General features: G+C 38.9%; 1 long non-coding RNA gene and 1 pseudogene across 1 annotated transcript; one reads left to right on the plus strand and one right to left on the minus strand.

Moving 5' to 3' along the window:
- Positions 1-51,644: 51,644 nt before the first annotated feature.
- Positions 51,645-52,836, minus strand: LOC100606435 (annotated as a pseudogene).
- Positions 52,837-67,925: 15,089 nt separating this feature from the next.
- Positions 67,926-162,668, plus strand: LOC115835943. Its single transcript, XR_004030917.1, has 3 exons — positions 67,926-68,184; positions 161,504-161,648; positions 162,492-162,668. It is a non-coding gene; the product is annotated as an uncharacterized LOC115835943 (long non-coding RNA).
- Positions 162,669-286,843: the final 124,175 nt, after the last annotated feature.

Here is a 286,843-nt window from a genome sequence, read left to right on the forward strand (position 1 = left end):
GATTGTAAATACATATGTTTATAATAAAAACTTCAAACAGGACAGAAATGTATGAAATAGCAAGTAAAAGTTTCACATAATTTCAGCCTTCCAGAGAGAATCACTATTAACAGTCTCATTTCTACATTTCTCCCTGTGCATATACAAATCTCTTTTTTCTCAACAATATATGTATGGTATGATTCCACAGGTTTTGTTTGCTTAGTTATATGTCAATAGGCATCTTTTCACATCTGTACATCTAGATCTACTTTTTTTATATCTGCATGTATAGCTGTACTTAATTTTTAAAAATGAAATATTCTGTTGTGTATGATAATACTTATTATAATTTAACCCAAGGGTTGGCAAACTATAGCTTGCAGGCCAAATCCTCACTTGTTCATGTAGATAAAGTTTTATTGGAACACAACCACACTCATTTGTTTATTGTCTGTGGCTGCCTTAGCGCTACAGTGGGCAAGCTGAGAAGCTGCAATGCTGTATCACCTTCAAAGCTGAAAGCTGTACAGCTATGTTACTATATTGCCCATTTACAGAAAAAGTTTATCAGCTTCTGATTTAACCACTCATAAGTGTTGAGTGTGTAACTGGATTCTAATTTTGTATCTTAAAAATAATATGGCAATAAATATGTTTGTATATATAAATACTAAAACCCATGTTTGTGTATTTATTCACTATTTCCTTAGGATGGGTTCTGAGAGAACTGCTGAGTCTTGCCTTAACTTCTGTGGCCCATTAGTCTTCTTCCACTTGATAAATTCCTTTGCTAAATGATGTTTCATAACAACCAATTTTTCGTGACATAGATTTTAGAATCAGGAAGACCTGAACTTTCTGCTTCTATAGTTATTAGCTGTTTGATTGCACAGGTTTTTGGCTGCAAACAACAGAAATCAATTCTAGCTAATTAAAGCCAGGATATTCATTGGATGTTGTGCAGTCAAGGGTTAACCCAGCAGGTGCAGATTGTTCAAGCCCTGAACATTCCAAAGAAAGGCCTGTCTTTAGGAAGACTGGCCCTTGACAGGTTCCTGGGAGACAGCCTCTGAGCCCTTGGAACATCCTGCTTGAGACGAGTGTTTTTGTACTCCTGAGGCCTTGTGTCACGTTGTACTGGTGTGATCTCTGGGGGCTGGACACTGAGTAGCAAAGTAGTGGTCACACAGGTGCTGCCTAACTATCTGACCGGCTGGCAATAGACACACCCTAGACGCCAAAAATTGGGTGAGCTTCCATGGCTGGCAATGCTTCTCTTGTGTTGCCACACATCACTAACAGGAGAATTAAGTGCTGTCCATGCAACTCTGCTCAGAGAGGAAAACTAGAGACTTGCTCCTGGTTCCTCTTCGACTCCACCCTAGGAGTCTTTTACCTTTGCTGATTTTATTTTACTTTTAATTAATTTATTTATTTTTAAAGAAATGGTGTCTCACTCTGTTGCCCAGGGTGGAGTGCAATGGCACAATCACAGCCCACTGCAGCCTTGAACTCCTGGGCTCAGGCTATCCTCCTGCCATAGCCTCCCAAGTAACTGGGACTACAGGTGCCACCATGTCTGATTTAAAACTTTTTTTTTTTTTTTTTTTTGGTAGAGACAAAGTCTTGTTTTGTTGCCCAGGCTGGTCTTGAACTCCCGGCTTCAAGCATTTCTCCAATCTCAGCCTCCCAAAGTGCTGGAATTACAGGTGTGAGCCACCGCACCTGGCTTCTTTGCTAATTCTGATCTTTATCCTTTTGCTGTAATAAACCATAACCATCAGTATACATAACAGTTTTTCAGAGTTCTGTGAGTCCTTCTAGTAGTAAATCATCGAACCTGAGGGTGGGCTCGGGACCCCTGACATCTGCATATGTATGTGTATACATTGTAGTGAGTAGCTCATTCATGTAATGAGAAGGCTAGAGAGTGAGGCTTAGAATCAAGACAGAACCTATACAAAAGCATGGTCCATTATATTTCTTGTCAAGTCAAGACCGTTGAAATGATCAGGTGCTAACTTTTCTGTGTGGGACTCAAGAATCAAAGTTCTGGAGAGTGCTAGCTTAGGGCATGTGCTGCCCTCCCTCTCTCGCTGCATGGGTGATGGGAGGGAGCCTCTGAGGGAGAGAGCATGTGAGGCTGTAGGCCCCTTGCTGTGGTGGGAAAACAGTACACACACCTCAGTCAGCAAATACTTATGATCTACTATATACCTGTGTTATGAGCACTGAGGATATAGGTGAGAACAGGAAAACATCCTGCCCTTAGGGTGCTTATGTTCTGCTAAAGGTAATTCTTCAAAAGGGAATTGATGTGCTATTAGGAAGGAGTTGTGGATGCTGGATAGTCAAAAGATAGCAACCATCTAGTTCAGTAGACAAGTTACTCAACCTTTGTAAGTCTCAGTTTCCTCATCTGCAAAACGGGGATCAATGATGATGTAATTAGACTATTGCATGGGTTATCTTAAGATAATCTTTATGTTTGGCTTGATTCAAGAAATGATGTTTATTGTTTGAGGATAAGAGAGTTCTAAATTTTGAAATCAAACTTACAGGGTTCAAACTCCAGTTACTTTTTAGCTCTTGATCTTACAGAAGTTATTTAATGTCTGAGTTGGAGTGTCTTCATATGTGCGCTATCTGTGCAGTCACACAGGTCCCTGAGCTTAGTTTAAGACTCTGTTGCTGTCGCTTTGACATTCTTGGTAACTTTTGAACAAAAGGCCCTGCGTTTTCATTTTGTACTGGGCCCTGTAAATTATGTAGCTGTGGTCCCATCTCTGAGCTTTAGTGTCCTCATGTAAATGGAGAGAGTAATACATACTGCATTATTTTTCAATGGTCTCATTTTAAACTCTTGGTTTAAAAGTTTTACATGAAAAAGTTTATCCTTTTCCATTTGTCTCCCTTTCAGACATAATAGTATCACATGGTGCTCATATGGGTCCATTTCCTTTATTTTATGGAAAGAAAGCAAACCTCATTTCTTATGCGAAGATGAAATATTAATAAGCCCAAGGCATAGACAAGTTTCATGCTCTGCAATGAAGAATCATACGCTGAATGTTTCAACATCTTTCACAGACCACTCAGTGTTTTTACATGAGGAAATTGTTGAATTTAAAGCTGAAGATATAACAAAATGTAGAGCAATTCATAAACTTATATAACAGGAATATAGCTGGCCCTTGAAGGTTGGTGCTTTGATGTAGAGCGTGGTATAAAAGCAAACTTCAGTATTGTTAAATGCCCTCTTATAACTAATTCTTGCAATTTAGGTCCTTGCAGTCTAGGCAGAAATAAAGAACCATGTCCCCCTATACTGGAGAAAGTAAATTTGAATGAAAGGTTAAAGTAAAAGAAATAAACCATTTCAGAGTGCTTCAAGCATGATGGCATGGTTGTCTTTTAAAATATAGTACTTGTATTTAATCTGCACCCATCAGCAGGTAGAAAGAGAAATGGAAAAAAGAGAAAATAACTTTGCAGATCAACAGAGGTCTATTGAGGTAATGAGAGGTCTAAGGTAAGCATATGTTCAAATCCTGGCAATTAAAAAAATTCATATTTGGATTTCTATCTTCAACAATAGTAAATTATGTGTTGGTGTGAAATCTAGTACTATTTGGAGCCCTGACCAAATTTCTTTGAAAACTTTGAGGCATCCAAACATGCCAGTAAGATGCATGCATGTATATGCATGTGGGTACACCTGCATTTGTGTATAGTATGAAGGTAGGAAGTGTTTGAGACTGTCTCATGGTGAGGTGGAAGTACAATTTAGGTTTGCTTCTCTTGGTGGCTCTGTGAAGGCCTGTATGTAAACAAACTAGGATTTTACAATTTGGCAACCAGGGACTGTTTAAGAATTCAGAGAGAAGCTATATTGAAAACAGAAAAATTTTTAACTGATTTTTTAAAATACCAGTGGAAAAATAGTTTGTAAAAAGGAAATATACCTGAGTTGAGTTAAAAAATGAAATTATTGAAATTAGTTGAATTAAAAAGTATTCCTACAGAAGGAGCAAAAATTGGATTAAAAACAACAAAAGTATTCCTCCTGTGATGGGTATGCTAATTACCCTGATACGATCATTATACATTGTATATGTGTATCTATCACAATATCATTCTGTACCCTATAAACATGAACAATTATTATGTGGCAAAAATAATTTAAACAATAGGATTTACAAAAAAAGAAGGAAAAAAGTATTCCTCCTAACTTCATAACTCTATGATTAGCAGTGAAGAAAGACAAGGAAGTACATGTATAACCCTACAAGCAGGCTCTGCAGTGTGGGGAGTGAGGGCGGTGTCAGCCGTGAAAATGGTGGAACCCTTCCATGAAGAGCTTTTAATTTTGCAATTAATAGAATGTCTGTTTTATTTTGCACCAAATTTAAGCTTACAATGCTACCCCCACTTGAACTTTAACCAATAAGGGGAAAACGAGCATTGGCATGGGGTCCAGGGGATGGGAGAATGAGAAGAGCACGTGTTTTTAAAATTCATTGTTCATTAGTTCATGTTTGTAGGCTGAAAGCTTCTCTTCCAACCTCAAAGGTCAACAGTGTAATAATGCTCTTTATTACCATAATTATGATAAATAGTTACCTTTTGCCACTTTGACTGTGACACTTTGAAAAATTACTTTTGAAAATAGTTTTTCTTCAGTCCTCCCCTCTCCCCCACCCCATGTTGAATCATGCAGGGACTCGGAGGATACAGAAGTGGGTGGGCACAGGCCACACCCAGTGTGCATGTCTGGGAGAGGGGTTAGTGAAGAGCAAGACAATGTCAATGGTTTCCCTTCCTGCAGTGGGAAAGTGATTGGATTTCAATTTGGAGGCTTTGGGGTTGAGCCTGGAGTTCAGTAAAGCTGCTTGTAGAATGTGAGCGACAAATCCTTTTTGTGTGTTCATGTAAAGTATATATGTGCTGGGTTTTTTCAAGGACCCCAGAGAAAACATAACTTGAATCCATGACATGGAGTTGGTCGAAGTGTTAGGGAGAAGCTCAGCCGGGTTCTACAGCATAAATGGGGACTTAAGTTGGTAAAATAGTCTAGATTTTAGATTTATAGCAACTTGTGTATTTTTTATTAAGCTTGAGAGAGGAATGAAGGGACTGATGAGTCAAAGAGGTTTTGGGAAACAACTTCTTTAAGATGTTCCTCAAGAAGGATGTGTGAAACACCTTGTAATTGGTAGAGTTTGGGGAAAATCAGAAACATGAGGATAATACCTAAAAATGGAATGCCTCCTATGGGACCTGGACAATTTATAAGAAGAATATTATATTTTTAATGTTAATGAAACAATCTTGGATTAGAATGTAACTTCCTGTAATGTAATTAGGCAAATACGCTGCTGCCCTGCTAACAAGAAGGCATATTTCACTTTAGGCAGTTGTTAAGTTCTAGCCATGCTAGAATTTTTCTTACCTGATTTTGTCATTGAATGAGCAGAGAGATATCTTATACTCAGTGTTTCAACCTCGATAGTGTCATTCAAGTATGAACTATGATATACGATCATAGTTGGCTAATTTATAAGATGTTATATACCAGGGCAATTTCTCAGACATAGTTGAGATTTAGGTGTTTGAAAGACACTCTGTAATACTTACAATCACAATGAAAACGTCTCAACCACCTTTTACTTCTGTTACTCACTGATTGATTCTCACTAATACCCAGTGTTTTCTTCTTACCTTATCTCTATCCTTGATAGAATTGAGTAATATTTTGACTGTTGAAGAAGAAAGATGCTGGGCGTTCCAACCAGATAAAAAGCACCAGCAAAGGCACAGAGGGCTGGAGATTTAGGGGTGGTGGAAATTGCCCAGAAGTGTCTGGAGATGCAGTGTGATGTTTTAGCAGGGACTGTAGGGTGAGTGGAGAGGTTGAAAGAGAACACTGTAAGATGGAACCAAAAGATAGACTGGGGTGAAATTGTAAGGACCATTACAATCTGTGATCTGTGATTTCAAAAAGTGACTCTGGTGGCAGTGTGGAAACAGGATTAAAGTGGACTAAGTACAGTGAGGTCAGAAAACCAATGTTGTCGCCTGATGAGAGATGATGAGGCAGACTCTGTGCATGTCTGCAGGAAGGAAGGGAAAAAGACGGTTCCTTCCTGAGCAGAGTTGAAAGGATTTAGTGCAAGACAGATGAGATGGTGGAGGGAAAAGCGCAAGTCAAAGGTGCCCCAAGCTCAGGTGGCTGGGGAGATGACCTTGTGGTTCATAATGAAGTGGGGAACTTCAACTTCCAGAGCTGTGCAGTGCAGCTCAGGGTGGGTATGTTAGGCTGCCATAACGAAGTACCACAAATTGGCGTCAGGGGGTTCTGCAGCTATAAGTCCATGACAAAGGTGTCAACATAGTTAGCTCCTTCCAAGGGCACTAAGGAAGGTTCTGTTCTAGGCCTGACTCCTAGCCTCTGGAAGTTCCTTGGCTTGTGGTAGCATAACTCTAACCTTCACATGGTGTTCCCCTGCATGTGTGTCTGTGTACAAATCTTCCCTTTTTATGAGCACACCAGTCATGCTGGATTAGGGGTTCACTCTATCCTGTGTGATCTCATCTTAACTAGTTAGATTTGCAACAAGCTGTTTCAAAGTCAGGCCACATTCTGAGATGCTGGGGGTTAAAACTTCAGCATATGAAGTATTTGGGGGCACACATTTAAATTCAACAGGGGTATGTGAAGTGATAACAATTAATTGGATGTGCTAAGTTTTAGGTTCCTGTGGGTCCAGCATCAGCTGGCTGATACAAACGGGGATATGAACTGTGTGCATAGATTTGGTCATCATCTACATATAGGGAACACCCATCTACTGAAGAATTGTCCATGGATTATTTCATAGCTGTGGGAGAGGAAGCATTTGCCTGAGGAAGAAGAAAAAGAGGAGGAACATAAATTCATTGAATACGTAGATGGGGCTGAGGACCTGTGGTCCCCAAATGTGACACACTGGCATTTGAGAAGACAGCAGAAGCAGAAGGCCCCTTCTTGCCTTCTTTTCACTCTTCTTCCCGGGAGCAGGCCATGAGATCCTCATTTGAGAAGTGCCTGCCCTATACCTGGAGGAAGGGAGTGGAAAACACGGAGATGACAAGAAGAATCTAAACAAACAGGCCTTGCCAAGCTCCCCCTGAGTTTATTACTTTTAGCTCATGCATCCTTTGTCCAATCATACTTCTCCATGGCTGTCCACCGCTTCATCAAGCCCAACACAAAAAATACAAAAACACACTTTCTTTGGGGCTTTTTTATTTTTTTTTTGAGACAGAGTCCTGCTGTGTCGCCCAGGCTGGAGTGCAATGGTGCAGGCTAGGCTCACTGCAGCCTCTGCCTCCCAAGTTCAAGCAATTCTCCTGCCCCAGCCTCCTGAGTAGCTGGGATTACAGGCACGTGCCACCACGCCTGGCTAATTTTTATATTTTTAGTAGAGAGGGAGATTTCACCATGTTGGCCAGGGTGGTCTTGAACTCCTGTCCTCATGATCTGCCTGCCTCAGCCTCCCAAAGTGCTGGGATTAAAGGCGTGAGCCACTGCACCCAGCCCGGGACTACATTTCTGAAGGCTCCTGTGTTACGTAAAACTTACCTTAAATACATTTATTTGCTTTTCTCTTGTTAAATCTGTCTTTTGTCATAGGGGCCTCAGCCATGAACCTAAGATGGGAAGAAAGGATATTTCTCCGCCCCCCACAACCTCCCTATGATCGGGCTTTCTGCTCAGGGCTTAGATATCTGAACTCTCACCTGATCCTCATGGGGACCTCGTGAGGGAAGGTTTGAGTGGAAACTGAAGCCTGGGATTACATACCAGGTGGATGGTAAAACCGGGATTCGCATCCAGATGTTTTTGATTTTAGCGAAAGATGCCGCCTCTTCCTGTGGAGAGAGTATAGGATAAGAAAGAAAAGGGCTGGGTGGAAAACCCTGGAGGAACTTGTGTGCTTAAGGGGCAGGCAATGGGAGACAGTGAAGCAGAAGAGAGAAACGAGAACTAGGAAACATAGCCACTGGAAATCCAAAATAGAGTTTCAAGAGCAGGGGGAGAGCAACAGTATTAACCATTTTAGACAGGCTAAGGACCTAGAAGTATCTCTTTGCTTTAGTGCCCTCTCTGCTCTTTGAGCATCCATTTGATTAAGAAGTGAAATTATAACAAATTTTCGTCCACAGTGATTACAGGCAACAGATTCACTATAAAATAAAAAAGAGAATTACTGTCAATTTTATTCCAAGCTCACCACAGTCGATGTGCTCGTGGGGGAGAAACACCAATTCTGATAAATTGTTCTATCCGTGTATGTACATTGACCTAGTGATGGCTTTGGAGGCAGATTTTCTTCTTAAGTTCTGAGCATTGAGACCTGTTGCCAAGGTTGTGGGCACAGTGTGTGTGTGTGTGTGTGTGTGTGTGTGTGTGCACGCGGTATTGTTTGGCTGTTACGAAATGCTTTGCTTTGTATAAGCATGGCATACAAGCTAGCAGGGAAATCTAATGAGGATATTTTAAGGCTAGGTTAAGGCATTTGAGGACACGTGAGGCTATTCGGTGATAAATAAGCATTTCCTGGCTTGTTGCCCGTACCTGCTTTATATTCACTTCAAAGAAGTAAATTTTCATTAAAAACAAAGCAGTTAAAATGTCAAGGTGCCCATTCTCTTTTTTCAGATTCTCCTTTTTTACATTACAAAATAAGTGAATTGAGGGAAGCATAAACTGCAGCTAAATAAAGGCTTTTCTTGGCATTCCTTGGAGAAATCAAATCCAAGACCAGTGGTGAAAGGTGATTGTACTATATCCACTACACAGACTGTTTCTTCTAATTATCAGCATGAATGTAATTACTTACAAGCGTCTCAGGCTTCTATGATCATGTCCCTTAGAGCATTTCATCTTTAATGATTTTCCTTGATAGAAAGCCAGTTGGAAGCATTTGTTGCATAACATTGCTCAACCAGAAAGAAAAATACGTACTTCTCAAAAGACAGATCTGTATGCTTTCTTCTCAATGGTACTTATATTCTGCCAGAATTTGATTAGGAGCTATCTTGCCACAAAGATTGCTAATGACCGAGTCAAATAACATATAGATTAAACAATTTCTTGGAAAAAAAATACAATGTAGTATGACATCCCTTTTCCAAGAATATTGAATTTCAGAATTGTAACCACTTAAGGTGAACTGTTAAATTCTCTAACTTCTAGGGGTAGAGAGTATGGGAAGAACAGCTTCCTGAGGGAATTTGTAGATTCTCAGGTGAGATAGTTTCAAGGGAAGAAATTTCTGGGCCTGGGGTGAGACTAAAGTATAGACTTATATGATAGATTAAGAGTTTTAAAGCAATATGGGATGTGAGAGGTTACCTAGACTCCCTCCTTCAAGAAATGAACGATCTATCCAGAGAAATTACAGTCCAAGTGCTTAGTAATTTGCCCCTTGTCGCACAGTTTGTTGGTGTTAGAGTCACACTAGTTGCCAGACCTCAAATTCCTTCCCAATTATTTTCGTTGTCACTTTTTTCCCTAGGATTTAAAAAAAAAAATTACAAAAGACTGCGTTTATCTAGTATTGTTAAGAAACATGTTTTAAATGTTTTATATCAGCTTTCTGGATAGCTATAGTTTACCCCTTAAAGCGTCCCTTTGACGTTTTTAATGAAACTGGTCATCTTAAAAAGTATGCTGAACATAGCTTTTCTTTGAGGAAGTAGTGTCGTTAGTATGAGCATCAATTATTTTGCCATGATTGCATGGAATCCACAGTTGCCCTCTGGAGTAATTGAGGTGAAAGGAGGATTGCTATTCAGTGGCCATTCAGTTGCTCAGCTGTGTTTTATTTTGATGTCTCTTTTTGTGCGTGTACACGTTTAGTTTTATTGTAACAAAGCAACTTGTACACTTTTAAAGTTTAAAACTGAACATCATCTTTCCTTTCCAGTGAAACAAAAAGAAAATTTAAAAATAAACAGGAACAAAATTACAATAGATAATGTCAATTCCAAATAAGATCCTACAGGTTTTGGTGATTCTCCCATTGAGTGGCAGGGCTCAAGTCATCATTAGGAGGATTCTAGCCTTTTTCCTCCTTTCTCTGTATATTTTGATGTCTCTGATCACCATTTTGCCACCTAGCAGGCCCTTCTCCCTCCACTCTCCAGCATGCTGTCCTAGCTGCTGGTGCTGCCTCTTGCTGAAGGTGACTGGAAGACTCGCTTGCACGATCACTATGTGGTTAAGAATTTTTTTTTAATTTAATTTTTTTAAAGTTTTTATTTCCATAGGTTTTTGGGGAACAGGTAGTATTTGGTTATGCAAGTTCTTTAGTGGTAATTTGTGAGATTTTGGTGCACCCATCACCCAAGCAGTATACATTGAACCCCATTTGTAGTGTTTTATCCCTCACCCCCTTCCCACCCTTTCCCCACTGAGTTCCCAAAGTTCATCGAATCATTCTTACGCCTTTGCAACCCATAGCTTAGCTCCCACTTATGAGTGAGAACATGTGATATTTGGTTTTCCATTCCTGAGTTACTTTGCTTAGAATAATGGTCTCCAGGCCGGGCGCGGTGACTCACGCTTGTAATCCCAGCACTTTGGGAGGCCGAGGCGGGCGGATCACGAGGTCAGGAGATCGAGACCACGGTGAAACCCCATCTCTACTAAAAATACAAAAAATTAGCCGGGGGTGGTGGCGGGCGCCTGTAGTCCCAGCTACTCGGAGAGGCTGAGGCAGGAGAATGGCGTGAACCCGGGAGGAGGAGCTTGCAGTGAGCCGAGATCGCGCCACTGCACTCCAGCCTGGGCAACAGAGCAAGACTCTGTCTCAAAAAAAAAAAAAAAAAAAAAAGAATAATGGTCTCCAATCCCATCCAGGTTGCTGCAAATGCCATTAATTCATTCCTTTCTGTGCCTGAGCAGTATTCCATCATATATATATATGTTCCATCGTATATATATTCCATCACATATATATATTCCACCATATATATATTCCATCATGTATATATTCCATCATATATATTCCATCATATATATATATTCCATCACATATATATTCCATCACATATATATTCCATCATATATATATTCCATCATATATATATTCCATCATATATATATATATATTCCATCACATATATATATTCCATCAATATATATTCCATCATATATATATTCCATCATATATATATTCCATCATATATATATTCCATCATATATATATTCCATCATATATATATATTCCATCATATATATATATTCCATCATATATATATATTCCATCATATATATATATATATTCCATCATATATATATATATTCCATCATATATATATATTCCATCATATATATATATTCCATCATATATATATATATTCCATCATATATATATATATTCCATCATATATATATATATATATATATATATTCCATCATATATATATATATATATATCTCACAATTTCTTTATCTACTCATTGATTGATGGGCATTTGGGCTGGTTTCACATTCTCTCAATTGCGAATTGTGCTGCTATAAACGTGCATGTGCAAATATCCTTTTTGTATAATGACTTCTTTTCCTTGGGTAGATATCCAGTAGTGGGATTGCTGGATCAAACGGTAGTTCTACTTTTAGTTCTCTAAGGAATCTCCACACTGTTTTCCATAGTTATACTAGTTTACATTCCCACCAGCAGTGTAGAAGTGTTCTCTTTTCACCACATCCCTGATGATGTCTATTATTTTTCAATTTTTTTGATAATGGCCATTCTTGGGGGAGAAAGGTGGGCAGTTAATGATTTTATCTTTCTTTTTGCTTGAAAACTGAGTCTAATAAAATTAAATACCTTTTGTAATCTCTACAACCTTGATTTAATTGTTGAGAACAGTATGCTTACATAGGGGTTTCTTGTTTCCCTAAGTAACTCCTGATTGCTGACTCAGTAGCTCTCCTGCCTGTAGACTGTCTCTTGTTCCTGGGAGATGTTTTGGGGGTGATTCTTAAATTTCAGAAGGCATCAGATTCACCTGGAGGCTTGTTAAGTCGCAGATTGCGGGGCCTCACAGAGCTTCAGATTCAGTAGGTCTAGGATGGGCCTCAGGATTTGCATTCTTAACAAGTTGTCAGATCCCAGGGTCCGGGTCCAGCCCGTGCTGAAGTCCGAAGGAATGGGTGGATGGGCAGAAAGAACACTTGGGGGGCCGTAGGCAGGTGAAATGTAGTTTTATCCAGCAGCTTTCCCATCAATAGTTTTCTCACTGTCTGCCCTGTCTCGGCTGCTTGAACTGGTCACCCCCACACACAGGCTGGCTCTCCCTTGCCTTCAGGGTCAGCAGCTTAACCCTTTCTCTCTCTGGGCATGAGCAAGCTGAGCTGTATCCTGGCTCCCTCCTGTCTGCAAAGACGGACAGCTCTGGCTCTCTCTTTCTCTCTGGGTGCCAGCATGCCTGCCATGTTAAGCCACGTTGAGTCAAGTCGAGCCAAGCCACCAAGAGTCCCTGTACAGTGTCAGCAGGACAGTTATACCTTTTACAGATAATAGTTGCGTAGGGTCAAGTATGAACTTACACAAACAGGTTATATACCAAGTGGAGGTGTGTGCTTATGTGCCAAACTCACTGAATCATGCAGGCCTGGATATCCACCTCAGCCTATTCCTTGACCAGAGCACATCTGTGTACCTTATACTCTATACCCCGCCGGCCGAGGGAGAATAGGTTTTGGATACACAGGTTTGACACATAGGCTTTGGGCATGCAGGCCTGGTATACATAAGCCTTGATAAACTGCCCAGCTATGGGTGCAGATTACCACAGGTGTCACCCTTTTGGTGATTATTATTCACACTGCCCTGAGTTTAGCTCATTAGCTACTCTGTTTACACCTGGTTTCAAACCGTATGGCGTCAATACAAGGCTGGACTGTGACAACAGTCCAGGCAGCAGTAGCACCCCAGCTAGACCTATCTGTATATCATGCCCTATTAGGAATGGGGGCTGCCCTTCCTGACAGTGAAGGCTCAGGATCTAGGGGTGCCTCAGGCCCCATAGCCTTATCTTGCATTAGGACTGCAGGCCCCAAAACCTCTTGTAAATCTGCTCAGGGACTTGTACTCAGTGTACGTCACTGTTCTAAGTAGGTGCCCCACTTCTCTAAAGTGGATGTCTGCACTCTGGGGGTTGTTACCCACGAACACACCCATCCTGCTACCTGGTAAGTTGTCTGCACAATGACTGTAACCGTCCTGACATGCTTTTATGAGCCTGAAGGGCAGCATATGCAGTTACTAACTGCTTTCCCAGTCTGGGGGTGGTTATCCATGAATGCACCCATCCTGCTATTAACAACTGCTTCTCTATTAATGGACACTGGAGCTCAACTCCCTTCCATAGTTGGGACCAAAAGCCTACTAGCATACTCAGGCACTCCGTGCACTGCTATAGGCCCTAACTGTAATTATCTGTGGTCGTATGCACATCTAGCTTAAACGGGTACCTCTGATTGACTACCCATAGGATCTACACCTACTGAATAGCCTGCTTGGCTACCAGGGAGGCTGTCTCAGCTGCATCATCCCAGTCCCAGGCAAGAGGGGTGCTGCCTCTTCTAAACCTGCAAGCAAATCAGAGGTTAATATAACATCATCAGCAAAACCATGATATATGATGGGGCTATGCATATAGCTCTGCAGCAACACTGAGAAAGCCCGTTGTCATCTTCTCATGAAGGCAAACTGTTCCTGGCTCTCAGTGGACTGTCCCAGTTCCATTGTCCAGGGGTCCATGAAGTCTGTGACGGCACAGCTGCCAAGCCGTGCAAAACATCCACCCCCAGAATGTCCTTAGACATGGGAGAGACATACACAGTGCATAAGCAGAGAGCCAAGTGGCCAATTCCAAGATGCCAAGACGCAGGTTTCACTTTCACTGACCAGTCTTCATAGCCGTGAATAAATGCAGCTCTGCCCGGAAACTTATCCGGGTGCAGGGACTAGTGGATTGCCAAGTCCACAGGTGGCTCTGGTCGTCCAGTGCTCCCCACAAGCCGGGTATCTTGGCCAGTTTCTTATCAAACAGGAAAGGCTTTGCACTTCTGCCAACTGCAGCAGGTACTCTTTGAACTGGAACGGTCCAGCGGGACCAGGCAGCACAGCAATGTCCTCCTCCTGAATGACTTGCATTAAGTCTTTACATGACTGCAGACATTATTTGCTTAACGGGGGCACAGGCACCATAGGAAATGTATTCCACCATGACAGGGGCGGTCTCTGGGCCCACCCTTGGGGCCCAACAGCTGCTCATGCTCTATTTTCTGGTGGATCACTGGGCGAGCCTGCAATGAAGGTTCTTCCTCCTCCCTGTGCTGCATCCTGCAGGGACTCGGCATGCACTTCTCACAGCGCAGTCACAAATGCCCCCCTGACTCTGCTGGTAAAGGCATGCTGCTTCTCAGTGCTGTGCACTTCCAGGTGCTTCAGCGCCTTCTCCACACTTGCGGGGGATATGTCCACTGCCTCCCATGTTTCCACTAGGGCTCATCCAAGCAGCACGGCTGCCACTGGGTACCACAGCCCATGCTGCGGCCACATAGCTGACCCGGGAGCCCTGGAGGCTGAAGACCCACTCGCTTCATCCCATTCTCATTGCCAATTGTCAGATCCCAGGGTCTGGGTCCAGCCCATGCTGAAGTCTGAGGGAGTGGGTAGATGGGCAGCAAGAACACTTAGGGGGCTGTAGGGAGGTGAAATGTAGTTTTATCCAGAAGCTTTCTCATCAACAGTTTTCTCACTGTCTGCCCTGTCTCGGCTGCTTGAGCTGGCCCCCCCCATGCACAGCTGTGTGTCCAGCTCTCCTTTGCCTTCAGGGTCAGCAGCTTAACTCTTTCTCTTTCTGCACATGAGCAAGTTGAGCTGTGTCCTGGCTCCCTCCTGTCTGTCTGTAAAGATGGACAGCTCTGGCTCTCTCTCTCTCTTTGCATCAGCAGGCCTACCATGTTAAGCCATATTGAGCTGAGTCGAGCCAAGCCCCCAAGAACCGCTGTACAGCATCAGAAGGACAGTTATATCTTTTACAGACAATAGTGGCATAGAGCCAAGTATGAACTTACACAAACAGGTTTTATAACAAGTTGAGATGTGCGTTTACGTGCCAAACTCACTGAGTCATGCAGGCCGGATATCTGCCTTGGCCTATTCCTTGACTAAAGCACATCCATGTACCTTACACAAGTTATAGGACATGTTGCTGGGCTTGGGACCATAATTTTGAGAGTCGCTGAAAAGGTCATCATTCTCCATTACTCTCCAGAAAGAAAGTAACAATAAAGATGGACTGAGCTCTCTGGGCCTCCAGGCATCTACTGCCAGAGGACATTGTCCAGAGCCACCTGTGTGTTCGTGGGGGCTGCTGTGTGGGACTCTGGTCAGTGGCTTCTCATATTGGAGAATAAAGAGTCTGCTCTCGGGTTATTGTTAATAAGTTCCTACCCTTTGGCTTGAGAGTCATAAAAAGCTACACTTTTACTGGTGTCTTTGGTAGCAGATGGACTTTATTCTTGCTTTCCTATTCCAGAACATTTGTTATTTAATTGGATTTCTTACATACACATCTCTGGGGTTTCTTAATAACTTTCAAAATCAAAGCATGATAAACCCTTTAGCATTCACTTTAATATCCTCAGTCACAGAGAACTTGAGTATCTGGTTCACAGGCCTCTTTTCAACTCCCGCTATGTTGATCTTGGTCTTTGTTCTCCCTCACTTGCATGTACATGTAAATGTGTGCATACATACACATGTACACCTGCATGCATATTCCACATAGAAATTTAGGCTGAGGACATCATCCTCAGGAACTTTAATATCCATATCATTGACTCTGCCAACCTCTTGAAGCATTGCCCCAACCCTCTCTCTGCAGTAAGAGGTCATGACTACATAAACAGTGACATTTGTCTCTTGACCTCCCCACCCCTAACCTTCCTGCTTAACCCTGCCCCCTTTTAAACTTACTGAGCCTATGCTAGGAGACTGTGTGGCATAATAGAGAAAACAGGGGCTTTAGAGTTAAATGTGCACAGGTTTAAATCATTTTCAGCCATGTAACCTTGGGTTTTTATGTTCGCTGTGGAAGATAATACCTACATTAGAAGGTTGTTGAGAGAGTTAAATTAGACAATGCATGTAAAGCACTTAGCATGTAGCAGATAACGAACTAGTGATATTCATTACCCTCCCTACACTTCATCTGCTCACAGGGTTAATCACACCTTGGGCCTCACCTGTCACGCAGATTTGCTCTGCCTCCAAGACCTTGAATCTGGAGTTTCTCTCTAGATCCAGAACATATCATGGGGGAGCTGGATGGCATGGGATGCTAGAATCACAGCAACAGGAGGAGAGGAAAATGGCAGAGATGCTAAGCCACTGGGTAGCTAGCCCTTATATCTCACCTTATTGTAAAGTTAGGGGGTTGATTCAGAATCTCTAAGGCCCTCTGTAGCTCCAATATTATATTATTCTTCACCTCCAACTGAGTCTCCTCATTGCCATCACCATGACCTCCAGTTCTCTGTACTTTTGCAACTCATTAGTTCTCTTCTCAGCAAACTTGCCTTCCATCAACCTTTCATTTAAGTCTTCTCTCTTCTATTTTTCTACCATAAATCCTATGTTCTAGCCAAATGGAATTATCCTGGTTTATTTTTCTTCATGGTGTGCCTTTCTTTCTAATCTAATGTGTTATTTATTTTGCTTTCATATGTCTTCCTTACAAGGATGTAAGCTCATTGAAGGCAGAGACTTTTACTAATTGCTGTACCCCTGATCCTAGACTAATGCCTGGATGTAGAAGGTGTACAACAAATATTTGTTGAATGAATTCCCTGCCTTCCCATCATGCCTCCAAACGTGTATTCCTTAGGGTTACTCCAGTTTCTAATTAACGCCCCATAGGGGCAGGAAATACATTGGAAATGTAAGGATGATGGATCCTGATCCTCCTGACTTGGAATCTAACCTGACCCTGCCACTTCCTTGGCAGTGACTGCCTGCCAGACAGTACTTTCCTGCCAGTGGTAATGGTCCAAGTGTGTGCAGCCATGACAGTAGGTGTTGGACTGCTGGCCACCTTCCTGGGGCTTCTGTCCCACTAAGACACATTCTCTCTCTCTTCTCATTGGGCTTGTTGCTGAGGTACCTTAGGCCCTGGCATATTCCCATTATAATGACATTAAGTTTTGTCCAGGTCAAATCAGCTGGCCCCAGTGGTGGAAAGGTAGGCAGGTGAGAACCAGGAGGAAAGAATCCTGGTTCCAAGTGAATGTCTGATATTTGACTGTGGACAGAGATTTCCCAGTGTAAGCCTGAAGACAGGGTCTGCTCTCTGAGAGATTGCAATCTGGTTGGGAGACAAGATACACATACACAAAACCTTTTATTTTGTCTCCAAAATATTTATCGAATGTGTTTTCTTCTTCCCATCTCCATAATCTATACCCTAGTTTTCTCCATATCCAAACTCTGCACCCTGATTTGAGAGACCATCTCCTCTTGCCTGGACTACCGCAGCTTCCTACCTCATTCCAGCATGTCCAATCTTGCTGCTTTAATCTGTTCTCCCATAGAAGAATGATCTTTCAAAAATCTAAATCAGATCGTGGTGCTTTCTTACTTGAAGCTTCCTGCTGGACCTTGAATTTAATTGACTCCCTACCTTGACTTACTGGGGTCTGCTTTGTTCTTCTGTGCCCACCTCTCCTACTTCCTCTGGTGATCTCTCCACTTACCAACTTTGATGCAGTCACAAAGAACTTCGGGCACTTCCTTAAACACTTGATGTCTTTCCCACTTCAGGGCCTGCCTGTGCACATGCCATAGGTCTGCCTGAAATGCTCTGCTTCTCCACCATCCACCCTGGTCTTCACATGGCCAGCTCCTTCTTATCACTGAAGTCTCAGCTAAAAAGGAATCTTCTTGGAGGCCTTCTCTGAATCAAATATCCTGGTCATTCCACTGTGGGGCATTATACGTTTCCATCATAGACCTTATCACAGATTGCAATGATTTACCTGTTAATGTACTTGTCTGTCTGCATCACTAGACTGTAAGCTCCCTGAGGCCAGGGATGATGCCTTCTTTAGCGTTCTACTCTTCCAACCTCAGTATCTAGCACAGTACCTGATATGCAGTAAGCCCTCAATACATATTTTAAAACTAAACAAATAATGAGTAGCTGCCAAACACGATGCTCCATAGAATGGCACTGTGTCTTTGTGTAAGCTAGCAAATCAGTGAAAGATTTTGTTAATTGCATTTATGGTAACTATGCTCTGTGCCAGTTGTCCTCAGAATACCTTTACATAATTAAAAACATTTAAAAGCTATTTAATAGTTAAAATCATGCAAAAATACTGAAAATAATGTAAACTGTATATTCTGCCATAATGAATATTTTGGTATTTGTCGTGCAGGTAGTATATTTCAAGAACTTCTATTCATAATGTGTATCATGCTTGCTTCATTTAAAATCAATACTGAGATGTAGTTTCCTTATCCTGAAAAACATCTTTAATAAAGACGATTGCACTTTGAGGGAGATGGCCCTCCTTTCCTAAGGATTCCTTTCAGACTCTCCAGGAGTGGAGGGTAGCTCTCAGTTACAAATCCTTCTCTGTTAGGCCTTGGGTAGTAACAGTCTTGGAGGTTAGAAAAGACAACTTTTTCTGTTGTATCAACTTACAAAAGACAGTTATTCTAAAACAAGTACTGCAGATTGCTTAGTAAAATATCTGCCGGATGTGGTTGTAAGTCATCTTATGAACATGCTACATGTGGTACTGAGAACAGGGTATGTTTCTGAAAGAGCAGCTGCCTCTCATTTCATCTGACCCTATATTGATTCATCGTATTTACTGGATTCAATGGCTGGCTTAGTTGCATTGGAACATGGGCCTGATGCCTGTTGGCAGCTCTGGCTGTCTGGGTGCCTTTCAGTTTTATCCCTTTGATTATCAAGCAGTTTTGCGTTATTGATAAATTACAGGTATGGTACTCAGCGGGAGGATGGGGCCAGCTCGGAGTGAATGGCGATGCCCTTGGGTCTGATGCTCACTTGGACTCATCCATCTAGACAATTCTATGTAGTGGAAGGTGTGTTTATGGGATTAGTTATTAATCACGAAACAGGATAGGAGTTACTTGACTGCTAATTATAACATTGGATGAGCACATAAAAATCATCATAATAAATAATATCATCCCTGTAGAACCCTTCACATGAAATCAGTCCTGTCAGACAAATAGTTATTTACATAACACAGAATCTTAAAAAAAATCCTAAAAAAAAACCAACCAAACAAGCAAAATGTGTGTATAGAACCTAATAAAAATTAGTACCTTAAAAAAATCACTGCAAGCTATGTTTTCTGTAATTATATCAAACCCTAGAGTTTTAACCATGTAATAGTAATTTTTTAGTGTTTTTGCCGTTATTGTCCTTTTGATTTACTTAACTATGTCTAACTTGAACAAACAATGTTAAGTGGGGAAACAGATGCGATTAAATAGCCTGTAATTATGTTTTTAGTCAACTGCCACCATCACAGACTCCTCCTGCTACTCGGACCAGAAAAAAAAAGTGACCTAACTGATTTCACTAACTGCTTTGCCAGGCCCTGATGCCGAATAGATGGCCTTATTAAGCAATCAAAAAATCAGCCATTACAGAGGAATGGTAATCAACAGTGTTTATACAGCCCACACACTAGCCCCACAATACACAATCAGGACCGTGAATTCTGCTAATTGGGTACCTTCTGTGTCCAGAGGTGCCTGCAAAGGGAAACAAAAGGGACTTGAAAATTAGTGTTTGTAGCAATTAGTTTCTGTCTAAAGGCTTAACCCAGTTCAGGGAAACCACGATTCAAACGGATTATTTAGCAACTCTGGTATTTAAATGTCTTCTGCCATTATTTGAGGTAGGATTTAGCTTTGGCAAAAGTAATGTAGATTCATCTTCTTTTTAAAATTTACTGAAAATGATTTTTGTTTTGAACTTTTCGAAAATCAAAACCATTAAGCCATTTGCTGCTTTAAATTTTCTGGCATTGAGTATTGTGTGTGTATGTGTGTGTGTGTGTTTATACCTTAGGATCTTGTTCAAGACCAGTTGAAAAGACTGTTAAATACATGTATTGTTGGGAAGCTCTGCTCCGAGGAATAATATAGTCGAGTTTGTTGTGCCATTATTTGTCTCAGAATGATCTGTAGTTTAGTGGGAACCACAGGGTGTAATTCTTGGTGAGGGAAAAAGGGACAGCAAATGTTTTATTTAGAAATGTATGTACAAATTCACATTCTAAGTAATAGTGCTAAAATAGTCCAGGAGGAGAATGTAGAGTCTCTGTGTGTATTTCATCTGAGTAAACTAGCAGGGCATTTCCAAATGGGCCCCACTGAAAGCCCAATGGATTTTATAAAATTGATTACAAAAAGCCTTTTGCCCTTTTCTTCCCTTTTAGTCTTTAGCATTTCTGACGTAATAATCAGATAGACAAATCTCCATGCTTTGCTTCTGTCTTTATAGACTCCCTGCTGTAGATGCTCAAAGGGCAAATTAACAGTAGCACAATTCGAGGGACCTCTTCACCTCCCATAGAAAGCATCAGCTGCAGGTTCTTGCTGTTCTGAAGCTCTCCACATGGTGACAGAAGGATCATAACAATGAAGAAAAATAAAAGATTAGGGAGGGGAAGGGGAAAACCTAATGATTCAGAAGAAAACCAAAAAAAAATCGGCGCTTCACTTTCTGTGATTTAAAGGCTACATGAGCAAATGGCAGTTTGTCTTTTTAAATTTCTTAATTATTTGCTGTCTCTAATTACTTAAATGATGGTTCACCATTGTGTCAATAAGTATAGTAAAAATTGTATTAACACCAAATTTCACATTATTAAGACAGAAATTATTGAAAGAATATTGGTACTTTGAAAACAATCAGAATGATAACTACGATAGTTTTCGAGACACTGTAACAACATTTTACTCCTGACTGATTACATTGCATATTGATATTAGTGAGCATCAGTATGTAGTGCAATCAGTCAGGAGAAAATGAGTGAAATGTGAACTAATGAGAGCTAATTGTATCACATAATAGCAAGGACACAGAATTCTGCCAATTAAATTAGTTTGAGATGAAACAAATATGAATATAATAATGTTTATAATAATGAAGCAATTAGAGCTAATGAAATAAACGTTAATAAAGACTAGGATCCCTAGCCCATTTCTGCCCTTCTCCTTCTAATTCCTCCAAACTTTGAGTTGTGTTGTATTCACTGGAATCTTTTCAGCCACTGATGCTTGTTTCTTTGTATGTTGGAAGCTATGGGGATGAAGAATAGAAACCTTCGTTATCTGCATGTTTCTTGCAGTCAGCCCTGTAGAAGGCTCCTCATGGTCTGGTGTATTTCTTGGCAAGCTGTACCCCTTTCCCTCTGATGAATAAATCATGCCTTGTTCCAAAGAGCTTTTACTTTTACTTTCATATACTGTCTTTTCTTTACCTGGGTTAGAAAATTAGTACTTCTTAGTGTCAGCATTGATCTCTCTTGACATATTGGAGAGTTAACTGCTTGGGTCTAGTGCCTCTCCGTTGTGTAATTCAACTGGATTTTGCTTATTAGTCACTTATTTGGTGTCCTTAAATCTTTGATGATCATGCCACTTAGTACCCAGATACAGAGAGTCTCAACTGGGATGGCAAAGCCAGTTACTTAAATATCTGATTAGGAATGTACTCTCCAGGAGAAATTACACTCATGTCTCTCAGGAGATAGTTTTGGAGACCCAACTTCAATCTGGCAAACTATTGAAATCAGCGAAACAATCAGGAACCATATTCTGTATTACAATTTAGATTTCAGCCTAAATGTCTATGTTGCTGAGCATCTTATAGAACAGTGGGTATGGGTATTAGGGAAGATGATACAGCAGTATATTTCTAATCAGCTTCGAAACTCACCCATTTAGTGAAGACTACTACTTTCCAAGGAATGATGCATTAATACAAATTATGGATTAAGAAAAAAGTATTTTCTGTGGTGCATGCCTATTCTATTATGAACACTGCTTTGATAATGGCAATCTTGAAAGATTTTTGTAATTTGTTCTTGATTATCTATTCGGATGTTACTCTGGTTGGTGTATTTATATTTATTCTCAATCTAGGCTAGTTAGTAAATAACATTTGGCTATTAAATTAGGTGGTACTCTGTGCTGTGAAAGTTCCAAGAAACTTTCTCATTTGGCTACCGTGTTTCTATCATGTATATTATTGTGTTTTTGCTTTTGCTTTTGTATTACATTAAAAAGACATCAGGACGAGCTGTGAGTTAATATTTCACTTATAAAAGGTTATGGATTACTCTCAGCTGGTTTCTCAGGCTGACACAGGGTTCATGATTAGAAGAATGAAAACAAACATGAATTGAAAATGTCACTAACCTTTACTGGGCTCTGAGAATCCTGGAGTCTGCGTGACAGGAGGCTTTCCTGTTTTCAGCAGTATAAAGAAGATTGAAACAAAACAGCACAGATCTTGGCTATTTACATCTTTTAATGAATGCTCTTCACGTTTGGGTTCCTTTGTCTGTCTCCCAGTTTTCAAGGGTTTAGCTGTGAAAAGTGCGGATGGTATCACATACTCTTATAAACCATGGAGCAGACATCTGTCTAGGATGCTTTTTCCTCCAAATTATGCTCAGTGTAAAGGGCATATATACAGCTGTGCATGTATAAGGTAGCCAGTTATCCACTCTCAATGTTCACCAGCACTGAGATGGAAAGTATTTTCAAATACACTATTAGTAAAGCTGTGTGTTTATGTGGGTGTGTGGTGAAGGGATATTTAAGATGAAATCTATCTTACATACGATGGGCCCACTAGGTTTGAATCTGATAGTGCTGTCTTTAAAAACCTTTTATGAATGGTAAACCCTAAACCCCAGGACCCCATTAGACTAGAGAAAGTAAAATGAACCGAAACAGTCTGTTTACATGAACCATAGAGTATCCAGAGATTAAACTGTGATACAAGAGATAATAAACACATTTGACCAGCAATAATTTGTTTGAGCTTTAAGTTTCTATTAAGAATCCCTGTCTTTGTTTCTATACAGTGATTTGGGCTTGGTTGTTCTTGACCTATATATGAATAACCTTACAGCATCTAAAACATATGTATATTTTTCTTTTCCCCTTAATTTCTCTCCCTGCTACCTCTTGAGCTGGCACACCTTGTGACAAATTGTACTATATTTTTCACTGATTTCATATGTAATTTGAGAAAATATTCTATGATGATCACTAAGGAGATCTCAAAGCATATTCCTTTAAACTGCAAATATATAGTGGGTGAGGAATTTTAGACTTTTACAAAGGCATTTACTTGTTCCCAAATTAAAGTGAGTTCTCTAGCCCCATGCTTAGTCCAAAATGATTTCAAATAGTGGTATTTCATGGTGTAACTTTGGCCTATAATACAGATTTAATGACATTCGTTGGTGGAGTATAAGTGTTTTGGAAACAAATCTATTCCTTTGTATTCTCGGTTTATCTAATTACATATTATTCTTTTAACCCAGAATTTGTTTTTCATTTTAAAAGAAGATTGAAGTAATCCTTTGGCCAGAATAAAATTTCATTTAAAAATATGGAGCATTTTCTGTTTTTGTTTTATAATAGTCTTAGAAAAATTATATCTAATTAATAATAACATAATAGAGCAAAACTTATGCCCAAATATTGATTGTTAAGGTTAACAGTATTACTTTTTTTTCTAAAGAGTTCAGTGCTTTTTTTTTTTTTTTTTTTTTTTTTGAGACGGAGTCTTGCTCAGTCGCCCAGGCTGGAGTGCAGTGGCGCAATCTCAGCTCACTGCAAGCTCCGCCTCCCAGGTTCACGCCATTCTCCTGCCTCAGCCTCCCGAGTAGCTGGGACTACAGGCGCCCGCCACCACGCCCGGCTAATTTTTTTGTATTTTTAGTAGAGACGGGGTTTCACCGTGGTCTCGATCTCCTGACCTGGTGATCCGCCTGCCTCGGCCTCCCAAAGTACTGGGATTCAAGCGTGAGCCACCGCGCCTGGCCTAGAGTTCAGTGCTTTTTAGAAAGATCACTTCTAGATGATCACTTGGAAGATCTTCTATTGATTTATTTTTTATTTTTACAGGTACATAGTAGGCATATATATAGGGTACATTAGATACTTTGATATAAGCATACAATGTATAATAATCATATCAGGGTAAATGGGGTACCTATCATCTCAAGCATTTATCCTTACTTTGTATTAAAATCATTCCAAATACACTCTTTTAATTCTTTAAAAATGTACAATATTGTCAATTATAATCACTCTGTTGTGCTAGCAAATGTTAGATCTTATTCATTCTACCTAGCTATATTTTTGTAACCATTAGCCCTCCTCACTTCCCTGCCTCCTCCCTCCATTATCCTTCCAGCCTCTGGTTACCATCATTCTACTCTCTATCTCCATGAGTTCATTGTTTTTAATTTTTAGCTCCCACAAATAAGTGAGAACATGTGATGTTTGTTTCCTCATGCCTGGCTTATTTCACTTAACATAATGTCCTCCAGTTCCATCCATGTTGTTACAAATGTCAGGGTCTCATTCTTTTTTTATGACTGAATAATACTCCCTTATGTATATGTACTACATTTTCTTTATGTATTCATCTGTCGATGAACACTTAGGGTGCTTCCAAATCCTGGCTATTGTGAATAGTGCTGCTATAAACATGGGAGTGTAGATATCTCTGATATACTGATTTCCTTCCTTTTAGGTATATACCTAGCAGTGGGATTGCTGGATCACCTGGTAGATTATATTCTAGTTTTTGAGGAACCTCCAAACTGTTCTCCATAGTGGTTTTACCTAATTTACATTCCCATCAACATTATAAGAGGGTTCCCTTTTCTTCACACCATTGCCAGAGTTTGTTATTGCCTATTTGTGGATACAAACTTTTTTAATTGGGGTGAGATAATATCTCATTATAGTTTTGATTTGCATTTCTCTGATAATCAGTGATGTGGAGCAACTTTTTATATGCCTGTTTACCATTCGTTTGTCGTCTTTTGAGAAATGTCTATTCAGATTTTTAAAAATCCCATTATTAATCGGATTATTAAATTTTTTCCTATAGCATTGTTTGAGTTCCTTATATATTCTGGTTATTAATCCCTTGTCAGATGGGTCATTGGCAAACTACCCATTTTCTCCCATTCTGTGGTTTATCCCTTCACTTTGTCAATTATTTCCTTTGCTGCACAGAAGCTTTTTAACTTGATGTCCATTTTTTCTTGGCTTGCTTGTGCTTGTTAGGTATTACTCAAGAAATCTTTGCTATTGTAGACCAATGTACTGGATAGTTTCCCCAATGTTTTCTTTTAGTAGTTTCATAGTTTGATAGATATAAGTCTTTAATCCATTTTGATTTGATTTTTGTATATATAGAGAGATGGAGATCTAGTTTCATTCTTCTGCATGTGGATATCCAGTTATCCCAGCACCATTTATTTGAAGAGACTCTTTTCTACGATGTACGTCCTTGGTACCTTTGTTGAAATGAGTTCACTGTAGGTGTATGGATTAATTTCTAGGTTCTCTATTCTGTTCCATTAGTCTATAAGATGAACATTTTTTTTTTTTTTTTTTTTTTGAGACGGAGTCTCGCTCTGTCACCCAGGCTGGAGTGCAGTGGCGCAATCTTGGCTCACTGCAAGCTCCACCTCCTGGGTTCATGCCATTCTCTTACCTCACCCTCCCAAGTAGCTGGGACTACAGGCGCCCGCCACCACGCCTGGCTAATTTTTTGTATTTTTAGTAGAGACGGTGTTTCACTGTGTTAGCCAGTATGGTCTCGATCTCGTGATCCACCCGCCTCGGCCTCCCAAAGTGCTGGCATTACAGGCATGAGCCACTGCGCCCGGCCAAGATGAACGTTATTTTTAAGCATGAAGTTAGAAAACTTGGTGAAAAGAAAGTTACTCTTTTTGGTACTTGTTTGGCTCAAAAGTGACAATTTTATTATTGCTTCAATTTAAAAGATCTATGTATACATATAATATTCTTTTATTTCAGAACAATCAAATGGGCTTTTTCAATTTAAAATGTTTCCTATTTGGGAAAATGTACAGGTTTTTCAGAGAAAGCAAATCACTCAGGCCTAAATTGGAAGGATTGTGGGTCAGGAACCTGGTTCCAGTTTTGATCTTGCCACTTCTGATGATTTATGTAATGTTGAAAGTCACCTAAACTTGCTTTCTTCAAATTTCCTTTCCTTCTTTCTTTTCTTTTTTTCTTTTTTTTTTTGTTTTTGAAACAGAGTGTCACTTTCTTGCCCAGGCTGGAGTGCAGTGGCGTGATCTTGGCTCCTGCAACCTCCACCTCCCAAGTTCAAGCAATTCTCCTGCCTCAGCCTCCTAAGTAGCTGGGATTACAGGCACCTGCCACCACGCCCGGCTAATTTTTTGTATTTTTACTAGAGATGGGGTTTCACCAATTTGGCCAGGCTGGTCTTGAACTCCTGACCTCAAGTGATCCACCCACCTTGGCCTCCCAAAGTGCTGGGATTATAGGCGTGAGCCACCATGCCTGGCCCAGTGTTCACTTTGACAGAACGTAAAAATATCTGAAATTGAAGACATTACGAAATAAGCCAGTCACAAGACAACAAATATTGTATTAGTCCCCTTATATGAGGGACCTAGAGTAGTCAAATTTTATAAAGACAGAAAGTAGAATGGTGGTTGTCAGGGGGAGGGAATATGGAATTATTGTTTAATGGATACAGTGTTTTAGTTTGGGAAGATGAAGTTCTGGAGATAGAAGGTGGTAATTGTTGCACAACAATGTGAATGTATTTAATGCCGTTAAATTGTTCACTTAAAAATGGTTAAAACTGTAAATTTTATTATTTGTATATTTTACCACAGAATTCTTTTCATTGTCAAGGTTACCAATGACCTTGAAGGTGTCAAATCCAATGCTCAGTTCTTGGTTTTCACCACACTGAATCCCTCAGCATCATTTAACACGGAAAATCGTCCCCACTTCTCTTCTTTAAGTATTTTCTTCGTTTGGTTTCCAGAGAATCGTAGTGTTTTAGTTTTGTGGTTTCTTTCTTTCCCTGTCTCTTCCTTTCTTTCAGTGGCTGCTCCTTCCCAGTCCTCTTTGCCGTATCCTCCTCCTCTTAGTGATGCCAAATGCTTGGGAGGCCTCTTCTCTGCATGTCTAAACTTGCTCTTCATGTGATCTATCCAGTCTCATGACTTTAAATGTCTACATGCAGATGACCCACGTTTGTATCTTCAACCCCTGCTTTTCCCCTTATGTAGACACTATTTTAAACATCTTCATTTATATGTCTAATAGACATTGCATATTTAACATTTAAAACAAAGGTTGATTTATTTTTTTCTCCTAAACCTGGTTTTCACCTACTGTTTACCATCTCAGTAGTTGGCAAAACTCTTTACCTGGTTTCACATGACAAAAATAAATAAATAAATAGATAAATCTGAGCTCATTCTTGACTCTTCTCTTCTTTTACATCATGTATCTATTCCATTAAAAAAAATCCTGTTGGTAGTGCTACCTTCAAAAATAAATCCCAAATCTGATCACTTGTGACCATTTCTATTTCTGGTACACTGGTCTAAGCCACCCCTATCTTTTTCCTGGAACTTAGCGTTGGTTTCCTAACTAGTCTCCCTGCTGCTTCTACTCTTGCTACTTCTCCCTCCTTCAAGTCTCTTCTCTTCCTCTATAAAAATCTGAATCTGATCATGGCAAACACTCTAATTCTTCCAATCCTACTTAGAGGAAACTGTAGGAATAAATATTTTGATTCTTTTAGAAAAATACTGATATTCTTCTTATCAAGCAGAGTTTGGTTAATGCTGTGGCCTGAATGTGTCCCTGCCCCCACCCCCATATATTGAAGCCTAAATTCATAATCAGGGAGTATTAAGAGGTGGAGCCTTTGGGAGGTGATTAGGTTATGAGGGCTCCACCTTAATAAAAGAGGCTTGAGGGAGCCTGTTTGCCCCTTCTACCTTGTGAGGACAGATGGAATGCACCATCTAGGGGAGATGGGCTCTCACCAGACACTGGATTGGCTGGTGCCTTGATCTTGGACTTCCTAGCCTCCAGAACTGTGAGAAATAAATTTCTGTTGTTTATAAGCTGCTCAGTCTGACGTGTTTTGTTATAGCAGCCCAAATGGAGTAAGACAATCAAATTTGTTCTATGATTCTTTTAGCCCATGTATTCTTTATGTTGGGATATAATCCAGAATTTATAGAGAAGGAGTGTTTTGTTGATAAACAGTTTCTTACTATCTTTTTCTCAGATCACCCATTTCTCTTAAGTGGCCTGGTCATGTAGTGATGATACTAAATTTGGTTAAAAAAAAAATCATGCCCACCTCTCTTATCTTTCACTATTTTCAACACACTTGCAAGATTAGAATGGAAATAAGGTGACATTTATATTAACTTTTTGCTTAGTGGTGCCAAATTAAAGAGTAGATTAATATGCTTACCTTGCTTTTTTGCCAATGATTTTTTAAGCTTTTTTTGTTCTCCTAGTAGGTTCTTTTGACTCTTCAGTATTTTGGTTAGGCCTCTTTTTTTTGTGTTTTTTCAAATTTTCATCATGTACCATTATTTATTTTCTTTTTCCATCCAGGTTACTAACAGTGAATCTGAGTGATCGTGTTCTTCAACCTCTCTTAGATTCTGGGGCCTTGCACATCCACAACAGCCACACAGGTCTTAATGATGGGGTAGCAACATCTAAAGTCTGGTCATTGCAAAGGACACTTATCTATCATGTTCTTTCCTGGGTTGTCATTTAAGGCTGCTTTCTGCAGCATACTTTCTGGTATTTGATTCCAATTTGTTTTAAGGATCCCATATAATTGGATCTCCATCCTTTGGGTAAAGAAAACAGCTCTTTCAGGGAGAAGTCAATTAACCACCCTCAGCCATGCATGGTGCCTTAATAGTGTGGGCAGGGAATTGAGTTACTTTCAACTACTCGCAGGAATATGCCCAACTTAGCCTAATAGTTGCTTGGTTAGTGCATAGTTTGTTAAATCTCCTATGGGAGGCAAAGGCTTTATAATTTTTCTGATACTTAATAGAGTAGCTTCAGAGTAAATCTAGTGGTATTTTTCTGAAGTTGTACTCATATTTGAGCTGTTTAACAAGAGAGTAACGTCTCCTAATTTGTCCAGGTCATGCTCTAGAGAGAAGCTCTTTTTCTTTACAGGATGCAAACTGGATTTCTTAAATCACAAAAAGCACTGACCTAATTTTTTTGTCTTTGTTTTTTTTTTTCTTTTGAGCTCTTGTGACCTTGGGGTGATGAATTTTAGTGAGGTGGGAGCAAGGTGTGACAGCATTTGTGGAGGAAAAGGTAGAGCTAGCAGGTCTCAAATTGGCTTCTAAGAGTGTCCCAGTGTCCCAGCCTGACTCACAAGGTGCCTGCTGCAGTTCTGAAACTTTCAGCACCGTGAAATGGTGTTAATTATTTGGATATTGCTTGACTCCTTCCAACCCCTTTAGGTCTTAGAAAAAAGAAAAGATATGATTTTATTGGTGGTGAGGGTGGCTAAATATACACCACTAGAAAATGACATTTTCTATTTTCTCAGCCCAGGCAAGCAATTAATGAGCCAACTTTCCTGTATCCTTTTCCCTATATTGGACCTGGTGACACCATGTCTGGCCTCAACTAAATAGCTTGTGATATGCCTGATTGATACTCTTGGAAAAGGGAAAAGTATTCCAGCAAGGAATCCAAATATAGCACACAGTTATTTAGACTAGCCTACGGGTATGCTAACTGTAACTCTAAATTTAGACATATTCTGGAACCACATGATGCTTTTGTTGGTGATTTTGGGGTGAGTGTTGTGCATTTTTATGTCTCTTCAGGTGGAGGCGCCTAGGCAAATATGTACTAGACTAAGGCTAGTTTTCTGTGCTCTCAGTATATATGTGATAATTGACTCATTTGTTTACTTTTAATCTTACGAGGAATGCCCTCTGCTAATGTTTCATGAAAAGCTATGGCTGGCCGGGCATGGTGGCTCACGCCTGTAATGCCAGCACTTTGGGAGGCCGAGGCGGGCGGATCACCTGTGCTCAAGAGTCCGAGATCAGCCTGGGCAACGTGGTGAAATCCGGCCTCTACTAAAAATGCAAAATAATTAGCTGGACGTGGTGGCATACACTTGTAATCCTAGCTACTCAGGAGGCTGAGACGCAAGAATTGCTTGAACCTGGGAGTGGAGGTTGCAATGAGCCGAGATCATGACACTGCACTCCATCCAGTCTTGGCGACAGAGCAAGACTGCGTCAAAAAGAAAAAAAAAAAAAAGAAAAAGAAAAGCCATGGCTGAAATATAGAACTCACAGAGGTTTACTCTGTTGTTACTAAAGTGCTGAGCGCTCATCTGCAAGCCTATGCAAAGACACTGTAGGATGGGCAGCTTCTCCCTTTGAACTAATTGCTGTAAATTGAACTTGAAAGGAGAGTGGCACTTTCCTTTCATTGTCTGTTGGGATGCAAGGGTCTCTGGGTTTCTTTACTGTTGGTGCTATTCCTAACCTCCAAGTTCATTTTTTAATTTTAATTGACAGTTAAATCCAGGTAACTAGAAGAATGAACTAGCAAGAGAACTGTTGGGCGTAGCTTCTTTTAGCTCTGAGACTCTTACAAAACTCTGAAAAACTAGAGATTAAAAATACTTGGGTCCAATCTCTGAATTCTAGTAACTGAAAATGAAAATTGGAATAGTATAAAGAGCTTTGGTCTTGGCATCATAAAGAAGAGGTTTGACTTCTGAGCAATAGAACACAGCCTCTTTATTATTTCTCTACAAAGTCATTAATCTACAAAGTTTATCCCTTTAAAATGTATCTATCTTTGTCATCAATAGGAATTTTATATTTAATGTTGTTTCCTTTCATTCATTCACAAATTTTACTGAACCCCCTGTATGTACTAGCCACCAAACTAATTCTTGGTTATTGTTGCTGCAAATATCTCTGCTCTCATGGAGCTTATAATCTGGTGGGAAAATATACAACAAACAAACAATTGTATACATAGTTGATTCCCATTGTAATAAGTCTTTCTTCATATGGTGGTTTAGACTTTAAAAAATATTTTTCTCTCCAGATTTTCCAATTTCTTAATAAGACACAATTTTTTGAATTATAAAAAGAAATTCAATTCTTTTTTTTTGAGACACAGTCTCACTCTGTTGCCCAGGATGGAGGTTAGTGGTGTGATCTCAGCTCACTGCAATCTCTGCCTCCTGGGTTCAAGAGATTATCCTGCCTCAGACTCCCAAGTAGCTGGGATTACAGGTGTGCACCACCACGCCCAGCTAATTTTTGTATGTTTTAGTAGAGATGGGGTTTCACCATGTTGGCCAGGCTGGTCTCAAACTCCTGACCTCGTGATCTGCCCACCTTGGCCTCCCAAAGTGCTGAGATTACAGGTGTGAGCCACCACGCCCAGCAGAAATTCTATTCTTTTCAATGAGTGTTTTCTATATCCAAATTTGGCTTTTGATAAAATGAAACTAGGTGCTGACTCTGTACTTGTCTGCTGTTGGAAATAAATATCAGAGATTTAGTGATATAATACAACTTGAGAATTATTTGGTACTCCTTTGTATAAACTGAAAATACTCTAAATCATTTAATAAATATTTATTGAGGGGTTTATTTATGCATGTCACTGTGCCAGGCCCTTTAGGGGATGCATAATGTATCTGCAAAGTGCTTCATATATAATAAGTGATATAAGACTTGTAAAAAACATAGTATAATGCAGTCTGTGACAAATGTCTTCAGAATGAAAAAAAGAATAATAAGAAATCAGATGAAAGAGATGTTTCCATTTGATTACATGAGTGATGAAGGAGGCTTTATGAATGGAATCATGTTTCAATTGGCCTTGAATGTTGGATAGATTTAATTTAAAAATCCAATAGTAACAGCTCATTTAAAAACTTGGAACATATATAAAACCATAAAGAAGAAAACAGAATTATCCATAATGACACAACTCAGACACAGACACTGTTCTTAGGTGTATCTTTTTCTAGTTTTTGTAGTACACAGACATACATAATTAGGAGTATATTATTCATATAGTTAGGTGACTTATTTTTTTATTTCAATTATATCTGAATCATTTCTTTATTATTAAACAGTTTTAGAAAATGTCATTTTAAACTTATACATAGTTTTCCATCCTATGCATTTCTGATGGATAGACTGAGTGGATGGATAAAGATATAGAAAATGTCATGCAGACTAAAGGAATGGTACTAGGGAGTTTAATGAAAGGATTTTGAGCAATAGAGTGACAGTCAACATGTGGAGAAGATGGTCCAGCAGCCACATTAGGATGGTTTGGAATGAACTGAGCCGGCAGCAGGGAGATGATGCTAGGGCTCAATTACTTTAGCCTGAGTGTCAATTTATGTGAGACTAAATGGCAGAACTAGAATGGTGATGTAAGAGAAGAGGAAGAAAGCATGGGAGATGCTGTGGCGGAAGATCTGAGAAGACCCAGTGAGTTATGAAAGTAGAGGGAAAGGGGAAAGAAACAGTCCCAGAGAATCTCAAGATTTCTAGCATAGGGGGTTGGGAGAGGGACTGTACTATTATCAGAAATGTAGACTTCAGAAGGTGAGCTGCAGTGGAGAAATTGAGAAATGCCATTTGCTGGAAATTTTCCTTTTATGCCTCTGGAATTTGATATGCCAAACAAAGAGATAAGAATATTTAGCTGGCAACTAAAATACAAGATGAAATCTTATGAGAGAAATGGGGATGAAAATAATTGGTAGTCATTCATTCATTTTTTTCGTGTATGCATAAATGTTTTAATGAATGTTTATTGAGCATTGAGCATTACTTATTTCTCCCAGATTTTCTTTTTTTCTTTATTTTTTTCTTTTTCTTTTTTTTTTGAGACAGAGTCTCGCTCTGTCACCCAGGCTGGAGTGCAGTGGCTCACTGCCAGCTCCACCTCCCAGGTTCACACCATTCTCCTGCCTCAGCCTCCCGAGTAGCTGGGACTATAGGCACCCGCCACCATGCCTGCCTAATTATTTTGTATTTTTTTTTAGTAGACATGGAGTTTCACCATGTTAGCCAGGATGGTCTCGATCTCCTGACCTTGTGATCTGCCCACCTTGGCCTCCCAAAGTGCTGTATTTCTCCCAGATTTTCAAATCTGCTAAGTTTTAAACATTGCAACTACTGTATATTTTTTATTTTCAAGAGTTGTTTAATTTCTGATTGTTCATTGTTCTTGCTTCATGGATACGTATATTTTCTTAACTCTGTGAGGTGTTATAATTTATTTGAAGTTACTTTCAGCTCTATATTTTGTCTATTTTTTTGGCTTCTTTCTTTTTTACCTGTTTGTTTTGGTCTCTGAGCCTGTCTATTGTTAAGAGTTAGTTAGACACCAGAAGGCTGATTGGAAGGGGTGTTTGTGTGTGTGTGTGTGTGTGTGTGTGTGTGTGTTGGTGGTGGTAAGGCTTGTTGGCTAGTGAGCTTCCCTGTGAGGCTATTTGGTGATCTGAAGGTCTGGGTTTAGTTTTTTCCAGAGACAGGTGCTCCATGTCCTGCCCTGGGTGTGTGTTAGTTGGGACGGTAGATTTGGGCGTGGGGATAAGAGGTAGAACTCTGGCTGTTGCTTTTCTGAGGTTCTGTGGGAGAAGGGGACTTGGGCAGGGGGTACCACCATTTTGTATGGAACCTTCCTTAATTCTTTCGTTTTCAGTTCTGGCTCTGTGTCTGGTGTCTCTCAGTCTGGAGCCTGAAGATAGTTTTTGATTTCCCTTTTGATTTCTTCTTTGACGCATGGGTTGTTCAGGGGTGTGCAGTTTTATTTTAATGCATTTGTGAATTTTCCTCTTGTTACTGATTTCTGGTAGACATTTTGTTCAGAAAAGATACTCAGAATGATTTTAATATTCTTGAATTTGGTAAGCTTGTTTTTTGGCGAAACATATTGTCTGTCCTGAAGAATGTCGCATGCGTGCTTGAGAGGAGTGTGTATTTTGCTGCTATAGGATGGAATGTTCTGTATATGTCTGTTAGGTCCATTTAGTCTAATGTGTAGACCAAGTCCAACATTTCCTTATTATCTGTCTGGATGATCTGTCCACTGCTGGAAGTAGGATGTTGAAATCCCCTACTATTATTGTATTGCTTCTATCTCTCCCTTCAGATCTATTAATATTTGCTTTATACATTTATGTGTTCCAATGTTGAGTGTATATATATTATATATACAAAATATATTATATATATGTATTTTGCTTTTTGAGACGGAGTCTCAGTCTGTTGCCCAGGCTGGAGTGCAGTGGTGCAGTCTTGACTCAGTGCAACCTCTGCCGCCCGGGTTCAAGCAATTCTTCTGCCTCAGTCTCCTGAGTAGCTGGGATTGCAGGCACCTGCCACCGCACCCGGCTAATTTTGTATTTTTGGTAGAGATGGGGTTTCACCATCTTGGCCAGGCTGGTCTTGAACTCCTGATCTTGTGATCCACCTGCCTTGGCCTCCCAAAGTGCTGGGATTACAGGTGTGAGCCACTGTGCCAGGCCCAAATGTATATATATGTATAAAATTATTATAGCCTCTGGTGAATTGGTCCCTTCATCATTATATGATGATCTTCTTTGTCTCTTGTGCCAGTTTTTGACCGAAAGTCTATTTTGTCTGGTGTAAGCACAGCTATCCTTGCTTTCTTTTGGTTTTATTTGCATAAAATATCTTTTTCCATTCCTTCAATTTCAGTCCCTGTGTATCTTTAAAGCTGAAATGAGTCTCTTCCTTGTAGGCAGCATATAGTTTGGCCTATTTTAAAAAATCCATTCAGCTCTTCTATGTCTTTTGATTGAAGAGGTTAATTCATTTACATCAAGGTAATTACTGACCGGTGAGGACTAACTACTGCCATTTTGTTAATTGTTTTCTGGCTGTTTTGTACTTCTTTTGTTTCTCTCTTTCTTGCTGTCTTCAGATCAGAGCATACATATTAAATATATATATATTATATATATTTTGATATATATCAAAATATATAATCAAATATATATATTTGATTCCCTTCTCTTTATTTTTTGTATATCTGTTATAGATCTTTGCTCACGTTTATCATGAGGCTTACATAAAATATCTTGTAGTTATAACAGTCTATGTTAAGCTGATAACTTTGATCACATGCAAAAATTGTACTTTTACTTCTTCCCTCAACATTTATGTTTTTGAGATCACAATTTACATCTTTTTTATTGTATATCCCTTAACAAATTATTGTAGCTATAGTTTTTTTAACGGTTTTGTAATTTAACCTTTATATAGACACATCTTATTTTATTGTGCTTCGTTTTATTGTGCTTCACAGACATTGTGTTTTTTTGCAAATGGGAGGTTTGTGGTAGCCCTTTGTCAAGCAAGTCTGTTGGTGCCATTTTTCCAACAGCATGTGCTCACTTTGTGTCTCTGTGTCACATTTCAGTAATTCTTGTAATATTTCAAAATTTTCATTATTATATCTATTATGGTGGTCTATGATCAGTGACTTTTGATATCACTGTTATAATTATTTTGTGGTACCACAAACTGCATCATATAAGATAGTGAATATAATAAATGCTGCATGTGTTCTGACTGCTTCACTCACTGGCCATTCCCTTTTCTCTCTCCTTCTCCTTGGGCCTCAATGTTCCCTGAGACACAATAATATTGAAATTAGGCCAATTAATAACCCTACAATGGCCTCTAAGTGCTCAAGTGAAAGGAAGAGTCACAAGCCTTTCACTTTAAGTCAAAAGCTAGAAATGGTTAAGCTTAGTGAGGAAGGCATGTTGAAAGCTGAGACAGGCTGAAAGCTGGGCCTCTTGTACCAAATGGCCAAGTTGTGAATGCAAAGAAAGTGTTCTTGAAGGAAATTAAAAGTGCTACTCCAGTGAGTACACAAATGATACGAAAGTGAAACAGCCTATTGCCGATACGGAGAAAGCTTTAGTAGTCTCAATAGAAGATCAAATCAATCACAACATTCCCTTAAACTAAATCCTAATGGAGAGCAAGGCCTTAACTCTCTTCAATTCTATGAAGGCTGACAGAGGTGAGGAAGCTACAGAAGAAAAATTGGAAGCTGGCCAGAGGTTGGTTCATGAGGTTTAAGGAAAAAGCCATTTCCATAACATAAAAGTACAAGGTGAAGCAGCAAGTGCTGATAGAGAAGGTGCGGCAAGTTGTCCAGAAGATCTAGCTGAGATCATTGATGAAGGCAGCTACAATAAACAACAGATTCTCCATGCAAATGAAACAGTTTTATATTGGGAGAAGTTGGCATCTAAGACTTTCATAGCTGGAGAGGAGAAGTCAATGCCTGGCTTCAAAGCTTAAGGGACAGGCTGACTCTCATCTGCTAATACAGATAGTGATTTTAAGTTGAAGCTAATGCTCATTTAACATCCTGAAAATCCTAGAGCCTTTAAGAATTATGCTGAATCCACTCTGCCTGTGTTCTCTAAATGGAACAACAAGGCCTAGATGACAGTACATCTGTTTAGACATGGTTCACTGAATATTTTAAGCCCACTGTTGAGACCTTCTGTTCAGCAAAACGATTTGATTCAAAGTAATACTGCTCATTGATAATGCACCTGGTCACCCAAGATCTCTGATGGAAATGTACAGGGAATCAATGTTATTTTCATGCCTGTTAACACGATATCCATTCTGCAGCCCATGGAACCAGGAGTAATTTCAACTTTCAAATCATATTATTTAAGAAATATATTTCATAAGGCTGCCATAGATAGTGATTCCCTTGATGGATCCGGGCAAAGTAAATTAAAAGCCTTCTGGAAAGGATTCATCCCTGTAGATGTCATTAACATTTGTGATTCATGGGAGGAGGTCAAAATATCACCTTTAACAGGAGTTTGGAAGAAATCGATTCAAACTCTCATGGATGACTTTGAGGGGTTCAAGGCTTCAGTGGAAGAAGTCACTACAGATACGGTAGAAATAGCAAGAGAACTCAAATGAGAAGTGGAGCCTATAGATCTGACTGAGTTGTTAACAACCTCATGATAAAACTTGAACAGATGAGGAGTTATTACTTATGGATGAGCAAAGAAGGTAGTTTCTTGAAATGAAAAGTACTCCTGATGAAGATGCTGTGAACATTGTTGAAATGACAGCAAAGAATTTAGAATTATACATACACTTAGTTGATAATGCAGTGGCAAGGTTTGAGAGAATTGACTCCAATTTTGAAAGAAGTTTTACTGTGTGTAAAATGCATCGAACAGCATCACATGCTACAGAGAAGTCTTTTGTGAAGAGTCAGTCAATGTGGCAAGTTTTATTGTCTTATTTTAAGAAATTGCCAGAACCACCCCAACTTTCAGTTAACTACTTTTCCGATCAGTCAGCAGCCATCAGCATTGAGGCAAGACCATCCCTCCACCAGCAAAAAGAGGACAACTTGCTTAAGGCTCAGGTGATTGTTAGCATTTTTTAGCAATAAAGTATTTTCAAGGTCTGTGCATTGTTTTTTTTTAGACATAGTGCTATTGCACATTTAATAAACACTACAACCTAATATAAATAATACTTTTATATGTACTGGGAAACCAAAAAATTCTTGTGACATGCTTTATTGAGATATCTGCTTTATTGTGGTGGTGTGGAACTAAACCTGCACTATCTCGAGGTATGACTGTTCTAGGGATAAGTAATTTACACACCACCATTACAGAATTAGAGTATTTTGAATTTGACTATGTACTTATTTTGGCCAGTGAGTTTTATATTTTCATACATTTTTATGTTAGTAATTAGTGTTCTTTCATTTCAGTTTGGAGAACTCCCTGTAACATTTATCGTAAAGCAGGTCCAGTGGTGATGAACTCCCTCAGCTTTTGTTTGTCTGGGAAAGTCTTTAGATATTTAATTTATTTGTTAGCTTCTTATTTTATTCATATATTGTTTTCCTAATTTTGTTTTGGCATCTGTGTTTTCTGTTAGTTCATTGAACTTTTAAAAGGATTATTCTGAATTCTTTGCTTGTCAATGTATAGATCTCTGTTTCTTTAGGGTTAACTTTTGGAACTTTGTTAGCTTCCTTTGGTGGTGTCACACTCCCCTGATTCTTCATGATCTTTTTATCCTTGCATTGGTGTCTGTGCATTTGAAGAAGCAGTCCCCTCTTTCAGCCTTTACAGGTTTGCTTTGGCAGGGAAATACCTTCACCAGTTAGCCCAGCCTGGGGTTGTGGAACAGCCAGCTGATAGTGTCTGTGGGCCAGTGGGGCTTGCTCCTTGGGTCTCTGTTGGGTGTGGCTGCTGCCCAAGCCCAAGGTAGGGTAAGGCTGCCGACTGGGCTCCCTGGTTGTATGGAGCTGCTGGCTGTGCTCCGTACTCAGTCAGGGTTGCTACTAGGCTCCTAGATTGACATGGCTGCAGTCTGGGCCTTCCAGCACTGTTGGCAGCACGTATCAGTATATAGGTATACCCTAGTGGTTTGCTGTGTCTTGGACTCAAATACTTGGCCTTATATATCTTTTTGTAAAACTCATTTTGGAATATTTTTGCCATTCTGACTATAGCCAGCTCTTAGTTACTTGTAAGAATGGAAGTGTAGAAGTGAGGTTTTTTGGGGGTTTTTTTGTTTGTTTGTTTGTTTGTTTTGAGACAGGGTCTTGCTCTGTCGCCCAGGCTGGGGTGCAGTGGCACGATCACATCTTGCTGCAGCCTTGACCTCTCGGGCTCAAGTGATCCACTTCAGCATCCCTAGTAGCTGGGAATACAAGTGTGTGCCACCAAGCTCAGTTAATTTTTGTGTTTTTTGTAGAGACAGGGTTTTGCCATGTTGCCCAGTCTGGTCTCAAACTCCTGGACTCAAGCAATTCACCTGCCTTGGCCTCCAAAGTGCTGGAATTATAGGCATGAGCCACTGCGTGCCCAGCTTTTTTTTTTTGTTTATATGGTTACATCTAATATTTTCTTCAAGCCATTCTAAGGAGACCTGATTCAGAAGGCTCTGAAAGTTCTCCTTTTGCATTTTTTTCACACTGCTTGCTTCTTTGTTACATTTTGCTGTCTCTGTCCTGAAGTGGCTCTGCACTCTGAAGCAAGGATGATTATTCTGTTTTTGTTTCCATTAAGGGTCATAGAAGTCTAAAACTTCAACCAAGCGAATAATTAGGTGCAAAGTATAGGTAAAGTAAATGAAATTTCTTTTAGACCCTGGCTTTACAGGGGGCTAACTGGGTTCTTTATAAAATTGCTGAAGTCTATCATGATAGACCTTTTAAAATATTTAAATCAGTCTCCTACAAAAAATTAAATACTGTGCAGATATGCATATGTATAAGTGATTTATTCCCAGTATTATGTCAGTATACTAATAGTGGTTCACTTTCTCGAGGAAAAAGTCATATTAACCAAACTGTTGATGGTTGTATAGATAGAATATTTAATAATCTGCATTAAGAAACATAAGAGATGGGGAACACTCTTCGTGTACCTTGAAAGGTTTAAAGTCAGAATGTTGGAATTCGGTCAAGGAGGGTTCATAATCCTGTATAAGAGTGCCAGGGAGTCTGAAGAATGTGCAACCGTAATAAAGAAATTTTTCTCCTAGGACTGGTCAAGTCCCTGAGTGGGCCATCCTTTTCCTTGGTCAAATATGTGGATAAGCATTCATTTTTCTATGTTCCAGCCTAACCATTCTTCCTTCTGACCAACAGTTTCTTTCTTTAGGGATGTTATACCATTGATTTGCTCATAGTTATATTCCTACTTCTTCCTATTTCTGGCCCAGACATTCTTTTTTTTTTTTTTTGAAGGTCTCACTGTGTCCTCCAGGCTGGAGTGCAGTGGCATGATGACAGCTCACTGCAGCCTCAACCTCCCAGGCTTAAGTGATCCTCCTACCTCAGCCTCCTGAGTAGCTGGGACTGCAGGCATGCACTACCACACCCTGCTAATTTTTTAAAAAAATTTTTGGCCAGGTGCAGTGGCTCACGCCTGTAATCCCAGCACTTTGGGAGTTCAAGGTGGGCGGATCATGAGGTCAGGAGTTCGAGACCAGCCTGACCAACATGGTGAAACCCCATCTCTAGTAAAAATACAAAAATTAGCCAGGTGTGGTGGTGCGCACCTGTAATCTCAGCTACTCAGGAGGCAGAGGCAGGAGAATCACTTGAACCCGGGAGGCAGAGGTTGCAGTGAGCTGAGATTGCTCCACTGCACTCCAGCTTGGGCGAAGGAGTGAGATTCCATCTCAAAAAAACAAAAAATTCTTTTGTAGAGATGGGGTTTTTCTATGTTGCACAGGATGGTGTTGAACTCCTGGAGATCAAGGCTGCAGCAAGATGTGATCGTGCCACTGCACCCCAGCCTGGGCGACCCTCTCTCAAAAAAAAAAAAAAAAAAAAAACTGAAAAAACCTTACTTCTACACTTCTACTCTTACAAGTAACTAAGAGCTGGCTGTAGTCAGAATGGCAAAAATATTCCAAAATGAGTTTTACAAAAAGAGATATGAGGCCAAGTATTTGAGTCCAAGACAAGGCAAACCACTAGTGTATACCTGTATACTGATATGCGCTGCCAATGGTGTGTGGTAGAACTGCATATTTTAGAAACAGGAAGAGACCAGTTGTGTGATATAAGAAATAACAATGTTTAGCAAATCAAATGTGCTATCTGTACAATAAGATTGGCCTACACGTCTTGATCTCTCAAAGTGCTGGGATTATAAGCATGAGCCACCATGCCTGGCCCCAGGAAATGTTTTGTCTCAGTGATACTTATTGCATATACCTGATTCTTAGGTACTGATTTTTAGCTAATTCTCAAGAATCTTAACTATCACTTTAAGCATTGCCTACAATGAAACAAGTACCATACTATGCTTTGCAACAATACATAAAGTAACATATTTTATTTGATGCTAATAAATATGCTAAATAGAAAACTATGTAAAATTACATACATATGAAATTATATATATAAACATTTCTTTGCTCAATGAGATAAATACTTTTGAACTTTCTTGATTTGGATGTCTTGCAGTCTGTTTTTGACAAATTCATTTAAGAAAAAGATCCTGGAAACCACTTGTTGAGAGCATTAACAAATGGTTGTACACTTGGCTAATGTTCAAATAAGACTCGATGTATAGGTTGTAACACTCCGCATTGTGATTTAGGCTCCAGCACAGTTATGAAATCATTTAATAACCACTGATTATTTCACCACTTAAAACACCAAGGTAACTCACAAACAATTAATGAGTGGATGTTTTCTAATTATATAATAAGAAAAAAGTACCGTTTGTATTTTAGAAATTGATAGGAAGTTTAAGATGATAAAAATTGTATTAAATTACAACTGGGATCACAACTCTGCTAAGCATAGACTTACCGCATGTGACAAAAGATACTGGGGCCCTCTCCATAGAGTGTCGTACACCTCAGCTAAGCAGACATTATTTGCAACTGAATTATAATCAGGTCTGAAGTATAGTATCTTAAAATTTAAATGCCCTGCTATCTACACTTATTTTAATTAGTGAAAAAATTATTGCAAAGCTCAGATTAAAGCCTGTACGTCTGAGATGGTCAATGAAGATTTATTGATGGATTAGACAGATCATTGCACTTCATTTGTTCAATCTCAAGCATTAAAGAGGGCTCACATCCTTAGACACTAGCACATCTTGCTAAAAAGTCTGATGTTTGCTCCTGTTTCCAACACTTGAAAACTTTAGGGTTCTTCTCATTCTTTTTTGTTTGTTTGTTGGTTTGTTTTGAGACTGAGTTTCGCTCTTGTTGCCCAGGCTGGAGTGCAATGGCGCAATCTTGGCTCACTGCAACCTCCGCCTCCCGGGGTTCAAGCGATTCTCCTGCCTCAACCTCCTAAGTAGCTGGGATTACAGGCATGTGCCACCACACCTGGCTAATTTTGTATTTTTCGTAGAGACGGGGTTTCTCCATGTTGGTCAGGCTGGTCTCGAATTCCTGACCTCAGGTGTTCCACCCGCCTCGGCCTCCCAAAGTGCTGGGATTATAGGTGTGAGTCACCACACCCAGCCTCTTCTCATTCTTGTACCCACAGTAGAACTTGCTTTCTCTCATCTTACCACCAGTTGCTTGGTTCTTCAATATTTTCTCTCTTTCCAGCTGGAATCCCCCAACAGGAGCCCCACTCTCCCATGCCTAGGAATACGTACTCCAAAAATATTGAAACCTGTGCCCAAAGATGTGTCTGCTAGGATATTTAACAACCTAAATATTCATCAAAAGGAAAATCATTAAATGAATGTATAACCAGGTACCTCCATATAGGTATTATTTGCATGATTATATTTATAAACCTTATATATATACATATCAATTGTGTATCCGGTACTAGAATGTTTTGAAAACATTTATACACTAAATTCTGAGCAATGGCTGTCGAAGGAAGAGGAGGAGGAGTTAGTTGAAGGATTGTGAGAGAATAGGCAACCTTTTACTTTTTATACTGTGTATTTCTGTATTTTTTGAAAAATGGTCAAACGAGCATCAAAAGATTCAGTGATATACATAGGTTTGCTCTAGCTAATATTTTATCTAGATTTCATTTTTCTATGAATCAGAGATCTTTCCCATTTCTCTTTGGCTATTCTGATGATAGATGATTCCATCTTGTGATTTCTCTGTCAGTTTGAAAATTAATATGACTTTCTGAGTAAATAGTTTGGGTGACATTTCTTTCTTGATATCAGTGTTTCTGAAAGAGTGTAGACCACTAAAAACATAGTGTGAGTTATTTGTTCTGCATTCCCTTGAGACATAATGTTGAGCTTGAAAGTAGGTTTAGTTTTTTGAATACACAGTTTTTGGTGTAATAGTTAAGTGTCAGGCCAGGTACGGTGGCTCACGCCTGTAATCCCAGCATTTTGGGAGGCAGAGGCAGGTAGATCACCTGAGGTCAGGAGTTCGAGACCACCCTGGCTAATATGGTGAAACCCCATCTCTACTAAACATACAAAAAAAAAAATTACCCAGGTGTGGTGGTACGCACCTGTAGTCCCAGCTACTCAGGAGGCTGAGGCAGAAGAATTGCTTGAACCTGGGAGATGGAGTTGTAGTGAGCCGAGATTGTACAACTATACTCCAGCCTGGGCGACAGAGCGAGACTCCGTCTCAAAAAAAAAAAAAAAAGTTAAATGTCTGCAGAATGCTAGATACACAATCATATGTAGAATAGGCATGTTGTACATTCATTATTTCTACAGTATTAACCAAAAAATGCAAAAACGCATACAGAATGAGGAACGAAAGAACAAGCAAGTGTATTTTATTTATTATGATAATCCTCCTCAAGTCCCCTCTTCGCGCCTTTGATCTAGGTGAAAGCAAGCTGGGAACCTAATTAAACCAGTGCTAGAGAGGCCAGGAGATACAATGCACAAAAAAACCCGATTCTGATCAACTAGATTTTGAAGCTGAAGCTAATTAAGGCAATATACAAATAATCCCTGCAAGCAGTGACATTTAAAAATGCATGTTCAGTATTCTGAAGCAGTTATGTAAATTATCAAGAATAAGACTCCAGAGGAAACGTAAAAATGCAGGCTGAACTTTTAATACCTTTTGGTTAATGTTTTTATTAGACTTAATGTTTGCTGGGGGACCGTGTGTTTGGAGGTAATCTGACAACAAAAATGTAGCCCCATGACATGAGGAGCCATGGAGGAGGGAACCCACCAGGAGGGAGACCTGTAGTTGAGGGTCGATAATAACCATAAAAGTAAAAGAACTAATCGCATTCTCTCTGGTTCTGTGGCAGTTTTGAGCCTGCCTGCAAGGTAAGAAGCAGAACCAAGATGCTGAGGTGTGGCCTTACTGCTTATGAGGTTTACACCTTGGATAGGTTCTTAGAATGGGGATGACAAAAATTTTAACTGTGAAATTGTATCATATAAGTTACAAGTTGCATAGACTTTCAAAGAATTCTTGTTCAGAGATTTCTATAGGACGAGTGCGTAACATGGTAATTGTTGTTTTTACATATCTGGGAAAACAAATGCAGAATATTTAATATTTCTAAGATCATGCAGCTGGCCAGTGGCAAAATGGGGAACTGACCCCTGGGGTTCTCATTCTCCCTTCTGTAAGATATCTGCAAATTCTGGGGGCAGTAAATTATGGCACAGTTCCCTCTAGAAGCAATTCTGTTAACACAGGATGTAATATCATCATGAATTTCTCCCTGCTCCCCTCCCAATTATGCTTGTTCTCTGTCCTTCCCCATTCCTTCCTTCTTTTTCTCCTATGCCATTGGCATTGGCCAACCCTTTCTTAAGACCTTCCAACTTTGCTCCCCTCCATGGCATTTCATCTTTGTATATATGTTCAGAGATCATCCTAGAAATTGTGAATTCTCTTGTATATTGTCAGTTCTATTCTGGTTGGGTGCTTCTTTTTCTCTTGGTAGGAGAGAAGAGGGGAAATCGTGCTGATCTATTTTATGTAGCTCAGAATTGAATTTCTAGAGCCTCAGAGACTTATTAGAACTGGAAATGTGCTCCACATTTTGCCTATCAACAAAGCCTAATCAAGAATACATTCTTTGCCAGCAACATTCAAAACGGAGATGATTCCAAGCTGTGGCTTGGAAATAAACTCCTTTTATTGCATTTCAATTTATAGTGTTCTTTGCTTTCATTTTGTATAAACAGGGAATTTTCCCATGTCGAAGAACCTGATGCACAAATTAAGATATTTCAAGTAATGTCATTTATGATCTGTGGAGAGATCATTTTGGGTTGATATGCCATACTATTCTGAGTTTCAGACAACAATCTATGTACTTAGAATGTGCTCCCACATACACTTCTCACAGGAAGACTAATTGTCTTGGGATTAACAACATAATTTAATGGGACTAGTATATATTATTCAGACCTCAATTTGCAAACCTGTGGGTGTTCTTTTGTTTTTGTTCTCCTTTTTTTTTTTCTTTTCTTAGCTTTTGATTTTCCTCCCCACAAGCTCTCTCACGGCACACAGCTCGCAGAGCTGCTCCAAATTGATTTAAGACCCCAAGACAAATCACCAGTTCTTTGACTGATTTGTAGTAGCAGAATCAGGTAACATTTAAGAGCAGGATAAACAATACGTGAAGTATTCATGGGGACAGAGCTGTTGCTCAGGTTGAACAATTCAAAAGTTTGGAAACTGCTATTTGCAAATTCATCTTGTGGATCTGCTTGTTGGAACGCTGCTTCTAACTAAAAACAAGGGAGAAAAAAAATCAAGTGGAAGAAATGTTTAAGTTCCCAGAACCAGAAAAAATAGAATAAATCTCAAATACTCACATTAAATTAACCCTGGATTTATCTTGCTAACATGGCAAGTCATTATATACTTAACACAATTGAGATACACAATTTTGATGAGCAGACCATTTCTTGAAACAATATTTTCACAGTACGTGAAACATAAGAGCTTGGGAAACACTAAATTAACCCTGAGGGAGACAGTCATTGACATGCTCATGATTTTATATGGGAAGCTGAGGAGAGTAAAGCTGAAGAATCCGATAGATAGACAGACATGTCTCAAGCTGTGAACACGTGTGTTTTCAAAGTCCATTTAATATTGGTAGTCTCTAACTTTTCAGCACATTTTCCTACAATGATAACAGTGAATTCTCAATAATGTTAGCTATGGGCTAGGCCCTTTGTAAGTGCTTATGTGAATTGTCTCATTTAATTCTTTCAAAAATCCTGTGACTTAGATTATAGTTAACCTAATTTTTCAGAAGAATCTGAGGCTCAGAGAGATTAAATTGTTCAAGGTGACACAGCTGGATCCCAGGCAGTTTGACGCTAGAACCTGTATTATTACCCACTTTGCACATAGAGTTGGTGGTATTAATCATAATTAGATTCTGTTCTGATTATCTGTTATTGTATAACAATATACCCTCTTTCCCCCGCCAAATTTTTTTTTACTCACAATTTTGTGGGTCAGGAATTTAGAAAGGGCACATCTGGGCAGTTTACATTTGTCCTACCTGGTTTCAGCTGAGGTAGCTAGACTGAGGCTGGGGGATTCACTTCCAACAGGGCTCACATGGCTGGCAACTTGGTGTTGGCTGTCAGCTGGGAACCGGATGGAGACTGTTGGCCATAGTCCTTGGTTCTTCTCAACAAGGGCCTTTCTGTGGGCCTGCTTAGGCTTCCTCACAGGATGGTGACTGTATTCCATGAGTGAGTGTTCCAAGAGATATAAAGTCGAAGCTGCCAGTTTCTTATGGTCTAGGCCTGGAAAACTAGTACAGTGTTATTTCTGTTTGTCAAAATTGTGATAGAGGCCATTTAGATTCAAGGAGAGGTGGTCTACTTCTCAGTGGAAAGAGTGGCAAAGAATTTGCAGTCATCCTTAATCTACCACGGGTACCCCAAATAGACCATAAAAGCCCACTTATTTACCATGTGACCTAGATTAATGTTCCTCAAAACTTATGTTTAACCTCTTCCTCTATCAGGTTAGCTTTAATTTAAATCTTACTTTTTATTTTTAGAGATAGGGTGTTGCTCTGTTGCCCAAGCTGGAGCACAGGGGCATGATCATAGCTCCTGGCAGGCTTGACCTCCTGGGTTCAAGCGATTCTTGTGCCTCAGCCTCCTGAGTAGCTGGGACTATAGGTGCTCACCACCATACTGGCTAATTTTTTTTGGTAGAGATGGAATTTCACTATGTTGCCTAGGCTGGTCTTGAACTCCTGGCCTCAAGGAATCTGCCAGCCTCAGCCTCCTAAAGTGTTGGGATTACAGGTGTGAGCCACCGCACCTGGCCAAAATCTTAACTTTTAAAAAACGTTTTCTTTCAACTCTTATGGTTTATGATTCTTTGAGACAAGGGTGCATTATTTTAAAATACAAAATCCCTAGAACAGAGTTGGGATTCTATATATGTTTATCATTTTTCCTTTTGCTCTAAGCAGCCGTAAGATTTAATAAACAAAGAATTAGGGCCAGGTGTGGTGGCTCAAGCCTATAATCCTAGCATTTTAGGAGGCTGAGGCAGGAGGATCACTTAAGTATAACCCGTCTCTACAATAAATATAAATATTAACCGGGCATGGTGGTGTGTGCCCGTAGTCCCAGCTAGTAGGGAGGCTAAGGTGGGAGGATTGACTGAGCCTGGGAAGCTGAGGCTGCAGTGAGCCATGATTATGCCACTATACTCGAGTCTGGGTGCCTTAGTGAGATCCCTTCTCAAAAAAAACAAAACAAAAAACAAAACAAAAAAAAGAACAAAGAATTTAGCCCGGGGCAGTGGTTCATGCCTGTAACCTCAGTGCTTTGGAAGGCTGAGGTGGAAGGGTCCCTGGATCCCAGGAGCTCCAGGCTGCGGTGAGCTATGATTGGCCATAGCACTCCAGCCTGGGCAACAATGTAAGACCCTGTCTCTAAATAAATAAACAAATAAAACCCAGAAGAACAAAATGGATTGTTTCTAAGTGCAAATATTCTACTTTATCGGTTGGGCATGGTGGCTCATGGCTGTAATCCCAGCACTTTGGGAGGCCGAGGCAGGTGAATCATTTGAGGTCAAGAGTTCAAGACCAGCCTGGCCAACATGGCAAAACTCCATCTCTACTAAAAATACAAAAATTAGCCAGGTGTGGTGGTATGTGCCTGTAATCTCAGCTACTTGGGAGGCTGATGCAGGAGAATTGCTTGAACCCAGGAGGTGGAGGTTGCAGTGAGCCGAGGTCGTGCCCCAGCATTCCAGCCTGGGCTATGGAGTGAGACTCCATCTCAAAAACAAAAACAAAAAACAGAAAGACAATAAAACCCAAATAGTCTACTTTATCTTTTACAACATAAACATTTCATTTTCCAAGTTGCATAGTAACATTTCCTTGTCTGTCATCAAACTCCGTATCTGTGGTCTTTTTAGTAGGGGCAGGGCCTGTGTCTAATTCATCCCTTATACTGAATTCCCAGAGTAAATACAGTAACCTGGGAAATAGTAGGCACTCAAAAATATTTCAGGAATGAAATTTAACAGGCAAGAAAACAACTTGAAAATCTAACGTGTTGATTCCTAACAAAGGAAAAAATGCATCAGGTGGTGTGACAGTTTAATACATGTGTTTTTCATTTTAAATGTTTTAACACAATTGTAAACCACACATCATCCTATTCTGATAAATTTAAAATATACAAAGTTAATATTAATGCACAATTATGAGGATGTATATCTACCAAGGGCTATTTTTTGCCACCTCAAAAGGTAAGACCTCTTTGTCTTTCTAGTGAAAATGTATTTTAATCTAATTGTATGCCATCAGGCATTTTCCATTTAGCTAAAGTTAGCCAAAGTTAACATGAATGTCAAATACTTGGCCTGAAGTACCATCTACTTACTTTGATTTAGAGCAGCCGCGTCCAACTTGCGGCCCACGGGCCACATGCAGTCCAACATGACTTTGAATATGGCCCAACACAAATTAGTAAACTTTCTTGTAACCTCATGAATTTTTTTGTGATTTTTATTTTTTAGCTCATCATCTGTTGTTGGTGCTAGTGTATTTTATGTATGGCGTAAGACAATTCTTCTTCTTCCAATGTGGCCCAGGGAAGCCAAAAGATTGGACACCCCTGATTTAGAGTTTCTCTTTTCTTTTGGTCTTTTATTTCTTTCTCAGAAATAAAGAATAAATAAGACTGAACATGCAGAGCACTAGTTAGCTTGAACATTGGCCTTTTAGGTACCAAGCATGCATTTGGACTTCCTTCTGCCACCCAAGGCCTGTGAAATCATATTGTTAAGCTGCCTCATAACACATCTAGGGGCCTCTGAAATTCTGGTCTGAGAGTTCTGGGATTATTAAATCTTGCCTAAGTTCAGAAATGCCACTCACTGTTCACATGTGGAGAAAAGAGTTTATAGAAATTATTTTATTCAGCAGTAGATTAAAATATTTATTTTAAAAAAAGCAAAATCAAGGAAAAGAGGAGTAGACCACACTAATAATCCACTATATAAAGATATGTTCTTAATCTTCAATTGAAACATTCATATGTGAATAGCTAATCTTCAGGACATTGGCTCTCACAATTTTTGTTGATGAATAATCCAAATTCATTGCTTCTCTTCCTATTAAAATTTGTCCTGTTTAAATATGTGCTCTAATTCCTGTTTTGCCCCAGGTAGCAATTTAGCAAACCAGTGAGTAGAAAGGAAGTTCCAAAGAATAATCTTAAATAATGCATTTGGCTACTTATTTTGTACTTTAGTAACAGCTCACAGACTGAAAAATTAGAATTATTGGGTAAAAGTAAGTTTGAATGTTTATTCTTTATAGATTTTATTAATGCTTGTGGTCTTTTCAATGACTGCTGTGAGTAATAAAGATTAGCCTTTTACAAGGTTGAAGATCTATACATAAGAAGGACTAACATTGAGAGCACAAGATGGTGAGATTAAAAGATAAAAAATATACATAGAAATTCTTACCCTTAAACATTTAAGGAAGATAGTCTGCAAATAAGTAAAAATCAGGTCTTTTAAATGATGATGAGGATGATGATATGGTGATAATGATGATATGGTGATGATGATGATACATAAAGGTAATGATAATAAAAACGAAAATCCATGCTCTGCACATACAATTTGGAAAAGATAATAAAATAAAGTGGAAGAATTCAGAAAGGTGACTAGTCTGAGCCAGCTTCTCACCCCCTTTACATACTTCCCCAACTCCAATCAGAACACTCCAGTACTGAAATGGGAAATGATGAACCAGGGCATTTGAAAAACCTCACCTCTAATTTCATTAAGGCCAATTGCAAATGACTTATCTCAGAGAAATGAAGCAACTTCATCCCAGCCATTTCAATGGGGGGTTGCGTTTCAGAAGCACACACAAAAAATTATGAAAATGAGTATGCATGAAGGTTTAATAGCTAATTTTCCAAGTTGATTATCTTGGCCAGTTCATTGGGATGCTCTTGCTTCTTTGCTAATTTAATTTGTTTCATCCTTTTTATTGTTTCCTTTAAATAGCAATTAGGGAAGATAGCACTCCATTTTGCCTCCTACTTGCCCTTTTGCTAAATCATGATTTCACCCTGTGCCAGATAGTTACGGGTGTATGAAGAGATGGCACTGGTGAAAGGCAGAGCGGGTGAACACACTTGACTCAAGCCTGAGGAATCCAGGAAAAAGTTGCCAATGATGAAAATGTGTGTGTGTGCGTGTGTGTGTGTGTGTGCGCGCGCGCGTGCATGCACGTGTGTGTGGTGAATACCTTAGAACAATTCCTTTATTCGCATATTCAGAAGTGTAAAACATGCCTATCTGGAAGTACAGATTCACTTACATAATGTCTACCAGCGTGCTGCAGTTATTTAAAAGCTAGCTATCAACTTGGTAAGATATGGGAACCTTTCTATTTTGTACCTACTGTTTTAAAACTACTGTATATATTTGTACATGTGACAAGCAGCTATTAAATGTTATAATGATTTTTTTAGTATACTGTCATTAAAAGGCATTTATCAAGTGCTTGTTTTAATGTAGCCCTATCTTAGGTGAGAGAAAAGAGGGCCTCCTTGATATGTAACATTCCACTGATAAAATTTGCAGTCTGTTCTTAAAACACTGTATATTCTGATGAGGAAAGTACAAAAGGTCTCAACATGTATTAATTTTATGCCTTTTTTGTAGACAAAAGTAGGAGGAACAGTTTCTGTTCTCAGGCAGGTCTATTTGGGGATAAAAATAGAATATGAAATAGAATGCAATAAACAAATTACCTAGCTATACTTTTTGAAGTCCAGGTCGGGCAGTGAGGTTAGGCTGGAAGACCTCTTATGTTGTGAAAGCTTGGTTAAAGATAGGAGTTGACACGGCCTGAGTGTCAGCCAGTGGGGTTCTCTGTCACCAGTCACTGCTCTCTTTCTCTACCGAGTCCGTTAGTCTTCAGGCTTATATCATCCAAATTAACAAAAGGAAAATCTATAAACAACAGCTTCATTGGGAGTTACATCTCTAAGGAAAAAGCAGAAATTTGTAGATCTTCAAAGGAGTGTTTGCTCTCAGGTATCTCCTTTTATATTTATTTATTTATTTACGCCCTATTAGGAAGTATTTTCATTGTTTTTCTTAGAAAAAGTTTTCCAGACACTAACAGCTTACAACATTTCAACAGCAACGTTGTTAGTTGAGAGAGGGGTTTTCAGGAGTTGGGGATTCTAGAGTATGAGGAAGAAATGTTGCTATCCTGCTTCATTATAGATGGATGGCATAGGTCATAAATGGGAGACTCTGGCTGCTAAGCCAATATCAAAACCCACTGGACTGACACTTCCTTCTACATAGTTTATTTTCCTTCCTATTGTCTTCCTGTCCCATGGAAACGCCTGCCACCCTGTAAAGCCCACTGGCAGATAGCTTAGGCTCTAGTCTTCCCCCTTGGGTAGGAAAGGGAGTGAAGGGAAGGCCACTCCTGAGTTTCCATGCTTTCCTCTTTCTCTCCTTGGGGTGGTTCTTCTGTCTTCTCCTTTTCTTCCTCTCCTTCCTGTTTCTCTGGCAGCTTCTCTTAAGCCTTTTCCAAAGCTGTTACTATCACTCCATCCCAGGTAGATATTTCAGAAGCAAGATGGCTGGCATCATCCTCCTGGCCAAGGATCTTCCTAAAGCCACCAGAGGATTCAGACCAGAGTCGGAGCTGTGTGGCAGACCATGTCCTGCAGTTGCATGATGATGACTGTGTATACTCTCACAGGGGTCAGTGACACCCAGTGACCCTAGCAGGAACTGTCCTGCAGCCAGAATCTGCAAGCAATGCTCTTATGCAACATTTAGGGCCAAAGACTGTCTGGTGAGGTTGTTCATCGCAGCAGAATGACCCAGTAGGTCAAGGATCCAGAATGTGAGTGGCTCAAAGCCAGGAAAACAAACCCTCAAGTCCTTGAGTAGTCTGATGAGAACTTTATGGACTGAGAGGCACTTCTCTCAATCCAGCAGGCAGGTCAGATGACTGCCAAGGCATTCTGCAATACCTTGCTATCCAAATAGACTTTGGGGTCCAGTTTTCCAAGATCGAGTGACACTGTTGTAATGAGAATCTTCACTGGAGCATTAGAAGAACTGATTTCAAGCCAGTTTTGTTGGTCAGCACGGTCAAAACTTCAGAAGGATCCTGTGCTGTGAGGCTTTCCACAGCTTTGTTCCCCAGGGCAGTAACAGCTTCCAGTGTTGGCAGAGTGTTTAGTATTACCACCAGGGCAGCTGCACTGTGGCCTGTAGCCATCTTTCTCTTTTTGTACAATCCCACCTGTCAGACTTCTTGAATTTGCACTTCAAATTGGAGCCACAATCAAATTATCAGTCACGTTGTTTATTTTTGTTCCCAGAGAAAGGACAGAGTCCTGTTCAGCAGAGCTGGGAGCCAGGTACTGATCGCTCTTCAGCAAGGCCTCACTGAAGGCCATTTCCTCAGGTGCTGGCTTGACCCCGGGGAAGGGCATTTCACACAGATAGAAATCAAATGGGATATGTGGCACAAAGAGCCCGAACCCTCCTCCTGGGCCTCTTCTGGAACCAAAGCACCCACCACGACCGTGACCTCTGTCATCTCTCATGGCACCTTAAATCCCCGACACTGGAGGCTGCACTAACTACCCCTTTCCTCTCAGATACCTCGTTTTAAATCATGGTAGGCTTAAACTTTATAAGCCTTTAGCATTACACATTCCATTGTTTATCTTTCATTCTCTAGCATTTATGAAGGTAGAATTTTCCTCTCCAAATTGTAATGTGATGATGAAATAGCAGAAAAGATCTCACTTTTCTCCCCTTGGAAGAAATATGGAATTCAGAAATACAATCTAAAATCTGTCCTCAGCTCAGCCATTCCTGATGCAGTGTTACAGTTGTCCAGAGAGGGCAAATTGCCTTTAGAGTTGAGAGGGACTGTCACAAGATTCTCTAGTTATTCCTGTAACTAGAATGCATTAGCCTTAGAAGAGGTGTTTGTCTACTGGGTGAGGGATCCTAGTTTGAATGAGTGAATGAATAAGTGAGGAATCTAAAAGGCCATTGGGAGGCTTAAAGAATGGCAGCTCCTTCTTCTCTGGCTCTGTGGTGAGTCATCATTGGGAAAATAAGCAGCCTTCACTTTAGTAGAGGGGAAGGCAGCATCCTCAGTGGAAATCCTGCCATGCAGTTGGAATTAGTGTTCTGGGAAAAGGCTGAGAGTTCAGCAGAGTTTATTAACTTGGGAGCTGGAATTCTAGAAGAGCAGCTATGGGAAGATGATTTGCTAAGGAAGAACGTAGAACCAAATTGGAGTGACTGTGTGGGAGGGGCGGGATGACTAGAGAGGCTTATACTTTGGCAGCTTAGAAAGACCTGGATGAAATGGAAGGTCAGTTGAAATGATCTCAAGCTTCCATTGTGAAATTGTTTCCATTCTGCAGCTTCAGGAGTATGTGAGATCTTGTCATCTTTCCTCTGTCCTATAATCTCTCCACAAGGCATGTGCTCCATACAGCCCAGCACATAATAGGTGTTCAACACAAATTTATGGATAGCATGAATTCATTAAGAAGCATACAGACAGGAAATGCAGAATACAAGCTTAGGTCTTCATTGCGGCTAACTGCTAGACCTTCTGTGTCTCCAAATTATTTTTGTTAAGTTAGTTCAAATACTTGCAGTGCTTTCCTGTGGAAGATGGATTCAGCCAGTTCAAAACTACCTCTAAGGGAAGAACTGAGGACACTGGTAGAAGTTAGTGGGAAGTAGATTTTGGCTTAGAATTTTCTAATAACTAAAGTTCAGAATTAAAAGGGTGCTGTTTTTTAAAAAGTAGTGAGCCTCCTAACACAGGAAGCATGCAAGTAAAGAAAACTGAACGTCTGTGTCTTAGGGATGTTTTAGAGAGGATCCCTTCCACCACCAAGAGTTTCGTATTATTTCTGTTGTTGCGTTAAGTGATGGTCTAATATGATAAAATACAAGTAATCTATTTTGGAAAGGAGACATAGATACAATTATTGAAAAGCACAATAGAGAAAAAGATTGCATCTATATTATTGTTATATAACCACATGCCAATATGTCTAGTACATAGCATTAGAAAATGTGTCAGGGTGTAATAAGTAACTTTTTAGAATGCCCTATGCAGAATGTAGGAGCAAATCTGAATTAAAAAGGCAGAAACTGAAGAGGACTGGAGTCATTAGGGAAGGCTTCGTGGGCCAGCTGGTTCTTTAACAGGGCCTTGGAAAAGGTTAGAATGAGGACAGGCAAAGGGGAAGTCCCTGCAGGGAGGACTGTGCAGGAGTATTAGTGGGAGGAGGTGTTGGGAGGAGGCAGGATGATTGGGCTCACTCAGGCTCTCTGTACGTATGTGCTTTGCACAGAGAAGAGGGGAGCAATCAATGGTCATTTGAGGGAATGACACACACTTAAATCCCTCTTGTCTGAAATCCTGCAGTATCCTGAGTTCCATTGGCTTGCGGGCTGAGGGACCTGGGAGTCCCAGCTGGGTTCCTAACTAGCTGTTTGGTCAGACACATCACTTAACCACCCTGAGCCTTGTTTTTCTCAATTATAAGCCAAGACAGTTGGTTAAATCAGTGCTTCTTAAACTTTAATGTGCAAATGGAGATATTGTTAAAATGTAGCTCTGATTTCAGGGTCGGGGCAGGACTTGAGATTCTGCATTGCTAACAGGCTCCCAGGCGATGGCGATGGTATGGTCAGCAGACCACCCTTTGAGCAGTAAGGGGTTGTATGACTTAGGTACCTCCGTGATATGAGCACTCTACAAACTAGTTTCAATTATGGTCTCATACTTTTTTTTTTCCGTAGTTGTTTTCTTATTAGGTAGTACAATTGAGAAGTATCTAGCACAGAGCTGAGTCCACAGTGGCTACTCAGTAACATTTGTTTATTCACGTAAAGTTTATCCGTTGGATACAGTGCTTACCTTAGAAGTGCAGTCGTTTTTGTTCAGTCCTGCATTTCAAACATGTAGTGCAGGTTCAGCAAATCTAATAAAACTCAAAGAAAAATCTCAGTGCTTTTTAGATCTCTTCTCTTGTCTCATGACTCCTGTTTCTTCCAGTAGGAAAGGAAGTAATGCGCTGTCTAAATATCTGATTGTTGTGTTGCTTTAGGGAAAAACAATTAGATTGCCTTGCTATTTGCCAAATAGATGGAATGAAGGTTTCACTCCGTTAACACTCATTCCATGAGTCATTCTAGATTCTTGACAGTATGCCAATAAACCCCAGTTAATTCACCAAAATTGCCCCTGGTAGCATTTTGTCTCTGCAGGTAACCAGCAGCACTGTAATCACTTACTCCACAAAGATAATGAGGTTGTATGGTTTCTATTTATGCTACCAATTTGTTTTAATATTGTTATTGTTCCTTTTACAGTAAGGCAGATTGGTCTCTGTCTTAAAGGACTGAGAAAGAAGGGTATTAAAGTTCCCAAACTGAATGTAAGTATTAATATTGAAAATAGTATTATTGTTTTTTGGACTGACAGTAGTAATTTAGAAGTGTTCTAAAGAGGTTTTATTGATTGAATATATACTTATTTGACCTTCAAGATTTCTACCAGACTCCAGTTGGCTTCTAACAAAAGGTTTATACAGATAATGAGATTCCTTCCAGTTCTAAAACACTGTAACCTCATGAAATATGACCAAGAGTAATGTACACACAGGACAATTTACACTTGGGAAATGAAGTTGACCAAGTTGTTCCTGAGGTTTTTTGCTTGCCACCTAATATAAGACAATATCATTGAAAAGAAAGAAGAGAAAATACAGATACAAGCATTTGTCCTTCAAGATAATCTAATAACTCAGTAATAAAAATCTGTCACACAGATTTGGTATGAAATCTCTGCAAATCAGGGAAATCCATTACAACAACCAATCTAATAGAACATCAACATACCACTGAATTTGTTTTTTAAAGAAATATGCTGTCTGTACCCAAGCCATACTGAAGGATTATTCCATAGTTTATTTTGGTTGAGAAAAACTAATTTGAGTCACTAGATTTTAGATAAATGTCAGAAGTCCATATTTAACTTGTTTAGGCAAAAGGCATATTTAATGGAAGGATCTTGGGGTAGCCGACATGACTGAAAGAAGAGTAGGACAACCAAGTCACCAGCCGGGCAGGAAGGAATGCAGCGGGGCCTCTGGAACCCTCAAACCAGGAACCAGCTTGTCAGGACTTCGTCTGTCTTTTTGGTTTTTACTTCTCTTCGTGCCAGCTCTATTTTCTTCCACTGCAGACCAGCTTTCTCCACGTGGCAGTTAATGGGGCTGTGGACACCTTGCATGGGAGTTCTTTTACAACTTCTGTCAGAGAGACAGACTGACTCTCCCAGATTAATTTTTTTAATAGGCTAGGGGAGAACTCTGGTTGGCCGGGTCAGGTGGCTGCTCAGCCTCGGATGCCAGCTCTGACTAGGAGGGCAGCATCATATAAGAACATGCCACATTTTCTTGTAACCACATGGTTGGAGTTGGGAAGGGGGAAATTAATTCCAATATGAGGGAGGAATACATTTGCTAAAAGGTGGAGACCAGTGGCTGGGCAAGGACTCCCAATGTGTTGGTCCATAAAATAGTTTGGAGTAGCGCCCTATCCTTGCTTTAATCCTCCTTGCCCCTCTACTGCTTACAGCAGGTTGGGAATTCTATGCTAGGTGTTCTATAGTCCTATCATATAAGCTGCAGGGGTCTTGCACCGTCTACTCCTTAGAAAACAAAACTGCCAGTCTTTCCTGGGCCCCACACTTGTCTATGTGGTGGGTCTATTACTGCTTTTGTAATCGATTAGCCTGAGTTACAGAAGAGGGAAAGGATAGGCTGACAGATGGTATTTGCAGTAGGTGCAGAAGAAGATTTGAGCGTCTCCTAATACAAGTCCCCTTCCTACTCCTCCCTCCTGTCTGCCCCCACCAGCCAAGGAACATGTGTGGTCCTCACAAGTAGACTGCAAGCCACCCAGGAGGCAAGAACAATAGCATGCATGCTTTAAATCCTGGGAATCCCTGAATACGGTTCTTACACAGCATGAAAGTGTAACACATATTTATAGATTTGATGTTAAACCAAATTTAACCTGTATAAAAATATAAGAGATGTAGCCGAGTTACATTGTGATTTTTAAAGTTCCTCAAATGTGAGCATTTTGCATGCAGTGTGCACATTGCTATTGTTTCCAAGTGTAAATAAGAGGGCAGAGTCCTATTTATTGGTAATTCTATTATAGATCTATAATAGATGTATGATACTCTTCTTAAAGACACAGCTACAGCAGTTTTAATTATTCACCCATAATGAATGAACCTGGTCCCTGCTTAAGAAATGCAAGATTTGTATGATTCAAGCATATTCTCTCTTACAGGCAGACACTAATGAATCCTATGAAGGTAATAGACTCTTATCATTGAACCAGAGCCTGAACAAATGTGTTCATTAGTCTTACTTGTCTTCTGATGATAGATAAGTTGAATCTTGAGCTGGACACATGTCCAGATTTAAACTTCTTTAAGACATAGGGGTTATATTTTAACAGAAAACTTTATAATCAGTGGATTGTTATCATTTGTTGTAGAAAAGAATTTGCCTCTGATGCTTATCATGAAGATTCTTATGGATACTTTGCATTTTTTCCTAAATGGAACTCTTTTTATTATTTTTTCCTGACTTTGTAAGTAACACATTCTCTTTGTAGGAAATTTAAACACTTCAGAGGTGAATATTAAATTTAAACAATTCAAAACTCCCATAATTATATTCGTCAAAAAAACACTGTTAACATTTTGATGCATACTTATTTATATTATTTAACAAGCTCTTGTACAGCAATTTGTATACACTAAGCTCTTGTCCATCCACTTTACAATTGTGCTTCATTTATTTCTCTTGACAACCCTATGAGGTATTATCGTTTCCCTATTTACAGAGAAGGAAATGGAGTCTCAATGGCTTTAATAACTTGCACAAAAGTACATGGTTATAAGTGGCAAAGTTGGGATTCCAACACAGACCCTCTGACTCCAGAGTCCCTGCTCTTAGTTATATACCAGGCCTCTGTGTATCCTTCTATATCTCCATGCCTAAAATTTAAAAAAATCTAGCCCATGTTTCCAAGTTGACCTGCCTCCTGCAGTCAATTTTTCCTTTAATAGCCTCTTAAAATGGGTCGAGACCCCATCCACGGAAAGTGGGAAGTCCACTGTGCCTTTTCCCCAGTATTTCTGTGAATTCCCGGCTGTGTTGTGTTCTGGGACATTCTTCTGAATCCTACTCCCTCACAGCATCTTGTCCATACGTTTGCTATCTTGTCTCTTTGTCTCTGGACACCTCCTCAATGTACCACTAACATAGATAAAGTGGTTATATGTAGGGAACTTTTCCTGAAGATCTGAGGATAAGGAAGATAATTAAAATTAGGAAAAAAATTAACACGATGTTTGAAATGATCGTTCTTAGATCCTGAGGGAAAATTAAAATGTCAAAAATTTAAAAATAGTTCCTCTTTGGACACATTCCAACTCCCAATATTACTTTCCTATCTTGTGAGCTGCTTTCTCTCTGACTCCTCTCAGTTACTTTTTTCCTTGTTTAATATTCTTAACCCCCACCCCTCCACTTTTTTTGAGACAGAGTCTCCCTCTGTTGCCCAGGCTGGAGTCCAGTGGTACAATCTCAGCTCACTGCAACCTCCACCTCCTGGGCTCAAGTGATTCTACTGCCTTAGCCTCCCAAGTAGCTGGAATTACAGGTGCCCGCCACTACTCTCAGCTTACTTTTGTATTTTTAGTAGAGGGGTTTTGCCATGTTGTCCAGGCCCGCCTCGAACTCTTGACCTCAGTGATCCGCCCTCCTTGGCCTCCCAAAGTGCTGGGATTACAAGAGGTGAGCCACCATGCTCAGTCCCCTTTTTACCTAGGTTATCACCCCTAAACCCAAGTCCTTTCTTCCTTTATTATGCAAAATGACTTAGCTCTACTTCTAAATTTTAAAATCTGTTGTTTTTCCAGTGGTTCTCAATTGGTGGGTGGTGGCGTAAATATGAGTTTGCCTTTCAGAAGCTATTTTTGTTGTGATAACAAAGAATTATTCAGCTCTAAATGTCAGTAGCGCTGAGGCTGAAAAACCCCAATCTGTAAAAACTGTTTATTTTGCTTTTGGGAACTGTTTTCCTTCACTTGAATGGTGTAATTTTGGGGCAGCCCAAATTACCTAGCAGTCATAGTATATGCTATGTAAGTCATAGTGCCTACATAATACGTACAGAGTAAACCACAGTGCCTGCTCTCTGATTCTTGCAGTGAGCACCCACAAGGCTGGGTCCAATTTTGGGGGACTGGCTATGGACATTTGGATCAAGTTGGACCAATCCTCACCTGGATTGTATTCTACAGATGCCTTCCTGCTTTTATGGAGGGAGAGAATTGACAGGGATATTCATTGCAACACCATTTGTGATAGCAAAAGCTCAGTAACAACCCAAGTGCTCATCAATAGGTGACCGATTAAATTACGGTAAAGCCGTACAAAGAAATACTATCAGGTCGTTTGTACCAGTACCAGGTTAACTGGGTAAACTTAGAATTATATTTCCCAGAATGCCTTTCCTGTAGGATTCTACATGAGAACTGGCCAGAAGAGGAATTACTGGGACATTTGGAAGGTGGAAGTGAACAGTACCTGTTACTCTCTTAAAGTCATGGAGATTGGATGGGAGGCAGACTCAGAGAGGCTGGTGGTTGCCGGCAAGCCCTCACTCTTCTTTGCCCCATGTTCAACTTCTCCTCCTGACTGGCACCTTGCTAGAGACCCACAGAGGAAACAGCTTCCCATAGATTCCTCCCCAGCTTCCCCTTTGTTGACTCGCTTTGTGGCCTGAAGTACTGTAGGGCTTCTCATATTGACTAGCAACTCTTCAGAAACATCAGACTCTCCCTCCCAGATCTCTACTTCCCCAGCTCCCCCAACACTTGTACAAGGTCTAATTTGTATACTATCTCTCTCAACCCATAACTTTAAGTGGTTTTGCCTCCCTGATAAACTTTGGCTGATACAACTACATGACCTTAAAAAATAATGCAGCTGCTCCATATACCAATATAAATTCATCTCCTAGATAAAAGGGAAAAGAGCAAGGTGCTAAACTGATGAAAAATGTTACAGATAATGCTAGAGTCCCCTTTGACCAATACCTCTAAGCCTGGTCCCCATTTCTTTCCCCCAGAGATTAATACTATTATTAGTTCTAAGTCAATTCTTATGGTCTGAGGAAGAGTCCTTAGCAAATTGTAACTCCTGTAGGAGATATTTTGCTAAGATTCTTTTATTAACATATATATAAGTAACATACATTAAAACGCACAGATTTTAAGTGCTCACATGATGAGTTTTGATAATCATATATACCTGTGTGACATCACCCCTTAAAAAGATATGGAACATTTCCACCCTCCACCATTTTCCTTGTGCAGTTTTCTAGAAAATTACCCTACTTCTGCAGCCATGATCTCATTCCTAGCTCCATAAATTTGTTTACCTGTATTTGGCTTTCGTAGGAATGGAATTATATAATGAGTACTCTTATGAGTCTGGCTTCTTTCATTCAACATAATGTTTTTGAGATTTGTCCATGTTGTTTTATGTATTAGTAGTTCATACTTTTTATGCTTGAATATTCCATTGTAGGAATCTACCTTCCTGTTGATGGACATTTAAGTTGTTTCCAGTTTGGGGCTATTCTAAATTCCTGTAAGTTTTTTAATATAGCAAAGAGATTGTTGAGATTATGGTTATTAATATTTTAAAGATTGTATAATCTCTACTTTAATTTTCCCAGAGAACTTCACCTCCTTCCACAAGGAATCACAAATTAGGTACAAAGTTATGATTTCTGTTTTTTTTTCAGAGCTTTTCCATAGTTGTGGGAAAGAAGATGGATAAAGTTATTGTTAATCTACAGAGGAAGGAATGATGCCAAGTTTTTCAAGGCTTCCAGAGTCACAGGAGGAGTCACTTGGTAAATCCAGGAGCAGAAACCAGGTACCAGTTGGAAGACCACAATGTGTTTGTTCAGACCTGTTGGCCCCCTGGATCCTTAGCAAAAGACCACAAAGACAAGTGTTGAATGCAGCTTTTAAAAGTATGGAAGGGACGGTAAGACAATTCTAAGCGTGGACTAGAATATAATTTAAGGTTTCTGTGACACGGTGTTAGAACTCTTTCCTAGAATTATGAGAGCTGAACTAACAGCTCCCGGATAATTGAAGCATAATAATTAATCTGGAAAAGTGGCCTCTTCTTTTCTGTGGTTGAACCTAAGTGTAGTTTTTGCTTTTAGCTAAAACCAGGTCAATTAAGACCACTGGAACTCTGTGACTGAGGATGTGTGGTATTTATTGGGAATTTACAATGAGATTTTTGTTCTTTTATACATTTTAATATAGATTGTTTTCCCTATAGTATTTAGTGTTAATTAATGGGGCTGACACAATTAATGGCATCGAGAACATATAATTATATTTATTATACTAAGAAATTATGCAATTACATAATTGTTTTAATAGGTTAAGTGATCTTATAGATATTTTTATCTGTTTTTGCCACAGCGTTATCCTGATTTCTCTGTGAGAAAACTTTTAATGTTTCAAAAATTTTGAGATAGACTTTTGTTAAATTGATCTCATGAAAATTAGTATATCTTTTTCAGTAACTGGGGATTTTCCTAAAAGCCATCGAAGATATAATATTAAAAGATCTGCTGTTAAGATAGCTGTTGTCATAAAAAACTGTTGATGAATTTTGAATTTTGACTATTAACTGTCCATGCTAATCAGATATTCAGAGAACAATAAGCAGCATTTGCTGAATTCATTTTTAAGGAAGTCTCAGTTAATATAACTGATTCTTTTAAATCTCCTCCTAAAAGAAGGTATTTATTTGAAATATGCTCTTGCTCAAAGTTTAAGATCTGCAACAATTCATCATGCTCTTAGAGTCTAGTCTTAAGCAATTTAATATCATTGTGACAGGTATTTATTTACCATTGAAGTAAGAATCATTATTTGCTGACACTTCATGATTTATCTTCAAGTAGTCCTATTAGATGTGATAGGAATGAATTAACTTAATTTTATCATGATGCTCATAACTTTATTTCCCCCATAGAGGCAGCAAAGCAGTCTTCTTGCATGCTACACATCCGATTTTTCTCTTCCCAATGCTGTTTTTTTCAGTTCGTGCTTCATTAGTAAAAATATGGGTCCTAATTTAAAACACACTCAATTCTGAACCCAGAATATTCCTTTGAGTAGATATATTTGAGTAGGTCTGTTCTCTTGAAGGATAGCTTTCACCCAAATGCAGTGTCTGTTTAGCATTTTTGTGCCATAGAATAATATGTTTTGAATGTTGTTATTTACCTGTAAGTTCTTTACCCTTAGTTTTTTGCTCTGTCTGCAGGTTAAGTGACTAGCCTAAGGTAAGAGCCAGATTTGGAGCTTGGAATCTGATAGCCCTTAGGGTGCTTTTTTCCCTGAGCCAATCCACACTTCTACCTCAGTAAAGGAATCATCTGAGGGCTCAGCTTTTCCTCTGCAAGAAACCTGCTCTCTGGGACAGTAAGTCACGCCCCCTGTGAAAACATCTAAAAAACGTATTCATCTTTGTTATTGCTTCACGGCATCCTAAGAGTACAGAGTGCTAGCCTCTTTGTGAGGGAAGTCTACTGAAGGCAGGCCGCTGTGTAAAGCCATGGATCTGATTTTCAGTGGACCACTCTCTCTGTATCAATCATGTCGTTATAAAGAGACCATAATGCGTGAATGACATTGCATGTCTGAGAAAAAAATATGAGTTTTGTGATTTGGCTGAATGAAAAAGTGCTGTGTCCAGTATCACAATACCTTTTCTGACCTCAGCTGAATATTGCAGTCTAAACACCAAACAGTTCAGGTCTTATTTCCATATGGTGGCATCTGATACTGTTCATTTACTGTTTGGGTGTCAGTCTTGCCTCTCTCAGAACATACTGAACTGTTCGTGTTAGGGGAGCAAGTCATATCATTAGTATCCTTTAGTACATCTGCTATGGTCTGAATGTTTGTGTCTCCTCCCCTACAAATTTATATCCGGAAATTCTATCCCTCAAAGTGATAATATTAGGAGGTGGGGCTTTTTGGGAGGTGATTGGGTCATGAGGGTAGAACCCTTGTGAATGGGATTAGCAATCTTATACAATAGGCCCAAGGGAACTCATTCATCCCTTCCACCATGTGAGGACAAGGTGAGAATGTGCTATCTATGAACCAGGACGCAGACCCTCAGCAGACAATGAATCTCCCAGTCCCTTGACCTTGGACATCTTAACCTCCAGAACTGTGAGAAATTCCTGTTGTTATCAGCCAGCCCTTTTGTAGTATTTTGTGATAGCAGCCTGAATGGACTAAAACAATGTCTAAGACATTTGGCTGATTTAATTGTTCGCTGAAAGAACTTTTTTCAAGGATATGGTACATAATTATATGAATGTCCTTTATTGTCAGCAATACTGACTGTACAACTTATGAAGTATAATAGCACGATGATTAAGAGCTTGGGTTCTGGAATCTGACTATAACATTTCTTCTACTTGCTATCTTTGGAATCTGAGACACATTCCTTAACCTCTTTGGGTCTTAGTTTCCTCATCTGTAAAGAAGAATAATAAGGGTTACTACCCATAGCGTCGTTATGAGTTTTAGATGAGTTACTATCGGTAAAGCAGAGAGCAGTGTCTGGCACGTAAGAAGGGCTTGCTATTGCTATTTTAAGAAATAGTTAAGCCTATAGGGTCTTGACATCCAGGTTGGCTATAGTTTGTGGGTTCAGGAAACCTGAAGATTCTATTCACACCTGGCCTAGGACCTCTGTGAAAAGTTTTGAGTTATGACTCCAGAGCTGGCTCTGGAAAGTTCCCAATTGGTCAGATGAGTACATGTGAGAAATGGAATTGAGTGTGAACATAGCCATTTGCAAGAATTTTGGCCTGAGGCTAAGATGAGTTAAATTGATTGACTCAGAAGTTGTGGCAATAGGCTAGCCCTGTGTACTAGAAGTTGTTATTTCAGCAAGAAATAGTTAAAGAAAATTCATCAAAGGATCCTAAGGCTCAATGAAATTCTGAATTCAAAATCTCTTTCAGCAAAGTCACTTACTGTTATAGTAGGTTCCAGTTAGTTGAAGTGTAGTCAACCCCAGCTTTGGTTAAATAATCATGTGGTTCTGAACCACATGGAGCAAATGGTAATGGAGAAGCAAATGGTCACTCATCTCCAAAGCTGGTCCACAGGGAAGTCTCCTTTCCAGCACGCACACTTGTTCGGTCTTCTCCCCATGAATCCAGGATGGTCCTCCAACTTGCTTTTGCCCCCACAGAGTGCAGGGGATGCAATGCTCTGTGGCTTCTGAGGCTAGGTCATAAGAAGGCTCACAGATTTTGCCTTTCTTCCTGGAAGGCTCCGGGGGAGGCTAGTCATGAGGCAAAAAGTCCAACTGTCTGGAAACAGCCATGCTGTGAGACAGTGGTGTACTAAGGCTGGGGGCAGTGGGAATGGTCCACTTAAAAGTACAGAGATTAAAGGGATGCATTGTCTATAAAGAATTTAAAAAGTTTACTAAAACCAACTAAAAGTTGGTCTTCCTTTTCTTATCAGCATGCACAAGCAATTCTAAACAAGGCTCAGTGGTAACATATCCCTTCCCATGAGTGGATCACTCCCACTGCCTCTTTCACCCACCCTGCCCCCTGCAAGCCAATGCTGTGAAGCTCAAGCTAGCCATGTGGCAAGGGAGATATCTGCCCAGTCTCCAGCTGCTCCAGCCATCCCAGCCCAGGCACCAGTCACGTGAGGGAAGAAGCCATCTTGGATGTCCAGCCTAGTCTGGCTTTGAGAAGACTCTAGCTCCTGCTGCCATCTTACTGCAGTTTCATGAAGGATCAAATGTCATAGCCATCCAGCCGAGCCTTGGCAAACTACAGACTATATAAGGAGTTTTTTTAGGGCACTGTGTTTTGGGGGTAGTTTGTTATGCAGCAGTTGATAAACAGAAAAGAGAAGAGGCATGCAAGAAGAAGAGAGCCTCTTCTATCTCTTAAAATAGCAACAAGTGTCCTTGGCCGTGTGGGGTCTCTAGAGATCAGCTAATCTTGATGTTGACAGAGGCCAAAAGTACTTGATTTCACTACCGGACGGAAATTATATCTGTGTAGATGTTGCTAAGCAACAAGAGATCAGAAACCTATAAGGAGTGACCATATAATGCAAAGCATTGAGTCAGCCAACTGAGTTCCTCCTGCACTTATTTTTTAGAACCTGCTTATAAAAGAAGCAATGTCCACAATGTGTGGGGGGAGGAAAGTCTCCTGGGACCTTCAAAGGAAAGCGTGCACTTCATCATAATTTGTCTGCAATGATCAGCAAACTAAAAAGTCAATACGTAACCTGAAAAATGGTCATTGTGATTTAAAAGAAGAGTAAGCTTTAGGAATAAATACTAACAGCACTGGGAACTCTGTCTCATCCTCCTCACATCCTTTGAAAAGGCATTTGTAAGTGTTCAAATCCTTTCCCCTTGAAATACCGCAAAGCTGTAAATATTTATTAAAACATCCAAATCAGTAATGTCTTTCTGAGCTTTACAAGGATATTATTAGGTGGTCAGTGAACTTGAGGGTTTTTTTGGAAATCAGTGGGACCTAAAAACTTTTCCTTTGGCTGGTCAGAGAAGCAGGCTGAGAAATGGGGAATCTTACTCAGGGTTTTGTGAATAGCCTAGTAGCAGGTGCACGTTGAAAACACTAATGGTCAGAATGAAGTCTACACCCCTTAACTGTTCCTCACCAGCAATCCTTTTCATTATTTCTGCTCAGTGACCTTTCATTCCCTCCATTTTTCTCTGACAATTAGATTTCTTAAATTAAAAAAGGTAGGGGGAGAAATGGTAAGTTCAATAGAAGACAAACAGGAATTGAATGGATGTATGCATTTATTTTTAATATGTTTTAGCAAAACCTATATGTACCCGCCCCCCCCCCCACAACACATACACATCATTGGGCTTTAGAGTCCTTGCTGAGATGTGGGTTTGAGGGAGATAACCACGCGTGGTGAGCTGCAGAGCCTGCCCTCCGCCTGCCAGCGTTGCTGTGGGGAGCACACTCTCTGTCGAGTGCTGTTCTAGCAGACCCACCAAATCCCGTGTAAGTGGTCAGAGCACAAATGAGGCTGTCGGTGGGTAGTCCTACCCTATTCATGAGCTCTTTCAGAACAATTTTCATTACTTTTTTTAAATACTGTTTTTGGCAAACACTTGATACTTGAAATAAAAAATGCATGAGTCACCTACTGGGATAGGCACAGTGTGTGGTTCATTGAATTTAGCTAAATTGTGAGTCATCCATCAATAGTCCTCTTGGTGAACATACTTGTAATAATTTCACATATTACAAACAAAAATAGGTATGATTTTCAAGATTCTTGAAGCTGTTTCCCTTGGGGATTCTTTGGATTGTGTTTAGAGTTTTTTGTGTTGCTAGGTGGTGAGAAACTTGTCAGCCTTATTTTCAGATGGATCCAAGGCTTGTGTCTCTGTCACGTGGTAAAAGGTGGTTTGGGAGGCTCAGGGGCAGAGGATGCAGTTGAGTGTCATGAAGTGGGGGAAGCAGGAATTAGCGATTAATATTTGTCCTTGTCAGATCATTGACTTTTAAGATTGATTTTGGCATCTGAAAAATGTTTGGCTCCACTCTCAGGACAGAGAGCAGTAAGAATATGCACCTGTGCCCCCCACCCCCCTTTTTTGTGATAGGAGAGAGCTGAGCAGGGTGGTTATGTGTCTGTGCACTACTGCCCTCTGTTGGATGGTACTAGAGTTTCTCTATACCCACACCCCAGCTGAATGAGCACTCCTGGTTGGCTGGCAGGTGACCCAGGCAAATATGTCAGTATTGGACTAAGACCAATTAAAAAAAAAAATAGTTGGCCTGTATAAGCTAAGAGAGACCTCTCTCTGATGGATAAATAAGAGTGTAGAATTTCTAACCTGTAGGGTTCTTGCTTCTATTCTGGTGGCTGCCAGGCAAGAGGCTGGCATCTGCTGCTGAATGACAGGACAGACTTTGTGATTAAACTGCTAGATCTTTGGCTTTTTTCGGGAAGTGAAAATAATCACAAGATAAAGTATCCTTACTTGCATTTTTCCCCTTTCATAAGTGCAATAGGGCACAAAAGGGCTTTGGCTTTTGGCTACAACCAGAGGTGAAAGTTTTTATATGGGTATAAGAAGAGAAGTTAAAGCTCTTTGCAAACTATGGCTGAAGTGCCCATGTCAGTAAGATGTATAAAGTGACCCAGGACACTGGCCGGGAAGTTTTCTTTGTTTTGGCAGATTCCTCTGCCCTCCTTCACCTTCTCCAAGGTAGCGAGAGTAAGTGTCCAGGCAGGAGCCTTGGGGATCCTGTCCTGCCACTACTGGCTGAGTAACTTGGGAAAGTTGTCTGACTCTTGGACCACATTTTTTCTCACGTGTAGAATGAGGCATTTGAAATAGATGCTATCTCAGAGTCGTTTCATTTCTGAGAAGCAATAAGTTATCTTTTCTTCCTAGATGATAATGTAAGCACAAAGAACAAAACTATTTAAAGACCACACACATACCCTCTCAAACAAATCACCTCTCTTTGGGAAAGCAACATGTTCACTGTGATAATTCAGCACGAGGACCTGAGGTGGTGGGAACAGCTTTGGCTGGTTTGCTGCTCTCCAAGGAACTCCCGTGCCGGCCGCGTTGGACAAGCATCCCTGCCCTGCGGCGCAGAGTCTCCAGGACCAGCAGATGGCGCACTTGCACAGTGCACACATTTTCCAGGTTCTCAAGGTAAATGGTACTGATTAACATCCAGAAATAACACCCACTGATGTTTGAACAAATTGCAGCGTTTTCCAGGCCACTAAAACCATGGCACTTTGTGAGCTGGAACATTTGCTAATATTTAAAATGGTTAGAAAGATTGTCAATCTATAATACTTTCGAGTGTTAACAGCCTCTTTCACCCACGCATCAGAAACCCTTAATAAATTGGCCTTTTGTTTTTTCAGGTGGGGAAATTAGGGCAGAGGGTCAATTGGCTAAGATCACAGCAGAACTAGTCCAAATAATTCAGGCTATACACCTTGGTGATCTTTTAGAATTGTCGTTCCTCTTGCCCTTCCTTTCTTTAATGCCCACTTCTCTTGGTTGTGGAGGGGAATGTGCGTGCTGAGTGGGGATATGGAAGAGGAATTGACATCTTCTGCACTTTGGGGCATTGCCACCTGCCATGGTCATCATAACTCCTGATCGCCACAACCTATATTTGGAATACCTGTGATAATAAGTACTGGCATTTATTGATTACTTACTTTGAGTCAGCCATCGTTCTAAGCATTTCTCACACATTAATCATTTACTCTTTCCAGCAGCCCATAAAGGAGGCAGAGAGAGTAAGTAACTTACCTAGAATAACAGATGTTTGTATTTTTCTAGGCTCTAAAAGCAGCAATGACTTCAATCTATGTTTTAGTGGTAATCACTCTTTCACCCCAGATATTTTCCAGCTAACAGATCATTGACTGACTTTTAATATTTAAATTGTGAAATTTATTGGAGCTTTGGTGATATCATGTAAACAAGCCTTGGTTATAGTAGCTTGTAATGCTATTATTAGTGTAGAAGATTTCCTTTCACAACCTTGTGCTTAGAAGGAATGATTCACTAGAAATGGAAATAAGATGTAAATGAAATGGGGAAGCTTGGCAATTTAATCACTCAAGTAATACATATTTTCAAAGTGCTCACTTAATCCGTTAGTCACAAGGCAGCATTAGAGATGTGTTGGGGGGTTTCACTCCAACAACATTTATTTATTTCAAAAACATACATAGTGGTTACTGCATACCAGGCACAAATATTAGTTCACTTAATTCTCCTCACAACTATGATGAGCCCCTTTTACAGATGAGGAAATCAAGGTTCAGGGAGGTAAGAAACATAGCTAGTAAGTGGCAGATCAAGATTTAAACCAGCCCCTAGCTTCTGATCCATGCTCATAACTACTAGGCTCTGCTACCCCTATCAGTAGGAAGCAGGTATGCTGGTGGGATGTAGAGTGATTTAACCAGAGTCAAAAGACAGAAACAAACAGTTATAGTGTTGATTTCTTCCTAACAACAATCCTTCTATAGCAAATAATTTCCTTCTTTCTCTCTCTCTCTCTTTTTTATTTTTTGAGACAGAGTCTCACTCCATCACCCAGGCTGGAGTACAGTGGCCCAATCTCGGCTCACTGCAGCCTCCACCTCCCGGGTTCAAGCGACTCTCATGCCTCAGCCTCCTGAGTACCTGGGACCACAGGTGCACGCCACCACACCTGGCTAATTTTTGTATTTTTAGTAGAGACGGGGTTTCGCTATGTTGGCCAGGCTGGTCTCGAACTCCTGGCCTCAAGTGACCCACCTGCCTTGGCCTCCCAAAGTGCTGGGATTACAGGTGTCAGCCACTGTGCCTGGCCATTATATAGCAAATAATTTCTAAAATAAAAAGTGAGACTAAAAATAGCTAAGTTAGCTAGTAGCCTTGATAAAGGAGCATAGGAATTATAAAGAACAAGAAACTGCAGGGAGACCTACAGATGTTTTGTTTGTTTGTTTTTGAGACAGAGTCTCACTCTGTCTCCCAGGCTGGAGTGCAGTGGCATGATCTCAGCTCACTGCAACATCCCACTCCCAGGTTCCAGTGATTCTCATGTCTCAGCTTCCTGAGTAGCTGGGACTATAGGCGTGTGTCACCATGCCCAGCTAATTTTTGTATTTTTAGTAGAGATGGGTTTTCATCATGTTGGCTAGGCTGGTCTCAAACTCCTGGCCTCAAGTTATCTGCCTGCCTCAGCCTCCCAAAGTGCTGGGATTACAGGGGTGAGCCACCGCACCTGGCCTGCTTTTTAAAATGAGTAGTGATGTTTGTGATACTTAGAACAATAATTAGTTCATCGTTTTTACTGAAGACTAAACAAAAGGAAGTTGCATGACATCACAGTTGTGTGCGAGTGAACATCTGTTGTTTTTCTCCTTCCCCTTTCTGTGACGATGTCATCCTTCACGGCATGTTTCCTAGGAGAAAAACCTTCTCTATTTATAAGGTGCGTGGAATCAGCTGGGGATCTTGTTGAACTCTGGATTCTGATTTGGTGGGTCTGGGATGCAGCTCCAAATTCTGCATTTCTAACCAGCTACTAATGCCGCTGGTGTGCAGCCTGCTGGGAGTGGCAGGACTCCTTCCCTTCCTCATCCTGCTTGCGTGTAGGGTTGCCAAAGATGGTACCTTCCACATCACATTCCTTCTACCTTCTGCATAGGAGTGGTTGTCATGTGATCCAGATTTGACTAGATATGATTCTTATCTGGAATTTGGTTCTCCTACTCCCAACTCATATGCCTAGGAGAAGCCTGGCTTCAGGAGGAGGCAAGGAAGCCAATTCACTGAGAGCTGCAGAAAGAGGAAAGGAGAAGGGGGAGAGAGAACAAGATGACTGGATGATGTACTTTGAATTCTGGAGGCCAGCTCTATCCAGGAACACAAGCCAATAAAGTCTCTTTATGCTTAAGCTAATTTGTATAGTTGCTGTTACTTGCAATTAAAAGGATTCTGCCTAATACAGAAGTAATTTAGATTTGATATAAAGGAGAATTCTTTACTGTAACAGGGGGGTGCTTTGCAACTCTTGCTAAAGACCACTGGGAACAGAACAGATACTGAAGTTATTTTAGGGAGACTTGCAAGAATAATATTAAAATATTTAATAATTAGCATGGCATGGATGCCGACCAGTCAAAGCAGACAGCAGCCACAGTGACATTCTGGGAACGCCAGCCTTGGTCACTTGGATGCCGTTTGTAGTAGGTATAGGATCTACAGTATTTTTGTGTTGTGAATGATATGCCTGCATTCTTTAGGCATATAATTTTGCTAAGGAGGCTTTCATTAATGCTTTAAAAGATACAATGTTCTCTTACCTTTTTTTTAAAATAAATTATAAACTTCCATTTCCCCCCAATATTTTTACACGGGGCTAATTCATTGTGATGTCAGGTGATCATCTTCATGTTTTTTAGAATAATCTTCAGAAAGTTCTCCTATAAAATTAATTTTAATATCGCTAGCCTTTACTTAAATAGAACTATCTTATTCTAAATGTATTAAGTAGATAACTGATTAATATTGCAAAAATGGATACCTTTAATCTTTAGGAATTCTAGAATGTTAGATGAAGTCGAGAGTGATATTACAATTTGGTTTTATTTAAACATGCTAAAAATATACCAGAAGAAGCCAGAGTCAGTTCCAGGAGTTACAACTATGGTGTATTCTATCTTTAAAATATGCTGTTATGAAGAGAAGCGGGCTAAAAGGCACAAACATACAGTAAGATAGAAGGAATAAATTCAATGTTTGATAGCAGAGTATGATGATTATACTTAACAAACATGTATAGTACTCAGGTGACGGACACCCTAAATACCCTGACTCACTCACTACCCATTAGGTGTAACAAAATATCTGATGTACCCCACAAATTTGCGCGAATAAAAAAATAAAATATTCTATTAATCTCACCAGAAGTAGAATAAATTTTTGTGGTTGTGGATTGGTGGACAAGGGGAATAATGGTGATGGAAACATCCTGGAGACGCTTAGGCCCAGTCACTCTTTTAATGCTTTCTTTGCTTACTTAGTTTAAAGGTGGGAGCATTGCATTAGAAGCCCAGAGATCTGGCTTTTAGTCTGACACCTGCCTGAATTCCACTCTGCACCCCCCACCTCGCCTTCTCAGTTTCTGCTTCCCCAACCCGCCCTGAAGCCCCAGTCTTTTGTTGTAGAAGAGCATTAGTAGAGCCTATTAGAGGGAAGAAGCTCTTTCTAGGAATAAGATGCTATACGTTATTCTTAAAGGGAACGTGCAAGCTCAGAGGCTAAGATTCTCCAAGAAAGAGTCAAAAGGCCTTGATACAACAAAGCAGGATTCCGGAGTGGCCTGGCATTGTTCCAGTCTGAAGTATGGGGTGGTTCCAAAACTGGGGACCGTGGAAATAGGTTCCAGGGATCTGTGGCTCTAGAACACACATCAGACCCTGTGAATGCACTGAAGAAATACCTCGCACGTATTGTGCTACTGTTTTCTCATCTATGGAAATGCTGTTTAAATGAGTAAATTACAGTTATTAAAAGTATGAATAAAAGGAATGAATTCATGGTAGCTTTCTCTGATATTTTTTTCTTAAAGACCTAATATCTAAAATATGAAATGCCAAGTCTAATCATATGGCAGTCTCCTTTAAAAATTTAAGCCTGTTAAAAAAAAAAAGTCCGTGAAATTTTATAGGTAACTTGGATTTTTTAAAAAAAATGAAAACTGAAATTCTTTCAGCAGTGAATGTGTGTGTTTTTTTAATTCCCTGGATTGATCAGAGGGTGCTCTCTCTCTATCCTTAGGGCTGTGAAGAATTACCTAGAGGCGAGACAAGAGCTCATTAATTAAATATTTCCGCGCTGGACACTCATCTGCCTGACAGTTCTCTCATTATGTGCCCCTGAGAGGGGGACTAGTTGTCAGCAGCTGATGTAAAATAATTTTCTCACTGTTATAACTGCATGAGCAAAGGCTTGATAGCAGTTCTTCATGTCTATTAGGTAAATCATTTGAGGGAAAAATGGTTTTGCACTGAAGGGAAAGTCAAAACATCTCATGCAAAATCTTAAATAACTTGTTTTTTAAAGTAAGAAAAAAAAAAGAACTTTCTCTAACTATAAGTATCTTTTGTTTGTGCCCCAGGGATCCCTCTACCTTTGCTGTCTCTTTCCTCAGGTATATTTCTCTATTTATTCATGCAGAGAATATGTTATATGCCCTGATGTGCTATATAGAAATACCAAGCGTGACTAATTCAGTTATCCTTAGTGAATATGATAAACTGAGAAAGTTGGTATTCTTTATGGCCTTTTTGATGGTCAGGATCTCTGGGTACTCTTTCCATATTCTTTTGCTTGAGAGAGATGAGCACATTTAAAAGCCAAATCTATGTCTATGATCTGTGTCTGCCTGCAGCTAACCCCAGTTGAAATTCTTTTTATTAGGTTGATGCAAAAATAATTGCAGTTTTTACAGCCTCTGGTTATGTGGTCAATTATTCTGGTTCCAACTAATCACATCCTGTTTCTGTAATTGATTTAAATGCAGTAAAAGGAGGCACATCTTGAAATGTAAAAAGTCATCAAAGATCTACCTCCAGAAAAGCACCGGATTCGTAGTTTTACAAGCCAATTCCTTAAAACTTCAATGAAGGAGATACTATTTTAAATATTTCAAAGCTTCACAATGCATTTTATAATCACTCTGATGCTCAAGGGAAACAACATATAAAACTTCCATACAAAGATGCCTCAGTGCCCTGCCCACATCCCATGGGGCAAGAGTGAGTTCTGACTTCACCACAGCCAGTCTGTCATTTCTTCTGCCTCAGACTTCCCCAATTCCTGGAAGCTTGGTCAGCCTGCGTGCAGGAGTGTGGGCGAGTTAGTGTCCCCAAAGAGAACTATCAGTCACTGGGGTTAAAACTCAATAAGGAGGCATTCCGGTGTGCATTGTACACAATACCTCTGAGGGTCCCCAAGGGGAATGGAGCCCCAGTTGCCCTCAGTAGTAATCAGCTCATCTATGTACCGTTTATTGTCTTTTCCTCTGTCTCTGTCTCATCTCTCCACTCCCTCACTTTAGTTTCCTGGGATTACCTTTCAAGTAGATTACTGTACTAATGACCCTATATCAGGCTCTGCTTTTTGGGGGATCCTAAACTAGGACTGGAGGAAGACAAGTTTACTGAAAAAAGTTACTGCTGTAAACAACTAGTATTCAAGGGACAGGTTTCCAGCAGTCAGGGGCATCATGCTGCAGAGGCTCCTGCTTTGAGAGTCACCCTAAAACTTAAAGTATAATAATAAAATAAAAAAAAGGGTCTACTGTCCAGATTCTGCTGGACAGAATCCAGGAACCTCAGCTGCCATCCCACCGTTGCTGCTGCTCTTGGCTACCGCTGCATTTGGTATTACTGTTGCCGCTGCATCAAGTTTAGACTGTCCTTGCGGCTGCTGCCGCTATCAGATATACCATTAGAAACCAGAAACAGGAAGAGGATGGCTTCTTCCATCCTCCAGTCTTCCATTCTTCTCCCATTGCCTTCCATTGGCAGATCATACTGGAAGCCAGCCAGAAGAGTGGCTGGAAGATGCAGTTTTTAGTGTTCCTGTCTCCTTAAATATCAAAGCACAAAATGTTGTGAATGAGGCCTTAGAGCAAAATGATTGGCTATATAAAACCTATAACCAAAATCGCACATAACTGAAATTCTAGCCTTTTAAAAGTCAGGGACAAGCCAAAGATTCAGGTTATCACAACTCTTTTTTTTAACTTTTTTAAGTTCAGGGGTACATGTGTAAGTTTGTTATATAGGTAAACTCATGTCATGGAGGTTTGTTGTACAGATTATTTCATCACTCAGGTATTAAGCCTAGTACCCATTAGTTATTTTTCCTGATCCTCTCCCTCCTCCCACCCTCCACCCTCCAGTAGGCCCCATCTATATGTCCCTGTGTTCTCATTATTTAGCTCTTATAAGTGAGAACATGCAGTATTTGGTTTTCTGTTCCTGCATTATTTTGCTAAGGATAATGCCCTCCAGCTCCATCCATGTTCTTGTGAAGGACATGATCTCATTCTTTTTTATGGCTGCACAGTATTCTTGCAGCCACATTTTCTTTATCCAGTATGTGTACCACATTTTCTTTATCCAGTCTACCATTGATGGGCACTTAGGTTGATTCTATGTCTTTGCTATTGTGAATAGTGCTGCAACGAACGTACATGTGCATGTGTCTTTATGATACAACGATTTATATTCCTTTGGGTATATACCCGGTAATGGGATTGTTGGGTCAAATGGTAGTTCTGTTTTTAGGTCTTTAAGGAGTAGCTACACTGTCTCCACGATGGTTGAACTAATTTACACTCCCATCAACAGTGTATAAATGTTCCCTTTTCTCTGCAACCTCGCCAGTACCTGTTATTTTTTGACTTTTTAATAATAGCCATCTGGACTGTTGTGAAATACTATCTCATTGTGGTTTTGATTTGCGTTTCTCTGATGATCAGTGATGTTGAGCTTTTTTTCATATGCTTGTTGGCTACATGTATATCTTCTTTTGAAAAGTGTCTGCTCATGTCCGTTGCCCACTTTTTAATGGGGTTTTTTTTCTTGTAAATTTGTTTAAGGTCCTTATAGATGCTGGATAGTAGGCTTTTGTCAGATGCATAGTTTGCAAAAATTTTCTCTCATTCTGTAGACAGCTCTTATTTTTTTGAGCTGTATTGATATCTAGTTCACATACCGTACGTTCATGGATAATGTGCAACCATAATCAATTTTAGACAGTTACATCACCTCAAAAAGAAGCTTTGTACCTTCCATTCCACATCCCTTCCCCACCACATTCCTCCCTCTACCTCACCCTTAAGCAACCATTAATCTATTTTCTGTCTCCATAGATTTCTTTATTCTGGACTTAAGTATAAATGTAATCATACAATATTTGTTTTTTTGTGACTGGCTTCCTTCACTTAATGTTTGCAAGTTTCATCCATGATTGTAGTATGTATCAATACTTCATTATTTTTTATGGCTGAATAATATTACATTGTAGGATTATACCATATTTCACAATGTTTATTTAAAATTTTCCTTTAAGTTGTGAGTAGTTTAGTTTAAAAAGAAGCACGAATCTTGGGAAATTAAAGGTAAAATTGTCCTTATTTTCTGATTATAGAATTGTGTGTCTTGAAAAGCCAAAAGGATTACGGAAAAATGATTATAACTAGAGAGTTCTGCATGGTGACTTTCCTGTATGCCAACCAGTTAGCAAACATTTTGAAAACTACTTCACTTATATCTACAAAAGCTTCTGTACTTATAAACAAAAATAAGATGCAATGTACAGGCTATACACACACACACACACACACACACACACACACACATACACACACACACGTCTTCTCAGAGACATGCGACTTCTATAATTTAGAAGCCAACATGTTCCTGGAGTAAAGACATAGTGTAAATTGAGTGTAAATTAATTTATAAATATGTTACTTTTGTATCAAAATCCTAATAACATTTAGATAGAAACTTTGTAGAACAATTCTTAAGATTACCTGAAAGAAAAAATGGATGGGAATATATAAGTAAAATTTTGAAAAAGAAAAGCAGTGAAGTGAGAGTATATTATTAGATATTTAATGTATTATAAATTAAAAATAAATAACAACTTGTGTCCAGAGCAAGAATAATAAGTAAAATGTAATACGAAACCCAGAAGCAGAGTTTAGTACGTATAAGACATTTGTATGTGATAAAAGTGTAATTACAACTCATAATTATTATTATTAACTCATCAATTATTATTGAATGGGACACCTGACTAGTGATTTTCAACCCTATAGTCATCAAAGTTCCTAGCTGCAGACAACAAAACACATTTTAATAAATTTCCTTCTGCGTCAAATTAGCTAAAGTTTTAGGTAGCCTTCAGAATCTCCAGGAGAACTGGAAGAAAGTAACTGCCAACCTAGAATTCTTCACTCAGCAAAAGTATCCTTCAAAGAGAAGGTGGAATGAAGATATTTCCAGACAAAAACCTGGGAGAATTGTTCACAAACAGGCTTTACTAAAAATAAAGTACCAGAAGGAGGTCTTTAGGTAAAAGCAAAATGATTCCAGACAGAAACACAGAAGCATAGGAATAAATGAAGAGTGATTGAAGAGGCAAATAGAACAAATATAAATGAATGTTTGCTATATAAACAAAAAAAGGGCTCATAAGGTTTAAAATGTATGTACAATGAAAATAATAATTAAGAAGGTGGTGGTGGGTTAAATGGAGTTGAATTATGCTAAAGACAACATTGTCTGGGGAGTAATAAAAGAATTAGTTTGTACTCTAAAAACAATCAAGAATGCATGCTGTCAAGGAGGGTAACAACTAAAAGAATAGTAAAATAATATATAATTAACAAGTTAATAGAGGGGAAAATGGAACAACAATATATGTAATTCATTAAAGACAAGAAGAAGAGAAAAAGTAACATAAAACAAGTTGAAGAAATGGTAAGTAAAACAGGAAAACAAACAAGTTGGTAAATATAAAGCCAAATTTATCTGCAAGTACATTCAACATTAATAGACTAAATTCTCCAATTTAAAAAGAAAAGTTACCGAACCATATTAAAAATGAACTCTGCCCAATTATATTATACTTAGAAGAGATACATCTTGAATGTAAATACAAAGGAGGATTGAAAGTTAAAAGAAGGCTGGGTGTGGTGGCTCACGCCTGTAATCCTAGCACTTTGGGAGGCCGAGGCAGGCAGATCACGAGGTCAAGAGATCAAGACCATCCTGGCCAACATGGTGAAACCCTGTCTCTACTAAAAATACAAAAATTAGACAGGCATAGTGGCACACGCCTGTAGTCCCAGCTACTTGGGAGGCTGAGGCAGGAGAATTGCTTGAACCCGGGAGGTGGAGGTTGCAGTGAGCCGAGATCACGCCATTACACTCCAGCCTGGGCAACAGAGGAAGACTCCATCTCAAAAAAAAAAAAAAAAGTTAAAAGAAATACCACAGAAAACCTAAGCAGAAGGAGTTATTCTGATATCAACCGAAACCAAACATTACTATAAATGAAAAAAAGACATTTTAAAGTGATAAAGGGTCAAAGAACCCCAAAATAAAGCAATTATAAAATTGTGTGCATCTAATAACCTAGGTTCCAAATATGGAAAGCAAATTTTTTAGAACTAAATGAGAAATGGAACTCAACTAAATGAGAAACTCCACAATTATAGTGAGAAACTCCAAAACATGTCCATCAATAATTGACAGAACTAACAGACAAACCCCACAAAACTCTTAAGTATATAGAAGATTTATTAATATGATTAATGAAACTAACAAAATCAATGTTATCCACAGATAGAATACTGCAACCAGCAACTGCAGAGCATGGAACGTCATCAATATTGCACATATACAGAGCCATATAGCATTTCTTGACACATTTTACAGACAAAAACTGTACAGATATGTTCTTAGGCCTCAGTGCAGGTTAGGCTAAATAACAACAGGGCGATAACAATAAAATGCCCTTAATGTTTGGAAATACACTACTTAATTACACAAAGATCAAAGAAGACAGTACAATGAAAAGTAGAAAATATTTTCAACTGAATGATAATGAAAATATGATATAGCACAACTTACTGTAGAATATAACTAAAACCATGCAGAATGGAAAATGTTTAGCCTTAAAATGCTTATATTATTTCACTGAAAAAGTCATGATCAAAGTATCCATTTTAAAGAAATTAGAAATGCTACAGAAAATTGGACCCAGAGAATGTTAAAAAAAAAGGAAAAAATGAAGATGAAAACAGAAATTAAAGGAGTAAAAAACAAACATACGATAGAATAAAAAATGCCAAATTTGGTTATTTGAAAAGATTAACAAATGGATAAGCTTCTAGCAAGACTGATCGGGGAAAGAAAAAGAGTGAAGGCACAAAATTACTAATATCAGAAATGAAAAAGGGGACATCACCGCAGATTCTACAAAATTAATGAGAAAATAGGATATTACAAAGAACTTTATGTGAATATTTTTGAAGATGTAGATAAAATGGGCAAAGTGCTGGAAAATAACAGCTTAGCAAAAATAATACAACAAGATATGGAAAATCTGAGTAGTCTTATAGCCATTAAAATAAGTTGAATATCTTCCCAAATGGAAATCTCTAAGCCTAGATGCTCAAACCTTCATTTAAAATAAGCATCATTCTTAAATTATCCCAGAGAGTAGAAAAAGAGTAATTCTACTTAACGTGTTTTGCAAGGCCAATATAACCTTCATACCCAAACGTAACAAAGACATTGTAAGAAAGTACACTCAATCTTTCTGTGAACTAAGATGCAAAAATTCTAAATAAAACATTTGAAAATTAAATCTATTGATTTATAAAACAATATATATATCTCAAGTTACTTTCACACCAAAGTTGGTTTAATATTAAAAATATTAAGGTAACTTATAACATGAAAGAATAAAGAAAAAAATTATCTTAGAAGATACAGAACAGACATTTGACAAGATTCAGTGATTATTAAGAAAACTTAGGAATAGAGGTAACTTCTTTAATCTGAAAATATATGTCTTCAGAAAACAAAAAATTAGCTGGGCGTGGTGATGCATGCCTATGCTCCCAGCTATTCGTGAGGCTGAGGCAGGAGAATCACTTGAACTTGGGAGGTGGGGGTTGCAGCAAGCTGAGATTGGGCCACTGCACTCCAGCCTGGGTGATAGAGCAAGACTCCATCTCAAAAAAAAACCAAACCAAACCAAACAAAACCCTATAGCAGCTTCATATTGGTGAAATATTGAATGCTTTCTCTTCGATATCAGGAATGAGACAGCCTGCTTTTCATCACTGCTATTCAAGACTTTCTGGGAATCCTGGACAGAGAAAAAGGCAAATAAAAGTTATAAAAATTAAAAATAAACATAAATCTTTCATTATTTGCAAGTGGCATGATTATGTGTGTAGAAAATCCAAACAAATCTGCAGGAAAACTATTAGAATTAATGAGTGAATCTAGAAAGGATCTTATATATTATGTCAATATAAAACAGCAGTAAACAATTCAAAAATAAAATTTTAAAAATATCACAATATCATCAAAAACAGTAAATAACTAGGAGAAAAATCTAGCAAAAGATGTGTAAGACTTCTCTATAAAACATTATAAAAACTATAAAACTAAATAAGTGAAGAGACATGTCATTTTTACGTATTGGAAAACTAATTTTATTTTATTTTTTTGGTGAGTCAGGGTCTTGCTCTGTCACCTAGGCTGGAGTGCAGTGGCTCAATCTCGGCTCACTGCAACCTCTGCCCCCCAGGTTCAAGGGATTCTCCAGCCTCAGCCTCCCAAGTAGCTAGGATTACAGAGGCACCCACTACGACGCCCAGCAAAATTTTGTATTTTTAGTAGAGATGGGGTTTCACCATATTAGTCAGGCTGGTCTCGAACTCCGGATCTCAAGTGATCCACACACCTTGGCCTCCCAAAGTGCTAAGATTATAGGCATGAGCCACTGCGCCTGGCCTGGAAAACTAAATATCGTAAAGATATAAATTCTTCCAAATTTATCTATGTAGATTCAGTGTGATTTCAAATAAAGTTGCAGTAGACAGTATTGATAACAAAACTAGGTGACATGGTGTGTGAGGGATGGAGATAGCCACCCGGGGAAGACTTGCTGCCTAGCTGCAAGGACCTGTTAGCTACTTCAGGAGCTGTCTCAGCTGCAGAGAGCTGCCTTATCTGGGATTATACCTTCCCAGGGCAGCCCACATGCAATGACGGAATGAGGTGAGATGGAAACTCCTGGCCATTTTGGCACAATATGGGAGAATTCTGACAGCATTCCACAGTCAGGTTCTGGGAGAGGATTGAAATTGGGAAGGGGCACATGGAGGAGCTCCAGTACTGGCAGGCAAAGTTCTATTTCTTTTTTTTTTTTCCCACTTTTCATAAACATAATTTTAATTGCAACATAACAATCTCTCCTAAAAATTCCCCCCCTCCCTCCCTCCGTCCCTCCCTTCCTTCCTTCCTTCCTTCCTTCCTTCCTTCCTTCCTTCCTTCCTTCCTTCCTTCCTTCCAATAATTTCAATCTTTATTTTAGATTCAGGGGATGCATGTGCAGGTTTGTTAACTGGGTACATTGCATTATGCTGAGGTTTGGGGTACAGTTGATCCTGTCACCCAGATAGTGAGCACACTGCCCCACAGTTAGTTTTCAACACTTGTCCCCTTTCTTCCCTCCCCACCCAATAGTTCCAGTATGTACTGTTGCCATCTTTCTGTAAGTGAGAACATGTGGTATTTGGTCTTCTGTTCCTCTGTTAATTTGCTTGGGATAATGGCCTCCAGCTGCATCCATGTTGCTACAAAGGACATGATTTCATTCCTTTCGTGGTTGCAGAGTATTCCATGATGTATAGGTACCACGTGTTCTTTATCCATTCCACCGTTGATGGACAGCTAGGTTGAGTCCATGTCTTTGCTATTGGGAATAGTGCTGCAATGAACATATGAGTGCATGTGTTGTTAAGTTCCATTTCTTGACGTAGGTGGTGTTTGGCTCATAATAATTCATTAAGCTATACATTTGCCTTGTGATATTTTCTGCATCTATGTTTTACTTTATAATAAGTACCTCATATCATATGGAAATGTCAATTCCGGCTTGATTATAGATATAATTGTGAAAATTAAATGTCTGCAAGAAGTAAAAAATAAAGCTTCTAGAAGAAAACAAAGAAGAATATCTTCATGACCTTGAGAGTGCAAGGATTTAAAAAACAGGACTTAAAAAGCACTAACTCTAAAGAAAAAGATAGATAAATATGACCAAGTTAAAATTAAGAACTTTTGTTCAGCAAAAGGCAACACAAAGAGGCTGAAAAAGCAAGCCAGAGTGGGAGAAGATATTTGCAAAATATTAATACATACCCTCCAAAAAACTCAAATCCAAAATATATAAAGAACTCATCCAAACTGACGAAAAAGTAACCCAATAGAAAAATGGGCAAAAGACTTGAGCAGGCACTTCATAACATAGGATATCTAAATGGCTAATAAACACGTGCAGTCTCCAGCCTGCTGGCCGACCCTGTAGAATTTGGATTTGCCAGCCTCCACTATCATGCAAGCCAATTCCTCAAATCTCTCTCTATATACACATCCTATTGGTTCTGTTTTTGTGGAAAACCCTAATACAACATACAATGTGTAATTATTTAGTTCATCATTAAGAACAAAAGCCTTTAGAGGTGGCAACTGTATACTGTATACTGTTTCTTGAATGTGTTAGCCTCCCCCTCCTACCTAGCATATGCTAGGTTTTCACTAACTACTTATAAAATTGATGATTAGGCCAAGTGCAGTGGCTCACGCCTGTAATCCCAGCACTTTGGGAGGCCGAGGCAGGCGGAACACTTGAGGTCAGGAGTTTGAGACCAGCCTGGCCAACATGGTGAAACCCTGTCTCTACTAAAAATACAAAAATTAGCTGGCGTGGTGGTGCACGCCTGTAATCCCAGCTACTTGGAGGCTGATGCAGGAGAATTGCTTGAACCCAGGAGGCAGAGTTTGCAGTGAGCTGAGATAGCGCCATTGCACTCCAGCCTGGGTGACAGAGTGAGACTCCATCTAAAAAATATAAATAAATAAAATTCACAAATGAATGCTACAGAGGGGGGTCTTAAAGGAAAAGGCTTTCATGTAATTTAGGAAGTGTTACGTATATAAAGTTGACTCAAAACTTGGGAATGGTTTTTATTTTTGTTTTTGATTTGTTACTAAACACATAAACAGAAGGCCTGTGGCTTTATAGAGATTATAACAATTGGAAGCAGAGGAAACTTCGTTCATTAGTTGGGATACGGGCAGAGAATGTGTGCTTTCCAGATTTGGCACTGGAAAAATAACACTTAGAAAATAGGAAAGTGGTTCTGTATGGTCACCAGCCATGAGGGCCTTGAAAGGTGCTCTCAAACAACAACACAAATAATATGTGGATATCTTTCTGTCTGTCTCAATCAATCAATCTATTTAATCTATCATAGTTTTAAGTGACCAGGAGCAAAAGATGGGAAACCCAGAGGGACAGGAGAAAAAACTGACACCAAAACCAAAACACCATGTTTGCTCTACATTTCCAATTTGAATTAAAATAAATGGAGTTTAAAGTATTTTACAAAGGATCAAAGTGATCAGATCATGAATTAGAAGAAATAAAAATGAGGGTTAGAAGTGACAGATGGGAACCTGGCCTGGAAAGCAAGCTGAAGCTTTCCGTCACTGAAGAGGTTCAGAGGAGACGATCAAAACATTGTGAATACTGAAAGCTTTTGCCACAGTGAGAAGAGAGAATGCCCCAGAAACTCGAGGCCATCCAAAAAAACGACTTATTGTCTATAAAATAATATCTGAAATGTCCTTTTTCCCTCCTCTGGCCAAGAGCTACCCCCCTTTCTCTTATTCATCTCATCTAACAAGTCAAATTGCTCTTACCTGTGATTGGCCGAGGGAGGTGATGATGCCTTCAAATTGAATACATTTGGTGCATTCTCTAGTGATGGCTTCTATGACTCCAGCAAAGGCTGCTCTGATGCTAGAGGCTGGGAACTTTTGTTGGGAGAAACAGCTGAGAAGGAAGAGAACCAACTATCCTAAAAAATAGACAGTGAGCTGACACTATTTAGTGGCATCACTTATAGGTTCCAGGGATGAATCAATGACCCAAAGTTTCTGTATTCATAAAGCCTGAATTATATTGGGAAGAAACAGACAATAAATGCATATAAAAATATAAAATAATTTCAGGTAGTGACAAATGCTAAGATACAGAGGAACTGAGGGGTGCTCTTTATCAGGATTAGGTGGGGAAGCCCTGACGTTAAAGTTGAGACTGAATGATTGAATGATTGAAGGAGGCAGCACGTCAAGCTCTCCCTGAGTAGAATTCCAGGCAGAGGGGATAACGTCAGGAACAAATACATGTGTTTAAGGGACAAAAAGAAAGGCAGGTGTCAGGAGCATGGTGAGTGACGGGAGATGGCAAGAGATGAAGTTGGAGAGGGATGCAGAGGTCAAATCACGTGGGGCTTTAGGGACCAAGATAAAGAGTTCAGATTTTTTTTCAATTGCGATGGAAAGCCACTGGCAGATTTTTCAGCAGGAGAGTGATATGATCTGATTTATGCATTCCATCCATTTTTGACCCTTTCACTTGAACTTTGGCTAGCAATTTTTTAGCCTGGCAGTGCCATTAGAGAGCCTCAAATTACTAGCTCTAAATCAAATTGATGAGAAGTGCTGTCATTCTTAGAAAAACGTTGAAGTCAACATAGCAAGAATCAACTCAATTTAAAAAATAAGAGATTTTAACAGACTCTTCAGAAAAAGAAGATATATGCATGGCCAATAAGCATATAAAAAGATGCTCAACATTATTCACCAGGAAAATGCAAATTAAACCAATGAGATACTACCATACATACACTATAATGGCTAAAATTAAAGGCAGACAATATTGAGTGCTGACGAGGATATGAAGTGAGGGAACTCTCACACATCACTGGTGGGAATGTAAAATGATTCAGCCACTTTGGAAATGGCTTGGCAATTTCTTATGAAGTTAAAATATTTACTTTGTTTGCTATATGATTCAGCAATCCACTGCTAGGCAAGTGAAATAAAAACGTATGTCCCTGTGTGTACAAATATTCATAGTAACTATTCGTAATAGCCAAAATCTGGAAGCAAAATCTGGAAACAATTGAAGTGTCCATCAGCAGGTAAATGGATAAATAAATTATAGTGTATTCATGCAGTGAAATACTATGAAGCGATACAGAGGAGTGAACTACTGCTATAAACAGTACAAATGAATATAAAAATTTTTCTTAACAAAAGAAGATAGACACAAAAAGAGCATATAAAGCAGAACTCCACTTATATGGAAATCAATAAGAGGCAATGATTGATGGTAACAGAAGGCAGATGAGTGGTTGCCTAGGGGTTGGGGGTGGGACTGTAGAGGACTTGAGGAAACCTTTTGGAATGATGGGAATGTTATATATCTTGACTGTGGTGATGATTATATGGATGTATACATTTATCTAAACATCAAACTGTGTGCTCAAAATAAGTGTATTCTATTGTTTGCGAATCTGAAAACAGCAGGAAATACTTTCTGTATATTCTCATTAGGGAGCTGTTACCTCTTAAAAAAAAAAATCGTGTAACCTGGCTCTGTCAGCCTTGACCCAGTGAGGAGGTGAAGACCCTGGCTTAGTCAATACAGAGACACGACTTTCCTCCTTCCTTCCTCCCCTTTCCTACTTCCAACTCATTCCCTAGGGCCTCCTCCGTCCTCTGCTCTGACCCCTGAATCTTAGGTCACAGAATTTCCTGCCTTGGTTGTATAATTCACATCTTTAGACTTTATTAGGGTGGCCTATCATCTTCCAGGAGCTGTGGATCCAGTTGGTGTAATCAGCATTTCTTTCGGGAAAATTGGTTAATTCATCCTCTTACACCCTTTCGATTGGACCACTTTGTATCAGGTTATTTTTGAAGACTTTCAGTACTAATCTTTTCTCATTTTTGATCTAGTTCTTGCATTTTCCTGGAACTATTCAGCTTATTATAATTCTCTGTATTCCTCATTCCTTCCTTACGCTGATAAAATGTGTGAGTATACTTTACAGACAGATATATCCTTCATAGAGGCAACAGAACACCCATCGATGCCAACAGTTACATGTGCTACTGCAGAATAATGAAGAGAAGACTTTTCTTTATGAGCACCCTAACTGTGGGGTGCCTAAAATTGGGTCTACCACTTGAGTAAGTGGCTGAGTTAAATATTTTGACTTGAATTTCATAACTTGTCACAGTGATCCCATTGGCAGTAGAGTGGTAGGTTGCCAAGAAGGCAATTAATTATCTCTCTGTCGCCCTGTGTATTAAATTTTGTTCCCTCTCCCTAAAGAGAGGTGATGCTATGGCTTACAACTACTGTGCTCTTGCAGAGCTCTCCACACCAATTAGAAGGGTTCTGTGTTATGACAGTCTTTTATAAGATGTTATGACACTCTTTGATAGAAAGCCGTTGTCCCATTGAAGCAGAAACTTCGTCAGAAGCACTAGGAATCAAGGGTGTGCTCTAGATACCCCGAATGGGAGGGGACTCTGTGCTCACTGGGTCCATCAAACAGTGCCTCCCACATAGGTCTTTCCATGTGATCCAGCTATTTCCCTACATTTATCTCCTAGCCCCACCCTTATTTAAGTACACAGTTGGAGGAAGGTCTGTAATATCGCATTTAACTCACTACTGGGAATGCTTTATTGTGTTTATTTAAAACTCTTAAAGCTCTCTTCTGTGAAAGGCAAACTTGCCCTTAGCACGTGAGTGGGTAAAGGGTATGGGATTACCTCTTGATTAGAGTCATGCTTTTTGTTAGGAAAGGGGGAAAGTCACTGCTATAAGCCATGTCATGACACTACTGGGAATCGTGGATTTTAACATCTCCAACTCTAATTTCCTTTAGGAAGCCTTGCCTATGGTCTCACATCAAATTTTCCTATCTGGACAGTGAGAAGTCTAATGTCAGAGATGTGAGACCAAGTTGCTAATTACTTAGCACCTGAAATTCTTAGATACTGTTATGTTTCCATTATCAGGGCCAAGAACTGCATAAATAACTCATTGCATTGGTTGCTCAGTCTCATTTCTCCCTAACTTTCTTTAGCTTTAAGTACAGCCAATTTAAGTGACAAATAATAAGCAAACAAAACAACATCAAACTGGAGATTCAAAACTTGCTAACTTTCTTACCCCTGGACCTTTTCAGATCAAGAGGTCTTAAACTGAGCACATGGAATCTCTCCTTAAGAAAGTGTAAAGTTTTACGGGAAGATGTGCAATTAATTCAACCACTTGCAGTCCTAAATATATAGCTGGATACTTCTTAACCTTGGCATATCAATTCTTATCATATTTGTTGGTATCTTTAAATCCAAACAGGTTCTGGTTAGACCAATAGTGAAGAATTGTGTTGAATTAAGTAATAGTTTTCAAAAGTGGATAAGATGTTAATGTTAACGGTGCTATCCAGTTGCTCATTTTCATCTTGGAAAGTTTTCCTATTTTTATTCAGAGGAATTACTCTGATGTGTTTACCTGTAGTCCTTCCTGATCCTGATGTACTGTATAAGACAGTATATATGTCTGTGTTTTCCTGTTCAACAGTACATAGCAGTCATTACTATGCTGGGCAGGTGTTTTGTTTGTGTGTGTGTTGTTGTTGTTTGGTCTAATATTTGATATGTAGAAATGTATCATTAAAGGATGAGGCAATGGAATAGACCTCTCAGAAACAGACCTAAACTGGCCAGGCATGGTGGCTCACACCTGTAATCCCACGGAGGCCAAGGCGGGCGAATCACAAGGTCAGGAGATCGAGACCATCCTGGCTAACACGGTGAAACCCCGTCTCTACTAAAAACCCAAAAAATTAGCCGGGCGTGGTGGCGGGTGCCTGTAGTCCCAGCTACTCCGGAGGCTGAGGCAGGAGAATGGCGTGAACCCGGGAGGCGGAGCTTACAGCGAGCCGAGATCGCGCCACTGCACTCCAGCCTGGGTGACAGAGCGAGACTCCGTCTCAAAGAAAAAAAAAAAAAAAAAAAAAAAAAAAGAAACAGAACTAAACTGTAACTCAGGAAGCCTGAATTCTAGTCCAAGCTTTGCTGTGTACTAGCTGTATAATTTTGGGCAGATCACTTTAATCTGTATCTTCGTTTCTTCATTTAAAAAAATGGTGGTGATGATGTTAACTTTAAGTATTATATGGAAGCAAACACAGAGCCAGGCATAAACTAGATGTTGAATAAATGTTTGTTAATTCTACATCTAAAAATATTAATGTTCTGTAGCTCTAAGTTTTTATAGATTCTACAATAGCTCTAAATATTAAAAAATATGCTTGTGTTTCTCAAAACCAGAAAGTGGCAGAAGTTGAGGATTATTGTGATGAAGGTAACAGCAATGAATTCTGAAGAGCATGCATTTGTTTTTAATCCTTACATTATTCTAAGATGTTGGTGCTTACCAACATACTAGGGTCGAGGTAGGAAGAAGGGAGAAGATACAAAAATGAACAAGATATTATTCCTGCCTTCTGGGAGCTTACAGGCTCAGGCCTGCCATCAACATGATAGAAATCTTGGACACTGGTGCATTTGTTTTACGCTCTATGAGCGTCTCAACTTCAGTAGAGAATTGTTAATTTATTTGAAGTTGTTTTACATTTGTAATGGTATAAAATATATTTTATGGGACTTTCTACTTGTATTTAGTTAGAAGTTTGTTCTTACTTTAATCTAGAATAATTTCTGTCATGTTTCCAGCTACTTTCCTTTAAAATTCCCCTTAATCATTATCTACCCTTGTTATCAAGAGCTAGTCAAACCAATCTCATAGCGTATGTGTTTGTGCGTGTGTTTATATATTTTTTCCCCTCTTCATTTGTTTACTCCATTAGTTGTGATACAGGCTAAATTGCTGTAACAGAGACCCAGAAATGCAGTAGCTCTGTCCTATGAGGTAATTTGAGGACCTGGGCTGGTGAGTCAGCTCTGCTCTGTTGAACATGTGGCTTCCACTTTAGACATCCAGGGTAACTGTGTTAATTATTGACATTTCTCAGCGAAAGGGAAGAGGGCAGAGGAGGTCCATGGCAAGGAGCTTTATCATTAAGTAGGTGACTCAGCAGCTACACACAGCACTTCTATTCACATTACGTTGGCCTGAACTTCATGTTACTACTTCTAGCTGGAAGGCAGGCTGGGAAATGTACTGTCTAGATGGGTAGTGGGGGATTCTATTACTTAAAGGAAAAAAAGAGAAAGGGCACTGGCTGATAACTAGCAGTGTCTGCCACAGTCACTTACTCCTCAATCAATATTAATTCACATGTGAATACCAGTCTCTCATTCGTTCATGTTCTCATTGGCAACATAGGGGTGTGACTGATAATTCCAGCAAGACAAGAATACAAGAATGTTACTGACCCTTGGAATTAGTTGCTTATGTCTGTCTGTCTGTCTGTCTGTCTGTCTGTCTACCTACCTACCTATCTATCTAAGTTATTTGTCCTGTGGGTACACAATTATCTGTAATTCTGATGTATGAACCTCTTGGTTATGGGTAGGTTCATTTTTGCCAAAAAATCTATATTTCACTGGGAAAGTTAACTGCATGCAAATGAATAACTAGGAGTTAACTAAGAGTAGAAATAATTATAAAACACTTGTCAAAAGTGAAGTGCCATAGCAATGCTAAAAAATGACACTAAGAAAAAAACTGATTGTCGTGACTTCAAAGGAAGTGTGAGGTTGGAGTGTTTTGACGTGTGTAGCATTTAAACGATCTAAATAGGTGTTTAGGTGCTCACATGAGAGACTGTTCTAGCTACTTAGGGGGAAATAAGAGTCTGTTCTATCCACTCAATGCTTAGACATTTCCGTGAGAATTTTATCGTCTTTAAATATTATTTAAAAAGTAAAGATTGTGTTGTTCTTGGTTAAATTTATCTAAAGGAAAAACATTGCCTAACAAAAATATGACATTCTTCTTAGATTGCTTTGTTTCTAGAGCCTCGGCCTCTGATATAATCTGTTGCCTCTAGATCCATGTGTTGACCGGACATACAGGAGTTCGTTAGTGCTGTAAACCAGCAGTGAACTCTCGTCAGAGATGGCACTTTGGGCTAGGCAACTTTCTTGTTTTAAAAACATGTCTTTATATGTTTATTAGATATAGGAGGCCTCTCCAAAGGCAATAATCTGGTTATATGAATGTTAAATGAAAGAGAAAGGAAGAGATTATATTGCTTGTAAGTATCAGTAGTTTTAAAATAAGAAAACGTAAATAGTTTGTATAGGAAACCTTGGAGTGTTTGAGATATCCCAAAACTCAACACCGTCTACGCCCATGAATGCTTTGGTTTAAAATATTTATTCTGGTGTGTTATTTAGCACAGTGGTAAAACCTCTGGCTCTGGGCTCAGTTAGAGTTGAGTTCAAATCTATCCTGTGATCTTGAGCCACCAAGATCTTCTTTCTCCATACCTGAGTTTCTTTACGGGTAAAATGGGTAATGGAATAATAATAGTACATAATAGGGTTTTCTTTCTTTCTTCTTCTTCTTCTTTTTTTTTTTTTTGAGACATAGTCTTGCTCTGTCACCCAGGCTGGAGTGCAGTGGCGCGATCTTGGCTTGCTGTAACCTCCACCTCCCGGGTTCAAGTGATTCTCCTGCCTCAGCCTCCTGAGTAGCTGGGATTACAGGCACCCGCCACCACGGTCAGCTAATTTTTTGTATTTTTAGTGGAGATGGGGTTTCACCATGTTGGCCATGCTGGTCTTGAACTCTTGACCTCAGGTGATTCGCCCGCCTCAGCCTCCCAATGTGCTGGGATTACAGGCCTGAGCCACCGTGCCTGGCCTCTAATAGGGTTTTGAGAAGTGAGATGAAGCATGTGAAGCACTTACCATAGAATATGGTAAATGCTTAACAAATGTCAGGGATGATTTTCTGCTTTTCTTTGCTCAGATATTCTGTGAAGGGCAGCATTCACAGTATTTTTCTGTGGATGATTTCAAATCTCAGACTCACTGGGGTTCCATAGAAATATTCTTTTATGATGTGGCAGTATACCTTAGTGGTTGGGCCCAAACATCTTCCACTAATCTCTACCTGTGTACCTTGGGGCAAGTTAGTTAACCTTTCTGTGCCTTGATTTTCTCATTTGTAAAATGGAGTTCATAATAGTACCTACCTCATAGGGTTCTTACAGAGACTGACTGAGATATGTGAAAGTTCTTGTGACAATTAAAAGGTAGGTAAAGTGCTTAGTCTGACACACAATAAATGTTCAACAAATGTGACATATTAATTTTGAGGCTTAAAATTGTTAGTTTTTTTTTTAGTGAATTGGTAAATTTAGTGAATTTGGGTGTCTAGTACCACATTTTGAATATAGTTCAATTCCTCATTTTAAGAACAGTTCTTTCAGTGCCCTGTGGTCTTCAAAGCAGTTTCTCAACTACAGGGTGCGCTGTCACAAATAAATGACAGAACGAAGCACCACGCCGATAATCTAACATTCTAAATTACTGTTAAGTACTTAGTTCTAACACCCACCCTCAGGTTTGTTATAGTAGAAGCTAATTAAATAAATGTGGGTGTTTTTATTTTCCCTTTTCTCATTTTTAACTTCCTAATGAAGTAAACAGATGGCAGACAACTGGCGCCACAGGTGAAGAGAACTGGCAGTGCAGTGGTTAACTTCCTTTCCTAAAGGACATGTGGGCTTTATCCTAGTGTCCCAACTCGTTACTTATAGTGTTGATGGAGATGCCTGAAGAAAAAGATCCCAGGGAGAGAGCAGGTGTGTCGGGCTGCTGGGGTTCTCCCTTAAAACTAACTGTAGACACAATACAGGTGACCTGGCAACACTCAGAAGCACCAGCCTTTGAACCACGTCTAGCGGCCTGTGATGCTGGGAATCCACATAACCTTGTGAATGCTTTGAAGGCAGGAGGGTATCTTACTAGATTTGGTTTCTCTGGCATCTAAGTAACACTGGCATATAGTAGGTGCTTAATAGCTTTTTGCTCATCAGATACCTGGAAGTAAAACATACTTCTTTATAATTTTGTATTAGATTTGATTTTATTTAGACGTTGCCAGTGCTGGGAGATTATACTCTGCTACTTGATACTAAACAATTTTGTAAAGGTTTATATTTACTAAAGAAACTTTCTATTTAAAGAAATCTGTGAAAATCCTTTTGTAAAAATTGATTAATTTTTAATACTGTATGCTTTGTAAATTTCTGTCTCTGTAAATAAAGAATCAGGAATCTAAAATAAACTGTTACCGAACAGGCATAATAGCCAGGGGAATCTGAAGTAGCCCCTTCTTCCATTTAAAATGTAGATCTCTCTTACTCCTTGCTTTCTTCTTTCGGGGCTGCCTGCCACTAAATGTTAAATGGAAACATCTCTACTGGCAATTGAAGAAAATAGACATGAAGGCACTATAGACTCTTCACAATGAAAGTGTTATATTTCACCATTCTCTTGTTATTTAAAGGTGTAAGGCTTAATTCCCTTAGAGCCTATTCCTAAGTAAGATTTTAAGGCATCCCCTTGGGGCAGAGGTGAAAGGAGTGGGGGAGATAGGGGAGATAGGGTGAAATTTGGGGGTTTCTTTCAGAAGTTGTGCATAGGGGGCCTAGAGCAGCTGTCCCCTGGCTCTGCTCCCGTTGGCTGTGGAAAGTGGGGTGGGCTTAGCCATTTCTGCAGTTGCTGCTGGGGCAAGGCATGGACCTCTGAAAGAACCAGACACAACCTGCCTGATGTGGATCGCTCTGTGTGTTCTCCAAGAGAGCACTCTGGCCCACGGCTTGACCTGCCTTTATTTTTCAACAAAAGGAGGAAAGTGAATTCCTTCTAGAGCTTGTTTAGGTGCTCCTTGGCTCGTTGGTGCTGGGCTCTGGCAGGGTACAGCCGCTGAAGTGCAGTGCATTTTAAAAGACTCTTTCTGGGAAATGAAAACATGATTTTGAAGTAGTCTGTAGTATTGAAATGCAGCACTCTGCTTCTTTGCGAAGCAAGACTTACTGGAGGCTCACTGGTACAGAAGGGCCCTCAAGGCAAAGAGGCTCAGAAACAGCAGGAATGGGATCTTGAGAAAGGTACCGCTCATCCTATGAAACAAAGTGCTCTAATTAAAAAAAAAAATGTGTCATGTTAGCAAGAGGAACTCAGCGGGCAATGTGACGGTGGAAGTAAGTTGTAAAAAGCCTCCATAGTAATATCTACTCTACCGACTTCATAATCTCTGCTACTCTTTGAGGTGTGATGAAAGGGATCGGAAATTGTTGGCCGGTGGCCTCCAACACTTCTGGCCATTCCCTTCTCCCCTCACCCTCTTCTCCCAGGAAAAAGAATCTCTCCTTGAAAACATTTCCCTTTTATTTTCCTTTTCATCCTCCTGTCTGAGTACATGGCTTCAATAGAGAAAGATGCTTTAAGACATGAACATTTTATCAACTTAAGGCTCTTTCAGCCATCGCCCACAAATCCCTATGGAATTTTGAACACTTAAGGTTAATTAGTTGTGCAATTGTTAAAAAGTCTGTGCCCTTAATAATAAAATAGGACCATCAAAGGGAAAAAATAACATTTATTAAAATATATACAGTATTTGAGATCACAAATTTCTATGTCTACCTGGAAGCACTATCCTGTATTTTCATTAGTGTTTATATTCTTGCTTTTATTTGATTCTATTTGCATGAATTAAAATATTTTGTATTATTTTGCCATTTGCTTTTAGAAATGCTAAAATTTAGCCAGCTTCAATTGAATCATATTGTCTATTGGCATAGGAGATTCTCATTCTATTTCATAATAGAAGAGAAACACCAAAAGCAAAATGCTATATTGAAGCAAAATACAGTCTACCTGTTTGGGGATTATAAATCTCTGTAGGTTCTTAGAAGAATTATCCAAAATTCCCATAGAGACATAGTTTTTTTATGCCAGTGGTTCTCAAAGTTTAATGTACCTATGAATCACCAAAGGGATTTTTGTTAAAATGCAATTCTGATTCAGTAAGTCCTGGGCAGGGTCCAAGATGATACAGTTGTGACAGGCTCCCACATGCTGCTGATGCTTCTGGAATAGAGACACACTTTGTGGAGCTAGCACCTACAAACATTTGCATTTTAGTTTCTTTGGTTTCAGCTGTATGCTTTCACTGGTTGGTGGAACTCAAAGTTTACTTAGAAGAATTTAATAAAACTTACATTTTTGGTACTGACTTAGCAATGATAAGCTTTCTTTTCTTACAGGAAGAGAAGCTGAGATTCACAGACGAGTTCTCAGCTGGCCCTGGGCCCTCACGCCCCTTCTATAGCTGTCTAATGGGACTCTGGAGCTTCTCCTTTGTTCTTCTAGTCATGTAGAATTGAACTTTGCATTCTAGATATCAATTAGAGATGGGTGGTTTTTTTAAAAAAAGTGTACTCCTATTTGAAAATATTTCCTTATCATCAAGCTTTTACCAAGAGCCCTGAAGAATATTCAATAAATCGAAGGCCTTAGAGATAAGAACTCTGTATATTTTTGGCTGATTATAATATAGAATAAATATTTCAGCTAAATAATGATAAAATAATCTTTTTTAAACAGTTGTTTAAATGTTGTCTCTCCGATTAGACTATTAATTCCTTGAGGGCAGGGTCTATGCATTAGGTTGTTCTTGCATTGTTGTAAAGAACTACCTGACACTGGATAATTTATAAAGAAAAGAGGTTTAATTGGCTTACAGTTTTGCGGGCTGTACAAGCATGGCGCCAACATTGCTTGGCTTCTCAGGAGGCCTTGGGGAGCTTTTACTCATGGTGGAAGGCAAAGTGGGAGCAAGAACTTCACATGGTGAAAATAGGAGCAAGTGACAGAGAGAAAGAGAGCAAAAGGCGATGGGGTGTGGGGAGGAACCACACACTTTTAAATGATCAGATCTCACAAGAACTCACTATCATGAAGACGGCACCAATCCATGAGGGATACATCCCTGTGATCTGAACAGCTCCCACCAGGCCCCACCTCCAGAATCGGGGATTACAATCTAACATGAGATTTGGGCAGGGACAAATATCTAAACTATATCAGTCTATGTATGTTTCACCTATGTACAGTTGTATAACTGTAGTTGTCAACAGGTTTTATAGATAGAGCTGGCAAACCATACATACTGGAAAAATGGAATCAAGTATCAAGTTGACATCAAGTTTGTCACACAAAAAGATCTCTGAAAATGACAATGGCCATTTATGGAGAAGGCTAAGGTTCTTTTTCTTCTTAGGACTTGCGGTTCCTCAGACATGTGCAGGCCTGCCATTGACTCTGTGTTTCTCTCTGAATCTTACTCTTCCCACTTTTAAAATGGAGATGAAACATCTGTCATGAGTAAGGAATGGTAAGAGTGAGCTACAGGTGTGGCTGTTTAGTGACTCTCCCAGTGTGCTTTGCTGGAAATAAAGAGACAAATGGCATATACAAAACATCCTCAGTAAGAGCCAGCCTTCCCCCCCACCAGGCAGAGACAATGCTCAGTGTTCGTTACACTTTCTCACCATGCAGAAAGATAAATTTTTAAAAATTTTTTATTTTTTTGAGACAGAGTCTTGCTCTGGCACCCAGAATGGAGCGCAGTGGCTCGCTCTCGGCTCACTGCAACCTCTGCCTCCTGGGTTCAAGCGATTCTCCTGCCTTAGCCTCTCCAGTAGCTGGGATTACAGGCATGTGCCAGCACACCCCTAATTTTTATATTTTTAGTAGAGATGGGGTTTCATCACGTTGGCCAGGCTGGTCTTGAACTCCTGACCTCAAGTGATCCACCCACCTTGGCTTCCCAAAGTGCTGGGATTACACGTGTGAGCCACCATACCTGGCCCAAAAGATTACATTTTGTAACCTTCCTTGTAGGTAGGTAGGTCTGGAATGATACGATTTGGAAAATGAAATGTAGGTAAAAATGATGATATAATTTCCAGACTTGATCCTTAAACACGTCTTGCATTGGCCGGGTGTAGTGGCTCATGTCTGTAATCCCAGCACTTTAGGAGGCCAAGGTGGGTGGATCACCTGAGGTCAGGAGTTTGAGACCAGCCTGGCCAACATGGTGAAATCTCTTCTGTACTAAAAATGCAAAAATTAGCAGGCATGCTGGCACATGCCTGTAATCACAGCTACTCGGGAGGCTGAGGCAGGAGAATTGCTTGAACCCGGGAGGCGGAGGTTGCAGTAAGCAGAGATCGTGCCACTGCACTCTAGCCTGGAAGACAGAGCAAGACTCCATCTCAAAAACAAACAAACAAACAAACAAACAAACACCATCCTGCATCAACTGCCAGCCTTCTCTTCCCATTTGCTGGTAACACTGGAAGCCACATGCTCCAGATGGGGTAGCCACAAGATGAAAGCTGTTTAGGTCCCTGAACTTGGAGGACAGTCACCCAAGAGAGACACATAACCCATATGGGACTGTGCTGTGAAAGAGGAAAAAAAACAAAAAATCTTGATATGTGAAGCCACTGAGATTTTTGTGGTTACAATGGCTAGCATTAATAATCATTAATAATTCTAATTAATATGCCTCTTGGTACTTGTAAGAGATTTTCTAGTCTAGGGGAGGGAGGAGAAGCAATAGAGGGAATAAAATGAGATAGAAGGGTTGTGGTGCTTGAGAGAAGGGGATAGGGGGTGAGCATATCATGTTCAGAGTCAGTCTACTTCTAAGAGAACTTCGCCTTACCGTTCAACAAGAGCTGTGTTTATTGTCGGTCCTATTGGCATATTGTGAACACTTTCTTTTCACAGTAGTCAGTAGGTCCCCCCAGATGACTGGCTGTGACACTTACCTGTATTTCAAAACTGTCTGGGGCCTGGCGTGGTGGCTCACATCTGTAATCTGAGCACGTTGGGAAGCTGAGGCAGGAGGATCACTTGAGCTCAGGAGTTTGGGATCAGCCTGGGCAACATAGTGAGACCTCATTTCTCTCTCTGTATAAAAACTTTGGCTGGTTACTGTCCAACATAAATAAGTTGGACTCCTCTCTCTCTTACTTCCTCCCTCCCCAAATACAGGAGGTTCCTGGTCTTTTGTGAATCAAAGAACATGAAGGTGGATCCCTGAATATTCAATACAGCAGGATGGAAGGAAAACATCTCATTGGTGTCCTTGGAAAAAGGTATACAAAACTAGCTCATAAGCAAGGAGAGTGAAAAGGCATAGCCCTGTTATAAAAATAGCTAACATGGCCAAGCACAGTGGCTCACACCTGTTAATCCCAGCACTTTGGGAGGCTGACGTGGGTGGATCACTTGAAGTCAGGAGTTCGAGACCAGCCTGGTCAACATGGTGAAACCCCGTTTCTACTAAAAATACAAAAATTAGCTGGGTGTGGTAGCATGCACCTGTAGTCCCAGCTACTTGGGAGGCCAAGCAGGAGAACTGCTTGAACCTGGAAGGTGGAGGTTGCAGTGACCCAAGATTGCACCACTGCACTCCAGCCTAGACAACAGAGCAAGACTCCTCAAAAAAAAAAAAAAAAAAAAAGCTAACATTTAATGGTGTTTATTATGTAACTGGCACTGTGTCAAAAGCTAGACACATATCATCTCATTTAATCATCACTACAGCTATCTAAGTTATTTATTGTTTTATTTAATAAAAGAAGAAACCTTTTTTTTTTTAAATAAAAGAAGTCACAGAAAGGGTAAATTGCCCCGATCCCATGGTTAGTAAATGCAAGACTCAATGATTTCTCATTGCTTTTGAGACGGATAACAAATACCTTAATGTGCCTTACAAAATCCCATATGATCTGGTTCTTGTCTATGAACCCATCTTACTACCAAAGCCAGACATACTGACCTTCTTTTAATTTCTCAATCATGTAATGCTTTTTCCCAGTCTAGTAACTCTTTCCCCCTCCTTCCTTTTTTTTTTTTTTCCTTTTTTACTTAGGGAATTCTTCCTTGACTAATTCTTTCCCGACCTGAAATTCTGTCAAGTCGTCTTTCTCTACACACTCATAGTACCTTGCACTTTGGTTCCTGGCATTATCAGAAACATTTATTTGTATTATGTTTGGACTATTGTCTGTCTCTTCTTGAATGTGATCTCTGTGAGGCATTAGCTCATGTGAGGCATTAGCTCATTATCTCTATTTGGCCCATATTAAGCTCACAGTAAATGTTCAGAGAATGAATAAAATGAATGATCCCTAGATTTTTTAATTGGTCCCTAGAATAAATATTGATGGAAGATGGGGTGAGGGTGGGAGAATAAGTGAAGAATATTGCTATTTGAAAAGTACTCTGAGAACATATCACTTGCTAGTATTCTTAATAGTTTCATTGTGTTGGAAAGAGATTTCTGTTTGCTTTTTAAATATTTTTCACAGTTCTGCAATGATAGGTACTCTTGATATTTTTTGAAGACAGTATTATTCTATAAAAGTGGAGGATGGTGGTTCATGCATGTAGTCCCAGCTATTTGAGAGGCTAAGGCTGGGGAATTGCTTGAGCCCAGGATTTCATGGCCAGCCTGGGCAACATAGTGATACACTGTCTCTAAAAAACAAAAGTAAACAAAACCCCCACCAATTTAAAATAACAAACAAACAAAAACTTGGAGTTTCAAGCTCCTGGTGGTCTTGAATTTATCACAAAGGTTTCTTGAATTTATAAAAATATTGGCCAGGCGCGGTGGCTCACGCCTGTAATCCCAGCATTTTGGAAGGTCGAGGTGGGCAGATCACGAGGTCAGGAGTTCAAGACCAGCCTGGCCAACACAGTGAAACCCCGTCTCTACTAAAAACACAAAAAATTAGCTGGGCGTGGTGGCAGGTGCCTGTAATCCCAGCTACTCAGGAGACTGAGGCAGAAGAATCGCTTGAACCCGGGAGGTGGAGGTTGCAGTGAGTAGAGAGCGCACCACTGCACTCCAGACTGGGGGATAGTGCAAGTCTCAAAAAAAAAAAAAAAAAAATTGGCGTTTTGTGTAGATTGAGTAAATGACATGCCTTTACATATGTGTACCTATCTACACTGTTCAAAAAATATATGTAGATGCTACTGTAAATAATACAATGCCAATTTATTTAATAGCATGAATACATTTCACAGTAATTTTATATAATTATGCTTTCCCTCTATCAGCAGATACCTTCACTCTAATTGTTTCACATATTCTTAATATGAAAAATGGTTCTCATACTTAAATGGCGAAAAGAACTAAATCTTCTATCACAAAATTAATTTTAGAAATGTTATTAAAATAGAAGTGATCTTTAGGTATCAGTGTTCTAGTTTTATATTGTATTTTTACATTCCTCATGGAAACTGGCGTCTTAAATCAAGGCCATCTCCAAAATTACGTTTGGTTCTTCTTTTTATGAGGTATCTCTGTGTTTGTTTGTTCTCTCCTTAGCTTTTTTGTGGTATAGAGAATACTCATGGGCTAACTACTAAAGGCAAAAATTGACATTTAAGGGAGGTTATCAATTAATTTTGACTTGTTACAATATTAGGAACATACTTTCATGTTACAAAAAATTTTCATTTGCTCATAATTATCAATTTGACTATATTAGTAGGAATTAAGAAAAGTGGAAAAGTATCTTTCCAATAAATCAAAGTTCTTACGGTATCTCTTCAATCCATCCTATGCGTGTCTCCAAAGTAATTTTTCTAGATTTCCTGTTTAACATTTTAGTTTCTGCTCAAACATCTGCAATGGCTCTAATTGCCTACGGATTAAAACCCAAATATTTTAGCTTAGTGTGCCATGTTCTCCTCAATTTGTCTCCAACTTATTTTTCTATTTTTATTTCTCAATATGTCCCTGCAATCTGCTAGAGTGTGGAGGTTAAGCATTTGGTTGAAAGCAAGAGAAACTTGGATCAAGCCCTAGTTGTACCAGTTGCCATCAGGCATTGAGCTGAGTGCCTAACAATCAATATCACATTTAAACCCCACAGCAGACATAGGAGAAGCGTTATTATTGTGATCTTTACTTTGCAGGTCAGAACACTGAGACTTGAGGGAGTTGGGCAACTGGCCCGATGCCATATGCCAGTTAAGTATACGGCCTGGAGAATGAGGCAGGTTTTCAGTTTCTGCAAATGGTTGAAAGATGGTCAGTTTTTTAATTGAAAACTTGAGGCATACATGGTAACTTTGAACATATTTGATTTAAAAAAACAAATCCAAATCTAAAAGAGAGAATGTGAATACTGCCATAGAGTTTATCAAGTGGAAATTAACTTATTTCCACACTTTTATCCTAGGATTTGCTTAGAAATAAAGCCTGACATTTAAGGTAGAAGGATGATTGGATGGGAGCAGAGTGCGGGGGGAGCCAGCAGCGAGTGGAATGTGGAGCCACCTCAGGCCCTCTGTGACTTGACATGCCACTTGGTCTTCCTGAGCCTTACTTAATTTACCATATTCTAGAATGTGTGCCCCAAGGGTCTTCTTTCTGACCTCACACCATTATTATCAGGATATGTAAAAGTACTAGAAAATGTATCAACATTGGCCGGGCGCGGTGGCTCAAGCCTGTAATCCCAGCACTTTGGGAGGCCGAGGCGGGCGGATCACGAGGTCAGGAGATCGAGACCATCCTGGCTAACACGGTGAAACCCCGTCTCTGCTAAAAAATACAAAAAATTAGCCGGGCGTGTTGGCGGGCGCCTGTAGTCCCAGCTACTCGGGAGGCTGAGGCAGGAGAATGGCGTGAACCCGGGAGGCGGAGCTTGCAGTGAGCCGAGATCGTGCCACTGCACTCCAGCCTGGGGGCTGGGGGACAGAGAAAGACTCCGTCTCCAAAAAAAAAAAAAGAAAATGTATCAAATGCTGGGCAAATAAAAAGTACTATTACTATTTTCTGTCCAAGATGTGACTATTTTTCCCATAGCAATAGAGGATGGAATCATACTAATTTCTACTATGGAATCATACTAATTTGTAGCATGGAATCATACTATTTTCCACCTTGGTGATAGGAATACTTTCTTAGGACATAACATTTTTTTTCCTATTTTCTCCTACATGATTGTGTACATACTTGAATTTAGTTCAATTTTCCACTGACACAACTCCATTTTGACTGCTGAGTAGATTAATCAGCTGATTCAGAAAATCACTAGAAGCTTGGTTGGCTGATGAATAAGACAGAGATTAATAAGCAACTTATTTGTAAGTTTTAAAAATATAACCAGGAAAACGTTAGCCAGTTGCAAAAACGTTGTCCTATTTTCTCTTTATCCATACCCTACCTCACTGTTCACAAGCTCTAAAGCTAAGGGAATATGTGCAGACTAATCAACATTCCCACCTGTGTAGCAAAACAATTGGTCAGTGGATGGGAGAGTCAGTAAAGTTCACAGGATCTGCTTGATCTGGTTTCTCTTTTTATCTTAAGTATTTGTGACAGCCTGATTGTAGCATGTGAAGTAAAACTGTACTCATGTGGTTAAAAAAATACAAAACTTAAGTTTCTAGTGTTTTTGCATAAGAGGCAGTATAAGACAATATAAAAAGTACCATATCCATAATTGCTACACATTGTTTTGCTTTTGTATTTGGAATAGATTTTGTGAAACCAAGTCAGTCTTTTCCTAATGTTTAGTCCTCACATGATATAATACATAGTAAATAGTGCCAAGTACCAAGATGTGAAATGCAAGCGAAGCGATTCACAGAATACAAAGCATTCATTCCAAATACTCATAAAAATAAATGAAGAGTAATAAATGAAAATAGATAATACACCTATTTTACTTAATTCTCATGCATAGCATAATTTCACATTTAGAAAAGAAAAAAATACAACATGTAAATACTCTCCATAAAGCTGAACCGAAGCTTTGAAGAACTTTTTACTATAAAATTATTTATAAGCAGAAATGTTTGTCCTGAATATCAAGACGAACACTTGAATGTTTGTTTCAAAGAATTACATTATTTCAGTGCTGTCCTAAAGCTAGTTTCAAAATTATGGAAGGTTTTTGAAACCGAATGCACTTCTTCTTTTGAGGCTATAGATACACTCACGTACACGCACACACACACACTCAAAAGAACTGCGCTCATTTTTCAAAATGCAGAATCCATTTTTCCAACTCCATTATTCCTCTCCCTCTGGCTTGTTGAGATGAACACTGTACTAGGATAAAGGATTTCTTCTGTAAGGAAGTCTTATTTCAGATTAATTGGAACCAATGGAGAATGCAAACACCATTCACTTTATAGCACGATATGCTGGTGGGTTGGAACCCATCTGCTGCTGTTGCAGAAAGTACTTGGCCAAAGTTGCAGTTTGGAAAGAGATGGAGGAAAATGGACAAGGGAGCACTTCTCAGAGTGCAAGTTCAGGCTCCATACAAGGAGCTTTCCCTTCCTACAGGATGGGTAGTGGAATAACCTCACAATTTTTACCAATATATTTTTTTAGAATTGCTGTGGACCAGAAAATGCTGTATATCTCCTATTATTTCCCATTACATTTTTTTTTTCTTTTTTGAGAGGGAGTTTCGCTTCTGTCATCAGGCTGGAGTGCAATGGCGCAATCTCGGCTCACTGCAACCTCTGCCTCCTGGGTTCAAGCCATTCTCCTGCCTCAGTCTCCTGAGCAGCTGGGATTACAGGTGCGCACCACCAAGCCCAGCTAATTTTTGTATTTTCAGTAGCGATGGGGTTTCACCATGTTGGCCAGGCTGGGCTCGAACTCCTGGCTTCAAGTGATCTGCCTGCCTCGGCCTCCCAAAATGCTGGCATCACAGGCATGCGTCATTGCCACCAGCCTATTTCCCATTTTAAATAGTAACATTATCGTGAGTATCCTGTCCTTGTTTCTCTGTTGTATAGTAAGTGTGGTGAAAACAGGGAACTTGTCTTTTTTAATTCATAGGTTATCAGAGCAAAGGGAGCACCCAGGGAAAGACTGAACACCAACTGGAGAACCTAGATTTTAAGCTGGTTGCAATAATTGGCTGAGACTGTAGGTTTTTTCTTTGGGTTGGAGTGTTTTAAGCGTAGAAAGAAGAATGAAATATTTTAGTGACCAGAAGGGCAGAGAAAAATCCTACCCATTCACCACACTGTTTTTTCTCTCTAGACAGGAAGTTATGTAGATCACTTTCGGTCTGACATTTTAATAAAAGAGGCTGAAACTGGAGTTATGGTTGTGGATGAGATGGAGTAAACATGTTTCACCCTTTCTCTCCCATAGAATATAACTATAAAACCCAAACAGAATGCATGATGGCAATTATTGGAAGATTCTGGAAAGTAAATAGGAGCAGGCAGATTGGAAGAAAACAGAATTTGAAGTATAATCCAATTCGTGGTGAATTTACTATTTTCCCTCTTTGATGTACCCCAACTTGAACTCAATGTGCCTGTTAACCTGGAAGTGAGCACTGTAGTTCAGATGGAAAGGGCTCCAGGAGAAGCCTCTGTCCTTGGTTTGAAGCCTGGGAAAGGAAGCCCCTCATGCTCAGGGAGAATGTGAAAATGCCCTCATTCCTGTTTTCCGATCTTTTCTTTTCTTCATTCTTTTATTTCCTGGCCCACTCAAGCAATTCTGAATGGTAACAGTGGCAGCAGCTATGAAAACCCCAAAAGCCAAAACTCTGAGGAAGAGGACCACTCCTCTCCATTTGGTGGAGCTGTTGTTCCAAGACAGTGGGACAAACCCCTGTTGATTCCCTGCCACTATTCTCTGTCTGCTTTGGCCAGGACACAGGTTTACTCATGAAAGTGTGTGACACAAAGTGTGACACAGCAGGGTAACTAGAATTCCAAGTGTTTGTCTAGTGGACCATGTAGGGGAGGCCCAGGGAATGGGAAAGTATTGGAGAGATCTTGGGAAGGGAGGGGCTTGTGAAGTCAACCCTATAAAGTTGTTTGTGAGCACCAAGCTCACCTTTAAGCTGCACAAATATAGGTCTGATCCTCATTTGCATACCAAAGACTTTGAGAACTGAACTAATAGACTGTGCGGGTCTCAGACTGACCATTTGGCAGTACACACTTAGGAAAGATCCAAAAGCATGACAGAAGCTTTGAAAATTGAACTGACTTTGGAATCACAGTCTATAGAGAGTGTACTGAAACCTGTAGCTTGTACATACTCAGTCCATTGCCTGCTAAAACCAAGTATCAGTGTTCTCCACAGAACTTAAACAAAACCCAGAGTGCCAGGATATAATATTCAAAGTGTCTAGAATATAATCCAAAATTACTTAGTGTACAAAGAACCACAAAAATCTTGACTCACATGGAAAAAGTCAACCAATATATGTTAGTACCAAAAGTATACAGACATTAGAGTTGTCTGACAGAGACTCTAAAGCAGTTATTTCAAAAAATTTTGAAGGAACAGTCATGCTCTTGCAACACCAGTTAAATTAGAAAGCCTCAGCAAAGAAATGGATAATATAAACAAAAACAAAATGGAAATTTTAGAATTAAAAAATACAATTACCAAAAAAGTTAAAAGGCTTTCTGGATGGACTTAATAGCAGAATGGAGATGAAAGAAGAATCAGTGAACTTGAAGATAGATCAATAGAGATTACTCAATCTGAAAAAGATTTTTGAACAACTGGAGAAGAATTAGTAGAGCTTCAGGGACCTGTGGAGCAATAAAAATATCGAATTTTCTTATCTTCAAAGTCTCATAAAGGGAAAAATGCAATGCTGAAAAACGTTTGTAAAAATAATGCCCCAAATCTTGCAAGTTTGTTGAAAGACAAAAACTCACTTAAGTTTATACTTATTAAGAAGTTGGTCAAACCTCATATAGTATAAACTCAAAGAAATCCATGTGTAGAGACATTGAAATCAGACTGCTAAAGCCTTAAAACAGCCAGATTAAAATAATTCATTAACATGTGGGGAATGATGATTTGAATGACTGGATTTGTCATCAGAAAGCAAGGAGGCAGGGAGGAGGAGGCACAGCATTTTTAAAGTACTAAAAGAAAAGAAGCGTCAACCTAGAATTTTGTTTCTAGCTAAAATATTCTTCAGGATTAATGGTGAAATGAAAATTTCTCAAATGAAGAAAAAGAGAGTTTATAGGCAGAAGACCTATTCTAAAAGGATTGCTGAAGGAAGCTTTTCAAACAGAAGTGAAAGGATACTGAAAGGAAAGGTAGAACATCAGGAATTAAAGAGACATGGAAAACATCTCGGTAAATATAATAATAGAATATTCTTATCCTCTTGAGTTCTTAAAAACATGTTCGGCTGTTAAAAGCAAAAATTGGAATTTGTGTGATGAGGTTCTCAATGAATGTAGTTGTAATTCAAGACAACTGTAGCGTAAGTGGACAGGCTAAAGAAATATACAAAGCGGTAGGGCTTCTATGTTCCACCTGAAGTGGTGATACATGGATTCTAAAAAAACTGCAAAAAATTAAATGTGTATCTCAAGTGAAATGACTAAAAATACCATACAAAGTAAGAATAGATACACTAAAATGAAATATTTTAAAAAGGCTTAAATAACCAAAAGAAGGCAGAAAAAACACAGGAATCAAAAAAAAAAAAAAAAAGACAAAATAAATTGAAGAATGGGAACCTAAACCCAAACGTATAGTTACATTAAATGTAAATGATCTAATTGCACCAATTAAAAGACAGATATAATCAGAATAGATTTAAAAAGATGACCTAACTTATGTATTGTGTACAAGAAACTCACTTCAGTTTGATATATAAGTAGGTTAAAAGTAAAAGAATGGAAAAATATGCACCATACAAACACTACTATAAAGAAAGCCAGAGTAGCTAGGTTAATATCAAATAAAGAAGACTTTAGAGCAAAGAAAATTACTAGAAATAAAAAGTGCCATTACATACCGTTAAAAGGATTAACTCAAGAAGAATATACAAATACTAGATATATATGCCACTAATAATAGAGCTTTAAGATATATAAAGTAAAAACTAACAGGGATGAAAGGAGAAGTAGACACATCTATAATTATAATTAGAAGCTTCAACATTCCTCTCAGCAATAGATACAATGAGTAGACGGGAAATGAGCAAGAATATAGAAGAACTGCAGAATGCTTCAACCAACTGGATCTGTCACAAAACACTCTATCCAAGAGCAGCAGAATAGACACTCTTTTCAAGTGTATGGAACATTCACCAAGATAGACCATCTCATAGATAATAAAATAAGCCTTAAAAATTGAACCTCATTGAAATAGTACAAAGTATCTTCCGAGGCTACAAGCAAATTAAACCAGAAGTAACAGCAGAAAGATAGTATCTCTAAATACTTGGCAATTAATCATCAAATGTTAAAATAATGGGCAAAAGAGAAAGTCTCAAAGGAATTAGAAAATAGTTTGAAGTAGATGAAAATCAAAATACAAATTGTAGGATGAAGTTAAGTGTTTAGAGGGACATTTATAGCACTAAATATGCATATTTTAAAGAGAAAAATGGTCTTAAAGAACTTAAGCTTCTACCGTGATACACTTGAGAAAGAACAAATTAAACTCAAATCAATAAGAATGAAGGAAATTATAAAGACAAAAGCAGAAATCAATGAACTTGAAAACAAAAAATAGAGAAAAATCAAAGAAACTAAAAATTGGTTCTTTGAAAAGATCAATGCAATTTGTGAAGCTCTAGCAAGAAAACAGAGAATGCAAATGATATCAGGAATGAAAGAAGGGACATTACTATTAACTCTAACATTAGAAGGAAATAAGAAATATGACAAACAGTTCTACTCACAAAAACGCAACAAATTAGATGAAATGAATTAGTCCTTTAAAAACCACAAACTCCCAGAACTCACCTCAGATGAATAGGTAGCCTCAATAGTTCTATAACCATTGAAGTAATTGAATTTGTAGTTAAAAACGTTCTGAAAGAGAAATCTCTAAGCCCTGTTGGTTTCACTGGCAGTAAGAGGATTTTGAATGTTCATAACACAAAGAAATTATGTGTTTGAGGTGATAGATATGCTAATTACCTGATTTTATCATTACATGTTGTATACATGTATTGAAATATCACTCTTTTTCCCATAAATATGCACAATTATTACATCAACTAAAAGGGAGAATATCTTTACGTGAATCCCAGGTGCTCTTAAAAATACTTATTTGAGCATTAGGAGATATACCTAATGTAAATGACGAGTTAATGGGTGCAGCACACCAACATGGCACATGTATACATACGTAACAAACCTGCATGTTGTGCACAAGTACCCTAGAACTTAAAGTATAATTAAAAAAAAGAAAACTTAAAAAAAATCTTATTTGATAAACCATAAAATGTTCAAACATTACAATGGGCTTTAAAATAAATTCAAAGGAAAATGCAAAAAGAAAATCGGTGGTGATAAAAGCAGGTGAATATAATTATTTTGAGAACTTTTTTTTTTTTTGAGACAGGGTCTCAATGTGTTGCCCAAGCTGGAGTGCGGTGATGTGATCATGGCTCGCCACAGCCTTGATCAACCTGAGCTCAAGCAGTCCTCCCACCTCAGCCTCTTGAGTAGCCCTGACTACAGGTGTGTGTCACCACGCCTGGCTAATTATTTGTATTTCTTGTAGAGAAGGGGGTTTTGCCATGTTGCCCAGGTTGATCTCTAACTGCTGGTCTCAAAGTGATCCGCCCATCTCGACCTCCCAAAGTGCTGGGATTACAGATGTGAGCCATCGTGCCCGGCCAAGAACACTTCAAAAACTATAATCATTGGAACAAACAGAACTCAACATATGGGATACATTTTTTACTAAACCCAAAGAAAGTAAATTGAAAAGTGATGTTGAGAAACTAATCCCAAACATAAGACAGATAAGAGGATAAAAAATATGAAATAAAAATGAAGAAACGTAGTATATAGGTTGAGGGACTCCAATACATGTCTAGTGAGAAGCCCAGACATAAAGAATGGAGTGAAAGGTGGAGAGGCCATAGCCAAAGAGATAATAGCTGATAATTTTCAGAATTGAAGAAGGACATTAGTATTCACAATGAAAGTACACATTGAGTGCTGAGCAAAGTAAATATATGTTGAAGGGTGACAACAAGAAAAATTACCTCATAATTAGATACAAATGTACATGAGGATTTATACCAACCAATCTCTGACACTTGCACATATTACATTTTATTAGAGTAAGTTTTGTAAATAGAATTGTTATTATTTTCATTTATGTAGCCTCCAAAGCCCCTAGAAAAGGACTTTGCTTATTGTAGATACGCAGTATATTTGTTGAATAAATGAAAGAAAACTTAAGGAAGAAAAACAACTTCCCTCTATCTTGCTTTCCCGTATCTGTGGTAATTAATCAGGGTATAACTGCCTCATGCTGACTTTTTCAAGTGTGAATGGGAAAGAGTGGTTGTCTGAACTTGTATCTTTCTAAATCATTTTTCATGGCTTTTGTACTCCTAAGGGAGGAATTTTTTTAGGGATCTGAGGTTAGGATGCTTGCTCTGGCTTTGTTTTGAATTCAGATCATAGCAGGTAAGAGTCTGTAACTTAGTCTCACCTTCCTGAAATGACAGGCTTGGCTTTAGTGCAACTTTGTTTTTAACTGCCTGTGTCCATCCATCCAACTACTGAAGTCAAGGCACTAGGGTAGTTTGGTCTGAGGAAGATCTGAATGGATAAACCATTTGCATTCTAAGCTTTCATCAATGAAAAGCAATGTGGTTTCCTCATGTGTTGCGAAATAAAAATATGCTTTGAAGAGGACAGTTTGTCTACCATGACTGATTTCCTGGACCTGCCACCCTCATGCTATTTCAAGGCCTCTCCAATGCTGCCTTCTGTCTTGGGCAGCAGCAGCCCTCAGCTCCCAGTGAAAACCTTTTCCATATTCTTTTTTATGCTGCATTTTTGCTTAAAACGCAATATTCACGTAATTTAGGTGATAATGTAGGCATAGTTTTCCCAATATTTCCCTCATCTTTCTTCCTGATAATGAATATTTAGACAAAATCCTAATCATCTACTTTTAAAAAATCCACTGGAATCACGATTAAAAAACTAAATTGCAGATTTCCGTGAATTTCCATCTCCCACTCCCTTCCTGTGAATTTCCCTCCTGTGGATTCCAAGGTCATTGACAGAATATTGAGCTAATCAAAGCAAAATGTTTCGGTAGTTTTCAAACACTGATTTCAAGGGGTTGTTTGGATTTTCTCTATATTGGTACTATGATATTTCAGGATTTCCAGTTAGATGTATGGGAAAAAATAATTTTAAATTAGTGTCTAATTAGAAACAATTAGAAACTCATTCCAATCTGTAAAACTCAACAGGGATTATTATTCAAAAAGCCATTAAAATCAATGTGTTATTGACAAAAAGACTTTGTATTTCTTATCACTTACACAAAACTTTGGAATTTTCTTTCATTGATCTTGACAATCAGTAGCTTTATCCTGTTAATCACAAAACATTTTCTTAATAGAAAGATTTATCTAAATTATGGGAAAGTCAATAGTTACCTGAGTATGAATCTTTTTTTTCTCTTACTGAGGAAAAAATATGAGAAATAGAAGTGTTAGTGGCATGTAGTTTACATATTTTTCTTAATAACTTGCAAATAAATGTCACATTATTTTTGTCTATGTAGAATGCTAAATACTGTGATGTCATGGAGTGTTTTGTAGGCGTAGCCCCTGATGAACAAGGTAATTTGTATGTTTGTGTGCGAGTTATACCCAGATATGATATTACACCCTAGTCCCCGTCTTTGTGGTTGCTAAAGTTATGCGTTCAAATTAGAAAAAGATGGTGGTTGGGAAGAGAGGTCTTTAAAGATTCCTCACTCCTGTAATGTGTAGATAAAAACTAAATATTTTAAATCATAATCCAAATTACAAGTATCATTAATAACATGTAACCCTCAATCAACGATATCATATTTTATTATAGCATTGAAATAAAAAAGAAACACAGGGAAGTTGTAGCATTTCCCACTGTTAGTTTATAAATAACAATATTTAAGCATAAAATACTAAACCAACATAATTAAGGCTCTTATACCTCAAGAGTCAGTTAGCAATAATATTGAAAGTATCTAAATTACTAAATGGTAGAGGAACAGACTCCCATGTAGTCTGGCTGCACTAAAATAGAAATGTCTCAGTTAAAATCAGTGCCATGTTTTCTAAGGAACCAATCAGGCTTATGCAGTTAGTTAGAATAAGATGCCTGAAGTGTGAATGTATAAAGTTGACTGTCATACACCGTGACCTCTGCACCTCTCCAGTGCTCAGTTCATGCTTCTCTTATAAGTGTAGCTTCTTGAAGGCTTGTGTGAGAGCTGTTGAGAGTGAGGGTAAATTTCCTAATATTTCTCCTGCTTCAGGTAGAGAGTAAAAAAAAAAAGGGGGGGGTGATGGGGAGGGGCTTAAAACATTCCTTGTTTTGCAGATATTTTTGGAAGGTTCAGAAGTGGAGAGGTGAAAGTCAAATATGTCATGTTTCATAGTACTCGAGCAGCTGCAAATTTCCTTCTATAGAAAAAAATGATGGTCTTGTGGATGGTTCAGATGTACACCTCAAGATAATTGAAACTTTCACCAGGGATTTTGGACTTTCTATAAGAAAAAAAAACAATAATTGGAAATTGTTCATTGTGAATACATTAGATTTCTACAGACAAAACATTCATGAAGTGCAATTATAGCCAGTATTGCTATATTAGTATGAATGTTAATAGCATGTTTGTTTTTGAAATGGGTTATGCATTCTGATAAATGTCTGCTTTAATCTAGTCATCTGTGTATCACTTGTCTAAGTACTCTCATTTAAGATGCCATATCCCTTCTTGTAGCAATAAAGGGGTAAAGCAACATTAATATTAAATAATTAGAAAAACAAAAGGGGAATGATTAAACATATTTACATAATTGAAATAACACTGTGTCGCAGTGGGAAATCGGGACAATGTTGTCTCCTTTCAAAGTAATTCATAATTCAGATTTTTAATTATGGCATATTCATTCATTTAAAGATGATTCTGGATGAGAGGGCCACTAATGAAATACAATCATTAGCATCTAAACAAAGTAATTTACAAAGTCTCCTTTAGGGGAAAAGATTTCTAGAACATCATCAATCACACAAGATATGCAAAAACAAGCAATTAAACCACACACAAGAACTACAACAGCCTTATATATCAGTAATGTACACATGAAAACATAACTGATTACAATGATTAGACTAGGGTAGTGTGGTTAATTTGTACTTTATGTAGTGATTCCATGGAAGAATGCACCCGGACAGACACATTACACACAAGAGGAACTTCGTTTCATTCGTACATACTTAAAACACATTACCAAAACTCCCCCAAAAATCCCATCATGAAATTTGAGTCATTTCCTGGACATCCATGTGGGACCAAAATTCTGCCCAGTTTAATAAAACATCTTCCTTTCTCTTGCCCCTCTTTTTGCCTGCTGCCTGCTTTTATAAACTGGCAAAATGTGGAATTAGGAGAGTATTTTGTGAGAGGCAGGTGCTACACTGGTTTCTCACTATTTGCTCAAATCCTGCTTTAGGCTTCCAGTGACAAAGTGCTTCCTGCCCTCATGGGGTCAGTGATTTACTGGCTCTTCCTCCACATACAGGATCATTATGTTATGGATCATTAAGCATGCAGCAGGCCTAACTGGATAGTACGATTCTCTGACTTTTAATGCCTGTATACAGTATCTTGCTAACTGTACCCACAAAGGGGCTGGTTTCAAACACTGCTCCTATGGGCCGAATTCTAATCTTGTTGAAAACCTACACTACTTCCTTCTGCCAGCTGGTTTTTCTTTGTGAAGGTAGAAGGAAGGCTTTGGTGTCAAAGGAGAAGAAATTAGAAGATTGCTGTTGTGTGGGGAGGGGGTACTCTACTGAGGAGCTGGCACCCCGGTGTAGGCTGAGCTGCCTTTGATAACCACCAGCTACAGAAGCCAAAATATGCTCTATTTAGTACTCGAAGGATAAAAATACTGGTTAATTTTCAACAGTGCTCCTTCATTTGACTTTACAATTCACAACAGTGAACATTAATGCAGGAATGGCTTGGTTGAGGAGGAGTTTAAAATTAGAGCCCCTCTTCTCATTAGCCCCAACAGCCTGACCCAGGGTGACTGAGAAGCAATTTGTCGCCAGATTCTCATTTTTCTCCTGTTATGGCTCCTTGTAAATGAAGCGCGGCAATTTATTGTAGCACCTCTAGGAGTCAAGAACATAATGTGTAAAACACATACAAAAAAATCTTTCTTCACATTCATTAACACCCAGCACATAGAGGCTGTTCACTTTTCCCTCTAATGAAGGAGGGGGATCTTAAATCTGAAGCTTTCCATCAAGTGAAGAAGTCCTCTTCAGGCCATTAGACAGAGGCTGAGTTGGATTGAAGAAAGGTCATTGACAAAAACCGAGAATGGCAATACGAGGAAAAATAGAAAATGGATAAAAGGAGAGACTTTACAAGCCTCGAAGAATGGAGAGTACATTTTTGGCATCAATCATCAACCCTTCTCGTCTCCCAGTGTGTTTTCTGTTGTCAGTGAAAAAAAGAATATCTGGCTTTTTATTTAGCTGGAAATTGCTCTAGTGTTTGGTCAATTCTCATTTCTTCACCCTTGATCTGACCTTGCAAGAGGCATTAAGTTCAGTTCATTTGAAGAGTGTATTGTCTATGATCTTTAAAACATGTCTGCTTCTTGCCCCTACCCCCGAGCTTAAAAAAAAAATTGTAGTGTCCGTGGTTTTAATGCATTCTGATTGTGTAATAGGCTGCTCTCGCCCACGGCTGGCCGTGTGCTTTTATCTTACTTGCGTGATTGATTCTGATTAATGATTTTGTTGTGTGGGGGTCCTACAAATGGTGCCTCCAGATGAACCTAATAACAAATTACTATACGGAGAAAATTGCAAGAGAGTCAGGGAGTCCTCATCTGGATTAGATGCTGAATGTTGCTGTCTAGTGTACTCAGATGCTCTTCCCTACTTTATAATGTACTGATAGGCACTCAATATTTCTGGTAATAATGGTGGTCTTTTAAAATTCATTTCGGAAAAGTAAAACTTTGAGTTTGTAGAACCAGGTGAAAATGTCAGTAAAATCTGACAGATTTTCTTTTGAGAGTTTCTTGAGTGTCTATATTAAGTGCCAGCCATGTACCGTGCCAGGCAGATAGCATGAACTAAGTTGCTCCTCGCAACACCATATGAGCATATGAAAATAGAAAGAGGAGATTACATATAGTATTATGGAGTCCAGATATTATTATCTTCCTTCCTCCTCACTATGCAGATGAGGAAATTGAGGCACAGAGAGGCTAAATTACATGCTGAAACTTAGAAAGGGGCTGAGCCAGGATTCCCGCCCAGGTTGTGTTTTGCCAAAGCCTGCGCACATCCTCTTGACCATACGAGCTACCACTGAGGGTACTTTTTGTTCTAAACTCCAATAACACCTGCCTCTTCTTGTTTCAGTTAAACTTAACAAACATCTTTTTTTTTATGCTATACATTAAAATTTTCTCTTTAAACTTTTGAGGTTTACAATACTAAGGTTCTTAAAATTGTATTTTAGTGAATATATCAAATTTATTGTAGGGAATTTAATAATACCGTCTCTTTTCTGCTTAACCCAAATAGTCAACTTTCATTTTTTTAATTTATTTATTTTTTGTTTTTGTTTTTTTTTTGGCTATTTTTTATTTTAATTATTATTATACTTTAGGTTTTAGGGTACATGTGCACAATGTACAGGTTTGTTACATATGTATACATGTGCCATGTTGGTGAGCTGCACCCATTAACTCGTCATTTAGCATTAGGCATATCTCCTAATGCTGTCCCTCTCCCCTCTCCCCCACCCCACAACAGTCCCCGGAGTGTGATGTTCCCCTTCCTGTGTCCATGAGTTCTCATTGTTCAATTCCCACCTATGAGTGAGAACATGCGGTGTTTGGTGTTTTGTCCTTGCGATAGTTTACTGAGAATGATGATGTCCAGTTTCATCCATGTCCCTACAAAGGACGTGAACTCATCATTTTTTATGGCTGCATAGTATTCCATGGTGTATATGTGCCACATTTTCTTAATCCAGTCTATTGTTGTTGGACATTTGGGTTGGTTCCAACTCTTTGCTATTGTGAATAGTGCCGCAATAAACATACGTGTGCATGTGTCTTTATAGCAGCATGATTTATAGTCCTTTGGGTATACACCCAGTAATGGGATGGCTGGGTCAAATGGTATTTCTAGTTCTAGATCCCTGAGGAATCGCTGCTTTGAATGTGTCCCAGAGATTCTGGTATGTTGTGTCTTTGTTCTCGTTGGTTTCAAAGAACATCTTTATTTCTGCCTTCATTTCATTATGTACCCAGTAGTCATTCAGGAGCAGGTTGTTCAATTTCCATGTAGTTGAGGGTTTTCAGTGAGTTTCTTAATCCTGAGTTCTAGTTTGATTGCACTGTGGTCTGAGGGACAGTTTGTTATAATTTCTGTTCTTTTACATTTGCTGAGGAGAGCTATACTTCCAGCTATGTGGTCAATTTTGGAATAGGTGTGGTGTGGTACTGAAAAAAACGTATATTCTGTTGATTTGGGGTGGAGAGTTCTGGAGATGTCTATTAGGTCCGCTTGGTGCAGAGCTGAGTTCAATTCTTGGGTATCCTTGTTAACTTTCTGTCTCGTTGATCTGTCTAATGTTGACAGTGGGGTGTTAAAGACTCCCATTATTATTGTGTGGGAGTCTAAGCCTCTTTGTAGGTCACTCAGGACTTGCTTTATGAATCTGGGTGCTCCTGTATTGGGTGCATATATATTTAGGATAGTTAGCTCTTCTTGTTGAATTGATCCTTTTACCATTATGTAATGGCCTTCTTTGTCTCTTTTGATCTTTGTTGGTTTAAAGTCTGTTGTATCAGAGACTAGGATTGCAACCCATGCCTTTTTTGGTTTTCCATTTGCTTGGTAGATCTTCCTCCATCCTTTCATTTTGAGCCTATATATGTCTCTGCACGTGAGATGGGTTTCCTGAATACAGCACACTGATGGGTCTTGACTCTTATCCAGTTTGCCAGTCCGTGTCTTTTAATTGGAGCATTTAGTCCATTTACATTTAAAGTTAATATTGTTATGTGTGAATTTGATCCTGTCATTATGATGTTAGCTGGTTATTTTGCTCGTTAGTTGATGCAGTTTCTTCCTAGCCTCGATGATCTTTACAATTTGGCATGTTTTTGCAGTGGCTGGTACCGGTTGTTCCTTTCCATGTTTAGTGCTTCCTTCAGGAGCTCTTTTAGGGCAGGCCTGGTGGTGACAAAATCTCTCAGCATTTGCTTGTCTGTAAAGTATTTTATTTCTCCTTCACTTATGAAGCTTAGTTTGGCTGGATATGAAATTCTGCGTTGAAAATTCTTTTCTTTAAGAATGTTGAATATCGGCCCCCACTCTCTTCTGGCTTGTAGAGTTTCTGCCGAGAGATCAGCTGTTAGTCTGATGGGCTTCCCTTTGTGGGTAACCCGAACTTTCTCTCTGGCTGCTCTTAACATTTTTTCCTTCATTTCAACTTTGGTGAATCTGACAATTGTGTCTTGGAGTTGCTCTTCTTGAGGAGTATCTTTGTGGTGTTCTCTGTATTTCCTGAATCTGAATGTTGGCCTGCCTTGCTAGACTGGGGAAGTTCTCCTGGATAATATCTTGCAGAGTGTTTTCCAACTTGGTTCCATTCTCCCCGTCACTTTCAGGTATACCAATCAGACGTAGATTTGGTCTTTTCACATAGTCCCATATTTCTTGGAGGCTTTATTCGTTTCTTTTTTCTCTAAACTTCCCTTCTCACTTCGTTTCATTCATTTCATCTTCCGTCACGATACCCTTTCTTCCAGTTGATCGCATCGGCTCCTGAGGCTTCTGCATTCTTCACGTAGTTCTCGAGCCTTGGCTTTCAGCTCCATCAGCTCCTTTAAGCACTTCTCTGTATTGGTTATTCTAGTTATGCATTCGTCTAAATTTTTTTCAAAGTTTTTAACTTCTTTGCCTTTGGTTTGAGTTTCCTCCCGTAGCTCAGAGTAGTTTGATCGTCTGAAGCCTTCTTCTCTCAACTCGTCAAAGTCATTCTCCATCCAGCTTTGTTCCATTGCTGGTGAGGAACTACATTCCTTTGGAGGAAGAGAGGCGCTCTGCTTTTTAGAATTTCCAGTTTTTCTGCTCTGTTTTTTCCCCATCTTTGTGGTTTTATCTACTTTTGGTCTTTGATGATGGTGATGTACAGATGGGTTTTTGGTGTGGATGTCCTTTCTATTTGTTAGTTTTCCTTCTAACAGACAGCACCCTCAGCTGCAGGTCTGTTGGAGTTTGCTAGAGGTCCACTGCAGACCCTGTTTGCCTGGGTATCAGCAGCGGAGGCTGTAGAACAGCAGATTTTCGTGAACGGCGAATGCTGCTGCCTGATCATTCCTCTGCAAGTTTTGTCTCAGAGGAGTACCTGGCTGTGTGAGGTGTCAGTCTGTCCCTACTTCGGGATGCCTCCCAGTTAGGCTGCTCGGGGGTCAGGGACCCATTTGAGGAGGCAGTCTGCCCGTTCTCAGATCTGCAGCTGCGTGCTGGGAGAACCACTACTCTCTTCAAAGCTGTCAGACAGGGACATTTAAATCTGCAGAGGTTACTGCTGTCTTTTTGTTTGTCTGTGCCCTGCCCCCAGAGGCAGAGCCTACAGAGGCAGGCAGGCCTCCTTGAGCTGTGGTGGGCTCCACCCAGTTCGAGCTTCCCAGCTGCTTTGTTTACCTAAGCAAGCCTGGGCAATGGTGGGCGCCCCTCCCCCAGCCTCGCTGCCGCCTTGCAGTTTGATCTCAGACTGCTGTGCTAGCAATCAGTGAGGCTCCGTGGGCGTAGGACCCTCTGAGCCAGGTGCGGGATATAATCTGGTGTGCCCTTTTTTAAGCCCATCAGAAAAGCGCAGCATTAGGGTGGGAGTGACCTGAATTTCCTGGTGCCGTCTGTCACCCTTTTCTTTGACTAGGAAAGGGAACTCCCTGACCCCTTGCGCTTTCCGAGTGAGGCAATGCCTCGCCCTGCTTTGGGTTGCGCACGGTGCACTGCGCCACTGTCTGGCACTGCCTAGTGAGATGAACCGGGTACCTCAGATGGAAATGCAGAAATCACCCCTCTTCTGCATCACTCACGGTGGGAGCTGTAGACTGGAGCTGTTCCTGTTCGGCCATCTTGGCTCCCTCCAACTTTCATTTTTATGTTGCTTTATTCTTCTATATTTTATCCTTCTGAATCTTATTCTTAGTATATCTGATACTTGGTTTGGACTTGCTATATAGTCAGTTGATCTTTGGTTTTTAGTAGTTTATTTGTCCTTATTTATAAAAGTAATGTCTACTGACCAAATATGGTTAATATTTGCAGGACAAAATTTGACAGTTAAAAAAGGTGAAATTAAAGAAAATTTGAGAAGAATTCAACCTTATTGTTCTGCCTTTTGGGTCTTCAGTCAGCACCCAAGTAGAACAGGCTTGTGGCGCTGTCTGGTATTCATAGCTCATTCCTAGATGGGATCTCAGATTTTACCTGGGCATCTGCTGCCACCTGAAAACTCCATGAGATACAGACCTCAGCAACTTAACGGTGGAAGAACATTATATGGTTCAAATGGCACAGCTGAATATCAGTGCCACCTTGTGATTATGATTGCATACATCTTTCAAAGTTCAGCTGGACTGTAAGTTCCACATGGAAGGGAGGGTGTCAGTCTTACTGTGTTCCTAAGGGCAGAGCATAGTACCTGCTAACCAGTAGACACACAAGTTATTATCGATGGCAGAATTCTTCTTTAACTAAAGGAGGCCTGGAGTGTCTGCTCTCTATGGGCTTTAGATAAACTTGAGCAAATGTGCTTTAGCCAGAAACTGATGGTCAGCATTTTCTGATTGTTTATTATTTTACTTAGAACCATTCAATTACTTTTGAATTGCTGTCACATCCTCCCATAATTCTTATTTTCTTCAATGGAATGTGATTCCTTGGGGGACAAGAAGTTTTTCCATGTAATGCTTTGTGTATAGTAAGCACTAAATAAAAATTGTGGATTGATACTCTAAACATTTATTCATCCTTTGATTGACTCAGAAAACATATATTTGGAACTGCTGTATGCTGCCAGGCTCTGAGCTAGGTGTTGGAGATAAAAAGGTGAACAATTCATGTTCTTAATAAGCTCAAGAATAGTGAGGAGAGACAAATACATAAACAGATGCAAAAATGGAGTTTCTTCACTGATGGTATTCCATGCTGAGGAACCACAAGCTCTGTTTACACATCCAGTATCCAGGACTGTGGAGTTGCTATAGTCAATTGAGGTTTGGTTTTTGGATAATTGACTGGATTTATTTCTCACCTTGCAAAAATCTGCTTTAGTGTGAAGACTCCAGGATACAGATTATGAAGTCAATCATGCTCCGAGTTTGAAACAAATACATTCAATATCTTCAGAATTGTCCCACTCAGTTAAATCTTTATCCAATTTCTATATGATGTCACTTGGGTATTTGAAGGCTGTTTTCAGGTCCCCATAAGGTCTTCTCTCTTCTCGTTCATTCTGCTTTATTTCATATTTCCCACTTCTGTAAAACATGAAGACCATAAGAGACAAATTTATAGTGAAGCTAAATTTTAAAGTACCTCACTCACATAGGACCCTAGAGATGTGCTCACATGGGCATATATCTTTGTAAAACTGCTTCCCCTTTCCACTTGGAGTTCCCATTCGTCACAGTTCCCCTCAGGTAGAGTATTGTCATAATGGCCTTGAACATTTCTGGGGTGCTACTAAGGGAAAATGGACTTGGACATGCATATTGTCTGGATTCAGTGGGATCCGTTTACGTGGCTTGAAGTCACTTCTGCATATGCTTAAGTTATTCCAGCTACTGTAATCCTGATTTGAAATTTGAAATGAAACATGAAATTCCAAGGAATCCTGAACAGCCAAAACAGTCTTGATAAAGAAGAAAGTTGGAAGACTCACATTTCTTGATTAAACTTATTACAAAGCTACAGTAGTCAAACAATGTAGTAATGGTGTAAGGAGAGACATAAACCAATGAAATAGAATTGAGAACTTAGAAACAAACCCTCACATATGTGGCAATTGGTTTCCAACAGGAGCAACAAGACCTTTCAATGATTTCTTCAACAGATAGTTCTAGGAAAACTGAACACCCATATGCCAAAGTATCACTAAAGTATTCTTCAGGCAGTAAATCAGTGGAAAAGTATTGTAGAGGTGTGTTGAGCCCTTATGTAATATAAATATTATATTATTATAATGGATTTTGTGGTATCTTGGTAACTTTTCCAAATTTAATATTTCTTATTCTAAATAAATATCTACTTTCATATCTAATTTTCTCCTTATGATTATTTTTCTTAAAGAAATCCCTTTTTTCTACACCAACTGTATAAGCTTTAGGCTCCCTAAAATCTGTATTTGCATCTAGAGATCAGGCAGGATCTCCACTAATCCACATAGCACATGGCATGACACATAAACTAGTTGAATTTCAGCTGTGCTCCCTCCCTGGGCTGGGTGACCTCACACAAAGTCCATATTATAAATTCTACACAGCAACCCTGTCACCTGCTATATATGATGTTTTGAGCGGGTTTGATCTCAGTAAAAAGTAAAACTATCTTCTAGACACCACAGTCCTAATATGAATCTTCAAAAGAGTTAATGACTGTAGTTTGGGCATTGAGGCAATTAAGCACTCTGTGATTTCATAAATTTAAAAAATATTTACTGAGTACCTACTCTGTTCAAGGTCCTGTGAGAACCAAAAAGATGAGTGAGACCAAATTTTTCCCTCAAGTCATAGGTTAGCAGGGCTGCTAAGACATATTCATAACTTAGTACTATATCATAAACAGTGACACATCCCAGAGCGGCTCCGAGCAAGCATGATGGGTAGAGTCATACTATCAAGTATTGTCTAAACTGGCACACTTTGAGAGTGAAAGAAGATGCTTCTAATAATTATGCTAAGACCACAGACATAAACTGGGGCAGCCCCGGGCACACCAGGACCAAGCAGTCTGCTGGTTATGGAGAGTTGTAGTTGAGGAAAAATCACAGTGGAAAGAGGAATCCATGTTAGATATAGAAACTGAGGCCAGAGAACCAGCAAGTTACAGACATGGGAAGTACAGATCATAGACTTGTGATCACGACTTGTCTCAAGGTTGACGAGACCATGGTGCTCCCGATGCCTCAGAGAAATGTTCACTGTACGTTATGACAGTGAAAAAACTCAGACACTAATAAGATTACACATCTCTGAGTAGTCTCTATTCTGAAGTCACATGTCAAAAAGTATTTTTCAGCAGTGGTCAAAAGCATTTTCTTAAGACAGAATGTTTTCTGATCAAATTCTGTTTTAAAATTGTAACATTATACTGTCTGTCCTACCTTTATCAGGTTGTCTGCAACCTGATTAGTTGCTTAACAGATTATTATTTCCCTGTGTTCAACCCACATGTCTCAAAGGACAGGGCTGAGAGCAACCAATCAAAACCCAGGGTTTGGAAATGGCCAAGTATCATGAGGCATACTCCATGGACTATTTCAGATACGAAAATTCTGACAGCTTGTTCTTGTGACAAAGATGTTAACAAGGAAAGAAAATGGCACTAATTTGATCTATTCTTATACTTCATTCTAAAATGAGACTAGCATGACACCAAGTTATAATAATAAATACTATAGTAATTTCACAATTCTTCCTACATGCTGTTCACAGTCCTTTCACATGCAAATATGCCATCCATTGCCTCATGACAGTAATTTTAAGTGCATTAAAGAGTTCTGAATCTTCTTGTTTTTCTTCTTTTTTTACACTTTAAGTTCTAGGGTACAGGTGCACAACGTGCAGGTTTGTTACATATGTATACATGTGCCATGTTGGTGTGCTGCACCCATTAACTCATCATTTACATTAGGTATATCTCCTAATGCTATCCCTCCCCACTCCCCCGACCCCATGACAGGCCCCTGTGTGTGATGTTCCCCTTCCTGTGTCCATGTGTTCTCATTGTTCAATTCCCACCTATGAATGAGAACACGCGGTATTTGGTTTTCTGTCCTTGCGATAGTTTGCTCAGAATGATGGTTTCCAGCTTCATCCATGTCCCTACAAAGGACATGAACTCATCCTTTTTATGGCTGCATAGTATTCCATGGTGTGTGTGTGCCACATTTTCTTAATCCAGTCTATCATTGATGGACATTTGGGTTGGTTCCAAGTCGTTGCTATTGTGAATAGTGCTGCAATAAACATACGTGTGCATGTGTCTTTATAGCAGCATGATTTATAATCCTTTGGGTATATACCCAGGAATGAGATGGCTGGGTCACATGATATTTCTAGTTCTAGGTCCTTGAGGAATCGCCACACTGTCTTCCACAATGTTTGAACTAGTTTACAGTCCCACCAACAGTGTAAAAGGGTTCCTATTTCTCCACATCTTCTCCTGCACCTGTTGTTTCGTGACTTTTGAATGATTGCCATTCTAACTGGTGTGAGATGGTATCTCACTGTGGTTTTGATTTGCATTTCTCTGATGGCCAGTGATGATGAGCATTTTTTCATGTGTTTTTTGGCTGCATAAATGTCTTCTTTTGAGAAGTGTCTGTTCATATCCTTTGCCCACTTTTTGATGGGTTTGTTTGTTTTTTTCTTGTAGATTTGTTTGAGTTCTTTGTAGATTCTGGATATTAGCCCTTTGTCAGATGAGTAGATTGCAAAAGTTTTCTCCCATTCTGTAGGTTGCCTGTTCACTCTGATGGTAGTTTCTTTTGCTGTGCAGAAGCTCTTTAGTTTAATGAGATCCCATTTGTCAATTTTGGCTTTTGTTGCCATTGCTTTTGGTGTTTTAGACATGAAGTCCTTGCCCATGCCTATGTCCTGAATGGTAATGCCTAGGTTTTCTTCTAGGGTTTTTATGGTTTTAGGTCTAACATGTAAGTCTTTAATCCATCGTGAATTAATTTTTGTATAAGGTGTAAGGAAGGGATCCAGTTTCAGCTTTCTACATATGGCTAGCCAGTTTTCCCAGCACCATTTATTAAATAGGGAATCCTTTCCCCATTGCTTGTTTTTGTCAGGTTTGTTAAAGATCAGATAGTTGTAGATATGCGGCGTTATTTCTGAGGGCTCTGTTCTGTTCCATTGGTCTATATCTCTGTTTTGGTACCAGTACCATGCTGTTTTGGTTACTGTAGCCTTGTAGTATAGTTTGAAGTCAGGTAGCGTGATGCCTCCAGCATTGTTCTTTTGGCTTAGGATTGTATTTGCAATGTGGGCTCTTTTTTGGTTCCATATGAACTTTAAAGTAGTTTTTTCCAATTCTGTGAAGAAAGTCATTGGTAGCTTGATGGAGATGGCATTGAGTCTATAAATTACCTTGGGCAGTATGGCCATTTTCACGATATTGATTCTTCCTCTCCATGAGCATGGAATGTTCTTCCATTTGTTTGTGTCCTCTTTTATTTTGTTGAGCAGTGGTTTGTAGTTCTCCTTGAAGAGGTCCTTCAGATCCCTTGTAAGTTGGATTCCTAGGTATTTTATTGTCTTTGAAGCAATTGTGAATGGAAGTTTACTCATGATTTGGCTCTCTGTTTGTCTGTTATTGGTGTATAAGAATGCTTGTGATTTTTGCACATTGATTTCGTATCCTGAGACTTTGCTGAAGTTGCTTATCAGCTTAAGGAGATTTTGGGCTGCAACGATGGGGTTTTCTAGATATACAATCATGTCATCTGCAAACAGGGACAATTTGACTTCCTCTTTTCCTAATTGAATACCCTTTATTTCTTTCTCCTGCCTGATTGCCCTAGCCACAACTTCCAACACTATGTTGAATAGGAGTGGTGAGAGAGGGCATCCCTGTCTTGTGCCAGTTTTCAAAGGAAATGCTTTCAGTTTTTGCCCATTCAGTATGATATTAGCTGTGGGTTTGTCATAGATAGGTCTTATTATTTTGAGATACGTCCCATCAATACCTAATTTATTGAGAGTTTTTAGCATGAAGAGCTGTTGAATTCTGTCAAAGGCCTTTTCTGCATCTATTGAGACAATCATGTGGTTTTTGTCATTGGTCCTGTTTATGTGATGGATTACGTTTATTGATTTGTGTATGTTGAACCAGCCTTGCATCGCAGGGATGAAGCCAACTTGATCGTGGTGGAAAAGCTTTTTGATGTGCTGCTGGATTCGGTTTGCCAGTGTTTTATTGAAGATTTTCACGTTGATGTTCATCAGGGATGTTGGTCGAAAATTCTCTTTTTTGGTTGTGTCTCTGCCAGGCTTTGGTATCAGGATGATGTTGGCCTCATAAAATGAGTTAGGGAGGATTCCCTCTTTTTTTACTGATTGGAATAGTTTCAGAAGGAATGGTACCAGCTCCTCCTTGTACCTCTGGTAGAATTCGGCTGTGAATCCATCTGATCTTGGACTTTTTTTGTTTGGTAAGCTATTAATTATTGCCTCAATTTCAGAGCCTGTTATTGGTCTATTCAGTTCTTCCTGAGTCAAGTTCTTCCTGGTTTAGTCTTGGGAGGGTGTATGTGTTGAGGAATTTATCCATTTCTTCTAGATTTTCTAGTTTATTTGTGTAGAGGTGTTCATAGTATTCTCTGATGGTAGTTTGTATTTCCGTGGGATCGGTGGTGATATCCCCTTTTTCATTTTTTATTGCATCTGTTTGATTCTTCTCTCTTTTCTTCTTTATTAGTCTTGCTAGTGATCTACCAATTTTGTTGATCGTTTCAAAAAACCAGCTCCTGGATTCATTGATTTTTTGAAGGGTTTTTTGTGTTTCTATCTCCTTCAGTTCTGCTCTGATCTTAGTTATTTCTTGCCTTCTGCTAGCTTTTTAATGTGTTTGCTCTTGCTTCTCTAGTTCTTTTAATTGCTATGTTAGGGTGTCAATTTTAGATCTTTCCTCCTTTCTCTTGTGGGCATTTAGTGCTAAAAATTTCCCCTACACACTGCTTTAAATGTGTCCCAGAGATTCTGGTATGTTGTGTCTTTGTTCTCATTGGTTTCGAAGAACATCTTTCTTTCTGCCTTCATTTCGTTATGTACCCAGTAGTCATTCAGGAGCAGGTTGTTCAGTTTCCATGTAGTTAAGCGGTTTTGAGTGAGTTTCTTAATCCTGAGCTCTAGTTTGATTGCATTGTGGTCTGAGGGACAGTTTGTTATAATTTCTGTTCTTTTACATTTTCTGAGGAGTGCTTTACTTCCAACTATGTGGTCAATTTTGGAATAAGTGTGACATGGTGCTGAGAAGAATGTATATTCTGTTGATTTGGGGTGGAGAGTTCTGTAGATGTCTATTGGGTCCACTGGGTGGAGAGCTGAGTTCAATTCTTGGATATCCTTGTTAATTTTCTGTCTCGTTGATCTGTCTAATGTTGACAGTGGGGTGTTAAAGTCTCCCATTATTATTGTGTGGGAGTCTAAGTCTCTTTGTAGGTCTCTAAGGACTTGCTTTATGAATCTGGGTGCTGCTGTAGTGGGTGCATATATATTTAGGATAGTTAGCTCTTCTTGTCGAATTGATCCCTTTACCATTATGTAATGGCCTTCTTTGTCTCTTTTGATCTTTGTTGGTTTAAAATCTGTTTTATCAGAGATTAGGATTGCAACCCATGCCTTTTTTTGTTTTCCATTTGCTTGGTAGATCTTCCTCCATCCCTTTATTTTGAGCTTATGTGTTTCTCTGCATGTGAGATGGGTCTCCTGAATACAGAACACTGATGGGTCTTGATTCTTTATCCAATTTGCCAGTCTGTGTCTTTTAATTGGAGCATTTAGCCCATTTACATTTAAGGTTAATGTTGTTATGTGTGAATTTGATCCTGTCATTATGATGTTAGCTGGTTACTTTGCTTGTTAGTCGACGCAGTTTCTTCCTAGCATCAATGGTCTTCACGTTTTGGCATGTTTTTGCAGTGGCTGGTACCGGTTGTTCCTTTGCATGTTTAGTGCTTCCTTCAGGACCTCTGTAGGGCAGTCCTGGTGGTGAGAAAGTCTGTCAGCATTTCCTTGTCTGTAAAGGATTTTATTTCTCCTTCACTTATGAAGCTTAGTTTGGCTGGATATGAAATTCTGGGTTGAAAATTCTTTTCTTTAAGAATGTTGAATATCGTCCCCCACTCTCTTCTGGGTTGTAGAGTTTCTGCTGAGAGATCTGCTGTTAGTCTGATGAGCTTCCCTTTGTGCATAACCCGATCTTTCTCTCTGGCTGCCCTTAACATTTTTTCATTCATTTCAACTTTGGTGAATCTGACAATTATGTGTCTTGGAACTGCTCTTCTCGAGGAGTATCTTTGTGGCATTCTCTGTATTTCCTGAATTTGAATGTTGGCCTGCCTTGCTAGATTGGGGAAGTTCTCCTGGATCATATCCTGCAGAGTGTTTTCCAACTTGGTTCCATTCTCCCTGTCACTTTCAGGTACACCAATCAGACGTAGATTTGGTCTTTTCACATAGTGCCATATTTCTTGTTCATTTCTTTTTACTCTTTTTTCTCTAAACTTCTCTTCTCACTTCATTTCATTCATTTGATCTTCAATCACTGATACCCTTTCTTCCAGTTGATCGAATCAGTTACTGAAGCTTGTGCATTCATCACGTAGTTCTCATGCCATGGTTTTCAGCTCCATCAGGTCATTTAAGGACTTCTCTACACTGGTTATTCTAGTTAGCCATTTGTCTAATCTTTTTTCAAGGTTTTTAGCTTCTTTGTGATGGGTTCGAACTTCCTCCTTTAGCTCGGAGAAGTTTGATCATCTGAAGACTTCTCTCAACTCATCAAAGTCATTCTCCGTCCAGTTTTGTTCAGTTGCTGGTGAGGAGCTGCATTCCTTTGGAGGGGGAGAGGCACTCTGATTTTTAGAATTTTCAGCTTTTCTGCTCTGTTTTTTCCCCATCTTTGTGGTTTTGTCTACCTTCGGTCTTTGATGATGGTGATGTACAGATGGTTTTTTGGTGTGGATGTCCTTTCTGTTTGTTAGTTTTCCTTATAACAGTCAGAGCCCTCAGCTGCAGGTCTGTTGGAGTTTGCTGGAGGTCCACTCCAGACCCTGTTTGCCTGGGTATCAGCAGTGGAGGCTGCAGAACAGCGAATATTGCTGAATAGCAGATGTTGCTGCCTGATTGTTCCTCTGGGAGCTTCATCTCAGAGGGGTACCCAGCCGTGTGAGGTGTCAGTCTGCCCCTACTGGGGGGTACCTCCCAGTTAGGCTACTCAGGGTTCAGGGACCCACTTGAGGCGGGCTGTCCATTCCCAGATCTCAAATTCCGCGCTGAGAGAACCACTATTCTCTTCAACACTGTCAGACAGGGACATTTAAATCTGCAGAGGTTTCTGCTGCCTTTTGTTTGGCTGTGCCCTGCCCCCAGAGGTGGAGTCTACAGAGGTAGGCAGGCCTCCTTGAGCTGAGGTGGGCTCCACCCAGTTTGAGCTTCCCTGCTGCTTTGTTAACCTACTCAAGCCTCAGCAATGGCAGGCGCCCCTCCCCCAGCCTCGCTGCCGCCCTGCAGTTTGATCTCAGACTGCTGTGCTAGCAATGAGCAATACTCCGTGGGTGTGGGACCCTCCGAGCCAGGCACGGGATATAATCTGCTGATGTGCTGTTTGCTAAGACCATTGAAAAGCACAGTATTAGGGTGGGAGTGACCCGATTTTCCAGGTGCTGTCTGTCATGGCCTCCCTTGGCTAGGAGAGGGAATTCCCTGATCCCTTGAGCTTCCAGGGTGAGGCAATGCCTTGCCGTGCTTCGGCTCTTGCTCAGTGGGCTGCACCCACTGTCCTGCACCCACTGTCTGACACGCCCCAGTGAGGTGAACCCATTACCTCAGTTGGAAATGCAGAAATCACCCATCTTCTGTGTCGCTCATGCTGGGAGCTGTAGACTGGAGCTGTTCCTATTCGGCCATCTTGGAACCACCCTCAGGGTTCTGAATCTTCTTATACTTAGCTCCTAATTACGTTGCAGGAACATACACAGACTAGTACTGTATACTGGCACTTGGTTGATAGCATCTCTCTCTACAGTGGGTTCCTCTCTTCTCTTGACAGAGCATCTGTGTTCAGGAACATAGGTTGCACCAGTAAGATAATCACTAGGAGTAGTGAAAGAGGGAAGTAAAATTTGCCAGAAATGAAGTCATTGTGAAATACTCAATATACCTTTGTTTTGCAGTAGAAATTCGCATTTATATAAAGTTTCTTTTAACATGGAGAATTTTAAAAGGTATGTTTAAAGATTTTTTAAAAAGTTTTTGAGCACATGCTTGAAAAAGACCACATTATAACTATGAAGAAAAGATATTCAATATCAGTGCTCTTGGGTATCCCTTCCTTGCCTTTGGGGCAGTCAACCGGCCACAGGTGCATTGGGTGCAAAGCACAGTATTGGTATTGGGTGAAATTCCAAAGAAAGTAGAAGTGTTATGATTTTTTTTAGGACCTTAAAACCCACACCAATTGGGATTTTCTCTTATGTGTTAGTGGTTGCTAGTGGCTGACCCACAGAATGCTTAGATCTAGTGGGCTGGATGAATGTGGTGTTTTTTGGTGTCTTCAAGGAGAATGAAAAGTCTGGAGAAAGCATCTTTCCCGGATTTAATCTAGTTTATGACCCATGGTACTATCTAAAGCAAGCTTGTTTAACCCATGGCCTGTGGACTATATGCTACCCAGGCAGCTTTGAATGTGGCTCAACACAAATCTGTAAACTTTCTTAAAACATTAGGATTTTTTTTTAAGCTCATCAGCTATCATTAGTATTAGTGTTTTATGTGTGGCCCTAGACAATTCTTCTTCAAATGTGACCCAGGGAAGCCAAAAGATTGGACACCCCTGGTGTAAAGGTAGCCCAAAGTAAGTATATTGGAAAATCCTTCACTTCAATGAAACTATTGAGATGTTGTTGTCAATTTCATTACCTGCTTTTGTTTTTAAATACTTTCTCATGTTTGGTGGTTTAATGGCAAGTGGTTGTGAAGGACTGAATGAAAATGTCTACTTCCTGGGAAATGGCTTTGGATTGGGTCCCTCCCATCCCCTCTATTCAAATTTCTATGAATCCAAAATTGTTAATGAAGGAACATTCCAGGTGACAATGCTTCTCACCCATTTCTTTAGCATCTTTCCCACCAGGAGCATGAAGACCAGGCTCTGACCCTGTCAGTAACTTCTCTGTGTGCTTGTTTAATTAATTAAGGACTGTAGGTATATCACAGCCTCTGAATTCAGCTTAATAGCCTTAATTATGCAGGAAAACAATACACTGTGTAAATTAGTACACAGCAGACATGACATAATTACCAGGGCAGGGTGGACAGCATTTTGTTGAAGTGCTGCTTTAAATGACTCATTTCAATGCTGAAAATGTATTTTTTTTGTATTTGAGAGCTAATGTACTGAATTGTTCTTTCAGAAATCTGGCTCCAATTGCTTTAAAAAGCCAGGTAGGAGGAAAATAATAAATTCTGTGTCTTCTGGGATAGAAACCACATTTTGTATTATACTGCTGGGCAGCACAATCACTGTAATTCTGGAAGGTTGCTATTACTGTATGAGCAAACTTTTTTTTTTTATTACTACTGTTTATTTTAATGCAGGGGCATGTTCTCTAGTAGACACATAATGAAAATGGCCTTGTATTAAAATTGTTTACCTGCTGTTTGCTGAGAGGAGTTGTAAAATTGGAAATAGAAAAGACTTCCTATGTCACCTAGCCCATCCCAGGAAGGGCAAAGAAGAAGATTATATCCTAATGCAGCTTTTCTTGGGGAGTCCAAAATAGACCACAGTCTTCACACATCTCATGGATTAATTTCTTGGAGGCAGGATAAGATTGTTTTTGTCAATTCAGGAGGAAAAACAGTATTTCTACAGATGTTGAAAAAGAGGGGTAGCAATTTATTGACAAATTTATTGACTGAGGTCCCGTGTTTGAGGACTTTAAGATCAAAAGAAATTTGTAACATTCCCTAAATTGATTGTGCTGAATTATGCAATCAAATCAAGTAGGGTTTTCCTACTAATGTATCCAGTTATGTGGGTCAGTACATAAGCATTGAGAGGAAAATGATATTCTCTCTGGAGATAAAATGTAATATAACAATGGCTTGTTGAATTTTACTTGAATTTTACTACTTCTCCTTTCCTTCCTAAATTGTCCAGAGGCCATGAGAAGAAGCAAGAAATAGCAAAAATGTACATAAAATCGGGAAGAAGCTGATGAGACAGAGGCCTAGATAATTTACATCAGAAATGAACCCCTTATCCCTCAAAGGTTGAAGTGACATTGTAGTAATAAAGCTGAATTCGCCCTTAGCAAAATTGTGGAGCAGTCCTTGTTGTCACTTCTCCTGGTTTTGAAGACATTTCCATCCTTTTCTCCACCCTTTCTCTCTCCTGTTAGTCCCCACCTACCCCCTGCTTTTCCACCCTGGGACCCAAGAACCCAGAACCCCACCTAGTTAGCCAGAATATTCACCAAACTAAATTGGAAAGAAACTGATGTTGGCTATTTACCCATTTATTTTATAATTTCAGCTTCTCATTTTGGCACACCCCTTCTGTCAGACAGTCCTCCACTGTGATTAGAGAAGCTCTTACTTAGCAAGTCTTTGTCACTTGAGAAGTTCAAGGGCCTTCATACTGTGACTGTGGTCGGCAGCTGCTAATATGGCCCCTAGTAATCCCTACTTCTTGGTGTTTGTCCCTGTGTGTCATTCCTTCTGCTTGATTGTGGCTGGAGCTAGTGGCTTGCTTCTAACAAATAGAATATGAGAAATATGATGAGATACAACTTCTGAGATTAGGTTGCAAAAAGACTATGGTTCCTTTTTTAGACTCTTTCTCACTCTCTCACTGGCTTGCTCTGTCTGAGGGAGGCTGGCTGTCATTTTGAGCTGTCCTATGGAAGGGAACAGAAGGAAGCTTTTCACCAACAGCCAGTGAGGAGCCAAAGCATGCTAATGACATGACTAAGCTTAGAAGCTGATCCTCCTCTGTTAAACCTTCAGATGATAACACAGACCTAGATGACTGCTTCCATGGAATTTCATGAGAGACCTTGAGCCAGAGACATCCAGCTAAGCTATGCCCAGGTTCCTGACCCACAGAAAATATGAGATAATAAATTTTCATTGTTTTCAGCTTCTAAATGTGGAGTTATCTGTAACACAATGAATGATAAACAATGAACTACCTCATTTATAACAAACATAAATTTAAGTTAAAACTATAATTAAACTGAACTCAGACTAATGAGTCCTGGTGGTTGGAACACAGGGGCTAATGAGGCTAAGTTTATAATTTTTGACCCACTTATGAACCGATGTAGTTGCTTAGTTTTTGTCCTGATCACAGGTTACACCATGTTAGGCTGCATTATAAATTTTGCCTTTCATTCCAAGGGTATTTCCACATTTAGTTGACTGTGGAACACTTTTTCAAGCAGAATTTCATGAAACTAGTGCTCTAAGGAACACAGTTGGGGAAACATTGGTAAGCTATTGTCTATTGTTGGACATATAAATTGTTTGCAGTTTTTAGCCTTTATAAATAATTCTCATCTTGGAGAACATCTTGAACCATTTCCTAGAATACATCCCTAAAAGTAAAATGGCTGGATAAAATAGTGTAAATTTTTTATATAAATTCTCGACTTACTCTTCAGAAACATTACACCAATTTTATGTTTCAATCTTAGTGTGTTTTCCTCAAACCCTAACATTGGAAATTATTTTAAAATATTTGTCAATTTGATGGGTCAAAACCATATCATGTATTTTATAATACATTTTATGTTTTTGACTACAAATGTAATTAAACATTATACTTTTCTTTGGCAAATTGCTTATTTTTGTTCATCTTTGCTCATGTTTCTATTCATGTGCTTGGCTTTCTTCATTATTGTGTGGAATTTTTTTACATCATTTCATGTGAATATAGTGCTTTGAAGCCAAATAGCAGGGTAAGAGTTTAGAGAATCAACAAAGGACAGAGGTTGGGGGCACATTATTTTAGACAGCATGGTTGGTAAGACTGCTCAGAGGAGGTGACATTTGTTTGTCAGAAACACCTTTTATTTGCCTTCATGCAGGAGATTGTGCATTTGCCCCTCTAGGTTCACTCTCTGCCCTTCCCACAGAGATCCTCTCTGGGAGGCTGGCCTGTAGACACTGCGACAAACACTTCCTCTGACTTCTCATTGGGCTTAGCAAATGAGGAGCCCAGCCGGAGATCAGAGGGTGGAAGAAGAGTGAGACTGGGATATTTCTTTCTCTGCTCCACTCTGCTCAGTGGTCACTTTGGCTGATTGTAGTCCTTGACTGAAGGTCATTGCTTCTCCCAAGGTAGCTCTTTCTACATGACCCTGTCATTCTTCGTTCCAGCAGCCACACTATCCCTTCATCCCCCAGCTCTAGAAATAGTAACAGTTCCATCTCTTGTAGTTTACCTAACACCAAGCACGCCTTTATCACTAGTCCTTTGCAAATATACTGTCTTTAAATTATCCTAATTTGAGTGTGCCATCTGTTTTCCTTTTGGATCCTGTACTGGAAGCTGTTGGCGCCCCACCGAGATCCCTTCTACCAGGCCAGTGTACCTGTGTTCCTGCTACTGTGACTGTTGGCTGCTTATGGCTTACAGTTGCACTCTTGTCCAGAGAATTGCCTTTGGCCCCTGGGAGCCACCTTGCTCAGAAATGCCTGGGAAGTTAGGCCCTCCTACCCTGGGGGCAGCCTGCAGTCAATGCTGACTGATTGGAGGGACAGGGATACAAAAGCCTAAGCCCTTAGTCAAGGTAACTTGAGAAAAGAACAAAATGTGATGAATCATTTTACCAGATTCTCGGCAGTAATATGAAACCGCATTTAAAACTGTGAGATACTTTCCCAGCTAGACAAACTGACTGATAAAGAAGAGAGAGAAGACAGACCAATGTATACTTGGGAGTTTTTTATATGAGAAAGGGGATAAAATCATCAATAAATGACGCCTGAGGAACTTGGCCATTATACAATACAAGATAAAATTAGATTGCTATATCACATCATTCACAAAAATACATTCCAGATAGCTTAAAGATCTAAATGTGATCAGCAAAGCTCTAAAACTTTCAACCAAAAAATGGGAGAATATTTTTATGCCTTTAGTAAAATATATTTTTAATTGACCAATAGAAATTCTATATATATTTATTGTATACAACATTGTTTTGAAATATGTATACATTGTGGAATGGCTCAATTGAGTTAATTAACACATGCATCATGTACTTATCTTTTTTTGTAGTAAAAACAATCTAGTCAATGATTTTCAAAATGTTATTAACTATACTGTACAATAGCTCTCTTGAAGTTATTCCTAAGATATACTTCTTAGAGAAAGCACAAAAGGAAAAATTAATACATTCTGATACACTGAAACATAAAACTTCTGTATAAAAGGTGACAGATGAAAATAAAAGTCATAGACTGAGAAAAGACATTTGCAACTCATATTACCAATGAAATACTAATATGCAGAATATATAAAATGCTCTTAGAAATCAATAATATCAGATATAAATATTGTTAAAATATATAATGGTAAACTGACAGGAAGATAGATGGCTGGTATGGTTTGGCTCTGTGTCCCCACCCAAATCTCACCTTGAATTCTAATAATCCCCATGTGTCATCGGAGGGACCCTGTGGGAGGTAATTGAATCCTGGGGTGGGTTTTTCCCATGCTGTTCCCGTGATAGTGAATAAGTCTCATGAAATCTGATGATTTTATAAACAGCAATTCCCCTCACATGCTTTCTCTTGCCTGCTGCCATGTAAGACATGCCTTTCTCCTCCTTCACCTTCTGCCATGATTGTGAAGCCTCCCCATTCATGTGGAACTATGAGTCCATTAAACTTCTTTTTCTTTATAAATTACTCAGGCTCAGGCATGTCTTTATTAGCAGTGTGAAAATGAACTAATACAATGGCCAATAAATACATGTAAAGATGTCCAACTTCTTTAGTACTTAGGAAATGTAAATTAAAACAAGGACAAAACAATTTACATTTACAAATTGATTAAGTTTGATAATATTCACTGTTGGTGATAATGCGAACAAAACAAGAACTCCAAGGCATGGCTGGAGGGACGGAAAATAAGTATAACCACTTTGGAAAGCTATGTTGGAACTACCAAGAAAGGTTGACAATGCATATTCTCCATAGCCCAACAGTTCTACTTCTGGGAGCTTCTCAGGGAGAAACTCTTGTTCAAGTAGACCACATACAAAGATGTGTATTTCTGAGTTTTTAACTGTTACAAGGCTAAGAAAATCTTATTGTCAAACAGCAGGGGGATGAAAAAAATATGCTGTTGTTTGTTGGTCCAGTAGAATGCGTAAGAATGAAAATGAATGAATTGGATTTGAATGTATCAGCATAGCAAGTCTCAGATACATAATGTTGTGGCTTAAAAAAAAAAGTTGAATATAGAGTATCGAACATTTAGGAAGTTTATCCAAAGGAAAGAAATAAGCATATATGAGTATGATAATACTTATTTCAGAAAAAGGGTTACTTCTGAGTAGACAAGAATGAGGAAGAGATGGAAGGTGGGACTGTAACTGTATTTGTAATGTGTTGTTTCTTTGAAAATAATGACACTCTAAAGGGAATGTAGCAAAATATTAGCACAGACAATCTCAGTGGTGAATATATTAATATCATGTGCCTTGCTTGAGTGTAAATATAACATAACTTTAAAAAGACTACATATTAAGGCCATGATATATAAAAAATTTAAATGAACAATGAAAATAGTAAAGCTTATAAATAATGCCTAAGTTATTTGTCTTAACACGGCTCTAAAACACCAGTTAAAGTCTTGATGGAGAAGATACTTGATTTAAGGAATTAATAAACACGACCTGGGTCTTTGAAAGACACCTAAGCCTTTTGCCTCAAGGTGGGACAACCACGTGGTGATAATCATACTCCAGAACTCCCTTGGGGTCAGGCTGGGGATAGACTATAGCTGAAACCACATCTTGAGTTTCTTCCCCTGCCTTATCCTGTTCCCCTTACATCATTATAATTTATTCAGGAGATAAGTCTGTCAGTTAATCACTTGTATAGAGACTCCTGTTTCAAGCTGTATTTCTAGAGACCCTGATCTAAGATAGAGTTTGATTGACACAGCCTTGATTCTTGAAACAACATTTTCACTTGGTATATAATTCTAGGTCATAACTATCTAATCTTGAAGTTGTTATTCCATTTACTTCTAGCGTCACTGTTGCTTTTGAGAAGTCAGGCATCAGTCTAATTGACATTACTTTGTTGCTGGTTTGCCTTTTTACTGTCTACTTTAAAAATATTTTTATCTTTGGTATTCTGCAGGTTCATTACAATATCTCTACATGTGTGTTTCTTTTTATGTACCCTTCTAGCATTTGTTTGGCTTCTGGAACCTGCGAATTTATGACTTTCATAATTTGGGAAAATCCTTAGCCATTTACTCTTCAAATATTGTCTATTTCTATTCCTTATTCCAAACTTCAATTAGATTTATTACTGTAGCCTCCTATCAATCACTTTGTTATCTTAGGCTATAATCTGTGTAATTTCTTCAGAGTTATTTTCCAATTATTAACTTTCTCTTCAATCATTTCAAATCTGTTCAAAAATATTATTTACTATATTTTAAATTTCTAGACTTTTTTAAAAAAAACCTAATCATTTTTGTAGTGTCTTATTTGTATTTTTATTGATATAGTTGTACATGTTTTTTCGAATACATGTGATAATTTGACAGATGCATACAGTATATAATCAAATCAGAGTAACTGGGATATCCATCACCTCAAACATTTTTTTTTATGTTGGGAACATTATAATTCTTCTGTTTTAGCTATTTTGAAATAATGTTATTGTTAACTATAATTTCCATACTATACCATCAAATACTAGAACTTATTCCTTCTAACAATATTTTTGTACCCTTTAACCAACTTTTCTTCATTCCCCCTCCCCACTTCCTTTCCCAGCTTCTTGTAACCATCATTCTGTTCACTACCTCCATGAGATTCAGTTTTTTAGCTTCCACATATAAGTGAGAACATGTGACGTTTGTCTTTCTGTGACTGGCTCATTTCATTAACATAATGACCTCCCATTCCATCCATGATGCTGCAAATAACAGAATTTCATTCGTTTTTATGGCTGAATACTACTTCATTGTTATATATACCACATTAAAAAAAATGTACTCATCTATTGATGGACACTCAGGTTGATTCCATGTTTTGGCTATTGTGAATAGTGCTACAATAACCATGGTAGTACAGATATCTCATCGACATACTGATTTCCTTTCTTTTGGACATATGCCCAGCAGTGGGATTGCTGGGTCATATGGTAGTTCTGTTTTTAGTTTTTTGAGGAAGCTCTGTATTGTTTTCCATAATGGCTGTATGTAGTGAATCATTTATTAATTGTAGTATTGACACTTATTTTAAGGGTATTTATTACATAACCATTATATTCTATATACAATAATTCTAATATCTACAGTATTTGAGAGTTTTACTCTTCTTTCAGTGGTTTCTGCTCACTCTTCATATCTTATTTACTCTTGTATTTTATCTTTGTGAGCATATATATTTTTATACATTTTGCAGGGATTTTGTTGAAGGCTGGGATTTAGGGTAGGTTCCTTAATAGATGGTTTACATTTACTTCTGTTGGGAACACGGTGACACTCCCATTCCAGCATTAAAGAAATTTCTCAGCTTCAAATTAATTGGATCATAGAGGTAGAGAAAATTCTGGCTCCAAACATACGTGAAGAACAGATTGTTATGTATTCTAGAAGAACATTTTTTTCTTCAATTTGGCGTCAAGTCTTAGATGTGCATTGTTTTTCCTGTTTTACTTTGGGAGGAAAGATTTTCTTTCTAGCTCGGATGTTCCCTGTAGGTGTAGTGTTTTTTTCTTTAGGGGGGATCTGTGTATCTGAAATAGGAGGAGGTCTCCAATCTAACTTTCTCTTTCAGTGGGCTCTAGGTTTTGTTTAAAAATTGAGATCAGAGCATCCAACTCAACTTTCTATAATGATGGAAACGTTCTGTATTTGTGTTGTCCAACATGGTATCCATCAGCCACTGTGATTATTGAACACTTGAAATGTGGCTTATGTAACTGAGAAATTAAATTTACAATTATTTTTAAAAATTTAAATAGTCACAGGTGGCAAATGGCTACTGTATCAAACAGTGCAGCTCTGGACTATCAGGGATCAGCCATTGTCCCAGGACAGGCATTGTTTTCAGTATTCTCTTACCTTTGGAGATTAATGTTTTTGCTTTAACTTTTTGGTTTCTATGATTTTTTTTAAAAACTTCTCAAACTATTAAAATATCTAAAAATGTATTTTTAAAGCAATTTTAGCTGTTCTCTGCTGGGAAAGTTTTTTTTTCAAGGTATGTAGTTTGCTGTGTTGCTGGGAATAGAAGTTGTAGATGATATATAAGCAGATTCTTGAACGTGATGAGGAAGCAATTCATGCAAAAGTGAGATATAGTGGAGAAAAAAAAAGCAAGGTCCCTGGGGGAAGGAATATCTTTGAATATTTAAGAACTATCAATACCGCAAGTGTAACTAGTGTGGAGTAGCAAGGGGGAAAGAATAGAAGAAGATAATGTCAGAGAGGCAGGCTAGAGATAGGTCTTTTTAGAGTCTTATAGAGCATGGAAAGCATTTTTGATTTTTATTTCAACTATGGTGGGAAACCATTAGTAGTTTGAATGGGGGTGGGTGGTGTGATGTAATTTGTTTTCCAAAGATTACTAGGATAGTTCCATGGAATATAGGTGGCAAGATCAGTTGGGTTTTGGAGTAGTTTAAGTGGGAGATGATGAACGCTATATGGATTCTCTCTGTTCTTAAAACACACAAAGAGCACCACATACCATGGCACATTGATATCAATAGCATGCCTTTTATTACCAACATTGTTCATGCCACAATGCCCTCATCTCTACACCTGCTCCAAGGCAGGCCACTTGGAAGATGAATTCATGCAATGAGGGATTTTAATGCCATAATTTTACTAATGCAAACTCTGCTTCCATTAATTATTTTCAACAAGATATATTTTAGTAAATTCCAAAGTCTTCTCGTTTAAGGTAATTTCTCATTCAGTTCCACAAATTACCTGGAATATATCATTGAATTAAATAGAATATCTGAAAGGAAAGGCTGTTTATGGTCAGGGCATCGTTTATTGAACGCAAGTGCCATTATTCATCATTATGCTCATTACAGTACAAAGGATTTATCTGCTTTTGACATCTGGCCTTTTAAAGTAACCCAATTTTGGCTGCATGTGAAAGGTTAAGAAGAAGTACAGTCCATTTCTCTAATGATAGAGCTGTAGAAGCTAATGGCAGCATAAGCCATTCTAGACAACTAGGAAGAACTTGAGTAGTACTTTTAATTAGTTAGAGGAAAACCTGAAAACCTATCAAGAAAGAAAAATGGAAGTTTACTTTATAATGGAAAAGCTTTTACTTCTTGTTATTACTACCATGGATAGGGGAGAGAAAAAAGGAAGCATATCTTAATATGAATGGAATTTAGTTCGTGTGTGTGTGTTTTCATGGGTAATTTACCCTAAAGAGCCCCTGAGTAGTAGAAAACTTGTAGGAGTAAGAACATGAGGAATAAAAAGTTGGAGTCAAGTATGAGTTCCCATTCTGGTTGAATAATTTGTTGAGTGGCCGTAGGCAAGTCAGTTTTCCTCTTTGGCTTCATGTTCTAATATTCCACAGTTTTGCAACCTCTTTTCCTTTAAAGAAGGTAGTCAATTACTACTGCAGAAGTGTCTCACTTGTAAATAACTGCTTGACAGCTGTGATGTCTGCCTCTGCACCTGTGAACCACAGAGGCACTGACTTCAAAATTTTCTGTCTGCTGCTCATGCTGTATGTGTCATAAGCTTTAGTAATAATTTTGGATAATGAAGGTGGTGCTGATAATGATATTGAAAATGCACAAACTTGATATTTGTTGTATTTTAAATCTCTTTTATTAGGAAGTCTTCTAAAAAGCCTCAAGAGATATTGCTACTGTGAGCATAACCTACTTACAATACCCAATCAATGTCTTTTGCCCCTAATTTTTATTAGTAGTTGTATTAGTCAGGGTTCTCTAGAGGCACAGATTTTATATATATATATATAATATATATATAATTAACTCACATGATCATAAGGTCCCACAATAGGCTGTCTGCAAGCTGAGGAGCAAGGAGAGTGAGTCCCAGTCCCAAAACTGAAGAACTTCGAGTTCAAGGGCAGGAAGCATCCAGCATGGGAGAAAGATGTAGGCTCAGAGCCTAGGCCAGTCTAATGTTTTCATGTTTTTCTGCCTGCTTTATCTTCTAGGTGTGCTGGCAGCTGATTAGATGGTGCCCACCTAGATTATGGCTGGGTCTACCTTTCCAAGCCCACTGACTCAAATGTTAATCTCCTTTGGCAACATCCTCACAGACACACCCAGGAACAATACTTTGCATCCTTCAATCCAATCAAGTTGACACACAGTATTAACCATCACAGTGGTAGACTCCCTGCAGGGCACTGTCTCTGTAAAGAAAGGACAGGATGAGGATTAATCATTAGACATTTAATTTTGGTGGTGTTTTAAATTTTCTATTTATACTTTAGAAGTTTCTAAGATTGCTTATCTAGGATTAATAAGAGGCAAGCGTAAGAAGATATGATTATGAGGAGGCATGGCTAAGAGAGAGGGTAGCCAGTTTCAGGGTTCAGGTGGGGATGGTTGGAAGAAGAATAAGAGTAAGAATGGAAGTATGAGGAAGGGAGATAGGGCAGGATTTATTCTATTTACCCAGTAATTATGCTTATAATACAGGCCCCTTATCAACTCATTCGTTTATTTATTCAACAAATACTTGTTAATTGATGTTATGCTAGGTGCCAGGGAATAGAATGCAAATAAGATATCATCAAATAGTGAAGAGAGACCTTCATAGGCTTACAGAAGAGATACAAAACAAAATTATTTGGGAGTCTAGAGAGAAAAGAAAGTTCTTTGTTATTCTTAAGTAGGTCAGGAAAGAGATATTGAATGGGTAGGAGTTTTTTCATTTGACAGCAAATACTTAATGAGCACCTATTATGTGGCAGGCTTTATTCTTGCTATTGAGAATATAGCATTAAACAACACAAAGTCCTTATTCTTGAGGAGCTTTCATTCTGGAAGGGGAAGACAAGAAAGTTACATGCAGTGTTTCTTTTTTTCTTTGTAAGTGTTATAGAAAAAAAAAAGCAGAATAACAAGGTAGAAAATGGATGGTGCTATTTTATTGGGGTGGATGAGGATGGCTTCACAAAGAAGATAACATTTGAGCAGAAACACAAAGGGAGGAAGGAGTAGGCCATGCAGGTATCTAGGGTGTGAGCGCTGCAGGCAGAGGCGACAACAAGCACAAAGAACCTGAAATGGGAGCAGCTTGACATGTTTTAGATACGGCAAGGAGGCTAGTGTGGCTGGAGCACAGCATGCAAGGGAAGAACAATAGAATATGAGATCATAGAGATATCAAGGGGACCATATTCTGGAGGGTCTTGCAGCTTATGTAAGAACTTGAGATTATACTCTGAATGAGATGGGCAATACTGGAAGGTTTTGAGTAGATGATGATTATGGTGCTGGGTACAATTAACAGATTATATGTGCATTGGAGCGGGGGACAAATAAGGAAGGAAGCTGGGATGCTCTCACAACAATCCAGTTGCAGGGTGGGGATGGTTCATATCTGAGTGGTAGGAGCAGCATAATGAGAAATGGTTGGATTCTGTGTGTATTTTAAACGTGGAGCCCAGGAGATTTGCTATTGGATTGGATATATTCTGTGAGAAAGAGAGAGGAGTCAAGGATAACTCCAAGGTTTCTGACATGGAGATGGAGCAACTATAAGATAGATATGTGATCTTATATAACATGGAGCAACTAACACGGTGAAGCCTGCAAAAGGAGCAGGTATGGTAGGGGAGGTATGGGGAATTAATACTTATATCTTAATATGTGAAATTTTAGATGTTAGACATGCAAGTGGAGATGATGAGTAGATTATTGGCCATATGAACCTGGAGTTCAGGGGAAGAATCAGAAATGCATTTGAAAATTATCTACATATTGATAGCAATAAAGTCCTGGGACTGGATGAGATTTCCTAAGGAGTAAGTGAAGTAGAGAAGAGGCTTAAGTGTGAACCCTGGATCACTCTGACATTTAACATCTGGGGTGATGAGGAAGAAATGGTAAAGGAGAGAACAGGAAGAAGTGGCTGCTAAATTAGAAAAACCAAGGTAATTCAAATGGAGAAAAGGACAGTTTTTCTAATAAATGGTGCTAGACAAACTGAATATCCATGTGAGGGAAAAAATGAATCTTAGCCCTTAACTCACTCTATATACAAAATTAACTCAAAATAGACCTAAGCATCAGATCTGAAATGAGATAAAGCTTCTAGAAGAAAACAGAAGAATATGTCCTTGGTATAGGCAAAGATTTCTTAGAGCACAAAGTTGTAAGAGAAAATAAATTGGATTTCAAAATTTCAAAACTTCTACTCTTCAAATACACTGTTAAGAAAATGAAAAGGCAAACTACAAACTGTCAGAAATTATTTGCTGTACATATAAAGTTTCTTTATGTATTTTGGATATAAAACCTTTGTCAGTTATAACTCAATAAGAGACAGACAACTCACTAAAAAATTTGGCAAAATTTTAGACAGTTCACAAAAGAAGATATGTGAATGACCAAGAAACATATGAAAAGATGTTCAACATCATTAATCATTAAGGATATGCAAATTAAACTACCACTACATACCCACTAGAATGGCTAAAATTTAAAAGAGTGACATAACCAAGTATTGGTGAGAATATGGAACCCTTATACATTACTTATGGGAATGTAAAATTATACAACTACTATGAAAAACAATTTGGCAGTTTAGTATAAACATCCCCTTTCTGTACAGTCTAGCAAGTCCACTTGTAGATATTTGCTCAAAAGAAATGCATATATGTGGGCAGGCACAGTGGCTGATGCCTGTAATCCTAGCGCTTTGGGAGGCTGAGGCGGGCGGATTATGAGGTCAGGAGTTCAAGACCATCCTGGCTAACATGGTGAAACCTCGTCTCTACTAAAAATACAAAAAATTAGCCAGGCATGGTGGCAGGCCCCTGTAGTCCCAGCTACTTGGGAGGCTGACGCAGGAGAATGGCGTGAACACGGGAGGCGGAGCTTGCAGTGAGCCAAGATGGCACCACTGCACTCCAGCCTGGGTGACAGAGAAAGACTCTGTCTCCAAAAAAAAAAAAAGAAAAGAAAAGAAATGCATATATGTCCATACAAAGACCGCACATGGATGAACATAGAAGCTTTATTAATAATAGCCTTGAACTGAAAACAATTAAAGGCAATTGTGGACTATCCATGCAATGTAATACTGACCAAACTGCTGATATATGAAAGAATATGGATGAGCTCCAAAAACATGTTGAAAGAACAAACCCAGATATAAAACAGTATATAGTGCACAACTGCATTTCTGGAAAATTGTAATACAGACTAAAATAATCTATAATAACAGAAAATAATAACTGGGCTCCAGTTTTAGAATACATACAGAATCCGTGTGTGTCTCACTATACTGCTTTTACCACCCAGATCTGAGCCACCATCGCCCTGCAAATGGATGATTATGAGAGCCTCCCAGCTTCCTCCATTATTTGCTACTCCCCAATACACACACACAACATGTGTATATGTGAATATAGATTCTACATGCAATTATGGTCCTTAGTTTAGAACATACACAAAAATCAATTTTATGTGGGTTAAAAATTAATAGGCTATATTTTAGAGCTAAAACTTAAAACTATAGAAAATCTGAATGGATCATGAAGTGTTCCTATATGTCCCCCCTTCCCCACAGTTTCCCCTTGTTTCAGCATCTTGCATTAGTGTGGTATATTTGTTATAATTAATAAACCAATATTGATAGATTATTATTAACTAAAGTCCATAGTTTACATTAGGGTTCTCTTTGTGCCGTATAGTTCTGTGGGTTTTGACAAATGCATAATATCACGTATCCACCATTACAATACCACACAGAATAGTTTCACTGTCCTAAAAGTTCCCTGTGCTTCACCTATCCATCCCTTCCATCACCCTCCAAGAATCCATGCAACCATGGACCTTTTTATTGCCTCTATTGTTTTACGTTTTCTAAGATGTCATGTAGCTGGAATGACAGAGTATGTAAACTTTTCAGACTGGAATCTTTCACTTTGCAATATGCATTTTTTCCCTCTGTATCTTTTAATGGCTTGGTAGCACACTTCTTTTTAGTGCTAAATAATGTTCCATTGTATGGATGTATCACAGTTTAAATTATTCATTTATCTATTGAGGGACATCTTAGTTGCTTTCCATTTGGGGCAATTATGAATAAAGCTGTTATCAACCTTGTGTGCAGGTTTTTGTGTGGCCATAATACCAAAACACATTCTAATTCATTTGGGTTAAATACTTAGGAGCATATTGGTATTTGTATTAAGTCCATGGTTACCTTCGTCAGAAACTGCCAGATTGTGTTCTAAAGCAGCTGTGCCATTTTGCACTTTCCACCCATAATAGATGAGAGGTCCTGTTGGTCCACATTCTTGCCAGCCTTTGATATTGTCAAGTTTTTTATTTTAGTCATTCTAATCCATGTGCGGTAGTATCTCAATCTTCAATTCCCTAATGACATGTGGTGCTGAACATATTTTCATATGATCATTTACCACCTGTATATCTTCTTTGATGAAGTGTCTGTTCAGATAGTTCTTCCATTTTTTAATTGGGTTATCTTTTTGTGGCTTGTCTTTTCATTCTCTCTCTTAAGAGTTTTTCAGAGCAGAAAATTTTAATTTTAATGAAGTCCAACTTGATTTCTTTTATGGATTGTACCTTTGATGTTCTAAAAACTCATTATCAAACCTTGGATCATTAAAGATTTTCTTCCTGTGTTATCTTCTAGAAGTTAACATTTTGAATTTTAAATTTAGGTCTATGATTCATTTCGAGTTGATTTTCGTGAAAGGTGTAAGGTCTGTGTCTCGATTTTTTGGGGGGGAATGAAAATGTCCAGTTTTTTCTAGTACCATTTGTTGAAAAGACTATCTTTTCTCCACTGGGTTGCTTCTACTCCTCTGTCAGAGGTCAGTTGACTGTATTTGTGTGAGTCTATTTCTAGACTCTTTATTTTGTTCATAAGTGTAAATCAATTTGTCTATTTTTAAAATTAATACATCATCTTGATAATTGTTTTAAAATAAGTCTTGAAATAAGGTGGTGTCAGTTTTCAGATTGTTTTTATTCTTTGATATTGTATTGGCTCTTCTGAGTGTTTTGTTTTTCCATATAAACTTTAGAATCGATTTGTTGATATTCACAAAACAGCTTGCTAGGAATTTGATTTGTATTGCATTGAATCTATAGATCAAGTTGGGAATAACTGACATCTTGATAATATTGATTTTTTTTAATGCCTGAACATGAAATATCTTTCCCTTTATTTAGATCTTCTTTGGTATTTTTCAGTCTTATAGTTTTCCTCATATTTTGTCAGATATATCTATCTATCTATAAATATCCCAAGTAGCTGGGATTACAGGCACGTGCCACCACGCCCAGCTAATTTTTGTATTTTTAGTAGAGACTGAGTTTCACCATGTTGGCCAGGCTGGTCTCGAACTCCTAACATCAGGTGGTCTGCCTGCCTCGGCCTCCCAAAGTGCTGGGATTACAGGCGTGAGCCACTGCACCTGGCCAGATTTATGTATTTTATCTATATATGTATATAGTTTATCTAAAAATATTTTTCTCATATATATGTATATATTTTATCTAAGCCAGATTTATATTTATATATTTTATCAGATTTACACCTAGTTATTTTGGGTGCTTTTGGTGCTAATGTAAAAGATATGCTTTGAATTTCAAATTCTAATTGTTCATTGATGGTATGTAGGAAAGTTATTGACTTTAATATATTAACATTCTGTCATGCAATCTTGCTATTTGTCATAATTGCTTATTAATTCCAGGAATTTTTTTTTCCACATAGACAATCATGTCATATGTGAACAAAGACAGTTTTATTTGTTTCTTCCCAACCTGTATGCCTTTTGTCTTCTTTTCTGGTCTTACTGCATTGGCTAGGACTTCAGTGTAATGTTGAATAGGTGTGGTGAGAGGGACATCCTGGTTTCATTCCTTATCTTAGGCAGAAAGCAACTAGTTTCCCACCATTAAGTATGATGTTAGCTGGAAGTTTTTGGTAGATATTCTTTATCAAGCTGAAAAAGTTTTCTTAAATTTTTAATTTGCTGAGAGTTTTGATCATGAATAAATGGATTTTTCAAATGCTTTTGCTGCATTTATTGATATGATTTTTCTTCTTTAACCTGATTTTATGGATTATATTAATAAATTTTTGAACACTGAATCAGCCTTGCATACCTGCCGTCTGGTTGTGATGGACTGATTTGCTCGTATTTTGTTGGAGATTTTAACACCTGTATTCATGAGATACGTTGGTACATGATTTTTCTTTCTTGCAATATCTTCATCTGGTTGTGGTATTAAGGTGATACTGGCCTATCAGAATAAATTAGGAAGTGTTCCCTCTGCTTCTGTTTTCTGGAAGAGATTGTGAAGAATTGTTATCATTTCTTTCTTAAATGTTTGGTAGAATTCACCAGTGAGACTATCTGGGCCTGGTGCTTTTTGTTTTGGAAGGTTATTAATTGCTCATTCAATTTCTTAAATAGATTCAGGCCTATTCAGATGGTCTATTTCTCCTTGTATGAGTTTTTATAGATCTTTTGAGGAATTAGTCCATTTTATCTAAATATTATCACGTTGTGGGCATAGAGTTGTTCAAAATAGTCTTTATTATCCTTTTATTGGCCATCGGGGGTCAGTAGTAATGTCTCCTCTTTCATTTCTGATATTAATAATTTATTTTTACATTGTTAGCCTGGCTAAGGGTTTATCAGTTAGATTGCTCTATTTTTGGTTTTGTTGATTTTCTTATTTCTTCCCCATTTTCATTTTTGTTAATTTCCACTCTAATTTTTATTAGTTCTTTTCTTCTGCTTGCTTTAGGGTTATATCACTCTTTCTCTCGTTATCTAATGTGTAGGCTTAGGTTACTGATTTTAGGTCTTTCTTCTTTTCTAATATGTAAATTCAGTATTACAAATTTCTCTCTAGACATTGTTCTTGCTGCATTCTGCACATTTTGATAAATTGTATTTTTTATTTTTATTTTTTAATTTTCTTGAAACTTCTTCTTTGACCCATGTGTTATTTAAAAGTGTGTTGTTTAATCTCCAAATATTTGAGATCCATCTAGATTTTATTGATTTCTATTTTAATTCAATTGTGGTCTAAGAGCATACTTTGTATGATTTTTATTCTTTAAATTAGTACAGATGTTTTTATGGCCCAGAATGTGATCTACCTTGGTGAATGTTCCCTGTGAGTTTGATAAGAATGTTTATTCTGCTGTGGTTGGGGAAGTGTTCTAAAAATGTCAATTAAATCCATTTGACTGACAGTGCTGTTCAGTTCAACTATATTCTTACACTGATTTTCTGCTTGCTGCATCTGTCCATTACAGATAAAATCTCCAACTATAATTGTGGATTCATCTACTTTGCCTTATACTTCTATAAGTTTTGCATAATGTATTCTGGTTCTCTGAATACACATTAATGATTATTATGTCGTTTTGGAGAACTGACACTTTTATTAATATGTAACACTCTTCTTTATCCCCTCTTCTTTATCCCCGATAAATTTCCTTGCCTTGATTCTGCTTTATCTGAAATCAACATAGCTTCTTTAGCTTTCTTTTGACTGGTGTTAACATGGTACATCTTTCTCCATCCTTTTACTTTTAATCTGCATTTCTACACAAGCTGTGTATCCCTTATCCAAAATGCTTAGGACCAAAAGTTTTTCAGATTTCAGACTTTTTTGGACTTCGGAATATTTGTATTATATTTACAGGTTGAACATCCCTAATCTGAAAATCTGAAATGCTCCAGTGAGCATTTCTTTTGATCAACATCTCAGTGCTCAGAAGACGTTGGATTTTGGCACACTTTTGATTTTGGATTTTCAAATTAGGGATGCTCAACCTGTGTCTAAAGTGGGATTATTGTTGGGTCTTGTTTTTGATCCACTCTGATAGTCTTTGTCTTTTAGTTGTTATATTTAGGTCATTTAGATCTACTATGGTCTGCATGTTTATGTCCCCTCAAAATTCACCTTTTGAAATGCTACCCTCCAAGATGATGGTATTAGGAGTTGGGACTTTTGGAAGGTTGTTGAGTTATGAGGGTAGAGCCCTCATGAATGGTATTAGTGCCTTTATAAAGAGGCTCAAGGAAGTTTGTTCACAACTTTCACCACATGAGGACCCTGAAAGAAGGTACCACCTATAAACCAAAAAGTGTGCTCTCACCAGATATTGAATCTGCTGGTGACTTGATTGTGGACTTCCCAGACTCCAGAACAGTAAGAAATAAACTTCTGTTTTATGAACTACTCAGTTTATAGTATTTTGTTATAGCAGCCTGAAGGGACTGATATCTACAGTGATTATTGATACAGTTGAATATCTGCCACATTTTAAATTGTTTTCTATTTGTTTCACTTTTGAAAAATCTTCCCTTTTTCTAACTTCTTTGATTTTAATTGAGCATTTTATATGATTCCATTTTCCCTCCTTTCTTAGAAATCAATTAAAAAATTTTTAGGCCTTGACCTAGAGTTTTCAATATATATTTACAAATAATCTAAGTTCACTATCAAATAATAGTATGTAGCATCATGGGAAGTACAAATACCTTATAACAGAATCTTCCCAATGTCTTCTCATTCCTTTTAACATTGGTGCATTTATTCTATTTATTCGGAAGCTATATATGTTGTTGTTATTATTTTGAACAATTATATATTACATAAGATATGAATAAGAAAGGTTTTATTATTTTGAACAATTATATATTGCATAAGATATGAATAAGAAAGGTTTAAAAAAAAAAACCTTCCTTTATGTAAAACCAAGTTTCTCACCTATATCATTTTTCTTCTCCCTGAAGAAATTTTCACATTTCTTGCAAGGCAAATAAATCTATTGCTGAGAAATTTCCTCAGTTTTTGTTTGTATGAAAAAGCCTTTATTATTTTTTCACTTTTGAAGGATATTTTCACTGGACATGGTTGGTGGTCTTTTTCTTTCAACACTTTAAATACTTCATTCCACTCTTCTCTTGCTTGCGTGGTTTCTGAAGAGCATTCCAATATAACTCTATCCTTGTTCCTCTGTAGATAAGGTATTACCTCCCTGCCCCCACCCCCGCCCTCTGGCTTTTTTCAAGATGTTTTGTTTTTGGTTTCCTACAGTTGGGATATCATATGCCTAAATTTTGGGTATTCGTTCCCTTGGTATTCTCTGAGTTTTCTCGATCTTTGGCTTGGTGTTTCTTATTAATTGTGGAAAATTATGATACATTATTACTTCTAATGTTTCTTTTGCCTCTTTCTCTCATTCTTCTCCTGGTATTCCCATTATATGTATGTTGTACCTTTTGTCTTGTCCCACAGTTCTTTGATGTTCTGGCCTATTATCTTATGATAATCTTATATTATTTTTGTGATTAAAATATCTCATCATTCAGCACACCAACATGGCACATGTATACATATGTAACAAACCTGCACGTTTTGCACATGTACCCTAAAACTTAAAGTACAATAATAAAATTAAAAAATAAATAAATATCTCTCCCCTTTCTCTTCTCTTTGGTGGGCTATATTCCCTGGGTTGTGACTTTTAGAAGAGTTTCTTAGCCTTTTTCTCCCCTATGCTTATGTGAGACTGAAATCGAGGCTGGAGTTAGCTAATTGACCTTCCCTCAGGTCAGATAAGGCTGTGGTAGTTTCCCTGAGAGCCAGCCTTTGTTACAGAGGACAGAATGAAGACCAGAATGCTCTGGGCATATTTCAAAATGGGTACTTTTCCCTTGAGTACATTTCAAAATTATTACTTTTTACCTGTCTTTGCTGGAAGCAAGAGGGAATTTTTCTCAGATGGTCACCGTGATAAACTGGTGAGTCTCTTGGAGGGAAAACTCATGAAGATGATTTTTCATTTCATTGGGATTTGTAACTGCAATGCTCTGATGGATCTAAGAAGAATTGTTGAGTTTCAAATTTTCAGCCCTCTTGTGAGGACAAGAATGATGACTTGCAAACTCTTTACATATCAGAGTGGAAATCATAAGTCTTCTATGTGGATTTTAGATATAAAAGGTAAAATAATAGAATTTCTACAATATTACATACAAATATATCTCCATGATTTGAGATAGACAAGTTTTTTGAAGGTAAAAAATATGCTAAAGAAAAAAATGAATAAATTGGACTTTATTAAAATAAAAAAAACCTTTTATTCATCAAAAGACATCAAGAAAAGCCAGGAATGATGGCACACACCTGTGGTCCTAGCTACTCAGGAGGCTGAGGTGGGAGGATTGCTTGAGCCCAGGAATTTGAGTCTATAGTGTGCTACAATTGCACTTGTGAATAGCCACTGCACTCTAGCCTGGGCAACATAATGAGATCCCATAAAAAAAAAAAAGGCATCAAAATAGTGAAAATACAACCACAGAGTAGGTAAAGATATTCACAATACAAATAAGAACTTAATATTCAGTATTTTAAAAGATCTATGTCAAAGGGCTTGTATTCAGAATATGAGAACTACGAGAACAACAACAAAAGTGAGGCGAGTGGCTCACACTTGTAATCTCAGCACTTTGGGAGGTTGAGGCAGGCAGATCACTTGAGGTTCAGGAGTTTGAGACCAGCCTGGCCAACATGGTGAAACTCTTTCTCTACTAAAAATACAAAAATTAGCTAGGCTTGGTGGCGGGTACCTGTAATCCCAGCTACTTGGGAGGCTGAGGCAGGAGAATTGCTTGAACCCAGGACGTGGAGGTTGCAGTGAGCTGAGATGGCACCACTGCTGTCCAGCCTGGGCAGCAGAGCGAGACACCATCTCAAAAGAAGAAAAAGAAAAAGAAAAAAGACTACCCAAGGTTTTAGCAGGCACTTCCAAAAGAGGACAGCTGTTTCAGTCAGCTTGCACTACTATAGCAGAATACCATAGACTAGTTGGTCAAACAACACACATTTACTTCTCACAGCTCTGTAGGCTGGAAGTCTGAGATTAGGATTCCAGCATGATTGTATTCTTGGTGATGGTCCTCTTTGATCTGCAGATGGCTGTCTCCTCATTGTATCCTCACATGACAGAGAGAGAAATAATCTCTCTCTCGTCTCTTCTTATAATAAAGGCACTAACCCCATTCGTGATGGTTCCACTCTCCTGACCTAATTACTCCTAAAAGTTCTATCTCCTAATACCATCATATTGGGGATTAGGATTTCAACATATAAATTTTGGCAGGGGCACAAATATTTAGTTTATAACAATATCCAAAATAGCCATTGAGCCTATGAAAACATTAGCCGTGAGGGAATCACAAATTCAAATCGTAACTCTACGCTTCCATCAGAATGGCAAATTTTGAAATCAAAACAATAAAAACCCATAGTGTTGAAACCCACAGTGTTAAGCAATGGAAACTCTCACATACTACTAATAGGAGATTATTTGTACAACCACTTTGGAACATTCTTTGGCAATATCTATTAAAGCTAAAACATGTATTCTTTGACCCCCAAAATTCACTCCTAGGTTTACACCCAACAGAAACGCATCTATATGTGCACCAGAAGACACATTTGAGAATGTCCATAGCAGTATAATTTATAATAGTAGAAACATTCAGATTCTAATAAGAGTGGAATGGATAAATAAATCTTGTTATATTTGTACATGGAATACTACATAATAAAAATAAATAAGCCAGGCTTGGTGCCTCACCTGTAATTCCAGTGCCTTGGGAGGCCAAGGTGGGAAGATTGTTCGAGCCCTGGAGTTTGAGAACAGCTTGGGCAACATGTCGAGACTCCATCTCTACAAAAAAATACAAAAATTAGCCAGTTGTGATGGTGTATGCCTGTGGTCCCAGCTACTTGGGAAGCTGAGGTGGGATGGTCACCTCAGCCTGGGAGGTCGAGCCTGCAGTGAGTTGAGTTGGTGCCACTGCACTCCAGCCTGGGTGACACAGTGGGACCCTGTCTCGGAAAAAAGAACTAAACTACTGCTACAATATTAAGTGAAAGGAAACAGAATCTAAAGAAAACATGTTGTATGTTTCTGTTTATGTAAAATTAAAACACAGGCACAAATAGTCAATGCCATTAGAATAGTGGTTACCTTCAAGGAGATAACGAGTGGGAGGGGACACAATGAAGGCTTCTGGTGAGTGATCTGGGTGGTAGTTACATAGAGGAGTTTACTTCGTAAAAATTAATGAAGCTGTTAACTTATGTACATTATTACTTCAATATGAAACTTACTTTAAAAAACAGGTTATATAATATGTACCCTCCAAAATTATGCACACTATCACAAACATGCTGAAAAGATACCAAAATGTTAACAGTGAATATCAATGAATAGTGAGATTTTCATTTTTGTGATTTTGTTGTATTTTTCAAATTTACTTCAACGAACCAAATTACTGTTGTGATTAGAAAACATCATTAAATATTACTTACAGTAAAGATCACTCCAGGAACTGTGTGAAAGATGGGTTGGGGAGAGGTAAGACAGGAATGTCAGGAGGCATTGGTAAGAGCCACGTGAGAGGTGATGAGGGTCTGACTGGGGTTGTGTGGTTAGGGAGGTGGTGCATTATGTTGAAATCAGGAGCACAAGAGGAGTAGAGGCCTCTCTCTCTTTCCTCTTTCTCTCTCTGGGGGAAGGGCAAGGAGCTGGGGAAGTTCAGTTTTAAACATGCTAGGATTGGGTTCCCTTTGGGATATCCAAGTAGAGATGTCTGTAAATAGTTTTAATTGTTATGTAAAATGTCTAATTTCAACATTACCATTTGATATGACCCAATGTGAAAACATTGAGTCACCAAATGAATTTTTTCTGTGTCATCTTCTCTTCTTGGCTCCATGTATTCACAAATTAGTTTTTTATATCATATAAATGAGAAAACAGTGCCCTGATGAGTATTATATTCTCTGCTGGAGCTTTTTCTCCTTTAAGGTGAGTTTTCATGGCACAAATTACACCTCAGGAAAAAGGCACAGCTTCTTGCGAGACAATGACTAAATTTTAGAAGATGAAGATTAAATGGCCAAAGAGCTATAATTATCTCATTATTAAAGATTCTAACATTCAAAAACCAAAGAATTCACTATTGAAACTCCAAGGTAGTTAAGTGACTGAGAATTATTTTTCTTCCTTATCTGTATTCCTAATGTAAATCAAGGAAAAGAAATTGAGATAGAAAAAAGCCTTAATAACAATTTTGAGGTTCCACAGTAAAAACTTTATCAAGAAAACCTAGTTAGATGATGATATACGTACTACTATAGGTGTATAAGTAGCTGGTTGCTACCCCCACCCTCCAAGAGTTCACAAGCGGTTCTTTAATGCATACACTCTTTATTTTGTATTTATTAGAATATATTTTATATATACATATATAATAGCTTATTTTATACACTCATGGTCTTTAAATTATAATCATTTGCAGCATAAGAAAGTCTTAATAAGAAGGTTGTCCTTAGATGATGCAAGAGTAAATGATACAGTAATAATGGAAGACCAAATTTCAACCCATCTGCACAACTGAGTCTGCCAAATCTTGCTAAATTTGCTTGATTGAAAATTTCTTCCTCTCTTTCTCTGTGTCCTATACAATTTCACAAAATAATCCTAAGATTTGGATGCCCATGTGCTGGCAGTATCTTTTAGTGGTTGGTTGTTAAGTTTGATCATATAACCAAATTGGTGAAAGGGATTTATTTATTTATATATATATATATATATATATATATATTTAATATTCATATTGAGAAAAGCACAAAGCCATTTCCATTTTCTTAACCTAATAAAATGTGGCTCTCCTTTGGATTATTGTTCATTCAATAATATAGACTGGACTTTCACATTAGCAGAAATGTTACTGCATCCAATAGATTGTATCTTACTATTCTCTGTCCTCTCTAAAATCATGCTCTGCATGAAACTTTTGGTTTATGGGCATTTACCCTCATGACAGTACCAACTTGAATGTGTTCTGTAAAACGTCACGTTGTCCAAAACAAGTTTTTCTAGCTTTTGTGAAGATTATATGGTCTATGCGTTCTGCCTGGTAAGTTTTTGTACATCACTGTATGTCTCTGCTCATGGTGAGCATTGCAGACTGAGAACAGCTCTACTTTTGATGGATGTTTGCATGTGTCCTCAGTGACTGATTTTTATTAGTTTCAGAAAATAACAACATATGTATGCGCACATGCTGATGTTTCTGAAGGGCATTGTGATGAAAGATTAGAATGCTTATTGCCTTCCTCCTGATCAAACAGTGTGTCTTAGAGAGCACGGGTACATTTACTTTGTCACCAAAAAGAATAAAATCTGTTGACATTGTTACTTGTCATTCATCTTCATTCTTTTTTCTTTTTCTAATTATACTTTAAGTTCTGGGATACATGTGCAGAACGTGCAGGTTTGTTGCACCTATCCACCCATCGTCTACATTAGGTATTTCTCCTAATGATATCTCTTCCCTAGCCCCCCACCCCTTGATGTTCCCCTCCCTGTGTCCATGTGTTCTCATTGGTCAACTCCCACTTATGAGTGGGAACATGCGGTGTTTGGTTTTCTGTTCCTGTGTTAGTTTGCTGAGAACGGTGGTTTCCAGCTTCATCCATGTCCCTGCAAAGGACACAACTCATCCTTTTTTATGGCTGCACAGTATTCCATGGTGTATATGAGCCACATTTTATTTATCCAGTCTATCATTGATGGGCATTTGGGTTGGTTCCAAGTCTTTGCTATTGTGAACAGTGCTGCAATAAACATACATGTACATGTGTCTTTATAGTAGAATGATTTATAATCCTTTGGGTATATACCCAGTAATAGGATTGCTGGGTCAAATGGTATTTCTGGTTCTAGCTCCTTGAGAAATTGCCACACATTTTCCTTGAGAAATTGTGGAAATTGTCTTCCACAATTGTTGAACTAATTTATCGTCCCACCAACAGTGTGGTGGGAGCATTCCTATTTCTCCACGTCCTCTCCAGTATCTGTTGTTTCCTGACTTTTTAATGATTGCCATTTTAACTGGCGTGAGATAGTATCACATTGTGGTTTTGATTTGCATTTCTCTAATGACCAGTGATGATGAGCTCTTTTTCATGTTTATTGGCTGCATAAATGTCTTCTTTTGAGAAGTTTTATATCCTTAACCCACTTTTTGATAGGGTTGTTTTTTTCTTACAAATGTAAGTTCTTTGTAGATTCTGAATATTAACCCTATGTCAGATGGATAGATTGAAAAAATTTTCTCCCATTCTGTAGGTTGCCTGTTCACTCTGTTGGTAGTTTCTTTCGCTGTGCAGAAGCTCTTTAGTTTAATTAGATCCCATTTGTCAATTTTGGCTTTTGTTGCCATTGCTTTTGGTGTTTTAGTCATGAAGTCTTTGCCCATGCCTATGTCCTGAATGGTATTGCCTAGGTTTTCTTCTAGCATTTTTATGGTTTTCAGTCCTACGTTTACATCTTGAATTGATCTTTTTTTGTATAAGGTGTAAGGAAGGGGTTCAGTTTCAGTTTTCTGCATATGGCTAGCCAGTTTTCCCAGCACCATTTATTAAACAGGGAATCCTTTCTCCATTGCTTGTTTTTGTCAGGTTTGTCGAAGATCAGATGGTTGTAGATGTGTGGTATTTTTTCTGAGGCCTCTGCTCTGTTCCGTTGGTCTATATATCTGTTTTAGTACCAGTACCATGTTGTTTTGGTTACTGTAGCCTTGTAGTATAGTTTGAAGTCAGGTAGCGTGATGCTTCCAGCTTTGATCTTTTTGCTTAGGATTGTCTTGGCCATATGGGCTCTTTTTTTGGTTCCGTATGAAATTTAAAGTAGTATTTTCTAATTCTGTGAAGAATATCAATGGTAGCTTGATGGGGATAGCATTCAATCTATAAATTAGTTTGGGCAGTATGGCCATTTTCATGATATTGATTCTTCCTATCCATGAGCATGGAATGTTCTTCCATTTGTTTGTGTCCTCTTTGATTTCCTTGAGCAGTGGTTTGTAGTTCTTCTTGAAGAGGTCCTTCACATCCCTTGTAAGTTGGATTCCTAGGTGTTTTATTCTCTTTGTAGCAATTGTGAATTGGAGTTCACTCATGATTTGGCTGTTTTTCTATTATTGGTGTATAGAAATGCTTGTAATTTTTGCACATTGATTTTGTATCCTGAGAGTTTGCTGAAGTTGCTTATCAGCTTAAGGCGATTTTGGGCTGAGATGATGGGGTTTTCTAAATATATAATCATGTCATCTGCAAACAGAGACAGTTTGACTTCTTCTTTTCTTAATTGAATACCCCTTATTTCTTTTTCTTGCCTGGTTGCCCTGGCCAGAACTTCCAATACTATGTTGAATAGGAGTGGTGAGAGAGGGCGTCCTTGTCTTGTGCCAGTTTTCAAAGGGAATGCTATCGGGGAAACTGCCCTGATAGTCACGTAGGTTCTTTTCTATTTTCCCTAAGCGTCAGCTGGTTTGAGAAATAAAGGGACAGAGTACAAAAGAGAGAAATTTTAAACCTGGGCGTCCAGGGGAGACATCACATGTCGGTAGGTTCTGTGATGCCCCACAAGCCGCAAAACCAGCAAGTTTTTATTAGGGATTTTCAAAACGTGGGGGAGGGTGCGAATAGGTGTGGGTCACAGAGATCACGTACTTCACAAGGTAATAGAATATCACAAGGCAAATGGAGGCAGGGCAAGATCACAGGACTACAGGACCAGGGTGAAATTAAAATTGCTAATGAAATTTCGGGCACCATTGTCATTAATAACATCATATCAGGAGACAGGGTTTTGAGAGGAACCAGTCTGACCAAAATTTATTAGGCAGGAATTTCCTCTTCCTAATAAGCCTGGGAGCACTATGGGAGACTGGGGTCTATTTCACCCCTATAGCCTCGACCATAGAAGATGGCCACATCTGGGGGGCCATCTATAGACCCACCCCCAGGCACATATTCTCTTTCTCAGGGATGTTCCTTGCTGAGAAAAAGAATTCAGCCATATTTTTCCCATTTGCTTTTGAAAGAAGAGAAATATGACTGTTCCACCCAGCTCACCAGTGGTCAGAGTTTAAGGTTATCTCTCGTTTCCTAAACATTGCTGTTATCCTGTCCTTTTTTCAAAGTGCCCAGATTTCATATTGTTCAAACACCCATATTCTACAATTTGTGCAGTTAACGCAATTATCACAGGGTCCTGAGGCGACATACATCCTCCTCGGCTTATGAGATGACAGGATTAAGAGATTAAAGATAGGCATAGGAAATCACAAGGGTATTGATTGGGGAAGTGATAAGTGTCCATGAAATCTTCACAATTTGTGTTTAGAGACTGCAGTAAAGACAGGCATAAGAAACTATAAAAGTATTAATTGTGGGAACTAATAAATGTCCATGAAATCTTCACAATCCATGTTCTTCTGCCATGGCTTCAGTTGGTCCCTCCGTTTGGGGTCCCTGACTTCCCACAACAGAATGCATCCAGTTTTTGCCCATTCAGTATGATATTGGCTGTGGGTTTGTCATAAATAGCTCTTATTATTTTGAGATACGTTCCATCAATACCTGGTTCATTGAGAGTTTTTAGCATGAAGGGGTGTTGAATTCTATCAAAGATCTTTTCTGCATCTATTGAGATAATCATGTGGTTTTGTCATTGGTTCTGTTTATGTGATGGATTACGTTTATTGATTTGTATATGTTGAACCAGCCTTGCATCCCTGGGATGAAGCCAACTTGATCATGGTGGAAAAGCTTTTTGATGTGCTGCTGGATTCGGTTTGCCAGTGTTTTATTGAGTATTTTCACATCAATGTTCATCAGAGATACCGGGCTGAAATTTTTCGTTTGTGGTTGTGTCTCTGCCAGGTTTTGGTGTCAGGATGATGCTGGCCTCATAAAATGAGTTAGGGAGCAGTCCCTCTTTTTCTTTTGTTTGGAATAGTTTCAGAAGCAATGGTACAAGCACCTCCTTGTTCCTCTGGTAGAATTTGGCTGTGAATCCCTCTAGTCCTCAAATGTTTTTGGTTGGTAGGCTATTAATTACTGCTTCAATTTCAGAACTTGTTATTGGTCTATTCAGGGATTCAACTTCTTCCTGGTGTACACTCGGGAGGGTGTATTTGTCCAGGAATTTATCCATTTCTTCTAGATTTTTCTAGTTTATTTGCATAGAGGTGTTTATAGTATTCTCTGATGGTAGTTTGTATTTCTGTGGGATCAGTGGTGATATCCCCTTTATCATTTTTTATTGCATCTATTTTGATTCTTCTTTTATTAGTCTGGCTAATGGTCTATTTTGTTGATCTTTCAAAAAACCAGCTCCTGGATTCTTTGATTTTTTGAAGGGTTTTTTGTGTCTCTATCTCCTTCCGTTCTGCTCTGATCTTAGTTATTTCTTGTTTTCTGCTAGCTTGTGAATTTGTTTGCTTTTGCTTCTCTAGTTCTTTTAATTGTGATGTTAGGGTGTTGATTTTAGATCTTTCGTGCCTTCTCTTGTGGGCAGTTAGTGCTATAAATTTCCCTCTAAACATTGTTTTAGCTGTGTCCTAGAGATTCTGATATGTTGTGTCTTTGTTCTCATTGGTTTCAAAGAACATCTTTATTTCTGCCTTTATCTCGTTATTTACCCAGTAGTCATTCAGGAGCAGGTTGTTGAGCTTCCATGTAGTTGTGCAGTTTTGAGTTTCTTAATCCTGAGTTCTAATTTGATTGCACTGTGGTCTGACACTGTTTGCTACGATTTCCATTCTTTTGCATTTGCTGAGGAGTGTTTTACTTCCAGTTATGTGGTCACTTTTAGAATAAGTGCTATGTGGTGCCAAGAAGAATGTATATTCTGTTGATTTGGGGTGGAGAGTTCTGTAGATGTCTATTAGTTCTGCTTGGTCTAGAGCTGAGTTAAAGTCCTGAATATCTTTGTTAATATTCCCATCTAATATTGACAGTGTTAGTCTCCCACTATTATTGTGTGGGAATCTAAGTCTCTTTGTAGGTCTCTAAGGACTTGCTTTATGAATCTGGGTGCTCCTGTATTGGGTGCATATATATTTAGGATAGTTAGCTCTTCTTGTTGAGTTGATTCCTTTACCATTATGTAATGGCCTTGTCTCTTTTGATCTTTGTTGGTTTAAAGTCTGTTTTATCAGAGACTAGGATTGCAAGCCCTACTTTTGTTTTTGCTTTCCATTTGCTTGGTAAATATTTCTCCAACTCTTTATTTTGAGCCTATGTGTGTCTTTGCACATGTGATGGGTCTCCTGAATACAGCACACTGATGGGTCTTGACTCTATCCAATTTGCCAGTCTGTGTCTTTTAATTGGGGCATTTGGCCCATTTACATTTAAGGTTAATATTTTATGTGTGAATTTGATCCTGTCATTATGATGCTATCTGGTTATTTTGCCCATTATTTGATGCGGTTTCTTCATAGTGTCGATGGTCTTTACAATTTGGTATGTTTTTGCAGTGGTTGGTATCTGTTGTTCCTTATCATGTTTTGTGCTTCCTTCAGGAGCTCTTGTAAGGCAGACCTGGTGGTGACAAAATCTCTCAGCATTTGCTTGTCTGTAAAGGATTTTATGTCTCCTTCATTTATGAAGCTTAGTTTGGCTGGATATGAAATTCTGGGTTGAAAATTATTTTAAGAATGTTGAATATTGGCCCCCACTCTCTTCTGGTTTGTAGGGTTTCTGCCAAGAGATCCACTTTTAGTCTGATGGGCTTCCCTTTGTGGATAACCTGACCTTTCTCTCTGGCTGCCCTTAAGATTTTTTCCTTCATTTCAACCTTGGTGAATCTGACAGTTATGTGTCTTGGGGGTTGCTCTTCTTGAAGAGTATCTTTGTGATGTTCTCTGTATTTCCTGAATTTGAATGTTGGCCTGTCTTCCTAGGTTGGGGATGTTCTCCTGGATAATATCCTGCAGAGTGTTTTCCAACTTGGTTTCATTCTCCCCATCACTTTCTGGTACACCAATCAGACGTAGATTTGGTCTTTTCACATAGTCCCATATTTCTTGGAGGCTTTGTTCATTTCTTTTTATTCTTTTTTCTCTAATTTTGTCTTCATGCTTTATTTCATTAAGTTGATCTTCGATCTCTGATAGCTTTCTTCCACGTGATTGATTCAGCTATTGATACTTGTATATGCTTCATGAAGTTCTCGTGCTGTGTTTTTCAGCTCCATCAGGTCATTTATGTTCTTCTCTAAACTGGTTATTCTAGTTAGCAATTAGTCTAGTCTTTTTTCAAGATTCTTAGCTTCCTTGCATTGGGTTAGAACGTGGTCCTTTAGCTTCGAGAAGTTCATTACCCACCTTCTGAAGCCTATTTCTGTCAATCTGTCAAATTCATTCTCTATCTGCTTTTGTTCTCTTGCTGGTGAGGAGTTGTGATCCTTTGGAGGAGATGAGGCATTCTGGTGTTGGAAATTTTCAGCCTTTTGTGCTGGTTTTTCCTCATCTTTGTGGATTTGTCTACCTTTGGTCTTTGATGCTGGTGACTTTTGGATGGGGTTTTCTGTCTGGATGTCCTTTTTGTTGATGTTGATGCTATTTCTTTCTGTTAGTTTTCCTTCTAACAGGTCCCTCTGCTGCAGTTCTGCTGGAGTTTGCTGGAGGTCCACTCCAGGCCCAGTTTGCCTGGGTATCTCCAGTAGAGGCTGCAGAACAGTAAAGATTGCTGCCTGTTCCTTCCTCTGGAAGCTTTGTCCCAGAGGGCGCCCACCAGATGCCAGCTGGAACTTTCCTGTATGAGGTGTCTGTTGGTCCCTGCTGGGACGTATCTCCCAGTCAGGACACATGGAGGTCAGGGACCCATTTGAGGAGGCAGTCTGATCCTTCGCAGAGCTTGAACGCTGTGCTGGAAGATCCACTGCTCTCTTCATAGCCATCAGGTAGGCACATTTAAGTCCGCTGAAGTTGCACCCGCAGCTGCCCCTTCCCCCAGGTGCTCTGTCCCAGGGTTATGAGCCCCTGATTTGGGCTGCTGCCTTTCTTTCAGGGATGCCCTGCCCAGAGATGAGAAATCTAGAGAGGGAGTCTGGCTACAGCAGCTTTGCGGAGCTGCGGTGGGCCTCTCCAAATTCAAACTTGCTGGCAGCTTTGTTTCCACTGTGAGGGTAAAACCGCCTATTCACACCTCAGTAATGGCGGATGCCCCTCCCCTCACCAAGCTCGAGTGTCCCAGGTCAACTTCAGACTGCTGTGCTGGCAGTGAGAATTTCAAGCCAGTGGATCTTAGCCTGCTGGACTCTGTGGGGGTGGGATCCGCTGAGCAAGACCACTTGGCTCCCTGCCTTCAGCTCCCTTTCCAGGGGAGTGAACAGTTCTGTCTCACGTTCCAGGTGCCACTGGGGTATGAAAAAAAAAAAAAAAACTCCTGCAGCTAGCTCAGTGTCTGCCCAAATGGCTGCCTGGTTTTGTGCTTGAAACCCGGGTCCCTTGTGGCAGACCAGAGGCAATCTCCTGGTCTGCGGGTTGGAAAGACTGTGGAAAAGCATAGTATCTGGGCCAAAGTGCACCATTCCTCATGGCACAGTCCCTCAGGGCTTCCCTTGGCTAGGGGAGGGAGTTCCCCAACCCAATGTGCTTCCTGGGTGAGGTGATGCCCCACCCTGCTTCGGCTCACCCACCATGGGCTGCACCCACTGTCTAACCAGTCCCAATGAGATTAACTGGGTACCTCAGTTGGAAATGCAGAAATCACCTACCTTTTGCATTAATCTCGCTGGGAGCTGTAGACTGGAGCTGTTCCTATTCAGCCATCTTGCCTGCAATCTGGGATTTATATTTTTAGACAGTCAATCCATGATACATTACCTTGTACTTTTGTGGAAAGGATGTTATCATTGTCCCTGATTTAGGGGAAAATGCTAAGAAAATGTGATTTTCAAAACCTTGCCATGATTCCATCAGTAATGGAGTTTGGACTGGTACTGGGAACATCCAGGTATTGACTTGAGACCACATGCTTGTATGATGTCAGTTCTCTTCAACAGAAGTGTTTTTAAGCTTTCCAAAATTTCCATAAAAACAAAAATGGATGGTAGGTTTTTTTGTTTTTGAAGAAAATTTTAGCTGTCTTTACATAATAGCTAAGAGCTGAAAAATAAAGCAAGGTTAAAATCTGAAGCAAGAGTACTTGTCTTAGGTTTTGTTGTATAAATTGAGTGAAATAGAAAACAAAAATAGTCATGCTAGGTGGTGCACACCTACATAGAAGGCTGAGGCAGGAGGATTACTTGAGCCTAGGAGTCTGAAGCCAGCTGGGGCAGTATAGCAAGAGTCCATCTCTAAAAATAACTTTAAAATTTTTGGAAAGAATAAAATAAGCATAAATGGGGAGAAATTAATTAAAAGGAGACACTAAAAAATATGTCACTGCTCCCACATCTTCTCTGCACTCCCCCAAGGCGCATTTTTTTTGCTTCTTTTCACATTTCCTATGGAATCCAGCCTTAACAATGGAAACTGGAAAAAGCAGCTAGACACCATGGAGGAAAAAAAAGAACAAAGAAATACATTAAGGAACTAAAGAAAGGAAGGAGTGGGGGGAAGGAGGGGTGGGGGGAAGGAGGGGGGGAAGGAGAGGGGAAGGGGGGAGGGAGTGGGGGGGGAGGAAAGGGGGAAGGAAGAAAGGAAAATATAGAAGAAAATCTGGATGTAGAATATAAGTGGACTAACTTCCAGAGGTCAGGGCCACATGGGCTGAAAACATTTTTAGAACCTGATTTTACAGGAATTCTGCACATATCTAGAAGGGCTTTTGCCAGAAAACTGTTAAGCTTAACTAACATTCTATTGTGAATGTTTTGTGATATAAGGTAATTTTAGTCCTATATTCAAGGTCAAGAAATGTTTCTTTTTAAAATATAACGGCATGAATCCTCCTTTGTCAAGCTCATTAACAGAAAATGATGTCTTTATAATTTGTCAGTGGATTTCCAATCAATTATCATCTAATACAAAAATAATCCCAGGAGGTAAGATTAAGTATTGTTTAAATCATGGAACCAAGACCTATAGTCAGACGTGACCTCAATAATGCAAATGCGTTTGTGAATAGCTGGGAAGACAAATTCATTTATAACAACAGACGGTGTCAGGAGAAGATTAAAATATATATGCACCACATAGATGAAATAATTGTAATCAGGACAGCAGAATTACCACAATTGGAGAATTTCACTGAATAGCTGAATTTCATATATAACACAATCAAATTTTATGCCTCATTCCCTCTCACCAGTGTTCATTTCCTGGATGTTCTGGAATTTAAACTATGGTTAATTGAAGACTAAAATATTCGGAAAACTATGACAGGAACAATTTGCTATGGACAGTTTCCACCTGTACTCTCAAGACTTAGAAGCCATATAGATAGAATGCAATAGGTGAGATGAATCATATTTCACTAAATGTTTGCCACAAAATTAGAGTTTTTACTTAGGAGCATATAAAGGAAGGAGCTATAAAATACTAAGGTTAAAGCATTTGTTGAAAGAAGGTGATATAAATAGATACAAATTTCAGTGTTCGCTGGTAGAAAAGATTTCAAGCAATTTCAAAGTTGTAATCCTTGCATGTGTTATTTTCTTATAAAGGGAATTTGCCTGTTCAACTGCACTTTAAAAACCAGTCATTCTTTTCATCATGCTATATTAGAAAATTTTCCAGGAAAATGTCTTAAATGTATTAAAGTTAGAACTACTTTTTTTTTTATTAAACAACTATCCATACCTGGACATTTACAGATTGATTCTCAATTTTCATATATAGACAAGTAATTTGAAAACACTGGATACCACAACCTGTACATTTCCCCACTGACCTCTGTGTCCCCATCCCTTTACACTGTAGTTCTGCATTGCTGCCAGGAGACATCATAACCATTTTTACAATATAAATACATTGGAAGGAAGAGATTCCTGTAGAACATTAACAGAAAATGATATCTTTATTAATATGTCTTTGCTATATATATCTTTGTAACAATGTAATATATCTTTGTAACAGTGATACCTTTGTTAATTCCTACTACTTAATATTAAGTTAATGTCATAGGACACTTAATTTCCCCAGGCAGTGTCATATGTTTGACCAAAAGGGATGAAAATATCAAATGTCAGACCTGGAAGTAACCTTGGGCTATCCAGGGGAATAACCTCATCATGCAAATAAAGAGCCACAGTGGTCCACTGACTACTTCTCACAGCTGACGAGTGAATATTCTCCAGGATCCCATCATTCTCGGCCCATCTCGCCCATCTCAAGTCATTTTTGCCTTCTCTCAACGTGCAGTCAGAAGACTAGAAGTGGAGGGGTGAGCAGTAGATAGAGCAGTTTATAAGACGATGTTAAGAGCATGATGAAAAGACATTAGAGGAAGCAGTAAAAAAGAATATGCGACACTTACAGCAGGTAAGTGTGCTTGCCCCATCAAGCCACGCACAGCTGTCCCTCCTCTAAGGTTAGGACCTGGCTATGTTTGTCTTATGTTCTTTCTACCTCCGTGGCCTCTCTGGTGATTTAAAGGCACATTCTCTCTCCATCTCTGTCTGTTTCTCTATGAGATTATTTTCACTTTGACTATTGCCCTCATTTATTTACCCCCAGCATAATGACAACAATTGAGAGCTAAAAATCCCTTGTTTTCAATCTATAAAAAAAAAAAAAAAGCAGTTAAATTTAAGGATGGGTCAAGAAGAGAGATGATATCACAGGTATTTTTTAAATTAGCATTTTAGGTATTTTAACCAATCACCTTTCCTTTAACTGTAGTTTCAGCTAAGGAAGTTAATGAAACAGTTAGATGGGTATTTCCTGATTTATTTATTTTTCCTTTTTGTTGTTTTTTTTTTTTTTTTTTTTTTTTTTTTTAGGAATTGATGGTGTCTTGGAATATCTGCTTCAGGACGATAATGAAACTAATGATTTAGCACAGTAGAAGAAGCCATGGAAGGAACTTTCACATTTGGCGAGGCAAGTACAATTTAGGGCTTTTTGAAACTGCATTTGAAAACTCTTGAAAACTTGCTTAGTGGTTTTGTGATTCATGATATATATCAAATATTGAAAAGCTGTCAGTGAACAGGATGAGAAGTTCTCTTTTAAATACAGCCAGAGGCACTATAAAAACTAGCAATTCTAAACTTACTGCAAAATAGAAATTACCCAAAAGAACTGTCATTCTAGAGTGCTTACATGCTTCTCTTATCAGTCAGCCAGGATTAATGGTAAGCTCAAAAGTCTTCATATTGTTTTGCCCATCCGTCCACCTGTCTGTCTGTCCATCTACCCAATGGCTATTGTGTGCAGGATTTCATGCTAAGGAATATGTGAAAAGTATTCTAGGCACCCTACAGCAACAGCTTGCTCACACGCTTCCTCTGTCTTCAGATAAGTCCTAAGTCCTTGATGGCTTTTTAATAAAATACGCTACAGAGAACATAAGGACGAAACATGTTCCTGGCAAAGCAGAGTGAAATATGTGTAAGTTATTAAATTAAGGCTCAACTACGTCTGAATTTTTAGTGCTATATGTTTTAAATTGTTTTAAGTGAAAACGCACTAATAGATTTCCTTTATAAAAAGTTCAAATATTCCAGACAAAGTAAAAATATCCTTTCTAAGCAGGGTGTCTGACATGTGTCCTTCCAGACTGAAACATATACATATTCTTGGTTTTTTAATCAATAGACTCACATCATATGTGTTGTGCTACATCCAGCTTTTTGCACTTAATATGTCTGGGAGATATTTCCTTTATTGTTACAGTTGTCCCCAAAATCTGTCTGTGGTTGCTAGGGAATGTACCTTTATCTTTGGTTTTAACAGTCGTATTCATGTGTCAGGCAGAAATAGAAGGTATGATAATATAGATCTTGCCTAATAGTGAACATCGTAAAACAACTGTGCAGGGATTGCCAGTGTTTGGTGGTTTTCTTTCTAAATTTTTGCTCACTTCTATTAAAGGCTTGAAGCGTTAACAGACAAAACTCTGAATATAGTTGGCCTGCACTGGAAGGTTAAAAGTGCAGTTCTCCTAATAGAGTTCTTATGATCACTAAGGAAAACACCATCTGAACTTTACAGCGACCAACAAATCAGGTTAGGACAGGCAATTCAGACACTCTAGCCATGAATTCTAAGGTGGATGATAGAGGCTATACCATAATCTTTCTCTCTCTGGGATAGAATGACTTTCATGGCTAATTAGTTCTGTGGCCGAGAAGGTCAATTTCCTGGATGTTAGAGCAAGCACATTTGTAAAAGAGAAACCATTTTAAACCCAGCAATAGTGAGTGCAAAGTTATTTCAATACCTTTTCTCCTCTTTGCAGATGATTAATCCTATTTCTGTTTCACCAACTTATTTTATGTTGAAATCTTAATTATTTTCTAATAAGTGACTGGGAATGGAGGAAGCTAGCTGGCCCATTTCCTCTGTTAGGTTTTTTTTTCCCTTCTTTGCACACTGGTGAAAAGACGTTGATGCATAACTTCTAGAGATGCCATGCTTACTTATGTCATTATAAACAGCTTATTCTAACTGGGACCCCACAACCACAAGGAAAAACATACAATTTTAGTTACAAAGAAGACTGAACCCATTTTAACTTCTGTATCAAATGCTCTGAGTAGGTTGGCTTTGATAGTCGTGTTCAGTCCTGGGTAGAATGTGGTCTCATTATACAACTTCACCACCAAATCCTAGTTCTCGATGTTATCCAAAGCTGCCTTCTTCCTCAAAGACCTCAGTCCGCTCCCAGAGCCCGGGGGAGCGTAAACAAATCCCTGTCTCTCAGGGTTACATGAAAAGCCGAGTCATCATCCAACACAATAAAATAAGCTGGTGAAGGAAAGAACCAATCAAATCTCTTTGATTCTGAGACTTAGGGAAAGCACTTAGGAAACCTCATAGTCTGCCCATCAGAGGGGAAAAAATGCTCCAATTAAATAAATGGGAAGAGTACTCATTTTAAGCACTCTAAAATGTTAAGATTTAAAAAATACAGTGCTTAACATTCTGTAGAGCTACAACAAAGAATATGCTAACCTTGGTATTTACACACCAAGCTTCTGCCAAGCCATTTTATAATGTACCTTAGAAAATGTTCATGCCTTCTCACAAAAAGACACCCCCTCCCTCCCCTGCTGTTGGCCTGCATGTTCCCAGGCATGTGAATTGCATCCTATTGAAGTCCAGTGATGCTGGTAGCTTGAAGGGAAAGCTCTTGCCAATAATATTGTTGCTCCCGATGCTCAGAACTGTTGCTGCTGAATGGCTTATTTTCTATCTTGATATTTTCTCTATGTGACACTGGCTGAATAGGCCACTTTTTCGTCAAGCTAGTTTCATGTGTGTTGTCTGTGTTCTGGAAAATGGAATTAACTACCACTTTCTAGTTCCATTTCCACGATCTTTACCTAAACAAAAGAACACCCTCTCGTTAATAAAACATTATGCCTTTGCATTCCATTAAAACCTATTATTGGGAGTTTAAACTATCGATTCTGAATATATATATATATATATATATATATATATATATATATATATTCTACTTTTTGTGTGGCTGCAGAAATACTTTGCTATTACTCTAATTATATGCAGGAGTTAGAATCCTTCCAGCTAGTTAAGTTTGGAAGGATTCTAGTTATGCTGTCTACTGTATTCTTCTTTGTAGCATAACTAGAGTACTGTCCACTGGAATGAAATAATAGAAGCAGAAACTCAGATTTAAAAAGAAAGGAAAGAAAGGTTTTTAATAAAAGTTTACTTACTTAGAGATGGGGTCTTGCTCTGTCACCCAGGCTGTAGTGCAGTGGCAGGATCATAGCTCACTGCAGCCTCAAACTCCTGGGCTTAAGTAATCCTCCCACCTCAGCCTCCCAAGTAGTTAGGACTGCAAGTACATGACACTATGTCTGGATAACTTAAAAAATTTTTTTGTTTAGAGATGGGGGATCTTGCTGTGTTGCCCAAGTTGGTCTCAAACTCCTGGCCTCAAGCCATCCTTCCTCCTTGGCCTCCTGAGTAGTTAGGATTACAGGGATGAACCACTGTGCCTGGCTGGAAAGATTTTAAGAGTAGCTTAGAACAGCACTAAAAAATGCAATTATTAGAATTTAAAACTTCAGAGTTAAAACAGAGATCTAAGAGACTGTCTAGGTGACCCCTTTATTTTACACATTAAGAGAAATTATAGAGACATTTAAAAAAAACTCTCTTAAATCCCATAACTGGGTTAGTACTAGCGGGGACCAAACCTGCTACTTGATTCAGTCAGACATCTTCCAAATTTACATGTTCAATATGGGAGGCAAAATTTTAAAACTCAGCTGTGGGACAAATAATACTGCCTTCAATTTTTAATTTTTAAATCTATGGAAAATGTGTCCTAAATATATAATTGTAATATTAAGAATAGCTCTCAAAGTTCTATTTATGTCGATTACATAAATGATACACTCTAAAAACCATTTATGAATATGCATTACCATTATTCGTGGTGTCTCAGATCTCTGATGAGTATGGTTGTGTGGATATCTGTGTAAGTACACAAATACCTTTGAGAGAGAATGGAGAAAATGGATTCAGGTACAATCAGAATCTCCCAAACTATCTATTTCTGGCATCCACTTTGTCAAGAATAGCTTTTTGAAGTTTAGTGGTGTTTGCTGTCTTTCTCTAGTTGGTTATTATATATTCAACGGCAATTTAAATGGGAAGTAGGGATGTAGGGCAGGTTAATTTATGTGTTGCAATTCATCTTCCTACCTATCAATCTGGTTGTGTTTAGGGGAACAATAAACAGTACCTCTTTGTCCTCCCAGTTTCTGTACAAAATGAGAAATGAAATAGAAGAGCTAGGAAAGGAAAAGCAGCTGGTACAGCTCTATGTCCATGGAAGGAAACAAGGAGTTGGGGAAGAACATTGCCACTTTTCTTACACATATCGACCTCCTGCTGTGGTCCAGGCACTATGCAAGGGACAGAAGATACAACAATCCTTGCCTTTTAAGAGCTCAAAGGAAAGCGGATGAATTAGATTTACAATAAATACTTATAGTACTATGCATTAAGTGCTGTAATAGAGATATGCAAAAAATCTAGGACCATAAGCTCTAGAACGTTGAACTGTGTCTGGCAATCACAATGTGTGCCCTGGGAAATGGGCAGTGTTCTTTGAGATGTTCAGCTTTATGTTTGTTTTCAAAAGGCTAGACATTTTCTGATGCTGGGAGAGGGTATCATCTATGTTTGTTTCATTTTGGAAATGTGTATCTATGTTCTTGCTTGCAAAGAAAGTATTTTTATAAGTAAAAATATTTATAAATGTTAATAAATATCTTCTATAGGTTAAGAATTTCCCATGTTTGCATTTTTATTATTTTTTACCTTCTTTCTTATGAAAGAGAATGAATGAGTTCAAACCGATTTCTCAGTAGCAATAAGGAAAGAATAACCTCAATTCAGTATTCTGAACAAGAATTCCAATTAGTTTAACAATTGAATCAACCAATTCCTTTAAGATTTTCATTTGCTCATTGGCATTGAAACTAAACATTAGTTTTGACATTCCTTAAATATACCCTACTCCTACTATACTATATACCATATTTTTTCACATGTTCTTTATATTACTATAAGCATGCCAGAGCTCAAAATTAATATTTTTAGTATTCTATTCAGCATTGTGGTGCCTGGCATGTTGTATGTGCCCAGCATATTTTGAAAATAACCTAGAGTTTAATTCACCAGAAAGCGCCATTTGAATCAGCAACCTGTACCATACTTGAAGTGAGAAGGAGAACTTCCTCTGGGATCCTGGACTCAAAAATTTTTTTAACACCAAGTTGCCCTTTCCCAGTGTGGTCTAGGAAATAAAGGGGAAAGTGACCTATTTGATGGACTTTCAGACAGTTCCTTCTGAGGATCCTGTGGTTATGAGTGTCCCAGACCCTGAGTGGTTGGCACAGCGTCAGTATTGCCAGTGTGTGAAGTACTGACTTGAGGCTATGCAGATACATTTGCCTACTAGGTTGGTTTGAGAAAAGCGATTTAACCTTGTATGTAGTTAAAATACCATGTATTTCTAACTTAATAGCTTTGTGCTACTGTAATTTTTGTAGTACTTGTATTTTCAGCTACATAAATAAATTGGCTGTGATGGGCTATCCTAGGAACCTAACTACCAATTATAATAGTGTTTCCGTGGAAATATGGATTTTTGAGTTTTAAACGATAGCCTGATAAATGAACTTTTAGAACATAATCCTTCTGTAGGTTAAGAATTTCCCATGTTTGCATTTTTATTATTTCTTTTTACCTTCTTTCCGATTATCTCTTTCCAATGCTGAGGTCTAATGGTGATCGAGTGTGATTATAAACACACAATCTAGCTGCCCTTCTTTTGAGGTAGCAGATACTAAAATAGCATGATATAATATAATGGGAAATGGAGATAATATTTACACATTTCCTACTTTTCAGCAGTGGCAGAAAAATAATTGAGGTGATATTTGTGAATACTGGGAAGAAATGTGCTATATTGAAATCTGAATGTCATTATTCTCCCATACACCGTATGAGGAAGAAAAATGTAAACATCATTACTGTTCTTCTCACTCCTTTCATTTGAGACTGAGTGACCTTTCAGAGCCCTTTATTCTGAACAAATCTAATTGGGCATTTCTCAAATACCTATGGATGGTAGCTTCTATAATCCCATTGCTTTCATGCGTGAAATGTGTACAGTATCACTAACCAACCCCCAATACAATTTTTATTTGTAAATTTAACAAGATAGGGAAAAAATCAGTTTCAACCCCGGGGGAAAATAACTATCAAAGGCAAGCAAGATGCATTCCTGGACAAGAAGCTTGTAAAAGCAGAAGGTCTGCTGTTTAAGAAATGTTTTGCCACATGAAGAGGCTGGCTAGGTGGTGGGAGGGGATACTTAGAGATCTACTGACCTTCTCCCTCAATAAGCTCTTGACATAGATGACCATACCCAGGGAGTATGAGCAAATGTGGGGTATATTTAGCATGTTCTGCAAACACGGGTTATTTAACCTTTTCCATCTGCCTTGTTCTTTCTCTCCAACTAGAAGCAATGGCAAAGCTCTGGCGAAGGCTAGCAAGGAGAAAAATAAAAGCTGAAAGTTCTAATCAAAACTCTAATCAGAAAGATGACAACTAGTGAAGATTATTAAATTTTCTTTGCTCCCTTGATGAATTTAATAAAGAACTAATCAAAGATCATTAGAAGGCTTTTGTGCCTGGCTTGCATTGTAGCTGGATTGCAATCTGAATTTGTGTTTTAGTGGGCTTCCAGGGGTTGGGTTGGGCATGTAAATATATTAAAAACTATAGAAGGTTAGACAGTTTTTAGTATTTTTAGTTAATGTAAAAGCCCATGAAAATGTATTAGCTATTTATTGTGCTCATCTACTCTGCCAACTAAAAATATAGGATTTTGATTTTGATCTTTAGTAATTAGAATTTAAAAATTTGTATCAGTGTCTAGCTCAAAAATTTTCTAATGATCTTTGATTAGTTCTTTTCTTAAATTAACAGGAAAATAAAAAATGGTATCATTTAATTTCTAGAGCATAAAAATATGTAAATAACTCTGTCACTACCAGAGCCACTAGAAATTTATAGAAAATTATGGTAATATCTGAAGAGGTTTCTTATCCTCCCTCCCCAATTCTAACATTTACTTAACGTTCCTTGTTTTCAAATGATCTCCCCATAGCCTTCCAACTTCAAGTACTACATTTTAAATACTGCATTTATAGTGTCTCAAACTATGCATTTTCATTTCCTGATTTATGACCCATGTATCCCATCCATTTCCAGTGCTCAGTTTTTCAAGCCTCATTGTCTGGTTGGTCTAATGCAGTCTCCTCCTCACTCTCCCCAAGCACAGATTCCCAATAACTTAGGATTTCTGTCAAGGGGTATTACATTCTCCCATCTCAAAAAGCCTCCCAGCCCTCTGAATTTATGACATTTGGTTTTGATTTGTTTTAGCTGCAATATACCTCTGTGATCATAAACTAATTGGCTCTTGTTAACATAAAAACTTAAAACTTGCTTTGGTTTTTTTTTTAAGTATTGGTTATATACTTAATAAAGCAGTTCTTAGGTTCTCACCTATCTTTTTCTGCCAGAATAGAAAAAATTATTCTGGAATTACCAGAATAAAGGCAACAAAAGAAATAGTAGGCCCTTTTATCAGATTCCACAGATAAAGTTTAATTAGTCTTGTGCTATCTATTTATCACAAAATTAGGTATTTAAAGGCAGTAACTCAACTCTGAATACATATTACAGGAAATCTATTTCTGTAGTAGTTTCTACATTTCTTTTTTATGAGTTAAAACATTTCGTGACTATTTAAAGTATATAGAAGAATTTTTTAAAATGTGCAGAGATGGGTAGTGTAAAACTCTACACATATTAAATGAGTCAGACCCTTTCACTAAGTACTGGTAGAGGCAATCAACAATGTGACTCTGAATCATAGCCCTCTTCTGCTGGACAAAGGAAAAGTAGCTCGGAGCTCTGAGACTAGACTCTGAGCTATTCACATTCAATGCTGAATTAAATGTCAAATTTCCAGACAACCTTGGAAAAGAATGCTTTAATTTAAAAAACTTTTAGCTAACTCTCAGCACGATTCTGCTTACAAGGGCCAAATATTAAGACAGTTAACTCAATCCTAAGCCAAAAGAACAAAGCTGGAGGCATCACGCTACCTGACTTCAAACTATACTACAAGGTTACAGTAACCAAAACAGCATGGTACTGGTACCAAAGCAGAGATATAGATCAATGGAACAGAACAGAGCCCTCAGAAATAACGCCGCATATCTACAACTATCTGATCTTTGACAAACCTGACAAAAACAAGCAATGGGGAAAGGATTCCCTATTTAATAAATGGTGCTGGGAAAACTGGCTAGCCATATGTAGAAAGCTGAAACTGGATCCCTTCCTTATACCTTATACAAAAATTAATTCAAGATGGATTAAAGACTTACATGTTAGACCTAAAACCATAAAAACCCTAGAAGAAAACCTAGGCAATACCATTCAGGACATAGGCATGGGCAAGGACTTCATGTCTAAAACACCAAAAGCAATGGCAACAAAAGCCAAAATTGACAAATGGGATCTAATTAAACTAAAGAGCTTCTGCACAGCAAAAGAAACTACCAACAGAGTGAACACACAACGTACAAAATGGGAGAAAATTTTCACAACCTACTCATCTGATAAAGGGCTAATATCCAGAATCTACAATGAACTCAAACAAATTTACAATGAAAAAACAACCCCATCAAAAAGTGGGTGAAGGACATGAACAGACACTTCTCAAAAGAAGACACTTATGCAGCCAAAAAACACATGAAAAAATGCTCATCACTGGCCATCAGAGAAATGCAAATCAAAACCACAATGAGATACCATCTCACACCAGTTAGAATGGCCATCATTAAAAAGTCAGGAAACAACAGGTGCTGGAGAGGATGTGGAGAAATAGGAACACTTTTACACTGTTGGTGGGACTGTAAACTAGTTCAACCATTGTGGAAGTCAGTGTGGCGATTCCTCAGGGATCTAGAACTAGAAATACCATTTGACCCAGCCATCCCATTACTGGCTATATACCCAAAGGACTATAAATCATGCTGCTATAAAGACACATGCACACGTATGTTTATTGCAGCACTATTCACAATAGCAAAGACTTGGAACCAACCCAAATGTCCAACAATGATAGACTGGATTAAGAAAATGTGGCACATATACATCATGGAATACTACGCAGCCATAAAAAATGATGAGTTCATGTCTTTTGTAGGGACATGGATGAAACTGGAAATCATCATTCTCAGTAAACTATCGCAAGGACAAAAAAAAACAAACACTGCATGTTCTCACTCATAGGTGGGAATTGAACATTGAGAACACACGGACACAGGAAGGGGAACATCACACTCCAGGGACTGTTGTGGGGTGGGGGGAGGGAGGAGGGATAGCGTTAGGAGGTATACCTAATGCTAAATGATGAGTTAATTGGTGCAGCACACCAACATGGCACATAGATACATATGTAACAAACCTGCACATGGTGCACATGTACCCTAAAACTTAAAGTATAATAATAAAATAAAAAATAAATAAGTAAAGACAGTTAACTATTAGGTAGAAGTGACTTGAAATTAAGTCTATAGGAACTTCAGTTCTGTAATGATATCTGTCTTCAGCACGGTCCTGAAGACGTTTGTCTAAAACTGTTCATGTTTCTGATGAAGATGCTGCTCATCTTCTCTTAATTAACATTCCTGGTGCCCTTTGATCTTGGAGATTTAAATTTCTCTTTGACCTGAAAGACTTCTTTCAGGCAGTGCAGGCAGGCTGGAAACGAATTCTGTCAGCTCTTATTCTTCAGCAAATGTCTTTATTTAACTCTTGTTTACGGAGGCTCTTTCTGCTGGATATAAAACTGAGATGACAGTTTTCTTTTTATTTCAGTACTTTAAAAAAGTCATTTCATTGTCTTCTGGACTCCATTGTTTCTGATGAGAAGCAAGTGATCATTCTTATTTTTGTCCCATTGTATATAAAGTACTTTTTTTTTCTCTTTGGCTGCTTTTAAGATTTTTTTATCTTTCGTTTTCAGCAGTTTAGCTCTAACGTGCCTAGGTGCAGATTTCCTTATATGTGTCCCGTGTGGGTTCATTGAAATTCTTGTATGTGTAAGTCAGTGTTTCTCTTCAAATGTAGGGAGTTTGGGGCCATGATTTCTTTCAATTTTTTTGCCTCAAATTATTTTCTTCTACTAGGACTCAATTACCTGTGTGCTAGGCTGCTTGATATTATCTCCTAGAAACTCTGCTTTTCTTCTCTTTCCAGATTCAGGCATGTCTATTGGTTTGTATCTAAGTTCATTGACTCTCTGTGTTAAGTCTGATCTGTTGTTAAGCTCATTTTTTATTTCAGTTACTATACTTTTCATTTCTAGAATGTTCATAGAGTTGTATTTGTAGTTTCCATTTATCTGCCGCTTTCCATTTGATTACTCATTAAGATCATATTTTTGAGTCTTTTAATGTGATTTTTATTCGTATGTCTAGTGATTAAATAGTGAACACTGTGGACAACACGCTGTAGATAGTCTAGATTCTGTAGTCTTCCTCTAAAAATGGCTGATTCATATTTCCGATGGCAGTTCATTTAATGGCTTAGTAACTTGTGGAGACTTAGTGTTTTGCGTTGCTAGTATAGATCTGTGGACAGTCCAAGGTGTTTTCAAGCCCTTCTAACCTTTCAGTGGTCACTTTCCAAACTGTGTCTCCTATATAAATCTTGTTGGGGTTTGGTCTTAGGCTTTGTTAGGGTGAGTCTAGAGTTGGTCTTTCTCAAGGGGCATATTCCTTATTCCTAATATGTGCACTTTGTGGTGTCTCAGCTGGATGTCAGGAGTTTTAACAAGAGGTTAATAAATCTCTCCACTCTGGCAGGGCCAGAACTCTGACATCTCTGCCACTGCTTTTCCCCAAGCACTGCTCAACCTCTAGAATCTTGATTCCACTTTCAACTGCATAGCATCTGACATCTAGTAAAGCTCAGGTTGCCTCACACCGCACATGTACAATCCAACTCTCAGCCACTGATTTGCAGGAGATCCCTGCTGGATTCTGGGGTCCTCTCTCTCTACATAGCTCCCTCCATTCAGGCTCCACAGTTTCCACTTGTTTCAGTTACCCTGAACCCCGATGTCTGCCTCCCCAGCTCAACAGGACTACCATGCTCTGCTCAGACTCCAGGTCTCTGTACCATGGTCAGGAAATTGTCTCCAGGCACAGAGCTAAGGCAATCATGTAGCTTACCTCATGCACTTCCCTTCTCTCAAGGATCACAGCCTTACATTGCTTGTTATCCACTGCCTGAAATCGGATGCTTCACATATTCTGTCCAGTTTTAGAGTAGTTTTGGGCTAATACAGTATCAGTCATCCCATTATGGTTAGAGATGGAAGTTCAGGAGTCAATAGCTTGATTTCAACCCTACCTGAAATCACATTTCTACATTGGAAAGAACATAGGAACCACAGCACTTTCCATTAAATGTCATAAAATAGGTCCCAGCCAGTTGCAAAAACTCAAAAGTTCATGTGGCTTAAAATAATGTAGACTATGCCTAGCAAAATGCCCGATATGCCCGACAGAAGCATGTACTTTTATAAATTATTAAGTCATTTGCTGGATACAGCAGAAAGAAAGGAGGAAGAACTCACTCCTTAGAGTTATGACTTATCTACCAATTAACTCTATGATCTTGGGCCTACAACTATATTTAACATGTCTTTGGGATTACTGGAGTAACTTCATTGAACACTAAGAAAACCTAGTTGGAAGTTTATATTTGTAATTTGCTTTGATTATATCCTCTGAAAGATACTTTCCAAAATGAGACATCATTGTTGTGGTTTTCTTCCAGAATTAAACAGGTTTCCAAGTTGGCAACTGGGATGACAACTTGGGAGGGCTTCTTCCAATTTCAGAAAGAGCTTTATTCCCATAACTATTAAATTCATGTAGAAAGAAAAGAACCAGCAACAGAAGAAAAATGTGGGTAGCAAATAGCAGTTTGGGAGTGTCAAGGAGGTGGGAGAAGGACTTTTAGTTAAGACAACGATACAAATAAAGTACATATGTACATAATGTCATGTGAGTGATTAAACTGTCCTTTCTCCAGAGAGCAATAGTAAGGTTTCCAGGGGCCAAAACAGTATACTCATGCAATCTAATTATACCTTTGGGCAAAACATCAAAGATGCAATGAGTGAGAGCTAAGGAGGCTACAACCCAGCTGAAATGCCATTATTTAATGAAAGACCAACAGATGCAACAAGAACACTTACCACCATGGTCTAGTGTTCCCTCTTAGTGCAGTCTTAAGCCTAATTCCTCTTCTGCTTGGCCTTTGACCTGGTCTCTCCAGTTGACTTTTCCACAAGTCTTCACTGACAGGCTGAGTAGAAATGGGATGCAAGAAAAACAACAGGTCCCAGATCACTTTCTTCCTCTTTCTCTGTTCCTCTTTCAGTTATGAATTCTGTTTTGCTTTGGAGAAGAAAAATGCGATCCCCTTGGATATTTTTTCTGAGCTATCGCCAATTTATCCTGTTCCCCCTACCCACCCCTGCCAGTATTTTATACTTTACTGTTCAAAAACTTGAGATGTCTTGAGTACTGAGAAGTCTGAAGGAGTTTGTATTGGGAGCCTGGCCTCTGCTATTTCTGCCGGATAAGCTATTCCTTCATGCTTGAAGGTGAGTGCACATGATGGGCTTGCCCAGGGAATTTCTGGCACTGGGCCTGCAAGGCTGTTTTAGATTAACGCAGTTGGGATTTGGGGTAGTCGTGCCTAGAAATATTCTGCAAAGATATTTTGCATCAAAATGACAATATTAACATGAATCAACTCAATGAAGTCTTTGGGTACTGCAAAAATGTTGAATGTTGCATAATCACTTTCTGTTGATCTTTTTCTTATTACTATTATATGTGAATATACATGAGGATTCCTGCCTTCATTGCCACAATTTAATGGGACAAACTGCAGGCACACAGTCCTTCCTCACTTTCTGTGCCCATTTCTCTGACATACATCATTGAAGTCTGTTGTTTAAGCAGTGAAAAAAACATGTAATGTTTCATATAAGGATTATCCATAAAACCCCAGAGTCCTTAACTCTTCTGTTCTTCTGAGGCCATCCTTTTCTTTAACAGCCATCCCCTAAATTGTGGGAAGTCTAACGTGTTCGATTTTCCAGCAGATTCTAGAGTTGAGACTTGGTTCTTCCCATTTTTCTCTTGCTCCTGACTTTTTCAATTTCTTCCCTCCATCTGCCTACTGCCTTTCCAGGCTGCCCCAGCCCATTCTAGTTTGCTTTGCTTCAAAATATGGACTCACCACCCTTTTCTTCATGACAATGCTCTTGTGATTAGCAGTGTGTTATTGTATTTTGTTTTATATGAGCAATGTAGAGGAATGATAGCACAAAACAGGGACTGACTTAAAATTGAATGCTGGTCACACTATTGCTAAAGTTTTCTGAAGTCTTCCCCTCCAGGAGTCCTTACTGGTGGCACTCTTAACTGCGTATTTCTGGGGCCTGCTATCTGGACTCTAAGAAAGATTTTTGTTTTCAATGTCTCTGTCATGGTCTGACCTTCCTCAGCCCTGCAGAGTGGTGGGTGGAACCCACTCCAAAATTCCTGTGACTTGATGGTGCAGAGAAACTTGGCTCTCTTTCAGGCTGACCCTCTCCTGCTCAGACTCTCCTGGGGTCCACCCCCACACTCAGAAAAGCCCACTGGATGCTTTCCCAACAAAAGAGCAGTTTGCTCTTTAAGAGGAATTCTGCCACCCTCTTAGAGCAACCAGCTAAAATGACTATCGGCTTATAATTTTTAGTTATAACCACAGTTTCTCTAAGTTTGTAAAATGTTTTAAATAAAGCTATTTGACAGAAGTTTTAATAAGGTGATAGACAAAAATGGGGGGTCCTGTTGTCAAGAGTGGTGATTCTGGATGAGGCAGGAAAAGTTATGGATAGAAGAAAAAGTTTGTGATTTACTGTTTCTTCCAGTGGCCTCAGCAGTGTGTGGAAGAGAATAGGTTAGACAGGCAGCAATAATTATCTAACTTGCAGCCTCTCGAAACCCGGAAAATAAGGCAAGGTCTGGTGGCTCATACGTGTAACCCAGTCCTTTGGGAGGCAAAGGCAGGAAGATCTCTTGGGGCCAGGAGTTCCAGACAAGGCTGGGTAACATCAAGAGATCCTCCTCTACCAAAAATAAGAAATTGGCCAGGATAGTGGTGCATGCCTGTAGTCCCGACCACCTCAGAGGCTGAGGTGGGAGGATCACCTGAGCCTGGGAGATTGAGTCGTGATTGCACTATTGCACTCCAGCCTGGACGACACAGCAAGACCCCATTTCAAAAAAAAAAAAAAAAACCTAGAAAAGAAAGCTATTCTAAACTGAAGTAACCAAGGAGCAGAGCCATAATCCACAGAGACAGACACAGGTTCAACAGAGGCTATGGAAAAGGAATTCCAAGCAACTTCTCATATCCCAGGAATGCAGCTGAGGCCTGGGGAGTCAAAAGGCTGCTCTCAGAGGCAAGCACATTCCAGGTGTCACCTTAGGATTCCACTCAGGACCATGATGGCCCTGGGAGGGAGGGGAATGGGCTTTGCAGACTGAGACTTGACTGCATGACATCTACATCTTCAATGTTGTTCTATGCTGTTTAATTGGTGTAGTAAATGGAACTTCCAATATTACAATATTCTAATATTCTAAGTTCCATTATTTTGCCAATTAAAAAAACTGTGTGTTAAGAGTGCTTTTGTATTTCAGGGTTTCCTGAGGACACTGAGAAAGGGAAATATATCATATGGCAATATTCCATAAAATAAATTACCTGGAGATAGTATAAAAATTCACAAGGATACAGACACAAGCCATGTAATTTTTACAAATATATAAAGAATGTATGACTACTTTTAGATATAATCACCTAAATTTCAACATTGCCTTATTAAATATCTATTTGTGTTTGTATACATTGTATCATTTAAAAATAGATATGAAATAGTACTGAACAATAAAAGGTTTGTAATAAGGTTTTTGGAATCAGAATAAAGAAAAACTTTTGTCCTGCTGAGGATCAGTTGTTCAATACAGTGAAGTCACATGCACATGTCTTGTTTTGGATTTACTTTCTCCCAGTTCTTACAATATCACCAAATAACAAAAATTTCTGCTTATGACTTTACTTTCCTATACGTTGTCAGTTGAATTATTTTTCTGTATATTTCCACAATGTGATAAATATTTTTCAGGTTTAAAAAAAAGTCATTTAAAGCTGTTAAAATTTAAAAAGAAATCTATTCATAGCATATACTTAGTCTAATTGCCTTAAGACTCCTCTGGGACATGTAGGAATGTAAAATGGTGGATGGATAATGGTGTACGTCTTTTCAGCAGGATAGTCTTGCAGGATAGTGGTAAAAAATAGGCAAAGAGACATACACCAAATTGTTTTTTTTTAATCAAGAAGCAGCTGCAGATTTATTGCTTTTAAATATGTAAATTTTAATTAAATCACATGTACAAAGATAGTATATATTTTTTCATTCTTCTCCTGGCCATGGACACTAGAACGCTACATTCTCCAGCCTTTGGACTCTGGGACTGGCATCAGTGGCCCCGCAGGTTCACACACCTTTGGTCTGAGACTCAGAGTTACACCATCAGCTTCCCTTGTTCTCAGGCCTCCAGACTTGGACTGAGCCGTGCTAACAGACTTCCTGGTTCTCTAGCCTGCAAATGGCCTATTGTGGGGCTTCACAGTCTCCATAATTGTGTGAGCCAATTCCTCTAATAAATTCCTTCTCATATATCTATATCCTGTTGGTTGTGACTCTCTGGAGAACCAATAGGATTCTGACTAATAATATATTTGTAACTTGCAATTTAATTTGGTTGAAAGATAGTCATTGCAGATTTGTAATAGCCAGGAATTTAAAATAATCTAATGTCCATTCACAGGCTAATTATAGAACCATATATATATCATAATCTCATTTTTATAAAAATCATGTAGTTTTATAAACAGAAATAACGGAAAAGCTATTTGTCAATCTGTCAATGATGTCACTCTAGAGTGGGACTGTGGGAGATGTGCTTTTCTGCCAGTGTATTTTTCAATTATTTGAAGCTTTTACAAAGTTTTATACTACTTTTATCATCAATAAAAATCATGCACATACTCAGTTTGGGAACTTCAATTGCCTTGACTACCTTCTGAATAGGAAATAATAAAAAAGCAAATAGTTCATTCTTATGTGTAGAACTGGGTAGTGCATGGCGGTTATCAAAACAATCCAAAGGCAAAATGACATATGTCAAAGACCGGTGCTTATCTTGAGTGGTGGAATGATAGGTGAATTTTATTATTAATATTTTTGTTTTGTGCTTTTCTGTGTTTTCCCAGTATTCTGTATCAAGCACGTAATGCTTTTGCAATTAGCTGGAAAGCTAGAGTGTAAATGTTGCAGATGCAAGCAGAAAATGAGAAAGCTTTCAAATAAGGCTACCCTCTTCTCTGTGCAAACCTTTCTTAACCAGGGCTACATCCTCCAAAAATATAAAAGCATTAACTTGACTTTCAGCAGCCCTTGTTGTACAGTTACACTTTTTCTAGCTCCTACCTGCTAAAATAATCTTTCAGCCCATAATGAGAGATTAGAACCTCAGGTAAACAGACCTGGCTGGGTCTGATTCAGGAAGAATCCAGGAACCCTCTTTGCTTAAGAAGTCACCATGGTATGGCTGTTAGAGTGAGGCTGTATTGTGCTTTGCTGGCAGTTGCCGGCTAATTGAGCCAGAGTCTCACTTACTCTGTCACCCAGGCTGGAGTTTGGAGTGCAGTCGTGCGATCTCAGCTCACTGCAACCTCCTCCTCCTGGGTTCAAGCGACTGTCCTGCCTCAGCTGCCTGAGTAGCTGGGACTACAGGTGTGCGTCACCACACCAGGCTAATTTTTGTATTTTTAGTGGAGATGGGGTTTCACCATGTTGGCCAGGCTGGTCTCAAACTCCTGACCTCAAGTGATCCACCCACCTTGGCCTCCCAAAGTGCTGGGATTACAGGCGTGAGGCATCGCACCCGTCCTTAACTGTAATCTTAAAGAGAGAAACCAGGAAAGACAATTCTGAAACAGAACTTAAACTCCCATCCCCTCCATGGGTTTATCAGTGTGGCCAGTACAAAGGGTGGTTGGTCCGTCAGAGCCAGTACGAAGGTGATTAGTCAAAACGATTTTCTGAGTGATTGTCTGAGAGAACAACCAAGCCACCTCCAAGGCTGTGATCCTACTTGGGGATCGAGAGTTAAGTGCCATGGAAGGCCAAGCTGCGGTGTGCACTATTTGCCATCTCTCCTGGAGCAGGCACCATTCACATGTGTTAAAAGCAAGCTGGTCACTGTGCTAAAGCTGACGGCTCTAGTGTTTGAGGAACACCTATCTCATGACTTACACAAGTGGAAAAAAAAAAAAAAAGAGTTCCTCAGTAGAAGACAAAAGGAAGTGCTGTAAGGAAAACGAGACTGGAAGTTAGTGTTCAGAAGAGGGTGGTGATGAGAAGTCTTCTCTTAGGGAGTAAGTGTGAGCTTCCCTGATCTGTGTAGGTGGTGCCTTGAGGTGCTGAGGGGGATCAGAATGATTCCTTCTCCTGGGCAGTGTTGGTGAGAGATGCCTAAAGGTAGAGAGAGAAGCAGCCTCTTGAAAATTGGTGTACCCAGTCAGAAAATTCTTGTTCCTCTATGTCAGTGATTCCCCCACCCCCACCCCAGCATTTAATTTTGAAAACTTTAAATATACAGGAGGTTAAAAAAAATTGTGGTTAACTGTCATATACTCACCATCTAGGTCCTACCATTAACATTTAAAAATCTCCAGCCCCCATCCATCTTATTTTTTATGCATTTCAAAGTAGGTTTTCACATTGAATACATATGGACACAAAAGGAACAACAGACACAGGGACCTGCTTGAGGCTGGAGGGAGGAGGGTGAAGACAGAAAAACTACCTGTCGGGTAACTGCTTATTACCTGGGTGGCAAAATAATCTATACACCAAACCCCCATGACATCAATTTACCTATATAACAAACCTGCACATTATCCCTCAACCTAAAATAAAAGATTTAGAAAAAAAAGAAAATAGAAGGTTGCCATGGGGAGGAGAAAACAAGGAGTTGTTAACAGGCATGAAATTGTAGTTTAGAAGATGAAAATGTTCCGGAGATATGTGGTGATGGCTGCACAACAATATGAATGTACTTAATACCACTGAACTGTACGTTTAAAAATGATTAATATAGTAAATTCTGTTATATTTTACCACAATAAAAAAGTTAAAAACAAAAACAAAAGTAGGTTTTAGACATCAGTGCATTTCTTAAATAGTTCAGTATGTACATCATAGAGTTGAATATTGATTTACTTTTTTCTTTTAAGGTAAAATTTTCAAAGAACGAAATGAGTCGCTTGAACTTAGGAATTTGAGACCAGCCTGGGCAACATGGTGAAACCCCGTCTCTACCAAAAATACAAAAAATTAGCCAGGTGTGGTGGCACGTGCCTGTGGTTCTAGCTACTCAGGAGGCTGAAGCAGAATTGCCTGAGCCTAGAAGACGAAGTTGCAGTGAGCTGAGATTGAGCCACTGCGCTCCAGCCTGGGTAACAGAGTGAGACCCTGTTTCAAAAAAATAGATAGACAATTACAAAAACCCAATGAAGTTCTCTTATACCCCTTCCCAGTTAATTCCCACCTCCTCCCCATCAGAGGAAACTACTGTTCTAATTTTTTTTCCACCACAGAACAGTTCTGCTTGTTCTAGAACTTCACGGAAATGGAATCATATAATATATACTCTCAAATAAGGCTTTTTTTCTCTCAGTATGTTTTTGAGATTCATCCCTGTTGTTGCATGTATCAATAATTCATCCCTCTTTATTGCAAGTATTCCCATTGAATAAATATATGACAGTTTGTTGATTCATTCTGCTACTGGCAAATACAGGAGTTTTCAGTTTGGGGCTATCATGAATAAAGCTGCTATAGACATTCTTGTACGAATCTGTGTGTGAATGAAAAGAAATGTTTTCATTTCTCTTGGGTAATTACTTGGGAGTGGAATTGCTGAGTTATGGGGCAGGTGTATGTTAGTTTTATAAGAACTTTGCAGCCCTTTTTGCAAAGTGCTTATACCATTTCATACACTCACTCCCGATATATGAGAATTCCAGTGATTCTACATCCTCACCAGCATTTAGTGTCATTGGTCCTTTTTTAATTTTAGCCATTCTGGAAGGTGTGTTGTGATGGTTCATTGTGATTTGAATCCACATTTTCTAGGTCAGTGGTTTTCCAATTTTGGTGTGCCACAACACACCTGGGGTGCTTGTTAAAGTATAGACTCCTAGGCCCCAACTAGAGAGTGTTTGTGTGTTTATCAGTATTTGTGTTATATTTTTATTTGTTAAAGGTGGTAACCTAAACCCCAACACAGTTTTGAATTCAGAAGGTCTGGTGGGGTTGAGGGGAACAGGTATCTGCCTCTTAACTAGCTCCCTGGAGATTCTGCTGAATGTGGTTCAATAGACCAGTCCTGAGAAACTGGCCCTCTGGGGGTTGCAAACTGATATTTGATATCGGTGTGCATTCACTTTTACCTGGCAACTAGAATTGGTCCAATTTCTTCCAATGGTGGTGCATGGGTACTTTTCATGCTTAATAAAAGCTTTATTGCTACTATTTTAATCTTCAAAAATTAGAGATTTCAGAGATGAACATATTGTCTCATGTAGAACAAAAGAATCTAGATTTTCTGAACCAAATTCCAAAAGAAAGATGTTTTGGGAAACTGCCAAAAAAAACCCCATATTTTTCAGGTATCTACAATCAGCATATTATTCTCAAAAATTATTTTATGGTCAGAGATGAAAAAGCTGATCACTATAATCTTATTTCCATGAATGGGTTAATGTATTTGATAGTTTTATCTAATTCCAATAGTTTTATAGGCCTGCATAGCCTAATGGCAACCGGTAGGAAAAAGATTGAAAATACATAGGCATTTTATTACTGTAATGGGTGCCAGCAGGGAGAGAAAAAAGGACAAAGTTGCTATTAACCTAAAGCAACAATAAATATATGTTATCCATAGGCTCAGCCAAGGAAAGACATGAACAATGAAATACTAATAGTAATACTGAATTTGTTCAGTATCATTTTATCAGGAACTCCAAGGCAATTGTGAGTGATGGCTCCCTAAATCTCGCATCTCTGTAAGTTAGGCAGGGTGGGGAATGACACCACATTTTTTTCCAGTGGAGAAATTAAGGGATAGAATCTTTAATATAACGATAGGTACAAAGAACAGAACCAAAGGTAAGAATGGAAGTAAAGAGGATCCCAGGGCTCGTAACTTCCCTTTGTGTGTTACAGTACCCAAGCCTGGTTGTTCAGTCATTCTCAGAACACGTCTTGGGTTGCATGATATGTACCACACCAACACACAGACAGGGTTCAGCTGGGCACAGGTGAAAAAACAGCACTGGTCTATTTGAAAAATGTTGACAGTCAAAATGCTTCTCTTGATTCTCTAGTTCCTATTTCTTTTTTCATTAAAGAATGTGGCTAAAAGAGTAAAGAGTACTATTAATATATAAGGAGAGCAAAGCAAAAGCATTCTCATGTCACTTCTTGGGGCTTTACAGATAAATAATTAAACACAAAGCCCAAACTCCCCATTTCTGCCTTCGGTGATTTTTTTTTCCCCTTCCTCCTGCACTGAACACGTGTATCTCTTTAAGGATTGGTCTGGCCTGGTGGGTGACCTGTCCTGCTGAAGGTTGGACATCAACACCACTGCCTTTGCTAAGGCTGGCTGTCAGCTTGCTGTCAGCTTGCTTCTTGGAGCCTCTTCAGCTCTCAGACATCTGTAGCTCTGGGCTGGTTAGAGCCGAACATTCCACCCAGAAGAATGATCTCTAGATCTTGGAAAAGGGAAACCCCATGAGGTGTTTGGTTTCGATAGGAAGTCATTTTTCAAATTTGCCGTTTTAGAGGGCATCTTTGGAAATGTTTGCCATGATTCTTCAAATTTCATTTGACAGATGGGGAAGTTTAAAGATAAACGTGATCTCGCTTCTTTGAAAACCTTGGCAATTCCTCTTCTTCCAGTAGGAATCTCTAACTCTTTTCTCTTACCTCATCTCTGTAATTTTTCCTACCTACGCTCCTCTTTTTTCCTTCTCTTGTATCAAACTTATACCTCTTTATTCTCTTAATTTAGCCAGTTTTTCCAACTAAGTTTAGGAAATATCATTTGAGCTCTGGGCCATGCTATTTCCAAGTAGAATTAGACATATTGGATCTCTGTCTTCATCTGAAAGCCCTTTTGGCCTTTTTTTTTTTCATCCTTTAATCATCCTTGTTGCTCAGTATCGAACATATCTCAGTTCCCCATGATCCCCTTAAGAGAAAGAGACTAGAAAGAGATTGTGTCTCCTTTGTCAGGGTCTGGTTTTCAACATCATGTATTAGCAATGCTTTTGGTTCAGAGGTCACCAGATGTACAGTCAATTTCCCCTAAAATGGAAAATGTTAAGATACAGGCCAGCATCTCCTTCCCCTCTATCTCACAAATTTTGACTTGCTGCCTATTTTTTGGCCATTTAACCCTTTAAGAAGGAACACCGAGAAAGCGCTTTCATGCTCAATTATCTTTGACTTTCAATCTAAAATGAACCATTTACTGAACAGGGAGAGAAACATGAAAAGCAAACGCTACTAAAGAATTATAGACTTCAGAAGCTGCACAGTACTTGTGCATTTTGCTCTGTAGTGAAGGAACCTATAAAATTGTACACACATTAGGAGAAAAGTTGCCACCCAGCATGCATTGATTTAACAGCATAACTTCTAGTAATGTAAAGTAGGGACCTTGATTCTTAGGGCACATTTTGTTATCCTTTCTTTCTTAATGGTACAAGGTTTAAAAATATGCTACTGTGCATACACAATAGCTGCTTTTCACTTATGCTGTTATCTGTGCAGAAATTATTCTCTCAGGCAAGAGATTAAAATAAATGCATAACAACTTTTTAGACTTGCTAATCCAAGTAAACTTCTCAGAGAAAATTCAACCTTTGAAGAAGTCATCTTAAACCTTGATATAAACAAACATTAATAAAATGTACTTCTTCCTACAATGGACAATGATGACAATGAGATAGATATATGATTTCTTTTTTCCTTAGGAAGCCAGTATTTGCATTACTGCTGTAGATTGTACCAGTAAGGTTGAATTTATGTGTTTTAAACCAAAACAGGGTTAAATCAGGATGTTTTGAGTCAAGCGGATAATAGGATGGAAAGTAAAATGGGTGGGTATAGGCTGGTGCTGTTGGAAAGAAGTTCTCAGAGTCCTGAGGCTGGCACTGGATCCTCATTCAGTCTTGTGGCCTTGGACAAGTTGCTGTTTTGTGGGGCTGGGAGGAGGAAGAGGATACTTTGTGCAAGGAACAGTGCTAGGAACGCTACTTGCCTTCATTTTAACCTTGACTTCTCATTTTCTGAAAGGAGGCGGCACAGGCTCAAAGAACTTCTGAATCAATCATTTGCTTTGCTAAGACAGAAATAGTCAATGCTTCACTTGTATGTGTTTTTCACTCCATTATGCTGCTCCTCTCCTGCAGGCTCCTTCCATGTTCTGTTGGTGTCTCCAGGCTTTGCCCAAAGGCATCTCCAAGCAGGCTCATTCACTGGGGAGTTGGTACTCTACCTCTAAAGCCCAGATTCAGAGTTCTTATGTTTGTAATTTCTTTTTTCTCTCCCCTCTGGTCCCTACCCTAGACTCAAATGACCATCTTCTAGTCATTCTTTTCCTGATACCACCTTGTCCTGCTTTTCTTTTTCTTCTGATCTTTATGGTTTCACACAAAAGGAACTCTTTACAACCTATGCCCTGATGTCCACTTGGAGGGCTCCACCCTCTATTTAAAATCACAAATCTGAAGGGTGGCAGAAACTATCAAGGTAATTTTTAGGTCTGTGTCAAAAAGTCATATAAGATGGTAAAGAAATTCTAGAACTGAATGTGACCTGAGAGAAGATGAAGTCATCACTCATTTTACAAATGAGGAAACTGTGGTCCTGATTTGCCCAAGATCATAACATGACTCAACAGCAGGGCTGAGCTCCTCTGGCTCCCACTCTGGGACTCCTTCTACCACATCAGGCAGGAAGGAGTTCAAGGGTTAAAGACAGCTATAATCTTCCTTTGAAAAAGCCTAATACTATGTGTCCATTTACAAATTGTAAAACTGGAACTCCATATTAGCATAGTATCCTGAAACTTGTCCTGGCTTTTGCACTGCTACTGGTATTGGCCCTTGAATGCAAAAAAAAAAAAAAAAAATTATTTTTTTTTTTGCAAGAAGAACGCGTTGCCCAGAAGTACATGGAGTCACAAAATTTGCTGCTTGTCGTTCTTCCCTTATAAAATGTCTTTGCCTGGGCTCACTCGCCTGATCATAGAATCCAAACCAAATTATTTTCCCTGGGGATACCATACCATGTGTATCTATCATCATGCCACTCACACATATCTTCTAGCCCAGTAGTTCTTAAACTTTGGTGTGCCTAAGAATCACCTGGATGACTTATTCAAGCACAGATGATTAGGCCCCAATCCCAGAGTTTCTGATTCAATAGGGCTTTTGTAGGGCCTGATAATTTGTTTTTCTAGGAAGTTCCCAGATGCTGCTGCAGCTGCTGGTCCAGGGCATAATTTGAGAACTACTGTTCTACCTCAACCGCCTTCCTGCAAGTCCTCAGCTCAGAAGCAACGCTAGACCATTTTTTTTTAAAGGAGTGACCACTAATTGGTCCAGAAGTGGACATCTGATACAGAGATTAGCCAATGAGCAGCAAGAGGAGAAGAGAGTGTAGAAGCCAAGAGAAGAATGGTAGAGTACAGAGGTGAGAGGAGGGAAGGGGGGGGAAGGGAGAGAAGGGAAGGGGGGAAGGGAGAGGAGGGGGAAGGGAGAGGAGGGAAGGGGGGAAGGGAGAGGAGGGAAGGGGGGAAGGGAGAGGAGGGAAGGGGGGAAGGGAGAGGAGGGAAGGGGGGAAGGGAGAGGAGGGAAGGGGGAAGGGAGAGGAGGGAAGGGGGAAGGGAGAGGAGGGAAGGGGGAAGGGAGAGGAGGGAAGGGGAAGGGAGAGGAGGGAAGGGGGGAAGGGAGGGGAGGGGAGGGGGGAAGGGAGGGGAGGGGAGGGGGGAAGGGAGGGGAGGGGAGGGGGGGAAGGGAGGGGAGGGGAGGGGGGAAGGGAGAGGAGGGAAGGGGGGAAGGAAGGGGGAAGGGGGGAAGGAAGGGGAAGGAAGGGAAGGGGGAAGGAAGGGGGAAGGAAGGGGGGAAGGAAGGGGGGAAGGAAGGGGGAAGGGGGGAAGGAAGGGGGGAAGGGGAGGAAGGGGGAAGGGGGGAAGGGAAGGAAGGGAAGGAAGGGAAGGAAGGGGGAAGGGGGAAGGAAGGGGGAAGGGGGGAAGGGGGGAAGGAAGGGGGAAGGGGGGAAGGAAGGGGGAAGGGGGGAAGGAAGGGGGGAAGGGGGGAAGGAAGGGGAGGGGGGGAAGGAAGGGGAGGGGGGAAGGAAGGGGAGAAGGGGGGAAGGGGAGGGGGGAAGGAAGCAGGGAAGGGGGGAAGGAAGGGGAGAAGGGGGAAGGGAGGAAGGGAGAGGAGGGAAGGGGGAAAGGGAGAGGAGGGAAGGGGGGAAGGGAGAGGAAGGAAGGGGGGGAAGGGGGGAAGGGAGAGGAGGGAAGGGGAGGAAAGGGGAGGGAAGGGGGGAAGGGAGAGGAAGGAAGGGGAGGGAAGGGGGAAGGGAGAGGAGGAAGGGGGGAAGGGAGAGGAGGGAAGGGGAGGGAAGGGGGGAAGGGAGAGGAGGGAAGGGGAGGGAAGGAGGGGAAGGGAGAGGAGGGAAGGGGAGGGAAGGGGGGGAAGGGAGAGGAGGGAAGAGGGGGAAGGGAGAGGAGGGAAGAGGGGGAAGGGAGAGGAGGGAAGAGGGGGAAGGGAGAGGAGGGAAGGGGAGGGAAGGGGAAGGAGGGGGAAGGCAGTGGAGGGCAGGGGAGGGGACGGGAGGAAAAAAGAGAACATGAACTCTGAATTTCACAGCGGTAAGCAGCAGGTGCAGCACGACCTCTGGAGCAGCCTTAAGTGATTGTCTTTGTGAGCCTCTTCCTTTCAGGTAGCCTGAGGGGCTTTCATGGAATGAAACGAACCGTCTCTACATAGAGATAATTATGGTCATTTTTCAAACAACGGTGTTAGCTTTATGAGCTGCATAGAGTTGGAGTTATTAGAACCCAGCTAGGGCTGGAGATTCTTTAGGGAATCTTTTTAGCTTTTACTCTAAAAGAGGTAGAAGTGCCAAAAGTGCCAAGAGTGACAATTCCAGGATTTACATATAGGAAGGGATTAGGGGCCACAGCCTGAACAGATCTGGAGCAACCAGGACTTGCCTTGAAGCTGTATTTGTCTAAAAAGAGACAAGTTTTATTTAAATCATTTGCCTGATAGGTGTGGCTTAGAGGTACTGATGGAAATGACAGGAAACCTTCATACTGCCACTGGTTTTTAGTAAGAAAATCAGCTTCAAATACCTGTATCCCATCACTAGCCTTTTGCCTCAGCCATCACTCTTACTGCAGAGCCTCTGCTTCCACCACAGGCCCAGGGTCCTTTCACTTCAGAGGGCCCGCACAGGCTGTCAAGTACCTCTTTTGAAGGCAAACAATATGATTGGCTGTGTTGTTGTTGAGGACTTCATTTGTAATGGATCTTTAGCGGTGTACATAATATAAAAGGCCCTTGGATATCCTAGAGAGATTCTTTGTTTTTCTTACTAACACAGGGATAACCAGACTGTTACAATCAGATTCCGCCAGTGATGGTAGTCTTCAATCTGAGGACCTTCACTGAAGAGTTGGTGTAAATTTCATTTTGAATATATTTAGAAATAACGATTTACGGTACAGTGTTATTGTTGATTCTCATATGGAGAAATATTGACTTTTAAAAAAATGAATGTCAATAAGATGTGTTTTAAAAGACTCAACAGTCAATACTGGTATGGGTATGATGAGCTTTTCATTTTCACATTTTGCTTACTATATATTATATATATAGTGATATGATTATTCAGGAAAGCAGCTTGGCAATATATAAATAAATAAAGCACTTTAAATTTTCTATTCTTTTGCTTAAGTAGTTTCACTTTCAGAAATCTATCCTAAGGAAGTAAACAGTAATGCAGACAAAGATCCATGTCAAAGACTTTCCCCACAGCCTTATTGACAATAGTCGTGGTGGACTCCGTGGATCAGGCTCAGTCAACATCCTTCAACCTTGCTTTTGCTGGCCCCACTGTTCTGCAGGGGCTGGAAAGCTAAAACCTATACCACCCTACATATAGAATCCATCTGCAAATTAGGTTCCTCCCACTAGATGCACTCATGGGATATTTAGGAGGTAAAAGTGAAGCAGAGGACATCTTCCTATTGACTGAGGTTTTTCTTGTTTTTCTTTTTTCTGATGACAAACGTGGTGGTGGCAATGCTGGGTTTTCCTGAAGAAGCAGTCCAGTGTCCATCACTTTTTTGGGGAGTATCAAGAGAGGCTGTAGCAGTGGCAGCAATGGCCCTGCTTCTTAGCTCACAGCTGTGTATGGCAGTGTGTTCTTGAAGTCAGCAGTCTCAACGAGGGTCTCCGGCTGCCCCACGTCTATCACTTCTGATGCAGCCTAGCATCTACTCTTTCAAGCCATTTATTAGATTGGTGCAAAAGTAACTGTGGTTTTTGCCATTACTCTCAACAGCAAAAGCCGCGATTACTTTTGCATCAACCTATACAATTTTGTCAGCTTCTTAGTCCCTGTATTAAATGTCTTTCTGCCTAACCTAGGTAGGCAGCCTTCTGTCTCCTGACTCTTTGTGAGGCCTGACTGAAATCTCCGCAACAATAAAAGATGAAATATTTTGTAGTGCATCTTTTTGATGCACTAGATTTTGTAGACATTAAAAATAATGTTTTAGAAGGAAATGTAATGACGTGAATGTTTATATTATGGGAAGAAAAGAAAAAACTGGGAGGAAATTGATTCTAACATCTTAATGGTATTTATCTTTGGATAGTGGGGATGTAAATGATTTTTACTATATTTGTTGTACTTCATTCTTCAAAAGTTTTGCAATATACTTTATTCCTTTTGTAATCACAAGAAATAATAAAGGCCAGAGATTTTTCAAAATATTTGCTAATTCGTAATGATATACATTTTTTAAATGTTGAATTATTGGCTAAGTTTATTTAAAAGCCATCATTTGAAATTTTTTGCATATTTGCCTTATAGCAATCATTTTTTTTTCTCTTCCGATTTGCTCATTGCATTTGCTTATTATGACCATGCTATGATACATTTCACTGTTACATGAAAATAGGTATTTGGTTGGTGCCCAAAATAATTTCACATACATGTATTCAAAAGCATTCTCTTTTGCTTTCTAGCTTGTAGAAAGCATATTTTAAAATAGCTATGTAATAACTAATAGAAGGTACTAGTGTTCAACTTGGTAAAGACAGAATCAGCTGAAACTCCCAGTTAGATCAACATCACACCCTTGATATACAGACTAACACTGATTGGGAGGAAGTTATGTGTATTATGCTTTCACTCCTAATCTCAGCTTTAGATAGAGTATTGTGATCATGATGTACTAGATGTTAAAGTTCTGATTAGTTTGTCAGATTCATAGATTTTAATCTTAAAATGTTGTCTTACACATTACTCTGCCCCATTTAAACCATATCCAACAAATGAAAACCCACTCTGTTGAACACCGACAATGAAGAAGGTTCTACATTCTTGGGGAATTTGTTTCTATTTCAGCTCTGAAAAAAATTTTTTAATCTAAATTCAATTTCTGACCTAAAGAAACTAAAGAGCATCTGCACAGCAAAAGAAACTATCAACAGAGTACACAGACAACCTACAGAATGGGAGAAGATGTTCACAAACTATGTGTCAGTCAAAGGTGTAATATCTAGAATCTATACAGGAACTTAACTGAACAAGCAAAAAATAACCCCATTAAAAAGTGGGCAAAAGACATGAAGAGACACTTCTCAAAAGACGACATACAAGTGGCCAATAAACATGAAAAATGCTCAACATTACTAATCAGAGAAATGCAAGTCAAAACCACAATGACATACTATCTCACTTAGAATGGCTATTTTTAAAATGTCTTCAAAAAAACAATAGATGCTGGCAAAGCTACAGAAAAAAGGTAACACACACTGTTGGTGGGAATGTAAAGTAATTCAGCTGCCGTGGAAAGCGGTTTAGAGGTTTCTCAAAGAACTCAAGACAGAACTACCATTTGACCAAGCAATCCCCTTCCTGGGTAAATACCCAAAAGAAAATAAATTGTTCTACCAAAGAGACACAATACCCTCATGTGTTCATTGTAGCACTATTCACAATAGCAAAGACATGGAATCAACCTAGGTGCCCATTGATGGTGGATTTGATAAAGAAAATGTGGTACATCCACACCATGGAATACTACACAACCATAAAAAGAAGAAAATCATGTCTTTTGCAGCAACATGGATGTGGCTGAACGCCATTATCCTAAGTGACCTAACATGAACAGAAAACCAAATATCACATATTCTCACTTATAAGTGGGAGCTAAGCATTGGTTATGCCTAGACATAGAGATGGGAACAAAAGACACTGGGGACTACTAGAAGGGGAAGGGGGAGCATGGAGTGGGGAGGGGCAGAGGGGAGCAAGGGCTGAAAAACTACATATTAGGTTCTATGCTCACTACCTAGGTGATGGGATCATTCACACCCCAAACCTCAGCATCATGCAATATAGCCGTGTAACAAACCTGCACATGTACCCCATGAATCTAAAATAAAAGTTAAAATTAAATAAATGAATTCAATTTCTTATTCTACCATTTCAGCTTATTTCTTTCTGACCCAGCCTTAATATTGATAGATAACAATGGTCTGAATGTAAAAGTTTATTATAAATTACGCTTTGATTTTTTAACATCCCAGGCAAGGGAATCTCAGTTTATTATCAGTCTTTTGACATTTTCACCCCACTTTCCCCCCAGAATCCATGGGGGCATGCTTCCGTTGTATCCAGTCCCCAACAAAGAAATATATAAATGTATGAATATGTAAAAAAAAAAAAAGTATACAAGTCCTCCACGAGGACTTGACAAAATAACCCTAAGCTCTATAGATTAGAAGAGAAGATGATCATAGCCCCCCTTTTGTCTTCTTCCTTGGAGATGAAATAGGGGAAGGATATGATAAGGGAGAAAATAAGATTTCTAAATAGACCAGAAAAGGAGCTATTCTTGATGGGATAGAGGAAAAGAAACCAAGTCAGATCCATAGCTAAACTATTGTTCTTTTGGATTAAAAAATTGTACCCTGTAAACACATTCATTACCATAGCTTTCTATTCTCCACAGTGGAGGCTTAACTCCTAGGATTAAAAATAATGGCACATGTTGCAATTTTGCTTAGAGTGGGGACTTCCATGCAGCCATATTTCCTCCTGGCACTATATCACAGAACCTCTTTGGTGTTGGTTTCCTGTAGGCATCTCATAAGTATTTGGACCGTTTACAAACAGGTGCCAACAAAACTGAAATGCAAAGAAAGGAAAAATCATGTTGTTTGGGATAATCGAGGAAGGTATCACGGAGAAGAGGGATTTGAGTTGGGCTCTAGGTGACTGGATATGATTTGATTGCTAAAAACTGGGGAAGATGGTGACTTGCATAAGCAAGTCAATTATATTCTCCACCATCACTGACAAAGCTCAGCTAATAACCAGTCTCTAGCCCACATCCTGCCAGTTGCGTATCTGAAGACCATGTCAAAGTTTGTTGGTGAAGGGTTTCAACCAAATCTTTCCATTTGACTAATTAAATTGCTAGCTTCTTTAATTTTTCTAATATAACTTTTAGAGTATCTCATTTTGTTGATATGAAGGGGAAAACAACCTTTGTATGGTGGAAACACAATCTCATAATTTTATTGTATTATCTAATGAGATCCTATTTTTCTCCTGTACCCTTCTCACAAAATCAGATTGTGCTGACTATGTGTGAATGAAAATCCCACTAAATACTTTGGAGCCATTAGTATAGAAATGAGCAAACTGGGATTGTATGGAGATGAAATATATCCCCTAGAGAAAAATAATGAAACAAGGGGAACAAATACAGCTGAAGCTGCCATATGTCAAGAAATGATTCTGTGACACGCCATGTGGTGACGAGGATAAGCACTGGCTGCCAATTTGTACAGAGGAAAGCATGAAATTGATGTCAGATAAAGACTGATCTACGAGTTTGGAGGGGTGAAAAACTATAGGCTTAATTCAGAGCACAGAGGTGGTCTGGATTACAAATACTACCTGACAGAATAATTTGGTAGCTAAATGATGAGATTGGCATTTCTTTTATATAATCTCCATCCCTCTTACTTCCAACAAGAGTTAGTGCAGCATGCCCTTCTGGAATTTTGTGATTAATTCCAGGATAAATATGTCAGAAGAATTCAGAAACTGAGATAGGAGGGAAATGGGGCCTCTTCAGTGTATTTTCTGAAATTCATGGAACCTTATGTTATGTGATCTGTGATTTCTGTTTTGTATTTCAAGGTATAGACGGTCTATTTGGCAGCACTGGTAATTTGCAGTGACAGCCAAAAATACAGCTGGAAAAAGTAAACAGGAAAAGTACTTAATGTTTGTGGCAAATGGAAGCTAAATCATCCTTTCAATGAAACCACCACAATTTCATGTTTTTGAAGGAACGAACACAGTGCACTCTAAACTCAGACAAATGAGTTTATCTAGGGAAAATCGCAAGCAAACAGCACAACCCTGATGTTGTTTATTTCTTGTAGACTAAGCAAACTATTCCCTATAAACAAGTTAAATCTTGCCTTTAACAAGAACTTAGGGCACCTGGGGTTCATTCCTCACCCTTGAGGTCAACATCAGGTATCCCTCCAAATCTCTCTTGGTGCCACTGTCAGTCACAATTTGGGAGTGGATAAACTACTGTTTCTGACTAATAAAGTAGGTCTCATGAATCTTTGTTTTTCGGAATGAGGGAAATCCAGCAGGAGAATACAGTCAAATTTGGAAAGGACAGACATAGTTGCATATTTCCACTGGCATTCTCTCCTCTTCATTTCTGTCCAAGAATGCTGTCAGCAGAATCCCATCATAGTCTCTGCAGGTGCAACTCCATGCAGCACCAGGTATCTCTGTTCTCTTTGTTTTATGATGAGGGAGAAAGGATGAGAACTCACCAGAGAGCATATATTATTACAACAGATTTTAATATCAGTTTATTTCAGTTCTGCAAATGCTTTCTTCTTAAATATTCTACTCTTCCACTCTCCCTCACCCCTAACTCCTTAAGGCCCCACTCTCACAAACTTTTCACATAGAACTATAGTTGAATTTCCAAATGTGGTGGCAGAAAAGGGCTTGACCAATAGATTTAGGGCATCCATCATCTGCAAGACTAGTACCTAGCATATAGGAGGTGCTCAAAAAACATTTGTTGAATGAATAAACCTTATGTGTAAGATACATGAAAATTGCCCCAGAGGAGCCAGACATTGAACTTCTGGGTTTTGGTACCTAATGTTATTCTGAAGCTCATGTTTCAAATAGGGACTTGCAGCCTCCATTTTTTTGGCGGGGGGACAGGATTTCATTAAGTCACCCAGGCTGGAGTGCAGTGGCACAATCACACCTCACTGCAGCCTCAACCTCCCAGGGCTCAATTGATTCTCTGACCTCAGCCTCCTGAGTAGCTGGACTACAGGCACACTGCCACCACACCTGGCTAATTTTTGTATATTTTGTAGAGACAGGGTTTTGCTGTGTTACACAGGCTGGTCTCCAACTCCTGGGCTCAAGCTATTCACCCACTTCAGCTTCCCAAAGTGCTAGGATTACAGGCCAAATTTCTTAGACTAGCTTTGTGGGCAGCGCACAACTTGTTAGAGTAGGAACATCATTTTTGGTAGTAAATACCAGCTATTAGTATAGCCTAATGCAAGGCTCCTCAGAAACCTAAGGAACAGACGTAACTGATGTTCTTTTAAAGTGTTTGCCAGCTACAGCATTATTTTTAGGCTTGGGCATGTTACACATGTTTCTTGGCAAAGACAATTTATTTACATTTTGTCTACTTACCATTATGCATTGTGGTTTGCAAGGCAGTAAATTTAAGTGAGAAATGAATAAAATAATAAATACAAGCTTAAACATCCTCAACAAAATACTAGCAAACCAAATTAAACAGCACATTAAAAGGCTCATATACCATGACGAAGTGGGTTTGATCCCTGGGATGCAAGAATGGTTCAACATATGACACCAATTAATGTGATACACCACATTAACAGAATGAAGGATGAAAATCACGATCAACTCAATGAATGCAGAAAAAAGCATTTGATAAAATTCAAAGCCATTTCATGTTAAAAACAACAAACTAGGAATCAAACTATCGTTATACTCAATGGCAAAAAAAGCTTTTCCCCTGAGATTAGGAGCAAGGCAAAGATGCCCACTCTCACCACTGTATTCATAATATTAGAAGTTCTGGTCAGAGCAATTAGATTAAAAAAGAAATAAAAGACACCCAAGGTCAAAAAGGAAGAGGTAAGATTTTACCTATTTGCAGATGACATGATCTTATATATAGAAAACCCTGAAGACTTCACCAAAAAAAAAAAAAAAAAAAACTGTTAAAATTAGTGAATGAATTCAGTAAAGTGGTAGGATACAAAATCAACAGACAAAAATTAGTTACATTTCTGTATGCTAGCAACAAACTATCTGAAAAGGAAATTAGGAAAACAGTCCCATTTATAATAACATCAAACAGAATAAAACACTTAAGAATAAAGTTGACTAAGGTAGTGATATACACTGAAAACTATAAAACATTGATGAAAGAAATTAAAGACATAAACAAATGGAAAGACATTCTGTGCTTGTGGATTGGAAGGCTTAACATGGTTAAAAATGTCCATACTACCTAAAGTGATCTATAAATTGAAAGCAATCCTTATCAAAATCCCAATGACTTTTTTTATGGAAATAGAAAAAACGATCTAAAATTCACATGGAACCACAAAAGACTCTGAATAGCCAAAAACAATCTTAAGAAGGAAAAACAAAGCTGAATTCCTGATTTCAAAATATATTACAAAGCAATAATAATTAAAACAGTGTGGAACTGGCATACAGACAGACATATAAACCAATGGAACCAAATAAAAGCCCAGAAATAAATCCATGCTTATACAGTAAATTGATCTTTGACAAGGGTCCCAACAATACACAATGGGGGAAGGATTGTCTGTTTAACAAATGGTGTTGGGGAAACCAGATATCCACATGCAAAAGAATGAAATTGAACCGTTATATTACACTGTACACAAGCTCAAAAACTCAAATGTAAGACGTGAAAGTGTAAAACTGGAAGAAAACATAGTGCCAAAGTTACATGCCCTTGGTCTTGGCAATGACTTCATGAATATCACACCAAAAGCACAGACAAAAAATGCAAAAATAGACAAGTAGCACTATATCAAATTAAAACGCTTCTTCACAGCAAAGGAGACAATCCACAGAATAAAAAGGCAACCTATTAGAATGACAGAAAATATTCACAAATCATATTTCAGATAAAGGGTTAATTTCTAAAACACATAAGGAACTCTTTATAACTCAACAGCAAACTCTAACTCGTTAGCAAAACAAAAACAAAACAACACACCCACAAAAAAAAAAACCCAAAAAAAACAACCTGCTTTAAAAATGGGCTAAGGACTTGAAGAGATAGTCTTCCAAAAAAGTTATTCAAATGGCCAAACTTGTATGAAAATATGCTCAATGCCACTTTTGCAAATCAAGCGACAATGAGATATCACTTCATACATGTTAGAATGGCTCTTATCAAGAGACAGAAGACAAGTGTTGGCAAGGATACAGAGAAACTGGAACCCTTGTACACTTGGTGAGAACGCAAAATGGTGCACTCAGTATGGGAAACAGTATGGAGTTTCCTCAAAAATTTAAATATAGAACTGCCATGTGATCCAGCAATCCCACTTCTGGGTATTTATCCAAAAGAACTGAAATCAGGATCTTGAAGAGATATTAACATTTCCATGTTCGTTACAGCACTATTCACAAATAGCCAAGAGGTGAAAACAATCTGAATGTCCTTTGATGGATGAATGGATAAAGAAAATGTTATGGATATACAGTGGAATATTATTCAGCCATAAACAAAGAAAATCCTATGATATGCTATAACAGCACATGGCTGAACCTGAGGATATTATTTTATGCTAAGCGAAATAAGCCAGAAGGAGAAATATTATATGCTTCAGTTTATATGAGGTATCTAAAATAGTCAAACTCACAGAAACAGAGCAGAATGGTGGTTTCCAGGGGAAGTGGGGAGAAGGAAATGGGAAATTGCTAATCAATGGGTATACAGTTTCAGTAATGCAAGATAAATAAGTTCTAGAGATCTGCTGTACAACACTGTGCCTATAGTGTTGCATTGCACACTTAAACATATGTTAAGAGGGTAGATCTCATGTCAAGTGTTTGTACAATGAAATTTTTTTAAAATTAAATAAAAAAGCAGCAAAATAAATGAACTGTATATAGATGAAAAATATTCTAGTTCTCAAACTCCTGGGTGAAATGTTAAAATGCTGTGTCCAGGGCCTTACCTCTTTAGATTCTGACTCAATCTGGGGTAGAGCCCTGGAGTCTGCATTTTAACAAATCCAAGCATCTGGAGATGCAGAAGCATGTTAAGAAGCACTGATGTGCATGAAAGGGCCTTGTAAAACATATGCAAAAGAAAAGTCTAAGTTGTTGGTAAACTTTGCATAGTGATAGCCGACATTCATCCATCAGCTTCTGTGCCTCAGACTCATGATCTAGGTCACCATATTACCCCATTTTCCAGATGAAGAAACTGAGACATAGAAAACAGTAAATGGCAGAGCCACGACTCAATACAAGGTGGTCTGATGTACCATCCACTCTCTTGACCACAGATTATATCTTCTACTACTAGTTGCCTTCAACAAGCAGATACTTCAGAAGCTGTAGCTTGATGCTTCTGGGAATTCTACATAGCACTGCCACCTCTGTTATTATTCAGTTTTCAGTATATTTACAGATGGAAAGATTTCAATGAATGAGAAACAAAGTTGGGAGGTGAGAACCCTTAGGGGCACAGACATGCATGTCCACAACACATTGCAAGTTTCCTGGTTGTAGGATGAGCCCTGGGCAGGTGAAAATGTAGGTCTGACCCAGTCTAATACTTTTACATTCTTTGATTTATAAGTTGATTAAAGTTTTCGCCACTTCAGGAGGAAAAAATCACGAGAGTAGAATGTTACTCAAATTGTTGGGTATTAGGTGACTTGGTATGTTAGCACTACTGAAGCAAATATAGACAAGACATTGGTTGATTGGCAGGAGTTTGACTGGATTAATCAGACATTTGAGCATTATGAAAAAATCATTTTTCTTTAACAATTATTGCCTTTTAAATGAATAAGCTAATATGAAAGTAACAAGTGAGACCTCACTAGAGGCTGAGATAGCTAACATAAATATGTAAGGTATGGTACAGACAGAATGACAAAAATTTACACATTTAATCAATTTAGAATTTCCTGTTTAATAAGTTTTATAAAACAGTAAAGTATGTGGATTACTTAAAGAGACTCGCGTCTGTCTCCCTTACTTCTTGATGTATTTTTTTCCTTTCTCCCTTTCTCTTTTTTATCTCTGTAATTGCTGGCACTTTAATGTAGAAAATAGGCTCATTCATCTTGTCTTCTAATGAGCTTTATACAGTATAAGAAAACGTAAAGTCTGGAAAGGGGTGTTAATGTCGGATCCTAAGAGCCCCAGCATTTGTACATTTGACTCTATCATCTTTTATCATGTAACAAAAGACATAAGCCAACAAAGCGTGCTATCTATAGAAAATACTTGTAACTGTTTTGTTAACCCAAGAGTTGACCCCTTTACATGTAATTTCAGGCTCCGAATCAGATCAAAGGCCCCAGTTTGGGTTATGTGTGCACTGTGACCTCTTTCATGGTCTCTGAGTTCCCTGAAGGAGAGGTCTAGGTCTTTCTCATTGTCATCTCTTCATGCCTGGCAAGCTGGGCAGTGTTTGAGAATGAATTGCTTGTACTATGAGGAACTTGGGAGATTTGGGCAACATATTTGCTAGTGAACTGGCACTTCGGCACCTGTGTTGTTATCTTTTTACAGAGTCAGTGTGGTTTGCTGGAAAGGATACTAGATAGGAAGTCAGGAGCTAGGAGTTCTTTCTTTGCCTAGGTGACCTTAAGAAGTCCTCTTAATCCCTTCAGGGTAAAGTGTCCTCATAAAGTGCAATACTTGGGTTAAATAGTGTTCTTTAGTCTCTTCCAGCTTTAAAATTTATGTTTAAAATAGAAGAAAATGTGTCTATGATTTTTTGTCTTTTCATTTTGAAATAATTTTGAACCTACAGAAAAGTTGAAAGGATTGTACAGAACTGTTCCTGTTTACCTTCACTCAAATTCATCAGTTGTTAAGATTTGCTCACATTCTCTCTCCACACTCACACACAAAATTTTCGTTCTGAAACATTTACGAGTCATAGATGTTGTGCCCCTTTACTCCCAAGTACTTCAGAATGCATTTCCTAAGTACAATGATGTTTTCTTACATCACCATGATGTATTTATCAAATTCAGGAGAGTAAATACTGATTCAGTACTATTATGTAATAGCCCATATTTAAATTGTGCCAGTTGTCCCAACATTTTCCATATCAATTTTTCCCCTGCTCCAAGGCTGAATCCAAGATTACACATTGCATTTAATAGTTGTCATGCCTGTTTAGTCTCCTTTGTCCTGCACAACTTTGAGATTTTTGAAAATTACAGGGCAATTTTTTTGTAGAACGTCTATTAACTTGAGTTTGCCTGATGTTTCCTCATAAGATTCCAGTTATACCTTTTTATCAGGAATATGACACTAAGTGAGATTGCATTCTTCTCAGTGCATCACATCAAGAGGCACATAGGTCATGATGTTAAAAAAAGTTAATGTAAGTTTTATGTCGGAAACATTTCCCATTCTCGCTGGATTTGAGCTCTGTCTACAAGACCACGAACAAATGGAAATTACCCAGGTATTGGAGTTCTCTAGATTAAGTAAACTGACTGCCCGTATATTTTAGTTTCTATCTAAATAATGTTTATTTTGTGTTAGAAAGCCTTTAAATAATAATTCCTGCACTTAACTAAAGAAACCTTAGTAAGTTTGAAAAGTGTTTGAAAAGTATTTGAAAAGCATGACGAAGAGAATTCACATCGCATGTGATAACATGATGGATTTTTTTCCTGTAAGAAAGAAATCCTAAAGGATCATCTTGTTAACATTATGCCAGGCAGAATTATGAAGACTAAAGAGAAAAACAGGGTCAAATAATAGAACAATAACAAAAACACACCTCTCCTGACCTTTACTTCAATACTTTTTTCACTACATTGTTGCTCCCATGAATCACTGTCTGGAAGCAAATCTGGCTTTTTTTTAAAAAATGAAGAAGGCAGTTAGTCAGTGACTATATGCCTTATGCCTAATGTTCCATTATTGGAACGCTGAGCATGTGGGAGTTATTTATATCCTACTGCTCAAGGTCATCACCAAGGTCTGATTGGAAAAATTCAAAAAATTGCAACCTCGGGCATAAACTGCTTAACATTTCATAGCACCCTCAGAATAGCACCATGGACCAGTTGCAGTGATGATGTCCCAGTAAAAATAAAAATAACCACCTTGGATTCATTGGGCCACTTTGGGACACTGTAGTGTTACTGCAGAGCAGTAGATGGCACTGTTAATATACATTGATTTTAGTATAAAATCTGGAAAAGGGAAGTAGTATTCCAGAGATTTACTATGTGGTTGTTCCAACTAAAGTAGTGATACTTCACTCATTTGGTGAAGTCCTATCAAGTCTGTGGTTGTTATGATACTTATTTTCATCTCCCCTAACCTAACTGTGGAGTTAGGTTATGATACTTATTTTCATCTCCCCTAACTGTGGAGGTTTTGCTTTTTGGCTTCTCCCCCCTCCTCACATACAAATAATGCAACTTATACATTTGGCTCCAAGAATTTAGTACTTCATTTCGTACTGGTAAGTCATTTATTATTTACCTTACAATATTAGAGACCTGGGAGGATACAGGGTCTAATAATTTTATGTATTTCTTAGCTAAAGAAATATTCTTGGGAACATTTCATACTTTTGACCTGTGTGTATGTTTATATAGAAAGAAAGTTTTAATGCACCCAATTTTTCTGATATTTGATTTAGTTGCTGAAATAAGTCGATGGTTATTTAACTTTTCATTTAGATAAAAAGTCATAGAGATCTCTTTCCTATTTCATGACATCACTGTTTATTTGGAATGAGTGGGCAAGATATTTTATAACTCACGTATAAGAAACCTAAAAAGAAATCTGGAAATAGCAACATCTCCATACTCCTTAATGAATTCAGGCCTTGATTATTTGCATTGAATGCAAACCTTTACTGGCTGATCACATCTTTTAAACACCTCACTTAAATTATGCAGATAAAATTACATTCTGTCCCTTTATTTAAAAAAGCCTTGAAGAAATGATTAAAACTATGTTTAACCAAATGCTTCAGATGAGAAAAATCATAAATAATGAAATAATATTTAAATTTGCTTTTTTAAAAAATAAAATCATTTAGCTTTCCATCTCAGGGTGAGAGAAGTTACACCTTCTAGAACCATGACATCATATGAAATGTTGACATCTATTATCAACCTAATTAACTATTTGCTGTTCAAATTGTGGTGAAAGTACATTGAGACTTCTTTTGTACTCTTATCGCTTATTTAATACCAAATTGCCTGGCATCTGTGTATCAAGGCTTTGATCTAATACTCTATCAGTTGTTGGCTCAGGCACAAGAGACTGCAGAGTACACAAAGCTGTCACTGCAGACTCCAGGGAAAAAGAGGCTGTTGATATACAGTCCTGATTAGCCAAGTCAGTCAATATTTGCATGACGCAATGATAATGCCTTCTTTATGTTAGATTGTTATTTCACTGAAGCAAGTAGGAAACTTCCTTTTCAAGAGCTTGATATATTTTTCAGAAATTCTTTTTTCTCTCTCAGGTACATATATGGCATTTTCTTTCATCTCTCTCCATTTCCTCTCCTGCCTTCAACGTTTGATCACACACAAATGCAACATAATGACACATTCTTGAGGAGTCCATAGTTTTAAGGATTTACATGTGAAGGAATTTTGTTAAAGTTATTATCTTACCTATAATACATCCAAATATCAGAATCAGAACTACCTCTTTCATTTTTGTGTATTTTAAATATAAAAGTTAGTTGTTTTATTCCTATTTTCTATTCTCTAACCTTCAGTTACTTGATTTGTAAACTCTACACACTGATGTCTTGATTCTACTTTCTAGCATAGACTTTAGGCTAGCACATCTTTTAGCATTACTCAAATGTTAGGAGACATGAATCTTACAATATTCATATTTCAATGGAGGCAATAGAAAGCTACTTTGAGCTCACATCAAAAGTTGAACATTTCTCCATTCACTTTATTTCATATTATTTTAGAATCGTTGGCCTTTGCAACGATTATTTGATATTCATAAGATTGTTTATACTTAGCAAAATTTCTAATCACATTCTATTATCTGAGATGCTCTTTCTCTCTCCAACGCTCTTTCCACTCTTATCTTCTAATATATGAAAGGAAATTGATGGTGATCAACAACCAGACTGGTATCTCCTTTATAAAGTCATTCAGTCATCATTTATCAGCCAAGGATTGCATTATTTACTGGAGGTGACAAAAACAGCAAGACACTGTCCCTGCACTCTGAGGGAGAAAAAACCATAGAAGTTGGCAGGAGCCAGATCACAGAGGACCTTACAAAGAAGTTTGGGTTTTATGTTAAAATAGTAAGGTATTACAGCATTTTAAAATAAGAGGACCATGATTGGATTTATGATTTGGAAAGGCAACTGCAGGATAAAGGACAGGGCAGAAGGGTGAGACTAGAAGTAGGAAGAATATAATTAGGAGACTGTGTCAAACAATTAGACAAAGCTAAACGTTCTTCACCTTTTGGGGCCTTAGATCCCTTTTTAGAATCACATATGTATATACACACATATAATTCACATATACTATCAGATGGTTCACAGATCTCTTAAAGCACGTGAATTCCAGGTAAGAACCCTTTGAATAAATGATAAGGGCATTAATCAATGCACTAGGAGTGGAGATAGGAAATATCACAGATTCGAGATGTATAACAGAGAATCTATAGTATATGTTGGCAGATTGAATACGAGAGGTGAGAGATGGCAGTCTCAGATGACCCCCAAGATTCTAGTTATCTATGGTGACTGGGTAGATGGTAGTGCTTTCATCAAGGCAAAGAATAGAAAGAAACATGTTGAGATTGTTGGAAAGCCTGTGGAATATTCTGGTGGAGGCATAGGGCTCTAGAGTTCAGTAGAGGTGTCTGGGCTGAAAGTATTGATTTAGAATCTTGAGCCTGTAAGCAGCTATAGGTTGAATTCACCTAATGAGATAATGTAGAGTAAGAAAGAGAAGGGCAGGCCATAATCCTTGGGGAACACCAGCTTTGAAGGCTCCATCAGAGAAAGAGTGAACAAAGTAGACAGAGTTTGTTCTACTAAAGAAAAACAAGAGTGAAGAGCCTTAGACTCCAAAAGAAGAAATAATATCCAGGAAGGCATGGGCCACAGCATCAAGTATTTCAAGGACAAATAGGACAAATACCTCAAATATTTCTTTGCATGTGACAATTAGGTAGTTATTGATGATTCCCACCAGAAGAGTTTCAATAGAATTGGGCTGGGGTGAAGGTGATAAGCCACACTGCCGAAAGCTAAAGAGTGAATAGGAGATGAGAAAGTGGCTATGGGATATTCAAGGACATTGTGATGGTAAGATGAGTGATCAAAATATATATATATACACACATATATATGTATTATATGTATATATGTGTATGTGTGTATATATACATAGAGAATGTTGCTGGGTCAAAATACATGTACATTTTTAATGTGGATAGATATATATGATTGCCTCCCCCTAAAAGGTTATGTTCATTCATTTCTATAATTCTATATAGGAGTATCCTGTTTTCTACCCCATGGATAGATATATGATTGCCTCCCTCTAAAAGATTATATCCATTCACTTCTATAATTTTGTATAGGAGTATCCGATTTTCTACCCCAACAGCTATATATTAACATGCCTTCCAGCTTTTTCTTGTCTGATGGCAAAAACTCTTTAATTTGCTTTCTGATTATTCACAAGGTTGCACATCTTCTTATATGTAATTTTAAGCTATTCATATTTCTTTATCCGTGTCTTGTTTATCATCTTCGTCCATTTTCATATTGAGTTTGCTGTTTCATTGATTTGGAAGAACTCTTTACAAATGTTTTTCACCTGAAGATGTTAAAAGCATTTTCTTCCAGGCTGTGTTGTGTATTTTAGCTTTGTTTATGGTGTCTTTATCACAACCATCTGTGTCAATCTTTACCTTTATAAAAATGTAAAATATTTTCATTTTATTCCAATGTTTAATAGATTACACATGGCTTTGTTTCCTCTGAAATTTGTGTGAGATATAATATAGTGCACATACTTTGTTCTTGTGAAATAGTTACTTGATTTTGCCAATACCATGCATTAAATATCCACTCTTCCTGGTGGTTTGAAATACCGCTTTTATTATATACCAAATTCTATATATACAGGGATCTGTTTTCAGATTTTATGTTTGTTCCATTAGTATGTTTGCCTATTCCTGCACTATGTTTACACTGCTTTTAAAAACAGAGCTTCATAGGATGTTTGATATCTGGTAGGATAAATACTCTTTTTCCATCTCTCCTGCTCCTGGTCTGGGCTGTGTTTCCCTCTGGTCTTGTTCTTGTCAATACTCTCCCCTTTGATTTTCTATCTTCTAGGATTCCTTAGAATCTCTTGTCTGCTGATGAAATTTTTATTTTCTAATATGCTCATTAAATTTATTATTTTAATATATCTGTCTTTTCATGGGTGGGAGCCAGGAGCAGATGCATGTGTTTTGTCTGCCATCTCGATACACTTCCTCAGAGGGATGCTTATAAAATAATCTACATGTGGCCAGTTGGTTGTCACCTTACAAAGCAAACAACATGCAGCTGTGTGAGGATTGTTAAGTAACCATTCTGTATTCTGGAAGTCTTTTAATGATCAAAAACAGTTTGATGTATAATATATTTTATAGGCCTCATTGTAAAGAAATCAGTGTTGGTACCCTAAAGTGCTGATTCAATGTTTTCCCTTCAAAGTAGTGTTTGTCTGTTTATATGCTGTGCTTGTCTCACCTTGGAGATGATTTCTTAAAACAAATTATTAGGCACATTCTGGCAATAAGAAATTTCCTAAATGTGATGTTTAACATTGGTGCCTAGAAATCATAAGCAGTTCAATTGACTGTATTTTGTTATTTTTTTCTTTTGAATGGGGAAAGGGTAGAAGAGTCTGTTTTCTGCAAAGATGAAATTTTCCATTGAAGGAAGCTATTATATTTCCATATCAGTACACTTATTTTATATTCAACCTCTCTAGGGGTGACCGCCTGTTCAGCAGGAAAGCCCTAAGATTGACACATTTCACTGAAAAATTGAGACTAACTTTCTTGCTGACTGTGAAATATAGAAACCTGAGTCATCGTTACCATAAACTCATAGCAGATCTATGGTTATCTTTGAAATAAAAGGGTATTACAGGACATTCTTGTTTTGATGGTGGGCTCCAGTTTCTCATCCTCAAAAATTTGGTTCTCATATTAAAATACTATTAATATGAAAATTATGCCATATGAAGTGAGCATCCAACGATTTCTAAATAAAACATGTACTGAAATTAGTAAAAATTTCTCATAGGGTTATATGGGATTAACAGTGCTTTCACAAATGGGAACAGCTTTTTAATTCTTTCTACTTACTTACCTATTTATTTGAAAGTACAGTATTACCAACTAGGGAGCAGCTAAGACTGGCTAAGCAATCGTGCTGGAAACTATTGCATAGCTCAGCAAAATATCCTAAAAATAATAGTAAGTATGCCTTACTTTTATGTCCAGGAACTTTTTATTATTTCTGACTTAGAAAATGTTATTTCTAAATTTTTAATGCTAGTTATACTTCTTTTGGTCACCATAAGGCTTTCTAGCACTTTCCTCAAAGGAAGGGAAATAAATGGGTATAACTCAGTCCACTTTGGCGAGAGCTTGTTTGTGAGCTAGAGTTTGGAGACAGAATAAATTGGACTATTTGCTAAAATGGGGTTTTAGGCTTATTCAAGAGGAAACAATTTCATGTATGGCTTTTCGCTCTGGTTAGTCTTTGATTGTGGATCCTACATTTATTACTGAGTAGTCAGTATGCTTACAACTGGGCATCCCAATGGCTAGGAGATAATGTGAGTCTCTGGACAAACACTCCTGCTGAGCCAGAAATGCTGCCAGAATTTCCTCAAAGAATGATCTCGGTGTTTGTCTTTATTCTGATTTCAATCACACGGTGATTTGTCAGGGCTTTATAAATGCAATTTAATCCTGTTCAGTTTCCAAGGAGGGGTGAACATGCAACAAAATGAATTAACTAGGCCAATCATAATCAAACACTGCAGAAAACCAGGCAGAACCCACTATATGCCAAGGGTGTTGCAAACAGATCTCATCCTGCCTGGGAAAACTTGACACTCTGCCTGGCGCAGGGGTTGGGAGGGTAACTGAGGGAGGTAAGGAGATAGGATATCCGTCAGGGAAGGAGCATCACTCCTCTCAGATCTGTTCCTACGACTTTCAACAAAGCACTACCGAATTGTCATTGTATTTTGTGAGTAGCTAAATTCTTCTGGGAATTAAGGAAAAAATTTGAAGTTGCCATGAGGGTAGCCTCTTCCCAATTACACCTTGGCTAAAGGTAGCACTCTGATTCTCTGAGGATAATTGGTCCATCTAATAAAATCACATTGAATCTGGAGCAATCCTGAGTGTTTTCTAAGCTCAAGCTAAGAAATGCTGCTTTCAAGGGGCAGCAGTACAGCATTAAGAACATGGTATGGCCCTGCGGGCTGGTTTTGCTACTGATTACTTATGTGACCTTGGGTGAGTGACTTAACTTCAATGAGCTTTTGTTTTTTTTTCCATTTGTAAAATGCAGATAATACCCTCATGTTGTTGATGGTGAAATTAAGGGAGATAATGAAAGTAAAGTACTTAGTACACTGCATGGCATCTGGTAAATGCTCCATGGACATTAATGTTATTGTTATCAGTATAAGCAGTCAAAAATACCAAAACTTTTCTTCATGCAACAAATATTTATTGTGAGTTTACTATATGCCAAACTTGCCAAATACTGGAGAATATTTGCAGAATACCTTATATTCAGTGACCAAAATAAGAATCTGCATCTCTGTTGTTGGCTATAGATGGCAATTTCTGCTTCCTGGCCTTACTTCTTTAAAGAAAAAAATTTCCCATGCATTCCTCACTTAGATCAACCCATTGCCACATTTTTTAGTGTTGCAGGCTGATATATTTTAGTAATGCTTCAATGAACTGTGGTAGCAACAAACGAATTGACTTCTGTCCCAAAATATGGGGAGTAGAGTTGTAATCAGGATTATAGAAAAAAAGAAAGGGGTATTACATGCTGCTAAAATGCTTTCGCGTGGATTATTGTTTTATTTGGACCCCCCTCCACCCTTTAAATCTGATACATGCGAAGATTTTCATGTGCACAGCCACCTCCTAATATGTGGTTTTGCTTCTCTGCCAGCATGGAATCCCCTCTGCAGTTATGTTTGCTTGTGCATCTCCGGCCGCTGGAGGACGAATCACATCAGGCTGATGAGTGTGTCACGCTCTTCATCCCCCAAGTGAGTGCACTCCGAGGCCCACCTTTCTGGAAAATGTTTTGGTGCAGGGTGGATGGTGGGCCAGGGAATTGTCTGGGCTTCCCATTAATCTCAGAGGATGGGAGGGTAATCCCTTCACAAATATGGGAGTGGGGGCTGCTCTGAGGCTGGCAAATAATAAACAATGAGGGTTTCTTTTTTTTCTTTTTAATCCTGGATTCCTCCAGCCCTCCTCTCTGTAGTCCTCAGCAATAACTTAGCCCTTGTCTTCCTCTCTGAAGGATTTAAATGGAATGACCTTAATTCTCGCTTTGTTTGCACTCTATCTCTTAAGGAGCTGCAATGAAGACCAAGACAAACAGTAGATTAACAGTGCTACCTTTTATAAGGCTGATTAGTTCCTAAAATATGCTGAAAGGAAACAAAACCAAAACGAAAAAAGAGTGGAAAGGGGGGTGAGACAGAAACCTTTGTCGGTGAGTTTGAAACAGCTCCATTTCTTTCATTAGTTGCAGATATTGACCTTCCGATGAAATATTTTCTTTGTGTGGGAAGGCTTTGCCAGGGTAGCATTTATTAGGCAGGTGCCTGGTAAGTGTTTCTAAGCAAATATTACTTTACTGCCTAATTTTAGTTTAAGGGGAGAATTGTACCAGGGATGAATTTGGAAAACATTTGATCATGGTTCGTCTGCCACCCCTTAGAGCAGGCGCTATCAAGAGGTTGACAGTATCCAAATCAGAATTCCAAAGACGCTGTTCCATCCAGAATCCTTAAGAGGAACACAGCCTCTTAGAATCTCATTCGGCTTCTCTGGATTTGAAGGAATTTACAGAGAAACTTCCAAGACACCTCAGCTGTATCCAAACGAAAGCCTAAGCATTATGGTTTGGCAGAGCTGAAACTGTGTCTCTGGAAAGAAAAAAAAAAATTATATAAAGCTCCACAGAAAACATTTCTGGGCATCAGCTTGTTTCCTTTGAGGGATGGGAGGTTGTTCCTGAAATTGTTCAATTTAATTTAAAGTTAAATAAAAATGTGAAAGACCAGGGTACATTAATAAGATGATCCACCTGCTTATAATAATAGGATAATTCACATCCTCATTGTCAGAGAGCAGAAAGGATCCCAATAAGGTCAGTCATTAAACTCAGTATGTTTCATTCTTTGGTGCTGTCTCACTTAGATTCTCAGCGCCACTTGTCTGCCCTTGTTTTCCACTATGCACCTTTATTGCAAATTTAGTTCCATTAGGTAGATGCTTGCATCATTATGAAGCCTGATTCCATCATTTTCAAAGTGCCAAGCTATTTAAATATGATACAGTCCTTGGTCATATTTAATCCAAACATTTACACACATCCAGCCCCTTATCTTTTTAAATAGGATGCAGGGCTTATTTTTAAATTACATCCTCATTCATGCTCCATAAAAGCATCAAGTAAAACCATCCATGGGATTTACATTCTGGTCCACAGTTGCTGCTTCCAATTCCTGGCATGGCCATTAAATCCTAGCCTCAGCATAATTCTCGGCATGACAGTCTTGTGTCAAGGCAAAAAAGGAAAAACAGAAACAGCCATTTTTTTCTCTCCCAGAAATTAAGTTGCATGGAGGAGCACCGCAGCTTTTGCCTTCTTCCCTATGTATACCTAATTTAAAGAGCATCTTAAAATAAGGCTTCTCAGAAAAGGGATGTCAGTGGGAAGTTGAGGTGCTTGAAATAAAGAAAGTGCTTACTAAAAAAGGATATGTGCATGATTTCTTTTATCACATGTCAATTAGATGTACATCTATTGGGGGAGGTTTCTGTTGATATACTGAGTCTTCCTGTGACTTGAGTGCCATAACTGTCACCGCAGCATCCCCAAAGTCCTGAGTCATCTGTGGTTGCCCTTCAAACCCTTGGTATGGTCTATTCCATGAATTCCCCTTTTCCCCCAACAAGCCCACTCTCCTATCAGCTTCTAGTCTCAGCTATTAGATTCAGTCATATAACAAGCACACAGATGTCCCAAAGCTATAGAGCCTTAGCTTGCTTTCTTCAATTTCTATGCAGTTACTGGCATCATAAGAAATCTCTTATCAATTTGGAAAGGCAATTAGAACAAGCTAGTGTTTGCTTAATTAAACACACACACACACACCCTGGTGTCCACCTACCTTGTCTCATTTTATACTTAGAAACTCCTGACGGTGCACTGGGGGCTGCAGGGAGAGTCTGCATGAGATCCCCAAAGGATCACAACTGTGCAATTGTCCTGGGTGCACTTCTCTGATAGGCTGCCATTTGTTCCCACTCACCTAGAGAGCTTGTGGATAGCCTGAGAGGGTTGTGCGTGAGTGTGCGTTTTAACAAATTTTCAAAAGTTGCCATGGGGAGAGAATAGAAAGAAAGCCCTTCAAAAAGGAAAATTATTTTCACAGCATCATCACTAGAAAACACCCCTGCAATGGATATCTTTGAAGGTCGGCTGCAGTCTGAACTAATTGGGGAGGGAGGGAGAGCTTTCAGTTTTGCTCACCTTTTATAAGGGGTCTCAGAGAAGTGATCGGTAGCCAAATGCTTCCTGCAATGAGTGGTTTGGGCACTTTCTAAGCAAAAGGAAAGGCTTTTCCAGGTTCTTGTTCATGTCACTGGGAGAGGTCACCACCTGCCCTCTTTTACTTGCCACTTCTGATTATTGGGTAGGTTCTGCTCCAAAAGTCATCTTTTCTGGTGAGGACATAAATCCCCTCCCCAGTGATGAAATGCTTGATAAGGAGGAGGGGTGGAAGCAGGGGGAGTGAGCTGGAAGGCCTCAAGATCACAGCCAAGAAGCATTAGTTAATAGGCCTTTACTGAAAATCAACCTCAATCTCTGTGAATGTACTACATTAAACCAATAACAGACAACAAGCTTGTGAATATTTGGCACTGTGATGAAATCGGCCGCAGCCCTTCCGCAGTGGGGAGGGAGAGAAGCCCAATCTAGGAAGTGCTGGTACTCCTCCCTGGAGTGTGTCTGTTGTGATTGCTAGCTGGTTTCCACAGATCCTTGCTGAATATTATGCCATTAAACAGTATGAAAGAAAATCAAAATATATGTTTACTGGGTACTAAATAGTAAGTGCCCTTTCAAATGCTCTTTAATGGCTAGGCTTTAAAGTCATCGTGGAGCACCCTCAGAAAGCGAGAGCAGCGTGTTTCACAGATTTCTGTTGCTGTGAACCACCATGAGAGGCTGAACAAATGCACGCTGAGATGTGTGAACACCCCACAACTCTGGACCCTTACAGGCGTATTCAGAGAGAAAGCAGCCTTCTGCCATGTATATTCTTTAATGTATAATTTTAATTGAAAAATTGCTGATGACTTCAGCTGAATTTTCTCAGATTGAATGACAATCAACGTCTGGTTCTGCATAATAGATATACTTCCTGGGGAAATAGGGAAAGGAATATATGTTTCAATGGTGAGTTATAGTGAGCAGTGGCTAAATATGACAAAATACTTGTGTGAAGATACAGGAATAACCGTTTTCATTTATAAACTAAGAATAGTCACACATCACTTAACGGGGATATGTTTTGAGAAATGCGTTGTTAGGTGATTTCGTCATTGAGCATCAGAGAATGCGCTTATAGATGGTGGAGCGCATATACAATTAAGCTATATGGTGTAGTCTCTTGCTCCAAAATAAACATATATTTTGATTTTCTTTCACACTGTTTAATGACATACTGCTCCTAGGCTATATGATGTAGCTTATTTCTCCTAGGGTACAGACCTGTACACCATGTTAACTGTACTGAATACTGCAGGCAGTGGTAACACAATGGAAAAAAATTGTGTCTCTAAAGATAGAAGGGGTGCTACAATACTATAAGGGACATCATGATGGCTGTGAAAACACTAGATAATAGGAATTTTTCAGCTCCTTTATCTTATGGGACCACCATTATATATGCTGTCCATCGTTGACCAAAACATTATGTGGCACGTGACTGCGCAGTTCTTATAATTTCTTGTTCATTATTATGTTACATGTACTAGTACTCAATGTGTGAGCAGACAGGGAACAGAATACGAAGTCCAGAAATAGGCCAAAAACATAATATACTTTAGTATCTGATAAAGGGAGCACAAAAAGTCAGTGGTGGGGAAAAGATGAATTATTCCATATTTGGTGATGGGATAACTATAGCGACCTGGAAATACCTAAAGTTGGATCTGTAACTCATACTGCTCAAGGATAAAGTCTAAATATTAATATTAAATTTGGAAGAAAAAATATTCAAGCACTATAAAATTACTGGGAGAATTTCTTTATAACCTTGGAGTGGAGAAAGAAGCCATAAAGATGGATGTGACTGTATAAAAATCAGAACTTCTGCATGGAAAAACCTCCAGATATGCAGTCAAAACACAGATGACAAGTCGGGAAAAAATATTTGCAACTCGTGACGCACTTAAAGGGAAAATTTCCCAAACATATAAAGAACTAGAAATCAATAAGAAAAATATTAACACTACAAAAGAAATATGGACAAAGAATTTAAGGAGAAGATTAACATGAAAAGAAATACAATTGTCTTACAACATATAAAAAGATATTGACATCACTAGTAACAGAAACTAAAACTCTAGAGAGCTACTATTTTTTACCTATGAAATTGGCTGAATTTCAAGAGTTTAATACTACCCTTTGTTGTCAAAGTTGGGAAAAAAGGTACTTTACACTGTCAATGGGAGTGTAAATTGGAATAACCTCTACAGAGGGGAATTTAACAATTTGCATCAAAATTACAATTGCAAATATACTCTAACCTAGAAATTTCACTTCTGGGATTTGATCTTTTATATGTATTTGCATACATAAGAAATAAATGCACAAGGTTATTCATTATAAAGAGTGGAATTTTGAGAACCCACCAAATGTCCGTCAATTGGGATTAAATATAGCGCATCTATACAATGGAACACTAGGCTGTTGTAAAAAGAAAAAGGGAGAAGATCTCTGTGCTCTGATACGAAAAGACAGCCACATAGAGTGGTAAGTGAAAAATGCAGAACCATGAATAGTATGCTACCATTTGTTCATGCAAGAGGCAAAATAAGAATCTTAGAATTTTGAAAAAATATTTTCATAAAGAAACTCTAGAAAACTACAAAAGAAACAAACAATAGTTATATAACAGTAGTTATATGTGGAGGAGTAAAAACTAGACAGATGAATTTTAGGCATAGGTAGGAAAACTTCACAGTAAACCTTTAATCTTTTTTTGTTTTCCAATCATATTTTACCAAATGTTCCCTACTTAAAACTGTATCATTAAAATAATTAAATGAAACAGCTGAATAAACCATTTCACAATCAAATAAAGCAAATAAAAAATTTAGACCAAAAGTAACTATACCAGTACTGATGTTGTTAACATCTACCGAAGCAACGATGGAAGATGACTTAGAGCAATTTGGTAAGAGCCATTATGAATTTGGTCGTAGCCTATGATATACCCCTTCACTTATCATATCCATATGCTATATGCCTCTGTTTTCTGGCTTAAAAAATTGGGAAAATTGAAAAATAAATCAAGGAGGGATTATATTTATTTTGGTTAGCTTCAAAAACATTTTTTACCAATTGAAACAAATCTCTAATTTTTAAAAAAAATCATTTCTACATTCCCAAAGTAGAAATTGACCTGAATACTATCTTACCACCAAAAGAAAGTTTGCCCAACTCTGAATTCTGCTTCAAATCTTAACTTCTACCATATCTTTAGGTTAAACAGAACATAAAGGTTAAAGTAGCACAGCCTGGAGAATCAACGAGTTGATGCTACAATTGTATAGTTAAAAACTGTATTTACTCTAAATTGCAAAATGGTAGGTATTGTATGTGATGTTTAAGTCACAGCAATTGTTCTAGTAATAAATGTAATATTCAGCAGCATTTTCATAGATTACTCAGTTCATCATTAGTGCTATTTTTGCCTCTTTATAATAATGTGCACTTTCCTTTAGAAAGAGCTTGGTTATTTCTTTGGTTGGGCCTATTTGCTCCTTTTTTATGTGAGATTTTTCAATACTATGAAATGATGCAGAGCAAAAAAGGTCCATCCACTTCACTTGTGTTGCCTCCTGCGTTACCTAAACCACAACAGAACAATGACAGACAACAGAGCCTTTCTCCTCTCTAACAATTCAGTCACCATGACAACCAGCAGAAGAACGTTGGGCCAGAAAAAAGCATTGAGCTTGAGGGACTAGACTAATCAAAAAATGGAATAACATGGCAACAATTACACTGATGAGTGAGAGGGAAGCTACAGATGCATTCAGACACCTATGGCACCACAGACTCAATGCATTCAGCATTTTGTGTTTAGTGTCTTGTGTTTTTGAGAGCAGGTAAATAGACAAGATCGAATTGTGTAACAGAATGTCAGTGCTCTAGTTAAATAGAAAATTCCTTTCCTTTGGCAGTGCTACTTCAAGCACGTTGAAGAGGGTTTAGGGGAGATGAGGTTTTGAAGTGAAATGTGTAATAGATACTATATGAGTGCCACAAAGCAACGTTATTTAGTCTTAAAGTAAACTTGGGTATGCCCCCCACCCCTTATTTTCAAATATATAGGCACAAATAAAGGGAGAATGCTGCTGGGTTAGTGGCTGACACCGTCTGAAATCCAGCTTCATGTCAGGAACATACATGATTTTCTGTTAACATGTTTCTGGGGGTAGATTGATTCCTATAGACAAAACCAAGCATCATGTTAAGGCCATGTCCATTCTAACGTCTGGAGGAAATTGAGCCCATCGTGATAGTTCTGTGGGTCAGATAACACGAGGACAGGAGTATAGCTGTGTCTCCTACTCATCTGCCTCCACAACTGCCTCCATTTACTTTCTTCAAAATTTTCTCCCGATTCCTGAGGAGTTTAGTATAATAGATGTGTACATCTCTTTAAAATGGCATTTCTATTACCATTCCTTCTTGATTGCAGGAATAGGTTGGATTGTAAACAGGGTGTATAGACATTGACCCTTGCCTCAATTGCTCTGATTAAATTTTTCTCACAATTTTTGTAAGTATGTAGTGTACTTACATAATTTAGCGGATATTTTTAGTGAATCACATTGTGTGGTTTTAATGAGTAGGCTTTTCAAAGGCAAATTTTTCTTTCCTTCCCCTAAACAGAAATATTTGAATTAGGATTATTTTATTAAATCAAACAGGAACTGATAACCTCTCCTCAAAGAAAGTAAAAGGCATGAAATACCATCATTCTCATGGAGAAATTGGGGGTGAGAGAAATGAGACCTAACCTGGTAGGTTGCCCAGCAAAATTTTTGTGTTGGGATGGGGTTAAGGCTCCAGTCTGGAGACTCTGAACTAGTGCTGTCTCCTCAGAGCCCACATACTATAGCATCTCCAGTTGTTATCTGTTCTATCACTTAGTATATTTTCTTAGTCTAGTTATGTTGGCATTCTGTGACTCAGTTTACCTATCTATAAAATGGGCTTTCTTGACTATGTTATTGTTAATAAGTGAGGCTGGGACAGGGAAAAAAAAAGGAGGTAGTTTACTTTGATCCTATAAGTAAATGTTTCTTGATGAAAAGTTTTCTATATGAATGAATGAATGATTTTATTTTGATCTTGGTGTGAAGCCAAACACTTCTAGCTAGGAATTCTTCATTAGAAAGATGCTTTTAAATTGTCTTTCCTGGGTTACTTTTTCTTTTGCTCAGGTGAAAGGAACAGCATGGTTAGAGTAATGGCACCCACTTAAAATGTTCATTCACAATTCGTCTACTTCTCAAAAAGAATTGGAGACAAGTTATAAAAGTTGTAATAAAACAGATTCATGAACAGAAGCTACAAAACAAACATGAAGTGGTAATCGAAGAAAAATTCATATCAAGAAATCCTGGGAAAAAGAGTGCAATTTCTAGCTCTGAGGTTTCCAACAGCCGGGCAGAGAGAAACTCTGCTGATTACAGAATCCTCCTTAACTAATCATAAGAATTGTGTTGGTTCTTTAAGGGAAACGACCTTTTCCTGGCCCTTAGCTTCTCCAGGTGGAGTCTGTCCTGAGAAGTGATGTGTGGAGGTGCCCAAGGCATTGCCACAGGGGGCGGCTTTCAGCAGAGTTGGGAAGAGCCCTTCCTGGAGGAAGACTTGTCCTTCCGACTTTGGCTGATGAGCATTCTAAGTCAGGAGCAGAGGAGAATCATTCCTTTCCCCTCTGTCATCAGACGAAGGATAAGGAAAGAGGAAAGAAAGGCAAAAGAACATACTCTTCTGGGCTTAGAAGAAATCCACATCCCTTGAAAGCAAGTTACAACAGTGTATTTGGTAATCACCATACAGAGTAGGGCTGGAATTTGGCCAAAATACTTTTACCAAAGACCTTCTTGCTTTAAAAGTAAAGCAGCTGATAATCAGATTTTTGGAAGGGGCCCATCCAGCTGCAGTGGGCCTCCTCCCTGAAGGCCAGTTTGAGCTGCTGCCAGGAGATTGTGTCAAATACGAATGAAAAATAAGGGTTTTCTATGAGATTATTGTGAAAAGGTGAGAGAACAGCTAAATCAGCTTTGTAGGAGATAAACAGTGATATCTTGAGTAGACGCACACTTTACAAAAGCCAGATTTTAGACAACATCAATGTGCTCATTCTTTCTATACAGTCTCCAATATTTTACCTTACTGTGAAGAAAATCTGCTTATCAGTCTTAACACCCTTCTCTGAGTTGCCAGATAAAAGGCCACAGCAACTGGAAGAAATTTATCTTTAAGATGTTTCTATTATGCTTGGTGACAATGCTCTTTCCACTGAGGACTTCTCTAGTATGATTTTTGTTTTCTTTTTTTCCTGTGGATGAAGCAGGAATCAAAAAGGACTTTTTGCTTTGCCTCAGGAGAACAATACGGGCATGCAAACACCGAGCCTGGCACTGCATTAAGCTCTGAAAATGCTTTCGGGAACTGGTGGCGCCGTGCACATGCATCAATGCAAGGGTCTTTACATTCTAGGAAATCTATCACAGTATGACAATCTGTGCGAGGCTCCCAAACCGAGTTTGTTCCTGTCTAGTCCTCCCTATTTCCCAGAGTGGCCTCACACTTTCTGAAGTATGTCTGTAGGGGAGGAGTTCACTAAGCGTTCAGACTAAGGGAAGAAGTCCATAGCTCGGTTCATTCACCTTTCCCCTTCATTATATAGCATTACGAGGCGGCCACTTACGGGGTGTCTGTGTGCAGGCACCAAGTGAGTCACTTCACTTATATTACCGCCCACCCTCACCACAGCCCTGTAAAAATAAGTATTCTTAACCTGTCTGAGGTCATGTATTAACTTGGCATTCATTCAACATATTATTGGAGGGCTTATGCTATAGGCCGGCCGACGCAGTTACAGATATTGAGGGACCAGTGATAAACAAGATGTTTCCCTCTACATAGAAAAGAGAACACTGACCAGCAAAAAAGTTATGGGGACTGACTGAGGAAGAACAGAAGCAGAGTGTGAAGCTGTTTGTAATTCTGCAGCCCACACTATGCCTTTACACTGTGCAGCTTCTCTTGCCTGGTGCCATCTTCTGATTTGTGTTTCCTAAGGTTAAGAACGCTGACGTGGGGGCTCAGAGTAGTTTGCTACATGTTCACTGGATAATCTCAGAAAAGTTATTCTCTAGCCTCAATGTCATCTGTACAAGAATAGTAATACCAACTTTATAAGTATGCTGTGTAACTTAAATGAGATTGCGCGTGTAAAGCCCAGCACATAAGTGCTCGGTTAATGTGAAACATTTTCTTCACTATGGTTCTTACACCGAGGAACCTCTCTGAGGCTGTTGGCTTTCACCTAAAATAAAAATCTGCTTCCTACTCTGGCCGGTGTTGCCCCATAGGCAGTCAGAGTTTTTCCTCTGACCTAAGGTGGCACTTGTCATAATTTTGCTGCTCACACAAGGGGTCTACAGGAACAAAGATGGAGAATTGTTCTTACACTCAGGATCATATTTATGACCTTATGTAATATTAAACAGTAGAAAATAATGGTACTAATCTATAAAAGAGGCATAATTTTCTGTAATGAACAAAGAGACATTGCAAAATGTTTGAGGACAGTTACATTTCTCTTCCTTTCTCCTAAATCCATTCCCCAAGACTTTTGCTTGCACCTACCGTAACAGAAAGCAGGAGAAATGGGTGAATAGGGAAGAGTGGTCCCAAGAGGAGGGCTGCAAAAATTTGTTTTAGCACCTGATTCCTGAGACACACACAAGAGCAAATTATCACCCTCTGTTCCTCTGTTCATCCCTCTTGTTAGACAGGAGAACATGTCAAGGAAATGACAATCCCACGCATCTTTGTCATTTTAGTCTTTCACGGTGCGTAGCGTACAGGAAGTGCTCATTAAATATTGTGGAATGAATAAGTTAATGTCAAGTGAGCCCAAAAGTTTCATTTATTTGTTGCTTTAAAGTTTACACATTTCTGCATTGCAAAAGGACTAGAAAAACATGTCAAGATGTAATGTGGAACAGTAGTGCTGAGATTTGTGGTGTTTTTTGTTTTGTGCTTTTAGAGTTTTATGGTTAATAACATAATAGTAATTGGTATCAAGAAAAGATCTTTGACTTTACTTGTGAGGTAGAAGACACTGGCATTTCTAGACCAAGGAGTGAATGACATGTGCCGGAGCCTTGGAAAGTTCAGTGCAATGGTAGTGTGCAGCACCATCCTTGCCCTACTCTCTTCAGGCTCTGAAAAGACCATGGTTAATGTGCCTCTGTAGTTCAAATTACATAACTCTTCCGTGGAGCTCTCAGTACTTTGAAGCCATTATTGTGTTCAGCATTCCAATTAGGGGGCCGGGCATAACCAATTCCACTGGACAGAGGATCAGGAAGATTATGCCTTTGACTCAAGTTTAAAATCCTACACCCTGCTCTCCTATAATCTAACCTTCTATCCCTGAGCTCAGAGTGACTTATTTCCCCCCTTCCTCCTCTGTGCTAAATGCCTACTGATGTGAGCAATCAGCATGAGCCAGGGTACCTAATTATGTTTAGTTTACAAGCAAAGTCATTCTTAATGGCTTCAGAAAGTTTCATTCTTTATCCTTTCCTCTGCTGTGACTGACTCTGGTAACTAATTGCTTTCAGCAATGATCTACAATGATCTTCTTCGCAAATAGATGGGAAATAAAGGTATTATAGTCTTTGAGCTCTGTTGGTTCCACATTGGTCTGTGATGTTGTTATAAAGGTTATAAGTCACTGAAGAACAAGTTCAAGCCAATCCTTCCCCCTGAGACCCTACAGCTTATTTTTTAAAAATTGCGTGGTAAGTGGTCATGCTGTCATTGGGTCTACATAGTAGGACAACTATGTCTCCTAGTGCAAGTTCAATGGCTGGTTGGTTATTTGGCTTCTTGGGTGTCACAGGCACAGGTGCACCCCCTACACTCCTCCAGGCAACCACAAGACTCTTTCTCTGGCCAGAACTAATTATTGGGAAGACAACACCCTAGATTAGGAGAAAGTGAACAGGCCTTACAGCATAAATAATTTCTAAACTTAGTCTTGACTAGACTTTATATCTCCTTAAAGAAAATTGATAGCATAAATTAGATTCTCCCAAACATATAGATTATTTGGCAGTGAATTAGATGATCTGGGAAGATAATCAAATAAATAACTCTCCACAGATGAGTCAATGAAGGCATCATCTTTCCCAGGCATGTACTTTCTTAGTTAGCTCATGCGTGTTTCTAACAGACCATCAAAGGGTGACACTAATGGTTGGCATACAAGTCCCTGAAGAGGCCTTTGGTCAGATGGTACTTTTGGGGGTGTCATATCCTATCCTAGAAGGGACTCCCTAATACAACTTCTTACCTAACATCAGGAAACCATCTTTTTGACCAGGCTTTTCAGAAAGTCCAGAGTCAAGCCCCTGTCACTTTAGATACATTTAATATATTCTGGGAAGTCTTTTTTTTTCTTTTAATATGGGAATTATTGAGCTTGCTTACCTCATGGGCTGTTAGGAGGTTTTAGTGGGTTGAATGATGATCCCCAAAAGATAGCCATCCAGAACCTCAGAATGTGTACTAATTTGGAATAAGAGTTATGGATTTAATTATGATAGTGATCTCAAGATCAGTTCATTCTGGATTATCCAGGTGGCTCCTAAATCCAATGACAAATGTCCTTAGATGAGAAAGAAAAGGAAAAGACAGAGGAGACTTTACAGACACGGAGATTGGGGTTATGCTACCCCTAGTCAAGGAAAACCTGGAGCCACTGGAAGCTGGACAAGGGGGCAGATTCTCCCCCAGGACCTTCAGAGGGAGCACGGCCCTCCCCATACCTTGATCTGAGTCTTTTGGCCTCCATATCTATGGGAGAATACTTTTCTATTGGTTTAAGCCATGCAGTTTGTGGTGATTTGTTAAGCAACCCTGGGAAACTAATACAAGTACATTCTTTGAGGGTCATAGCTCTAAGGAGTGGCAGAGTGGCTTTTGGTGGGTCTGTTCCTTAGCGTTGTTTTCTGGGAAGTGTGAATTTGATTGCTTTGTTGGGGTTCTATCTTCTGGCACCCAATTAGGGATTTTTGGGCTCACTCCCGAGACCCAAAATTCAGTACATGGCTGGTGGGTTTTGGTCCAAGGCTGATTATAAATGCAATAAATTCTTCATGCAATTTTAAAACAAACAAATTGTCCCTAATGCCATTTTCACTAGGAGTTAAGCTTCTTGAACATGAGACAAGGAACACCAAAGGCACGAACAATAATTAACTCCTGATTGCAGTGCAGGGCCAAGAAGTCTTGTTTTGTTATCAGCTCTCTGAATCTGAGAGATTAAACATTTGATTAAATGTATTTCAGCAACAGAAACTACTGAAATGGCTTTTGAACTATTTTAGTCACGTAGCTGTATATTTACCTTTACCCAATGAAACAATATCCTGTACTCTGCTCATTTGTTTATGTGCTTGAAGGAATTGGGTCTCCACATCTATTTATTCTGCCGTTTCTTAAATACGAAGGAAATGACTCAATTCAAGAACTATTTGGCCAGTACCTACTATGTGCTCCGTGTACTGAGTTGATTGGGTTAGGACAGAAGTAAAAAGCAAAGGTTCCAAATGCTTTCAAGGTTACTCAAGGAAGGAGAGTGTACAAGTAATCCATGTGTCAAAGATACTTGTACCACCCAAGAGAGACACCTGGAAATGTCCCCTTTTTCTCTTCAGCAGCTCTTTCTTGGTTTGTTTTCCAGGCCTCTACCTCTTCTAGTAGCTCTTAAATAGAGGAGTTCCACAAGGTTTGAGTAGAGGCTTTTTCCCCCGTTTATCTCTCTACCTGGGCAGGAAAGTCCATGCCCTCCAATGCTTTAGTTACTAACAAAATCCCCAAATATTCCTCTTCTGCCCAGAGCATTTCTCTGAGCTCTGAACTGCTACATACAACTGCTTAACATCTCTTGGATGGCACATAGGCATCTTATACTCAACAGGCACAAACAACTCATGATCTTTGACCCCTTGCCTCAGACTGGACCATCTTTCAACATTTCATTCCCAAGAATGACAGACAGAAACCAGGGAGCTCTAAACCACTCTGGACCCCATCAATTATACCTTTTTAATGTTTCTCAAATTCATCTGTTCGTCTCCATTCCCACTGCTGACTCCTTGGTCTAATATGTATCACAATAGGATCACAGGAGTGAGTTCCCCTTACCTTTGCCATATTCTATTGGTTAGAAGTCAGTCACGGGTCCTGCTCACACTGACGGAGATTATTCAGACAAAACCAGGGAGCCAAGATCATGGCACCATCTTAGAACTTAGCAACTGATTTATTTTTATCTTGTTTTTGGGATTACAGATTAGCTTGTGTTCAAGGGATCTATGCTAAAGTTTTAACAGACCTGAACTCCAACTTCCTCAGAGAAGCCCTCATCAATCCAAGAACTGAGTCTAATTTCATTCTTCAGGCTTATATAACACCATATACTTCTTTATAGCATTTATTACAATTTCAGTTTAAAAAAATAGTTAAATGACTAGATACTTATAGTATTAGATTAGATTATTATATACATCAGATTAAGAATATATATATATATCTTCCCCACTTGTCAGTCCTATGGAGGGGCTGTTTTGTTTGACATAGCACCAGGCCTGAAACATTGTGGAAGCTCAAAACTGTTTTTTAGATAAACAGAAGAGCCATGGAAGCTATATTTTGTTACTGTCTATCCTCACCCAGAGATCAGACACATCTCACTTCTGGGCTACTTACTTAATGGGTTGCTTCCCACCTCCACTGCCAGAATACTGGCCACAATGGGCCAGTGGAAGTTAGGCAAAAAACAAAAACAAGACGCTAACCTTGACTCCATTATCATGCAAACAGGCAAATCATGGTTTTTCAAGGTCCTAACCACAATAAGCATTCCAAATTGACAACAGATGTTAGAGGGAGTCAGGGATAGAGTTGTAACCTAGAACCACCAATAAAAGTTACAGCAACTTATTTATTTTTACCTTGTTTTCTGGGATTGCAGATCAGCTTATGTTCAAGGGATCTATGCTAAAGCATTGACAGATAAGTTGATATGACTGTGTCTCATATGGGAATTAGGGACAGATTTATGTTTCAGCAATTTTAGAGAACAAACATTTGCTTGGTTACTTGTGAGGTGCCTGGATGGGTTTTCACTTTTTTGAAAATAGGGTGTTCCTTTTGGTAGCCTAATCATGGCCACCATTCCTAATCATGGAATCTTCCTAACCTGCTTCTGAAGGTGGTCACCACCATCGCCTCTAACAGTATGCCTGTGAATTATGGAGCACTTCATTAGTACCAGGCCTGCCCCAAACACTATGTATGTTATCTCCCTTACTGATTACAATCCCTATAAGTATCTAGTGCTTACCCTATCACATTGGTTTTCGAACTTCAATAAGCATCAAAATTACCTGGAGGGCTGTTGAAACACTTCTGGGTCCCACCCCCAGAGTTTCTGATTCAGTAAATCTGGTGTGGGGCCTGAGAATGTGCGTTTAACAATTTCCCAGGTGATAGAGATGCTTCTGTTACTGGCAACTACATGTTAAGAGCTACTACTATATGGCATATATTATCATTATTTTACTGATAAAAAAACTGAGGTTAGACAGATTAAGATCACATGGCCAGCAAGTTGTGCAGCCAGAATCAAATCTAGGTTGGCCAACTCAAGATTACTAGGTAATACCACCAGCACAAAAAAAATCTTGTATGTTCATAAGCAATGGCACAGAAATATGCCCATTGGAATAAATCAATCTTCAGGTAACTCCAAGCATTCTTGATCACTGTGGTTCAAGTAACCATTCATGTAGTCACATTTTAAATGATCATTAAGTTTCAGTATATTAAAATATGGAACAAAATCGTTCATTAAGATGACAGTTTGAAAATCTTGATCAAGAAACAAATCCAAAAGGAATTTGAACAGGCTGACTCCAGAAGAAAATCTCCTGCTCATATCTATAGATGAAAATATATTGGTGAAGATCAGACAAAGGTCTGAGCAATCCTTTTCTTGCTGAGTGAGAACTCTCTGGTGAGCAGAGAGGAAAACTCAGATCTACATCTGGTAACTTGAAGATTTGAAGTGATAGAAACCGGACGTCGGAGGTAAACTTAAAAGTCTGGCTTAAATGTAACTTGGCCTGTTCTGTCTATGTTGAGTGACTAGAAAGGGAATTGCTTTTTCGTTCCCATCTCCATTGCGCTCTTCTGGACTTCATCCCTGATTCTGCCATTATCTCAACGGCTTCTGCCTGGTTTTCCAGCCCCAGGCTTTCCTCACTCATAATGACCAAAAAAAGGAGCAATTTTATCCTTCTTCAGTGTTTCTTATGATTCTTCCTAATTTATGAACTTACAGAGGCACATTCAAGACTCATCAATGACTCATCAATGAGACTTGTCCCTCATCTCATCTTACCACCCTCACTTTTCATTATTCCTCAATGAAACTTTCGCTCCTCTCAGTAAGCAAATCTGCTCTTCCTAAGCCTTAAATGTTTTACTTCTGCCTCTTTATTTCCTTTCTGCTCAATTACTATAATTATCTACTTTTTAAAAGTTTGATAATTATAGTTTTTATTTTGAATGGTAGAATATCACAGCTGGTTTTAACCAACCTATGAGTTACATGTATACCACAACCAATTCCAAGTAGAGTTCTGCTCCATAGCTTCTATTTTTAAGTTTTCTAAGATCATTGTTTTTACCATGATGCTGGGCTCCACCAAAATTTCTCGTTTTATCACAATAAAGATTAGCTACTTTCAATATTGAACATTTTAACTGAATTTAAAATACCATTCACAAAATGTCAGATGTTTCAACTATGCCAGAATAGGCTATATTTTTATTTCATGAGTTGTCGAAAAGTAGTATTTTTATAATTAAGCGATTTTCAATTTGAAGCTGAAGCCTGCTGTAAAACTTGTATCACTTAACCGTTTTATCAGGGAAGGTAGTTCTCTTCAACAAAGCACAGAGCTTTGGGAAGGATATACATGGGGCAGTGAGGGAGGAAGGGTACACCCGCATAGCCAGCCAGGTTGGCAGCCACATCAACCTTTGTGATCAATATGGTGACAGATGTTGCAGAAAGTTAAATGGTGGATGTGAGGGCAATCTGTTTTTTTGTTGTTATACTTTAGGTTCTGGGATACACATGCAGAATGTGCAGGTTACATAGGTATACATGTGCCAGGGTGGTTTGCTGTACCCATCAATCTGTCATCTACATTAGGTATTTTTCCTAATGCTATCCCTCCCGCTAGCTCCCACCCCCGCACCCTGCAAGCCCCAGTGTATGATGTTCCCCCCTTCCTGTGTCTATGTGTTCTCATTGTTCAATTCCCACTTATGAGTGAGGACATGTGGTGTTTGGTTTTCTGATCCTGTGTTAGTTTGCTGAGAATGATGGTTTCTAGCTTCATCCATGTCCCTGCAAAGGATATGAACTCAACCATTTTTATGGCTGCATGGTATTCCATGGTGTATATGTGCTACATTTTCTTTATCCAGTCTATAATTGATGGGCATTTGGGTTGGTTCCAAGTCTTTGCTATTGTGAAATGTGCTGCAATAAACATACATGTGCATGTGTCTTTATAGTAGAATGATCTATAATCATTTGGGTATATACCCAGTAATGGGATTGCTGGGCCAAATGGTATTTCTGATTCTAGCTCCTTGAGGAATCGCCACACTGTCTTCCACAATGGTTAATTTACACTCCCACCAACAGTGTAAAAGCTTTCCTATTTCTCCACATCCTCTCCAGCATCTGTTTCCTGACTTTTTAATGATCACCATTCTAACTGGCATGAGATGGTATCTCATTGTGGTTTTGGTTTATATTTCTCTAATGACCAGTGATGATGAACTTTTTTTCGTATGTTTGTTGGCCATATAAATGTCTTCTTTTCAGACGTGTCTGTTCATATCCTTGACCTACTTTTTGATGGGGTTGTTTTTTCTTGTAAATTTAAGTTCCTTGTAGATTCTGGGTATTAGCCCTTTGTCAGATGGATAGATTGCAAAAATTTTCTCGCTTTCTGTAGGTTGCCTGTTCATTCTGATGATAGTTTCTTTTGCTGTGCAGAAGCTCTTTCTTTTAGTTAGATCCCATTTATCATTTTTGGCTTTTGTTGCCATTGCTTTTGGTGTTTTAGTCATGAAGTCTTTGCCCATGCCTATGTCCTGAATGCTATTGCCTAGGTTTTCTTCTAGGGTTTTTATGGTTTTAGGTCTTATGGTTTAAGTCTTTAATCCATCTTGAGTTAATTTTTCTATAAAGTGTAAAGAAGGGGTCCAGTTTCAGTTGCCTGCATATAGCTAGCCAGTTTTCCCAACACCATTTATTAAATAGGGAATCCTTTCCCTTTCAAGCCCAATTCAAAACCCCCTTCCCCTAGGCAATCTTTCATTATCGACTTCATCTAAATGTGGTATTGCTCCTTGGCCTTTCGGGGCCAAGTTGGTACTGAATTAGTTTATAAATATTGAGCAGTTGTTCTGTGTTAGTATTCTTCAGCTGTTCAATTATTTTCTAACTCCTCTCCAGAAGGACTAGAAGCTCTTTGACAGCAGGTATTATCTTTGTTCCTTTTGTTAAGTGCCCCACTGGACCTCATTTATTCCTTTTTTTTTTTCTCACTTGCATTCAGCACTTTCCATGTGCCAGGCAGTGAGCTCTCCCTGGTGCTGTAAATAGAAGTTTGGTTGCTTTCATAAGCCCTGCCCTGCACAGGACTTTGATATAGTTGTGAGTACCTTCCATTTACTCACTGGAGAAGTCTAAATACAGGACAGGTAAAAAGACACAAGGAGCTTGCTGGGAAGTCGAGGTATTTTTGTGGTGGGGGAGCTGGGTTGGAGAGGGACAGGTTAAGGAGAAGCTTGTTGAGAAAGCAAAATTGAACTCTGTAACATTGCCCATCAGGGATCCTTTTGCCAAGCAGTAAATGAAAGAAAGACTTCATTTCCAACAGTTTTGCCTAAGATAGAGCAGAACTGTTGTATTTTCAATAGGCAGAGGCCATATGAGTAATTGAAATAAAAGAGAGTGGCTTTCTGAATTCACCCAACATGGAAGTTTGATGACTTCAAGTAGCATCTTTGTTCCTGAGCCTCTTTCATCTGTAAGAAGTAGATGTTAGAATTGGCACATTAATTAACCGGCTGACCTACTCAGAAATTGAAAGTTCTTTGAACAATGATAACATTCCTGTACAGACACTGACACTGTCTATGCATGTCTGTATATAGGACATTGTCTACATAGAATGGTTATAAAGGCAAACAATTCAAAGCTGAGTTAGAAATTGGTTATATACATCAGAACTGGTATATGTGTTAAAGCTAAGATATCGAAAATAGGGGTATAACAGAATTCTACATTTTTGCTCATTCTGAACAATTTTTCCTGGAACCATAATGGTTAACCATCCTAGTATGATGGTACTGGGTGGTTTCAGTTCCTTCATTTATCTGTCCTGCTGTTTGGCTAGAATAGCCAGGTGGCTCTATCCCTCTGAGAGCAGCAAGAAGGGTCAGAGTTCCTGTGCTTTCTTCGACGATTTTGTGTGTGTGTGTGTGTGTGTGTGTGTGTGTGTTGCCTCTTGTTCTTAAGAGACAAGGTCTCGGTATGTTATCCAGAGTGGACTAGAACTCCTGAGTTTATGCGATGCTCCTGCCTCAGCCTCCTGAACAGCTGGGACCACAGAGGTGTACCTCTGTGGCCGGCCAACTTGGTTATTTTGTCCTGTGTGAGGGGAACAAACACAAAGCTCACTGGAGGATGTCTTAGGAGTCAGAGTCAAGCAGTCCTCAGAGCTCAGGGGCTGCAAGTCAGCTACCAAAAGATAACTTTATAAGGAGAGAACTAGGGAATCTGTCTGAAATGTTTTCTCAGCATTCATCATTTTCCTTTCTGCCTTCTCCACTACCTAGTTGACCTTCTTCCCCTTCGTTTCATGAGTCCGAAACCATTCCAAAACATGCACTTGTATCTATCCATGTCTCCTCCCCTCATTCCATTTCAGCTAGAAGAGCTTTCTTGACAATACTGCTTCCCTTTCCTAGGACTCTTCGTAGAACCCAACTGACAGGCAGTTCCCCTTCAGCAGTCCTCTCTCCCTCTTCCAAGACTGAGGGAAGAAGACAGAAAACGCAGTGGTGACAGAGATGGGAGGGGCCACCCCAGGAAGTAATGGGCTGAGGGATGTGGAGAGCCTCACTTTCCCCCTGATAGCCCCAAGCAATGAGGAAGGTAACTATACAAGGACCCCCAAAGGACCCATACTGCAAAGTCAAATACAGAGATAGAGAATACAACAATGGTTACCAGGGGCAGGGTGGTGGGGAAGAAATGGGGAGATATAAGTCAAAGGATCCAAAATAGCAGATCTAATGAACATGAGGACTCTAGTTAATGGTCTTGTATTTAAAATTCCTGCCAAATGAATAGATTGTGCTTGCTCTTGCCACACATACAAATAGGTAACTATGTGAGATGATAGATATGCTGATTTGTTTCACTATAGTAACCATTTTACTATCTATATATATCTCATAACATTATGTTGTACACCTTAAATCATGTACACTTTTTTTTTTTTGAGGCAGAGTCTCATTCCATCACCCAGGCTGGAGTGCAGCAGTGTGATCTTGGCAAACTCTGCCTCCCAGGCTGAAGTGATCCTCCCACCTCAGCCTCCCAAATAGCTGGGTCTACAGGTGTACACCACCCACGATCAGCTGTATTTTTTGTAGAGACTGAGTTTCACCATGTTGCCCAGGGTGGTCATAAACTTCTGAGCTCAAGTGATCTGCCTGCCTCGGCCTCCCAAAGCGCTGGGATTACAGGCAGGGGCCACTACCCCCGGCCTAATACAATTTATTTTTAAAAAAGGACGTATGGTGAATCATTTTTACAAATAAAATCTATAGTCGAGGTGCAGTATGGGGACAGCATTTTACCGAGTAACCTTGCAAAGAATATGTCATTAACCACTACACTAATCTTGTTCTTGACATAACAGCAGCAACAAATACAAAGAAAAATATAGTCTCTTACTTTAATAGGTTCCAAGTATGCCACATCGTTTTTCTTGCCAAATAATTTATTAGTAAGAGGAAATGACTCTAGTAAGTTATAGAAGTTATATTGAACTTTTTAAAAAAATTATTGAAACCTATTCTATGGGGATTGAGGACAGATGAACTATGAAGGAACATGATGAAACTTTCTGGGGTGAGAATTATGTTCTATATGATGATAGGGGCTTGGGTTACATAAGTAAGCATTTATGAAAACTATACTTTTTGTGCATTTCATTGTGTATAAAGTTTACTTCCAAAAAACACTGAACTCCAATTAATAACATGCATGCTGAACTATTTAGAGTGACGTAGACTGATGCCTGTTGTTTACTTTGAAGTATTTCAAAACAGTAAAATGGATAGAGGAATGTGTAATAAATTGGTACATGATGAGGAAAATATAGTCAATTATGTTAATAGTAAAATCTAGATGGTGAGTAAACTGCTGTCCATTGTAAATTTCTTTAAACTTTGCTTTATGTTTGAAAATTTTAAGAATAAGATGTTAGTTAAAAAAAAATTGTTGTGCTATTATCAGAAAATCAAAAAAATAAACACTGGTGAGGCTGTGGAGAAAAAGGGACACTTATACAGTGTTAGTAAGAGGGTAAATCAGTTTAATCATTGTGGAAGACAGTGTGGTGATTCCTCAAAGCCCTAAAGACAGAAATACCATTTGACCCAGCAATTCCATTACTGGGTATATACCCAAAGGATTATACGTCATTCTGTTACAAAGACACATGCACATGTTATGTTCATTGCCATATTATTCATAATAGCAAAGACATGGAATCAACCTGAATGCCTATCAATGGTGGGCTGGATAAAGAAAATGTGGTACATATACACCATGGAATACTACGCATTCAAAAAAAAAAAAATGTCCTTTGCAGGAACGTGGATGGAGTTAGAGGCCACTATCCTCAGCTAACTACCGCACGAACAGAAAATCAAACATCGCATGTTCTCACAAGTGGGAGCTGAACAATGAGAACACATGGACACAGGGAGGGGAACAACACACACTGGGGCCTGTGGGGAAGGGGACTGGGGGGAGGGAGAGCATTAGAACAAATAACTAGTGAGTACCAGGCATAGTTATTAATAATAAATTATGAATAATGATGAAATCATAGGTGATAAAAGAATCTGTACAACAAACCTCCATGGCACAGTTTTACCTATGTAACAAACCTGGACATGTACCCCTGAACTTAAAGTTAAAATAATAGTAATTGTTGGCTGGGCACGGTGGCTCATGCCTGTAATCCCAGCACTTTGGGAGGCCGAGGAGGGTGGATCACGAGGTCAGGACATCGAGACCATCCCGGCTAACACAGTGAAACCCTGTCTCTACTGGAAAAAAAAAACAAAAAAAACCCAAAAAAATCAGCCGGGAGTGGTGGCGGGCACCTGTAGACCCAGCTACTCAGGAGGCTGAGGCGGGAGAATCGCTTAAACCCAGGAGGCGGAGGTTGCAGTGAGCCACGATCGCACCACTGCACTCCAGCCTGGGCGACAGACTGAGACTCTGTCTCAATAATAATAATAGTAATTGTTAAAATAATTTTATGTCATTCAGTCAACTACTATCATTTTGGAATATCTCAACTATTCCGGCTACTGACCAAAACCAGCATTATGCAGCTCATGATAGTTTTTAAATGTTATATTTAAGAAACATCACCTGGCTTTGTGTAGCCTCTGTATAGAGGAATTCTTTAGGGAATTCTTTCTTCCATTGTACATACATTGGTAGAGAATGCCAGTTTTGAGGTGGATAAAAGCAACATTTAACTTCTTCTACAGGACTGACATACATTTTCTAATCACTACCATGTTAATCAAATATTCCTTTCATCTGTTTAAGGTGTTATTTTCTCCTATGTAATATGAAAAATTATCAAGGAGGTGACATTTGAACTGGGCCTTGAAGGATAAGTAGAAGTTCACCAAGCATCAAAACGAGGAAAGAAAAATGTCCAGTTTCAGTTCTCTCTCTCTCATCATACCTAGCAGAGTAAATGCTAGATAAATGTTTAGTCCAAGTTGCAAAAGCTGAAAGGTCAAGTTCCTAAACAAACTGTAAAAGAACCAACCTGATTTGAGGTAAACTGTCATTTTACTTGGTGATCAAATTTCAGTGAAAGGTATTCTGAGACAGTGAAAAACTTGCAGGTCTTGCCAAGATTTGCAACCCTCCTGGGAGAAAAGAGACCCTGTGCCAGGAAGGCAAATATTGTGGTCTGCTTGATTCTCTTAAAATAAATATTTCTAGACTTCATCTATCCAAATAAATTAAAACAGTATCCCTAGGAGACCTCAAGTGCTATAATTCTTAGCAAACTTTTGGAAGCCCCTTCTTGGAATGGTGTTCAATGCCTACAACGCTTCCCTTTGAATATCTTCAGAGTAGATAGATTTGATTTCTTAAATAAGAAATTCATGCAGAGGCCTGCCTTAGTTGGACTAGTTTTGGAGAAGAGTACAGCTGTAAACTCACCGTGATTTTCTTAATATAAATTTGTTCTTAAAACTGTAAGAGAAGAGAAGGACAAAGCTTACATGAAAATACAGTCACACCTAGAAGCATAAGTACACCTGCCCACTGGCCAAGTTGGGCTTAGAGAGAAGCAGTGGTAACTCAAGCTTACCACCCCCGACTTTGTCTTTTGAAAAGCACTGGCCTCTGAGGCAGTTTGCAATGGGTTCCATGCCTTCCTCGGTGCCCGTTTCTACAAAAGCAGTTCATGAGATGTGGCTATTTCACATGTGACCCTGCAGAAAAGCAGACGGGAGGCAAGTTGTGCCCTGTGAGGACATTAGAAATGGCCCAGAATCCAGCAAGAGAAAAAGCAACCATTCACTCTGTGGCCCTGGGATTCACCCAGATCCAGCTGCCGTAGAAGAGAGGGGAGGTGCCAGTCCTCAGATGGCGAAAGATAAACGTGGAAAACGGAAACAGCCTGAATCATGTGTGCTAAACGGTATCCTGAAGTAGTGGCAAGACTGTATTGTGTAGGGAGGTTCAAAAGCAAAACAGGGTGTGGGATGAGTCACGGCCAGCGCATTGAAACTACAAGAGGGTGTGAGGGACAGTGTGGGTGGAAGAGGCGGAACTCGTGATCTGTGGGTAATAAGTTGGGTAATGAAAGAATAGGAAATCACAGGCCTTGAGCCTTTGTGAATTCTCTCCTGCTATCTAAGACACTCCATTGTTATGAAATAACATTTTTCAGGGTCTAATTGCCTTGTGTTTTGGCACTTACGTTTCTTCTGAATTTTGGTTTACCCAGATTTATTCTCCCTCCCGTCTGGCTCCCCAGACAGTGATTTACTTAATGCTTTGCATTTTAAGTGACATCATCTGTTTTCCAGACAAATACCGTGGCAGCCTACACATCTTGAAGCCCCACCACCATCTCCTGTTTATCACCACACCCTCTTATAACTAAACATTTACAAAAGACATTCTCATGCCTTTTTTTTTTTTTTTTGTGGGGGGGTGGTACATGGGGAGGCAGGGTCAGCATTTAAAGTGATCACATTTCAAACACCAGAATTTGGGCCAGGTACAGTGGCTCACGCCTGTAATCCCAGCACTCTGGAAGGCAGAGGTGGGTGGATCACTTGAGGCTAGGATTTTGAAACCAGGTTGCCCAACATGGTAAAACCCCGTCTCTACTTAAGATACAAAAGTTAGCCAGCCAGGCATGGTGGCAGGTGCCTATAATCCCAGCTACTCAGGAGGCTGAGGCAGGAGAATCTTTGGAGCCCGGGAGGCAGAGGTTGCCAGTGAGCTGGGTTCATACCGCCGCATTCCAGCCTGGGCAGCAGAGCAAGACTGCCAAACAAACAAAACAAAACCAACCAACCAACCCACCCACCCACCCAGAATTTTAGTGGATGAACTCCAGAATAACTTGTCTATCCCTGTTACCTTGTCCTGGGGAATTCTCTACCTCATTTGTTCTTCCTCTTTGAGAATATTTTTCCTTGCACACAGGCTGGCCCTCAGTAAGTACTCAAATATGTCATGAATGAATAAATGAAGGAATCATCTGTTGATAACACAAATCTTTTCAAGATGGTTTAACTTCCATGCTTCCTGGAGGCAAGGAGATAGATGACTTTCTAAAATCCCTTTAGTTGCTAGGCCTTGAACATTTAAAGACCTGCATTCAAAGGACTTTCCAAAAAGTGACACTGTATTCCACTGTCAGCATTGTAGGAAGTGAGTTGAGGGAAAAAGGATAGTGTGTGTGGGTGGGCGTGTGTGCTCACTTGTGTGTATGTGTATGTGGTGGGACACACATCTCTCCAACCATTCCTCATATCACTATGATATTTGACACACTTTTATAATCAAGACAGACATGGCTTCAGAGCTTGCATGTTTCATGAAGAATTGACTGCTTTGTCATAAGTGTAATTGCAACTCATGGACAAGCTAAAGTCATGGATTATTTAATGCTGGAAGTAGGTTAATCCCAAGTAGGGACTCAAGTTACAGATAACAAAAGACAGACCTAGAAGAGTGAAATGAGCTCCCAAATCTACACAGGAAGCCAGTGGCAGAAGAGAAACTCGACTCCCGGGTTCCTGTGTCTCAGCCTAGAGATGTTTGAGCAGCTCATCCATTTTAGGGGACCGTCACAGAGCCGTCAGTCTTGGGAAGTTCTCACAAGGAAGCAAAAACATTGTGGACTATTTTCTTTTCACGTAAGAGGGCTTAGTGACTGACGGTGGGAAAATATAAAAAGATAAAAATTATGAAAAATGTTCTTGGCCGGGCGCGGTAGCTCATACCTGTAATCCCAGCACTCTGGGAGGCTGAGGCAGGCAGATTATGAGGTCAGTTCAAAGCCAGCCTGGCTAAAGAGACCAGCCTGGCCAACATGGTGAAACCCCATCTCTACTAAAAATACAAAAATTAGCCAGGTGTGGTGGGTGGGCACCCAGCTACTCAGGAGGCCAAGGCAGGAGAATTGCTCGAACCCGGGAGGCAGAGGTTGCAGTGAACCGAGATCATGCCATTGCACTCCAGCCTGGGTGACAGAGTGAGACTCGGACTCAAAAAAAAAAAAAAAAAGAAAAAAAGAAAAAAGATCTTGAATTATAAGCCAAGGACATGGACACTGAGCACTATCTATGGAGACCACATATATATTAACAGAGTTTGGTGGCATTTTTTGCTTTTTATTTAGTATGCTTTGAGATTAATTACAGCCTCCCTTATAACATTAAGCTCCCTTGGGAAAGGTCCTACTTTAAATCCACCTCAGCCATTCCTTATACAAGGAACAAAGACATGGATTTAGCATACATATGGGGATGTGACTACCTTGAAAAGGAAAATAAGTTTTAAAAGAATCTATTAAAGCAAAAAAAGCAATTTTTTCACTATTGTGGATTCCCAAAAGTAACTTATTTTTAAAAACCTGCTATTTTTTATATGCAATTACTTTTTAAAAAATTCTTCCACAGGTAGACAATGTTGTTTTCATCTCCATTGCTATAATATTATAGCTGACCAGTTGGTGGAGCAATTACATTTCTATAACTCTTAATGGCTATTTTGCTTAGGTACTAGTAACTTAATTAGAATCAAGAAAGAGACTATTAATATTCTAAGAAGTAACCAAATGGATCACAAACTTTCAGAAGGAATGACAGAGACAAAAATCACTTCAACAACATCCAGCTCATTGAAGACAACGTGTAATTAAATTAAAGTGGTAATTCCACTTATGGCAGCAGGAGAGCTCCCTCTTAACTCACCTTGAGGAGGTAAAGCCCCATCCCAGCAAAGCCACACTCAAGCAGGTATGGGTAAGAAACGGGAGAAGGTCAGCTCTAGGGCTCTAACTCCAGAGGCATGGGGCTAATTATAGTTTTTAATGGCAAACCTGATACCCTTTTATAAAACCATACAGTACAGGCTCCAATGTAATTATTAGCCTCTTTGGCTTACACACTTTTCCTAGAGAGACAGCCTGGGGAAAACAGTTGGCTCAATCCCAGATTTCTTCAAAAAAGAATGGTTGAAGGAGTGTTTGCCAATCCATCTTTAAGTCCCCCAAAATTGTCGTGGCTACTTACGTGTACTTAGAAAAATGTAACCTTCGGCTGGGCGTGGTGGCTCACACCTGTAATCCCAACACTTTGGGAGGCCGAAGCAGGTGGATTACCTGAGCTCAGGAGTTCAAAACCAGCTTGGGCACCATGGCGAAACCCCATCTCTATTAAAAATACAAAAAATTAGCCAGGCATGGTGGCAGGCGCCTGTAATCCCAGCTACTCGGGAAGTTGAGGCAGGAGAATCACTTGAACCTGGGAGGTGGAGGTTGCAGTGAGCCAAGATCACACCACTGCACTCCAGCCTGGGCAACAGAGCAAGACTCGGTCTCAAAAAAATAAATAAAAAATAACCTTCATCCGTATTTTAAATGAAAAAATACAAGAATCAGTATAGATTATGTGGAAAAAATTATCTGAGTAGACCAAAGAACATAAAGAATCAAAATACTAAACAGTGGTCTCACTTGAATAGGAGTAAATTTTTTTCTTATATTTTCTTTGATTTTCAAAATTTCCTAAAATAAGTGTTGCTTGCTTAAAAAAACTATTTTAAGGTGTTGTTTAAGGTAGAAACTTATTCCAGTAAACTTAAAGGAATGAATATGTGCATGTGTATATATAAATATATGCAAACTAGTTCTATTGTTATGAATATAAGGCCATAAAGAATTCAATAGTGCTTTTACATGAATTTATATTTTGTTAATTGTAACAACCAGTGAATAGGTTTATAGAGATGGGCAAGGCAGGTGCCTGTTCATCCACAGCCAGTGCATGAGAGAGGTGGGTGACGGTGCCTTGAAGTAATCTAGGTCCTGCAAAGCTCAGCCAAGCACCCCAAGTTCTAGCTGTGGCTCCTCTCTTACCGTGTGTACTAAATAGCACTATCTTAAGGCTGTCTAATTGCATCTTTATCACAGACACTGATCAATGTAGAGGCTGGGCACCTGCTCTTAGCTGAAATCAAGGACTAAGCTGTGCATGTGGATCCAGTTGTATTGCCTGGCCGGCTGAAGAGAAGAGGAGTGATGCAGGTTAAGGGAGGGTGAGAGATTTCATTATTCTATAATCCAAGTTTCCTGCAGACATGTGTTTTCATAGCTACTTTTAAAACAAATATTAAGTATCCATTCTGTACCAAGCCCTGTTCTAGACAATGAAGTTAAAGCAGTAAGCAAAATAGAGATTGCTGCTTTCTGGGAACTTATATTTTATATTGGTGAGACTAATAAATGTCAAAACTGTACTATTTTAAATGTTGGTAATAAGAAAATAAAGTAGAAAAGAAAGGCAAAGATTGCCTGGAAAGGAGAGGGGGAGGTCACTTTCTGAAAGGGTTGCCAGGGAAAGCCTCCTTGATAAAGTGATACTAAAGTCAGAGCTGAAATAACCATGACGATATCCTGGGCAAGAGTTCCAGGGAGAGGGAACAGCAAGCTCAAATATGTAAAACTGAAGCATGCCTGGTATGTCCCCAAAGCAGCAAGGAGGCAGGTGTGGCTGGAATAGAGTGTGTTTGTGTTGGGGGTGAAGTTGAAAACTGAGGTTACCATAATGGGTACTAGACCATGCGGACCCCAGGCCATTCAGAGAACTTTGGCTTTTACTCTGAGAGGGATGGGAAAGTTTGGGGCACAGGAATGTCTTGATATGATTTTTAAAGCCTTGCTCTGGCTGTTATATTGAGGAATAGACTTCGGAGGGAGAAAACAGGGGCAGAGGAAGGGAGGTTAGTTAGGACTATTGTAATAGTCCAGGAAAGTGACCATGAAAGTGGTAAGAAGTGAGAATATTCTGGATACATTTTGAAGGTAAAGCCAATGTCATTTGCTAACAGATTGAACATGGTACAAAAGAAAAAGAGGAGTCAAGGATGACCTCAAAATTTTGTCTGAGTAACCAGAGAATAGAATTGATATTCATTGAAGTGGGGAAGACTGTGGGAGGAATAAGCATGGTAAAGGTGAGGGAGAAATTAAGAATTAGGTTTTAGACCTACATATTAAGTGTGAGTTTCTTCTTAGATACCCTGGTGGACATGTCAGGTGGGCAAGCTGGATTTATATGTGCCAAGTTGAAGGGAGAATGTAGATTTATTTGCAGCCGTAAGATTGGATATCACTAAGAAAGTGAGTGTGGTTAGACAAGAAGTCCAATGACTAGGCCCTAGAGGTTGAAGAGATGAAAAATAATCACGAAAAAAAGGATGAGTTCATGTCCTTTGTGGGGACATGGATAAAGTTGGAAACCATCATTCTCAGCAAACTAACAGAAGAACAAAACTAAGCACTGCATGTTCTCACTCTTAAGTGGGAGCTGAACAATGAGAACACATGGACACAGGGAGGGGAACATCACACACCGGAGCCTGTTGGGGGGTGGGGGGTTAGGAGAGGGATAGCATTAGGAGAAATACCTAACAGGTTAGTCCTTGATTTCGGCTAAGAGCAGGGGCCCAGCCTCTATATTGATCAGTGTCTGTGATAAAGATGCAATTAGATAGCCTTAAGATAGTGCTATTTAGTACACACGGTAAGAGAGGAGCCACAGCTAGAACTTGGGGTGCTTGGCTGAGCTTTGCAGGACCTAGATTACTTCAAGGCACTGTCACCCACCTCTCTCATGAACTGGCTGTGGATGAAAAAGAACCTGCCTTGCCCATCTCTATAAACCTATTCACTGGTCGTTACAATTAACAAAATACGAATTCGTAGATGACGGGTTGATGAGTGCAGCAAACCAGCATGGCACGTGTGTATCTATGTAACAAACCTGCATGTTCTGCACATGTATCCCAGAACTTAAAGTATAATAATAAAAAAAAGAAAAATAATCACCAAAAGAGACAGAGGGGTAGAAAAGGTAAAAGAAAAAAAAAAAAAAAAAAAAAAAACAACAAAAAAAAGGAGAAAATTAATAAAGTGTTTCCAGAAGGAAAAACTGAAATGTTACTAGTAGGCCAAGTAAGATGAGAACTGGATTTATCAATGGGGAAGTCACTGGTGATTTGACAAATGCCATTGTGGTGGCATGGTGGCATGCTGAAGACAAAAGCCTAATTGGAGTGGGTTCAGGAGTAAATGAGAGCGACATCAGTGGGAATGGTAAGGACCTTCAAAAAACTGCTCCTCCATAGAAGCAATGAGAATGTTGGCAAAATTGTCAAAATTAACTTTTTCAGGGCTCTAGAAATTAACCAGAGGCTTGGAACAATTGAAGAACATTCATTCAAGAACAGACACTGAGTCTAAGAACAGTGACCTTTGTGGTGTTTTACATGCCCTATTTCTGTCTCCTTCTCCCCAGCTCCATGGTAGCCTTGAAAACCAACAGCCATAAAAAACGATGAGTTCATGTCCTTTGTAGGGACATGGATGAAGCTGGAAACTATCATTCTGAGCAAACTATCCCAAGGACAGGAAACCAAACACCACATGTTCTCACTCATAGGTGGGAATTGAACAAGGAGAACACTTGGACACAGGGTGCGGAACATCACACACGGGGGCGTGTCATGGGGTGGGGGGAGAGGGGAGGGATAGCATTAGGAGATATAACTAATGTAAATGACGAGTTAATGGGTGCAGCACACCAACATGGCACATGTATACATATGTAACAAACTAGCACGTTGTGCACATGTACCCTAGAACTTAAAGTATAATAATAGTAATAATAAAAAGAAAACCAACAGCCATACAATCACGGTAAAGAACAGCAGTCTAGCAGCCACTGGAGGGGAGAGAATGGGATCAGAGCTTGACTCCCAGACAATAGAAAGCTGTCATTGTTTGACCTGTCTGGTAGTTCCCTGGAAATTCTCACTCGCAAGGCTTGCCTTTATTTGATCTAACGCGAATCTTGTTTAGTGCATACAGTTGTTTCCCCAGGAGGGTTTGTGAAACAATCACTGGCAATTGTTCAACATTGTAGCTTCTTGAGGTGGTGAAGAAAGCTGGGGTGAACAAGAAGTTGATCAAAAAACTAAGAAGGGGAAAGCCAGGGAATGAGATGTTCATGGAGTTACTTGAAGAGCTCCGACATGTAATTGGCCCTTTGTTTCCACAGGTTTCACATCTGTAGAATCAACCAAGCAAGAAGCAAAAATATTTGAAAAAATAATTGAATAACAAAAATACAAATAAACGAATGCTGAGAAATGTTATAAACACCAGGCCTGCCTGACAAGAGCTCCTGAAGGAAGCACTAAATATAGAAAGGAACAACCAGTACCAGCCACTGCAAAAACATACCAAATTGTAAAGACCATCAACACTATGAAGAAACTGCATCAACTAATGGGCAAAATAACCAGCCAGCATCATAATGACAGGATCAAATTCACACATAACAATATTAACCTTAAATGTAAATGGGCTAAATGCCCTAATTAAAAGAAACAGACTGGCAAATTGGATAAAGAGTCAAGACATCAGTGTGCTGTATTAGGAGACCTATCTCATGTGCAGAGACACACATAGGCTCAAAATAAAGGGATGGAGGAATACTTACCAAGCAAATGTAAAGAAAACAAAAGCAGGGGTTGCAATCCTACTGATAAAAGAGACTTTAAACAAAGATCAAAAAAGACAAAGAAGGGCATTACATAATGCTAAAGGGATCAATGCAATAAGAGCTAACGATCCTAAATATATATGCACCCAATACAGAAGAATCCAGATTCATAAAGCAAGTTCTTAGAGACCTACAAAGAGACTTAGATTCCCACACAATAATAGTGAGAGACTAACACCCCACTGTCAATATTAGATCAACGAGACAGAAAATTAACAAGGATATCCAGGACTTGAACTCAGCTCTGGACCAAGCAGACCTAATAGACATCTACAGAACTCTCCACCCCAAATCAACAGAATATACACATTCTTCTCAGCACCACATACCACTTATTCTAAAATTGACCATATAATTGGAAGTGAAACACTCCTCAGCAAATGCAAAAGAATGGAAATCATAACAAACAGTTTCTCAGACCACAGTGCAACCAAATTAGAATTTAGGATTAAGAAACTCACTCAAAACCACACAACTACATGAAAACTGAACAACCTGCTCCTGAATGACTACTGGGTAAATAACGAAATTAAGGTAGAAGTGAATAAGTTATTTGAAACCAATGAGAACAAAGACACAATGTACCAGATTCTCTGGGACACAGACAAAGCAGTGTTTAGAGGAAAATTTATAGCACTAAATGGCCACAGGAGAAAGCAGGAAAGATCTAAAATTGACACCCTAACATCACAATTAAAACAACTAGAGAAGCAAGAGCAAACACATTCAAAAGCTAGCAGAAGGCAAGAAATAACTAAGATCAGAGCAGAACTGAAGGAGATAAAGACATGAAAAACTCTTCAAAAAATTAATGAATCCAGGAGTTAGTTTTTTTGAAAAGATTAACAAAATAGGTAGACCACTAGTCAGACTAATATGAGAGAAGAATCAATTAGACACAATAAAAAATGATGAAGGGGATATTGCCACTTATCCCACAGAAATACAAACTACCATCGGAGAATACTATTAACACCTCTATGCAAATAAACCAGAAAATCTAGAAGAAATGGATAAATTCCTCGACACATACACCGTCCGAAGACTAAACCAGGAAGAAGTTGAATGCCTGAATAGACCAGTAACAAGTTCTGAAATTGAGGCAGTAATTAATAGCCTACCAACCAAAAAAAGCCCAGGACCAAACTGATTCATAGCCGATTTCTACCAGAGGTACAAAGAGGAGCTGGTACCATTCCTTCCGAAACTATTCCAAACAATAGAAAAAGAGGGAATCCTCCCTAATTCATTTTATGCGGCCAGCATCATCCTGATACCAAAACCTGGCAGAGACACACCACCCTGCCCCCCAACACACACAAAAAAAGGAAATTTCAGACCAATATCGCTGATGAATGTCGACGTGAAAATCTTCAATAAAATACTGGCAAACCAAATCCAGCAGCACACAAAAAGCTTATCCACCATGATCAAGTTGGCTTCATCCCGGGGATGCAAGGCTGGTTCAACATACGCAAATCAAATGTAATCCATCACATAAACAGAACCAATGACAAAAACCACGATTATCTCAATAGATGCAGAAAAGGCATTTGATAAAATTCAACACACCTTCATGCTAAAAACTCTAAATAAACTAGGTTTTGATGGACATCTCAAAATAATAAGAGCTATTTATGACAAACCCACAGCCAATATCATACTGAATGGGCAAAAACTGAAAGCATTCCCTTTGAAAACTGGCACAAGACAGGGATGCCCTCTCTCACCACTCCTATTCCACATAGTATTGGAAGTTCTGGCCAGGGCAATCAGGCAAGAGAAAGAAATAAAGGGTGTTCAAATAGGAAGAGAGGAAGTCAAATTGTCTGTTTGCAGATGACATGATTGTATATTCAGAAAACCCCATTGTCTCAGCCCAAAATCTCCATAAGCTGATAAGGCAACTTCAGCAAAGTCTCAGGATACAAAAATCAACATGCAAAAATCACAAGCATTCTTATACACCAATAATAGACAAAACAGAGCCAAATCATGAGTGAACTCCCATTCACAATTGCTACAAAGAGAATAAGATACCTAGGAATCCAATTTACAAGGGATATGAAGGACCTTTTCAAGTAGAACTACAAACCACTGCCCAAGGAAATAAGAGGAAACAAATGGAAAAACATTCCATGCTCATGGATAGGAAGAATCAATATCATGAAAATGGCCATACTGCTCAAAGTAATTTATAGATTCAATGCTATCCCCATCAAGCTACCATTGATTTTCTTCACAGAATTAGAAAAAACTACTTTAAATTTCGTATGGAACCAAAAGAGTCCATATAGCCAAGACAATCCTAAGCAAAAAGAACAAAGCTGGAGACATCACGCTATCTGACTTCAACCTATACTAAAGGCTACAGTAACCAAAACAGCATGGTACTGGTACCAAAACAGAGATATAGACCAATGGAACACAGCAGAGGCCTCAGAAATAGCATCGCACGTCTACAACCATCTGATCTTTGACAATCCTGACAAAAACAAGCAATGGGGAAAGCATTCCCTATTTAATAAATGGTGTTGGGAAAACTGGCTAGCCATATGCACAAAACTGAAACTGAACCCCTTCCTTATACCTTATACAAAAATTAACTCAAGATGGATACCTAAGACCTAAAACCATAAAAACCCTAGAAGAAAACCTAGGCAATACCATTCAGGACATAGGCATGGGCAAAGAATTCATGACTAAATCACCAAAAGCAATGGCAACAAAACCCAAAATTGACAAATGGGATCTAATTAAACTAAAGAGTTTCTGCACAGCAAAAGAAACTATCAGAGTGAACAGAAAACCTACAGAATGGGAAAAAAATTTTTCAGTCTATCCATCTGACAAAGGGCTAATATCCAGAATCTACAAGGAACTTAAGTTTACAAGAAAAACAAACAACCCCATCAAAAAGTGGACCAAAAAATGTGTACACTTCTCAAAAGAAAACATTTATGCAGCCAACAAACATGAAAAAAAGCTCATCACTGGTCATTAGAGAAATGCAAATCAAAACCACAATGAGATACCATCTCACACCAGTTAGAATGGCCATTATTAAAAAGTCAGGAAACAGATGCTGGAGAGAATGTGGAGAAATCGGAAAGCTTTTACACTGTTGGTGGGAGTGTAAACTAGTTCAACCATTGTGGAAGACAGTGTGGCGATTCCTCAAGGGCTAGAACCAGAAATACCATTTGGCCCAGCAATCTCATTACTAGGTATATAACCAAAGGATTATAAATCATTCTACTATAAAGACACATGCACATATATGTTTATTGCAGCACTGTTCACAATAGCAAAGACTTGGAACCAACCCAAATGCCCAGACTGGATAAAGAAAATGTAGCACATATACACCATGGAATACTATGCAGCCATAAAAAAGGATGAGTTCATGTCCTTTGCAGGGACATGGATGAAGCTGGAAACCATCATTCTCAGCAAACTAACACAGGAACAGAAAACCAAACACTGCATGTTCTTACTCATAAGTGGGAGTTGCACAATGAACACAGGGACACAGGGAGAGGAACATCACACACTGGGGCCTGTCAGGAGGTGAGGGGCTAGGGGAGGGATAGCATTAGGAGAAATACCTAATATAGATGACAGGTTGATGGGTGCAGCAAACCACCATGGCACATGTAAAACTTGCATGTTCTGCACATGTATCCCAGAAGTTAAAGTATAAAAAAAAAAATACGAATAAGCAATATGAAACTAATTACATAGCACTTACATTGTATTCTGTATTATAAGTAATATAGAGATCATTTAATGCATGCAGAAAGAGGTGCATCAGTTATCTGCAAATATGACACCACGACATGTAAGGGACTTGAGCATCCATGGATTTTTTTTTTTTTAATTCATGGTAGGCCTGGAACCAATCCCCATGGATGCTGAGGGACGACTGTATACCTGGAAGTCTAGAAGCCCACACACATATTCAGGGCTGTGCACATACCCAGAAAAGATCTGAGAAAGCCCCAAGCTCTTACCTCTGACTGATCTTGAGGCTCTACACATACAAGCAGGAAATGAAGGCTAAGGCCGAGTTGTAAACTGCCTACCTGAGCATTGAAGGCAGGTCCCAACATGCACAGAGTCCCTCAGCAAAGGCTGGGGGACTTATTGGTTCCAGACATTTAAGGAACTATCTGTCCAAACATTAGCTGACTACTAAGACAGTTGAGTAGAGATTTCAGTGGCCACACATGACAAAGGATACAGACTTTACAAAATTACTTCAGGAAAGTCACTAAAAATTGTTACATAATGAGCCAAACATGGCCTTTGTGTATTGGGTCCCAGATTATTCTTCACTGCACACTGAGATTCATTAGCACCAAATTCAAATTTTTGTATATCCAATTATTAAAATAGCCCAAACTAGCCAATTTTTAACCTCTTAAAGCCTGCCTGCTTTGCATACTCTGCAAAACCTCACCTGATAGTCACTGCCTGCTGATGAGGGAGAGCCCTCTGGTTATAAGACCCAAGCTACCATGGTTCTTTGGAGCCCTCTGACCCACAGATCGCTTGCTGTGCTGCTGGGCAACAGTACCTAAACCTACCATCCTTTTTGAAATGTTTACTTGAAAGTGTACTCCAACTAACAAAATGTGAATCAAAAGTAGTAGAAATTGCGGCATAAGAGGACTAACAACATCTGAACCATTTAAAGAAAGTCTAAGTGATCAATGGAAATGTGATCCTCTGAAATAAAATAAGTAGAACATTTAAAGAGAGAAATATTTCAAAAGTATTTTTAAACATAAATCTGGGCCTAAAGCCATGGAAAATATTAATGGCTAAAGCATAGATTGTGCTGCCTGCAAGTCGGATATCAAGTCCTAATAATACACTGCTTAAAAGACATGTATGTAAAAACAATAGGTGACTCATAGGATAGATTCACATATAAATATTAAAACAAAACTCCTGACTAAAATATCAGCAAATTAAAGCCAGCAGTATACTTAAGAGCTGTTTAACTGGGTACAGTTTATTTTGAGAATACAAGAATGGTCTAACAATCAATCTGTCAATGCCGTTTGTCACATGAGCAGATTAAAGGAGGAAAACAATATGATTTTGTCTGTCTTGAGACAGGGTTTCACTCTGCTGCCCAGACTGTAGTGCAGTGGCATGATCACATCTCAATGAAGCCTTGCCTTCCCAGGCTCCGGTGGTCCTACCTGAGCCTCCTGAGTAGCTGAGATTACAGGCACCCACCACCACACTCGGCTAATTTTTTTTGTAGAGACAGGGTTTTGCCATATTGGCCAGGCTGGAATATGGTTATATCAAAAGGAATCTGATAAAATTTACTGTTCATTCACAAAAGTCCCAGAATTTAAAATTTTGTAACAATAAAGAACATCCCTCTCAAACTAAATCATAAAAATTCTAGAGGTATTTTTATTAAAGATATGGTTCAGGAAAAATGTCTAGTATTAACACTATGACCATGTTTGATGGTTTTAAACACGCCCAAGAATCCTTCTGAGGCTCACTTGGAAGCAGATTCTCCAGCCAAGCCTTCAAATTACTTTCAGCCTCAGCCAACATCTTGTTGACTGCACCCTCATGGGAGGATCTGGATGAGAACTACCTGCTCCTGAGTTTCTGAGGCTCAAAGTGACAGAGAGTAAATTTTTGTTGTTCTAAGTTGTTACATTTTTGGAATAATTTGTTACATAGTGATATTGAATATCCCTTTGTTCAAAAGGTACTAGTAAATATCAATTAGATGATTCTTAAAATGAATTATCACTATGGAAATGGAAGAATGGAAGAGATAAAGATTATGTGGGTGGGTTACTGAATTAAAAAAAATTTTTGAGACAGGGTCTTGCGCTGTTGCCCAGGCTGGAGAGCAGTGGCACAAAGATGGCTCACTAAAGCCTTGACCTCTTGGACTCAAGTAATCCTCTAGCTTCAGCCTCTCCGGTAGCTGGGACCACAGGTGCATGACACCATGTCTGGCTAATTTCTTACACAAATTTTTCGTTAGGGGTGGGATTTCACCATGTTGCCCAGGCTGGTCTCCAACTCCTGGGCTCAAGCAATCCTCCCACCTTGGCCTCCCAAAGTGCTGGCATTATAGGCATGAGCCATGTGCCCAGCCTTAAAATTTAAGAAGTCAAAATCTATAAGATATAAGTAAATATTTCATTGGTCTTAGAAATATTGAAATATAACAGCAATGAAAAAATATTAAAAATATTGAAATATAAACACAATGGAAAAAATAATCAAAGATGTCTAATATTTATTAAGCACATACTATATACTAGAGTATGTATGTGGCAAAATACCACTAGGTATTCACCAGAATGGGTGTAATAAGACTATAACGCTTAATGTTGGCAAAGATGCGGGACAATTGAGACTCATACATTGCTGCTAGAAGTGTAAAATGGTACAGCCAGTTTGGACAAAGTTTGTCAGTTTCTTAAACACTAAACACATACCCACTTTAGATCCAGTAATTTCACTTTGAGGTGTTTACCTGGGAAAAATAAAAACTTATATTCTCAAAATGACTTGTATGAGAATATTCATAGCAGCTTTATTCGTAATAGTCAAAAATGGGGCTCAGACCAAGGTTTCCATCAATAGGAAAATAGTTAAGTTGGTATAGTCATAAAATGGAATGGTAACTAGCAGTAAGAAGGAACAAGCAATCGATACAGCAAAATGGATAAATCTCAAAAACATTGTGCAGGAAGACATAAGACACAGGAGTACCAACTGTATGATCCCAAATATGTGAGGTTAGCGATGAGGCAAAACTAATCTATGGGTGGAAGGGGAAGAGGGGAGCGGGGATTAACTGGAAAGTAGCGTAAGGAGCTTTCTGGTATAGAATGGTAATGTTCTATATCTTGATGGGGGTTTGGGTTACAGAGGTGTCAAATTTGTGAGAACTCAGTGCATGCACTTAGGATTTGTGCATTTCATTGCATGTAAATTTTATCTTAATAGAAAGTATCAATATTGAGCTCTAGTTAAAGATATGAATACTGAAGCATTTAGGAGGATGCGTAGTGATGTCTTCACTGTCTGGAGGGGTGAACAGATATATGATGAAGCAAACATAGTGAAGCAATGATAGAATCTACATGGTGTGCAAAAATTAACTTCGCTGTAGGTTTCAACATTTTTTTTACGTTTGTTGGAAAAAAACATGTTTTCAAAGAAATTCAGATACATTGTCAAATTAAAAAGCAGGATAGAATGCTGCATGTGTAAGGTGATATAGTTTAGAGAGAGTGAAAAAGCACTAAAAGCGAAAAGCCAATGGTTATCTTGGGGTGTTGTGGTAATGTGTAAGTTTAAATTCTTTTTATTTTCTATACTTTCTACAATAAATATAAAAGACTTATCAGAAAAAAACTTATCCCATAAGATTTTTAAAATAGTTTCAAGGAGGGAGATTTTAACTTGGAGCATAGAGAAACACTTTTCCAATGTTTGGAACTACATGCAGCTGGAATATATCTCTAAGATGGTAGGAAGGTTTTCCATCTTCCAAGGACCCTGACCCAGGCTGGAAGACCACAAGTAGGAGTATCTGACAGAAGGTTTAAACAAGCCATGAGGGGTTTTAGGGTATCCTCAAATTCTGAGATTTGACATATGAAACAGAAAGTGAAGAAATGAAAAGGCCTCTTGAGTTTTCCTAATCTATTCCAAATTCAGTACTACTTTGAAAATAAAAACACTTGGTACTAAAACTAAATTCCTGGTCCAAAAAAAACTAAATTTTTTTTTTAAAAGTAAAAGTTCTGAGATTTCCCCCAGACAGCATACACACAACCCGGTTTGATGTGTAACAGAAAAGTCCTCCTCAACACCCAGAGTTGTTTTAACAACTCAGCTGTGCTGTAGGTATGGTGGAATAGTACGACCACCTCATATATGCAAAGCATTTTAGAAGAAGCAAAGCACTTCGACATGTATTATCTAATTCTATGCCGACCCCGAGACACGCTCTGTAGAGGGAGACAGGATTTCGCAGATACTGCAAAGCTGAAGGCAGTGAGATTGTTCAGGGATACCTGGGCACTGACTCTTCCCCCATATGTGAGGGGTCCTTGTTGGTGCTGCATTTGCCTCAAAAACTAAGAGCTTGAGATTCGTAATCATTTTTTTTAAAGAAACATGCAAAGTTAGTTCAAATACATTTTTCTGGCTTTAGTTTCTTTCTCAACCCCTTCAGTGCCCCATCTGGAAGGAATGTTAATGTCAGTGACATGCCCCATGATGAGCCAAGTGTTCAGGGAAAAGCTGAGCCATGGTGGGCTGCACTGGGAGAGGTTCTGTCATCCATGGCCACATTATAGTGGCTGTGTGCATTTGAGTGTAGGAGCTTTCCCTGTCGATTAGGAATTTATCTCCAATGATGCACATGGATGCTATTGTCTCTATTTTTCTGTTTTTATTTATTTATTGTAGTTTAGGAAACCGAAGTTCAGAGATGAGGTAGAAGGCCCAGGCCTAGAATGTGTGACCACCAGTGCTTTTGGTGGAGCAGAAATGAAAGCAAAATTTGAGAGTATTCTTCAGATGAGTTCCCAGTGAAATCTATAAAATCTTTAAGTTCGCTAGTTGATATAAAAAAGAAATTAAGAAATACAAATTAGCACTTCAAATTTAAAATTTTCAACAATTCTGAATGCTGTAAAGTGTCCCAGCCATTCTGAAAATATTTCCTATGAGGGCAAGACCATATGCATCCAGATTGAAGCATTAGATGTTCTCTTCCTCACAAATGACAGTGGAGAGCTTGAAGGGCTACCTCTGGCTTTGGCACTTTTGATTGATGCTTCATGTAGGCTAAATTTTTTTTTTTTTTGAGACATTCTAGTTACCTGTCCTATTCCTAAAGAGGGGAAAGGGGAAAATGCATCTAATATAGGCCAAGCAAGAGAGTTTAGAGTGATTGTACGAATCCATGACCACAAATCAAACAGTGGTATAATAAGTCACATCAGTTTTGAAGAGCTCCTAATGAAAAACTTGAATAAGATGGAGGCAACAACATATTTCAGTAATCCAAGTCTTTACTTTGAAAAAAGATACTGCTCCAAAGCTTGGAGAATCTTCAACAAAATCATTCAAAGCTAGGACCAGCATAGATGACATTTTTCATCGCATGCCTTCAAAGTTGCAAAGTCACAATCCAATATATACATTTCTGTGTTTGGCTGGGTTCTATAAAGTGGAGTAAATCCTGTCTTGGCTGAGCCAAGGTCCCCTCATGTTCCAGCCCTGGATCTAAGAGGCCGAGTACACTGCCGGTTCCACAGTCAACAGCAAATCAAACCGTAGCTGTTTCTCCAACTTTTCAGGGTGCTACAGCCTTAACTAAGGACTGCCAGGAAAACAAACAAACAAACAAAAAAACAACGAAAAAAAAACCCGACCAACCCAGAGGAGGAATGTCACCCCCACTTTTCCGAATATTGAAGCCCAGCACTGCCACCCAAAAATCTGCCTTTATAGGTTGTCTTCAAAACTCTATATGGAGCCTTTGGCTGACTTCAGCTCAAGCCTGGCTGCTGAGTGGGGAATTGACTGGGAAGAGGACACCCTACTCCAGAATGTCAGGGCCTTCAGAAGCCTCCCTGCCCTTTTGCATTCACTTGCCCTAAATACTTCAACTCCAGGTTGCCTGAAATTGTTCAATTAGAGGTTTATTTCTTGAGCTAGGCTTCTGTTAAATGTAATACCACTGGGGGAGTTAATAGCAACTTTCAACTCAGTGTGAAGATGTTTATCAGATTCCTTTATGAAGAAGGTTGTGATTGAGCAAAAGAACACTTGCTGCCCCTCCAGGAAAGCAGGAAAGCAGAGGGGAGGAGAAAAGATTTCCTGAAGGGGAGGCTGGGAATATGGACACTTTCAGATTACACCATTTTTTTCTGGCTGGCCTTGGTCTAAAGCATTAAAGTGCCCTTCATCCTCATCATGAAATCTCACCTACTTATCTGATAAACTATTCTAATCAAAAGCCACATCAAATTTGTATGTGCCCAATTTTTCTCTATCTTGACCAAATACAGGAAATGAATTACTTCGCAAAGCACACGGAGACCAGCCAAAGCAATTTGCTAGTTGTGCAATTCTGTCCCAGCTCTTGGCTCTATGTATTCAGCAAGGAGTTCAAGAGAAACCTCATTCTTGTTCTCCCTCTCAAATGCACACACCCAGATTTTTCTTTTTTTTTTCTTGGTAGACTTGTGGGCTTTAATTTTGCAATCTCCTCTTTTTGGGAACAAGCAGAAAATAGTAACAGTCCAATTGTTTTGTGCTTTTTCTTAGTGTTTTGTCCTCATATTGAGATACAATGGAGCAGACTTTTAACTACAAAAATATAGACAATCTCTCCTTTCCTTGTGTACACACACAGGCTTATAAAAACCATGTGACCATGAATTGGTGGCCCATATAAGCCTATTTTTAGCACAGGATAAAAAAAACCTAAAGGCCAGGGGCAAGACCTAATTTTCCTCAATCACTCAGCTAAGCTATTGATTGGCACAACTTGGCACTAGACTTTTTCTCTTTTATTCTTGTTTACTGAGTTATACTAACTGGAAACTCACTATATTTTCTATTTCTGAAGTTGTTTTAAAAGCAACCAAAGTAGGCAGGTGTATTATCTTTGCTAAGAGATGGTATGATGTTCTAACTATACTTATCACTGAGTTCAAGTACAGGATCTTTATCAAGTCCCTGTGCCATTTTTAAACTTAACTTCAAAAGCATATGAGGTAGACATGATAGTAAACTGTAAATGGAATTTAAAGGCAAATTCAATTTTCTTCTTAGAGCCGTCATGAACTTCAATTCTGCTGGCCATATTTCATTTGTCACAGGATCTAAAATGAGTACATATTGTGTGCAATTGTGTAATGTAGTTGTCCTAAACTTTAATACATTTACTTTTGAGTGCCATTTACAGATTGTTTCTCTAACACGCACAACCTGAGTTATTAAAGTTTAAAAGTGCACAAGGCTCTTACGAAGACCCTGTTTATAACCCAAGTACAGAGCACAGGAATTCTGGCTAAATTGCCTCCTTTTGCTGCCAGCCTGGTCTCCTTCATTTCAGACAGGCTACAAATCAAAAGAATTGTATGTTCCTTTTCAGTGAAAAGGAGAAATTCTTAAACTCTAGTATTTAGTGAATAACTGGGGCTAAAAGGCATGGCTACATTTTTTAAGTGGATCCCTGCTTAGAACACATATGCAATGTTAAGATCTAATTGGAGTGAAAAAAGGCACTGAAGAAGAGAAAGAGCAGTAAGTTAGATAATTAGAAGGCTGACCATCCTAAATATATATGCCACTCAGCAGTGACCAATTTAGATTCTATTATTCCTTCAAGGTCCCTGCAACTGCAGGTCATATTTCCTGAACACTCAGTTCACAAGGATACAACTCATCTCTGAATTCTTTGATTTTTGAGGCAGTATCTCACCACCCTGTCACCCAGGCTGGAGTGCAGTGGTGTGATCACAGCTTACTGCATCCTCCACCCCTCCCAGGCTCAAGCGATCCTCCTACCTCAGCCTCCAGAGTAGCTGGGACTACAGGCATGCACCACCATGCCCAGCTACACCACCACATTCAGCTGATTTTTTAGTTTTCTGAAGAGAAGAGGTCCACTTTTTTGCCCAGGTTAATCTCAAACTCCTGGGCTAAAGTGATGCTCCCACCTTAGCCTCTGAAAGTGCTGGGATGACAGGTGTGAGCCAACATGCCCAGCCTCTTCTCTAAATTCTTAAAGCATCCCTAAAGTGAGTCTGAACTCAAACTTCAGAGATCTGGCCCAGTTTATGGCAGGGTTGGTTCTAGAACCCAGGACTGTTTTCTTACCAGACCCTGCCTCAGTTCTGGGAGGAGGTGGTCAAATATAGCATGAAGGGAAAACCAGATCTGGAGGGTGAAGAAGGTAAATTCAAAGATGCCTGAGGTTTTGAACTTGAGTGGCTTACAAAATATGGGGAGCCCACATTAAAGGCAAGGTAATGAGTTTCATATTAAAGCTGCCGAGTTTAAAATGATAGCAGAACATCAAATCTATTGGGCCTGGATAGATCAAGATTCTTGGAATGATAAAGGCTAAAATCTCGGAAAAGGGCAGGAATGTGTAGAATGACAGAAGTTTTAACCTTGGTGATGTAGAAAGTTTAAAGCTTGATTCAGTGGTCTAGGTGGTGAGGAACGTTGGCAGATGTGCCGAAGCCTGTAAGAGTCATGGGGGAGGTGCCCATGGCTCTGCTTCCCCAGTAGCAACTGTGGCCTTTTCATCTGAAGCAAGCCTTTCCCAGCCAGTCCCACCCTATAAGTCAGGTCAAAGATCAGCAAACTACAGCCCACAGGGCCAGTTCTGGCTCACTGCCTGTTTTTGGTCAATCCTGAGAGCTAAGAATGTTTCTTTTATTTTTAAGTGGCTGAAAAAAAAAATTCCATGATGTGAAATTTAAATGAAATTCAAATTTCAGTGTCTATAAAGTTTCACTGCAACACAGTCATACTCATTTATATATTGTGTATAGTTTCTTCACATTACAATAGCAGAGTTGAGTAGTTACAATAGAGGCCATATGGCCTGCAAAGCTTAAGATATTTACTATGTGGCTCAGAAAAATTTTGTTGATCCTTGTCTTAAGTCTTTAAAGGTTTAGGCATCTGAAGATGGCTTCTGATCCTTAGCATTCCCATCTGTTCATCCATTCATCCATGTACCCAGCCAGATAGACATCTAATATTTATCAAATGTGTAGTATGTGAAGTTCTAAAGAGTTGCAAGACTGAATCCCAGCCCTCAGTACCAGTGTTATATAGCAGAAAGAATGTGGCATTCAATTGGAGACATATAGGTTGAAAATCCCTTATCTGAAATGCTTGGGACCAGAAATGTTTCAGATTTCAGATGCTTTTTAAATTTTGGATTGTTTGTATTACACCTACCGGTAGAATATCTGAAATCTGAAAATTGAAAGTCTGAAATGTACCAATGAGCATTTCCTTTGAGCATCATGCTGGTGCTCAAGAAGTTTCAGATTTTAGAGCATTTCAGATACCGGCTTTTTGGATTAGGAATACTCAACCTGTACTTCACTGGGTGGTTGAACACTGAGTTTCTAGTATCCTTAGGTTCCTCCTCAGAGCGGTTTTCCTCAGGGACCAGCCTAGGGTTGGAAGAGGGATTAGTCTTTGAGATAAGAATAGGACTGAAACTGCAGCTGTCAATCCAGGGGTTGTAGTTAAGTGGAAAAGAAAGGTTGCTGAGATTGGGAACGAGGCTGAGTTTGAGGGGCTGTGGCTTTTGCCTGGCTGGTCAGGGCTTGTGTCTTCCGCTGGGCCCATACTATGATTTTCATAAGCCTCAGGTGCTTTTACCTTTTTGGATACCTTCTTACATTAAAAAAAAAAATAGTTTAGTCATGGTGGCTTACATCTGTAATCCCAGCACATTGGGAGGCTGGGGCAGGAGGATAGCTTTAGCCCAAGATTTTGAGACTAGCCTGGGCAGCATAGTGAGACCCTTTCTCTACAAATAAAATAAATTAAGTAATTGGAAGTGGTGGCAAACAACTGTAGTCCCAACTAGTCAGGAGGCTGAGGCAGAAGTATCTCTTGAGCCCAAGAGTTTGAAGTTATAGCGGGCTATGATCACACTACTGCACTTCAGCCTGGGTGAGAGAGTAAGACTATCTCTAGGGGGAAAAAAAAATCATAAAAACTAGAAATGTTATGACTACATTGCCATCAGTATAAGCTAGTCTGAGCTCATTTTTCTGATTTTAAAAAAATTAGCAGCCATAAAAAAGGATGAGTTCATGTATTCATAGGGACATGGATGAAGCTGGAAACCATCGTTCTCAGCAAACACAGGAACAGAAAACCAGACACTGCATGTTCTCACTCATAAGTGAGAGTTGAACAATGAGAACACATGGACACAGGGAAGGGAACAAACATCACACACCGGGGCCTGTTGAGGGGGTGGGGGGGCTCCAATAGCATTAGGAGAAATACCTAATGTAGATGCATTGATGGGTGCAGCAAACCACCATGGCACGTGTATACCTATGTAACAGACCTGCACGTTCTGCACCTGCATCCCAGAACTTAAAGTATAAATAAGAATTAACATTAACATTTTTGTGGGCTTCTAGGAGTATTGTATGCCATAGGCACTGTGCCTACTATGCTTCACTGGATAAGCCTGCCCTGGCTAGGAGCTATAAAATGCAGACGTCTGGTGGAGAGGGACCCCCTGCAGCTCGGAGACATGGTTCCTGTGCTGGCAGCTTGGCATAAACCCCTCCCATGAAGTTCTGAGTTACACAGAGTTTCCAGATCTGTGAACTGCATTAATGTCTCCTGCTTTAGCTTAAGTACCATATGTGGCTGGCTTCCTTAATAGACTTTATTGTTGTTTAAAAACATCTTTGGTAATAGAAATCATTGATAGGATCATCTTTACCAAATCTAATATAAATTCCAGGCATCTATTATAATATGTGTTGCATGTTCATGGATATTGGATGCATCACTACCGGAGCAGCACAATGTACTTTAGATCTAAGGTTCTAATAGCTTCACATATGAAGGACAACTTGGTTCTGCACCAAGTACAACCCATGTAGACACTAACCTTGTCCCCTCTCATTTTGTATATATAATTTTGATATGTACTTTGCAGAACAGAAATCTGAGGCCATTTTTTAAATTTTCTGTAGAAAACGCTATCTTTTTATGTGGGGAGAAATGGAGGGTGGGGAGAGTATTTCTGATATCCTTTTTCATTCAAAGCAGTGGCCCTATTTTGGCTGTAATACACTTAGATGGGATCTTCTACCACTCCGCAGCCCGATTTGCTGACACTCCAAAACTCTGAAACACACAAATATCTATACGCTGCAGCAAGTGCTGTTGCTGTACCTGCCTCGGCCCACTCTGCCTTAGCCTTAACTGTTTATCAGCAAGGACTGCACCTGCCACGTCCCTGCGCACCGCTGCTAATCTTCTCCCACCTTCCCACTTTGTTTCTGATTGATTTCTTGGAAAGGCAGTTTCAGGATGTGAACAGTTAAGGAAATACGGAGTCAATGTGGGACAATATTTTGGCTTCCTCCAAACGTATACCAGCTTCAGGGAAACAGATCCCTATTACACTGTTACCAGGAGTACAAATTATAACCATGGTTTAGAAATACCATTTAGAAATGGTGGTGTAAGCCTTTAAAATGTAAATGCTTCTTTTGACCACAGTAATTCTACTTTTAAGAACAAACCTTAAGAAAATAATCTTGGACATATGCAAATAGTTTAGTTTGGGGTTGGTGACAGTGAAAATTTAGAAATAGTCTGTATGACTGATAGGATACTGATTAAACACATGCTGTTTCCATAGTAAAATACCATTTAGCCGTTAAGATAATGTCATAGATATCTAAATGCATAGGAAATATGAAAAATATTGAAACGTAGAAAGATTTCTGCAAACCAGTACAGCATTATCTCAAATTTGTTTTAAAATTTTAAAAGAATATATGTATATTTATGCATACAAAAAATAGGTAGTACAATATTAATCGTTATTATCTCTGGCTGGTGAGATTATGAGTTATTTCATCTTTCCTTTGTATTTCTGACTTTCTATATTTTCTACACTGTATACTGATGCTTTTATAATCAGAAATAAAAATGATTTACTTTAAAATGCAGCATCTGCACAGAAGTGGAAAGCTGCCAGCTAGGTCTTCGACCCAAGCCGGAGAGGAGATAGTCAAGGTGAAACCCTGTACCTTCCCACAATCTTCTGCATGGTATTTCTGTTAGGAGTGCTTTCAGCTATGAGTAACAGAAGGTCTTAACAGTCGAATAGTCTGTAGAAATATTATTTATCTATCATGTCTGGAAGTAGGCAATTTCAGGATTGGCCTAGAGATTCAACGGTTATCAATTTCCATCTTTTTATTCTGCTGTCCTTAGAGTGTTGGATTTTCATCCACATGCATGTCCCCACATGGTCTCAAAATGGCTGCACTCTCACTTTCACATTCAAGGCAAAAGGAAGGAGGAGGGGGCTATGCTGGCATGTCTGGAAAGCAAGCCTTTCTGGGGTAAAGGAGAGGGGGCTTGGGTATCACTATTGTATAAGCCAGTCAGAAATATTGGCCACAGGTGAGCAGGGCCTATTCTGTTGAGACATATCATAGGCTGATTATTATTTTTCTCATTCCAGCTTCATTAGGCTTATAGTTAGGGAAAAAAAATTCTTCCATAATGCTGGCAGAGTTGTTAGTTTTAGTCATTGTGAGGTTTTCTTTCTCTGTCTTTAGGGGAGTTGGGAGTGGATACATCAGAGGGTGCCATGCAGAAGACATTTGAAATGGAGTTCTTTGAGTTTTCAAACATTCACATCCTTTATTTCATATGAGAATGTGAGGTAAGTATATATGGTTAATAAGTATGAAGCTATTCTGTAAATTTTATATATGATGAAATTGAGAACAAGAGACTATTAATAAATGATAAAGAAGACAGGTGACCACAAGTCAGGATATATTTGTGATTCCCAAGGATAACTAGCATTGAGCTCGGCACAGCACAGCAGGTTCTTAGTACTTGTTCCAGGTCAGACCTGTTATTATTTTGATTCTATTATCTAGTCTAAGAGTAAAAAAGCAGTTAAGAAATAAAAGACACAGTATCCGGAACATATTTTGGGAATCCAAGAGCTTTGATTTCACTGTGGATAGAACCATCTCAACCCCTGCCTTTCTCTGGTGTGAATATTCCCTTAAGTAATTTAACCTTATTTCCATCTGTAAAATGGGAATTATTTTGTATACAGTTTGCCTCGCTAAGAGTTATTTGAATTAATTTGTTAATGTGCATAAAAGGCTTTTTGAGATGGAAAGTGCTAGGCATTGCTATTTGTTCTTCTAATGATGTATTTAGTGTATAACGGTTAAGCCTCTGAAACAAAACACTGATAAAAGTTTGAAATTCTCTAATAGGTATCACTTAGCTGATGATGTTGCTAGCTAAATGGCCATGAGTCAATTTTAGTATTCTCTCAAGTGAAATTAATTCAGAAAATAAAAATTAAATGAGCTTCACTTAGAAGTGTACTAAATTTAGTGATAGAGTTTACCTGACCAGAGGGTTTTGAATATTCAAGCAGCAAGATTTTACATTGTGTATCACCTTTGCTATATTATTTAATTCATTCTAGCTTTATAATCCTTATTGCTTTCCATGATTTCCTACCAATAACTATTATTGAACAAATTATTCTTCATGTGTTGCTAGATTTTTCAACCAATGCTTCAACATTTATGAACTGCCTCTCTGCACAACATAACCCCCTTTATCATGCTTATCGTTACATACAGCAATGAAATTTTTCCCAGTAGTTTCGTATGTATACATTTCCTCCCTAACTACAAGAACAGAAGCTACCTCCTTTATGTTCTTTGTAAGTCAGAAACTTACTAATTTAACAAACATAATATAGGCTTCTATGTTTACAGAAACAGACAAATTAACATTACACAAACATCTTATTTAATATCATTTTCAAAGCATTTTTAACCTATTCATTTGATCTTCACTAGGGTGTTATTCCTATTAAAAAGTCTGCATTGTGTATATGTATACAATTTTTTCCTTGCCAAACGGAAAAAATTCTAACCAATTATGATTTATAAGGTCTTTACGGAAACATGAAATATTTTCATAATGTCACTTTCATTTTTTCCCATGCTCAAAATAACAAGATATGAATATTTGGGAGAAAGCAGGCCAGAGAGATTAAAGGATATGCCTAAAGTTGTATGCTATTTGGTAAACAGAATGAGACCAGAACTTCAGGAAAGTCATTCTACATCAGTATAAATATTAGAGGTGGACATTCTTCTTCAGTGGAAAAGCAGCCTGGAGGAACCAAATGGTCTTTTTAAAAAAAAAAAAAAAAAAAAAAAAAAAAGACTTTTTCAAGTGCAGGAAATCATCTTATCAGTGACCACTGTGCAGCCCCCAAGCCAAGCACGATCTCTTTATAAAAATAACCAATGCCTACTCCCTACCCTTCAGTGGCTTGGTGACTTGTAGGTGACACACACACTTACATAAGTTCCTGCAAATCAATGGAGACTGTCCTTTGGGAAATCTGATAAAACCACATTTCACTGTGCCTGTTCAGCCTGTGGGAGTGGGGATGGAAGCAGGAAGTGGGAAGAAGAAAACCTTTAAGGAGAGTAAATCATATCAATGAATAAAAATAAAAAGACACCAATAACTTTATGTAAAACTAATTAGCACTTATTTCATTAGATTGTAATTACCTGAGTGTCTGTCATTACCACCAAACACTGAGCTCCTCGTTGCCATAAACCATTTTGTGGCAGAGACTATTTGGACACTGAAATTCATTCTCTCCTTCCTGCTTAGCACCACAAGCCTGACTTTTAGCTAGATAAGTGGCACCAGAATAAAGTCTACGTCTGCCAGCCTTTCTTGCAGCTAGGTATGTGACTGAGTTCCGACTAATAGGATGTGAGCAGAATTGCTGAGAGTTCTGAGAAAAACTCCTTTAATCTTTCATCCTGCTGCCTGGGATACAGGTGGCAGCTGATGTTTCAACTGTCTTGGACTGTGAGATAGCCTTGAGGGTGGAAACCAAAATAGGAGAGAAAGGACTCTGGGGTTTTTTGATAATTCTTTGGAATCATCCCCTGAGCTGACTTCAGTCTTAATTTACACAAAAGAATAAACCTGAGTGTGTTTAAGCCACACAATTAAGTTTCTGTCAATAGCGGCTGAAACAAAGCCTCACCAATATACATCACATCTGTGTATTCCCAACAGAGAGTATGGTGCCTACATTGGTAGTTGCTCAAAATGTTTGCACTTTAAATTTATTTAAACCTTCATTATTTTAAAAAGAATTAAAGACACGGCACTAAATAAATGGCTGCAACAGTTGAAATTACACCAATTACCAAGGAACAGCATAAAGACCAAATCAGGAAAACAAACACAAGAATGAAGTCAGTCCTCAAGATATAAAATCATAGAAATTACACACAGAAATGTAAAGGCAACATTACTGTTTTGCTAAGGAAGAAAATCTGGCAACATGATTTTAAAAGTATCAAGACAGAAAAGAAAATAAAAAATTGTAAGTAAATAATTGGCTCTACATATGAGGTGCTAATACATTAAAGGACAACAATCAAACTCAAAATGATAGTTGAGAATTGTTCTATATCAAAGCAGGGAAGGTTCGAGTAATTTATAAAGGAAAGAGGTTTAATTGACTCACGATTCAGCACAGCTAGGAAGGTCTCAGGAAACTTACAGTCATGACAGAAGGTGAAGGGGAAGCAAAAGACCTTTTTCAGAAGGCAGCAGGAAGGCGAAGTGCCCAGAAAAGGGGTGGAAAGCCCCTTATAAAAGCATCAGATCTCGTGAGAACTCACTCACCATCATGAGAACAGCCTGGGGGAAATGGTCCCCCAGAATTCAATTACCTCCACCTGGTCTCTCCCTCGACATGTGGGAATTATTAGGATTATGGGGATTACAAGTCAAGATGAGATTTGGGTGGGGACACAAAGCCTCACCCAGGAGATCATGTGCAAAATAGGTGCTGGTAACTATGATTTATTCAACAATCACTGACAGCAATTCTTCTGTGCCGGGCACTGTTCTAAACACTTATAAATATTAACTCCCTGAATCCACATTATAACCTTATGAGGTAGTTATTGTTGTTATGCCCATTGTTTAGATGGGAAACTGAAGCCCAGAGTGATCATATTACTTGCCCATGATCACATAGTAGGTAGGGGAGCAGGATTTTACCCAAAGACCAACACTTTTAAGATGAAAAGTGTTGGGCATTGTTAGTTCTTCTAAAGTATACTTTAGGGTATAGCATACTGATGGGAAGACCAGCTTCTTGGCTCCTTTAAATCTACTTCACATTTTAAAATTATGGAGAAAGAAAGAGAATCTGGAAAGGACCCAGAAATAGGTTAAAAGAAAAGTCATAGAATGAAAAAATGGATCCCTGAGTAAAAGGCAAAGTTGCTGTGTTTTAGAGACGAGAAGATACCAGTGAATTTCCACCTCCAGTGAGAATGTGGTCAGAGGAAGGACAGAACTGCTTGATTGTGATATCTGTAAAGGAAGGAGTTGGAATCTGTGATCCTGATGGTTCTTAAAATAAGGATAGATGATGTAAAATATATTTGCAGCAATGTGGATGGAACTGGAGTTCATTATGTGAAGTGAATAAGCTAAGCACAGAAAGACAAAGATTGCATGTTCTCACTCATGTGAAAGCAAATAGAGTAGACTGGTGGTTATCAAAGGCTGGGAAGGGCAGAGAGAAAAGGTATGAAGAGACATGGATTAATGGGTACAAATATACAGTTAGATTTAGTGTTTGATAGACCAGTAGGGTGACTCTAGTTTACAGTGATCTGGTGTACATTTCAAAATAGCTATTACGTTGGTGCAAAAGTAATCACACCATTTTGCCATTAGTTATAACGTGATATTAAAATCACATTACATTACTTTTAATGTAATGGCAAAATGGTGTGATTACTTTTGCACCAGTCTAATAGGGAATAATTTGAATGTTCCTAGGAGACAGATAAATGTTTAAGGTAATGGATATTCCAATTACCCTGATTTGATCTTTACATATTATATGAATGTGTCGAAATGTCATTCTTACCCTGAAAATACATATATCTATTATGTATCGATTTCCAAAGATTAATTTAGAAGATTTTATAAGATATTTATATCACTTCTTTCATATATATTCTTCTGAATTGATACTTATAATTCACATAAGTACATGTAAATTCTGAAGGCCTTCTCTGCCTTTCTCTCCTTGTCTTCCTGGAGACACTTCATTATCTTCCATGATTTTGCTCCAAGAATATTCCCTGTTGATGCTCCCTAACCTTCCCTCTGTCTCTTCCCAAGTGCAGTTGACTCGGGGTGGAGGGGGTGCTTAAAAATTTTTAGCCATTTTAGACACTTGTATTTGGGCTATTTTCCCACTGTGTTTGCAATTAATTGTTCGCAAGCACACAGCCCTCAAACAAGCTATGTATGAGCTTCCTAGGGCAGAAACCACCCAACATAGTGATAGGCACATGCTTGGCACTGAAGAAAAACTTGCTGAATGAAAAAATGAATGACCAATTAACTAACCATATGCTATAGGAGGACTAGTGTAATCCAGAGGGGGCAATATCGTTTTACAAATGCATCTTGAAATTTGACAATGGTGACGTGAATACACAGATTCCACTGTCCAGGAACAATATCCGAAATAGAAACCAAAGCAAAGTGTTAAGAAAATAGATGAGGTGTTAACAATTTTTTTTTTTCTTTGAAAAAGTCACCTACTAACCTTGCAAGAGGCATCATTGTTGATTCATTGAGCTTTGCCCTCAAAAAGGTAAAGAAAACATCCCCAGCACAGTACTCAAAACAATAGGAAGACGAAAAGCAGTGGGAAATTTGACCTTGCTCTTCACAGTTTCCTCGAGAATTTTTAGTTCTATTGTGAAGCCTTACTCTGGCTATGACCTCTGTGTACCCCAAGATTGGGTCAGCTTTGCACATAGCTTATGGATTAAACCCTTGGGACCATCGTATAGCCTGAGCTTTAACTGGTCTCAAGAACATGCATCCAAACCTGCGTATTCTTTTCTTTTGCTTTACAGGGGATGGGGACTCCTTTTAAAACAGAAGCTTTAAAAGACAGTAGCTAGAATTTATGCTGAAGTGGAGTAACAGGCTTTGGAGCTGAGCAGTGTCCTAATGCAGGTGAAAAGCATGTATTGATTACTTAAAGAAAGTTAAAATAAAAGCAATTTTTCTCCCCATTTCGGCACATTGCAGCTTTTGGCCTATCCACTCATAGCTAAAAAAGCATTCTTTCCTGATAATCAAGCTTCAGCTGTCTGAATTTCAGGCTGAGCCTCTCCTCCTGAGCTCTGCTGAAGAGCTGCTTTAATTAACCATTATACCACAGATGTTATTGATTTTTTTTTCAAATCTGGTTGAAACATCATTGTGCTGGATCATGGCCAAAACTAAGGCCTGAATTTGTGTGTGTGCGCTGCTTTTACTCCTTCTGCATACCTTATTAGTCTCCATGTCTGTTAAGTGCAATCCTTAGTATTAACTCAGAAAATATAGAATTGATTTTTAGCCTAGCAGCCGTGATCTAAGGGCTCCTAATTTGAAATCTGAAAACCTCAGTTGCTGAGGAAGTCTTTCCGCTGTTACTCTACACTTCCTTGAAGTAAGCTTTTTATTCTTTAATTTAAAAAAGAAATCTCCCTCTGCCTTTTACTTCTTTTTCTTTCACACACATACATTTGGAAGTTTCAAGGGAACGTGAACATCTCTTTGCATTTTGAACGTGTTTGTCGTGAAAGGCCCCAGAGGCTTATTCTTCCCTGCCCTAAATGTTTGACCTGCAATGTAGATTGTATAAGATTTTGAAATTGAAGTGTCTTTAACACTTTCCATATTTTGAAGGGAAATTTGGAAGAACTTGAACAGCATTCACTTTCAGCAAATTGCAGGATATCAGAAACAACGGGGCATCTGCCTTCCTTTTACAATCCACCTTCCAGTGGGATGATAAACTCAAGGACCAAACAATCACAGTAGGTTCCTAAATTCTGATAAGGTTTCTGTGAGTTCAGTGATACATTCTTTAAATGTAATTTGAAGCTTTTAAAATACTGTAATGGCAGCTCTTGACCTTTAAAAATCACATGGAGCAAGAGGTGGTGAAAAATGTTTATTTACTCTGCATTAGTGGCTAACCTCCCGTTCCTTCCTAGAACCAATAGTTCTTTTATACTCGGGAACTCACGCATGTCACCCTCATTCTTCCAACACGAACCAGACAGGCCCACTTGAGCTGGAGAAACAATGGCCTGTAGCCGGTCCTATGCCTCAGTGCGAAACAACAATGCAGGCCTCTTGACGAATTCTGGCGTCGCGAGTGGAATCTTGCAGTTCAACATGTCTGCTGAACAGAAGTTGGAAAAAGAAAAGATCATCTTGTAAACAATTAATTAATGTTTGTCATGAATTATCATTTTTACTTCCTTCTCAAGAGGCTCAAAGGGAATAAAAAGGCATTTTTGCAGGTGGTGGCATTCAAACTAAGGGCAATCAAAGGTTTGAGAGCTGAGGCACAGCACTCTGAGTCTCTAAGGGTGAATGGTGCTAGGATTAGAGCACAGCAGGGGGTTGAGGGCTTCAGGTGTGAAGCTTAATGTTTGTGATCAGCAAAAAAAGTCTTGAATTTATCTAAACTGCTCTTCTGCTAACAGTACTTCTAGCACATAAATGTTCTGAAACTGACAAGTGTTCTCATTGCTCTTCTAATGCAAACATGATCTGCATTTGAAAGATGCATCCCCTTTGCCTAATTTAGAATGTGCATCACAAAGAGTGTTAGATGATGACCCCACAAAGAGATACACACACACACACACACACACACACACACTCCATGCTGCATGCACATACAACACATGAAAACTGTCTCTTTCTGGCCTAGATCTTCTCTGAAGCTCCCAGGAAGGATCCTGCAAGATTGTTTTTCTCTAGATTGCTAAACAAGAGGTTGAGAACTAGGAGCCTCAATAGCCATCTGACCAGTGAACTCCTCTGATCTTCTACATGAATAATCCCTTTTAATTTGGTTTGGATAACTGTCTAGAATTTATCGGGCTGCATTTTCACTTGCAATCTTCCCTCTGCTTCTCCCAGCATTGACTTCTATCAGTAGCAAGATATTGAAGAGTGTCCAATATATGTAAAAATTTTAAACACACACACCACCAATATTAAAATTTCCTGAGGAATTATGACTAATATTTGCAACCCCTAGAACCAATGATCTTGGCAGGCATTGTTGATAGAGGTTGCTAAGTCCATACAAATACATCTGATGGTTTAATGAATCCTCTCCGTAATCAATTGTTGAACTCTAATTAAATACTCATTTTCTTTCTATATCATCAATAGAGGTCACCTACTAGGAGAGGTCTAAAGGAAATACTAAGTTAAAGGTTATGAGATATCGCTTAGTGAAAATGAGTCATAGGGAAAACTTAGAAGGACCAAGATGAATCTTAACCTTGAGTTACTTTTTAATCTAACCTTCCCAAGCTCTCTCCTATCCAGTAGTAGCCACCCATTTTCTTTTCTGCATTCACATTTCCTATTCCCTTTAGTACTCACCTGACATCATGCAATAAACACAGGTTATTGGGGCACGAAGCCTGGAGGCCCTGAGGGATCCAGGACGACAAAGGAAATGTAGGCACAAACTTGACTCCTTTTGTCTTGACTCTTTTGGAACTATTAAGTTGAGTGATGCTCTGAGGTTTATGGTCACCATCCTAGACCATGTCGTGGGATTTTCCCTTGAATCCCAGCATGTAGTACAAACATGTGGGCTTAAACTTATGAAAAAAAAAAACCCGGAAGCTAGAGAAGAGTTTGGGTAAAATGGGCCAAACTAGAATATTATCAGCTCAGGGACATGAAAGGAGAGTTAAAAAGTTTAGAAGAGGAAGGGATCTGGGAGGAAAGAACGTGAGCAGAACCCCTGTGATGGAATAGACAGAAAGGAACCCCTTTCCTGAAATTCCTGGCAGCTCTAGTTTGTTAACATCTAAAAGTGGATAAAATGACTTACCAGAAAAAGTAAATTAGTTTCTCAAAACTACTAAAACTCTTCAAACCTAGAGATCTACTTATTTTCTGTGGTTCCCCATTTTTTGTAAAGATGTTAAAATCCTATTAAAAGCCAAATGCCAACTGCTGTAGAATTATGTAGAAAAAAACAGTAAAAAGAAAGTAGCAATGGATGTGGTGAAACTGAAAAAGACTGGAGTTCATGACACCTATACCCAAATGTACACTCCAGATTTATTACAGGTACACTGGGATTGTTTCTAAGTCCCAGGACCCTGGACCTTTGTTAGGGTGTGTGGCTCTGCCTGTTGGTCTACCTTATGTCCACATCGTCTCTCTGAACCTGCCTAACCTTCCCTTGCCCCCTTGCTGAACAATGCTCTGCATGTGGCATTGTCTCCAGGACAGATCACATGTCTGGGGGGCAGGAGATTCACCTTTCTTCCCTGCCACACGCTGCTCTTCATTCTTACTTTGGATGGCTAAGACAGCACTCACTGGGGCTTGAGGGGAGGGGGCTGAAAAGGTCCCAAATGAGTGAAAAATTGAAAGTCTATGTGGCTTTATTGGTATTGGATCAATTGGTCTAGATCTAACTGGAAAATGTTTTACTGTAGGGTGAATTTTACAAAATTATGAACATTTAGCTTTAAAATAAATGGCATTGATTAATCCAGTCATTACAAATATGTGCAAAGATGACATCAGCCTAATACACTCCCCCTACCAGGAAAGACACAGATTGAAACATAGATGGCAATGGTTTTCACATTCTTTAAGTGTAAACAATTAGATTCCCCCAACAAGTGTTTAGCTGCAAGTTGCATTAACCCAAAGCAACAAGGAAGAGTTTCAAGGAGTAAAAACAAAGAATAGTTTTAAGGAGTATTACTAGGAATATATCTTCCTTCTACAGCAGAAAAACCAGATGGGGGGAAGTCCTCCTACAGATTGCTAACGAATGCCTCCCCCAACCACCCAAGAAGGAGTTGTTGATGGAAAGAATTAAAAATTGTGACCACTTGAATGGCTCTACTGGTTGGATCTGTCTTTTCCAAAGGGACTGATCTTTCTAGGGAGAGGTCCCACCCACCCTGCTACCATTTTAAGGAGACCTGTGAAAGGCTCCTTATTTTGCTTCCCTCCTACTCCCCCCCATTATACCACCACTGTGTGCTAGTGCTTGAAATTAATCAAGGGCCCCTTCTGGGAAAGGGATTCCTCTTTGAGAGAAACGGAACTGGACACTTCTCTGCCTTCCGCGCCCCCTCGCCCTGCCAGCCCCTGCTCCCCAAAGCTCCCCAGACAAAGCCCCAGGACTCCCGGCTCCCGCGGAAGCTGCGAGGAGCGGCAGACCTGCCCTTGCCAGACAGCTGCTGTCTGAACCCAGTTCTGACCGTAAAATCAAAAGTGGGTCCGAGGGAAGCGGTAAACACTGTGCAATGAGCCTTTTGAAGGCAGCTGATGCCTCATTTGGGGTGACATGTTGTGGCTGATGAGTGTGGATGATGTGGGGTTTTCGATAAGTGCCTCATCAGTATCCTCATCATGCTCGTGTTGCTCCGCCGCGGCGTGTGCCCTGACTTGATTGTAATTGCCCGAATCTGCTCCCGCTGCTCAGGCGCGCACAGTAATATGCAATAAAACAGCAAGAAGTGAATGTTAACCATCTGAGTTCTGACACGGCGGCTCTGCGGTTCAAGATCTCCATTAAGACCGAAAAAAAAAAAAAAGAAAAGAAAAAAAAGAAAGAATGAATCAGAAAATTCCCAGGGTCTCCTTCGGTGATCCAAGGGAAAGTCCAGAAATTAAGGAGCTGTTTAGTCTTCTTAGGTCCTCACAGGTAGAAACTAACAGGTAGTTTGCTAGTGTTTATTTATTTATAATTTTTTTTTTTTTTTACATCCCAGGTGTCGCTGCCCTTGCTGCTTAACTCTAATAGCAGGCACCGCTGCAGCCCTTGCCCAGGTGTGGAGGGTGGTCCGGGTCTTCAGGGGAGGCAGAGACCCTCCTCGCCCCAGTCTGTCAGTGTCCTCCGTAAGCCTTCGGTTGTTTCAGGTGCTAAATGTGTAAGATTCAACTTCTCAGCGAACTCAAAGAGGCAGACACCTGAAGCATTGCTTCATCAAATCACTCACTGCTTACTGGCTTGGTTTTCAACTTCGCTAATATGCAGAGTGACCTAAATGGTCTCTTCCGTTCTTTCCACAATGACCACACACCTATGGAGTTCCCCTTCGATACTTTGAAATTAAACCTGCTAGTGTCAGGGACATCGGGAGAACCAACTTCTGGAAAGCGAGCTGGTCCCCAGGACTGTGTATTTAGTTTTCAACTGTAAGAAAAGGAGGCCTATCTGGGAAAGGAGACCTGAGGTGAGCGTGGAGTGATCACCTTTCCTTTCTCAGATGAAATATTTTAAATGAGGGAGGAGGGAAGAGAGTGCAGTTTTGTTTTTTTAATAAGGTAATTTTCTTAAGTAAAGTTAGACTTTGTACCGCCTGGATTTCAGTATAGATCTGATGATAAATATGCACACTTGAAAATCTAATTTCCACATTTTAAACCTACTTTTCTTAGCCTTATCCTCTCCCCTTTTTTTCCCTGGAATGAACCATAATTGCTTATCCTTTTGTAGGTAACAGCTACTATCCAACCCATTGTCTACTTAGGAGCATTTCTTAAAGCGTCTCAAAGAAAATACCATATTCTTTGCCGTTTCCTGTTAATTGAGTTCTTTGGGAGCCAGTGGCGGTGGTAACTTCAGAATGAGATTTTAATTACATATGGAAACCTTTACCATTGTTTTTCATCTTAAAGAAAGTAGGGTTTGCTCAAAAGTATTCTTTTTTTCTCTCCCCATTTCTGGGAGCAATGTCTTTTCAGAACTTTACAAATGCTGTTTGTTTGGACTCTGGGTTTTCTTCTTGCTTAAAAAAAAAGCCTCACATCTAAAACTAATCAATTCAGCCTGCACTCCCACTTGGAAACTCCTATACAGATGGAGTCTCATTAACTGTTTGAATATCTGTATCAGTAACTGTTCAAGAGAAACAATTCCAGCCCACATGGATAATTAATGGAACCCTTCACAGGAAAATACCATCTTTTTTTTTTATTTTATTTTTATTTGAGATGGAGTCTCACTCTTTTGTCCAGGCTGGAGTACAATTGTGCGATCTCGGCTCACTGCAACCTTCTCCTGGGTTCAAGCGATTCTCCTGCCTCAGCCTCCCGAGTAGCTGGGATTACAGGCACGAGCCACCACGCCCAGCTAATTATTGTATTTTTAGTAGAGACACGGTTTCACCATGTTGGCCAGGCTGGTCTCGACTTCCTGGCCTCAAGAGATCCTCCCACCTCAGCCTCCCAAAGTGCTGGGATTACAGGCATGAGCCACTGCACCTGGCCAAGACCATCTCTTATAGTAACTACTTGGTCTTGCTTAGCAAACCAGTCAGATTAAACTTCCTCCCGCCTGGGCTAGTCCTTCCTAAAAGCAGCCAGAAAGCTCCTCTTCATATGTAGTGAGTGACTGTATGTGACTGCCTCCCTACAACTGCTGCAGGCCACCAAGTCTTGCCTAAATTCCTGGTAGGTTCAACTTGAATCTTGGGTGGACACAAGAAGAGAATGAAATTAACCTGTGGCTGCTACCCTCAATAATGCCATAGGAGGCAGCCTTTCTCTTCACCCCAAGGACATGCCTCTCTTTGATAAGGATGTCCTTATCCATCATGTGTTATAAGGTGAGTGGTTGGATCAAATTCCCATGTGGGGTTATCCCATTCCAGCTTTAAAAATTGCCCCCTGCAAATTCAGGTAGAGAAAATCTTTCCATTTACTTCCTGCCTTAAGCAGGTGTGCAGTGTTAGCAGCACTATGCTTTCACACAGCTGTTGCTTTTTATCCAAGAAGCGGGTGCATTTCAGAGGTGGGTGCTTCCAGAATAGAGTTCTGGCTCTTCTAATTAACTTGGCATTCTATTGCAGTTCATAGAATACGTTCCCTTAACAGGTGACATACAAATGAAGGATTTTTAATATCTTAAAGACAGACACATTAAATGAATACAATTTTAAAAGAGATTTTAAAAAGCTAAAACAATAATAATTGTATCAGAAAAGCAAAAATGGATAAACAATTTCAGTGGAAGTGTGAGGACCCTAAATCAGTGTAAGTGTGCACTCTGAGAGGAAAGATGTTAAACCAGGAAATATTATTAAATGCAGCCAGGACCCTAGCAAATTTCTTCTCAGAAACTGATGTTTGTGTCTTCTTTTAAAAATCAAAAATTGATTTTAAAGAATGTACAAAGGAGTAATAAGTAATTTAAAAAATATATTGGTACACAGTAGGTTTTTAAGATTCTGTCCTTAACTAATGTCAATCCATTTTATATGCTAGCCTAGAGAATTAGTAAATTGAAAAGAAAGGTATGCAGAACTTTCTAGATACAGAATATCTATGTACTTTTATATTCATTTAGGTATTTGCATGTGCACACACAGTGTATGTTCACATAAATTTGAAGTAAAGATTTGCAAAAGTTTGTTCCCAAAAATAGTTTTCTATTATAATTAAGAAAAAATATGAAAAGAGGAAAATTAATTCTGAAATACCAAGCGCTTTCATTAAAAGGCAAGTTTAATCAGTAAGAATGCATTTTGGCTTTTATTTTATTTTATTTATTTTTTTTTTGAATAAGTCAGCTTTTAGATAGTGCGTCTTAGCGAACCTGATTGGATTCAGGCTCATAAGTTCTGACTGCATTCTGCACAGTTGAAGGATGTGCAAAAACTGCAACATCAACAGTTCGTTTCAAAAAGATTCCAGGAAAAAAAAAAAAAAAAAAAACTCCAAACCAAAAAGCAACCCTATGGTAACATTTCAGCATTAAAAGCTGGGGTTGCCATGGGCACCAGAGAGAAGCTCTGTATAAGGACTGCTGCCTGAGGTTACTGGTGGGGGATGGGCATGCCTAGGATGCACAATATGTGGGGCAGCATCATCAGCTGAATGGTAGTGTCTTCGTTCTATGGGGCCCCAACAAACGCCCCATACTATTGTACTGTTGCTGGTCAGCGGAAGACAATGAGTCCATATGCTTGTGATCCTGTGAAGTGAGAAATAACCAATGCCCTAGAATTTATAGAGAGACCAACTCAAGTTCCTTGGCCAGACAATATGAGCAGGGTTGGAGAGTCAGTTGGTGAGCCCATGTAGCTGCCCACGTCCTAGTCCTTTTCCTGTATGCTGTATCTTAGGGAAGTTATTGGCCACACATCCTTTGAGGATGCAGGTTAGCTTGGGTCAGAATGAACCATAAGATGCAAATACAACCCAAAATTTGGTGGGCTCAATTTGGTAAGCTCAAAACCAGCAAAAGAGTCAGGGAAGGACTCCTTCCATAGTCAAATCTCATATTTGGGTTTATTCAGGTAAAGCTGTAGGGTTGCCTCCATATCCCCAAATAGATCACCCCTCCTGATGGAGGTCCAACTCTCCCGGCAACCTGAACAGACTTTTGGGCCAGAAATAATATGTGTCCTTGGTCTAGAAACACAACCCCAGGGTTAATAACAGCAATCCAACTTATGACTTCTTATATCCTTTTCCATGAACATTAAAGGTTCTATTCCATAATCATTAAAGAACGAGCTTTAATGATTAATGGTAAATTGAGAGTAAAAAGTCTGCTAGTCTATTAGTGTCACAAAGAGAGTGTCTTAATGAAAATGGTGGGTCTTACTGGTACAGCAGAGAAAATGAGCAAATACCCAAGTGTCAATGAATAAGACATTCCCATCTTTCCTAAACTTGGGGCAAAAGAGACCGAGCAAAGATCTGAATTTTATTCCTTTCTTTTAGCCAGCAAGGAGAATTTTAAAGAAAAAGAAATTCATGGAATAAACTAGAAGTGTGCCTCAAGACAGACAAAGGGAATGCAAAATGAAGTTCTTGATGTGAAAGGGAAGGCACAATGAAGCCTTCTGGATGAGGTTCCTTTTGGAGAAAATTTCAGTTTCACTCTTTCTTTTCTTTCATGCTTGCTTTACTTTTTTTCACAGATATGCTCTGTGGAAAGCCTGAAAGCCTTTTTATTATTTCTTATTTTCTTTTTCTTTTTACTATGTGGTATACATTCATTTTTTTTCACTTTCCTCCCAATGTTGAAGCAGTTCCCATTTTCTAGTTTTGTTTCTGACACCTAGCTGTGACCAACAATACCTTCCATTGAATCCTTTATTTCATCTGCCCAGTTTCTCTTATTTCCTCCATCTCTCCTTTTCCTTCACCTCCTCCTTACCTCTTATTAACCCTCACAGTCCCCAGTATATTGTGATTCTCATAAAGATTTATTTCTTTCTTTTCCCAGGTCTAACCTACTTTTCTACATAAACTCAAGTTTATATCCATGATTCTATCTAACTAAATTCATAAACTCAGCCTGTTTAGCAAACAGGAAACTCATATTAATTTATTATATAGCATATAATTTGGCTTTGTTTTAAGGGTGTTTGCAAGAAGCTGTTTTCTTTAGGAGAATGGAGTATATTTTAGTCTAAGCATAGAAGAGCACCACCAACAGCTTTCTAATACATTGACTTGCTAAATCACTGACTTCTTCGGGTCTCGAACACAAGAATAGGACGTGATTTAAACGTGACATGATATTCTTTGTCATTTTTGCATATGGCTTTTCTTGTGGAGGAGAGATGCATATTCCAGTGAGTGGCATTTATGTAAAGAAAACAGATCTTTAGGGAGTTAAAGATACGAGAGATGAACTAAAATTTAAAGTTGCCCGGTAATTTCAGTATCTTGAGCTTCTAGGCACATGGCAATGACATTTGAGTGTATTCATAATTTTTCACCATGAAAATCCCAAATTTATGAATGAGAGTTATTTATAATACCCTCCATATTTCAGAATATTTGCTGTATTTTTCCTCATGTTTATATTTTGATGTTATATTTCTCTGTATTAGGCCCTGAAAAACAAGGGAAAAAATGGTCTTGAAAACAAGGAATCATGTTTGCCTGTGGATATGGAAGATGTAAGCTTTTCTTTAGATAATATAAAGTCAAGTGTGCTTATTTATCAGAAAAAAAGTCTTCGTTTATATCTACCAAGAAAGGAATTTTTAAAAACTCATACTTTGACTAAACATTCAGAGCTTACACTATACCGGAGTCTCTGTAAGTTAAGGAACTTATCAGAAAATTGATGAAAGTAGCAAAATGTTCTGTAAAAATCAACAATAGAATTTTTTACAAACATCATCAATTTGGAAAATTCTTTTTTTTGCTGGTCTTTTCCACTTTGGAAATAAGGCTTAGGGAAAGCACTTTTAATTTTTTTCTCTTTAAAGAAACACTTCACTTTTTCATTTTTTTTTTTTTTTTCCTGAGACAGGGTCTCTGTCACCCAGGCTGGAGTGCAGTGGTGTCATCTCACAGCTCAGTGCAGCCTTACTTTCCAGGCTCAAGCAATCCTCCCACCTTTCGGCCTCCCAAGTAGCTGGGACTACAGGTGCACGCCACCACACCTGGCTAATTTTTGTATTTTTTGTAGAGGTAGGTTTTTGCCATGTTGCCTGGGGCTTACAATTCACTTTTAACGCAAAAAATCTTTACTATTTTAAAAATGTATAGAAGTAAGGCCATGAGTGAGTATAAAGTTTGAAAAACTTAGGAAAAACTTTTGGATGTTTGTGACAATATAGTCATTCATTCCACATAATATACTTTAGGTCATTACATAGAGCAAATTTAAAATAAATGAAATTATATTGAGAAAAAGACTATAATCAGGATTAAACTGAAATGTAACATATTTAAGAATCCTTTAATTTGATGTAATTTTAAAAAATATTTTGAAAGTTATTGTGTTTTCCAAATTCAGAACATGCATTAATTCTACAGGCTCATGTAATAATAAAAATCATGGAATAGAGAATTATTGTTCTTCACATTATCCTAAAGTAGCCACAAAACTGAAAATCAAATCAAGCATCCAAAACATGTGTTCATGCACCAAAGATGATTTTTGATACAAGTGTCATTTTCAACGTCAAAATGCATGCTCTTAAAACATTTATTGGATAGTTATAACAAATGATCTTTTTATCTCAGGAACAGTTTCTCTTTTGAGTATTCTCTTTTATTTTCTTAGTTGTCACTTGCAGCATTAACTAGCATTTTTCACCAGTTGGACTTAAGCAATAATGTTTTTGTTTACACTGTGTTCTAGGAGAGATTTTTAGCATAAATGAATTACAAAGCCTGTGAATTTGGGACATGGTTTTTCCTTTATTCATGAAAGCAGAGGTATTATACCAGTAAAATATGCTTTCAGGATTGCTGAGGATATCACATTCTTTTAATAGACAACAGTAATTTTCTCCAACTACATTATGTCTCTGTGTCAGTCTAATAATTACATGCTATCAGTTTTGTGTCATTTCCTCTGGGATTCCCTGTCTGCTATGCACCACTTTTAACTGTTTCACTTTATTCAACATACTCTCTAATTGCCATATCAAAGGTTTACTTGAACTCATTTTTGAGTATAATGCATTTGACCATAAAATCATGCATTTGCAGTTGAGTATGCATTTCCATTAAACTTATAGCTTTAAATTTCACTTAGGAGGAAAGCCTCATATTTTAATGCAGGTTTTGAATGCAGATTTACTACAAAATAAGTGAATAATAATGCCAGGTTATTTTGGAAAGTGTTCTTTTATGCAATCACTGCATTCAATACAATCACAAAATGGCTGCCCAACAGGTGGTCTTTTCAGAGTGTTAAGCCACAACAATCGGAACAAAAAGGACACCAGAATCTAATGTTCTCAGAATTTAAAAAGCTGTTCACTTTCTTTTGTTAATTTTCAGATTTAGCCATGTTCATTATTGTTGAGCCCAAATGCAGGACATTCTTTTTTGACATTTTGCCCTAAATAGACACTGACCGAGGCTGACTCTCCAACTAGCTGTTTTGTCACAGGCGAGCGGAAACTAGTCATGAACAATGAGTGTGCATTCTTGGTTCTTAAATTGCTAAGGAACGAACCAGTTTTGACATGCTGCAAATCTGGCAAAGTCTGGGTTAACAAAAGTGTGTTTGACAAAAGATGAAGTTTCTTTTCCTATATTTTCCCCAAAAGTAGTAATTTAATTATGTCCTAACACATTTTCTTATTTTTTGCCTAGAGGATTAGATGCCTTAGTGACAAGCTCATTCACTCTCTGAGGTTATCATGTGCCATTATGAACCATACCATTCAAATGCCACCTTTGGAAGAAACTATTCTTTAAGCAATAATTATTCGTTTAAGGGGAAAAGGTTTAAAAAATATGTAACTTTTTGTAGTGTTACCATTATATTAGAGTACTAGCATTTTATAAGCTAACATTGTTTATGGAGCTATCAGAAAATTGATAAATGTTGCAATGTATTTTTCTAAGCAAATATCAGGCTACGTTAAATATAAGAGGAAAAACATTTCAAAGACCTTGAATTTATAAATAGATGAATAAAAGAAGGAAACAAAGAAAGTAACTTTTATGCAGTACTTAAATGTGGGACTTAAAGTATACTTTAGAGTTAGTTGTTAAATGCCCTATCCATCATTGTAAAATCTGTCACCTTTTAAATTGAGGTTTTAAAAATATCAGTATGTACAGGCATGGCATCGTTTATATTTCTGTAAGTTAAATAGTCCTTTACTTATGGAAAGAGTCTATTAATTGGTCTTTGTGAGAAGGGTGTAAATACAGATTTTATGATAAGAATACTTTGAAGTAATGTATATAAAATAAATTCCTGTTCATCTGCAATAAATAAGTAGGAAAGTTAAAATAACTGAAGTGGTTTTGTCTGGGTGGCATCATAGAGAAAAGCAATAAAAATTTACATTTAAGGGTTTTATTAAAAATGCAATTTAGGGAATGGCATAGGCTGCTCTGAATTCAGCTGTCACCTGTGCCTTCTGCATCAGAAGTACTGTTCAAAGAATACTGATGTTCAGAATGGTGAGTCTGAGGCATTTGGAATTCTGACTTCACAATAATCAAAAGTAAAATTGCGTTATATGTGGTAGATTTTTTAAAAACCTTTTTATATGACTGTGTCTTAAGCCTTGATACTCAGTAATGTGTGTTTTATAAGTGGAACTTTCAGTTTCCAAGACATATAGTCTTTAAAAAACAGAGTTTATTGTGATGCTCATAGCTTTTATTAGACTGGCCCAGGCAACTTTCATTCTTCAAGGATTTTAAACCCTTTTTGTTTAGAGAGTTTCAGCCTAATCACCTAAAATTCTATCTGATTTTTAAAGTAAACCTAAGTTTCCCCATGTAAATTTGGGTTGGCCTCAAAGAAAATCTAGTAAGAAAGAGCCCAGGAGGGTAATGGCCAGTTCAGGAAATAGCGTACACCAGGCTATTCACTTCCACGCACATTCCATTGGCCAGAACTCAGTTACATGGTTCCTCTCAAACTGCAAGGGCATCTGGGAAGTGTAGTCTTCTCTTGTGCCTAGAGGAAAAAAAATAGTACTGGTGAGACCCTAACAGATCCAACCACAATGAGGTCAAATATTAGAGGTCATTTGCTTTTCCCCTCACTTAGGCATACCCACTTCCAAGCTGGACTTATTTGGGCACACATCCTAAGTGTCTTTGTGACACCTCTAGTCTGTGTCATAGGCTGAGTTGATCATTAGCACTTGGGGGAAAAAATTAAAATAACTTTCCAGTGCTTCCAAAGCATTTTAACTGATCAGGATTTTAGGGAAACAGTTTTAATTAGCTTCTGGTTGCATAAAGAAAACAATGTATCTCTATTTGTCTATTAAGCAATGGCACTTAAATTTGTTTAGATCTATGCAAGTGTCAAATCTAAACACAGAACAAAACATAATTTTGTGTAGCAAATTATAATCACAATCTATTCCTTGAAAAAAAAAACAAGAACAGAATCAATGCTATAAGTGTGCTATTTGAGTAGACGATGGCTCTCTCTGGGTTCTCAAATGTGTATCTATCTATTTACTTATTTTTAGCAGATGATTTTTTTTAATCCTCTGATTCAAAAGTGTGAGGAGAGATATACAAGTCTTCAATGTAAATGTTAGCATCTAGTAGCACTGGAGATGGCTGTCTTTCTATTATGCTTTCTATTATGCTCTTGGAGAGTTTGCATTACGTTGTAAAACTGGAAAATGGTGCCATAATTAATTTGGGTAGCTAGTCCAGCCACAGAGACAGAAGCAATTCACCTGCACTTATGAAACTGATTGGTAGAGAGTATCTATTTTGCTGCTGAGACCAAATAAATTTTTCATGATATTGTTATGCTAAGTTGAACATCACACCTTTTATATTCTCCCCATTTGGCCTTGAATAAACATCAGTACAATAATAATCTAAATGGTTTGCAAGTGTCATGAGCAGTTGCCCATCTGCTTTGGACAGATTTATACAAATCAATTACATGGACATAAAAGCCAAACAAATAGAGGCAAATCAACAGAAATGAAATGGATGAACTCTTAAGTTTTGTTCATCCTATGTAACCCCTTCAGTAACCAAAGATGGATAAATTATACTCATTAACCTTGAAAAATTAGATGATTTGTACATAATATGTTTGAAACAATACCTATCTGTTCCTAGTTATGATGAGTGTTTTGTCCATGATACAGTGCAGTTTAATTGAAGATCTACAAAAGGGGTTGTTTTGATATGGTTTGTTTCTTCCTAGAGAGATTATTCCATGAAATTAGCTTGTATTTGTTTTCCACTCTGTAACCCACCTGAAAACTCCAGCTGCTCAGTTATGCTTAGGTAAAAGTGAACATCGACTGTCAGGAAGGAAGTGTGTACATATTTAGTTTTAAGATGATTTCTTAGAACTAACAACCAGTGGACAGGGGCTTACCCTGAGAGAGACCAAAGGAAGCACTGTTTAAGATTTCCACTGGGCGTTTGTCAAGAAAGTCTTATCGAATTATGTATTATTGCCATGAAAAATTTATCAGTGAAGAGAATGTGCATGTTGTGAAAAAGGTAAGCAAAATCAGAAGCGTCTAGCTCTTTAGGGGATGTCCTTATTCCATACAAGTATGACTTAATGAGATTACTGTTTTAACCATGAGACTGTTAGGGAGATCATTGCTGGGAAGCCCTGAGGGAGGAATTTCCGGTTCTGGTTCTCTGTTTCTCTTAAGTGGAGATACTTCAGTATCACTATGTGTTGGTTGTCTCCTTCCTTGTTAAGGAAGCCTCTGGTTTACAGGATCTGGGCTGAAAATCCCAGTGGCCATCCTCTCAGAGTTGCTTTGGGGAAAACAAAATAGAAAAAAATTGCTTTGGAGGAAGCCATTTTTCTGCTACCAGTTCTCCAAACTGAGATGATGCATGGAGAAACAGTCTCGTATTACAGAAAGAGAGTATTATGTTGGCATACGAAGAATGATTTTAATCCTTGACTGGTTCAACTGAAATAGGCTGCGTACATTGATAGCCATATCTAGGATACCTCATCAGATGTCACCAGCTTGGACAAAAGATTCTTTGAGTCCCCCATTTGTGCTGTAAATCTACTACAGAAAATAACCACAGAAAAGTTATTTTCTTTTCATTGCTATCTTTTCATCTCTATCTTTTGTCCTTATTTTTCTTTGTTTCATGCTCATTTTTCTTGAGTGCTTCCTCTCTGGTAGGCCCTCTGCTAAGAGCTTTGCCTTTTCATAGTCTTCCTGGCCTTCTTCCTCTAACACTTTCTTCTAAAGTGAGATGTAATGTAAATCTAGCATATTCCAAGCCTTACATTTTTAGTTTGTTCTGACGATATGTCTGGACAATTTTTCTAATTTTCATTTGCCGTATTTGTGTGTGTGTGTGTGTGTGTGTGTGTGTGTCTGTGTGTGTGTGTTTGTGTTTGTGTTTTACCAGCACCTGCACACATCTTGATTTCTTAATCACTCAGGGTTGTTGCTTACCATTGTTATGTTTTCAAAGCTCTTCATGCATCAGGATTAATCCAGAGGACTTAAGCTTGGCACTGGGGGAGTTAAAACACTTGAAGAGTAGTGTAAGTTCTTAATTAATACAGAAAGAAGAATCACTTATAATTTATTAAAAATATCCAATGCTGATCCAAATAATATTTTGGAGTAAATGGGTATGTAGTGAACAGTCTTCCATGGTTCCTCATTCACTGATTCTTCCTGCTGGTGTGAGGGCTGTTCAAAATAGCACTTCACTTTTTGGTTTATTTATTAAGATCCTGCACTCAACTATAAAAAATTAGCCTCCTAGAGGTGAATCACTTCCTACACTGCAAAGGAGAAATCTGCTCCTATATAGCAAAGAAGAAAACCCTGCATACATTCCTGAAGCAGACAATAAAGAAAATATCAAATAACGTTTATTGCACAGCCCATTCCAAGTGTGAAATGGTGCAGATGAATGTTTAAGTAATGTGGACTGAGAGTCTGAAAGAGTGATCTTGTTACCACCCATTAGACAAGGGCAACGTCCAAGATGGGGCATGATGGGTTTTTTGGTGAACTTTTAAACTCAAAGCTCTTTAATAATTGAAAAATGGAATAGCTTGAAGAAACGTGTTTTCCCTTATGTGGAATATTATGAAAGCTAATAGCATAACTGCACTGGAAGGGACATTGAGGAAGCTCGAGTCAAGCCCTGTGTCAGGTATGCTAAAATTGCCCTGCTGTGAGTCAAAGTCTCTACTTTAATTATCTGCAAAATGCTCTGGCAGAGGGAATGTTTCTCTCCCCTCTGTCTGTTCTCATCCGGTGTACTGGCTGCTGGCTAGTTTATTAAATCAACATTTTCAAAGACTTCCCCCTTCCATCTCTAGGTAGCTAATGCCAGTTAGATTTGAAGTCTCTCAGCAAAAATATATTCTTCAATAAACGCTGCCTCTGGGACAAAGGTGTACACAAGCCTTAGAGGCCAGGAAGGAGCTAAGAGTATTGGTATGTTTTTGTCTTGCCTCTCTTCTCCTTCTCTTCCACCTTTTTCTTTGGTACCTTGCTAATAATAAGTAGAGAGGCGCAAACATCCATTCATACTTGGAAGACAAAAGCTCACACACGGCTCATAGCATATCCCATGGGAAAAGCATATATTACCTTCATCACCACGTTACGCAACTAAGCAATTTTTTTGCCTGTTCAGATACAACTAGTGAAAAACATGTCAAATAAGCAGTAGTTTGGGGACTGACACCTAATCCCTGCTTCTCATAACACTTCAACAATTATATAAGAAACAACGATTGCACACTCTATGTACACAACACTCTGTGGTACGTTGGATATGCAGCCTCTGTCCTCTTTACTTAAATAGATTTACTTGCTTCCTGCCTAGCTGGCCTTGTTGAGGCTGATTACCCTGGGCCAGCGCCTTCCCCACCACACTCTCCCCATCAGAGCTCAGCAGTTCAGTGCTCTATTCCCTGGAGTTTTTGGTAGCTGAGTCCCCAAAATGAATGAAGTTAGTGGGGTAATGACTCAACCACACATATTAATTCAAGATCCCTACTGGGCAGGAGGGAGCCTGCTTTGAAGGAGACAGTTCCCATGCTCTTCACATCTCAATATACGGGTGACCACTGTCTTCCCAACTAACCCTGGATTAGCCTGTGTCTTAGAAAGGGCATGCAGTCAGGGTAACGGTATCTCCCTCCAAAGAGTTTGGGGGCATAAACCTGAGTGAAGGTTTCTTCTGGGGACGGGATACCTTCTGTTCCCTATAGCAAGGAGTGTTATCCTGCCAGGCAGCCATGTCTACTAAAGGCAGCTGGCTTTCAGAGGATACGATGCTGATCAAGCCTCACGCGCGAATGTCAAATACCAGGGCATGTGAGAGGGGTTGTGTGAAATAAGTTAGTAAGTAGGCTTCTTTTCTGTAGCAGTTCATCTTTAATACTAGTACCTCTGCAAGAGGACCATCTCTTGAATTCTGTAGTTCAATGGCAATTCTGTTACGGTTGTACTTGTAATGTGCTGAAAAATTCAAAGTTGATCATCTCTATATCTCTTCATTCAAGAAGCCAGTTGCCTTTTTGCTCTTTTCAAGAGGGTAATTCCTCATACTTTTATTTTGTCGATTAATTTTCCCCTTTGGCCAATACATTTTCCCCTTTATTCTGTTTTTACTCAAGGTTATCTCAGCCTTTCTCCTACTCATCTGCTGCCTAACTTAGCAGTTCTGTATATGTATGTGCCATTTGTTACAGAGGCAAGAACATGGCTTTTGGAGAGGATGAGGGCAGGCTACCCAGCCCTGTCTCTTACAGAGGACTTCTCACCTTTCTGAGTCTCAAATTCCTGTCTGCAGATAGAGATAATAATACAGTAACCTCTTTGCTTATTGTAAGGATTAAATGAGATAATGCATGAGAAGTCCTCATACACTACTCAAAATTGTTAATTCCTGCCAGTTCTTTCTTCCTTTTTCTCCATTTTTGCCTCTTATCTATTAGTAAAAATTCACAGAATTGAATAAAATTGCAGATGTTTGCTGTACAGATCATTACCTTAAAAACTATATTTAAACAGACCATAATAAGGTATTTAAAAACAGGTTTGTGGCTTCTTCAATGCCCTTTCCTGAAATTTTTGCTTTGAGGCCTAGAGGTTAAGACCCTGTTTACAAAAATAACTTATTAACCAAATGTAATATACCTGAGCATAGTAATCCATTCTGCACACTGTAGCCAGAAGCCAGAGTGATTTTTCTAACGTGCCCCTCTGATCGGGCCATCCACCTGCTCTTCCCACCGGCTCCTTAAGCCAGTGATTCAGTGATTTGCAAGGCTTTTCAGATCTGGACCCTTCTTCCCTCTCAAGGGTCCCTCTCACGCTCTTCCCGCCCCATCGTATGACACAGTGCTCCACGCATGACAGCTAAACAATGACAATAAGTTCAATGAATAAATGAAGACAAGGTGGTTACATTTTCTATAGCTTTTACTGAATGACAGAGTTCAACAGATGGCCTTTCTGCTGCAGAAAAAAGTTTATTAATTTTAAATGTAATAATTACCTGTATTTGGCTGGTATGAAAGAAGGGACATAATTGGGCCAGTCAATCAAAATGTTTTGGATTTTTTTAAGGCAACTGTTATTTCCCCCCATAGGAATTCTCTCTTTTGTCAACTATGTGTATGGTGGTGCTTTTTGGAAGACATACTTCTTTACTACAGTTCACAGCACATGGTTAGCTTTGAATGGGAATCAATTATATTCACCTATGTGCCTATGTATTAGATGTGTACCAATATTAAGAGTGGAAAGATAGAAACACCTATGTTTTCCCATGCGTTTTCATAAAAAACTTCCAACTCCAACACAGTGGGAAAACATATGCTGAAAAATAAAATTATTTAACCACAAATTAAATCTTGCTTTTCTGCTGGAGCTGGTTACTTGGAGATGATTTTCCAGAAGAGGGAGACAGACAATACACATGATATTTCAGTAAATTATGTAGTTTGTTGGAAGAAGCTGAGTGTTACAAGGAAAAAAATATATAGAGCAGGTGAGAGGAGTCTGGAGTTGGGGTGAAGGGGAGGTGGAATGTGCCTGGATCAGGGTAGAAACCATTGTAAGGCTGCCAGATGGAGAAAAAAAGTCAAAAACAACAATAGGACGCCCAGTTAAATGTGAATTTCAGATATACAGCCAATACTTTATATGCGTGTCCCATGCTAAATTTGGGGGGTTTGGGGCATGTGCTAAGATGCTATTCATTGCTTATCTGAAATTCACATTTAATGGGTGCCCAGTATTTTGTCTAGCAATCCTATCCCACTGAAAGTAAGATTTCAGCTAAGATATGAGGGGATATGGAACAGTAACCCAGGAGAGCCCGTCCAGGCAGTGAGAAGGCCAGTGTGGTGGGGCTCAGGAGTCAAAGGGGGCTTGTCAGAGGAGGAAGGGGGGTGGTGCAGGCCAGGCGGATCATGTAGGGCCCTGTAGGCCTTTGGAAGGACTTTGTTTTTTACTCTTGAGTGAACTGAGAATCCATTGTAGGGTTTTCAGCAAAGAAGTGACGTGAACTGACTTCCGATTGTGAAGGATCATTCTGGCTGTTGTGTGAAAAATAGAGAGCCGAATGGCAAGGTCAGCAGGGGGACCACAAGGGGCTTTTGCAGTGATCCAAGGGATTAGTATGATGGCGGCTCAAGCTGGCGTGGTAGCAGCGAAGCGATGAGAGAGGGTTAGATTTTGAATATATATTGAATGTAGAGACCACGGCATTTTCTGACAAAATGTATGATAGGAGTTAAAGACGGCCTCAAGGTTTTTTGACCCAAGGGCCTGTAAAGAAGGGAGTTGCCATGCACTGAGATGGGAAAGACGTGACTGGAGCAGGTCAGAGGAAAAGATCAGGAGTTCAGTCTTCAAAGTGGAGAGTTGACATGACTCCAGACATCCAAGGGGGAGATTTTGAGTGGGCCACTGGATACTGGAGTCCGGTCCAAGCAGGAGATGTCAATTTTATGTTCTCTATAATCTCCACTTAAATCAGCATTCCCAAAGGGAAAAGACATGTCACAATTCTCTTAAGGAAATGTTTGCTCCTCCCTTCTAGCTTTAGTTAAAAAAATATCTCTTTCCTTGAACCTTTTGCTTTGTTTAGCTTCCTATCAACCATCCATCACTGTTGAAAGATAGGGGCTGTTTGATGCTTCATGACATTTCTTTGCTTTTCTGCTCCTTGAAATCCAGGAAAGTGGGAGAGTTGTTTTTCCTACACTAGACTCCTTCTAGTGAGATTTTTCTCAAATTTGCCTTTTCCAGCCCAATTTTAGGTACTCTTGTTCTTTTTTACTTTGACTTTTGGCTCTTTCCAAATATTTTCAGAACTTTTAAAGTAGGATTTAAAGTCACACAAGTGTCTAGGCTGAGACTTGCTGAATTCTGAGTTAATATGGAATATATCTAATAGGGAAAAGGGATAGGACCATTTGGAAAAAGAACATTTGAACCTAAAAAATCTAAGGTCCCTAAATTTCAGGGACCTAATAGCTGGGGCTAGACTGGAGAAGATAAAATCTGAAAGAAGATTTTATATCTGAATTTATTCAGAAGTGAGATTCTGATTATTTTTAGTTTTTAAAATAGCCTTGCATAGCATCAAATAATTTTAAATTACACAAGATCTTGCCAAATTGCTCCAAAAACATTGGATTAGGAATAAAGTAATTCAGTTTTAATCCTGATCTTTTAACTACTTAGCCATGAAGCTTGAGTAATCTTTTAACTCTTGACATGTCCCAGTTCTCACATCTAAAAGATGAGGAATCAGCACTGTTATATACTCCTTCCTGGAGTAAGAATGAGATGTAACTCAGATTACTGCATGAGAAAGCACTTTGAAAACATAAAATATGCTACAAATTCAGTGGATTATTGCTGTATTGTCAGCAGTATCATTTTATCCAAGAAGGATTTCTTCTACTCTAATAATTAACATAAAACATAAAATTCGACTCATTGGCAAAATATAAAACAGTCAGGAACATACTTTTATTTCTTGAGGGAGAAGAGTGTTCTTTCGGTATCTGTTTCCTTCATGAAATGAATAAGAGTTTAACTAGTGAGTAATGCCTAAGTTCTGTTATATTTCCCATTTGAAGTTTCAGATTTGTAATTATTGCTGAGAGCAAGAAAATATCAGGAAGATTTGTGGTGTATGGAAGAATATGCACCTTCCAATGTTAATCTTGTCTCCCTATTGCAGGTAACTAGTATCTTCAGCTGGAAATATCAAATGCAAACCTGTTAATCAATTTGTTTAACACAGAGATTTTAATTTCGCATTCATATCAGTGTCTGTATACTCCTGAGTTTTACGCAATGCTTGTCCTCCTTCAGTTGGTTCGTACACTATTGTTTCTTCCAGCTATAAATAGAGAATAGTGGGCATGTGGATTATCATTTTTAATTGAATTAGATTTAGCTAATCATAAAAATTCTTCTTGCCAGTGATTAGTTTAGGAAGAAACATGTGATACAATTCTGGCCAATGAGACATAAGAGGTCTATTTCTTCTGTTGTCCTATATTGTTTTATCTGGATGTGGTACCTGGAAGTGTGGCGGCCATCTTGCCACCATGAAATAGAGGCTTCAGAGAACTTAGGTCCTCAGTGACAATGTTACAGAGCTTGTGAATTAACCAACTTGGACTTCTCTTTACATATAATAAGAAGTCCTCCCCTAGTTTAAGCCAGTTGAGTAGAAGTTTTCTGTAATTTGCATATAAAAGCTGCATAATGAATAGAGGTTAAATATCACAAATCCCAAAATCAGAAATCTGCAATGTTCCAAAATCTGAAATTGAGTGTCAACATGGCACCTCAAGTAGAAAATTCCACGTCTGACCTCGCGTGAGGAATCCCGATCAAAATGCAAAACTTCATTTTGTGTACAAAATTATTTAAAATATTGCACAAAATTACCTTCAGGCTATGTGTATAAGGGGTATATGAAACAGAAATGAATTTCGTGTTTAGATTTGGGTCCCATCCCCAAGATATCTTATTATGTATATGCAGATATTCCAAAATCTGAAAAATTCTGAAATAGAAAAGTCTTCTGGTTCCAAGCATTTCAGATACGGGATACTCAAACTGTACACAAACCCTAATGTTTACCTCTCCTGCTTATTTTCATTCACGCCTCCTCTTGATCGTGTTAATTATGCTTCTTGGGTGTTTCCGGAACCCCCTAATTTTCTTGAAAAGAAGCAACTGGGGTTGTTGTCAGTGCTATGGGGAAGAACACATACTAATTAAAGCTTAGGAGGGCAGAAATTCCGTCAGTGTATTCCCAGCCCCAGCACAGTCCTTGTTATTCAATATATGTTGAATGAATAACTAGACTTTCTATAATTCCTCTTTTTAATCGCAATAACACATTGGTTTGATAGTCTCAGCCAAGAGACGAAGGTTAACAGAATGAATGCTCTTTTAATTCCCTTGTTTTGGATTTTACCTTATACAGGTAAATAAAGGTCAGAGGCCATGACCTTTCAAGCACCAGTCATATTTTTTCTCTAGATTTGTTAACTGGCATGAGAGTTCATCTACCCCTTGTCTTTCTATTGAGACAGAAAAATGAGATCAGGATTCTGAGAGCAGGAGAAAAAAAAAAAAAAGCAGTGAATAGCTGCTATTTAATAGGCTGCCACATGAAGGCTGGAGTCCTTTAGCAATGCAGCGAATTTCAAAGCATAATTCCCAGGCTATTAAAGTCTAGATGTTTAAATTAACTGAGATGATATAGGAAAGAAACAGAATTGCCATAGTTAAAAATCGAATATACACTTTATGATTGGTTATACTTTCCTGTCTACTGCTAGATATTTGTATGGTTTTATCAGTAATACATAGATAACTTGTTAATTTTCATCCCTCTTTTAAAATTACATTCTAGTAAATCTTTTAGGTAGCTCGTTTTCCATAGTTGGAAGCTATATGCTGGGATAGCTACTCACTCCAGAGACTGCCACATACAGCTCAGGATCCTGTACAAAAAATACAAGAAGTAGAAACAACTTGGGTATCTCTTATTTGGGAAATGAATAAATAAACTCTGGTTTATTCATACATTTGAGATATTTAAATAGCAATTAAAATTGGTAAAGTAGAGCTACATCAATCAGTATGGTTAAAACCCAAAACCAATGTTTAGTGAAATGTAGCAAATTTCAAATATGATAAAATTAACAGAAGGTGTTAAAAACAAAACAATACTAAAAATGCCTGAGAATGATGCATATGAACTTCAGGATTGTGATTCTCACTGGAGAGAGAGAGAAAGAGAGAGAGAGAGAGAGAAAGAGAAAGGGATAGATTTTATCTAGGTCTGCACTTGGCCTGGTTCTTTAAAAACAAAAACTTGAAGCCAATATTAACATTTATTAAGTCTAGGTGGCAGGACACAGTTGTTTGATACATGATTTTGTGCACTTTTCTGTATGTTTGAAAAGTTTGTGGTTTTTTTAATGGTCTCCTAATTTCACAATTCTAGAATGGCAAAAAAAATTCTATTAACTTGATAATCTAAAATTATATAAATAATTCAAACTTTTAATTTTAAGATAACTTGGAAGAAAATTCTATTTCTTAGTGATTTAAAGCAGTGTAGACAAAGACCATCCTACAAAAGCCATTTAAAGACAAGAAAATAGTACTTGTAATAAATTGGATTTCTCAGACAGCGCTGTGGTTACCAAAAACTGCAAGTCACAAGAATAAGAATATTCGAAGCATTTTGTCATGTAAGGATGGGTTATTTTTGAAAGTGTCCCTACTTAAAAGGACTTTATTTTTTTAGAGCAGTTTTAGGTTCACAGCAAAACTGAGAAGGTACAGAGATTTCCCATATACCCCCTTCCCCCACACAGGCATGGACTCCCCCATTATCAACATCCCTCATCAGAGTGGTACATTTGTTGTAATTGATGGACTTATACTGACATGTCATTTTCACACAAAGTCCACACTTCACATTGATTCACTCTTGGTGTTGTACATTCTATGGGTCTAAGCAAGTGTATAATGGCATGCATCTGTTATTATAGTATCAGGGAGTATTTTCACTGCCCATAAAAGTTTCTGTGCTCTGCCTATTCATCTCTACCCCTCACCTTCCCTCATTCAACCCTTAGTAACTCTTGATCTTTTTACAGTCTTCATAGTTTTGCCTTTTTCAGAATATGGTATAGCTGGAGTCATTTAATATGTAGCCTTTTCAGCTTGGTTTCTGTCACTTAGTAATATGCATTTAAATTTCTTCCGTGTCTCTTCATTGTTTGATATTACACATATAAATTTTTTTTTGAGACAGAATCTCACTCTGTTGCCCAGGCTGGAGTGTAGTGGTGTGATCTTGGCTCACTGCTGCCTCGAACTCCTGGGCTTAAGCAATCCTCCTGCCTCAGCCTCCCAAATAGCTGGGACTACACGCTTGAGCCACCATGGTTGGCTGAAAGTTTCAAGAGGTATTGCATTTTAGCAATGCAAGTACAAGAAGAAATAGAAGTAATAAGGAACTGGGACCTAAAAGAAATATATCTGAGACATGGAATAATTATTTACAAGGTGGATATCCTCTAGGTTCATTCACGGCACATATTGAGCAGTTACTTACATTCAACCAACATTGCCCATTTTTACCTTCAACACTAAGAAAATATAAAATAAAAATTGTGCTTACTGTGTTTAAGTTCTTAATAAAATTTCTAGTAAAGTTTATTTTTTAAACTATCTCTTTATAATTCAGTAAATTATTCATAAAATGACTTAAAATATATTTTCTTTATTTATTTTTTGAGACAGAGTTTCACTCTTGTTGTCCAGGCTGGAGTGCAGTGGTGTGATCTCGGCTTACTGCAACCTCTGCCTTTCAGTTTCAAGCGATTCTCCTGCCTCAGCCTCCCGAGTAGCTGGGATTACAGGCGCCTGCCACCAAGCCCGGCTAATTTT

This window comes from Nomascus leucogenys, chromosome 1a (assembly GCF_006542625.1).
Source record: "Nomascus leucogenys isolate Asia chromosome 1a, Asia_NLE_v1, whole genome shotgun sequence".
NCBI lineage: Eukaryota > Metazoa > Chordata > Mammalia > Primates > Hylobatidae > Nomascus > Nomascus leucogenys.